General features: G+C 48.6%; 3 protein-coding genes and 1 long non-coding RNA gene across 5 annotated transcripts; 2 read left to right on the forward strand and 2 right to left on the reverse strand.

Annotated features, from left to right (window-relative positions):
• The first annotated feature begins 65050 nt into the window (after nucleotides 1–65050).
• On the forward strand, nucleotides 65051–83637 carry TMPRSS9 (transmembrane serine protease 9). The gene is made up of 13 exons (XM_030540829.1): nucleotides 65051–65277; nucleotides 65984–66258; nucleotides 67080–67216; nucleotides 71697–72024; nucleotides 72958–73129; nucleotides 74699–74970; nucleotides 77302–77438; nucleotides 78947–79313; nucleotides 79560–79676; nucleotides 81219–81390; nucleotides 81856–82121; nucleotides 82692–82828; nucleotides 83252–83637. The coding sequence occupies exons 1-13, from the start codon at nucleotides 65051–65053 to the stop codon at nucleotides 83411–83413; spliced, it is 2769 nt and encodes a 922-aa protein (XP_030396689.1). The 3' UTR covers nucleotides 83414–83637.
• Nucleotides 83638–87134: 3497 nt separating this feature from the next.
• TIMM13 (translocase of inner mitochondrial membrane 13) lies at nucleotides 87135–89713 on the reverse strand. The gene is made up of 3 exons (XM_030540842.1): nucleotides 89566–89713; nucleotides 89373–89441; nucleotides 87135–87430 (listed from the first exon to the last, which is right to left on the reverse strand). Exons 1-3 carry the CDS (start codon nucleotides 89692–89694, stop codon nucleotides 87332–87334), a joined length of 297 nt encoding a protein of 98 aa, XP_030396702.1. The 5' UTR covers nucleotides 89695–89713; the 3' UTR covers nucleotides 87135–87331.
• Nucleotides 89714–108685: 18972 nt separating this feature from the next.
• On the reverse strand, nucleotides 108686–214736 carry LMNB2 (lamin B2). Of its 2 annotated transcripts, none has more exons than XM_030540835.1 (12): nucleotides 214454–214735; nucleotides 177267–177403; nucleotides 123741–123897; nucleotides 122944–123069; nucleotides 121335–121505; nucleotides 115358–115483; nucleotides 114422–114642; nucleotides 113656–113953; nucleotides 112978–113085; nucleotides 112113–112232; nucleotides 110563–110661; nucleotides 108686–109123 (listed from the first exon to the last, which is right to left on the reverse strand). In XM_030540835.1, exons 1-12 carry the CDS (start codon nucleotides 214652–214654, stop codon nucleotides 109082–109084), a joined length of 1806 nt encoding a protein of 601 aa, XP_030396695.1. In that variant the 5' UTR covers nucleotides 214655–214735; the 3' UTR covers nucleotides 108686–109081. The 2 variants fall into 2 exon arrangements, with proteins under 2 accessions (XP_030396695.1, XP_030396694.1); XM_030540834.1 differs by lacking the exon at nucleotides 108686–109123 and adding an exon at nucleotides 109130–110419 and having other exon boundaries at nucleotides 214454–214736.
• On the forward strand, nucleotides 172931–183461 carry LOC115638835. The gene is made up of 2 exons (XR_003997531.1): nucleotides 172931–173224; nucleotides 182973–183461. It is a non-coding gene; the product is annotated as an uncharacterized LOC115638835 (long non-coding RNA).
• Nucleotides 214737–288358: the final 73622 nt, after the last annotated feature.

Below are 288358 nucleotides of genomic sequence, written 5' to 3' on the forward strand. Positions count from 1 at the left end.
CGAGAGATAGATAGTTGGGTACAGCTTTAAAAGGGAAGCAGACCCTAAAAGGGGTACAGAATTATAAGGGATAGATCATTCCATAGTGCAGTGTGCAGCTGCAGTCACCTCCCCTGGAGAACATGCTTCCACAGTGCCACGGTCACCATAGTACTGAGGTCCAGAAAAGGCCAACCAGGCTAGAGCAAGGTCTGGGCAGGCCTGGCTCATTTTCATTGGGTGTTTGTGCAGGGCCCTGTAGAGTGGGGCCCAGCCTGCTGGGGCTTGGGGGAGGCCCTGCTCTGTAAATGGTAACAATACCTACCAAGCTGTGTGAAGCACTATGCCAAGCTGTGTAAATGGTGCTATCAATGTTGAGAATTGCTTTACTGACGGCAGGAGGGGGCGTTATTAAGTTAAAACAAAACCCAACAATCCTTGATTTTTTTTTTTATCATCCAGCCCCAAAGAGCATTTATTTCAACTCCTCAGAACAACTGCTATCCCTCCCCAGTTTGCAGTTAGTTCTGCTGGAGCACAAGTGTCCTTTTAAATGTGAGCATAAAGGAGTGAGTGTTTCCTCTGTCTTTGTTTGTGTACCATTCCCCCGTGCTTATCTTCTTGCTGCCTCATAACCTTTTGATGCCAGAGAAGCTTTCCTCCTCTGTGCCTGCACATCCCAGGTAATGGCTGGCAGAACAGAGCGTGCTGGCTGGGCTCCAAGGCAGATTGGCTGCTGTCATCAACCATTCTGCCCTGAATGAGATCCAATCTCAGAAGCTAAGCAGCTGGTGCCTATGTAGCCTCTGTCTCTGCAGGGCAGAATCACAGACACTGGCAGGGATTGTTGGGGCTTTAGTTCCTGATCATTTTGCTTAAGAAGAAAAAGGACAAGTGTCATCCCCTTATGTAGCTCCATTCAGGAGTGCTGAGCCAGTGGCAAAGCATTGTGTTCTGGGAGGAGGGGATGGGGGAAAAGCACCTTGAGCAGTTCTGCAGCATCCCTGTGGCTGGGGAGTGCACACCAGGCTGTCTAGCTGAATGGGCCCCACCTCCCCATTTTGTACGTAGCTTGAAGCTCATCTGACAAGCCCTGCCTGTTTTGACCCTGAGAGGCTGTTTTTCTGGAGACTGTCTAATTCTAACAGACTCCTCTCATTAGGAAGGGCTCCAGTACTCTGGGAACAGACAGCCCTATTTGTCCTATTGCCTGTCCTATAGAATCAGTCCCTTCACTCCCTGCACACCTGAAAGGTCCACAAGATGTTCCCATATTCAGGTCTCATCAGTCCATGAAGTGATCCTTCACATCAAACCTCCCTTCACTGGTGCTTGCTCCCACAGAACTATAACCAATAGGAAGGCCGCAGACATATTCCAGTTCCTGTAATTTGTACTGCCTCCTGGTAGGTGTCAGACCTGGCTGTTTTCTCTAGCTGGTCACAGAGCTCCAGCAGGTTCCTCATGGAATCACCGAGCAGGGTCACGCAGCTCCTCTTCTTCATGTGTAGCTCTCTTCTCAGACCTGGTTTGTGTCAAGAGTTCAGCTGCTGACTTCCCTGGGCTTGTCTCAAATTCAGTCTCTGGCTCAGAGCTCCTCTTGTGAGGATCAAAATTAAATGGCTTTATGACCCTGCCCTTTAAACTGCCTCTAGTTTGTCTTCATCAATTTCCCATTCCCCAATGAACCTTCAACATCCACCTCTAGCCCATCAGGTTTTACCCTGCCTTCACTCCTGTGGCACATGTAAGCCTGGAATTCCTCACGTGCCACTCAAGAGCTGCTGTCCCTTATGGAAACCTGTGTAAACCAAACCAGTTTCTCAGACTTAAGTATGCTTTTGCTCATGCTGGCTATTGCATCTGGCCACCTCAAGTATGTGCCAGTGTCTACAAGGAACCTTTAGGAACTAGTCCTTTTCTGCAAGCTGAATTCTCTGCTACCCCTCCCCAGGGATGGCAGGATGCAATGGCAGCCACAGAATGGACTATGCTGTATATTCACCAGATCTATGTCCTGGTGAATATACAGCATAGTTATGGTGGCAAACTTGGCCACCATAACTACCTACTGCCTGCCAGCAGCTTTCATTTCTACTCCAATGTCTCCTGTGTGCATTTCATAGAATCGGAAGGGACTTTGAGAGGTTATCTAGTCCAGTCTTCTGCACTCAAGGCAGGACTAAGTATTATCTAGACCAGTGATCCCCAACCTTTTCGTCTGGTGGGTGCCCGACGAACGACCACTGCGGCACTGGAGCACCCGCCGAAATGCCTCCGAATTTCGGCAGCGATGCCTCTTGATGACGTCGCTTGTCAATGGCAAGCGGCGTCGAGAGGCGTCCCCACCGAAATGCCTCTGAAATTCGGCAGCATTTTGGCGGGTGCTCTCTGGGGGGCCAGGACGTGGGCGCATTAAGATGCCTCCACGGGCACCATGGCGCACGCGGACACCACATTGGGGACCACTGATCTAGACCATCCCTGACAGGTGTTTGTCCAACCTGCTCTTAAAAATCTCCAGTGATGGAGATTCCACCACCTCCCTAGGCAATTTATCCCAGTGCTTAATCACTGACAGTTAGGAAGTTTTTCCTAATGTCCAACCTAAACTGCCCTTGCTGCAATTTAAGCCCATTGCTTCTTGTCCTATCCTCAGGTTAAGAACAATTTTTCTCCCTCTTCCTTGTAACAATCTTTTATGTACTTAAACTGTTATCATGTCCCCTCTGTCTTCTCTTCTCCAGATTAAACAAACCCAATTTTTTAAATCTTCCCTCATAGGTCTTATTCTCTACACCTTTAATCATTTTTTGTTGCTCTTCTCTGGACTTCCTCCAATTTGTCCACATCTTTCCTGAAATGTGGCACCCAGAACTGGACACAATACTCCAGTTGAGGCCTAATCGGCATGGAGTAGGGCGGCAGAACTAATTCTTGTGGCTTACTTACAACATTCCTGCTAATATATCCCCGAATGATGTTTGCTTTTTTTGCAACAGTGTTACACTGTTGACTCAAATTTAGCTATGACCCCCAGATCCCTTTCCGCTGTACTCCTTTCTAGGCAGTCATTTCCCATTTTGTATGTGTGCAACGGACTGATCCTTCCTAAATGTAATACTTTGCATTTGTCCTTATTAAATGTCATCCTATTTACTTCAAACCATTTCTCCAGTTTGTCCAGATCATTTTGAATTTTAATCCTATCCTCCAAAGCACTTGCAACCCCTCCCAGCTTGATATTATCTGAAAACTTTATAAGTGTACTCTCTATGCCGTTATCTAAATCACTGATGAAGATATTGAACAGAACTGGACCCATAACTGATCCCTGTGGGACCCCACTCGTTATGCCCTTCCAGCATGACTGTGAACCACTGATAACTACTCTCTGGGATCAATTTTCCAACCAGTTATGCACCCCACCTTATGGTAGCTCCCTCTAGGCTGCATTTCCCTAGTTTGTTTATGAAAAGGTCATGCAGTATCAAAAATCTTACTAAAGTCAAGATATACCACATCTACCGCTTCCACCCTATCCACAAAGCTTGTGAATTCTGCCCACCTGACCTGTGGTTTCATGATATGCAAACGTGGAGACCTCTTTCCTAGAAGCTTTGCTTTGCCATCCAACCCATTCAAATCACAAACTAGAGCAGAAATAATTAACCTTTTAATTGCTGGATATAATAAATATGCAATTACATAACTAAACAGAGATCTTTTCTGTCTGAACCCCAACTAACTCCATTCTAACAAAATGCAGTAGAGCTCTGGAGAACCCTTGAGCCCACATGACAGAGACTTTTCTCCCTCCCAAGGAAACATTCACTCAGAGTCCTGCACATTCTGCAGCCACAGTATTCACCATAGGCGCTGACTCCATGGGTGCTCTGGGGCTGGAGCACCCACAGGAAAAAATTAGTGGGTTCTCTGCACCCACCAGCAGTCAAGCTCCCCTCCCTCCCACCCCACCTCCTCCTCTCCCCTGACCGTGCCACGTCCCCACTCCTCTGCCTATCTCCCAGTGTTTCCCACCCAGCTGCCTCCAACTAGCTGTTTGGTGGTGTTAGCACACTCCAGGAGGGCAAGGAGGAGCAGAAACATGGCACGCTCAGGGGAGGAGGTGGGGAAGAGGTGAGGCCGAGGTATGGATTTGGGGAAGGAGTTGGAATATTGGTGGGGGGGCGGAGTTAGGGCAGGGACTTTGAGGAAGGGGGTGGGGAAGGGATGGGAAGAGGTTGGGTAGGGGCAGGGCCTCATGGAAGGGGTGGAGTGGGGGAGGCGTCGAGTACCCACAGGAAAGAGGGGAAGTCAGTGCCTATGGTATTTACCCCTCACTGCAGCATATGCTCCAGAACCTCAGCTTTCAGTTAAATATAGAAAAAAAAATAGAATATCAGGGTTGGAAGGGACTTCAGGAGGTCATCTAGTCCAACCCCCTGCTCAAAGTAGGACCAATCCCCAGACAGATTTTTGCCCCAGATCCCTAAATGGCCCCCTAAGAGACAGCTACAGAGATAGATACAGATACAGGCTGCAGAGCTAGCACTGAAAATATAAACTGTAACTGATGCAGCGACATCTGCCTGAATTTGCAGCGATCCTGAAACAATATTTCTGAAAAAAACAACAAGGAGTCTGGTGGCACCTTAAAGACTAACAGATTTATTTGGGCATAAGCTTTTGTGGGTAAAAACCCTTACTTCTTCAGATGCATGGAGTGAAAGTTACAGATGCAGGCATTATAATGATGACACATGAAGAGAAGGGAGTTACCTCACAAGTGGAGAACCAGTGTTGGCAAGGCCAATTCGATCAGGGTGGATGTAGTCCACTCCCAATAATAGATGAGGACGTGTCAATTCCAGGAGAGGCAAAGCTGCTTTTGTAATGAGCCAGCCACTACCAGTCCCTGTTCAAGCCCAAATTAATGGTGTTAAATTTGCAAATGAATTGTAGTTCTTCAGTTTCTCTTTGAAGTCTGTTTCTGAAGTTTTTTTGTTCAAGAATAGTTACTTTTAAATCTGTTATAGAATGTCCAAGGAGATTGAAGTGTTCTCCTACTGGCTTTTGTATGTTACCATTCCTGATGTCCGATTTGTGTCCATTTATTCTTTTACATAGGGAAATATTTCTGAGAGTCTGAACTGCCCCATTCAGCTCAGCCACAGCCCCATGGACACTCTGTTCTGTCACTGAGAAACCTGTCTCTTTTCTAAGATGCCTCACAATGTAGCCTTCAAGTGGAATTAGTCATTTTCTGTCTCCCTGCTCTGTTGGGATCTGCCTGCACCTTTTCTTTGTTCTCCAGCTTTCCCTGTAAGAGGGAGCTGGTTGGATTCCAGTGCATGCTCCCTGCATTGGTCTATGGAGCCAGACTGCAGGGGCTGGGAAGAGGTGGGCATCCAGCTTGCAGTTAGGAAACAGAGAATGCCAGAAATGTGGCTGGTGAGCTAAGCAGACTGAAAATAGTGCAGCAGCCAAGGCCGATGGGGCCAGGAAAATGAGCCGCCACCCTCTTCCCCAGCTCACATGGGGAGGGGGGCTCTGAGCTAGGCTGCCCAGAGAGCAGAATGCAAAACCCAGCTTCAAAAATAGTCTGTCAAGAATAATCACCTTCAAGTTTTGCATCATTGTGTATCTCAGCTCTGAGCCTCAGCTTGTGTGGAGGGGGGGACAAGAGGGAGGCATGAAGAGTAGCTTGTGACAACAGAATAAACCAATGATGCTGAAGGATTTGGTGCTGTTGTCACAAGGCCCCCACAGGGCACTACCTGCACTTTCACATACCCTGGTTCTGTTGACCTTATATGTCCATTGTGCCCTTTCGCTTCAAGGCAGGTTTGTATGCAGGAGAATGGCAGGGCCAGGGGCTGTAAATAATAGGTGAGTTGTGCGTTTCTCCCTTGGCCTTCTTGGGATTGAAAAGTTTCCTTAATTTTTAATTGCAACTCCTGGTTTGCAAAACATTGGGAACAATCCGGGGCATAATTCATTGATCTGCCCCTGTGGAAGTCAGAGGGAGCTCACAATAGATTCCGAGCAAGCAGGAGGAGCCCCCAAGTTTGTAAATGAGAAATGGAGCAGCATTAGCCCACTGGCTTTCATCCTAGGGCCTGGAATGTCTCCCCTGTCCCAAACCACATGCTGAGAACGTCTTGCTGCTAATGCCGATGAGACTTGTATTTTCTCCTTTAAAATAAAAGGACTATCATGGCCGAGGAGGAGTGGGGCATGTGGCAGCTGGACATGTGTGCCAGTTGGACACAGAAGAACAATTCTCTAATGACTGTACTTGGCTGCAACTGGCTCATCAGCCTTGCCCCAATTTGCCTCCTGAGTGGGCATGTCACACAGACAACAGCTTTGAAAAGACAAGAATCTTTGTGCTCCTGGCTCACAGTTACCTACTCCAGAGCACAGATCACATGATTATTGCTTAATTTTGAAACCTTGCAGTGGTTTCTGTATCAAAGGCAATAACCAGGTGCGTGAAGGTCCTTGGGTCAAATCAGTTATTTATATTGTAAAAATCATCTACCTGATGACTAAGGAAAGGACAGTTATTAAAAATGTTCTTTTCAGCTGGAACATTCAGCTGTAATTATGTGGATTCTTCCACTGGCTTTTCTTTGTTGGAGCTTTGCTTTAGTGTCTCCTATCAACTGTCTGTCTTTGCTCCCTGTTCAGGGTGGTTTTTTCTGGATTTTTCAAGCAGTTGCTCCAAGCCAGCTGAAAATGTGGGTCTAGAGAAACAGACCCTAAAGCATGGATAGCTGGTGCAGGAGGGCAAGCAGATGAAGTTTATTGCTAAGCAGGACCCCATGTCCTGTGTATAGTGTGAGGACATATAGATACAAAGAGCCCAATTTAAAGCAGCAACTAGAAAACTCCTAACCAGGAAGTGCCCACATTTATTAAGCTCCTTCTAGTCCTCTCTGGTAACTCTGGAGGACCAGGAAATCTATAACCACTCTACAGCTCACTTCGTGTAATAAAGAATTAAAACAAATTGTAAACCAATGCAGATACACAACAATTCAAAATAAACTTCAAAATCATTAAAACTACTTAGAGAGACAAGGGGGGGAGGAAATATCTTTTATTGGACCAACTTCTCTTGGTGACAAAGACCAGCTCTGGAGCTACACCGAGCTCTTCCTCCAACCTGGGAAAAGTACTCATAATGTCACAGCTAAAAACAAGACCTAACAGACAGTTTAGCACAGGGGTCAGCAACCTTTCAGCAGTGCTGTGCTGACTCTTCATCTATACACCTTATTTAAGGCTTTGTGTGCCAGTAATACATTTTAACGTTTTTAGAAGGTCTCTCTCTAAGTCTATAATAAATAATCAAACTACTTTTATATGTAAAGTAAACAGGGTTTTAAAAATGTTTCAGAAGTTTTATTAAAATTAAATTAAAATGCAGATCTTATTAGTTGAGTGTGATCTTTGCCCTTGCTTTTCCTTGCTGAGTTTTCCAGTGTCTGGTGGCATATATTTGGATACTTTAAGCTGCACACAGGCTTCTGAGTTATAAGTTGATAACCAGCTGGCAGGAGGTCAGTGGCTGGAACCCCAGATCGGCAGCTGAGGTGAGTGGAGCTGGCGGCTGGTAGGGCTGAGCAGAGCCAGAAGCCTGGACCCTGTCTGGCAGGGGGCCTGCACTGGAACTCCAACCGGAAGCAAGGTGAGTGGGACTGCGGCAGGGACCCCAGCTGGTAAGGGGCCGGCAGCCAGAACCCCAGATCGGCAGCGGGCTGAGCTGGTCAGCCCACCCAGCTCTGAGGTTTCAGGGGTGGGCTGAGCGTCTCCGCCAGCCCAGCTCTGGGGTTTCAGCCACTGGCTCCTGCCAGCCGGGGGCTCAGCCCACTGCCAGCCTGGGGGAAGGAACTCCAGCCCAGCAGCGGGCACTGAGTGGAACCAGCGGTGGGACATCAGCTGGCAGGAGCCGGAAACCGCAGAGCGGTGGCGGGCTGAGCAGCTCAGCCTGCTGCCGTTCTGGGGTTCGGCTGCCGGCTCCTGCCAGCCATGGTCACAGCCTGCTGCCAGCCTGGGGTTCCTTCCCCCAGGCGAGCAGCGGGCACTGAGTGGGACTGGCGAAGGGACCCCAGCTGGCAAGGGGCCAGCAGCGGGAACCCCAGAGCGGCTCAGCCCATCCTGCATGCCATCAAAAATCGGCTCGCATGCCACCTTTTGGCACGCGTGCTGTAGGTTGCAAACCCCTGGTTTAGCGGAAGGAGTTAGTTAACACATATTGTAACTGACCATTCGAGGTGAAGTGGGCAATTAACACCCCTTTAGTCATAGTACAAAAAGGGGGGTTAGTGGGTTACAGATTGTTGTAATAAGTCATAAATTCGGTGTCTTTATTATGACCATGATTTTTAGTGTCTAATCAGTCCTCATCCTCAAAGGAAACCTGCACACCACTTTCAAAAGATGAGCCTTGGAGCTTAAATTCACAACTAAACATCATGGACTGAACAGAGACACTGGATTTATGGTTTATTACAACAATCTGTAACCCACTACTCCCCCCCCTTTTTTTTTTGGCCCATGACTACAGGGTTATTAATGGGCCACTTCACCTTGAATGGACCCTTCATTTAGCATAAGGAGTTAGCACCTATTCTGTCTGTTGGATCTTGTATTTGGCTGTGACACTCAGATCTGAAGAAGAGCTCTGTGTAGCTTGAAAGCTTGTCTCTCTCCCCAACAGAAATTGATCCAATAAAGGATATTCCCTCACCCACCTTGTCTCTGATATCCTGGCACCAGCACAGCTACAACACTGCACACAATTAAAACTATTTACTCTACTTTGTTCCCTCTTAAAAACACAAGACCAGCCGCACAGTGTCAGACCAATGGTCCTTTTAGCCCAGTATCCAATGCCAGGCGATTCAGCGGGAACAAACAGAACACAAAATCATTGTGTGATCCATCCCCCATCATCCACTCCCAACTTCTGGCAGTGAGAAGTGAGAGACAGCCAGAGCATGGGCCTGTGTCCTTGACCATGTTAGCTAATAGCCATTGATGGACCTATCCACCATGAACTTATCTAATTCTTTTTTGAACACTGTTATAGTTTTGGCCTTCACAACATTCCCTGACAATGAGTTACACAAATTCACTGTGCGTTGTGTGAAGAAATACTATTTTTTGTTTGTTTTAAACCTGCTGCCTCTTAATTTCATTGGGGGATCCCTAGTTCTTGTGTTCTGAGAAGGAGTAAATAACACTGCCTTATTTACTTTCTCCACATCATTCATGATTTTACAGACTTCTATCAGATCCCCCTTTAGTCATCTCTTTTCCAAGTTGAACAGTCCAAGACTTTAATCTCTCCTCATATGGAAGCTGTTCCATACCCCTAATCATTTTTGTTGCCCTTTTCTGAACCTTTTCCAATTCTAATATCTTTTTCAAGACGGGGCGACCACATCTGCACACAATATTCAAGATGTGGCATACCATGAATTTATATACTGGCATTATGATATTTTTTGTCTTATTATCTATCAGAGAGAATGAACAGAACAGGTAATTATCAAGTGATCCATCCGCTGTCATCCATTCCCAACTTCTGGCAGACAGAGACTACGGAAACTATCCCTGCCCATCCTGGACCTATCTTTCATGAATGTATCTAGTTCTTTTTTTGAACCCTGTTATAGTCTTGGCCTTCACTCTGGCAAAGAGTTCCATGGGTTGACTGTGCGTTGTGTGAGGAAATACTTCATTATGTTTGTTTTAAACCTGCTGCCTATTAATTTCATCCGTATCCCAAAAGGGGGAATGTTTTGAATATATGGCCTGTGTGAATTTTATTAAGGGGCTGTGAGTGAAGGGGAAACTGAGGCAGGCCTCAGCAGAGTCGTGGTTGGCGAACAGCAAACACTCCCTCTGATGCATCCTTCTGGCCTGAAAATCTATGAAAGCTGTAACTCCCTCCTCTTTGGGCCTCTTCGAGTCCCAGCTCCCCATGCACCTTTTTTCAGAGCACTGCTGACAAAATGTACCAGTGGTAAATAAATAGGAAGCACACTAACAAGTCCCCATTCCAATGCACCTCCAGTGACTCCAGTCTTGCACCAGAACTTCTCTCTACTCCCTTTCACAAACCTCTGTTCACCTAACAATGGGTGTGCCTTTCCATACAATTTATCTTTCTGTCTCTTTAGCTGCTGCCATCCTTGATCCCTGTAGTTCTCTGTAATCTCTTTTTTAAGTGTCCTTTGGCTCATAATGTAATTTAAATTCTGTAGCTATTTTACTTAACTCTGCAAAGCTTAGTTTACTTAACTTCTCCAATCTGACCTCCTGCATAGCACAGGTCTGAGTGTCTCACACAGGGATTCCTGCATTCAGCCTGAAGCTTGTAGTTAAGCTAGAGCAGATTTTTTAGAAGGATACACACAGTATTGATATAAAGATTTCCAGTGATTTTCCAGAATCCATCACAACCCTTGCTAAGTTGTTGCAATGGTTGGTTACCCTCACTGTTGAAAATTTGTGCCTTATTTCTAGTTGGAATTTGTCTGGCTTCAGTTTCCAGCCATTGGGTCTTAATCTGACATTTTCTGCTAAGTGAAGGAGCCCTCTGCTATCAGAAGTCTCCTCCTCATGCAGGTGTTATGACAAAGCTCCAAGTCTGTATTGGTGGGTCCCGCGCTTCCTGGCGGATTCAGTGGCCTCAGAAGCTCACTAAGGCCCTCAGTATGACCTCCCTATCCCAGTATGGCAGCAAAGGTTACAGCTTATTGAGCTATTTTCATCACAGGCCGGTATGGGAGGTGGGAAGGTGGAATACCCACAGTCTCTGTTGCTCCTTAGAGCTCCATAGGCACCATTTGGTCTCCTGCCTGGACCAAAGTCTGTTTTCCCTCTCAGAGGGATCTCTGTAGATCATGCAGGGAGGAAAGGGAAAACCCAGGCCGAGTTCCAGCCCAGGGACCCTAATGATAGCCGTTATTAGCGGCTTCCAGTTCCAGCCCAGGGACCCTAATGATAGCAGCTATTAGTGGCTTCCCTCCTCCACTGACACTGCTTTGATTCCCTGGGCCACTTCCCTGTGCTCCCCTTTCCTAAGCTTCACCCTTACCTCAGGGCTCAGAGATGCTTCCTCTCCTCCAGCTCCTTTCACCTGGACTCCTCTTGAGAGGACTGGAAAGGAGAGCTTTTAAAGCAGTATAAGTGGGACCTTAATTGGTCCCAGCTGTCTCCATTAGCCTATCAGCCTTAACTGACTCTCTCAGTTAACTGAGGTCAGGTGCCAGCATTAGTCTAATGACCTTAACTGGTTAAATTGGCCTCAGGTGTCTTGATTGGCCTGGGGTAGCCCTCGTTTGGCTATCCAGGGAACAGGGACCTGCTCCTTCTGAGGCTGGCATACCTGCCTTCCACTCTCTTGAGGCCGGTTTACTGGCTGGTTACCCCCCACCCCCGGCTGCTGTTGCTGCTGCTGTGGAGGGGACCCTGCTGGTGTGACCCTCAGAGGGGAGTGTGAGGCCCCACTTTTTCCATTGTTTTTGGGGCCTTCCAGGCCGGGTTCCTGCTGCCTTTGCTGCTGCTGCTGGGGAGCTATTACTGCTGCTGGAACTGAGGAGGGAGTAGAGGAGGCTTTGTTTTGTGGAGGAGGGTTTGTTACATCCCTGCTTCTGTGGTGGTAGGTGCCTTTGCTGTGGGGAGCTGGGGGAGTGGCCTGGAGCCCTCCCCCTAGTCCGTCCGATCCTCTACTGCCACCACCACTACCCCCTCCACCTTTCCACCTGCCTTCTGGCCCTGTTCTCTGCTCTCCAGCCTAGCAGTTTGTACTGCCCCTCTAACCATCCAGAGAACATAGCGGCAGCAAACAGGCATTTGTTTTTCAGACGCCCGTTGGTGCGCGTTCCCTTTCCCTTCCTTTGGTCTTGTCCTCCCTCCCCTGCTGCATTTGGCCCCCTTTTCCTCTGCCTTGCCCACTGCCCTGTTTTTGCAGCTGCTTGCCCCCTCTCCCCTTGCTGCCTGCCCTGCCCATCCCCCTTTAGCTCTGGTCTGCCCTGGCTTGCCTTTTGGTCCTTGACTGGTTTGTTTGCTCCGCCCTTGTCCCGTGGTGCAGGCCTGGTTGCCAGCCCCATTTCCCCCCCTTTTTTTTGGTTTGGTTGTTTTTGACCCCACCCTGGTTTTTGCACCATGCCTCAGGCACACCTGCTTTAGCCCTCCCCTGCATTCCACCCCGTTTCTTGCCCTCCTTCCGGGTCGGCCCTTCTTGCCTGTGTGCCCACGTTCCACTGCTGGCGTTTGAGATTCCCCCCTCCTCCCTCTTTTTAATTGGTTCCTTCACTGACGCACTCTCCTCCACGATATCTTAGTTTTCCCTTCTTTCCCTTAGTGCAGCCAGGGGAGCAGGTTTCTTTCTCATCTTGTGCTGGAGTTATGTTCCTTGTTTTCCTTTGTTCCTTTCTGTTGGTGCCCCTCCGCCTTGCTTTCAACCTAGCGGGAGGGGTATGGTAGCCATTCTTTCCCTTCCTCCCCTGCCCCTCCCATTCCTCCCTCCCCTTCCTTCCATTCCCCTGCCCCAGTGGCTGTTCCCTTCCCTCCCTTTCTGTGCTGGGTGATTCGGGGGGGGGAGGAGGACTTCCCTGAGCTCCCCTGCAGTTCCCTTTCGGTGCCCCTCCCCATACCCTCCCTTGCAATGGCCGCCTTGACTGCAGCTGTCGGGCTGCCCGCCATTACTACCATTGAGGCACTGGCAGGCATGGATAGGGGCTCCCGAGACTCCGCTGTTGCTGCCGCGACCTTGGCTGCCTCCACTTCTGAGACTGCTCCCTTGGCCGGTGGGAAAGGCCGGGGGACGAAGAAGGGCAAAGGCCCAGCCTGGACAGTGACACCCCCCGTGGCAGTGGTTCCTTCTCCCGCTGTGGCCCCGTCAACGGCCGCAGGTTCCCCTTTTCCCTTGCCTGTTGTCCCCTCCACCAGCTCTGGGGGTGCTGCTCCCTTGCCCCCAGGGTGTACGCCCAGGTGGCTGCGACCCCTCCGCTTGCTGCCTCATCATCTGCTCCAGCCACCTCCTGGAATACCATTCCTGGTGGCCGGGGTCCCTTTCCCACTCTCACAAGGGAGCAAGGGGTGCGTTGCCTCCTGGTGCCGGCCTCGCCCCACGTGGAAACCTACATGCGGGTGTTGGCGCAGGTGGTGGGGCCCACGGCCGCGGTGGCGGCCTCTAAGATGTTTGGGAAGGTGGTGTTCTTCCTGGCATCGGAGGCTGCTGCCCAGGAGGCAGTGGAGAGGGACTTGGCGGTGGGGGGCGTTCACGTCCCCCTCGAGCCTTTGGAGGACCTGGGCTTACGGGTGGTTCTCTCTTTTGTTCCTCCCTTCCTCCCCAATACCGCCCTTTTGCCATTCCTCTCCACCCTGGGGAGGCCCCTGTCCATCCTCAGCCCCCTTTCATTGGTCTGTAAGGACCCCGCCCTCCGCCACGTTTTGTCATTCCGCTGGCAGGTACAGGTTCAAATTCCGCAGGCGGCACGTGACGAGGAGGCTTTGGAGGGGTCCTTTCTGGTGCCACACCGACGGGCCCGGTACTGGGTTTATTATTCATTGGGGGTGGCTCGGTGCTTTCTCTGCCAGGTGGCGGGGCATGTCCGGAGGGACTGCCCCCTGGCCCGGCTTGGAGGGGCATCTGGGACCCCTGATACCCGGAAGGGCTTTGGTTCTATCATCACCAGTGGCCCTGATCGCCCGGTCCCTGGGGTCACCCTTTCTCCATCCGTGACCGTTGTCAACTCCGCTCGGGTTTTGGGGGAAGCCCCCCTGACGTGCCCAGATGAGCATGCGGGCCCTGCCGCTGAGGCGAGTAGTAGACTGAGGCCCGCGGAGGTGAGGGTGGCAGGGCTGGTAGCAGAACTCGAGCGGGGCTTGCCTCAGGGGGACTTTGTTCCTTTCCCTGTTGTCCAGCCCTTGTCTTCCCTTGCCCTCCTGTCATTGCCCTCGCTCTCAGGCCCTGACCCAGCTGGCCAGCCCCCCTCTTCAGGGAGCTGGGAGCTTGTGTGGGGGAGACGCTGCAAGCGGGGAGCACGGGCCCAGCACCCCACCCTCGGCGAGCGGGAAGAGACCCCCTGTAAAACTGTGAAGGGGGTTGCTGGTGGTGGGTGTTCCGTTGACTCCCCTGCTGCTGTTCATTGTTGGGAGTCGGCCGAGGTCGCTGCAGCTGCAGAGGTGTGTAGTACCACCTCTCATATGGACTCCCTTCCTGAGGGGATTCCGGACAGTGCCCCCACTGCCCTGTTGCCATCTGTGCCCCCTGTCGGGGCAGTAGCCATTGCGGCACTGGCTGCTGTCGAGGGGGAATCTGTAGCAGTGGGCGGGAACTTTGCCTCTATTTTTGCTTAGATCAAGGCCCTGGGCTTGACCCCAACCACCGAGGGAGTGGAGGCCCCCCTGTTGGAGGGCCTCAATATGGGCGATTGCCATCTGGCGCCGCCACTCCTCCCTTTCCCTCCGTCTCAGGTGGTTGCCCCCGTTTTGGCCTCTGCAATGCCTGAGGCCCTGACCACCTGCCTGGCCGCGACTGGTAATCTGGCTGACGGCGCCGTGCCCATTGTAGTGGCGGCCGACGCTGAGCGGCCAGGCTCTGAGTCCATGGGTACCCTACTTCATGAGATGGGACCACAGTTTTTGCCTCCTCTTAGCGCTGTAATTGTGGGTGCCTCGTTTAGTGGGGCACCTGAGCTTAGCGCTGTGGAGGCACTCCACTCCCTTGCTGTCTCTTTAACTGCCATGTTGGGTCAAGAGGCATCATGCTCCAGTGGCTCTGTCACTCGGGCCCTAGATTTTGTCCCCGCTCCCTGCCCTGACCCTGCTCCCATCCTAGATCTGTGTCCTGTCCCTGTCCCTGACCCTGTTCCAGCCTTTGTTCCTGTCCTTGACCTCTCTTCCCTCCCTCCTTCTGTTGCTGCCGCCCCCAAGGTTGCCTCATTTTCCTTTTATACGGGCCCCTGGAGGCGGTTTTTGTTTTCCCTTCTTCCGGCCCATCTGGGGCTGCAGTTCTCCCTCTGCCATTGTCTTTGGGGCTGAGTGTTGAATCAGGTGGTGCAGCCCCAGACGGACGGGCGCTGCGATGGGGCTTTGATCCCTGCGTGCCTGTCTCTATAGGCCACAGGGCTGGCAGGGGGGTCCAACTGGGAGACACCCCAGGGTCCGTGACCCCGGTCCCCGTCACGCAGAGGAGCGAGATGCACTCTTTCTTGGAGGACACTCATGGCTCTACGAACAGGGTGCATCTCGCTCTTCAGGCTGGGGCGATTTTCCATCTTGTTCTCCAGACCGTAAGGGCCATTATGGGGAAAGGCAAAGGGACCTGGAAGCAGGATGCTGCGGCTTTCCAGCAGACCCGCAGCTTCTGTGACTCCCTGCTGGCTTTCGGGGTTGGTCACGGTTTGCTGCGGGGTCCAGTGGGCGCCGCTAGCTCCCCAGATCGCAAGGATCATCCTCAGCCCTCTTTATGTCGCCGTCCTTTTTTGCCACTTTGAACACTCGCAGCTGTAAGTCAGGCCTCCGCAGGTGCCAGGTGCTCTCCTTCCTTCGGGAGGGTGGGTACTTGGTTATTTTGCTGCAGGAGACCCACACCGACCCAGCTGCCGAAGCGAGCTGGCAGCTGGAATCGGGGGACGGGGTCTACTTTAGCCACCTTTCAGCCCGTCAGGACGGGGTGGTGACTCTGTTCTCCCCGCACCTACAGCCCGAGGTGCTGGGGTTTACCGAGGTCGTGCCGGGTTGCCTGCTGCACCTCCAGGTTCGGATGGAGGGGCTACCATTAAATCTTGTCAATGTCTATGCCCCAGCATCCGGCCCGGTGAAAGCATGCTTTTTTCGGCACGTGTCCGCCTTCCTCAGTACTTTGGATCCTCGCGAGTGCCTGATCCTGGGTGGAGACTTCAACTGCACCCTCGAGGAACAGGACCGCAGGGGGATCGAGCCGAGCCTGGCTGCTGCAGACGTCCTCAGGGAGATTGTAGTCCATCACTCCCTGGTGGACGTCTGGCGCAACCACCACCCGGACGATGACTCTACTTTCATTTGTGTCTGGGTGGAGGGACACCGGTCGAGCCACTCCCGGTTTGATCTCATTTATTTCTCTCGATGTCATCTCTCGCAGGCCCACTCCTCCATGGTTCAGCCGGCCCCATTCTCGGGCCACCATTTGGTGGCCGTGATGGCCTCTCTTGCTTTGGAGAGGCCATGATGGCCTCTCTTGCTTTTAAATATTGGCATTTCAATAACAGCCTGCTGGAGGATGTGGGGTTTGCGGCATCCTTCCGGGAGTTTTGGCTGGCCTGGCAGGAACAGAGGCATGCCTTTCCCTCAGCACGGCGGTGGTGGGATGTGGGGAAGGTGCGCACCTGGTTCTTCTGCCGTAGCCACACCCAGGGTGCCAGCCGGCGGAGGGATGTGGTGATAGAGCAATTGGAGCGGGAGGTATTGGAGCTGGAGAGGTGTCTGGCCACCAGCCCCGGACATCCACTCCTCTGTGGAGCACTCTGGGAGAAGCGGGAGGAGGTGCCTTTGTACGGTCCCACATCCATCTCCCACTTCTTCTACGCTCTGGAGAAGAAGAGGAGGGCGAAAAAGCACAGATGACAGCGCCCCACTCATGGATCCGGTGGAGATCGCGAGAGGGCCAGGGCCTTCTACACTGGCCTTTTCTCCCCAGATCCAACCAACACCAATGCCTGCAGAGTGCTTTGGGACGGACTCCCGATGGTCAGCACAGGTGACCGAGACCGGCTGGAGCTGCCTCTCACTCTGGCCGAATTCTCAGAAGCCCTCCATCTCATGCCCACTAATAAATCTCCGGGCATGGATGGGCTGACCGTGGAGTTCTACCACGTGTTCTGGGACGTCCTCAGCCCGGACCTTGCCATCATATGGACCGAGTCCTTGGAGAGCAGGGTCCTCCCTCTTTCGTGCAGGCAAGTGGTGCTCGCCTTATTGCCGAAGGTGGAGGACCTCTGTGATCTCTAGAATTGGCATCCCGTCTCGCTCCTCAGCACGGACTATAAGTTCGTGGCGAAGGCCATCTCGCTGCGGCTGCAGTCCGTGCTGGCGAACATGGTCCATCCAGACCAGACCTACACCGTCCTGGGCTGTACCATCTTTGACAATCTTTATCTAGTCCGGTATCTCTTGGAGCTTGGATGTAGGTATGGTCTGTCATTTGCCCTCCTGTCTCTGGATCAGGAGAAGGTGTTTGACCAGATGGACCATGGGTATCTCCTGGGCACTCTGCGGGCTTTTGGTTTTGGACCCCGGTTTGTGGGGTTTCTCCAGGTGCTATATGCTCCAGGTGCTATATGCTATATGTCTCCGCAGAGTGTTTGGTCAAGCTGAAATGGACCCTGACCGCACCTTCGGGCTAGGGGTGCGTCAAGGCTGCCCGCAGTCGGGTCAGCTGAACACTCTGGCCATTGAGCCCTTCCTCCGTCTCCTTTGCAAGAGGTTGATGGAATTGCTGCTCCATGAGCCGGAGGTGCGGCTGGTTCTGGCAGCATACGCCAACGACGTGCTCCTCGTGATCCAGGACCCGGACGACCTGGTGCGGGTGGAGGCTTGTCAAGCTGTTTGTTCAGTGGCCTCATCCTCCCAGGTCAACTGGGTCAAGAGCTCTGGCCTGGTGGTCGGGGCGAGATGGCAGGCGAGCCCCCTCTCACTCACACTTCAAGCTATTCGGTGGGGTGCGGGGCCACTGCTCTATCTTGGTGTTTATTTCTCGGCCATGCATCCATCTCCGCCGGAGAACTGGCACGGTTTAGAGAGGAGGGTGACTGGGTGGTTGCGCTGGATGGGACTGCTCCGATGCCTCTCCCTCCAGGGGAGAGTGCTGGTGCTTAACCAACTGGTCCTGTCCATGCTCTGGCACTGACTCAACACCCTGTGCCCGCCCCCGGTGCTCCTGGCCAATCTCCAGAGGTTGGTTCTGGGGTTTTTTGGCCGGGACTGCACTGGGTCTCTGCGAGGGTTCTCCATCTCCCCTTGGAGGAGGGCGGACAGGGCCTGACGTGCATGCACACACAGGTCTGTGTCTTCCGCCTCCAAGCTCTGCAGAGACTCCTTTATAGTGCAGGTGGCTCGGCGTGGAGCATATTGGCGCACGCTTCCTCCGCCGCCTGCGAGGGCTCCAATACCACCGGCAGCTCTTCTTCCTCCATCCGAGAGGTCTTCCGCGGGACCTCTCTGAGCTGCCAGTCTTCTACCAGGACCTCCTCTGGACCTGGAGGCTGATTTCAGCAACCAGGTCCTTTGTGGCCACCGAGGGGATAGATCTCCTCACGGAGCCCCTGTTACACAATCTCCATCTTCGTGTCCAGGTGGCGGAGTCCTCCTTGGTGTGCCAGAGATTGGTCCTGGCGGGAGTCACCAAGATCAGAGACCTCCTGGACTATGACCTGGGGAGCTTGGTGGATCCCCAGGTGCTCGGTCGGCACATGGGGCTCTCCACCCTTACGACCCCCCCCCCCCGGCACGTACTCCAGGAGGTGGAGGCAGCCCTGCCTCCCACGGCTCGGTTCTTCCTCAAGTGGGTCCTGCAAGAGGGTGAGCTCAGCCCGCCCCTCACTCCGGGCCCTCCGGACCTTTCCATCGGTCCCCTGCCCTGTGAGCCTTCTCGGCCTTCCTCCCCGCACACCTTTAGCCGGCTGCATGACATGCAGCCGGTTCGTTTTCAAACCTCACCAAGGGACCATCTGTACGTGCTCATGCTGCACATGCTTCATTACCGCACTCTCATGTCCTGCTCAGACACCAAGTGGTGGGACCTTCTACCAGCAGGGATGGGTGGGGAACCCCGGTGGGCCAGTTTCTATTCCATCTTAGTCCCGCGGCCCGCTGGGATATCAGCTGGCGGCTCCTGCATGGAGCTGTGAGCACGGGCATGTACTTGGCATGGTTTACCACTGTCCCTGACGCCTGTCCCTTCTGTGACATGAGGGAGACCCTGGCGCACGTGTACCTTCAGTGCGCCAGGCTGCAGCCCCTTTTCCAGCTCCTCTAGCACCTCTTATTGGGGTTCTGGCTGCACTTTTCCCCACATTTATTTCTCTATGCACACCCAATCCAAGGCCTCACGAAGTCGTCAACCTCCTCCTAGCTATGGCCAAGGTGGCCATTCGTAACACCAGGGAGGGGAGTTTGGCAGATGGGGGGAGCCTGTGACTATGGGGCCGTTTTTCGTTCTTTCATCCGTTCACATATCCAGGCAGAGTTCCGCCGACTCTCTCAATGTCTTCGAGGAGCAGTGGGTGCTGTCTGGGGTTCTCTGCTCGGTGTCCCCTTCTGGTTCCTTAGTTTTGGCCCTTTGACACCCACGCCTGTGCCTGTTGTTGCCTTTGTTGTCCTCCAAACTCAGTTGGGTTCCGGGTTTTGTGGCCCCTCCCTAGGCTGGAGGAGGGGCTTTCAGCAGTGGGCACGTCCCGGTACTCAAAAGGACTACCCTCTTATATCCTTCTGGCCTGAGTTCATCACAGTATGTGTAGTAGACCATGATCAAGTCACCTCTTAACAGTTCTCCGTGATACACACAATATGTTTAGTTTAAGTTTCTTACTGTAATCATTCTCTGCTCAGACCCTTTCTCATTCCTTAACATCCTTTCTGAAGTGCAGACACTTGAACTGGACACAGTATCCAGTGATGACCAGAAGTAATACCGTCTCCTGACATCCACTCTGCATGCCCTTTCTTGTACACAAGGTTGAAATAAGATTAGTCTGCCAAGGGATCCAGATCATTCTGTAGAACTGACCTATCCTTGTCATTCTTTACCACTCCACTAATTTGTGCCATCTGAAAACTTTATGGGCCATGATTTTAATTGAAGGAGCTGCTGGCACTCTGTCAATACCTCTGTAGTTAGGTTTAATTAAATCTATAGCCCTTCTGTTTCAAAATGTGAGCTAAATCAGGGTTGGAAGGAACCTCAGGAGGTCATCTAGTCCAACCCCCTGCTCAAAGCAGGACCAATTCCCAACTAAATCATACCAGCCACGGCTTTGCCAAGCCTAACCTTAAAAACCTCTAAGGAAGGAGATTCCACCACCTCCCTAGGGAACCCATTCCAGTGCTTCACCACCCGCCTAATGAAAGTTTTTTTTCCTAATATCCAGCCAAAAACTCCCCCACTGCAACTTGAGACCATTACTCCTTGTTCTGTCATCTGCCACCACTGAGAACAGTCTAGATCCATCCTCTTTGAAACCCTCCTTCAAGTAGTTGAAAGCAGCTATCAAATCCTTCCTCATTCTTCTCTTTTGCAGACTAAACAATCCCAGTTCCCTCAGCCTCTCCTCATAAGTCATGTGCTCCAGCCCCCTAATCATTTTTGTTGCCCTCCGCTGGACTCTTTCCAATTTTTCCACATCCTTCTTGTAGTGTGGGGCCCAAAACTGGACACACTACTCCAGATGAGGCCTCACCAATGTGGAATAGAGGGGAATGATCACATCCCTCGATCTGCTGGCAATGCCCCTACTTATACAGCCCAAAATGGCATTAGCCTTCTTGGCAACAAGGGCACACTGACTCATATCCAGCTTCTCGTCCACAGTAACTCTTAGGTCCTTTTCTGCAATACTGTTGCCTAGTCATTCGGTCCCTAGTCTGTAGCAGTGCATGTGATTCTTCCGTCCTAAGTGCAGGACTCTGCACTTGTCCTTGTTGAACCTCATCAGGTTTCTTTTGGCCCAATCCTCTAATTTGTCTAGGTCCCTCTGTATCCTATTCCTACCCTCCAGCATATCTACCACTCCTCCTAGTTTAGTGTCATCTGCAAACAGTTTAGTGTGGACTGCACTCCTCTTAGGCAGACAGAATATTATCTATGAAAGTGCCACATTTATGAAAGGGCAGCCCCAAAATATGGGACACTTTGCAATAGCATGCAAGTCACCAAGAGTAGTGTAAACAAGCCAAAAGGGAATATTATCATCATCATGACAATGGGCCCACAATTCTAGTGACTATATCCTCAATATACCAGAAAAGACCTTGGTACACAAGCATGAACCTAAATGGACAAAGCTTTAAATTTAAAATTGATACTGGGGCAGCAGTCACTGCAATTCCAAAAAAATTAGAACTGATCCTAAAATGAGGATCTGCAAAGACCAAATAAGATTCTTCATGGGGCTAATACCAATACAGTGTATGTTTGTTGCCAGTTCCTTAGGAAACTGGAGAAAGGATGGAAAGATATTCAAAAATAATATATGTAAGTACAGACTGACAACTCCCCTACTAGTGTTGCTAGCAATACAAGGACCACACCTAACAGAGAAACTGGAATGTGTAATGGCAAAAAGCAAACTGTATGAGAGATGGATCACAGGGCTAGGAAAGCTGACGGGGAGTTCAAATTAACTCTGGTACCATCAGTGACTCCCTTCACTCTCACAGCCCCATGCGGCATCCATATCCCCTTCTTCTTAAAATTAGATGCTACGGCAGGCTTTTGGCAAATCACCCTTGCTAAAGAATCTGTACCATTAACTACATTAATCACCCCATTTGGAAGGTACTGTTTCAATCATCTTCCATTTGGCATATCTTCAGCACCAAAACATTTCCAAAAGAGAATCACTCAAATTGTGCCAGGCTTGCCTGGCATCCTTTGCAATGCTACTGATGTGTTGGTATACAGCATAGATAAAAAAGAACAGGGTGAGCGATTACATACAGTTTTGAGATGCTTCCAACAAGCTGGCCTCACTCTCAATGAGAAACGTGAATTTGGAAAGCAGTGGATAAAATTTGTAGGACATATAATTAGCAAACAGGGAATTCAGATGGATTCAGAAAAACTGAAGGCATTCCTCGCCTTACCTGAACCCCAACAAGTTTCTGCTATAACAAGATTCCTGAGCATGGCAAATTATTTTGAGAAACTCTTATCAAATTTAGCTCATCTAACAAACCCTTAAGAGATCTTAATGGTCACAATATTTGGATCTGGCATAGCCCACAACAAAACTCATTTAATAAAATAAAAGAACTACTGACATCTCCACCTGTTTTGGCACACTATTTGGTAAACCACTCAACAATGCATCTTCATGCAGTTTAGGAGAGTGCTCACACAAAAATAGTCAGAAGGAGACCAGAGACCTTTTGCATTCTTATCAAGAAGACTTACAGAAACTGAGCAGCAGCATGTGCAAGTGGAAAAGGAAGCACTGGCAGTCACTTGGGTCCGTGAATAGCTCAGTGCATATCTATTTGAATTTTGACACAGAAACAGACCACAAGCCCTTACTGGCATTCTTGTGTTCAAAAGCGCTGGATGACCATCCACCTAGGATTCAGATTTTGACTGACTGATGTGACTTTTTTTCAACATTCAATACATACTAGGGAAAGCAGCAGACTATCTATAGCCCCAGTTGACCAGCCACCAATGGACAAAGAAAAGCCTTAAAGAAAGATGTCAGGTCACACTGCGCTTGTTCTGGTAGCTATTCCAGTATCTGCCAAGCAACTTCAGCAAATTAGAGAGAACCAGCTAATGGATGAGACTTGCCAGAAACTGACTCAACTCTGCCAAAGAGGGCAGGGTCAAAGGAGTCAACTTCCAACAGACCTCCTACGTATTGGCAGGACCGAAATGACCTCCACATGGTTGATGTCCTGCTTCTGAAATGACGGCTAATTCTTATCTCTGCAGTACTTAAGAAAGAGATGTTCTCCAATTCAGTGATGGGCACCAAGGCATAAGCAAGTGCAGGGTATGAGTACAACATATGGTGGCCAGTCTGAGTAGGCAAATTCGGACCTTAGCAGAGGGCTGCGAGATATGCAACAAGATAAAAAAAACAATCACTGGAACTGTTACTCTCTACAAAGCTACCTAACAGAACTTGGCAGGAAGTGCAACCGATTTGATTTTCCAGAAAGGACACACATACCGTATAGTAATCGGTTACTTCTCCAGATATATTGACTTGGCTGTACTTACACAAACTTCATTGGCACAGGTCATCCAGAAACTGAAGTCAGAAATTCCATGTCTTGCAAATACTGAAGTTCTCATAACTGATAATAGGCCTCAGTTTATCTCTGAAAAATTCCTAGCATTTGCACAGGACTTTGATTTTACAGTCCACATTACTCCCAGAGCAACAGGGAGGTGGAGACAGCAGTGCAGACTTTAAAAAGACTTCTGCAAAAATCAGTGGGGCCATATAAAGCACTCCTGGCATGTTGGTCAGCACTGTTTGCGTTGCGACTATCTCCAGAAAAACTTCTGATGGAACAAAGACTAAGGACGCCTTCACCTCTGGCACTGATACAGCTTACACCGAAGTGGCCAGACCTGAAGGAATTTTGAGACTGGGATGCTGAAATAAACATTTGGCAGCAACAAAACTTCCATGTTTGGCACAGAACAAAAGCAGGGCCTGGACTGAGAACAGGGAACAAAGTGTGGATCAGGCACTCTCAGACTTTTAGAACTGTTCAGAACTTGGCAGAAACACCCAGGTCCCACCTAGTGGAGACTCCAAGAAGATTTCTCTGGAGGTATCAGGTTCATCTTCGGTATTTCGCAGCACAACAGAGAGAGGATCTGGGACCTGCACATACTCTGTCAGGCTGAGCCGCCTTCACAGGGACCTCCACATGGAAACTCAACAGAAGTGAGAACATGACCTGAAAGACTGATCCGGCCTCCTCAAGGGCTTGTGCTTTAGAATATAGCTCAGGACCATTTAAATGAGATGAAGAGATGAAATTCAATGTTGATAAATGCAAAGTGATGCACACTGGAAAACATAATCCCAGCTATACATACAAAATTATGGGATCTAAATTAGCTGTCTCTACTCAAGAAAGAGATCTTGGATCTTCTCTGAAAACATCCACTCAGTGTGCAGTGGCAATCAAAAAAGCAAACAGAATCTTAGAGACCATTAGGAAAGGGATGGATAATAAGAAAAAAATATAATCCCACTATATAAATCCATGGTACACCCATACCTTGAATACTGCATGAAGTTCTGGTCACCCCATCTCAAAAAAGATATTAGAATTGGAAAAGATCCAGAGAAGGTCCACAGAAATAGTTAGGGGTATGGAACAGCTTCCCTGTGAGAAGAGAGTAAAAATACTGGGCCTGTTCAGTTTAGAAAAGAGATGACTAAAGGGGGATATGCTAGAGGTCTATACAATCATGAATGGGTGTGGAAAAAGTGAATAAGGAAGTGTTATTTACTCCTTTCCATAACACAAGAACCAGTGAAATTAATAGGCAGTAGGTTTAAAACAAACATAAGGAGGTATTTTTTCATACAACACACAGTCAACCCGTGGAACTCATTGCCAGAGGATATTGTGAAGGCCAAAACTATAACAGTGTTCAAAAAATAATTAGATAAATTCATGGAGGATAGGTCCATCAATGACTATTAGTCAGGATGCTCAGGGACGCAGCCTTGTGCTCTCGGTGTCCCTAGCCTCTGACTGCCAAAAGCTGGGACTGGATGACGGGGAATGGATCACGCAATAATTGCCCTGTCCAGTTCATTCCCTCTGAAGCATCTGGCACTGGCCACTGTTGGAAAACAGGATCCTAGATGAACCATTGGTCTGACCCAGTATGGCCGTTCTTATGTTCCTGTATGGAGCCCAGTAACTTATGGCTGAAGTAGAACAGATCTTTTAGAACAAGATCAAAGTCAGAAAGGCATCCAGTTAGTCACATTGACAGGAGATAAAGACACAGTTCTTTAAGCTACTTCAATAAACACAAGTTTAAAAAAGAAACAGACAGAGAGAGAACAGCCCAGGTCCTTTGTCTTTGCTAAAGTGACAGAGCTCAGAACCTGCTTTGAGATGAGCTGACCCCCATGGCTAACTAGCCTTATGCCAGTGTGGCTCTTGGACATAAGCAGGGTAGCCATCCCTGTGTACTGCTATGCTAATGGCACATCTCAGGGCTGGTCCACACTATGGGGGGAAATCGATCTTAGATATGCAACTTCAGCTACGTGAATAACATAGCTGAAGTTGAATATCTAAGATCGGATTACTCACCCGTCCTCACCGCGCGGGACTGATGTTCGCGGCTCTCCCTGTCGATTCCGCAACTCCGTTGGGGTTGATGGAGTTCCGGAATCGATATAAGCGCGCTCGGGGATCGATATATCGCATCTAGATGAGACGCGATATATCGATCCCCGAGCAATTGATTTTAACCCGCCGATACGGCAGGTAGTCTGGACGTAGCCTCACACTGCTGAGGATAGTCAGTGGTGCAGCAGCTGCTCTCACAGGCTCGGAGATCATGTGCAGACGAGAAAAATAGGCTGTGTGCGTGAAGAGCAACTGTGTAAGGCTGGCCCCTAGCTCAGAATAGACAAACTCCGTACACCTTTTGGATTCCTGTTAGCTCTGCATGGTCATCCCAGCTAAGAGAGAACGAGCTGGAGTCCGTTACTGCTTGGGCAGCATCAACAGGGCAGTTAGCAAAGTTGTCTGATTGCAGAGTCTCTTTGCAGGTGAAGAATGAGCCAGAAAGAGCCCAGCTTGATCCTCAGAGCCCAGGATTTGCTGAACGATACCACTGATGACACTTTTGCAAAATGACTTTTCAGAGCAGAACTATGCTTGAACTAGTGTAAGAAGAGGGACTCAGGGAATGATCTGAGCAAAACATGAACGTGACAATGAAATGGAACCTGCAAGGCCACAGCAGAAAAAACTCGGGGTTCCTTATAGCAAGCAGTGAACCTCCAAAGCCTTGGGGAGTTGGTTCAATGAAGAACCCAAGCAGGTGGTTTCTGAGCTGAACTATCCAAACATCTTGGGTCTGCAGAAATCTGATCTAGAAACCTCCACAGCACAGGCTGCCATTAGCTTTCCAGCCAGTCTGGAAATATTGCCTCTTTATGGCTGCAATATCAAGCAATTCACTTGCCATCCATACTGGAACCCAAAGCACAGAGCACATACCAATATCACGTGATGGATCAAAGGAGTTACCCACATGTTTGAGTTTGGGGAGGAAATCCAAGCTGGGTTTTGTTGTGTCAAGGGGTTTCCCGTCCTAGCTCTCTAATCACTGCAACATCATGGGGAAATGATGGTACTGGCCACTGGTGCCTGGCCAGTGAGGTGACCAGAGTGACTGATGTCTCAGACCCTGTAAGCCTGATCTAGTAAAAGAGCCCTTGGCTCATAACATGACACATGTTCTGGAGAAGTGATGAGTACTGAGACCTCATGTGTGATGCTCTTCCTGGCTGATAACACCTGAGTTGGGCATCTTGACATGAACGTATCTGAGATCTTACATGTTATCCCAACATGCCCACTCCTTCTTTTCAAACACCTAGGTCACCTGTACAGTTGTTTTGAAAGCATGGAACAAACGGACCTAGCTCTAAAGCCAGCAGTAGACATAGAGAGGGTGAAATTGGCGGCACACAGCACCTGCTGTAAGGTAACCATCGCAACTGTACTCGTGGGTGGCTTTGTTCTCCTTTCCCTGGGCATTCTAATGGGTAAGTTTGCAGTTGGATCTGCTCTTACTGTTTATAAGCTACAAAGGAAAAACTGTCTGTGAATAACAGGCTGGGCAATCAGCGCCAGTGTCCCAGGCCTGTTCTCCTATGGCAGGTGAACCTCAAAAGACAGGACATTTGGGTTCAGCTCAGATACTCAGCCAGGAGTTAGATGCTTTTCCAGACCTTCACTGAACTCATGAGATCTGGATGGGAGTTTTTCTCAACAGCAAAGCAAGGCACAGATGAGCTCCCTCTCTGTCCAAGAAAGGCTGCCATCACAGGGGGACAAGGAGAGGTAGAAGAAAGAGGAGGGAGATAGAGGAAGTCTTCTGATGAAGACACCAAACAGTGATGCCTTTCCCCTCCCCTCTGTGAGGGAGTATAGCCGCCTCTCACTTTATGTATCCTTTCAGTCTCTCATCTCTACCTCCAAGGTCCTGCACAATGCCACCCCGACTCTGCCCCACTCTCTTTTCCTCCTATTCCTTCTCCTGTCACCTAGGGGGGGCCTCTCCCTCTGCCCTTTACACATCCTCTTCTAGATGCTGTCCCCTGCACCTGGGGCTCCCTCCCTCTGCTTCTTTGCCAGCTGACCCCCTCCAAGCTCACCTCTGCATTCAAATGCTGCCACAAAGCCACATCCTCTGCATGGCCTTTTGATGCTAATTCCCAAGCCTAGAGTTGTGGATGAGCTCACTGCAATGCTCTTGCATTCAGGAAGGCTTGATCACCCAGTAAAGTGCTGCAGCTGCGGGATGGTTTGCTGTATTGGGACCAGCTGTGACACTGGGACTGTAAGTGTGAGATTGTTGCAGGGCTCCACACTCCACTGAATATTTTCTGCCCCTGCAGGAAACGAAAAGCAGCTCTAGGAGGATGAAAATAAAATCTTAATGGCAACTTCTTGGTTTCCTTTTCTACTCTATGCTTATCCCAATAGCAATATGTTTATTCCAACTGCTAAGCACAGTCCAGACGGCTGAGACCCTGTCATGTGACTAGAGCTGGGATTAGCAAGAGTATCACTAATGTTTTTCAATGAACTAAACTGTATTGTTTCTAGGCCCTTTGCTGCCTTGAACGCTGAGAGCTCCCCCAGCACTAATACAACTTCAGACTTTTGACATTCAAATTAGATAAAGAGTCAGGGCAAAATTCTCATCTTATATCCACATGGGGAATCCCACCTCTGGCATTTTGCTCTTCCTGTCTGCATGGAGTTTCCAAGATGCTAATGGGAAATCAGGGGAGATGTGTGCTGTAGGGAGAGCACAAAATCAAAGAGGCACGAGGAATAAGGGAGACGGATAATCTTGTTTTTAAAATGGGTGATTTCCAAAGCTTAGAAGCTGGTCCAGACCCCTAGATGTTGTCAGCTTCCAAGTCTCCTTTACTTGTCTCCCTTGTGGAACTCTTCACCTCTGTCTGCAGTTTATTGCTCTGCACAAGAGCTCAGCTTTGAGCACACCGTGGAACTGAGAGGAATTGCATATGACAGCAGTTTACAAAGGGAGAACTCGGACTACTCCAGGACGTTGACCCCCACTCTGGAAAAGCTGGTGAGTTGGATTCTTCCATGGTTAACCAGAACTTTCAGTGAAAGTCTCAGCTGCCTGTGCATTGCACGGCTGTGGCTCCAACTCAGCAGGAAGCAGCCCCTGGAGAAGGAGGCTGGGAGTCTCTCATTACACAGCACTGGCTCCTCTGGTGGTTTAAAGAGACACCTGGAGCTCCACCGTCAGCCTCATCCTGATTTCCTCAGCTCAAAGGATGCAGTGGCCATGACATGGGGTCATGGGAATATTAGAAGTTTAAGAAAAATGGTGCAAGGAGTGGGGTGTTCCTCTGACATTGGCCAGGGGTCCCAGAGAGCCCCCTGCCATTAGTATCTGTCTGAGGTGACCCAAGGAGTGGTGATGGTAGAGGAGTCTGTACTTCAGAGACACTTTTGGAAACCACAGGAGTCTCATGCTCTGGGAAATGCACTAGGCTGCAGAAGTGACACAGTACAGCCTCAGGTGAGCAGGCAACCTGCTCAGCAATCATCTGCAACATTCCTGGCAAGTGGGAAAAGGCTGGTAGGGACAGACCTCCTGATATTGTGGGTTTGGATGTCCTGACCTACCTGGAACATTCTTGGGTTCCTGCTCTGCAAAGAAGAGGCGGTGGGAGGCAGCAGAAAGGGGAAGTGGGTGATTCTGTTGGAGGAATGGGGAAGGTGATGCTGCCATGCTTGTGGCATCCTGCATAACTGCACAGATTGAAGGGAAATGGCACAGAGAAAAGCAAACAGAGACTGAGGATGGGAACAGATGGGGGAGTGGAACATGCCTACTCAAAGCTAAGGACACTTGGCTAAAAGCCAGACCAGCCTTTGGGGGCAGGTGAGATGGTGGTTCTAGTGGTACCCACAGCATATTACTCATAGAATATCAGGGTTGGAAGGGACCTCAAAAGATCATGTAGAGTCCCACCCCCTGCTCAAAGCAGGACCAATCCCCAGACAGATTTTTGCCCCAAGTCCCTAAATGGCCCCCTTGAGGGCTGAACTCACAACCCTGGGTTTAGCAGGCCAATGCTCAAACCACTGAGCTATCCGTTCCCCTGCCCACTCAGCTTTGGCTCATCACGATGGAGGTGCAGTGGGACCAAAATAGATTGCATAGCATTGCAAGCCCCATGCACAAGTGGTCACAGTGCTGCTAGGTTTGTCAATGGAGGGGTTGCGGGGCCAAACCTGAGTGAGCACACTGGGCAGTGGGGTGGTCAGCGCTGCTCCTCGTTGCTGCTACCGTGGAGCCGGCTCCTTCACCAGGGCTCCCCCCAGGGCCTACCCAGCCTCACCTTGCTTCCAGCAGCTTGTGTCCCTTCTCAGGGACGGGGAGGGACACTGCCCATATTTGGGCCATGCTGAAAGGCAAGTGAGACACTAGGGCCAGCAGCTTCAGTAGGGATCTCTCTAAAGGGATTGACAGTGTGTACCAAGGGAAAAATTTCTGGTGGCACCCCTGGGTGGTTCTACTTCTCGTGTGCAGGCTGGCTTTCAACTGGAAAAACAGCTTTGTGAAAACAGTTCTCTGGAGCTAGATGGCAAGGAAGTTAAATTGCCCAGGGCGTGGGGGGCAGTGGGCTCAGGAACTCAGACTCACTTCTCAGACACAGCTCCCCAAGGTTCTCCAGCCCTGGTTTCTTCTCCCCAGGGCGTTTTGCTTAAAGAAAACCGGAGCCAGTGATTGCTGGCCTCACTCTTCTTTGCCTTGTAGTTTCTGACCAGCTTCCAAGGCTCTGCGCTGGAAGGGAGCTGTGTTGGCTGCGCTGTCCTGGAGTACAGGTGAGTGTGTGCCACTCTGTGGCCTCTACAGCAAGTCATGGAGTACTGTGGCTCGGTGAGTCTGGCTGGATTGACTTCTGGTCACTATCTTTTGGGGGGGGGGAAAGATTTATTAATTTTTTTGTCAAAATGTGTCCTTGTGCCAGCTCTGGGATTTTTTTTCAAACATTTTCAAAAAATGTTGAGTATTTTTAATCCTTATAAAAACGTGATTAAAATGGTTGTCATGATTTTTTTTACAAAGACTGAATTTTTTGGTAAAACAAAATGTGGTTCATTTTGTAGATTAGATTTTCAATAACATTTTTGATAAAAAACATAATTATCAATATTTTTCATTAACCTTTTTAAAGCAAGCGACAGGCCCATTCTGAACCCTCCAGACCAGAATCAGTGTGGAAACCCTGACATTTTATTACTGAGCAAATAGGTTGACATCTACCCGCAGGCTCCCCCAGGAGCACTGTGGTTTGGGGCCAGGGGCGCGTGGAGGGAGGACAGGCCTGTGGTCACAGCTCATCCTTGCACTGTCCTGGGAATTGTGTTCAGTGAGTCTTTTCCTCCAGCAGGAATGGGAACTCGAGTGTGATTGTCCATTTCCGGCTGCACTTCAGCCCTCAGGCTTCCTGGCCTTTAAGCTCCAGTGTGGAGGAAGAGGCCCTCAGACATGGGCTGGCTGCAGCACTGAGGGAGCAGGGCATCCCGCTGGCCACCTATGGGACCATTGCCTCGGCCTCTCTCACAGGTAAGCATCTCCTGTCCCTGCCAAGAAGCACAAAAGATTCCCTCCTCAGGCAGGGCCTGTCGCCAGACAGAAGTAACCTGAGCAGAGGCTGATAACAGGCAAGGACTGCACTTAGCAAAGCTACAAACGATTTTCTGGATTAGACCAATCATCTCAGGGCTTTAGCTTTATCTCTGTTTGGTTTTTAAAGCCCAGTTCAATCTCTCTGGGAGATGCTAGCTCTGGTTCGCTCCAATGGATTGACTAGCAAGCATGGGCACCAGGTCTGGGTGGTGCCCAGTACGTCCATAGGATGGATCAAGGCAACTGCCCCAGGCCCCGCGCTTTGTGGGGCACTGTGCTTTATGGGGATGCGGGGTCCAGGGCAGCCCGGGGGGGTTAGAGGGTGGCCTGGAACCAGCAGCAGCAGGCAGGGCTGGCTCTAGGCACCAGCGCTCCAAGCATGTGCTTGGGGTGGCACTTTCCAAGGGGCGGCACTCCGGCTCTGGTTTTTTTTTTTGCTTGGGGCGCAAAAAGCCAGGAGCTGGCCCTGAGCGGAGGTGAGCTGCGGTGGTAGGGGGCGGGGGGAGGGCCACAGGAAGTAACCTGAGGAGGGGGCTGAGGAACCACTCCCTCCCCAGCTCACTTTCACTTCACTGCTGCCTGCTCCCGAGTGCGCTGCTGCTACACTTCTCCCCCCTCCCTCCCAGGCTTGCCACACAAAGCAGCTTTTTTGCGGCAAGCCAGGGAGGGAGGGGGGAGAAGCAGAGCGGTGGCGGTGCACTCAGGGGAGCAGGCAGAGCGGAGGTGAGCTGCAGCGGTGAGGGGCGTGGGGAAGGAGCAGGAAGTATCCCTGTGGGGGGCAGAGGAATCGCTCCCCCCTCAGCTCACCTCCACCTCCTCCCCCGAGCATGCCACTGCTCTGCTTCTCCCCACTCCCTCCCAGGCTTGCCTGGGATAGGGGGGGAAATGCGGCACACCTGGGGGAGAAGGCGGGCTGGGGATTTGGGGAAGGGATTGGAATGGGGTGGGGAAGGGGTGGAGTTGGGGTGAGTCCGAGGGGTGCCGGAAATTTTTTTTGCTTGGGGCGGCAAACAATTTGGAGCCTGCCCTGGGGCAGCAGGCGACCCGGCCCCAGCCCGTCCTGCCCCACTCCCTCCCCGCCCTCATTTCACCCCTTCCCTCAAGTCCCCAGCCCGCCTCTTTCTGGCTTCTACCCCTTGTGACACCAGGAGCCAGCGGGGTGGAGCGGAGCAGAGTGGGCTCGGGCTGAGTCACTCGCTGCTGCCAGCACCATGCCTCCTGCTAACTCCCTAGGCCACCCTGGACCTGTGTCCCTCTGAAGTGCGGGGCCCCCCAAAGCATGGGACCCGGGGAGGTTGCCCCGGTCTGTCCTATCGACATTCTGGGCCCCACTAAAAATTATACAAACCTGGTGCCCATGGCTCTGGTGATGACTTTCCCTTGCAACCCCTCAGGCTGCCCTGGACCCCATGTCCCCCTGAAGCACAGGACCCCCCCAAAGCACAATAAGCCCAAAAATTGGTGGAATCAGGCCCACATTCCTAAGTATTGATGGGGCATGAGTACCATGGGCCCATATAACTCGCCACCTATGCTAGCAAGGTGTTATGTACCCCTTGTACACAATAGGTTGCAGGGCTGCTACTAGCAGGCTTGATATGGACTGACTACAGCGCTTCCATTATATCAAGATACACCAGAGATGTGTTCGCTCTGAGATCCTTTAATGTACTGCAAACAATGGTTGTTGTGAGCTTAAGGTATCTAACACATGGCACCATCTTGTGGCTGAACAGTATAATACAGTTTAACAGTCTCTCACTCCTCCCCCTTGAAGTTCTACATTCCTACCATTTACAATATTTACACTCTCACGCTGTCTTTGAAATGCAGTATGGATTGTCTAAGTGTCTCTGAATTGTTCTGGTTTTCTAGTTACACATCCTGAAAGCAGAACCATTTAGTTGTGATGACTGGCTGTGGTCAGTTTGGAATCTTTGAGTCGTCTTCCATCTGTAGAGTTACCTCTCTTGATTGATTGTTCTTTCTGAGGAACTCTCTGTTTCCTGTTTTGAACTCTCCATTGTCTGTCTCAATCACATGATCTGGATGCTGAATTCTTTTTCTTTATGACAGTTAAAATTGCCCACTCTTTTTCCCCATCCAATTTGACAGGAACACAGTCACTAGGTTCTAGACAAGCAGCTCCCTAAATGAGTGACATCTGTGGTAAAAGTAAGAGTGTTCAGCCTTTTTACCTGATTTGGCTACTCTCTTCATGTCTGACCACTTTGAAGATAGATTCTAGTCCAAAGCTGAAACAGTAGTTCTGAGTTGTCTCCCCAACAGGAGTTGTGCTGGACTGTATCCAGTAGCTGCTATTGATGTTGATCTGTAATTCAGAACAGCAAAGAATGGATCTTGCTGCTGTAGGATTTTCTTGGTTGTCTGTACAGCTCTCTCAGATTTAAGTCTGTCTTTAATTGTAGTTGCTGTGAGAAGCTTTTGTCTGTTAACCCAATAAACAGCCTGTCTGATATTTCCTTGTTGTGCAGTCCCAAAATCACAGTTTTCAGCTAATGCATGCAGAGTTCTTATAAAACACTCAACATTTCCCCCTGGTTCTTGATTTCTCTGGTAAAAACTTTTGACCTCAGAGAAACATGGTTTCTGAAAGAGCTTTCAGAAACCATGTTTCTCTGAGGTCAAAAGTATGCATCTGTGACGATGCTGTTCTGGCAGGACCCAACTGAGAGTGCCAGTTGAGGACCAATTGCTTAAACAGGGCAGTTACAGCCCAAGGTGGGTTTTTTCCACCTCTAAGGCAAACCAAACCAGCCAGACAAAGAGGACTTTGGTTTCACCGCACTGGCTAACCACAAGTCACACAAGCAATTTCCTTAGACACTCCAGTCTCCCAGTATCACCACCAGTGGCACTCATCCTGAGGATGAATGGTTATGAAAACCAACACACCAGTAAAAGAAAACAGTTCTCTCGATCCCAAAGAATCAAGACCCAGACCCAGGTCAATATACACATCAGATCTTACCCACAAACCACACTGTTGCCAATCCTTTAGAATCTAAAATCTAAAGGTTTATTCATAAAAGGAAAAAAGTAGAGGTGAGAGCTAGAATTGGTTAAATGGAATCAATTACATACAGTAATGGCAAATATCAGAGGGGTAGCTGTGTTAGTCTAGATCTGCAAAAGCAGCAAAGAATCCTGTGGCACCTTAAAAACTAACAGATGTATCGGAGCATGAGCTTTCATGGGTGAATACCCACTTCAATGTGTTGGCAAAGTTCTTAGTTCAGGCTTGTGGCAGTGATGGAGTAAACTGCAGGTTCAAATCAAGTCTCTTTAGTACATCCCCCACTGGGATGGGTCATTCAGTCCTTTGTTCAGAGTTTCAGTTTGTAGCAAAGTCCCTCCAGAGGTAAGAAGCAGGACTGAAGACAAGATGGAGATGAGGCATTAGCCTTTTACAGGCCTTTCCACGTGTAAGAACACTTCTTTGTCCTTACTGTGGAAAATTACAGCAAAATGGAGTTTGGAGTCACATGGGCAAGTCCCTGCATACTTTGCTGAGTTACAAGGCGTATTTGCCTTCTCTCAATGGGTCAATTATGTAGCTGATGGTCCTTAATGGGCCATCAGGCAGGCTAGGCAGAGCTAACACCAACTTGTCTGGGATGTTTCCCAGAAGCACAGCACAAATTTGAAATACAGACAGTATAGAGCCAATACTCATAACTTTAACTACAAAATGATACATACATATAGACACCATAATCATAACCAGCAACCCATAACCTGGTCTTAGACACCTTATATGACACCCTTTACATAAAATTTGGTGCCACTACAGGACCTTGGTTGCAACCATGTTCTATATGGTCCCAGATAATATCAATAACATCACAGCATCAAACATACTTTATGCATCTGCAACAAAGCCAGAACCCTTTTACAGTCATCTTTGTGACTGTCTTCAGTAAAGGTAAAAGATTTAAACTTACATTCTGCCTGTTTCCCCATAGTATAAATTAAATAAGATACCTGAGGGTATGTCTACATCTACAATTTTGCAGCGCTGGTTGTTACAGCTGTATTAGTATAGCTGTATAGGGCCAGCGCTGCAGAGTGGCCACACTTACAGCAACCAGTGCTGCAAGTGGTGTTAGATGTGGCCACACTGCAGCGCTGTTGGGCGGCTTCAAGGGGGGTTCGAGGAACGCAAGAGCAAACCGGGGAAGGAGACCAGCTTCGCCGCGGTTTGCTCTCGCGTTCCCCGAACCCCCCTGCAAACCGCAGGGAAGGAGACCTGCTTGCTCGGGGTTCGGGGAACGAGAGAGCAAACCGGGGAAGGAGACCAGCTTCCCCGCGGTTTGCTCTCGCGTTCCCCGAACCCCCCTGCAAACCACAGGGAAGGAGACCTGCTTGCTCGGGGGTTCGGGGAACGCGAGAGCAAACCGGGGAAGGAGACCAGCTTCCCCGCGGTTTGCTCTCGCGTTCCCCGAACCCCCCTGCAAACCGCAGGGAAGGAGACCTGCTTGCTCGGGGGTTCGGGGAACGCGAAAGCAAACCGCAGGGAAGGAGACCTGCTTGCACTGGGGTTCGGGGAACGCGAGAGCAAACCGGGGAAGGAGACCTGCTTGCACTGGGGTTCGGGGAACGAGAGAGCAAACCGGGGAAGGAGACCAGCTTCCCCGCGGTTTGCTCTCGCGTTCCCCGAACCCCCCTGCAAACCGCAGGGAAGGAGACCTGCTTGCTCGGGGGTTCGGGGAACGCGAGAGCAAACTGCAGGGAAGGAGACCTGCTTGCACTGGGGTTCGGGGAACGCGAGAGCAAACCGGGGAAGGAGACCTGCTTGATTACCAGAGAGGCTTCCTCAGGTATGCTGGGATACCTGCTTATTCCACGGAGGTCAAGAAAAGCGCTGGTAAGTGTCTACACTTGATTACCAGCGCTGGATCACCAGCGCTGGATCCTCTACACCCGAGACAAAACGGGAGTACGGCCAGCGCTGCAAACAGGGAGTTGCAGCGCTGGTGATGCCCTGCAGATGTGTACACCTCCTAAGTTGCAGCGCTGTAACCCCCTCACCAGTGCTGCAACTTTGTGATGTAGACAAGCCCTGACTATCACCAGTTTCCTGGTGGAGTTTAGTAGCAATGAGAAATCTTGCAAAATACTGTTTCCAGTCTCTCCATTCTGAAAGTGTTTCAAATCTGAAGTTCTCTGGGGCATTGAAGAGTGACATGTTGATGAGATCCTGCAAATGTTATTGCTTTTTTTCCTTCCATATGCAACTTTTGTTGCTGTTTTCTTTCTGTTTCTATTGTCCTCTGGCACTAGTTTACTTCTGACACCATGACATGTACTTCTTGTACATGACAGGTTGCTGGGCTGCTACTAGCTGGTCAGGCTTCTGTACCAGGACTGGCTACAGAGCTTCCATAATATAGAGATACACCAGAATTGTTTGAGCCTTTAATATATTGTCAACAATGGCTGTTGTGAGTTTAAGTAAAGCCTGTTACACATAGTACCACCTAGTGGCTGAATAGTATAATATAGTTTAACATTCTATTACACAGGGGAGGGCATGTCTCCCAGCTGGGGGTTGGCTGCAGGTGACCTCCAGCCTCCTGGGAGGATTTCTAGCAAAGATTTCGTTTCAGTATTTTCACTGCTCCCCTGCTTGTCTCCACCCAGGCCTGGGCGTGTCTGAAGAGGATAGCATGGGGCATGCTGTGCTAAGTGAGGCCATCTCCAGCTATTATCAGAGCTGGAAGCCCCTCTCACCAGGCTCGGGGCTGAGAGGTGTTAGTTCTTGGCTGTCACTGACTGGAGAAATAGCCATGGAGAGTCAGTGGACTCATCCTAAGATGTCAGAGTTCCTCTACGCTGCCCCGGTGAGCTGGTGGCCCAATATGTGTTGTGAGCCCCCTTTGTCTGATCCAGAGAGGACAGACGTCTGTTACAGCTGCCAGCTGCAGAGCCTGGTTCTTTAGCTCAAGCCTTGGAGGCTCAGGCATTCAGAGCTAGAGGGCCCAGGTGGCCAGGATGGTGACTGCCACACTTGTGAGAGCTGAAAGGATGAGCATCTCAATACTAATCCCAGCGTCTTGTGTCAGTAGCCAACCCCACTCTGGAAGATACTTGGACCTGTGACCCTAGAATTACTGCATCCTCTCATCTTCTCCATCTCTCCATTGTGTTACAGGGCCAAGCGGGGCATCTCTGTATGGAATCGGATTGAAATCAGGTATGAGTTCTCCCTGGATCAGTTCCTTGCCTGCTCATACCCAGAGGCCTGCATCCTCCCAAGGAGCAGACCCCTCCCAGGGTTAGCCAGTTCCAGCTGGATCACCCAGGAGGATCCAGCCATTCTCATAGTCAGGACTAGAAGAGCCATCTCCCTGTCCCCTTCTGCTCTGGAGATTGGAGCTTTGAAGACCATCGATGCTGTAGCTTTGTTCTGAGTTTGTAACATGGTTTGGCCCAACAATAATTCATGTTCATGCATAGTACAACGGTGCCTTTCCTTATCTCTGGTTCCTGAGCCAGGGGAGCCCAGGGCTCAGGTCCAGTTACAGAGATGGATCTGGCTGTGATGTGCCAGTCCAGATCTGGGTCTGAAGTCTGAATTTTCCCAGAAGATGGGGTGGCTCCAGAGCCTTGGCACAGACCCAGCCCTGGTTCAGCTACCAAAATGCACCTACAGTCACAACAGAGGGCCAAGGGCAGCCCTGGTGTAACAGCTGCTCCTTTCAGCCCCAGTGGGGTTCACACCTGCTCGTGTTGGTGCAATGTCTTCTGTGGTTGCAGGGAAAGAGGCTGGGGGATGGACATTTTATGTAGTTACCATTAGCAATGGGGAAGGGCCGGGAAGCCAGTTTGCCCAGAGACACTTTCTCTCCATTCTCCATGAGGATCCAGTCATGGACTTTTTCACCATCCTTTTGGGGATGCGCCCAACCTCTGTCACCAGCTCCAGACTTTGTTCTCTGCAGAACAAGCTTAGAATGAGTCCTGCACCAGGGGATGGGGCCTTGCAGGGGGAGGCTCCAGATCTGCAGTCCTCTCTCTGGTGGGGGTCTCTGGAAGACTGTTGAGTCTGGAGGGGCCAGGTTAACCACTACCTTTTTGTTCTTGCAGGCAGTTGTCATGGAAATGTATTTGCTTGTCAGAATAGCCAGTGTGTGTGGAAAGAGAATCCTGAGTGTGATGGCCGAGCCGACTGCTCCGATGGCTCTGATGAGGCAGGCTGCGGTAGGTCTCTCACACTGGGGTTGTCTGTGCTGGGGACACACCTGGCCAGTGGGACATGTTGGAACTGCAAGTGTGTTTGGGAGGCTGATAGTGGAAGGAAGGAAGTCCAGGAATTGGCCCAGCATCCCTGGGCAGATATGGACTTGTTGTCTAATTAAGAGGACTTAAAGACGGTTACTCACCTTGTAACTGTTGTTCTTCGAGATGTGTTGCTCACATCCATTCCAGTTAGGTGTGCGCGCCGCGCGTGCACGTTCGTCGGAAACTTTTTACCCTAGCAACTCCAGTGGGCCGGCAGGTCGCCCCCTGGAGTGGCGCCGCCATGGCGCCCAATATATATCCCTGCCGGCCCGCCCGCTCCTCAGTTCCTTCTTGCCGGCTACTCCGACAGTGGGGAAGGAGGGCGGGTGTGGAATGGATGTGAGCAACACATCTCGAAGAACAACAGTTACAAGGTGAGTAACCGTCTTTTCTTCTTCGAGTGATTGCTCACATCCATTCCAGTTAGGTGACTCCCAAGCCATACCTAGGCGGTGGGGTCGGAGCGAGAAGTCGCGGCATGGAGCACTGCAGTTCCGAAGGCCGCATCCTCTCTCGACTGCTGTACCAGGGCGTAGTGCGAAGCAAAGGTGTGGACCGATGACCAGGTCGCTGCCCGACAGATTTCCTGGATGGGCACACGGGCAAGGAAAGCCAGCGACGACGCCTGCGCCCTGGTAGAATGCGCAGTCACACGGCCCGTAGGGACCTGGGCCAAGTCATAACAGGTCCTGATACAGGACGTAACCCACGAGGATAACCTCTGGGAGGAGATAGGAAGCCCTTTCATACGGTCCGCTACCGCCACGAAAAGCTGGGGGGATTTGCGGAAGGGTTTGGTCCTCTCTATGTAGAACGCAAGAGCTCTACGGACATCCAGCGAGTGGAGCTGCTGCTCCCTGCCTGAGGAGTGAGGTTTTGGGAAAAAAACCGGGAGGAAAATCTCTTGGTTGACGTGGAAGGCTGAGACCACCTTGGGTAGAAAGGCAGGGTGTGGTCTAAGCTGTACCTTGTCTTTGTGGAAGACCGTATATGGGGGGTCTACCACAAGGGCTCGGAGTTCCGACACCCGTCTAGCTGAGGTGATAGCTACTAGAAAGGCAGCCTTCCAAGAGAGGTAAAGCAGGGAGCAAGTAGCTAACGGCTCAAAGGGGGGCCCCATGAGCCGGGACAACACCAGGTTAAGATCCCAGGTTGGAGCAGGGGGACGGACGTTAGGGAATAACCGTTCCAGCCCTTTAAGAAATCTCGACACCATCGGGTGAGAAAAGACGGAGCGACCGTCCGCACCCGGGTGAAAGGTGGAGATAGCTGCCAGATGGACTCGCAACGACGATAAGGCCAGACCACGTTCTTTGAGGGACCAAACATAGTCTAAGATTTCGGATACCGAAACTTCCATAGGGCGGAGATTTCTCTCTACGCACCAACAGGAGAAGCGTTTCCATTTTGCCGAATATGTGGCTCTTGTGGACGGTTTCCTGCTGCTCAAGAGCACCTCTCTCACAGGCGTGGAGCAGCGCAGCTCGGAACCAGTTAGCCACGCAGGAGCCACGCCGCTAGGTGCAGCGACTGCAGGTCTGGGTGACAGAGAGACCCGTGGTCCTGGGTAATCAGGTCCGGATGAAGGGGCAGGGGAACCGGGTCGGCTACGGCCAAGTCTAGCAGCATGGTGTACCAGTGCTGTCTGGGCCATGCCGGGGCCACCATGATCACACGAGCCCTGTCTCTGCGCACCTTCAGGAGGACCTTGTGAACCAGAGGGAACGGAGGAAACGCATAGTACAGGTGGGTCGACCACTGGATGAGGAAGGCATCCGCTATCGACCCCGGCTCCCTGCCCTGAAAGGAGCAGAACGCTTGGCACTTCCTGTTCCCCTTGGACGCAAAGAGGTCCACCCGGGGATAACCCCACCTCCGGAAAATGGAGAGAGCGACGTCCGGGCGAAGGGACCACTCGTGTGACAGGAAGGATCTGCTCAATCGATCTGCCAGCGTGTTCCGTACTCCGGGAAGGAAGGAAGCCCTGAGGTAAATGGAGTGGGCTACGCAAAAGTCCCAGAGTCGTATCGCCTCGAGGCACAGGGAGGAGGACCTGGTGCCGCCCTGCTTGTTGATATAATACATGGTCGTCGTGTTGTCCGTGAACACGGCTACACAACGACCCTGAAGCTGATGACAAAACGTTTGGCAAGCAAGGCGGACCGCTCTCAACTCCCTCATGTTGATGTGTAGCCCCACCTCCTCCTGGGACCATAGGCCCTGCGTCCGCAGGGTCCCCAGGTGGGCCCCCCAGCCTAGATCTGAGGCATCCGTTGTCAGGGATACCGAGGGCTGAGACGGGTGAAAGGGAAGACCCGCACACAATACGGACTGGTCCAACCACCAGCCGAGGGAATCTAAGACCTTCTGGGGGACTGTGATTAACATGTCTAGCGGTTGCCTTGGCCTGTAATGACTGATAAGCCACAGCTGGAGAGGCCTCATGCGGAGCCGAGCGTAGTCGGTCACAAAAGTGCACGCCGCCATGTGGCCTAACAGGGTTAGACATGTCCTCACTGACGTCAACGGGGCTGACCGCAAGCGTTAAACGATCGCCGCCATGGTCTGGAACCGCTGCCGAGGCAGCGAGGCCCTGCCCACAGTGGCGTCCAGGACGGCCCCGATAAATTCCACCTTCTGAGTGGGCCTCAGGGTGGACTTGTCTGTGTTTATCAAGAGGCCCAGACTCGCAAACATGCCGGTGATCACGCGGACATGGCTGTACACCTGCTGTTCCGACGTGCCCCGAATCAACCAATCGTCCAGATAAGGGAACACGTGGACACGGTTGCGCCGAAGATGCGCCACGACAACTGCCATGCATTTTGTAAACACCCTCGGGGCCGTGGACAGGCCAAACGGGAGGACCGCAAATTGATAATGACGAGCCCCCACAACGAAGCGGAGGAAGCGTCTGTGGCGTGGCCAAATGGCAACGTGGAAATACGCGTCCTGCATGTCGAGGGCGGCGTACCAGTCTCCCGGATCCAGGGATGGAATGATGGTCCCCAGGGATACCATGCGGAACTTCAACTTCACGAGGTATTTGTTGAGCTCTCGCAGGTCGAGGATAGGCCTGAGGCCCCCCTTGGCCTTGGGGATCAGAAAATAGCGGGAATAAAACCCCTTGCCTTTCTCGTTTTCGGGAACCGCCTCTATAGCTCCTTTGCTGAGGAGCGTCCGCACCTCCTGCCGAAGGAATTGCTCGTGAGAGGGGTCCCTGAAGAGGGACGAGGAAGGAGGGCGGGAAGGAGGAAACGAAACAAACTGCAGGCGGTACCCCGTCTGCACCACGCTTAAGACCCAGCGGTCCGATGTTATTTGGGACCACGCCGGGAGGAAAAACGAAAGGCGGTTGGAAAACGGGGGGGAAGGATCCATAGGGGAAACTGTTACTGCGCCCTCGAGCGCACCTTCAAAATGAAGGCTTAGGACCAGGCGGGGGTTTTGAGGAGCCTTGGTTCTGCCCCCCTTGGTTCCCCGACTGCCTGCACCTCCCGTTCCTGCCGCGGCGCCTGTAAAGGTCCTGCCGCTGGCGGAACTGGGAAAACGGCCGACGGTGCTGCTGTTGTTGCGGCCTAAAGGGTCTACGCTGTGTCACGGGGGTGTGCATCCCGAGGGACCGCGCAATGACCCGGTTGTCCTTTAAACTCTTAAGTCTGGGGTCTGTCTTATCGGAAAACAGGCCCTGGCCTTCGAAAGGAAGGTCCTGTATCGTGTGCTGGAGCTCTGGCGGAAGGCCGGAACCTGCAGCCAGGAGATGCGACGCATCGTAACTCCTGACGCGAGGGTACGGGCAGCCGAGTCCGCAGCGTCCAAGGAGGCTTGTAAGGCCGTGCGCGCGACCTTCTTGCCTTCGTCCAGGATGGCCGTAAACTCCTGGCGAGCATCCTGTGGCAGCAGCTCCTTAAATTTGTCCACTGCCACCCAGGAGTTAAAGGCGTATCTGCTCAGCAGGGCCTGCTGGTTAGAGACCCTGAGCTGCAGCGCCCCAGCCGAATACACCTTACGGCCAAGGAGGTCCATCCGCCTGGCTTCTCTGGATTTGGGGGCCGGAGCCTCCTGGCCGTGACGCTCCCTATCGTTCACCGATTGCACTACCAGTGAACCGGGAGTCGGGTGAACATGTAAATATTCGTACCCCTTAGAAGGGGCCATGTACTTCCTCTCGACTCCTTTCGCTGTCGGAGGGATGGAGGCCGGGGACTGCCAGATAGTATTGGCATTGGCCTGGATGGTCCGTATGAACGGCAGGGCGACCCTGGTGGGAGCATCGGAAGAGAGGATGGTAACAATTGGGTCCTCTATCTCCGAGACCTCCTCTGCTTGCAGACTCAGGTTTTGAGCCAATCGCCTGAGGAGGTCCTGGTGCGCCCTGAGATCCAGCGGGGGGGGACTGTTGGAGGAGGTACCCGCCACCGCCTCATCCGGGGAGGAGGATGATGAGACCCCAGGCACAATAGTGTCCAACTGAGGGTCTTCCTCAGCCCTCGCCTCTGTCTCCGGAGCCACAGCGGAGTCCTGCTGTTTGGACCCTTCGTCCCCTTCCGGGGAGGGAGGGGGGCGAGACAAAGAGGCTTCAGGGGCCCTACGCTCCGCAGTCGCCGGCCTAGCAGGGAGCTGCTGGGGGCCCTGGGCCTGATGGTACGCCCAGGGTGTCCAGAATCCCCACTGTTGTGGGCCTTGGTCCTGCAGCGGCGGATCAGCAAACAGCGCCGCCTGCCGGTCGGTGCCCAGCGCATAGCCGCTGTCCGTCTGGGAGGATACGGACGGCTGCCTCGAGGGCCACGGCGGGGCCGACCCTGGATGGTACGGGTCTGCGCGGGCCGGCACGGAGGATCGTCTCGGTGCCGGGGACCGGTGCCGGGAGTCATATCGGTGCCGGGATCGGGACCGGGACCGGGATCTGTCACGGTGCCGGGCGCCGCTTCGGTGCCGGGCGCCGCTTCGGTGCCGGGACCTACTACCAGCTCGGTGCCGGGAGATCGACCGGGACCGGGACCTGCCACCAGCTCGGTGCCGGGAGATCGACCGGGACCGGGACCTGCCACCAGCTCGGTGCCGGGAGGTCGAGCGAGACCGGGACCGGGACCGGGACCGGGACCTGCCACCAGCTCGGTGCCGGGAGGTCGACCGGTGCGGTGAGTAGCGTCGGGACCTGCTCCTGGAGTCGCGGTGCCGGTGACGCCGACTGGAGCCTGACCGCGACCGTCTCGATGCCGACCGTTGCCGCGAGTGCGACCGGTACCGCTGAGGGGAGCGGTGCCGGGACTGCGAGCGGCGTCGGGATCTGGAGCGCCCAAGACGTCGGGACCTGGATCGGGAACGACTGTCTCTGGGCGGTGCCGACATCATGGGCTTGCCTCTGGATACGACCCGCACCGGAGGTACCGGGGGTGGCAGCCGAGTGGGCTCAGTCAGGGCAATAAGGTCCCGAGCCGAGGCGAAGGTCTCCGGAGTGGATGGGACCACTATCTCAACCCCAGATCTCATGGGGGAGCTCGGCGGCACCGGACTCAACGGACCCGCCGGGCCCGGAGTCAACGGTGCTGACGGTGCCGGCGGTGCCGCGGCCGGTGTTGAGGCCGGGCGCTCAAGCCGGGTCTGCCTGGCCGGAGTATTAGACTTCGACGGCCTAGGCTCTGATTCCGGTGCCGGAGAAGGTCGGTGCCGGGGAGTCTTCTCGGTGCCGGAGCGATCCGGTGCCGGTGCCGAAACCACGGTCTGCGAAGCCGACGGGTCAAGTGCCGCCTCCATTAGGAGAGTCCGGAGCCTCTGATCCCTCTCCTTTTTTGTCCTCGGCTTAAAAGCCTTACAGATGCGGCACTTGTCAGATCTGTGCGATTCCCCGAGGCACTTCAGGCACGCTTCGTGGGGATCGCTGGTAGGCATGGGCTTCTTGCAGGCCGCACACTGCTTGAAGCCTGGCGAAACAGGCATGAGCCTGACGCCCGGTGCCGGGAAGGGCTAAGCCCCCCGGCCAGGAACTACTTAACAGCTATTTACTAAACTATCTACTTAACAATACTAATTTAACAACTATATAGAACTAGAGATAAGCGATAAACAAGCGATAGAAACTAGGAGAGCTAGGGACGTGGAGGACAGCTATGCCGCGCTCCACAGTTCCAACGACCGACACGGCGGTAAGAAGGAACTGAGGAGCGGGTGGGCCGGCAGGGATATATATTGGGCGCCATGGCGGCGCCACTCCAGGGGGCGACCTGCCGGCCCACTGGAGTTGCTAGGGTAAAAAGTTTCCGACGAACGTGCACGCGCGGCGCGCACACCTAACTGGAATGGATGTGAGCAATCACTCGAAGAAGAACTAATTGTTCCTCCTTGGAGGAAGCTGCTTTGAAGCAGCTGATGGATGGATTGTTCATAGCCTAGTGCTGTCTTCAGGTGCTAAGGGCAATGGCCTGGAAGGCCAAGGGCAGCAGCAGGCAGAACACAAGGAGAATCCATGCCCCACTGTTATCATTCACCAACATTCATATAGATGGCCCAGCTCCCTGTGTCCCCAGCACAAATACCACCTGGCCCACTGGCATTGTGGGCCCTTGTTGGCAGTGTCAGCAGGGAATGCCAGGAGCCATGGAGTGTGAACGTCCCTCTCAGCCCACTGGTGGCCCCTGCAGGGAGGGCTGATGCACTCTGGCAGGCAGTGTTACAGGATACTGGCCCAGACAGTGCCCATGATGTCCCTGCTCTAGAGCTTGTTAATGAAGCCCATCTCCAGAGGTCACTCAGCGTCCTTCACTGGGGCTGATAGTCGTTACAAACACAAGGCCACGCAGACGATGAGTCACTAATTCCTGGAGCAGGGCAGCAAGTTCACAGCTAGTGATTCATTCAGTGAACACTGCAAAAGTAAAAGTAATGCAGGCAGAAGTCCAGCAGTAGAGTGGGGTTATCCAGTTTATGGCACTGACTGCAGCATGTACAATTACCTGCCTTGTGGGCTGGGGGCGTATGTGGCATTGATTGCAAGATGCTCCTGGCTCTCAGAGACGCAGTACAGGCTCAAAAGTGGCCTCAGAGTGGCTGAACTGGAGGAGCTAAGAGAGACACAGAGAAAACTTTCCAGAACACAGCAGAGCTGGTCCCACCCCCACTCTGGCAGCCTCTGTGCTGTTGAGGAGGATGAAAGTCTTGGGGAAGAAGAATATCAGGTTGAGGCAGAGGGAAACAATCTCATAGCTGGGACCCTCCTTCCTGATGTTGTCATGGTATCCTCTCACACTGAGGACAGCCCTGAGGAACCCCAGTAATCATAATGGGGGATTCAGTTAGAAAAATAGATAGCTCGGTTTGCGATGACTGGGAGAATCGCAGGGTGAATAGTCTCCCGGATGTGAAGGTTGGGGAGCTCATGAGACATCTAGACAGACTTATGTGCAGTACTGGGGAGACACCAGTGGTCATGGTACATAACCAGTGACATAGGGAAAGGCAGGAGAGCAGTCCTGGAGGATAAGATTAGTCTGCTAGGTAAGAGATTTAAATTCAGGACCTCCATAGGAGAATTCTCTAAATGCTTCCAATTCCACACACAGGGCCAGTTTGACAGGCAAAACTGCAGAATCTCAATACATGGATGAGATGATGGTGTTGAGAAGAGGGATTTAGGTTTATTAGGAACTGGGGAATCCTTGGGGAAAGGAGGAACTTTTACAGGCAGGATAGGCTCTGTCTAACCCAAAACAGAACCAGATTGCTGGCATGTAAAATTAAAAAGATCGTAGAGGACTTTTTGAACTAAGAGTGAGGAAACCCAACCAGTGCGGAGGAGCACACGGCTCAGGTGGCGCCATTCCTTGGGAATGAGTTTATTAAAAGGGGAACTCTACGTGATGGGATCCCTGGAGGCAGCCTGTGACTTTGGGACCACTGTGCCCCCTTAACTCTCCAGCCTGGGCTGTCTCTCACAAGCTTTGCTAGTGACAAGCAGCAAACCCCTCCAGGCGCTGTTATCACTCAGCACAACAGGATGTGGAGCCCCACACCCAGCTATATTTCATGAATACTTCCAGAGCCACTCATGAATCACACAGAGAGAGGCACCAGACAAATCTCCCCAGCTCCCAGCCTTGTACCTCAGGAATGTACCACCTTGCACTGCTCAAGACAAGCAGTGCAAATTTATTAATTGGTTCACCACTTCATCAGTGGAAAATGAATATACACCAGCCTTTGTAAACCTGAGCAAGCACCCTTACCAAACACTTTAGGCAAACTCACTGGTAAAGATAAACAGTTAAACAAATGTATTGACTGTAAATGATAGATTTTTAGTGATTATAAGTGATATGCAAAAAGTCAGTTAGTTACCAAACTAAACTAAAATAAAATATAAGCACACAGTCTAAACTCTGAACCCTGTTAGACTGGGCAACATCTAGACTAAGCAGTTTTTCTCACCCCACTGGATATTGCAGTCCTTAATATACAGGTTTGTCCCTTAAACCTGGGCCAGTCTCCTCTGTTGGAGTCTTCAATCTTCTGAGTATCTTTGTTGCTTGCAGCATAGGTGGGGGCAGGAGAAAAGGCCAAGCATGGGGCCCAGGTGTCCTGTTTTATACCCTGAGTCCCATGGGCTTGGAGAACACAAGACCAGGCATGTCTGGTGGGCATTGCAAGACTGAGCAATTCCCCTGGTGTGGCCTTATGCCGCTGAGTCATTGCATTGAAGCTCCCTTTCTGGACAATGGCTGTTGATTTCTGTTCAGCACCTACCCGGGTTTTGGTTACCTCCCTTGTCATTGTCTGTGGCGAGCTAGTATCTGGTCACCTCCCAAAACCACAGCATATTTTAGTGACAACCGTACAACACAATTCTCATAACTTCATATGCATTAATGATATACATATTTCAATAGAACAGTGACTTTCAGCAGATCATAACCTGTCTCCTGTTTTGTATGCAATATCACAATTATATACAGATGAGGAATATGGGGGTTACAGGATGCTCCTCCAAGGTACAGAATGTCACACTCTATATCCTAGCAAAGAGGATAGGAAGGAAGTTGGTAAAGTTCAGGTGAGAGCTAGTGAGGAACAGTCAAATGTCAAAGAGTCCCATTGAAATACAAGAGATGAAGGAAGCACCTGAATACTGACGAGATGTACAGGGCTTCTATACACATGCTAGAAGTGTAAATACTAAGATAAGTGAACTTGAACATCTGGCATTAACTGAGAATATTGATATAACAGGCATCTTAGAAACTTGATAAAATGAGAAAAATCAATGCGACAGAGTAATACCAGGGTACAAAATATGTAGGAATGATAGAGTAGGTCACTCTGGTGGTGGAGTGGCACTATATGTGAAAGAAAGCTTAGAGTCAAGTAAAGTTAAAAAAAAAATCTTAAATGAATCAAACAGTACCATAGAATCTCTATAGATAGAATTCCAGTGTTTGAATAATAAGAGTATAGCAGTAAGAATATGCTACTGACCACTTGACCTGATGGTGGTTGTGACTGTAAAATATTCAGGGAGATTAGAAAGGCTAAAATGCAGAAAACGCAATAATAGGGATTTCAACTATCCCCATACTGACTGGGTATGTCACTTCAGGACAGGATGCAGAGATAAAATTTCTAGACATCATTAATGACTGCTTCTGGGAGCAGCTAGCCCTGGAACCCACACATGGAGAGGCAATTCTTGATTTAGTCCAAAGTGGGGCACAGGATTTTGTCCAAGAGGTGAATATAGCTGAACTGCTGGTAATAGCAACTATAATGTAATTACATTTAACATCCTTATGGCGGGAAAATACCAAAGAAACCCATCACAGAAGAATTTAACTTTAAAAAAGGACAATAAACAAAAATGAGGATGTTAGTTAAATGGAAATTAAAAGGAACAGTCACAAGGGTGAAATGCCTGCAAACTGCATGGAGACTACTTAAAAACACCATAATAGAGGCTCAACCTAAATGTATACCCCAAATTAAAAAAACAGCACAAGAACCAAAAAAAAAAAAATGCCATCGTGGCTAAACAACAGAAGAAAAGAGGCGGTTAGAGGCAAAACAGCATCTTTTAGAAACTGGAAGTAAAATCCTAGTGAGGAAAATAAAAAGGAACACAAGTCAAATGTAAAATTATAATTAGGCAACTCATGAAAGAATTTGAAGATTAACTATCTAAAGACACAAAAACTAACAGCAAAACTGTTTTTAAGTACATCAGAAGCAGGAAGCCTGCCCAACAGTCAGTGTGTCTATGGGATGATCAAGGTGCTAAAGGAAGCACTAATGGAAGTACTCATGGAAGACAAGGCCATTGAAGAGAAGCTAAATGAGTTATTCGCATTGGTCTTCACTGCTGAGAATATGAGGGAGATTTCCACACCTGAGGCATTCTTCTTAGGTGCCAAATCTGAGGAACTGTCCCAGATTGAGGTGTCAGTAGAGGAGGTTTTGTAACAGTTTGGTCAATTAAACATTAATAAGTCACTACTACTAGATAATATTCACCTAAGAGGTCTGAAGGGACTCAAATATAAAATTGCAGAACTACTAACTGGGGTATGTAACCTATCACTTAAATCAGCCTCTGGACCAGAGGACTAGAGGATAGCTAACATAATGCCAATTTAAAAACAAAAAGGCTCCAGAGGCAATCATGACAAGTATGGGCTCGTAAGCCTGACGACTTCTTGGAGTGATCGCCCCTATTGTGTTCCACTGTGGGTTACGCATGCACCCCATGTGCCTAGTGTCGGAGAATTTGGAAGTGGTGTCTGTTGTTCCACACATAGGCCCTGACTCACCTCATGCTTCTGTCTGAGGCAATGAAGGGCAGGGCAGACCAACTGTCTCCAGTTCCTTCTCACTGCCGCATGGTCCAGATCAGAACTTTTAATGTCCTTGTTGATGACACAGCTCTAATATTATTCATTGTACATTGTTTTACCAGTTTTTAGTTGTAGTTTTATAGTTTTATTTTTTCATAGTTTTAATAGTTTACTAGTTTTTACTCTATTCTAAACTGTTAGAGTTTGAGAATTTTCCCCATCCCCCCTCCACATATCCCATTTGGGTACTGGACTATGCCCAGAACTCTGGACTTCAAATCTGTGCCGCCTGCCTGCAATCCTTCTCAGTCAATGACGACAAGAGAAACTACCTCTGAGTTTAGATATTTAAAGATGATCTACAAAGCAAGACTTTTTTTAAAAAGGGCAGGGGGGGATAGCTCAGTGGTTTGAGCATTGGCCTGCTAAACCCAGGCTTCTGAGTTCAGTCCTCAAGGGGGCCATTTAGGGATCTGGGGCAAAAAATCTGCCTGGGGATTGGTCCTGTTTTGAGGAAGGAGTTGGACTAGATGACCTCCTGAGGTCCCGTCCAACCCTGATATTCTATGAAAACAAGAGACCACAAACACTGTTTCTACTGCTTGGGAGCTGCTCACATCACGGCTAGGTGCAGGATTTGTCAGTCTTTCCCCAGCTGTACACAAGAAGGTTAAGTACTTCATCTACTGAAGTAACTCATGGAGATGGCCATGAGACCACAATCAGAGCCAGGTGGGGAATCAGCCTGAATCAGTAAGGCATGTACCTCCTTCTGCTACTATTTCCAACTCTGGTGTCAGCAGAACTACCCCACAGATCACATGGCATGGCCTAGTTGGGAGATTAGGAAGCACTCTCATAGGCACAGGAGTACATCTTCCTCAAAGAAACTGAACATTCCCTTTACCAGCTTGGCTCAAGGGGACATAGCACATCCTAAGTCCCACAGGCATGAGAACACCCATAAACAGTGGGATCCACCAGTTCCAGACCGTGACCAGTCAGTGCCACCATCTATGGCACCTCACAAAATGCAGGACCCTCCCTCGCCATTAAAGACTTCGGTGCTGGTACTGGTGACTAGAAAGGAGAGAGTGCCCCTTACATTGGGGAGATCTGGATCTATGGCTGCATCCCAAGATGTCTTCACCTTACTGCATTCAGAGTCTCCTCCTCCATTGAGTCCCTTCACCTCCAGGGAACTCATATCCCTGCCACAAGACAGGCCTGCGGTACAGGGTGTCAGAGAAAAACTCATTTCTCGCTTTTTTGTTTGGGTGCAGCAAAATCAAATACTTTATTCTTTCTCCAGCAATTGCAATAGAGGACGGGAGTGCCCTAAGACACAGAGTCGCCCCAATCCCAGACAGGTCTCTCAACAGGTAAACAATTACAGCAAGCATTTATACCTTTGTTACAGACAATAAGAAGCAATAATACAGACAATAATAAGCAACAACTGCATTTTGTTTATACATAGGCTATCCTGCTATCTTCTAGAAGATGCCAGTCTACATATTTGGTTATTAGTGCAAAGTCATGACAACTTCTCACACAGTTCTTTTCCATTCGCCTCACACTATCCTTGCTTCTACAAGTCTCACATCATAAGGGTTACAGCTGGCCTAACTCTTGCTAACAAACTGATATGCATTAAGATCCCCTACAAATCCTTGTCAATTCTTTCCCTTCTTCCACACTCCCCCCTTTTGTACTTCTAGTACAACAGCTATTTTCAAATCTCTACTTGCATTAAGCTATGGATTTCTGATTCTACATCAGATGTTTCAACCTTAGGAGTTTTCACTGGATGTAATGACAATGCATGATTAGCATGGACATGAAAGGTATTACTATTGTTATGTCTTTTACAACAACAATAACATAATCCTAAACTAACTAACAGCAATGTAAGCAATAACATTCCCACAGCAATAATATGATGAGGTGGTTGTACAGTTTTGGTGACAAAGCACAATACATCATACTTAGTACACAAAATAGACACTCTATAAGCTGTATGAAAGGCATTCTTTTCAGCTTGATATATATTTTGAAGCATGTGAATTTGCTCTTATATTTCAGAGATTCTTTGAACCTCTGGTAACAATGAAAGCAAACTTTGAAATCGATCAGATACTAAGCTGGTCCAATTATAGGGTATCTGGAAACTTCGGGCTACTTGCAAAATTCTATCTGCAGGGCAATAAACAATATGATTGCCTGCAGTGGTGATGAGATTATAATGTATATCTTGCAATGTGGTGATTTTAACATACACAGAGCTATCATTAGCTTGAAAAAGTAGGTGTCTTGTCAGGATAATTCCTTGTCCTCTACCCTCCCAGCAAACGTTATCATGAACAGTGGCAACTTCCCCTGGCTTCAGTTTATGGATACACTGAAGCTGTAGAGGTTCTAACAGCCAAATGTCCATTGACTCCCTATTCCTATCCAAAATATCAGGTGTTATTCTAGGGGCACTGACTATAAATCAGTTAGGTATACCAGGTGGTCTAATTTCCCAGATGTCTCGGTGAATAATCCAGTCCCACATGCATCTTCCCCATGGACCCATCAGGATTCGGTATGTGGGAGCTCACACCCCCCTAACTGGTCCAAATGCTTGGAAGGAGCACTGTGAATGTCCACACTTCCACTCAGAAAGTCTCCAGTATGTCTCCATGTCCACAGATCAGATGGTACTCCTGATGTGTCTGTAAGGGCAGTGGGCCAAGTCTGGTGCTCAAGATCACTCCGAATGGCCATCAGCTGGTCATTCAGGAAATCCTGAATTTCTGAACATGCTAGATCCCACTGCAATGCCTTCCCAGCCTCAGTGATATTCAATACCATCTCTCTCAATAACTTCTGGGTCATAGAACTAAGGGTGGAAATAACATGTAACTCACCAACTCCAGCCTGTACTTGGGTTAGCTGAGCTCCAGAAATAAGGCTAGTGGCCTTTTCTAGTTGGCCCGATTTCTTATCATGTTCTTGGCTTTTAAAAATATTCCAAATGGCTGCTGCGCTATTGGCCCCATCCCATAGGGATCCGGTCAAGTCCCTCTTCTTCCAGAGGAAATAATCCATGCCCTCTGTTGTGCTAATCTAATGGCAGTCCCTTGTGAGCAATTTGGGTATGTATAGGTGATCTGGAAACTGGATAAGGGCAATGTAAATTTGACAGTCCCTAGTGTTGTATTAATCACAGTCCATTTATATCCTAATACATATCTCTTTGGTGTAGTACTATATCACATCTGTTGGTTGTATACCTTTAACTAATCTCAGGTACTTTCAAGAGGCATAGACATTAATAGCATAGGAGGGGGTGTATTGCAATAAGGTACAGGTTACATTATTCGTCACTGGAATGGTTTCAATACAAGTAAAATTTCCAGTGGCAGAACAAACTCTTTGGGTATTCGTTTGATTATTTACTAATTGGGTAACCAAATAACAATAAGGGCTTCTTTCATGTAACACAGTACAAATTCCAGGAATAGCCATCATATCTACTTCACTATGGAACCCATCAATTTCAATTACAGATTCTTGGGGTTTATTTGTAGTGATATCGTAGATTTCTATTTCCACTGATCCATTTATTCTCGACTCAATTGTTCACTTATATGGGATATCCTGAACTTTTAAAAATATTTTTTCTTTTTCTTTTTTTTCCCCAAACAATCTTTAAATAAATCACTAAAATGTGAGGGCCTTGGCCATTGATTTTATCAAATATATGGCATTGTCTGTATTTGGATGTATTACAGGGGTAATAGTGTAATGGAGGAGGTGGCAGAGGCAGTGGCAACAAAGTGCCTTTGGTACTGGTCATTTAAAAATCCAATTAGAGAGAGCAATACATGCTGAAGTATTTATCCAAAACATAGGGTACCGCCTGTAGAATAAACCCCAAAATCCAATCAATACCACATTCCCAAGCAGAGTCCCAAAAATGTCTTCCTGCCAGTGTATAATTCGTTGTTTCTTCACCAGGATCAGTTCTTAATGTCTTTTCTAGTCAGGAATTTCTGGACTTTGGCAATTTCAGTGGAGAGAGTGTTCCTTTTTCTTTCCCGAAACAGTCGTGGTTCAGCATCCTACAGGGGAGAGGTTACCAGCACATCACCCTGTAATGGTTTTGATTCTTCTAGAAAAATCCAAAGGCACAGTAGGTCTGTCAGTGGACAAGGGAGAGGTTACTAGCACTTCACCTTGTCCTTTTTCCCTGCAGTCCAGAAGACACAGAAGGAGAAATAGGCTAATCATCAGTAGGAGAATCCTCCCGAGGTGGAGGGGTCTATTTGCAGTGAGAATCATGGGTCTAGGCAGTCAGTCTTTGGCACTTCACAGCAGTGTTAGTAGTCAACAGGACTTAATAAGGGCCTTTCCAGCATGGAGCCAAAGCAGTCTGTTGGTGGTGGACCTTTACATAGATCCAGTCTCCTGGTTCCAACGAGTGGCAGGGCTGCTAGGGTCTTTGGGTAGCGCTTCTTTACCTGTGAGAAAAGAAACCTAACACATTTCATTAGTGCCTGGCAGTGCTTTGCAGATCTCATAGCTGCTTGGGCACATTCAAGCCCACCCCCCCTTTTCTTGGTTGTCAGCCAAGTCTTAGCTGTGAGCAGTGTCCTTGAATGGGGCCAGTGTCTTATCTTTAGACTGAACATGCTAGCTATTTTTTCCAGTTAATTCATTCTGTTCTTTTTCCTTCTTCCCTTCTTGGCTTCTTTTAACCTACAAAGGAAACTTCCACTCTTCACTCATACACCTTTTTCCCAACCATGAACACATAAACATTACCGTTATACAGTACATTAGTCTTATTATTTAATGTATGCCACATATATACCCTTCCATTAAAATAACCTTATTACAGAGCTTTGGAGGAGAATTTTGGCCTAACTGGCCATGCTGGCCATGCTGGCCTAACTATTGCTAACAGACTGACATGCATTAAGATCCCCTACAAATCCTTGTCAATTCTTTCCCTTCTTCCGCAAGGATCTATCGCTCCCTTGCATGTGCTATATATCTCGCCATCAATTCCGACAGTACTACCGTTAGAACTGGAATCTGCCTTTTCCTCTTCCAATGAATCAGACCCTGGGGAAGAACCACCTTTCCTTTACCTCTCTAATGTACCACCACACAGACTGATGCCCATGGGAGCGTCCTCACCCTCCCCAGAGCCACCATGCTGTGGCAACCCCTGAAACCTGCAGCTGATCCTGCCTATTGGCCATATGCGGGGACCTGGGATCAGTATCCTCTTTCGAAACATGCCTGATCCACGAGGGAATTGCCACCTGCTTCCCCCAGGGGATCCATCCAGCATGTCCCCAGATCCGATGGCAGAGGAATAATTTTATACACCAATTTTGGCAGTTCTGCTGGAGCTGGCTAGATTTCCATCCTCATTGCCAAGCAAAGCTTTTACTGCATCATTCTCTTCCCCACAGATAACTTCAGACAGTGTCAAGATCTTTTATGGAGAATCATGGGGGAACTCCAAATCCCACTGGAAGAGATCCAAGACTCCCAACATAAGCTTCTGGACATTCTCCACACTTTGGGACTGATAAAAAGAGCAATGCCAATCAACGAAGCCATACTGGAACCAACCAGGACTGTGTGACAGACCCCCACAGCATGTACTGCTACCCCTAAAGGAGTGCAGAGATGTTACTACATCCCAGCTAAAGGCTCAGAATTCCTATTCTCCCACTCAGCTGTGAACTCACTGGTAGTTCAGGCTGCTGCAGACAGGACTAAACAACAACACCCTTGATCCATGCCTGCAGATAACAATGGGAAGCACCTAGATCTTCTGGGGCAAAAAGTTTTCTCTTCCTTCAGTTTGCAATTCATGATAGCCAATTAGAATCATAGAATCATAGACTATCAGGATTGGAAGGGACCTCAGGAGGTATCTAGTCCAACCCCCTGCTCAAAACAGGACCAATCCCCAACTAAATTATCAAGCACTGTTGGCTAAATATGACTTCCTGAATTACAGTGAATTCAAGGACTTTGCTAACCGTCTTCTGTAGCAAGACTGTGCCTGCTTTCAGGCCCTTGTCAAGGAAGGAAAGCAAATAGCCAGAACTGCCCTCCAATCCGCAGTGGACGTGGCTGATACTTCCTGCAGGGCTATGACTGATGAAAAGAGTCTTGGCTTCATGCGTCTCATTTTCCTACAGAAGTCAGAACACCATCGAGAACCTTCCTTTTGACAAGCACCAACTCCTCAACCAGAAAACAGATGAGTCTCTAAGTACCCTAAAATACTCCAGAGCTATCCTTTGCTCATCGGGCATCTAAACACCTGCCCCAAAATGAAACTTCCACCACCAGTTATCCACACTAAGGTACAGATTTCCAGCAGAGACCCCTTTTACCAGCAGAGACCCCAGGAACCTCCGTGCATGTGACAAAAAGTCCAAAGGTCTCGCTTCCCCAGGGCCTCCTCTCAGGCTTCAACATCTCAAGCCCAGCCACAAGCAAAGAGGTATTTTTGATGTGAGCTTGAGAACCGCCAACCTCTGAGCCTAACACCTCACAACCCTTCAACTCCATCTGGAGGTTGCTTAGCACTCTTTTCCCATACTTGGAGTGGGATAACAATGGACAGATGGGTGCTGAATGTCATCCTCTGTGGCTATACAATCAAGTTTGTAATGCTACCTCCTCCAAGACCCCCCTCGCTGTGCCCCTTTGGGGACCACTCTGACAACAGTATTCTCACCCAATAGGTGAATTCCTTATTACAATGGGAAGCAATAGAATGCGTTCCTCCAGAATACCCATGAAGAAAGGTGGGTTGGAGACCAATTCTTGACCTTTGTCACTTCAGTCACTTCGTCTGCAGACTAAAGTTGTGCATGGTCATGCTGACAGTGATAATTCCATCCTTAGAATAAGGCATGCAGTTCATGGCTCTCGATATGAAGGATGCTTACTTCCATGTCAATATTCACCATGCCCACAGATATTTTTTCCCAATTTACAGTGGACTCTGACCGTTTCCAATACAGGGTTCTGCCCTTTAGAATAGCTACTGCTTCCAGAGTCTTCATCAAATTATTTTCCATAGTAGCAGCTCATATCAGATGTTATGATCTCCATGTTTTTGCATACCTTGACCACTGGCTCCTAGTCACCAGGCCCACCAGAAGCCCACACATCAACCTCTATGATACTCAGCCTCTTTTCTTCTCTGGTAGTCAGTGTCAATGTCAAAACGTTGATCCTCAATCCCATGCAATCTTTTGACTTCATCGGGGCTACCCTAAACTCTACAGGCATACCTGCCCACAGACAGATTTCAGGAGATGCATGACATCGTAGCTCACCTCACAAACAATCCTTGCATCCTGGCCAAGACTGGTCTGACTCTACTTGGCCACATGGCCCCATGCACTTACATGATCTTCTTTATGAGATTTCACCTTTGTTGCCTTCAGACATGGCTGCAGTCTATATAATCACTGAATCACCATGCTATGAACCTCATGCTGACAGTCCCGGCCAAGGTACTATCCTCCCTCCTATGGTGGACAGACTGGTGACAGGTGAATGCAGGAGAGTCCTCTTTCTTCTCTTATCCCCAGACAAAACTATCATTACTGACACATCCCTGCTAGGCCAGGGAGCCCATATGGATGACCACATGTCCATAGGATATCTCAATAATCCAGGAAGCACATCAATATTCTGGAACTTTGAGCAGTAATGAGGGCATGTGAATTCTTCCTTCCACTCATTCATTCTCATTTCCTGACCGTGTCAGACAACACTACCACTGTTTTCTACATCAGCAAACAAGGAGGAGTGAAATCCACCACCACTCTATGTGTGGAAGCGGTCAGTCTCTAGAACTGGTGCATCGGCATTCAGATGACTCTATCCGCAGCCTGGCTTCTGGGGACACAGAATCTACTCACAGACTCACTCAACAGACGCTTTGCAATCAACCACGAGTGGGAAATTCACAATAAAGTGCTACTCAACATCTTTGCACAATGGGGAACCCCAACCAGAGATCCATTCGCCTCTCAGACAAACAACAAGTGTGCCAGATATTGCTCCAGGGGATCCCTCGGTTACAGGTCCCAGGGCAATGCTCTCCTTCTCTCCTAGTCTGGCCAATTCAACAACTACTCCTTCCCTCCACTATTGCTCCTACCGTGGGTGCTACACAAGATCTGACAAGACAAAGCGACAGTCATTCTGATTGCCCTCTTCTGGAACAGACAGTTCTGGTTCCCCAATTTCCTGCACATGTCATCCTGTCCACTGATCACCATCCTGAATTTCCCCAACCTTCTCACCCAGTACAATGGCAGGATCAAGCATCCTGATCCACAACTTCTACACCCCAGGGCATGGTATTTGGATGGGCATCAGCCATAGAACAGGCATGTTCCTCGGCGGTACAAGTCATTCTCTCAGACAGTAGGAAAGATTCTACTATGTAATGTTACTGGACTAAGAAGAAATGCTTTTCATCTTGAGCACAACAGAAAGGTGTTATACCAGAAACTGCAAAGATTCCCCTAAGCCTGGACTACATTCTATCCTTACAGACATTGGGTCTCATCCTCAGCACTTTGCGAGTCTACCTAGTTGTGTTTTTACACACCTGCTAACCACTAGATTTTGGAACAGCCTTCTAAGTGTTGCCTGGAGGGCTTCAGCTTCCTTGACCATGGGATGCTGTTCCAGGAAGAAGGACTGCTAAGCAGAGATGGGGAAGTGGAAGAACATATTTGGATACAGACTGGCTAACCTAGTGAGGAAGGTTTTAAACTAGGTTCAAAGGGGGCAGGTGACCAAAGCCCACAGGTAAGTCAAAAACAAGGAGACCTGGGAGAATTTGGAATTTGGAATTTGGGAGAAGCATGGGCTATTATAGCAGGGATAATGAGAGACAAGACAGAACTGTGAGGAGGAATCAAATCAGTATCTTAGATGTCTGTATTCTAATGGGGAATAAGCAGGAAGAACTTGAAATGCTAGTAAATAAACACAACTGTGACATAGTTGGCATCACAGAGACTTGGTGGGATAATACATGTGACTGGAATATTGGTACAGAAGGATACAGCTTGCTCAGGAAGGACAGGCAGGGAAAAAAGGGAGGAGGTGTTGCCTTATATATTAAAAATGTATACACTTGGACTGAGGTTGAGATGGAAATAGGAGACAGACTTGTTGAAAGTCTCTGGGTAAGGATAAAAGGGGTAAAAAAACAAGGGTGATGTCATGGTAGGTGTCTACTACAGATCACCAAACCAGGAAGAAGAGGTGGATGAGGTTTTTTTAAAACAACTAACAAAATCATCCAAAGCACAGGATTTGATGGTGATGGGGGACTTCAACAACTCAGACATCTATTGAGGAAATAACAAAGCAGCAGGACACAGATTATCCAACAAGTTTTTGGAATGTATTGGAGACAATTTTTTATTTCAGAAGGTGGAGAAAGCTACTAGACGGAGGCTGTTCTAGATTTGATTTTGACGAATAGGGAGGAACTGGTTGAGGATTTGAAAGTGGAAGGTAGCTTGATTGAAAGTGATCATGAAATAGTAGAGTTCATGATTCTAAGGAATGGTAGAAGGGAGAACAGCACAATAAAGACAATGGATTTCAAGGAGGCAGACTTTAGCAAACTGAGGGAGTTGGTAGGCAAGATCCCATGGGAAGCAAGTCAAAGGGGAAAAATAATTGAAGACAGTTGGCTGTTTTTCAAAGAGACATTATTAAGGGCACAAGAGCAAACTATCCCACTGCGTAGGAAAGATAGGAAGTATGGCAAGAGACCACACTCGCTTAACCAGGAGATCTTCAATGATCTAAAAATCAAAAAAGAGTCCTACAAAAAGTGGAAACTAGGTCAAATTACAAAGAATGAATATAAACAAGTAACACAAGTGTGTAGGGACCAAATTAGAAAGTCCAAGGCACAAAACGGGATCAGACTAGCAAGAGACATAAAGGGTAACAAGCAAACATTCACAAATACATTAGAAGCAAGAGGAAGACCAAGGACAGGGTAGGCCCATTACTCCATGGGCGGGGGGGGATAATAATAGAAAATGTGGGAATGGCAGAGGTGCTTAATGACTTCTTTGTTTTGGTTTTCACCAAGAAGGTTGGTGGTGATTGGACATCTAACACAGTGAATGGCAGTGAAAATGAGGTCGGATCAGAGGCTAAAATAGGAAAAGAACAAGTTAAAAATTACTTTGACAAGTTAGATGTTGTCAAGTCATCAGGGCCTGATGAAATACATCCTAGAATACTCGAGGAGATATCTGAGCCATTAGTGATTATCTTTGAAAAGTCATGGAAGATGGGAGAGATTCCAGAAGACTGGAAAAAGGCAAATATAGTGCCACTCTATAAAAAGGAAAATAAGGACAACCCGGGGAATTACAGACCAGTCAGCTTAACCTCTGTACCCGGAAAGCTAATGGAGCAAATAATTAAGCAATCAATTTGCAAACATCTAGAAGATAGTAAGGTGATAAGTAACAGTCAGCATGGATTTCTCAAGAACAAATCATGTCAAATCAATCTAATAGCTTTCTTTGAGAGGGTAACAAGCCTTGTGGATGGGATGTGTGGAAGTAAAGAAAATGGTAGATGTGGTATATTTTGACTTTAGGAAAGCTTTTGATACTGTCTCGCATGACCTTCTCATTAACAAACTAGGGAAATGCAACCTAGAGGGAGTGGATGCAAAACCAGTTAGTAAACCATTCCCACAGAACAGTTATCAGTGGTTCTCATTGAGGCTGGAAGGACATAACAAGTGGGATCCCGCAGGGATCAGTTCTGGGTCCGGTTCTATTCTATATCTTCATCAGTGATTTAGATAATGGTATAGAGTACACTTATAAAGTTTGCGGATGATACCAAGCTGGGAGGGGATGCAAGTGCTTTGGAGGATCAGATTATAATTCAAAATGATCTGGAAAAACTGGAGAAATTGTCTGAAGTCAATAGGATGAAATTCAGTAAGGACAAATGCAAAGTATTCCACTTAGGAAGGAACAATCAGGAAGGAACATTGCACACATACACAATGGGAAATGACTGCCTAGGAAGGAGTACTGCGAAAAGGGATCAGGGGGTCATAGTGGATCACAAGCTAAATTTGAGTCAACAGTGTAACACTGTTGCGAAGTATCAGAGGGGTAGCCGTGTTAGTCTGGATCTGTAAAAGCAGCAAAGAATCCTGTGGCACCTTATAGACTAACAGACGTTTTGGAGCATGAGCTTTCGTGGGTGAATATCCACTTCGTCGGATGCAAAAAAAGCAAACATCATTCGGGGATGTATTAGCAAGAGTATTGTAAGCAAGACATGAGAAGTAATTCTGCCACTCTACTCTATGCTGATTATGCCTCAGCTGGAGTATTGTGTCCAATTCTGGGCACCACATTTCAGGAAAGATGTGGACAAATTGGAGAAAGTCCAGAGAAGAGCAACAAAAATGATTAAAAGTGTAGAAAACATGATCTATGAGGGAAAATTGAAAAAATTGGGTATGTTTAGTCTGGAAAAGAGAAGACTGAAAGGGGACATAACAGTTTTCAAGTACATAAAAGGTTGTTACAAGAAGGAGGAAGAAAAATTGTTCTTCTTAACCTCTGAGGACAGGACAAGAAGCAATGGGCTTAAATTTCAGCAAGGGCAGTTTAGGTTGGACATTAGAAAAAGCTTCCTAACTGTCAGAGTGGTTAAGCACTGGAATAAATTGCCTAGGGAGATTGTGGAATCTCTGTCATGGGAGATTTTCAGAGCAGATTAGACAAACACTTGTCAGGGATCATCTAAATAATAATTAACCCTGCCATAAGTGCAGGGGACTGGACTAGATGTCCTCCTGAGGTGCCTTCCAGTCCTACGATTCTATGGTTCTATGATTCTAAGAACTGTCCCACCTCTCCAAACGATCACACTTCAATGGGGCCTGAATATAATGCTATCAGTATTAACACACACACACCCTTTGGACCACTGGCATTTTGCTCCATGTCCCTCCTCTCCATGAAAGTTGCCTTCCTTGTTGCTATCACTTTAGTGAGAAGAGTCGGTGAACTCGGAGCTATGATGGTGGATCCACAATTCACCATATTCCACAAGAATAAAGTCTCCATTCATCTACATCGAAAATTTTTACCAAAGTTGGTCTCCCAGTTTCATAGTAACCAATCCATTCACTTATCCGTTTTCCTTCTGAAACCACGTGTCTGCAGAAGAACATAGACTCCATTCCCTCAACGTCCAAAGAGCTTTGGCCTTTTACCTATGAAGAACAAAAATAATCAGGAAGTCCCCTATTGTGGTGGCAGAGAGAATCAGGGGACAGACCATTTCCACCCAGAGACTCTCCGAATAGATTTCCAGTTGTATTAAACTCTGCTACCAGATATTGAATCTACTTCCCCCCACAGGGGTACAGGCTCACTCCACTAGAGCTCATGCAACAACCACAGCATCCCTTCAGGAAGTGCCTCTCATAGACAGATGTAGAGCAACCACATGAACTTCTGTTCACAAGTTCACACCACACTACCCCTTAGTGTCAGACTTGGCGGTGGGTGACTCCTTTGGCACGGCAGTTTGACACCGACCCTGCCATCCTCATCCTCCTCCAACATAGGGCCTGCTTGTCAGTCACCCACAGGAATATGAGAGGGACCACCACTCGAAGAAGACGAGGAGGTTACTTACCTGTAACTGGAGGCTCTTTGAGATGTGTGGTCCCTGTCTGTATTCCACTTCCCACCCTCTTTCCCCTCTGCTCTGGATCTGTCAGAATCACAGTGAACAAGGAATTGGAGCTGTGGTCAGACTGCCCTGCCCTTTCTCGCTTTGGACAGGAGCATGAGGCAAGTCAGGGCCCATGTGCAGACCAACAGACACTACTTTCAGATTTTCCAACTATGGGCATGTGGTGTGCATTCCACAGTGGAATACAGCTAGGGAACATACATCTCGAAGAACCTCCAGTTACAGGTAAGTAACTTCCTTTTCACTACCAGGAAAACTGGTTGAAACTCTAGTAAAGAACAGAATTATCATAAATACTGATGAACACAATTTATTGGGGAAGAGTCAACACAGCTTTTTGTAAAGGGAAATCATGTTTCACTAATCTATTAGAATTATTTTAGAGTGTCAAGAAACATGTGGACAAAGGTGATCCAGTCAATATAGTGTACTTGGCCTTTGCTAAGGTCCCATACCAAAGACTCTTAAGCAAAGTGAACAGTAATGGAATGAGAGGGAAGGTTCTCTCCTGGATCTGTAACTGTTTAAAAGACAGGAAACAAATGGTAGAAATAAACAGTCAGTTTTCACAATGGAGAAGGATAAACAATAGGGTCCCTCAAAAACCTGTACTGGGACCTTTGCTGCTCAACATATTTATATATGATCTGGAAATGGGGGTAAATAGTGAGGTGGCAAAATTTGCAGACAGTACAAAATTACTCAAGATAGTTAAGCCCAAAGCTGACTGCAAAGAGTTACGAAGGGATCTCAGTAAACCAGGTGGCTGGATGACAAAATGATAAATGAAATGCAGTGTTATAAATACAAAGTAAGGCACATTGGAAAATATAATCCCAGCTATACATACAAAATGATTGAGTCTAAATTAGCTGCTACCATTGTAATAAGAGATCTTAGAATCACTGGGGATAGTTCTCTGAAAACATCCATTCAATGTGCTGCAGCAGGCAAAAAAGTAAACAAGGTGAGGGAACATTAGGAAAGGGATAGATAATAAAACAGAAAATATCCTATTGCCACTGTATAAATCCATGGTAAACCCACACCTTGAACACTGCGTGCATATCTGATTGCCCCATCTCAAAAAGAGTATATTAGAATTGGGAGATGTGCAACAAAAATGATCAGAGGGATGGAACAGCTTCCATGTGAGCAGAGATTAGAAAGACTGGGATTGTTCAGCTTGGAAAAGAGATGACCAGGGATGGGGGGAATATGATAGAGGTCTATAAAGTGACTAAGGCAGTGTTATATACCCCTTCACATAACACAAAAAACAGGGAACATCCAATGAAATTAATAGGCAGCAGTTTAAAACAAACAAAAGACAGCACTTTGTCCCACAATGCACGGTCAACTTGTGGAACTCATTTCCATGGGAGGTTGTGAAGGCCAAAACTATAACTGGCTTAACAGATAAATTCACAGGGATAGGTATATCAGTGGCTATTAACAGAGATGGTCAAGGACACATCCCCATGAGCTGCGTGTCCCTAAACCTCCAACTGCTAGAAGCTTGGACTGGGCAGCAGAGGATGGATCACTTGCTAATTGCCCTGTTCTGCTCATTCCCTCCCCCTGAACTATCTGGTACTGGCCACTATTGGAAGACAGGCTACTGGGCTCCATTGGTCTGACCCAGTATGACTGTTCTTGTAAACTCACAGGCAATGGAGTTGAAACTTATTCCAGGTTTTTCCTTGCCATGGCACCTTGGGCTAGGCTCATATGCCAGCTGGTCACTGAGGGCTATTCAAGCTTTGTTGGTTGGTTTTTAGTGGATGCAGATCATGTGATATGATTCCATTCCCTAACTGGATGACCATAAGGAACACTGGTTCCTGGTGAGGAAACTGTTCATGAACCATACGTCCCACTGCATGGATCCTTGCCCGTTCCTACTAGGGTTGCCAACTTAATAACGCCTGACAACCAGAATCCCCTGCCCCACCGCTTCCCTCAAGGCTCCACCCCTGCTCTGCCTCTTCGCCTGAGGCCTCGCTTCCTGTTCGCTTCGCTCCCCTCTCCACGTCACTTGCTGCTCTCCCCACACCCAGTTCCTTGTAGCTGAATCCTCTCCACCTCCCTCTCCCACCCCCTCAGCTAGACTCCCTCTGTTCCGGAGCTGCAGCCTGATGTGGAGCCTGCCTGCCCATGAGATGCAGGTAGAAGGCAGCCCCAGCTGAGCAGGGTCTGGCTGGGGTTGATGACCTGACACCTCCCCCAGTCCATGCCTGTGGTAACCGAACCTTTGGTGTCCAGTCAGTACATCTGATCGGACACTGCCAAGTCCCCTTTTCGACTGGGCTTTTCAGTCTAAACCAGGCACCTGGCAACCTATCCCTGCTGCGTGGGTCCCCATCCATCCTCATTCTGTGGGTATTTGTATGTCCCCACTACATGGGTCCTCACCAGTCCCGTGGCCTCCTCGATCTACTCCAAGAGTACCATATATACTCATTCATAAACCACATTTTTTTAGTAAAAAAGGGAAGCACCAGAGAAGGGGGACGGCTTATGAATGGGTATAGAGAGGGAGAGGTGGGACACAGCCGCTCCCCCCAACAGAGGGAGCAGGGAGAGGCAGCACAGCCAGCAGAATCAGAGGCGGGGCCAGAGTCTTTCCACTTCTGGCCACGCTGCTCTTCCCCGAGACTCCGAAGAGCTGCAGCTTTGGGGCTGGCAGGCTTGGCCCTGCCCCCAAGAGCAGGCTGAGGCCACGCAACCCGGGCACAGGAACACATGCAGCCGTGCCACACGAATCAGCCCGCTGGAACATGCTGCAGCTGTGCCATCCGGTCGGGCCCACTGGATCAGCTCCAGCCAGGTCAGAGACATCCTCCCCTGGCCCTCCCCAGATAAAGTGGGCAGGGATGGGATGGGATGGGATGGGGAGAGTGTGAAGGTCCCGGGCTAGGGGTGGGATCATGTGGGGGGGGGTCACAGGGTTTACTGCACTGACTCCCAGCTTCTACCCTCCCCTCCAAAAAAAAAATGTCCCTACCAGTTTCTGGCTCAGCCTGTCAGGGTTAGCAGCTGGTGCCCTGGGACGCTTTGTTTACTTAGGTTTACCTCCATGCCTGCGGACGCTCAAGGTAAACAAACCATCTTGGCCCACCAGCAGCTTATCCTGATGGCCGGGATCCGAAGTTTGCTGACCCCTGAATTATAGGATCGGCTTGTGAACGGGTTATAAAAATTTTCCATTTTTACTTATCCATCTTGCGGGGGAGGGAGAGGGGGGAAGGTGGCTTATAAATGAACCGGCTTATGATTGAGTATATACAACAGTAATTTAAAATATGCTCCTATGGCCTCGCTCGCCAGAGCATTCAGCGGGCAGGGCCATGGATGTATGCTTTGCTGAAATGAATCCATCCCCACCCCCAGTGAAGGCTGCTGGGGGCAGGTTTGCAGCGCCCACCTGCCTCTGTCTGCACCCATGGCTGGCGTGAGGGAGTTTGCAGAGCTCACACAAAGTCTCTTCTGCCTTTCAGACTGTGGGAGCCGCCCCACCATGCAGACAGCCCACAGAATCGTGGGCGGCACCGAGGCCTCCAGAGGGGAGTTCCCGTGGCAAGTCAGCCTGAGGGAGAACAACGAACACTTCTGTGGCGCAACTATCCTCACTGAGAGGTGGCTGGTGTCTGCAGCTCACTGCTTCAATGAGTACGACCCTGGCCATGGCACCTTCTCTGACCCCCTCTTCCCATGGGCAGAGCCGAGATCAGGGAAGGGAACAGATTGAGAAGCCGTCTAGCCCAGTGCATCTCAATCTGTTTACCATCGTGGGTCTCATACGCGGCTCGCTATGTGTCATGGGGGCTGCATCCACACACACACACACACTATATATATATATACTCTACCTGTATGGCCCTGAGGATGGCTCATAGGATTAGGCCGCAAGCAGCCCGTGGGTTCAGAAGCACTGCGCTAGCCCCATATTCAGCGTCTTGCCACATCTCAGCTGGGCTTCTGCTTCCTGCTATACTGGCTAGGCAGGGCCGGAGTGCGTATTGGCACAGTAGGCATGTGCCTGTGGGTGCCAGTGTTCTAGGGGCACCTTACCACTCTGAAACTGTGTGCAAGGTGCAGGGCAGCTGTAGTCAGGAGGGTGCTGAGATGCTGAGCCTAGGGGTCCATAAGGTGTAAATCCAGCCCTGGGCACCTCCAGTCTGAGCCCATGCAGCCTGGCACAGCAGCACCATGGAGACAGGCTGTGCCATGAGGGCAGGGCACTGGGACATGGAGGGGCATTTGGCTGTGGCTCAGGTCAAGGCCCAGCAGCCTCTGCTACTGCCATGCCTCACTTTTGACACACACAGTGGCTGTGCAGGGGCAGCCTGGAAAGGATCACGTCTGTGCATTTCAGGTTTCAGGACCCAACGGTCTGGGCCGCCTACATGGGAACCATCTCCCTCAGCGGCTCAGACAGCAGCACTGTGAAAGCCGGCGTGGACCGCATCATCCAACACCCCTCCTACAACACCGACACCGCGGACTTCGATGTGGCTGTGCTGGAGCTCGACAGCCCCGTGCCCTTTAACAAGTATATCCAGCCTGCATGCTTGCCAGGCCCTGGGCACCGCTTCCCAGCCGGCAGGAAGTGCCTCATCTCTGGCTGGGGCTATCTCAAGGAAGACTTCTGTAAGCCTTGGGGTGGGGCACCCAAGAACAGCAGGGTAGAGGAGAGGGTGGGGACTCCTGAGAAGGGCCAGAGGTGGGGGGACCCAAGAAAAGCCAGGGGGCCCACCCTGAGCAGGGCCATGGGTGGGGGGGAAGGGGGAACACCCCAAGAAGGGCTGTGGGGAAATCCTGAGGAGGGAGGAGGAGGTACACCCTGTGAAGGGCCAGGGGAGAGGGTGCACATGGGGTGCCAACTTTCTAATTGCACTAAATGGAACACCCTTTCCCTGCCCCTTCTCTGAGGCCCTGCTCTTGCTCTCTCCATCCCACGTCCCTCCATCGCTCACTCTCACCCGCCCTCACTCACTTTTAGCAGACTCGGGCAGAGGGTTGGAGGGGTGGGGGTGGGCTCTAGGGGAGGCCAGGGTTGAGGGGTTTGGAGTGAAGGAGATGGCTCTGGGCTGGGACAGGGGGTTCAGATGTGGGAGGGTGAGGGCTCCGGCTGTGGGCTCTGGGGTGGGGGCCAGAGATGAGGGGTTGGGGTTCCAGGAGGGGGCTCAGGCCTGGGGCAGGAAGTTGGGGTGTTGGGGAGATGCAAGCTCTGGGAGGGAGTTTGAGTGTGGGAGAGGACTCTGAGCTGGGGTAGGGGGTTGGGGTGTGGAGGGGATTCTTGGCAGCTGTGTGGAGCTGGGACAGGCAGCCATGGGGTTGTGGTGTTTGGCCGCTATGCTAGCAGCTCCCAATCCAGTCGCTTGGTGTGCGGCTGATTCTGCAGGGAGGAGGGGCCCGTGGGCTCAGAGATCTTGGCAGATCGAGTTTATTGCCTTGTCTCTTCCCACGAGTGGTGAAACCAGAGACCTTGCAGAAGGCGACAGTGGAGCTGCTGGACCAGGCCCTGTGCACTAGCCTGTACAGCCACACCCTCACCGACAGGATGATGTGCGCTGGCTACCTGGAGGGGAAGATCGACTCCTGTCAGGTGAGGAGGGGCCTCTCTCAGCACCGGGCAGTGGTGTTGTGGGCATCCACTCCCAGGGCAGTGGCTCGTTCCCTTCCAGTCACACACTCAGCCCCTGCAAGCGGCCCATTACAGACCCCTGCCCAGCTAAAGGCTCTGACACTTGTTACACTAGCCAGCTGCATCTGTCCACCCCGAGGGGGTGAACTCTGAGCAGCCACCTCCTTTGCAAGGGCTGGATGAACACACAGGCAAACTAGGCATGTGCCTAGGGTCCACATTCCTGGGCGAAGCCTCAAAAGGTTGCAGTGCCACTAAAAGCGGCCAGACCGGGTCAGACCAAAGGTCCATCCAGCCCAGTATCCTGTCTGCTGACAGTGGTCAATGCTAGGTGCCCCAGAGGCAGGGCTGGTGCAACCACTAGGCGGACTAGGTGGCCGCCCAGGGCGCCAAGTGGTTGGAGGTGCCAAAAAGCAGTGCCCCCCCAATTTTTTTTAAACAGTGGAGCACAAGGCTGATTCTGCTCCCTGCCTCCAGGCTCCAGAGGGGCCACCCGTGGCATGGCCAGTCCCTCTCTCTGGGAGAGCAGCCGGCAGCGGAGCAGGGAAGGGGAGAGTAAAGCACTAGCAGCTGCACCTTCTTCTCCGCGCCGTGGGCCGAGATAGGCTCCCTGCTGCCCCCAGGACTCTCAGCAGCGGCGGCGGCAGCGAGCATGGGGGGGCTGGCTGCCTGTGCCGCCGTTGAGAGTCCCAGGGACGGCAGGGAGCCCAGCTTGGCCCGCGGTGCAGGGAAGAGGGTGCAGCTGTGCTCTGCTCTTCGGGTGGAGAAGCTGGGTGTACCTAGCCTCAGAAAAGGCTCTGTGACTGATTTTTGCTACATGTCCTTGAGCAAATCAGCTAATGTCTCTGTGCCTGTTTCCCCTGCATTAAACTGGAATCTTGGTACTAAGCTGCCTTGCTGCAGGAGGGTTAATTCATTCCTGTTAGTGAATGGTTCAAAGGCCTTTGGATGGAAGCCCATATATCAGGGGAAGGAGCTACTAACTGCAAAGACTCAGCCTGGGAAAGTCCTGCCAATTCTAAATGTCTATGCTTGTGAAACACGTTTGCTGCCAAGATGGTGCAAATCAAACCAAAGCCACTCTTCGGGGGCTTTTGCTCTGCCTCTCCTGGAAGTGCTGCTGGCATCAGGGGCGCTGCTAGGATGCCTACAAAGAAGTAGCCTGAATGCTCCTTGATCACAGCTAGGACCACAGGCACAAGGGAAATAACATCATGTGCCACATGGAGGCAAAGAGAGAAAACCAGCCAGGAAATTTACAGATTGTAACCAAAAAAACCCCAAAAACATGAGAAGGTCAAGTTCAGGATCCTGACAAAAGGAAGGAAGGAGAGTAGCAAAATATGGACCCTGGACTTCAGAAACGCAGACTTTGACTCCCTCAGGGACCTCATGGGCAAGATCCCCTGGGAGGCTAATATGAGGGAGCAAGGAGTCCAGAAGAGCTGACTTATTTTAAAGAGGGGGCAGGAACAAACCATCCCGAAGTGCAGAAAGAATAACAAATATGGCAGGCGACCAGCTTGGCTTAAAGCTGAACTCTTCGGTGAGTTTAAACTCAAAAAGGAAGCTTACAAGAAGTGGAAACTTGGACAGATGACTGGGGAGGAGTATAAAAATATTGCTAGAGCATGCAGGGGTGTAATCAGGAAGGCCATGGCACAACTGGAGTTGCAGCTAGCAAAGGAGGTAAAGGGTAACAAGAAAGGTTTCTACGGGTATGTTAGCAACAAGAAGGTGGTCAGGGAAAGGGTGGGACCCTTACTGAATGGGGGAGGCAACCTAGTGACAGATGATGTGGAAAAAGCTGAAGTACTCAATGCTTTTTTTGCCTCAGTCTTCACAGACCAGGTCAGCTCCCAGACTGCTGCACTGGGAAACACAGTATGGGGAGGAGGTGAGCAGCCCTCAGTGGTGAAAGAAGAGGTTGAGGACGATTTAGAAAACATGGATGTGCACAAGTCCATGGGTCCAGATCTAATGCATCCAAGGGTGCTGCGGGAGTTGGCTGATGTGATTGCAGAGCCATTGGCCACTATCTTTGAAAATTCATGGCGATTGGGAGGTCCCATATTTTAAAAAGGGAAGAAAGAGAACCCAGGAAATTACAGACTGACTTCAGTCTCTGGCAAAATCATGGAGCAGGTCCTCAAGGAATCCATTCTGAAGCATTTGGAGGAGAGGAAGGTGATTAGGAACAGTCAACATGGATTCAACAAGGGCAAGTCATGCCTGATCAGTCTAATTGCTTTCTATGAGGAGATATCTGGCTCTGTGGATATGGGGAAAGCAGTGGATGTGATATATCTTGACTTTACCAAAGCTTTTGAGACGGTCTCCCACAGTATTTTTGCCAACGAGTTAAAAAACTGTGGATTGGATGAATGTACTATAAAGTGGATAGAAAGCTGGCTAGATCATTGGGCTCAACAGGTAGTGATCAATGGGTCGATGTCTAGCTGGCAGCTGGTATCAAGCGGAGTTCCCCATGGTTGGTCCTGGGGCCGGTTTTGTTTAACATATTCATTAATGATCTGGATGATGGGATTAATTGCACCGTCAGCAAGTTCGCAGATGACACTAAGCTGTGGGGAGAGGTAGATACACTGGAGGGTAGGGATAGGGCCCAGAGTGACCTAGATAAATTGGAGGATTGGGCCAAAACAAATCTGATGAGGTTCAACAAGGACAAGTGCCGAGTCCTTCACTTAGGAAGGAAGAATCCCATGTGCCACTACAGGCTGGGAAGCAACTGGCTAAGCAGCAGATCTGCAGAAAAGGACCTGGGGATTACAGTGGATGAGAAGCTGGATATGAGTCAGCAGTGTGCCCTTGTTGCCAAGAAGGCCAACGGCATAGTGGGCTGCATTAGTAGGAGCACTGCCAGCAGATCGAGGAAAGTGATTATTCCCCTCCATTCGGCACTGGTGAGGCCACACCTGGAGTATTGTGTCCAGTTTTGGTTCCCCAACTACAGAAGAGATGTGGAGAAATTGGAGAGAGTCCAGTGGAGAGCAATGAAAATAATTATGGGGCTGGGGCACATGAGTTATGAGGAGAGGCTGAGGGAACTACTGATTTAGTTGGGGATTGGTTTTGCTTTGAGCAGGGGGTTGGACTAAATGATCTCCTGAGGTCCCTTCCAACCCTGATATTCTATGAATCATATATTAATCTTATTTAGTCTGCAGAAGAGTGAGGGGGGATTTGATGGCAGCCTTCAACTACCCAAAGAGGATGGAGCTCGCCTGTTCTCAGTGTGGTAGATGACAGAATGAGGAGCAATGGTCTCAAGTTGCAGTGCCGGAGGTCTAGGTTGGATTTTAGGAAAAACTATTTCACTAGGAGGGTGGTGAAGCACTGGAATGGGTTCCCTAGGGAGGTGGTGGAATCTCCATTCTTCGAGGTTTTTAAGGCCTGGCTTGACAAGGCCTTGACTGGGATGATTTAGCTGGTGTTGGTCCTGCTCTGAGCAGGGGATTGGACTAGATGACCTTCTGAGATCTCTTCCAACCCTAATCTTCTATGATTCTATGAAAACATGAAAATCCATTAAGGGAAAATGCCCTTTAATTCTGCAGCAAACACCTCAGCCTGGGCACGGCAAACTGCCTAGCCCACTCCAGCCTGGCCCGCCCACAGTCACAGTCCACCCACAAGCCCACAGCCAGCCCTGCCCTCCTTGGAGCAGCCTAGAGGAAGATAGATCTTTGCAGCACTGGCTAACTTTGAGACGCTCTCAGATACCATGGGGATGGGTGCAGTGTCAGAGCCTAGATGGGCTGCAAAAGGCTTGAGGTTGGAAAGTCATCTTTGTTACTTTGTAGCTTGACTGCTCCAGATGCATCTGCCCAGCAATGACACAGTAGGGCCAAAGATCAAATCTGAAACCTTAGGGCAAACTGATGAAACATTGTCTCTTTCCCTTCAGCACAGGAACAGGAAAGCCTCAGACATGTGCTCTGTATACAGCCCAGATGAGTAACAGCCAGTAGCCCAGGAGGAGCACTGGGCCCAGTGAGGAAAATGAAGGTTGACCTAAGACTTGATGGTCAGTCTCATTAATAAGGAGACTATTAGGAGCTGGAAGCTATTGGCCTAGGTCACTGGAAAGATGATTTCCCCCTTGATGTGCAGCAAGGGCTCAGATTTAAGGCTGGCCACTTGAGAGGCCACTCCACAGCTAAGTGTCTCCACTAATTACATTCACTTAATCTGTTTCATCCAGGCAGATCCCAAAATACATTACAGATTTCAGATCCTTCACCCACCCCTAAAATGCAGCCAGCTGTGGAGTGGGACACAGAAACTCTTTCACAGCACACAGCAATGCTGCACACCAGGTTAGGACTCAGAGCATAGTGTAGGGAGGCGGAGTGCATGGTGCCCAGTCTGGCGTTGGCCCCTGACTCTGGTGACACATGCTCTTTGTCTCTTGCAGGGTGACTCTGGTGGCCCCTTGGTTTGTGAAGAGCCATCGGGCAAGTTTTTCCTGGCTGGTATCGTGAGCTGGGGAATTGGCTGTGCTGAAGCCAAGCGGCCTGGAGTCTATGCCCGAGTGACCCAACTCCGAGACTGGATCCTTGATGCTATCTCCACCTTCCCCATACCCACAGCCCTCACTGTCCCAACAACACTTTCTAGCACAAGCACTGATGCTGCCACCATGAAAGGGATCAGCAACACCACCACGAGCAAACACAGACCTGTGTCCACCACCTTATCAGTGTCCGCTGCCAGCAAGTCAGCTACTGCTTCCCATCCACAAGGTGCTGGGAGGGTCGGGCTGTCTAGTTACAATGATCTTCCCAGGCCTGAAGTTCAGGACTCTGCCTTTCCACTGAACTGGAACAGCCTTTTCTGTTGTGTCCAGCGTGGCCCACATGAACCTTAAACACAAAGCGCAGCCTCTGCTGGGAAGTGCCCTGAGCCCCTGAGCCCCAGCAGTGGGCTTCCCCAGGATCTCAGCTGCACATGCAGTTTTGTGCACACTTTGCACTCTGAAGATCAGGCGCTTCATAGCTTGAAGCTGCAGCTGTGTTGGGATCTTGGCAGTGTTACTGCCAGCCCTTACCCTGGGGAAACACCAGGAATTCTCTCCATGCCCTGAGCACAGTGGCTGAGGTAGCAGAACTGCACATGGCTGTGCATGCTCCCAAGGCCCTCGCTGTCCTTTGCCACTTAAAGATTTCCTGGCAGTTCAAAGCCTACTTCTGCACCCAAAGACAGTCCTGCAACCCCACACCAGCCAGGGAGCAGGACAAGCTCTGGAAGCCAGCCTGTGTGTGTCAGCTCATGGCACCTGGTTCTTGGCCACCCCTCAGATGGGCTCTGAGGGAGGAGGCAGATTTTGGGTGTTCCTTCAGTTTCGGGCATTTGGTGGAGGCTCATGGGTATAAGGGGGCACTGGAGTGCAGGCCCCAGTGACTCTAAGCCCCATCCCAGCACGCTGCTGCTGAGAATGAAGGGGCTTGTGGGTCCTGGTGGAAGCCTGGAGATGACCATGGGTGGCTATACCTGGGCACCTCCTGGGGTAGTGGGGCACCTGTTGGTGGAAACAGCAAGCTTGGCAGGAAGGGCTTAGATAAATGTCCCTGACTTGGCCCTCAGCGGTCACCAGCCAGCAGGGGTCAGGGTTCCCTCCTTACCTATCCCCAGAGGCAGCGAAAGTACTAATGGGCTGTGCTTTGGCTTCTGTTTAGAGTGCGGAGGGCGACCTGGGCTTTCAAAACCCAGCAAGATCGTGGGAGGTATCGAGGCTTCCAGAGGAGAAATCCCCTGGCAGGTCAGCCTGAAGGAGGGGTCGAGACACTTCTGTGGGGCCACTGTCATTGGGGAGCGCTGGTTGCTGTCGGCAGCTCACTGCTTCAATCAGTAAGAATCCATCTCCTCTTGAAAGCTCTGTATGTTGTGTTCCAGTTTCTGCAGCGCCAGCCACACTGCATCATCAGGGGCTGCTGAGAGCTTTTGTTACTAAGTGGTCATGAGGTGAGAGGCAAAGTATTGTCATGATTCAGGAACAAGGAATAGGGATCCATCACCAATGTTCACCAGGGCAGAAGGTGAAGAGAAGGTGCTTCAAGGTACTGTACCGGGTCCCAGGGTGTTTCAATACATTTATTAATGATGCAGGAAGGGGGTTGAGTAGTGAGGAATTAAAATTTGCAGATGACACACAGTTATTGAGGTGAATCAGGACCAGAGAGGACGTGAGGAACTTCAGAGTGCTCGAACCAAGTTAGAGGAAAGGGCAACACAAGGTTAGGATGCATAAGGAATGAGATGGAAGAGAATACAAAAACTATTACAATGTTACTATAAAAATCAATAGGGGACCCCATCTGGAAACTGTGCTGCACTATCACCCCATCTCAAAAAGTTAGTACAGAATTAGAAAGGATTCAGCAAGGGCAACAAAACTGGAAAAACTCTCCTAGGATCAGAGGTTGAAGAGACTGAGACTGTTTGCCTTAGAGAGGAGACTAGATGAAGGGACATAAGAGTCTAGCAAAATAACGAATCGTGTAGAAATATGTCAGGAGCATCGTTCTCCCTGTCTCACAGCACAAGGACAAGAATTGTCTCCTTTCAGCTGAAAAATACAAATTAAAACCCGATGAGGGGAAATGCTTTTACCCCTACATACACATAATTAGACTGTGGAAGTTAGTGTCACTGGATGTCATTGAGGTCTAGAACTGAGTAAGATTTAAAGAGGGACTGGACTTTTATATCGTGGACAACAAGAACAGGCCGAGTTACAATAGTTAATGAAAATAACAAGAATATTAGAGGGAAATGAAACCTTGTGCTTCAGGGTTTAAACCAGTCTCTGACAGGGTTTAGACCGGGACCCTCATGGGTGGCAGATTACCCTTTGTCTGCCACTGGGGGTTTCTTGCACCTTCCTCTGAAGCACCTAGCACTGGCCAGTCAGAGACAAGACACTGGGCTGGACAGCCTTCGAGCCCGATCCAGGCCAGCCCTTCCTCTGTGCAGAACAGCCTCACTACCTGCTTTAGAAAAGGACTTGTAGGGCTTGTAACCAGTTAGCTCCAGTTTTCTGCTCCACTAGAGCAAGTCCTTGGTAGAGAGTCAGTTCTGAAAGGTGACTACTGAGCCTGAGAGCGCCCCACAGGCCCCAGCTGTCAGGGGAGTGAAGCCGCAGGAATCCCATATGGCTGCCTTTGGCAGATGAGCATTAGCCTTGTAATGGCATTGCTGTTTTGAATGGTGATAGTTGTGCTGCTCTCTAGCCAAGGAGAGGTCACCTAAAAGCAAGAGCCTCCTTTCACAAGAGCACATTAACCCGCAAGGTTCTGTCCACACAGAACAGCACATTGCAGGCCCTGAAACCTATTGACCCTCATAAGATGCTCAAGTGTTAGCTGTTTCAAATTCACAGTGTGTGTCCGTGTGGTGGGGGACACTGTGCACTTGCAGGACAAAGCTGGAATATCTGAAAGCCTACCTGGGTACCACATCCTTAGCTGGTGCAGACGGCAACGCGGTGAAAGTCAGTATAAAGAAAGTGGTGCAGCATCCCTCCTACAACCCCATCATCCTGGACTTTGACGTGGCTGTGCTAGAACTGGCCAGCGCCCTTCATTTCAACAACTTCATCCAACCCGTGTGCCTCCCATTAGCTGTGCAGAAGTTTCCCGTTGGCAAAAAGTGCATGATTTCTGGATGGGGAAATGTCAAAGAAGGCAACAGTGAGTAAAGGGGGATAGCTCAATGGTTTGAGCGTTGGCCTGCTAAACCCAGGGTTGTGAGTTCAGTCCTTGAGGGGGCCACTTGGGGAACTGGGGTAAAAATCTGTCTGGGGATTGGTCCTGCTTTGAGCAGCGGGTTAGACTAGATGACCTCCTGAGGGCCCTTCCGACCCTGATATTCTATGGTTCTATGAATGTGATGTATCCATTGATCTACTGTGGGCTAGGGAGAGACCGAGCAGCAAATGGCTGCATCCACCCAAGCTGAACAGGTAGAGGGGTGTCCAGCAGAGACAGCCAGAAATCAACATGAGCTCTGGGACCCCAGGGAGAGAATCAGGGCCAAGGAAGCACCCTCTGCCCTCAGGAAGGGAGCTGGCAGCTGGCCAGAGCCCAGGGCAGAGTGTGGTGGAGCATTGCTTGTCTACACGTTGTAACTGCCCCAGAGAATGGCAGGGGCTACCCGGTGCCATTGACGAGGTCCCTGCCCCAGACAGCTCAAGCTCACATCTAAGCCTGGACCTGATGGCGCTGGGCAGGAGGATAGACACTAGGGAGGGGACAGGGACTGGGTTAAGGCACATGCACTAGCAAAGGGAGTCTATTGCCCTGCTAGGTAGGGGACAGAGACCACCCGGAAGCTTCCGAGATCCTGGGCACTAGAAAAAGTTAAACGTCTGGAACCCTTCTGCCAGGCAGCGGTGGCAGCAGCAACATGGGCCAGCAGGTTCAATATCTAGGGGATCCTCTTAACAAGACAAAACAGACCCAGCAACCTGGGAAAACCAAACACCACCCCTGGGTGCCTCTGAGAGGCAAGACTCCCCCCTCACAAGCACTGAGTCTGTGCATAAAGCTTATACTAAGGGGAACCAGGGGTGCCAGAACAGGGGGGCAAAGGAGCTGGCCTGACCATCTTCCCCTGGAGGCCCCCAGCCAGGCCAGAGACAGGTCAGGGTAAGAGTCACGCAGGCAGCTTTGGAGAAGCGTGGACCCTCCACCTGCCCTGGGCTGGGGGCTCAGGGGCAGGGATATGGGCCAGGGGCTCCTCTCGCCCCCCCCCCATCCTGGGCAGAGGGAGGGACCCAGGCTCCCTGGTCTGGCTCTGGCTTGGCCAGGAGGTGGGGCTTTGGGGGAGATGAGGGGGGCAGAGGCATGGCCATGGAGGGGACAAGGCCTCATGCCCCTCCCCTTCAGGCAGAATCCATTGCCCCCACAAGGGAACCCAGCATTCAATTGGGTTCAAAAGCACCTGACCATTAGCTACCCACAGTGTCCTTTGCCTTGTGGTATTAAAGTCCAAACCAATGTCCCTTGAACCCACCACTCCCCTGTCCCTGCACTGCACCCCCTCGCCGCTGGCTGCCTTTAGTCAGCAAAGACCCAGAGGTCAAAGGTGCATTCTCGTGGTCCAGCCCCGCCCGTGGAAGCAATGCCTCCCCTGCTGCTGCTGGCCACCTGTGTGATGCCACATCCTGAGTCCAGCTCTCCGTGACCTCGCCGGGTAGCAGGGAGCCACTCTGCTGCAGCCTCTTCCTGGGCCTTCGCTGCAGCACTGGCCCCACTCCAGCTCCAAGGGTTAGTGGCCCCTCAGTGAGCCCAGCAATCGCTGACAAGCAGTCAGGACTCTCCATGGAATCCAACCAGCATCATCCTTAAACCCCAAAGAAGGGAGGGTCCCATGGAGGTCAGAACATTTGGCCCCACCCCCTGTCCGCTTCACTGGGTTTTGACAGCCCTCCCCTGCTTAGCAAGTGAGCTCAGCTGAGGTGACAGCATGCCCTGACGGAGCACAGTTCTGCTGCCCTTTACTGGTCCCTCAGGAGAACAGCATTCAATACAGAAGGATTTGTGACCCCAAACCAGCCCAAACTCATCCCTGTGGCAAAACAGCCATCTGCTGCACACCTAGGCAGAGCAGGCGTCTATGCAAACGTGGCCTGTTCCTGACGGCTTGTCCCCCAGCACATCACTAGATGTCAGGGGAGAGCTCATTCAGGTCCTGCCTTACACAGTCTCTGAGCTTGGAGAGCAGCACTGCCTGGCTCCAGCCCCCCAAGAGCCAGTCTGGCAGCATAACAGAAACCCAAGGGCTGCACAGCTGTAGCTTACCCAGAGTGGAAGGAAATACAGTCCACCAAGGCTGAGTCCCAGCAGGCTCAGAGTGGTCTCTGCTGTACTCAGTGTGGAGCATGGCCTCCTGGAATCTGGGCTCCCACTTGTGTCAGAGCTGCAGGCTGCCATCTGGCCTCTGACTGCCCTGAGCAAGTGGGCATCAGCTCCCCTTCTCCTCGCAGCCCCATGCTTGCTAATCCCTTTGTTTTCATGCAGTCACAAAGCCTGAGAGCCTGCAGAAAGCTTCTGTCAGCATCATTGACCAGAAGACCTGCAATGTTCTCTACAACTTCTCCCTCACTGACCGGATGATTTGTGCAGGCTTCCTGGAGGGGAGGGTTGACTCATGCCAGGTAAGAACCTTGGAGTTCTTGACACTCTCCAGGCCACCCTGGAAAGACCCAGAGAGCTGCTGGGAGCTCGTGAGCTCAGAATCTGCCTTGGGGGAAGGTGGGGACAGACCGTGCAGCAACTGTGCTTCTTCCAGGGGTTTTGTCTATGTGCTGCCGTAAGCAAGATCTACATGGACCAAGGGTGGGCAAACTACGGCCCGTGGCTGCATCCAGCCCTTCCGACATTTTAATCTGGCCCTTGAGCTCCAGCTGGGGAGTGGGGTCTGGGGCTTGCCTGCTCCAGCCAGGGAGCAGGGTTGGGGGCTTGCCCCGCTCCCTGCATTCTGGGGCTCCATGTGGCTCCCGGAAGCAGCAGCATGTCCCCTCTCCGCCTCCTATACATAGGGGCAGCCAGGAGTCTCTGCACACGGCACCCGCAGCTCCCATTGGCTGGCAACCACAGCCAATGGGAGCTGCAGGGGTGGCACCTACGGATGGGGCAGCATGCAGACCCTCCTGGCTGCTCCTCTGCTTAGGAGCTGGAGAGGGGACATGCCGCTGCTTTTGGGAGTTGTTTGAGGTAAATGCCACCCAGAGCCTGCACCCGACTCCCTCCTGTGCCCTACCCCAGCCCTGATTCCCCTGCCTCCAAACCCCTCAGTCTCAGCCTGGAGCACCCTCCTGCTCTCCCAACCCCTCATCCCAGCCCCACCCTAAAACCCACACCCTCAATCAGAGCCCTCACCCTCTCCTGCACTCCAACCTCCAATTTTGTGAGCATTCATGGCCCACCATATAATTTCCATACCTAGATGTGGCCAAAAAGTTTGCCCACCTCTGACATAGACAGATGAGGAGGACAGTCCATCTGCCAGGATCGGCGGGTAGCTTGGCTCTTTACTATCTTAGGGAAGGTAAATGAAGCCCCATGCAGTTTAGTGAGTGACCTTCTAAACCACAATTCTGCTACACCACAGGAATATTCAAGATCCCAGGGACAAAATGCTGCCCCTGCCCCTAATGACTGGCCATAGGGTTGTCTAGAGAGACTGTGACAGCTTCCTGGAGGCCTGTCGACATGCTGAGTGCTGTAAGGCACATCACTGAGCTGCACTTGTTGACCCCAAACCCTCCTGACAGGAGAACAAGGGGCTGTTCTATACAAGGGAAGGGCAGTGCACTGAAAACTCAAAACAGGAAATATTGTTTTACATAGTTACCCTGTGGAACTCAATGCCACAGCATATCAGTGGGGCCCAGACATTCAGATTCTAAACACAGCTGGCCATTGAATTAGCTAAAGACAGTGTGCACTGTCACACTAGATGAGGTGAGAGGTATGGGTGCCTCAGGGCATGAGCTGACCTCGAGAGGCTGGGTGAAATTCCCCCAAGCAGGATATTCCACGAGTGTGCAATACAGTTTCTTGTCCATTTCTCTGTAGCACCTGGCGGTTCCTCTGTTTGAGGAGTTCCCTCAGGGGCTCTGGAAAGAGTATACCGAGCTGTCACTGCCTGGCTTCTCCCCAGGGGGACTCGGGCGGACCGCTGGCCTGTGAGGAGACCCCAGGCCTGTTCTACCTGGCCGGTGTTGTAAGCTGGGGGATTGGCTGTGCTCAGGCTAAGAGACCAGGGGTGTACTCCAGAATAACCAAACTCAAGGACTGGATCCTAGACGCCATCTCATCCAAGCCCAACCTCAGCTCTGGAGCAGGCACCTCGCCCAGCACAGCAGCTGCCAGGACCTCCAGCACAAGCAGCTCCCCAGCCAAGCCCAGCAGTGAGGCAGCCACCAGCCCAGCCAGCCAAATTACCACCAAGCCAACTGCTACCCCCAGGAAAACCACCACTGCTGCTCCCAAGACCACAGGGGCTGCTAGGCCCAGCCAGCTCTCAGGTAACAGACTTGGGCTAAGCTTGGGGTGCCTGTGAATGGGGAGGGAGAGCCCCCACCACACATCAGTCACCAGAGAAGGGGGGAGACACCCAAACTGCATGGCAGGCACCAGTGGGGTATGGGGGGGACAAGCACCCCTGCCATGCAGCAAGCACATTCTGTTGCAGCGAACAATCCAGCCCGATATCAGACAGGCCCAGCCCCGCAGGCCACGTGCTGAGTGGGCTGTGGGTTGTCACCTTCCAGTGGTGCCCTGTACCAGCTTCACCTTCCAGTGCTCCAGCAAGATCTGCACTGGGAAAGCGAACCCGGAGTGCGACGGCGTCACTGACTGCAGCAATGGCTCTGACGAGCACAACTGCAGTGAGTGCTGTGACAGGAAGTGGGCACCTATGGCCTGTTGCTCGTCCCGCTCCCATCCCGCCGCTTACCCCCAGGCCGCTCGTCCCGCTCCCATCCCGCCGCTTACCCCCAGGCCGCTCACTGCTCCCATCCCGCCGCTTACCCCCAGGCCGCTCGTCCCGCTCCCATCCCGCCGCTTACCCCCAGGCCGCTCATCCCGCTCCCATCCCGCCGCTTACCCCCAGGCCGCTCGTCCCGCTCCCATCCCGCCGCTTACCCCCAGGCCGCTCGTCCCGCTCCCATCCCGCCGCTTACCCCCAGGCCGCTCACCGCTCCCATCCCGCCACTTACCCCCAGGCCGCTCACCGCTCCCATCCCGCCGCTTACCCCCAGGCCGCTCGTCCCGCTCCCATCCCGCCGCTTACCCCCAGGCCTCTCGTCCCGCTCCCATCCCGCCGCTTACCCCCAGGCCGCTCACCGCTCCTATCCCGCCGCTTACCCCCAGGCCTCTCGTCCCGCTCCCATCCCGCCGCTTACCCCCAGGCCGCTCACCGCTCCCATCCCGCCACTTACCCCCAGGCCGCTCACCGCTCCCATCCCGCCGCTTACCCCCAGGCCGCTCGTCCCGCTCCCATCCCGCCGCTTACCCCCAGGCCGCTCGTCCCGCTCCCATCCCGCCACTTACCCCCAGGCCGCTCGTCCCGCTCCCATCCCGCCGCTTACCCCCAGGCCGCTCACCGCTCCCATCCCGCCACTTACCCCCAGGCCGCTCGTCCCGCTCCCATCCCGCCGCTTACCCCCAGGCCGCTCGTCCCGCTCCCATCCCGCCGCTTACCCCCAGGCCGCTCACCGCTCCCATCCCGCCGCTTACCCCCAGGCCGCTCGTCCCGCTCCCATCCCGCCACTTACCCCCAGGCCGCTCGTCCCGCTCCCATCCCGCCGCTTACCCCCAGGCCGCTCACCGCTTCCATCCCGCCGCTTACCCCCAGGCCGCTCGTCCCGCTCCCATCCCGCCGCTTACCCCCAGGCCGCTCGTCCCGCTCCCATCCCGCCGCTTACCCCCAGGCCGCTCGTCCCGCTCCCATCCCGCCGCTTACCCCCAGGCCGCTCGTCCCGCTCCCATCCCGCCACTTACCCTCAGGCTGCTCCACTCAAGTGTGACCATGATCTGGGGCTGGGGATGAGGGATTGGGAGTGCAGGAGGGAAGCTCCATAGAGCCTGATGGCCCAGCCTGCCTGGGCAGGAAACACCCCTTGGTCATCCAACCCAACCCAACCCAACCCCTCCATGACAGCCGTTGGGTCCTTCACACCAGGGTACCAGCAAAACCAGTTTACTCCGTATCTGGCTAACCAGCTCCTTCCTTCCCCACATCCCCCACAGCCATTCCCCCAGTCCCCCTGGCCACCTCACCAACATCCTAGGAGAGCTTCTTGGGCCTGGCTGTCATACTGCCCCGTGGGCTGGCCACGCCTCTCCCAGGAACCTGCCCATTGTGGGGCAAGGAGGGAGCTGACTCTTGTGTCTGCTTAACCAACAGCTGCCTTCTCCCTCTGTCTCAGATTGCGGCATGACCCCTGCTGTGGCCTTCAGCAAGATAGTGGGTGGCAGCGGAGCGACCCGGGGCGAGTGGCCCTGGCAGGTCAGCCTCTGGCTGCGGCGGAAGGAGCACAAGTGTGGGGCCGTCCTCATTGCTGACAAATGGCTGCTCTCAGCAGCTCACTGCTTTGACGTGTAAGTGAGACAGGGTCACCACGGCCAGGCCCACCAGAGGCAGGCAGTCTGCTCAGCTCTTCCTCCACGTGTCCTCAGCCTCCTCGTCCAACACTCCTCCAGGATGCTTCCTGGTTCCACTCAGACCCTTTGCACAGGGTGCCCTGGGGGAGGTTCCAGGCTGCCAAGCCAGCACTCCTGCCCAGTATCAGAGCCCCACCACACAGCTATTGCCTGGAGCAGGGACCATGGAGAATCAGTCATGGGGCACTGCCACTGAAACCCTGGGCAAAGGGAGGGCTGCTGCCAGCACTTCCGACCACTGGGCCTTCACTGAGCTCAGGGCTGGGGCAAATGCTTCCTCGTTCGACTCAGCAAGCGCTGCCATGGCATATGCTAGCCCAAAGCGCCTGCAGGAATGGACCCCCTTGCTGGCTGTCCTGAGCCTCCTCCTAAACAGCCCTACTGCTCTCTCCCACCCTGCAGCTACAGTGATCCCAAGATGTGGGTGGCCGTTCTGGGGACGCCCTTCCTGAGTGGCACGGACGGGAGAGTGGAAAAAATCTTCCACATCTACAAGCACCCATTCTACAACGTCTACACACTGGACTACGACGTGGCACTGCTGGAGCTGGCCACAGCTGTGCGGTTCACCAGCACCACCAAGCCCATCTGCCTCCCGGACAACTCCCATGTCTTCAGGGAAGGGGCCCGCTGTTTCATCACAGGCTGGGGCGCCACCACGGAAGGAGGTATGGCCCCGGGGACCTAGATGGTACCGTCCTGTACACAGTACAGCATGGCCACCTGTGCATCCAGTCAATGCATGCACTGCCCCAACTGGCCACTGTTTGCACCCTACCCCTCCGGTAACACCCACACCGTGCCATACCCCTCCAGCCAACACCAACACACCCTCTAGCTTGTTCCTCCCATGCTATACCCACCTACCCAGTGCAGCCAATATCCATGCCAGTCTCTTACAGCTGTGCTCCCACTCCCCCTGCTCTGATGCATGCACCACCCCCATTTGGCTGTCGCCTGTGCCATCCCTAATTCCCACACTCCAGCTAAATCATCTCCCTGTGAACACCTGTACCATTCCCATCAACACAACCCATGACTAACAAATCCAGGAGCCCAGTGCACACTTGCCCTAGCAGGAAGAGAGCTCAGCCTTCCCCAATCGAGGCTCACCCGCATGCCAGAAGAGCTGGCTGCAGCATGTGGCACCCAGGCTATGGGCCAAGCATCACAGGACACTTCGCTCCCCAAGTTCCAGGGTCAGGTGCACATGCTAACAGTGATCTTTGTCTTCATAGGCCTCATGTCCAAGCACCTGCAAAAGGCTGCAGTAAACCTCATTGGCGACCAGGCCTGCAAGAAATTCTACCCCATCCAGATCAGTGGCAGGATGGTGTGTGCTGGCTTCCCGCAGGGCACCATTGACAGCTGCTCGGTAAGTAGACTGGCCAAGGGATCCCTGGAGCTGGGCCCACAGGGCAGAAACTTCTCTCAGCCCAACCTCTCCCTTGCTGGGCCATTGCCCTGCCCCTCCACTGATTGCTTGAGATCTCCTCCCCCCACCCCCCCGACTGTTCCATTTCATTGCCAGTCACCACTCCCAGGGCCTCTCTCCTTACAAGAGACCCCTAATCTCAGGCCACAGCCTGTGTACACAAGCTCATGTGTAGAGCCACCCCAGAGGCAGGGAGTTGTGGGGAGCAGGTCCCCATGGAGCTGGGCTGGGCCCCTGAGGTGACTCTCAGGACCGGCTGCTGGGAGCAAGAGCATCTGTAAGCAGTATGCAGGCATGGGGCACCCAGCATGTTGAGGGCTGCTGGGGTCTCTTGCCCTGACACTGGTCTCCCTCTCTCCACAGGGCGATGCCGGTGGCCCTTTGGCCTGCAAGGAACCCTCAGGGCGGTGGTTTCTAGCTGGAATCACAAGCTGGGGCTATGGCTGTGCAAGGCCGTACTTCCCTGGAGTTTACACCAAAGTCACCGCTGTCCGGGGCTGGATTGGGCAGAACCTCAAGTTGTGAAGCTGCATTTCTGCACTCAGGGAAGGAGAAACGTGGGGTGGAATGGTCACCAGAGCGCGTGGAGCACTACTTCCTTAGCCTACATACACTCCTTCATGCTGCCGAGGGGTGAAGATGGCCCAACGCCAAAAGCAGGTGCAGCCAAACGCTCTGTACCAGCTCCGATTCATCACCAGGGCATGCACCAAGCAGAGCTCGCTTGCCTAGAACAGTGCGATTCTAGACAGTGGCTCCTGTAAATAAATGTGGCCTGTTTCACCCAAGCCCCTGCAGCACAGTGTGTGTGAGGGCTGGAGTGGCCCTGATATGCTGGAAAGCCAGGCTCCATAGAGTAAAAAGCCCCCACTATCACTGCAGTGGCTCCAAGCAGGTGATTTACACCCTGGTGCTAATGCAGCAGGGCCTTCCAGAGAGGCCCATGAGTGGCACCTGCAGACGCTCCAGGAGGTGGCTCTGCAGACTCTCTGCCTTGGGGTTTCAGAGCTGGACTGCCATTGACAAGATACCAAACCAAACCCACCTACCGTACCACAGCTTGACCACCCAAGACCCAATTCCTTGGATGCTCCTCACTGGCAGAAGAGCCGCCCCAGATCTGTACCCCTGCCCATGCCCCAGCCAGCCTCAAGCACCATGCCAGGGATGACAGGACTTTAGTATCACAATGTGCAGTATTGCAGTGCGTAACTCACAGGAACCCTTAGGGGAGAGTCACTTACCTAAGACAGGGATGCTCAACAGCTGGCGTGCTGAGCAGGGAGCTGCCTACGTCAGCCAGTGGGTAATGCCAAGGAGTGGGGATAAGCCCAGCTCCTCCAAGCTAACGTGGCACCTGTCTTCAGTTGTCCTTAGCCAGACAAAGCGTTCAGCTGAGAATGCCAAGTCAGCCCTTTCTCAGGAAAAGCCTCAGTGGCAAAGCAGCCCCCACCTCCCTTAAAGCTCAATGCCCTGTCCTTTGGGCACTCAGCTGGGGTGGGAAACCAGTTTTCAAATCCCTGCTCTTCCTGAGGTGGAGCAAGGACTTGTCTCCCACCTCCCCGCGGAGCACGCTCACCCCACAGCTCTCGCTGGGTTCTCTCTGGCTACCAGGAGTTAGTTATACACATGGAAACAGCTTCAGCAAGAGGTTGAGACACTCCCACCCAGGAGAGTCAACGGCTGGGTGTTTAGCCTGGAAGACAGGTGCCCCCGGTCCTAAATCCAGCACAGCAAGGATTTGAAAACAGCTGGCCCGTATCACAGAGGAGTGCCCAAACACCTGGGCTGAACAGACTTAGCTAGTCCCCAAAACTCCTGAGCTGGTCAACCCTTCTGACCACATCTACCAGATTGGGCCCATAGGCGATGGGGCGATGCCTAGGTGAAAGGGAGGGGCAGAGCAGCTCAGTGGTGTCAGGACTGAGGCAGTTTTATGCACCAGCTGCTGGAAATTTAGGTGCCTCCAGCAGCTGAGTGGGGGATTGAGGATTTCAGGATGCAACCCATGGTGAACATCTGGTGCAGAGACAACCCTTCAGCCCACCGTGGCCAAAGTGCAGCCCCACCCGTGGAGCTCCCAGTAGGTACCATTGTGCCACATTACAACACAGGCTGGGCCCAGAGCCCTTTCAGGTGAGCACAGCATGAGCTAATGCAGCAATTGGGTGGGTGGTCCAGGCATTGCTCCTGCTTAGGGATTCCTGGACAGGCTTCTGGCTAGGCCCATTGATTTCTACTGTAAGTGCCTGCTGCCTGGCCATGGTGTCCGGGAGGTTGTGGGACTGGTTCCAACCTTGGGTGCCATTAGAAGTTATGTTCTAACCTTAGTGCAGCTTAGAAGGCAACTTGAAGCCCTTGCTGAGTTATTTAAGCAACAATGATTCCCCAGGTCACAATACAACATCCTCTTGGCCTGGAACTGCCCTAGGATTCTGGGATTGCAATGCTGTCTCCTAGCAGAGTGGGTTGGGCTCTGCTGGTCCCTGCAGCTATTAAACATTCCTGGGGGCAGACTCCTCCTGCTCACAAATCCTGCTTTGTTCTTAGGAACACAGGATTTGCTAGAGCAAGACAGTGCCCACCCAGTCCAAGCCTCAGGCTGCACATGACTCCATAATGCACCTGTGCAGGAGCAGAGAGCAGGATGACCCCTCCTGAGGCCAAGTGACGGCCCAGAGGTGATTCTGGTCCTATTCAGCATAGCGCTCAGGGACACACCTGCTCCATGCACAGTTGTGATCAAGAAAGAGCCCACAGGGTGTTGGGATTTTATTCTCAGCGCAGCCTAAGAGTGGCGCTGAGCTCTAACCCCACCTGGCTCTGGATCACAGCTGCATATGGAGGCGCACGTCTGCAAGCACTGCGCTGCAGAGCCACTGCATCCTCGCTCTGTTATTTAACTTCCCCTCAACTGAGCTAGAGCCAGAAGCCAAACAAGCTGAACAAAACAACTGACATTTTAACAGACAGTTGCTGAGCACCTCTAGCGTTTGGTCCCTACTCCTGGTCCATAGGTTCTCAGTGACTCAAGGAATAACCAATCTCAGGGGACCCACTGACTGGGAAAGAGCAAAAAGGGGGCACCTTAGGAGCTGGAAAGACCAGGGCAGCTCTGTTGGCCCTGCCCTCTGAGGCTCCTGGCTTAGGGCCCCCATGAAACCATCCAGCCCTTGGTTGAGTTGCCTGAACCTCAGAGGTGGCTCTGAGCGTGGCCTACAGGGGGCAGCCATTAGCTGTCACAGGATTTAATCCAATACCTGGAGCAGAGATTCACCACATCCCAAGTGGGGAAGGGACATCTTCATGGCCCAGAAAAGCAAAGGGCAGAGACTGAAAATGAAGGGGCATGAGAGGGAAAACAAACAGCAAGAGGCCAGCTGGCTGAGGCAGCTTCTTTAACCTTTGTTCTGTGCAATTCCATGCAGCCCGTCTCTACGCCCCCCCAGCGATCCTGGCGCACTCATTTACTTCCCCATTGCGGATTCCTTGTCAGGCACCTCAATAACAGAACGAAGCCAGCAGAGGCCACCGAGCCAGGACAAGGTGCACTGGTGACGCAGGAAAGGCCAACACCGGCTGGCTAGGACAGGCTGCCGGGGGCCTGCAGCTGAGCTCTATGCTGGGACAAAGGGGGAGATTTTTTAATTCCAAGCCTCTCATTTGGCAGCAACTATTGGGGGTGCCGCTGTAGGGGCTGGGGCTGATGCAATGCCAGCACCCAGCTCTGCAAGCCAACGCAGGCCAGACTATTTCATATAACAATCCAATGCCTCCATGTACTGACACCCTCCCACCCGTGGGGTACTTGGCAGCAAGCTGTGAGCCCCACACCACTGCCTAACGATTTCCTTGTTAGTCCACCAAACCTACCTGCCCAGCTCAGAAACCAACCTTCCTACTAGAGCCACCAAACCCACAGTCCGGGGGTGGATGCGCGCTGCCGATAAGGATCATGTTCGCTTCCTTGGGGAGGGATGCAAGCGCTCAGCCCCTTTTCCAGAAGGATTCCCTGCCCCATGTAGCCCTTTCACAGGGCACTCATCAATTAACATATTCCCTAGCCAGTCTCTCAGACTCCTACCCTGGGCCTCAGACTCCACCCAGGGCACTAAAGCAAAGCCAGCTAGCAGATGACGGCACTGACAGAATGGGCAGCAGCCACCCCTCTGGCTGGGCACCATCACTCCTCCTTGCTTTGAGCCTGCATTCTGCACTAGTCAGACACTGCGCTCACGCAAGCTAATAACAGGGAGAGGCTCCAGATGTGGCTTTATTGCTCTACCATGATGAAAATGCCAAATTAACCAAATCCCAGGGATTTCACTCCCACCACCTTTCCTTTCATTCTCACAAGGCAACTCCAGCTAGTCCAGAAATCAAGTCACTCTCCCCGAGCGGGGGGCAGTACTGAAGCATGTTGTCAGGGCTGCTTGAAACTGGTCACATGTTGGCTCTCTCCCTCTGCAGCCGGGAGTTGTATGCTCGTGAGACTGTGTTCCAGGCGTCCATATACCGGTCCATACACATGGCAATACACTTCTGAAATAGAACAATAACGTGACTTCAGTCTTCACTCCAGACCCAAAGCATTTTAGCAAGGAGAGCAGGGCTCATTATCCCCCTGTTAGAGATGGGGAATCTGAGGCATGCACAGAGGAGATGACTTGCCCAAGGTCGCTGAGCAGGCCAGTGACAGAGCTAGGAACAGACACCAGATCCAGTGCACTGCGACACCAAAGCAAGCACAAAGCTCAGGCAACAGAAAGGGCAGGACAGCTGGCTAAAGCTTGTTACAGGGAGTTCCTGGCCTTCCCTCTCTGCCAGTAGCCTTGGGCAAGTCATTTCCTTTCTCAGCAGGTTTTCCCATCGTACAGATGAGGATGCAACAAAGAGTCTTGTGGCACCTTATAGACTAACAGACGTTTTGGAGCATGAGCTTTCGGGGGTGAATACCCACTTCGTTGGATGCATGACACGTTAGTCTATAAAGTACCACAGGATTCTTTGCTGCTTTTACAGATCCAGACTAACACAGCTACCCCTCTGATACTTGACAGATGAAGATATTCACCTTGTAAAGTGCTTTGAGAGCCTCAGGGGGATGGCACAAAGCAGCCCAGCTCTGAGAATCCACTCTGGGCAACACTGCAAAGATCCAGAATTCCCCCTCCCCTAAGCACCCTACAGAGATTTCTGCTTGCCAGAAGCTGGGAATGGGTGGCAGGGGATGGATCACTTGATTACTTGTTCTGTTCATTGCCTCTGGGGCACTTAGCATTGGCCGCTGTTGGAAAACAAGGTATTGGGCTTGATGGACCATTCGTCTGACCCAGTATGGCTGCTTTTATGTTATGAGACACATGCCATTACACCAGTGGTTTTCAAAGTGTGGGTCACAACCCAATACTGGGTCGTGGAATATATGGCACTGGGTTGCAGTGGCTCTAGTCAGCACTGCCGACTGGGCCGTTAAAAGTGCTGCCCAGCTAAGGCAGGTTAGTCCCTAACTGTTCTGACACTGTGCTGCGCCCCAGAAGCAGCCAGCAGCAGGTCCAGCTTCTAGGCAGGGGGCCACGGGGCTCTGCGTGCTGCCCTCACCCTGGCTCCACACTCCCGTTGACCAGGAACTGATGGGGGGGGGGAGGGGCAGTGCCTGCAGGCAAGATCCTTGTGGAGCCACTTGCTTGCCTCCACCTAGAAGCCAGATCCGCAGCTGGCTGCTTCCGGGGCGCAGTGTGATCCACGGTGCCAGGACAAGCGGGAAGCCTGCCTTAGTACCCCTGTTGCGCTGCTGACAGGGAGCCGCCGGAGGTAAGCCTGCGCCCCAACTCCATGCACCAATCCCCCTGCCCCAGACCTGAACCCCCCAACCCAGAGCCCCTTCCTGCACCACAAACCCCTCATCCCCATCCCAGAGCCTGCACCCCCAGCCCAGAGCCCCTCCCACACCCAGCTCTGTTGGGTCTTGGGCATCAAAAATTTTCTTCAACTGGGTGGCCAGAAAGAAGTTTGAAAACCACTGGATTACGCCATCCCATGTTTAAATTAAGCACTGCCCTGTGAAGTGGGGACGGGCAGCAGGGGTCTCACAGCGGGGCATGACCCAGCAAGCAGTGGAGCTGCGGGCAGGGCCAGGACCTGGCTCCCACCAAGGGCTGGGCAGGCGGCCCCGGCACAGGGGAGAATTCCAGGCTCCGGGGCAAAGGCGCCACGTTCCGGCCGAAGATTTGCCCTGGGGATCCCGGGGGGCTCCCTGAGCATGTCCCCACCTCAGTCAGAGCCCCGTGGCGGGCCTGGGCCATAAAACCGCCGCTCTTCAGGCTCGGAGCCCAGGGCTCTGCGGCCTGGTGAGGCGCGAGGGGCTCACGCCCGGATGTCTAGGCGGCTGCGTGCGGGGGGCCAGCGACAGGGACACGCCCCGTGGCACCGGGACCGCGAATTCCGGCCCCCGCGGGAGGGACAGGCCGGGCCGCGGCCTCACCTGCTCCGAGTTATCCAGCGAGCTCCCCGGCTTCCCGATGCACTTCCGGAAACACTTGTCGGTCATCCTCTGGGGAGAGCACAGAGCGTCAGGGCCCGGCCCGGCCCGGCCCGGCCCGCCTCCCTCCCGCGGCCTGCCCCGAGCCCGCCCGCCCGGCCCGGCCCGGCCCGGCCGGCCGCGGCCCCGCCCCCACCTGCAGCAGCTCCTGCGCGTTGGCCACGGCGATCTGCACCTTCACCTGCTCCATGATGAGCCCCGGGTCCAGCTTCCCCCCCGCGCCGCCCCCCGCGGCCCCGAACTCGGAGCCGAACCCGCCCTCCATCCCCGCGCCCGCTCGGAACTGACGGGCCCGCGCAAGGCACCACGGGACGAGCAGGCCGCCGGGCCCACAACTCCCAGCATGCACCGCGCTGCGGATGACGCTCAGGCGTTACGGGATACGGGGTGTGCCCTGGACTGTGCCCGGCAGCCCCGGAACCCGCGCTCAATCGACCCCGAGAGCGTCCAGGGCAGCGCCGCGCCGCGCGGCAGCGCCCCCTAGCGCCCCGCTGAGGCAGCCTCCAGCAGGGGTCGCACTGGGGTTGGGAAGCGGCATGGCGGGGCGGCCCCCGCCCCCAACTGCTCCTTGTCCCCTGACCGCCCCCGCTCCCGGCTGCCCCAGCCCCCTTCGGAGCGTGGCCCCGCAAACGTGGGCGGAGGACTCAGGAGCGGCCGCGATTTCCCCTTCAAAGCGGCTTCTCGAGAGTCCTGCGCTGCCGCCACCCGCTCCCCCGACCCCGCGCTGAGCTGCCCGAGTGCCCGGTCCCGGGTTCCCCCGTGTGCAGGTGTAAATCGGCCCCGGAGCCCGCACTGCCGGCACCGCAAGCTGAGGCGCTGCGGGAGCTCGGGCCAGCCCGCGGCCGTAGCTCGTCCACCTCTGCTCTAGTATCCCCCGCACGGCGAAGCAAAGGGCCGCGTCAGTCAGTTCCAGCAGCCCTTCCCGGCTGTAACTCAGGGCTGGGAGCGAAGGGTTACGGGCACTCCCCGAGCCGGAGGAAGGGGGGCGGTTAGGTTGCCAATTTTGTTTGGAGGTGTCACCCCATGACACAATACACAACACTCCGGCCTGCCCTGAGGCGGGGCTGGGCTAGGCTAGATGACCTCCTGAGGTCTCTTCCAGCCCTAGGAGTCTCTGACAATCTTTTAATTAAAGATTATTCTTCAGTTCCTGGAGGCTCCAAGACTAGGCTTTGCCAGGGGTGTGTTTTGACTGGAATGCCCAGTCAAAAAGCGACCCTGGCCATTAAAAGTCTGCTCAGCGGCACAGGAGGGCTAAGGCAGGCTCCTTGCCTGCCCTGGCTCCTGGAAGCAGCGGCATGTGCTTCTATGGGTTGGGGCAGCCAGGTGGCTCTGCGTGCTGCCCCCACCCAAGTGCCATCTCTGCAGCTCCCAGTGGCTGGGTACTGCTGCCAATGGGAAGTATGGGGGCAGAACCTGTGGACAAGGCCGTGAACAGAGCCATCTGACCAAGCCTCCGCGTAGGAGCCAGAGGGGGAAATATGCCACTGCATCAGGAAGCTACTTGAGGCAAGTGCTGCCCTAGCCTGCACCCCTGACCACTCGCCCCAGCCCTTATCCCCCTCCTGCCTCTGAACGCCCCAGCTCGGAACCCCCTCCAGCACCCCAAACCCCTCATCCTCAGCCCGAGTCTGCACCCCCATGCGGAGCCCTCACACTTCAAGCCCTTGCCCCAGCCCACAGTCCCCTTCTCACACCCCACTCTCCTGCCTCAGCCCAGAGCCCCCTCCCATACTCCGAATCCCTCAGCTCCACCCCCCAGCCCAGAGCCCCCCTCCTGCACCCCAAACCCCTCATCCCTGGCCCCACCTCAGAGCCTGAAGCCCCAGCTGGAGCCCTCACCTCCTCCCACACCCCAACCCCTTGAGCCAGCCTCCTGAAAACAAGTGAGGGTGGAGAAACCAAGGGACAGGGGGAGGGGGGAATGGAGCAAGCAGGGGGTAGGGCCTCAGAGGAGGAGCTTAGGGGCAAGGGTGTTTGGTTTTGTGCAAGTAGAAAGTTGGCAACCCTATCCAAGACAATTCCGGAGGACTGGCAACCCTAGGAAGACAAAAGGCACACTGAGGACTAAGACTCTGTTGTCTCCTGTCCTCCAGATCAGGCTAGGGGAACATCCTACCTGTGTCAAAGCCCAGTTTTGTCGTCATCCCCATGTTACAGAGGAAAACAGGCACAGAAAATGGGTTGCAGGCCAGCAGCAGAGCTGAGAATAGACCCAGGTCTCCCACTTCCCAATCCTGTGCTCCAACAACTAGGAGCAGAAAAAGACCGTTACTCACCTTTGTAACTGTTGTTCTTCGAGATGTGTTGCTCATATCCATTCCAATTAGGTATGTGCACGCCACATACACGTTCGTCGGAAGATTTTTCATCCCAGCAACACTCGGTGGGTCAGCTGAGGCGCCCCCTGGAGTGGCGCCACTATGGCACCGGATATATACCCCTGCCGATCCATCGCCCCCTCAGTTCCTTCTTGCCGGCTACTCCAACAGAGGGGAAGGAAGGCGGGTTTGGAATGGATATGAGCAACACATCTCAAAGAACAACAGTTACAAAGGTGAGTAACCGTCCTTTCTTGTTCAACTGCTTGCTCATATCAATTCCAATTAGGTGACTCCCAAGCCTTACCTAGGCAGTAGGCTCGGAGTGAGATGTCGTGGAATGAAGTATCGCTGAACCAAATGCCGCATCATCTCTGGACTGCTGCACTAATGCATAGTGTGAAGCGAAGGTGTGCACAGATGACCAGGTCGCTGCTCTACAGATCTCCTGGATGGGTACATAGGCCAGGAAGGCGGCAGATGAGGCTTGAGCCCGAGTAGAATGGGCGGCGAGATGGCTAGTGGAAACATGAGCCAAGTCATAACAGGCACGGATGCAAGACGTCACCCAAGGTGAAATTCGCTGCGATGAGACTGGTAGGCCCTTCATTTGGTCCGCCACCGCTATGAGGAGTTGAGGTGTCTTTCGAAAGGGCTTTGTTCTCTTGATGTAAAAGGCGATAGCCCTATGAACGTCCAGGGAATGCAGCTGTTGCTGCCTACATGAGGAATGCGGCTCCGGGAAGAAGACCGGGAGGAAGATGTCCTGGTTGACGTGAAATGCAGACACCACCTTAGGGAGGAAGGCGGGGTGTGGTCGCAGCTGTACCTTACCCTTATGGAATACTGTATACGGGGGGTCCGCTGTGAGGGCCCGAAGTTCCGACGCTCGCCTCGCCAATGTAATAGTGACGAGGAAGGCTGTCTTCCAGGAAAGGTACAGCATCGAGCAGGTGGCCATTGGCTCGAAGGGAGCACCTATGAGCCTAGTTAGAACTAGATTGAGATCCCACATAGGGCCGGACGACGGACCTGTGGGTACAAGCACTCCAAGCCCTTAAGGAATCTGGTAACCATAGGGTTAGAAAAGACTGAACGTCCATTCTCCCCTGGATGGAAAGCTGAGATGGCTGCCAGGTGTACCTTGATGGACGAGACCGTAAAGCTGTGCTGCTTCAGGGACCAAATATACTCCAGGATGGTAGGGACTGGTACCTGTATGGGGGCAGTATCGTTCTGGGCACACCGGCAGGAAAAACGCTTCCATTTGGCCAGGTATGTGGATCTAGTGGAAGGTTTCCTGCTGCCCAGGAGCACCTGTTGTACCGAGGCGGAGCAACGCAACTCGGATTGATTTAACCATGCAGCATCCATGCTGTGAGATGGAGGGACTGCAGATCTGGGTGGTGTAGCCTGCCGTGTTCTTGAGTTATGAGATCCGGCCAGAGCGGTAGGGGATTTGGGTCAGTCACCGACAGGTCGAGCAAGGTGGTGTACCAGTGCTGCCTTGGCCACGCTGGAGCTATCAGGATTAAGTGGGCCTTGTCTCTGCATAGCTTGAGCAGGACCCTGTGGACCAGTGGGAATGGAGGAAAGGCGTAGAGCAGATGGTCCTTCCAAGGTATTAGGAATGTGTCCGAGAGGGAGCCTGGGGAGCGCCCCTGGAGGGAGCAGAACACATGGCACTTCCGATTCTCACGAGAGGTGAAGAGGTCTATGTGGGGAAATCCCCTCTTCTGGAAAACAGAATGGATGATGTCCAGGCGAATCGACCACGCGTGAGCTAGGAAGGATCTGCTGAGGTGATCTGCCAGGGTGTTCTGGACTCCCAGGAGAAAGGACGCCACCAGATCGATCGAATGGGCTATACAAAACTCCCAGAGGTGTATGGCTTCCTGACAAAGGAGGGAGGAGCATGCTCCACCTTGCTTGTTGATGTAAAACATGGCCATTGTGTTGTCTGTGAATACTGTAACACAATGGCCTTGGAGGTGTTCGTGAAACACTTGACAAGTGAGACGTATTGCCCTCAGTTCTCTCACATTGATATGCAGGGCCACTTCCTGTGCGGACCAGAGGCCTTGCGTAGGGAGTCCCGCAAGGTGGGCACCCGAGCCTAGAGATGACATATCTGTGGTCGTGGCCATCGAAGGTTCTGGGGCATGGAATGGCATCCCTGCGCAGACCAGGGAGGGGTTCAGCCACCAAGTCAGGGAGGCTAAGACGTCCCTGGGTAGGGTAAGAATCGTGTCCAGGCTGTCGCAGCTTGGCCGGTACATCGAGGAGAGCCAGGCCTGAAGTGGACGGAGGCATAGTCTGGCATGCCTGGTCACGAAAGTGCAGGCGACCATGTGATCTAGGAGACCAAGACACGTGCGAACCGACGAGGTCGGAAAGTTGTGGAGGCCTGGAATTATGGCTACCGTTGCCTGAAAGCAGGGCTGTGGTAAGCAAGCCCTGGCGAGATTAGAGTCCAAGATCGCTCCAATGAAGTCTATCCTCTGTGTGGGTACCAGAGTGGACTTTTCAATGTTGAGCATAAGGCCGAGTTACCTGAACAGTTCTCTGACGAGATGGACATGATGTCGCACTTGCTTCTCGGAGGAGCCTCGAATGAGCCAATTGTCGAGGTACGGGAAGACATGTATGCGACGTCGATGGAGTGAGGCCGCGACGACAGCCATACATTTTGTAAATACTCTTGGGGCCATGGAGAGGCCGAATGGAAGGACCACAAATTGAAAGTGCTGCTGGTTGACCACACAGCGAAGGTATTGTCTGTGCGGTGGGTAAATCGCTATGTGGAAGTATGCATCCTTCATATCAAGGGCGGCGTACCAGTCTCCCGAATCCAGGGAAGGGATAATGGTTCCCAGGGATACCATACGGAACTTCAACTTTACCATGAATTTGTTGAGCTTGCGCAGGTCCAGGATGGGTCGTAGACCCCCCTTTGTCTTGGGGATTAGGAAGTAACGGGAGTAAACCCCTTGCCCCTCAGGTCCTTTGGGACCTCTTCTATCGCTCCGATATCCAGGAGCGTCTGTACCTCCTGTATGAGGAATTGCTTGTGAAAAGGGTCCCTGAAGAGGGACAGGGAGGGAGAGTGGGAATGGGGGGGCGAAACAAGCTGAAGTTGGTATCCCATTTCCACCGTGCGGAGGACCCAACGATCTGAGGTCAGGCGGGACCATGCAGGGAGGAAATAGGAGAGGCGGTTGCAGAAGGGTGGAGAAGGATCCGGGAAAGAGACTGGTGCTCCATCCTCAAAGTTTTGTTTGGGCCCCACTGGTGGTTTTGGGGGGCCCTGATTCTGAGCCCCTTGGGGACCAGATTGCCTCCTACGGTTACCCCAGCCAGGTCTTCTAGCAAAGTCCTGCCGTGGCCGAGGGTTCAGGTAGGTGCGTTGAGGCTGGGGGCAGAAGGGTCTGCGCTGGGTTACTGGGGTATGCATCCCCAGCGAGCGCATGATCACTTGGTTATCCTTCAGGCTTTGGAGCCTGAGATCAGTTTTAACCGAGAATAAGCCCTGGCCTTCGAAGGGCAAATCTTGAATTGTTTGTTGAAGCTCAGGCGGAAGGCCGGACACTTGAAGCCAGGAGATGTGCTGCATGGCCACTCCCGAAGCTAGAGTTCTGGCCGCAGAGTCTGCCGCATCCAAGGATGCCTAAAGGGAGGTCCTTGCCACCTTTTTGCCTTCTTCTAGTAAGGCCGCAAACTCCTGTCGGGACTCTTGGGGAACAAGTTCTTTAAACTTCCCCATGGAGGTCCATGTGTTATAACTGTACTGGCTTAGGAGAGCTTGTTGATTAGCTACCCTAAGTTGAAGGCTCCCCGCTGAGTAGATCTTATGACCAAATAAGTCCAGGCGCCTGGCTTCCTTGGACTTGGGGGCAGGAGCTTGCTGGCCATGCCGCTCTCTCTCATTAACTGACTGTACCACCAAGGAGCAAGGGTGAGGGTGTACACACAGATACTCATAGCCCTTGGATGGCATCATATATTTCCTCTCCACCCCTCTAGCCGTGGGAGGAATAGATGCTGGGGACTGCCAGATTGTATCCGCATTCACCTAAATGGTCCTGATAAATGGCTGGATGACCCTGGTAGGTGTATCTGCCGACAAAATGTCAACCACCGGGTCCTCTATTTCTGGAACCTCCTCCACCTGGAGGTTCATATTCTGCGCCACCCTACGCAGGAGATTTTGGTGAGCTCTCATATCTATTGGCGGAGGACCGGAGGAGGATGTTCCTGCCGCTGCCCCATCTGGTGAGAAGGAGGAGGAAAGACCAGGAACCAGGAGATCCTGAGGAAGTTCCTGTTGCGGTGGGTCCTGGTGTTCGGGGTCTGGTACAGCCGGAGCCTGAGTGTCGGTTAGTGGGACAACAGTGTCATCTGTGTCCATAGGCGGAGGACAGCTCACAGTGGCCCCAGGCATGTGATGGTGAGAATGGGCTGACCAAGGGGCACCTTGGGCTTGATAGTATGCCCAGTGTCCAGAAGGACCATTGTGGTGGTCCTTGATCTGGATCTTGATTCTCAGCAGAGGTCTGACTAGCACCCTCCGTGTCACGACCTTGGAGGCTCCCAGCCTGAGACGATGACAAATTGTGTCTCGAAGGCCAAAGGGGGGGCCGAGCATCCCTGAGAGGCTGCGCCGTCCCGAACTGTTAGGTCGCGGGTTGGAACAGAAGACCGGTGCCGGGATCTGCGGCGGTACTGCCATCGAGACCGGGACCGACTATAGCGGTGCCGGGAGGCTGACCTGGATCTCGACGACGATCTGGTGCCGGGATTGGTGCTGGAACCCAGACTGGTACCGACCGTACTGGGCAGGCGTACGGTAGGTAGAGCAGTGCCATGAGTATGACTGGTGATTTGATGGAGAGCGATGCCGGGACTGCGAGCGGCGCTGGGGGCAGGACCGAGATTGGGACTGATATTTATCAGTCACTCCCACGGAGGCAGGACTCATCAAGGCAGGCTTGCCAATCAACTGAATTGCCCACACCGGTGGTGCCGAGGGAGTCCAGGTTCCGTCAGTGTGATCAGGTCACGGGTGGTGGAGAAGGTCTCCGGAGTGGACGGGAGACCCAGCTCAAACACGGTGCGCACTGGGGAGTTTTGGAGCACCAGACTCAATGGCCCTTGTGGAACTGGAATCAACGGTGCCAAAGTCCGTGCAGCTGTGGCGGATGCCTTGGAAGGGCGATCTTGTCTGGGCTGTTTCTCCGGTGGCGGCACGGGCAGTGCCAAAGTAGCAGGTGGTTTTTGCTGCTTCCTAGTCCGCAATGGTACCGGTGCTGGAGAAGGTCGGTGCCAAGGTTCTTTGGTGGTGCCGGATCGTTCTGGTGCCGAAGAAGCGCTTCGAACTGAAGGAGTCTGCTTTGCGCTCGGTACCGAGGGCGCTGGGCTAAGTGCCGCCTCCCTTAGGAGCTGCTTTAAACGAAAGTCCCGCTCCTTCTTCGTTCTAGGCTTAAAAGCCTGGCAAATGCGGCACTTATCAGGTAGATGGGATTCCCTGAGGCACTTCAGACAGGAGTTGTGGGGATCTCCTGTTGGCATCAGCTTGAGGCACGCCAAGCACGGTTTGAAGCCCGGTGACCTGGGCATGGGCCCCGGTACCAGGTTGGAGGAAGGGGAATGATCCCCAATCCCTCCAAATACTATATACGCTATCTATATACAAAACATTAATAACTAACTATAACTGTAAAACTATTGAACTATCTACAACTATCTATAGAGAAAACACGAGGAAAGCTAGGGAGGTGGAGATCAGCTATGCTGCGCTCCACAGTTCCAACGACCATCACGGGAGGTAAGAAGGAACTGAGGGGACGATGGGCCGGCAGGGGTATATATCTGGCGCCATAGTGGCATCACTCTAGGGGGTGCCTCATCCGACCCACTGAGTGTTGCTAGGGTAAAAATCTTCCAACGAACGTGCACGCAGTGTGCACACACCTAACTGGAATCGATATGAGCAAGCACTCAAAAAAGAACTAGACTAATTCAGATAGAATTGTTTACTATAAATAAGTGCTGGTGAGAAATGCTGGGCTGATAGCCTTAGAGACTTCAGAGTACCGGCTGAGGTCCTCCAAAGGTCCCACACTGCCAGTAAACAATAACAACATTCAGTAGAGAGAGCAGCCACTAGAAGTGTAAACCAACGCCTAAAATCAGCTGGCTCAGGTGGTCTCAATCACTGGCTGGAAATCTAACTCAGGTTGGTAGTGACCAGCCGCTGCATTAGAACTAGGCCTGTCAATTAACTGCAGTTAACTCAAGTGATTAACTCAAAACCAATTAGATTTTTTTAAAAATCACAATTAATTGCAGTTTTAATTGCATGTTAAACAGAATACCAATTTAAATTTATTATAAATATTTTTTCATGTATAGCTACATTTCAAATATTGATTTCAATTACAACACAGAATACAAAGTGTACACTGCTCACTTTGTATTATTTTTTATCATCTTTTTTATAGTGCAAATATATAAGTAATCAAAGGAAATGGTATTTTTCAATTCACCCCATACCAGTACTATAGTGCAACTTACAAATGCACTTAAAAACAAAACAATGTAAAACTTTAGAGCCTACAAGTCCACTCAGGCCTACATTTTGTTCAGCCAATCTCTAAAACAAACAAGTCTGTTTACATTTACGGGAGATACTACTGCCTGCTTATTTACAATGTCACTTGAATTTGAGAACAGGTGTCCACATGGCACTTTTCAAAATGGAAAAAACATCCAAAAATATTGAAATAAATGGTATTCTATTATTGTTTAACAGTGCAATTAAAACTGATTATCATGCATTTTTTTTAAATCACAATTTTTTAAAATAGTTTGGACAGCCCTAATTAAAACATGAGCTCATAGACTCATAGACTTTAGGGTCAGAAGGAACCAATGTGATCATCTAGTCTGACCTCCTGCACAAAGCAGGCCACAGAACCCTACCCATCCACTTCTATAACAAACCCCTAACCTATGTCTGAGTTATTGAAGTCTTCAATTTGTGGTTTGAAGATCTCAAGCTGCAGAGAATCTACCAGCAAGTGACCCATGCCCCACGCTGCAGAGGAAGGCGAAAAACCTCCAGGGCCTCTGCCAATCTGCCCCGGAGGAAAATTCCTTCCCGACCCCAAATATGGCAATCAGCTAAACCCTGAGCATGTGGGCAAGACTCACCAGCCAGCACTCAGGAAAGAATTCTCTGCAGTAACTCAGATCCCATCCCATCCAACATCCCATCACAGACAACTGGGCATACTTATCTGCTGATAATCAAAGATCAATTGCCAAAATTAAGCTATCCCATTATACCATCCCTTCCATAAACTTATCAAGCTTAGTCTTAAAGCCAGATATGTCTTTTGCCCCCACTACTCCCCTTGGAAGGCTGTTCCAGAACTTCACTCCTCTAATGGTTAGAAACCTTCCTCTAATTTCAAGTCTAAACTTCCTAGTGTCCAGTTTATACCCATTTGTTCTTGTGTCTACATTGGTACTAAACTTAAATAATTCCTCTCCCTCCCTAATATTAATCCCTCTGATATATTTATAACGAGCAAGCATATCCCCCCTCAGCCTTCTTTTGGCTAGACTAAACAAGCCAAGCTCTTTTGAGTCTCCTTTCATATGACAGGTTTTCCATTCATCGGATCATCCTAGTAGCCCATCTCTGAACCTGTTCCAGTTTGAATTCATCCTTCTTAAATATGGGAGACCCGAACTGCACACAGTATTCCAGGTGAGGTCTCATCAGTGCCTTATATAATGGTAGTAATACCTCCTCATCTTTGCTGAAAATACCTCACCTGATGCATCCTAAAACTGCATTAGCTTTTTTAACGGCCATATCACATTGGCGGCTCATAGTCATCCTGTGATCAACCAATACTCCAAGGTCCTTCTCCTCCTCTGTTGCTTCCAACTGATGTGTCCTCAATGTATATCTAAAATTCTTATTATTAATCCCTAAGGGCAAGACCTTGCACTTTTCACTATTCAATTTCATCCTATTACTATTACTCCAGTTTACAAGGTCGTCCAGATCTTCCTGTATGATATCCCGGTCCTTCTCCGTGTTAGCAATACCCCTCAGCTTTGTGTCATCCGCAAACTTTATTAGCACATTCCCGCTTTTTGTGCCAAGGTCAGTAATAAAAAGTTTAAATAAAATTGGTCCCAAAACTGATCCTTGAGGAACTCCACTAGTAACCTCCTTCCAGCCTGACAGTTCACCCTTCAGTATGACCCGTTGAAGTCTCCCCTTTAACCAGTTCCTTATCCACCTTTCAGTTTTCATATTGATCCCCATCTTTTCCAATTTAACTAATAATTTCCCATGTGGAACTGTGTCAAATGCCTTACTAAAATCGAGGTAAATTAGGTCTACTGCATTTCCTTTGTCTAAATAATCTGTCACCTTCTCAAAGAAGGAGATCAGGTTGGTTTGGCACGATCTACCTTTACTAAAACCATGTTGTAATTTGTCCCAATTACCATTGACTTCAATGTCCTTAACTACTTTCTCCTTCAAAATTTTTTCCAAGACCTTACATACTACAGATGTCAAACTAACAGGCCTATAGTTACTCGGATCACTTTTTTCCCCTTTCTTAAAGATAGGAACTATGTTAGCAATTCTCCAGTTGTACGGTTCCCAGTGGGTAGGAATCCATCACCACTAGCTGCCAATGATTTTCCTCTTTTTGGTCATCACAGGAAGCCAATAGAAACAATCCCTCCAGAACACAGTGCAAAGACTGCACAAAATCCAGTGGGGTCAGGATCTCCTGCAGTGAGGGAAAAGAGGTGGAAGTTTGCACTGCTACTATTGGAAGTCAAATGCCAGACTAGAAAAGGACTCATTTATCCCTGCACCACACCCAAGGGGACAACATATTACACTGATATCATAGAATCTTAGGGTTGGAAGAGACCTCAGGAGGTCATCTAGTCCAATCCCCTGCTCAAAGCAGGACCAACACTGGCTAAATCATCCCAGACGAGTCTTTGTCAATCTGGGCCTTAAAAACCTCAAAGGATGGAGATTCCACCACCTCCCTAGGTAACTCATTCCAATGCTTCACCATCCTCCTAGTGAAATAGTGCTTCCTAATAGCCAACCTAGACCTCCCCCACTGCAACTTGAGACCATTGTTCTGTCATCTACCACCACCAAGAACAGTTGAGCTCCATCCTCTTTGGAAACTCACTTCAGGTAGTTGAAGGGCTGCTATCAAATCCTCCCTCACTCTTCTCTTCAGACTAAATAACCCCCGTTCCCTCATCCCTCAGCCTCTCCTCGTCATGTGCTCCAGCCCCCTAATCATTTTCGTTGCCCTCTGCTGGACTCTCTCCAATTTGTCCACATCCCTTCTGTAGTGGGGGGACGAAAACTGGATGTAATACTCCAGGTACGGCCTCACCAGTGCCGAATAGAGGGGAATAATCACTTCCCTTGATCAGCTGGCAATGTTCCTACTAATACAGCCTAATATGCCGTTGGCTCTTCTCTTCTCTGTTTGTCTATGTGGGGATGACACCCAGTTATGACACACGAGGCAGCCTTTGAATGCGGTTCGGTTTGTTTTAAACAAAAGAAGGTAACAGATAAAATTCAAAACATTTATTGGAGTGTGTTGTACAAAAAGTCTTCCAGTCACAAAATGTATATTACAAATCATTGAAAGAGACATTTGGCATGCATATTTCTTAAAACAAAAAATTGTGAAATGATAAAGTCTAGATCTTTGTGTAGTTTTCATATGCTCCACACCAACATTTTCTATTTCTCTGTTCTTCACTTAGATATTTTTTTCATAATAACTTATTTAAAAACTCAATAAGCCATTATTAAAAAGCTCTTTTACAGCAAATTTCCCAAGGAAATGTCAGTCAAGGTGAGCAGTGGCCTATACCTGGAGCTAGCAAAAGGCTGTGTTAAAAAATTACAATTCAAGTCAAAAGGCATCACTGTTACGAAAATAGAGTTCAAACAAGACAGTATTATTTTGTCCAAATGTAAAGCCTCTTGGCTTAAACTTTGTTTAAAATAGCTTATTGCTTGCAATATTAGTGTAACAATCTGGGTATCTGAAAAACACCAGAATGTCTGTCCGACCCAGCAGACTACATCATGTAGACTACATCAAATCTACATAAACTCATGACTACAAATTATTGGAAATTCAATAAAAGACATTTTCTTTTACTAACCCCAAAGTCAATACAGTGCATTGTGCTTCTTTGAACTAATTCTCTTAAAAGTAAGCATCTTTTTTTCCCTCTAGACGTTAGCATTTCAAGAAAGGCATTATGTTTACAAATAATAATTGCATGTAAATATGGGCTTATATAAAAATCACCTTTAAATTATTTTAAAGCTATGCATATTTAAGGGCAAATAGAAATTCTGTTTCCCAGGCCATTTTAAGTTTCAAACAGTAAAAAAATCTAACACAATTTGTCTCCACATTTAGCTAATGCAATGCTTTGAAATGCAAACACCAACCATCCTTCCACTCACTGGTCCCTAATAAGGCTGTGTTTCCTTCCAAGTCAGGGGTTTGTAATTGGGTCCAACAGCGACGGTAAAAGCCAGTATCCAATATGGACATGCCCGCTGTTTAGAGTTTAGCCTTTCAAAACTAGATATAGAAAGAATAATTATAAAATGGCTTAAGACTGAGAAAGTGAGATAAGTGGCTACAGGGCATGCATTATATTGTTAAAAACCTGCCACTTGTACTATCCTTCTCCTATTAACACCGGGAAGGGGAGAATACGGAAGGAAGAATTCACCTTTCAGATGGGATGAGGATGCAGAGTAATCTCTAGGAGCCACTTTCTGACCCCTACAGTATGTCTGACCGGTTTCAGGTTAAGGATCTTTACATGGGATGTTTGAAAAGAAGTATTTTAAGTGTATAAAGAACATTAAACCCCTCTGGGCAAATGCTGTGGGTTCTGCATGCCCTGTTCCTCAACAAAAAAAACATATATACTGAGTGCATTTCCCTTCACAGTACACTCTGGTTCACATTGTAATGTAACCAACAGCAATTACATTCAACAGAGTCAAACTAAGCTAGCCTTTACATTTCAGGCTGTGGGAAGCTGTCTCCCCCGCGCTTCCTGAGACTATTTTTTGGTTCGTACTATGAGCGCACCCTATATGCTGGCCAACTCCCAGCCACTGGCATAGCAACACTGATGAAAGACCTACAAATCATTGCTAACTCCTTTTTTTATGCTTTCAGGGACAAATCCAGAGTCCTGTACCAGCCCAAGTAGCCAGACTGGGTACTGGGCATGTGCAGGGAGAGAGGAATCATGGCCGCTCCATTGCCTGGGCAGAGCTGCCATTTCCCAGAGGCTACTGCAGCACAATAGCTTTAATGTGGCCTGAAGCAGGTTGTCAGGAAGGAGAAGGACATGAGGATTTGTGTAACCATGCCTCTCCCGCTGCATGTTGTCACACCAGGAGCTCAGATCCTTCTGTGGCAGAAGTGGGCAAACTTTTTGGCCTGAGGGCCACATCAGGGTTCTGAAACTGTATGGAGGGCCAGGAAGGAAAGATTGTGCCTCCCCAGACAGCCTGGTCCTGGCCCCCTCCCACTTCCTGCCCCCCTCAGAAAACCTGACCCATCCGCCCCCCCCCGCTCCTTGCCCCCTGACTGCCCCAACCCCTATCCATGCCCCCATCCCAGCAGGTTCCCCTGATTTTCCACGTCTATCCAACTGCCCCCTGCTCCCTGACTGTCCCCCTGGGGCCCCCTGCCCCTTATCCAACGCCCCCAATCCCTGCCCCCTTACCATGCCACTCAGTGCACCAGGAGAGGCAGCCCCACTGCCCGGTCGGAGCCAGCAACACCACCACATAGTCTAGAGCACTATGGCAGGGTGGCGGCTCTCGCAGCCATGCTGCCCGGCAGGAGCTCGCAGCCCCGCCACCCAGAGCGCTGGTGGCATGAAGGGCTGAGGGACAGGGGGAGACAACAGGGGAGGAGCTGGGGGTTAGCCTCCCCGGCCAAGAGCTCAAGGGCTGGGCAGGACAGTCCCACCAGCCGTAGTTTGCCCACCTCTGCTCTATGGCCATGCCATGCAGGAGGGTGCTGGATTGGCTCCCCTCCCACACCCCAAGTACCTTCACAATATGCAAACCTGGGAGAGGGAGCATTTATAGCACGCTTTTCACATAGCTCTTTGTTGCTGTTCCCTTTGCTATTAGTGAATAGAGGCTTGCCTACATGGGGAAATTTGACCAGCCATAGTTATTCCAGTGTAACTCCCTTAGGTCAGAATAAAATGACTTGAATTCCAGAATAGAATGTCCACACCAATGAGTTATATTGGTATAGCTAGAGCAAAATAATTATTTTGTGCTAACTAGACTGATCAATTCTCCTCACAGGCCAACTCTGCCTTCTTCAGGAAACCTGCATTTGTAATATTAAGTCCATTGCCATGGAAATTCTGATGATCTTCCACATACAACATGAATGGCTCACCTGCAGGATCTAATAGAAAAAGATGGCTAGGTAGGGAGAAGCTACACTTGGTCTGAACACAAAGCTTTAATTAACTATTGGGATTGCCAAAAAAAAAAATACAAAAAAAAATGTAACAGTGCTGCTTCAGATCTGGTATAGCGGAAGATGCTTCCACTTTGGAGTGCCTACTTTAATCTAATGAAAGAGTCAGGCTGAATGCTCAGCAAGTCAAACATAAATGGGAAAGATGGTGTTTTCAGAAGAGACACATTAATGCAAACAAGAAGCGGAATACAGTAGTTTTACTGTGTCTTGCACTTTACAATCAAGAATTGCTTCTTACATTTTAAGTAGCCTTCTGAAAAATGCAGTGGTAACAATCACCAAAGCAAAGATGCTTTTAGGAGGTTAGTCTTAGTCTATTGAGCTTCTTATACTGTCCCACCTCACCACCGTCTCTAGGCACCTATGTTACATAAACATGGCATGGCAGGAGGAAGAAGCAATTTACATCCAGAAATCACTGTTGCAGCCTTTTTTGCCTTTCTTAATGGTGTACGCTTGTGTGTCAGTTTCAGGTAGGATTATTACAGTTAACAAAGGCCGTAAAACATCAAGCTCTTCAACCTTGCATGTGCAGAACTCAGAGGAAGTTAATCTGTACCAGCACTGGTATTTGAATAAGCTTCTAGGAAGTTTCATAGGAAACAACTCCACATTTAGGGCCCAAATTCTGTAGACACTTACTAGGGGATGTTGTGCTCACACCATCTTGGCCAGTCCCACTGACTTCGATTAGCTAGTTAAGGGTAAAAGGCACTACAGCCAGTAGTAACGGTCTGCCAGCATCAGACCCTAGAGCAAGACACAGACTCCTATTCAGTACGTGTTGCATAAACTATGGCTCAGATCACATGAGGTCTTTTCTGATACAAGCTGCCCTTCTAGCCCGGACTTTACAAGGAAATTCACTAAATAAAGCCAACTGAGTCGTCAGTGAACTACATATTATTCTATATAGTTTAAAATATTAAAGGAATAAGTCTACTACAAAACAGAATGAGCACTCTGAATACTGGCCAACATTAAAAAATATAGAGAGAGAGATCTTTAAAAAAAAACTATCTTCTATATAAGGTAAATCATGAAAACAGAGTTGGAAAGGGAAACAGAGTCCAGTGATTAGAAGATATATTGCAAAAACAGTTTCACCCTGATTGCATTCATTTGCATAACAATAATTTAGAAAAGGTAATTCGTAGTGGCATGGCTGAGAAACACAATTTCAGCTATATATATTTTACAGCAATAGGTATGATTTACTACATATTCAACCACCTACTCAAGCAGAGTGGGAATATAAGAAAAATGACCAAATACAAGGACAAAGAGAAACATTATTCCAAAAATCCATTTCTTTTTACTGCTTTTTCTACAATGAACTGTTGATAATGGACTAAAACATAATTCTAAATACTTTACTAGCATTTAATTGTGATAATTAAATCACCTTACTGAGGTGAACATTTTGTGAACACCTGCAGAAAATTAGCACCTTTGATATTTTTTAAGTGAGAGGAGAAAGTTCATAACCTTTTAAAAAATCACTTGCATTGCAGCGAAGCCAGCCATTAAAGTCACTAACCTGGCCTTCTAAGTTATATCTGTCAGTCTAAATACTGTTCAGAGAACATAATGTCCAAAAGCCACCGAAAACATCCAAGCCTTCTAGCTTGTGTGATAAATCTAAACTACTTGAATAACAAGACCAGAGTTCTAGAGTGCAGATAGTACAAGAGTTCTATGCTGGCATCAAATGGTATCCAAATTATCAACTACTGGGAAAAAATGTTTGTTTACATTGCAGTCAATATATTTGTTGGAGCAGTCAATTATACTTCAGAGTGTATAAAGATGCACTATCACAAGAATCCTAATGCTTCTGGTAGTCAAAAGTTACCTCTGGTAAAAACACAAGAGAGGAAACCTGAACTTAAGGAGACATTACCAGATACAATAACTTTTTTTTAGTAATATTTTACTTCTAATATGTATTGTACTTACATTATTTGTGTTTACTTAGAACATTTCAGTCAGGCTGGACAACCTGCTGCGGCAAACAATGCAAGAAACTGCTTACACCCAAACCAAAAAGTTCTCACTTTTTAAAGACATTTTGCAAATGCTTTGTTGCCTAAACTATCTGACAATGTCCCTTTACATACAATAGAACTATTAATAAACGGAACGTAGCAGTGATAAAAAAAAATCAACATTTACAATTGCTTTTTAAAACCCCATCATAGCCAAAAATAAAATATTTTAAAATCTAAAATCTGAATTATTGAACCAAAAGTTCTGTTTAATGCCAAATACTTTACAACCATTCATATCATCATATCTATTGTCCATCACAATTTCACCCTTGCATCCATTATTTATTAGGGTCTCAAACGTGACTGAAAGTCCCAATAAATAAAACTGTGAAAAATTTCAGCTTTGATCCCTCATTACATTCAGACTATACCTGCCCAAGAGTAACTGGGACCCATCATTCTCCACCAGTGTTAGCAATGACGGAGTGATAATGCGGACAGGTTCAGATGTTGCCTAATCCTACTTGGAATAGAGTTAAATGCCACGGTACTCTTGCCACCTCTGTCTACACTGCAGCTTCTATCATTGCTTCCACTGGTGGAGCAGCATCTGTGGTAAATTCTGGGTTATAATTTTCCTAGCGTATACAAGACTCAGTATATCAAAAGGATATTACCATTTTCTTAAATGGCTCCAGTACTGTGGGAAGCACTCATGTTGGGTTCTCCGAAAGCCCTGTACAGGCTCACACTGCCTTAAATCTGTTATTTAAAAACCAGTTTGAAGTTAAAGAATGACATATTTACTAAGACTGTCAAGCAATTAAAAAAATTAGTTGTGATTAATCACGTGATTAAAAAAAATTAGTTGTGATTAATGGCACTTTTAAACAGTAATAGAATACCATTTATTTAAATATTTTTGATGTTGTCCACATTTTAAAATATATTGATTTCAATTACAACACAGAATACAAAGTGTACACTGTTCACTTTATATTTATTTTCGATTAAAAATATTTGCACCGAAAAAAACAAAAGAAATAGTATTTTTCAATTCACCTAATACAAGTACTGTAGTGCAATCTCTTTATCATGAAAGTTGACTTACAAATGTAGAATTATGTACAAAAAATAACTCAATTCAAAATTAAAACAATGTAAAACTATAGAGCCTACAAGTCCACCCAGTCCTACTTCAGCCAATCCCTCAGAGAAACGAGTTTGGTTACAATTTGCAGGAGAAAATGCTGCCCACATCTTGTTTACAATGTCACCTGAAAGTGAGAACAGGTATTCGCATGACACTGTTGTAAGCCAGTGTGGCAAGATATTTACATGTCAGATGCACTAAAGATTCATATGTCCTTTCATGCTTCAACCACCATTTCAGAGGACAAGCGTCCATGCTGATGACGGGTTCTGCTTGATAACGATCCAAAGCAGAGCAGACCGACGCATGTTCATTTTCATCATCTAAGTCAAATGCCACCAGCACAAGGTTAATTTTCTGTTTTGATGGTTCAGGTTCTATGGTTTCCACATCAGAGTGTTGCTCTTTTAAAATTTCTGAAAGCATGCTCCACACCTCGTCCCTCTCAGATTTTGGATGGCACTTCAGATTCTTAAACCTTGGGTCGACTGCTGTAGCTATTTTTATAAATCTCGCATTGGTACCTTCTTTGCATTTTGTCAAATTTGCTGTGAAAGTGTTCTTAAAACGAACATGTGCTGAGTCATCATTCAAGACTGCCATAACATGAAATATATGGCAGAAAGTGGGTAAAACAGGAGACATACAATTTTCCCCCAAGGAGTTCAGTTGCAAATTTAATTAATGCATTATTTTTTTTAATGAGCATCATCAGCATGGAAGCATGTCCTCTGGAATGGTGGTCGAAGCATGAAGGGGCATACAAATGTTTAGCATATCTGGCACGTAAATACCTTGCAACGCCCGCTACAAAATGCCATGCGAATGTCTGTTCTCACTTTCAGGTGACATTGCAAAGAAGAACCAGGCAGTATTATCTCATGCAAATGTAAACAAACTTGTTTCTCATATCGATTGGCTGAACAAGAAGTAGGACTGAGTTGACCTGCAGGCTCTAAAGTTTTACATAGTTTTGTTTTTGAGTGCAGTTATGTAACAAAACAAATCTGCATTTGTAAGTATGAGGTGAATTGAAAAATACTATTTCTTTTGTTCATCATTTTTACAGTGCAAATATTTGTAATCAACAAATCAATGTATTTGAAAATGTATGAAAAGCATCCAAAAATATTTCATAAATTCTAATTGGTATTCTTTTGTTTAACAATGTGATTAATCGCAATTAATTTTTTTGAGTTGATCGCATGAGTTAACTGCGATTAATCAACAGCCCTAATACTTATCCTACTTTCAAGGAGTCCTGTCCCATTTTAGCTTAAAATTCATTCTACTGCAGGTTTATATATAAGACAAAAGTTTTAATGGTGGGGAAATAATCCAATAGTCCAGTAGTAGGCAGAGGGGAGGATAAAGAAATCAATCTAAAAATCCTGGCAGTTTTGCTTGATTAAATGTTTTTCTATAAAAATGTAACAAGGATTAAACTTTTAAAGAAATCAGATGATACATATAAAAATAGTTTTCAGTGGCTCTGGAGGAAAAAAATAGCAAAAATAAAAGAAAAGAAAGGAAAGAAGTAGCAAATAATAATGTTTTTTCACATCACTGAACATCCTCTAGACGTTGTCCTGGGATCCCCCTGGAGGAACAAAGAAATTAGTTAGTGCACAGTACAATGATAGCAGGCCACAAGCACCTCATGTCCTGTCTTGACTAGTACAAAAGATAACTCAAGTTAGCTAGTATGACTTGAAACACAATTTGGCACCTAGTGCAGACAGTTTAACACCTCTGCAAACTTGTTAGCTGGTCCTGTTGTAACCTAGTCTCAGGTATCATACTGGTTTAAAAAACATCTTTCTCCTAATCCAGATAAACCCCCAGTCGGGGCTATCACTAAACGTGTTGGGAGTATGGCAAGAAGCAGTGTTGGCAGAGTTCCCTGCTAATATTCCACACTGGCAGAGAGAAGGGAAGAAGTGTGATATTGAGTCATCTTTAGAACTGTATTATCCTTCCTCTAAATGCAGTCTGTAATAATGCACAAACACACACCAATGAAGCTCGACCAGATATGTGGCACAGAGCTGTATCCTGGCACCATGCTTCTATGGATACAAAACACACAACACTGTGTATTTGTTTTCAGATTCTTCCACTCTCTGAATTCAATTTCCTTGAAACCAAAAATATCCAGAAGTTGATTTTAAAATTGCATTGGCCTAGCCTGTTGAGTTCATTGTGAAAGAGGCTACTAATGGCCACTGATCAAATCTGAATATATGGCAACAGTTTACAGTAGTTTGAAAGTGACCTCTGTCAGCTCTACTAGCTGCTGGCCATTCATTCTCTGATACTCATTCTAAAGCATTGGAATTTACATAAAAGGTGATCGTAACAAGGTCAGCCAGGTGTATTTATTGTGTAACATTTGTATCCTGCAGGCAAACACACCAGCAAAGCCCAGCTGCCATAGTGGGAACAGGATTGTCCATTTTCCTGTAATTAACTGCCATATTTTTCAGAATATCTTCTGTCTCTTTAGAGCAAGAATGCTACAGACATTAGTGCTAGCCCTGCTAGTAGGGAAGGCAGCACAGGCTTGTGGGAATCACTGATCACACAATTTCCCCGCTCTTATTTCATACAGCTGTTGAAGAGCAGCAATAGGAAACTACAGGGCAATAAAGATTTTTCTTTGTTCTATGGAGTTTACACTATCACCAACCTTCACGGCTTTTTTCAGAAACACTCCTGCTGTTGCAAATCCATTAGCACCAGGATTATGTCCTAAAGTCTATGGCACCCTGACCTGTCAGCAGTCACTGCCTCCAGTGCATCTTGTGGGGCCCAAAAGGGTACATCAGTTCCTGAAGTTAAGAGCTCAGGAGCAGGGATTGCAGAATGCTCTCTTTGGCACATCCTTTACAGGAACCTATTCCAAAAGCTGGGATCAGAAGCTTGCAAAAGCTGTTGGAAGATGCACCATTCTGTGCTTGAATCTAATCCAATTCACCAGGCACAAGTGACGAGAAGTGGGAGGATAGCCTGAATTTAAACAAATGGTTATCATATTACCTGCTGGTGAAAGAGATCCTCTTCTCCAAACTCTGCTTCATCCTCCTCCTCATTCTCCCGCACCACAACTGATTTTGTGATGCTTCTTACTGCAACTTCCTAGACAAAGGGACAGACAAAGGTGTTCACTTTGCCATCAGCTCTTCTCCTCTCACCCAAACTTTCAGGAATTGCAAGCAGTTGGCCACATATTTGAATGATCATCCCTGATCTGGGGTTTTTATGAAACCAAATCCTAGCCAATAAGGTTCTGCAAACTACAGGCCCTCCCTTATTTCTGACCATCTCTAAGTGTAGTGATGTAATTTTTGTTTTCAATCATCCTTATCTTTAGCTATTTTCTCTTATTCCTAGAAGTTTGAGAGACAGCAGATGCGATGCCTTTCTACCTCTCATGTGGGGTTTATTCATTTTTAAACAACTACTAATGGGCTTAACTGGGAACTGTGTCATAAAAGACTGTGGAATGCACTAAGATCTGATCTATTTCTCTTAACTATTACAGAGCTAAACTGAAACCTCTGTCTAATTTCCACTCATATTCTATGTCAGTTGCATTTACCAATTATTTGGAATTGTTGTCTTCACTAAGCTACTACAGGGATTATTTTAAAACTCAGGAAGTTTCTTTCCTTCCTAATTTATTGTAGCAAAGATTAGTAATAAAACGCTGTTGGTCCTCACAGCAGTTGTGCATTGGAATTGTATGTAGGGGGTACATCTAAATTTCTGGGAAAATCTTCCTAGATACAGACATTTCCAAGTGGAGGGTCTGACAAATATCAGGTTGTGGGGAGAGGTTATTCTATTTTTGAGCATCCTTCAGCTACTAATTGAATAAATGTGTCCAATCTGAATACTGGGCCAGTTCTCTTCCCTGTTTATATCTATGACCTTTTAGCCTACCTCTGTGTCCTGTGCTGCTGTTCCTGCAATACCTTCATAGAACTGTCAGCAAGAAAGGAATGAGAACTGATACAATGCTGGTCAGTTTTACTTTGCTATCGCTACTGGGCACCTGAAGCAATGCATGTTTACCAACAGCAGCCAAAGCATGATCCTGCCTTGCAAGATTCTTCTGCAGGGACAGTTTTCAAAAACAGTTGTGGGAGGATGCAGGACAACAAAGAATACATAGGAAACTGTGCCCAGTGGAAACTCCTGATATGGTTGCAGCACTGAAGAAATCTCTATTTTTTTGCATTATTATTGTTTACATAGCACCCTTAAATATTCTAAGTATCATCATTTGGAATAATGAGCAATGCATTTGCTTTCTCTACTTGAAATGTATACTCAAATCCTCTACTCTCCAGAACAGTTCACTAAAAAGATCAACTAAAGTTATCAATATGTTGAACGGTATGTTTCCTAAAACCACATTTGAGCTCATAGATGTTTATCCCTTAAACTTTACAGACAAATGAAAACACTACTTTATTTAAAAGAAGAGAGTTAAGGATAGTGTGAAACTGCAATTTTTTCAAAAATGCATAGACAGGTTTGGGAGGTAAGGCAGCCCACATCATTTTCCAGAAGACAAAGCTTACCTCTCCATCAGAGTTCACCAGATATGTGCGGATGTCTCCTCCAGTGCCCCAGCTGCTCTGATTCTTCCACACAAGGACAGAAGGGGGGCTATGAGTCACACCTGCATCTGCAGCCCAGATCTAAGAAAGAGAAATTCTATACGCAGATGTTTGTGCCCTTTTTCTTTTTATATATATGTAAAAAACCCTATATTTTTACTTTTCTCATTACCCTTTTCTTGCCACCCCACTTGCTCCTCATTTCCCAATGACAGTGAAATAGATGAAACTAGAGTGAAACTATTTGCAGGAAAATGTTTTTTCCCCTACAAAATGTTAAGCTGCTGCAAGTTAATAGCAACCATAGTTACAGAGAAGAGAAAATACATGGAGTTTAATATTTCAGTTGTCATTTCTTTTCTGCATACAGCAATTAATCCTCCTGGACTCAGTGCATTTACTATCATGGCAGAGCCCAGAGACAAAATAGAGCTGCATACTCATCCCGTTAACCTCTTAAAAGGCTGTATGTTCCCACTTGCTATGACAAATATTTATGCAATAATACAAGGAAAGTTGCTCCTTTCCTATGGAGGGACTTTTAATGCAGATTGCAGAAAGAATACCTAATTTAGTAATGATTTATTTGGTGAACACAAAAATGCATATAAAATACCAGATAACAGGCCTAACCCAACAGCTCTTAATCCACTTAAGATAGTTCTGGAAAAATTCAACTCCCATATCATATTCTTTAGGAGCATGATCTTACTCCAAACAAAAGTGAGCTCAATGGGAGCAGGGGCAAGCCCTATATCAAGCCCAGTTAAACACTCGCTCACATTCACACCACCGCAACAACAAAACTGCCTCCTCGGTGACTTACTGTAACAGTTTGCCCAGCCCTGAGGACATACTTTGGAGTAAATTTATAAGCAATTTCTTCCGCATCTCCAATTTGTCTCTTCAGTCTCCAGTTACCCAGAGACTGGTCCTAATGGAAAGATATAAAAGTTTATTTAGGAATAGATATCTACAGCCAGACAAATGGCATCTCTAATGCCTGTGTATTTATTAAAATGCTATGGATACAGTCACTAGCTTTTCCCACAGTGTGTTATTGGGTCACATGCGCTGTAGCTTCTGGGACTATTTTTTTTTAATGCAATGAATAGTTTAGATTGCAAGCTCCTTATTTAAGGCCCAATCCTGCAAATACACAAGTAACTGTACTCACCCATTAATCCCATTAGAGTCAATGAGACTACTCAAATGAGTAAACTTACCTAGAGGTATGTTTGCAGGATCAGGCTACTAAATGGTAAGCTTCCTGGAACACAAACTATCCTCTTCTGTGTCCTGTATAGCACTGACCACAATATTGGTGCTGAAACAATACTATCAGCATATAAGTACCACTTTGTCACTTCTGAAGGACCAGTGGCCAAGGGAGACTGGCCATCATCTCTCACACCGGGGCGCAGTATGTTTGGGTTACAAAAGGCCATGTCATATCTGCATGCTAGCTCACTGCAGCCTTTCTAAAGGTTCTACTGACACTCACCTTCTCAGAGTTGTTCTTAAGTTGAACATATTTTCCCTCCAGGTCTATCTCTTCTATGCTGATGTGTCCTGTGGCTGAGGCTTGCTGGGACATTTGGAAACTACTGCTGCTACCGCTGGTGCTACCACTACTACTCCCAGTGCCAATTCCACTTGTACCACTGCCTGAAAGCTCCTCTGCTTCAACCCGTTTTCTCTTGCCTCGAGAAGAGCGAACAACCGAAGTGCTGGTGCTACTGCTGCTGGAGGTAGCCTTGGAGACTGTAACACGGGAGGACGGGCTTGGAGACAGCTTCAATCTTAACGAAATCAAACAGACATTTTAACCAGATGAAGAAGGCTGCAGTTAGATTCTCGGGAGTGGTCCAGGGGATTAGTTGAGAGAATTAATATACACAATAACATGCCACAGTACACCAATATCCTAGGCTTTTACATGAACTGCTTTAAGGCATGATGACAGAAGCAGGAGAAACACAGAGCCCTGCAACCTTTGGCAGGAAAGTACAAAAAGAGCTAAATGTCAAGCACATGTTAATCCACAGTATTTCATAAACATTTGACTAGATGGGTGTTCAGATGAGAGCAGCTGCAATTGCCTCATTTTATGAACATTATGTATATAGTGGCCTCAGGTTCCAAGAGGCCAGCGTGGCCCTCAATTAGGCAAAGTTTGGGCACTGGTGTTCAAATGGGACAAAATAATGTCAGAGCTGGGAAAAATTCCCACCTGTGCAGAGTGTGAAGCATGTGAAACCTATACCTACCTCTTTTCCTCACCCTCCAGAAGTTTTCGGTAGGCACTGATCTCCATGTCCAGCGCTAATTTGACATCAAGCAGTTCCTGGTATTCTGCAAGCTGCTGCTGCATCTGGTCCCTCATTTCCATCATTTCCCTTTCCTTGGCATCTAGCATCTTCCTGAACCTGTCCTGCTCACCAGCCATCATATCCTCCAGTTCCCGAATACGATCTTCTGCAACACTAGCCTATGGTCACAGTAAAACAAGAAGTCATGTGTGGAGACAGAGGAGGATACGTGATTTCCCTCTGACAGGTATTGCAAAAGGGGAAACAAAACTAGACAGCTAGACTCAGGAATTCAATTACAGCCATGCATTTCCAGAGGCAGAACAGACATATGGGTCACCATCTAGTCCATCCCACAGGGAAAAGGCAGTGTATATTCACTCTATAGCTTTAAGTGGCAAAAGCAAGAGGGCTTTAGGGAACACTTGGCAGGGCGTGCTTCTGCAACTTAGACATTCACTAGGCTCCTTGTCTACTGAAATCCAGACTAGTTAATCTTTTGAGAATGCTCCAAAGCCCCTTTCGTTCCCTGAAACGTAGGAAAACAGTTGAGTTTTGAGATGGAATATATGCCACAGGGGTTTCTGTACCAGGAACAGTTGGTAGTATTGGGGCTATAATGGCAGTTTAATAATTAGTGTAAAATGGCATACAGGTCACATTGTCTGATAAGTAACTTTAGAATAAAATTTTCATTGCAAATACTCACAATTACAAGTTTAAAATTCACCTTCCATTAAAATGTGTGTAAAATGTACTGTTTTCTACAAACATACCTGCTGCCAACTCATTCTCCAGAGTGTTCATGGGGTGTGAACAAAGGGAAAGGAAGTCAAGTTTTATGTGACCAACAGTTCACACAGTTTTAGATGTACAGAAATGGAGTCTCTTCACCTGTTTTTGCAAGCCAGAAAGCTGGTAGCTGAGAGACTCTATCCTCATGCGAGCGTCCTTCAGTTCCTCCCGGGCAGCGCTGGCAGCTTTGTCATTTTGGTCAGAGGACAGTTTGGCATTCTCCAACTGGAAGAGAGTTTGGCACAGGACACTCACATCAGACTAGGCTTCACAGGCTTAGGGTTGCACTGACTAAACCTGCTGGTGCTACTAGAACAGAAAGTCCATCCTCATCTCCATTACACACACACAATTTTAATATGACTGCAAAACTAGCTAAAAAATATAACTAGGCACAGAGTCTGTGTCAGTAACAGTGTCTACATCAAGTGACTGCACATGTCCATTCCACTGTAGGTGACTCACAAGCAGTTTGAACTGGAGGTGGTTTCAATGTTTACTTTAATAAGGAACAGACGATTACTCATCCAAATCTGGCACTGTCTCTGGATTGCTGAGAGGCAGCAAAGTGAGAGGCAAATGTATGGAATGATGACCAGGGTGCTTTCCTACAAAATGTCCAAGATGGTTATATAAGCCATAAATACCGCAGAAGCTGTCTGAGACCTCGCTGAATGGGCCAACACTCTACTCTGGGGCATCACATTATCAAACTGATAGCATAACTGAATATAACTGGATATCCAAGAAGAGATTCTCTGAGTGGACACAGGACAGCCTTTCGTTCTGTCTGCAACTGTGATGAACAGTTGTATTGAAGACCTAAATGATTTGTCTGATCCAGGTAAAAAGCCAAAGCTCTTCTAACATCTAAAGTGAGAAGCTTTTCCTTGTCTTTATGCATATGAGGCTTTGGAAAGAAGACCAGTCATCAGATTGCTTGATTAACATGAAAGCTGAAAACTGCTTTAGAAAGAAACTTTGGGTGAGGACAAAGGCAAACCGTTACTAACAGAAGACCATATAGGGAGGCGCTGACACACTAGAACTTACAATTTCCCCACTTTTCTGGTTAATGTAACAGCAGCCAAAAAGCTCCACTTTAATTGAAAGATGTAGCAGTGAACAGGTTGCCAGAAACCCAAAGGGGAAACCCATCAGCTTTGCTGAAATTAGATTCAAGTTCCATGGGGGAGGGACGGTGTCAGGATACTGTATCTGTGGATATAATTTTTTTTTTTTTCTTTTTGGTGCAGAATTCCCTCAGGAGTAAATTATATTCCTAGAGAATTGCCATTCTAAAAGTTAGTAAAGCCTCCTGGAGATTCAGCCTCCAGTGTCTCTCTGGGGTGCAGGTGCCATGTTAATTCCCTCCCTCTCTCTCAAGTTCAGGCTAAGATAATCCTTGCTGGTTTCCCTGATAGCTTTGTGGCTAATATGTAAACTGAGGTAAACCTAAATTTCTTCGTCTAAGACAGACCTGTTTATCACTTTTACTAGACTAGGATGTCTTTGTTTTAAATATGTTTTAATAATATTATACAAAGGGAATTAATAATTTCACATATAAATTCAAACATATCTTTTAAGTTGATCACAGCATACCAGTGCCTGGGATCCAGAGAAGGAATAATGGAAGCTAGGGTGATGATCTGGATTTTTATTTTCTTCAGGAACTTGTTGAGTTATTTCTGATCTAAAACAGGCCTGAGACCTCCTTTTGCTTTTGGGATTAGAAAGTAGCAGGAATAAAACCTCTTTCCTGTGAGTAACACGAGAACTTCATCTATGGCTCCCACAAGACAGAGATTGGACCTCCTGTAATACAACATCTTCATGACAGAGGTCCCTGGACAAGGGCAAGGAACAGGAGTAGGAGGAGGGATGGAAACAAACTCAAGGGTACATCCCAATTCCACTATGCTTAAAACCCACCAATATGTGGTGATGCCAGACCAAGATTTTAGGAAGTGGGATAGGCGATTAACAAATGGGGGATGTGAAAAGATGGCATTCTGGGGACTGGCAGTCTGTCCTTGACCAATGCGTCAAAATGTTTGTTTGGAAGATCCAGCTTGCCTAGATGACTTGGCACTGCAGAGGCAGAAAGAGGTGATAGACATTTCTTGTAACTTCAGCTCTTCTTCCTGGACAAGTCCTTGGTACAGGTCACGAAATTTGGATAGTGGGAGTGCTATGGGTGAAAGGAGTTTCTTTTTGTTGCCAGCATATAAATACCCAGAGACTTAAGGGTCGCTTTTGATTCCTTGTGACTATGCAGTCTTGTCAGTCTTTCCAGAAAAGAGTGAAGGACCCTCAAAAAGGATCTTGAATAGTCTACTGGCACCACCCCCTATTCTAAGTACCCGTTTGGAGGTCTGGAATAGTCTGGTGAACTTGGGGGAGGGGAGAGGGACAACCCAAAATGACTGCAGCCATGAACACCACCACCTAATGAGGCCATGTCTCAAGCTGCAGAGTCAGTTGGGTCTAGACCAGCCTGCAAAGACGTTCTGGCAACTAATTTCCCCTCATCCACCATCACAGTAAATCCCTGTTTCAGGTCATCTAGAAGCCTGTCCTTACATTTTACATTAGTCCAATTTCTTTACTTTTTTGCTCTTCAGTAATAATGCCTGGTGACCCTGTCTCCTCTTTTTCATTGGCTACAGAGACTACCAGGGAGTCCAGAGGGATGATTATAGAAGTGTTTCAAGCCCTGTGAGGGGACGTAGTAACTCTCTGCTCTTTTTGCAGTAATGGGCAGGGAAGATGGGGTCTGCCACAGAACACTTCCAGGCCAAGGATAGCCTTCTTAATAGGGAGAGCTACCTTACAGGGTCCCACCAAGGCTAAAATGTCTACAAGCACGTGTGACTTTCCCTGGACCTCCTCTGGCTCAATATTCAGAGTTGCAGCCATCCTCTTCAACATCTCCCGATGGGCTCTGTAATCATCAGGTGAGGGAGAAACAGACTCTGCTTATCACTGCCTCATTGGTGGATGAAAAGGAGGTGGTCAAGGAATGGTGAGGTGAACTCTTTTCTGATTCCTCCAAGGGCAACTCCTGAGAGCAAACCTCTGCATGTACAGGTCTCTACCGAGGATGGCTTGATGTGATTCTGGTACAGACACTTGCAAAGGCAAGTTGTGAGGCATGCTCTAGATTGAGGAGGGAAACCCCAAGAATTCCTGAAAGGCCACTGATATGGCCCCTGGACTTCAATTATGTCCAGGCCATTGCTCCATGTCAGATAGACCATGCTGTGACTATGCCTGGTACTATGGTGAATTAGGCACTCCATGGGAAATGCTGTATACGTTCAGGCAGTGACATGTAAGAACCTCGGAATCCAATGACAAGTCCTCATCCTCCCACCAGGAGAGAGCTGTCACCATCAGTACTGGGGAGACAGGTTCAGAGCCTGGAGTTGGAGGTACTGCAAGATCATGGCTGGTTTTCCCCTACCTGCTACTGATCTGAGATGCACATTAAAGGGTGGGCCCGAAGGTACCACATGGGGCATCAGAGGAACAGTCGACATTGATACTTTAGACACTGGAGCTGGATGAGAATCCTGAACAGCCAGGAAAATCAGTACTGACAGGCTGAATAACTCCCAACCTGCACATAAGCCTTGGGCACTAGACAGAATGCTGGGCAACAACAGCTGAGCCAGCACTCTGGTCACTGCAACTACAATTAAACACTGCAGAACAGACCTGGTTAAGAAGAGTTGTGCCTAACTGGTGAGGGGAGGAGAGCTGGAAGGCTAATTAAGCCATTAGGCCAAGGCTCTGCTCTTCCCTGCTTGCCTCAAGAGCTGAAGGCTTCCTAAGATGGTAGGAGTACAGCTATATATTGTACAAGGGTGATGGGAACGGACGTAAATAAACTGCAGTGGGTGTTTTACTAGCATAAAGGTCTCTGAACAGTTTGTGGACTTGAGCAGAGGTAGGAGTGAGTGGGCCCTGCCACAGGCACTAGGAAATCCTACAATACTGATATCTGAACTGAGGTCTATCTAGTCCAGTGGAGGTCCATCAGTGCCAGATGCTTCCAAGGAAGGAGTAAAAGCCCTGCAGCTGGCAGATAATCCACTCCCCTCATTAGGTCTCATGGTGATCTCTAGCAGTTCAGAGGCTGGTTGTAGCCCTGACACATGAGATTTATTAACCCTTCAAAAAAATTTGTCAGCATTAACTGTAACACTGGATATCTGTTATCCTTACAAATGTCCAATCGCTTTCTGAATCTTGCTAAATTCTTTGTCTCAATGACTTCCTGAGGCAGTGAGTTTCACAATCTAAGATGTGCTGTGTGAAAAAAGTTTTTTTTTTTAAAGTCTATAATGAATTTATCACCCCTTCTAATTTCATTGAAATTCTCCTTGTTCTTGTGTTATGACACAGGGAGAACAGAAACTCCTGATACACCTTCTCAGACCAGTTATTTTATATACTTTTATCAAGCCTCTCCTCACCCCAGGCAAACAATATGTTTTTTCATTCTCTCTTCATGTGAAAGTTTTTCCAGCTCTCTAATCATTTTCAATGTCCTTGTCTGAACCCCCTTTAATTCCATAATATCCTTTTTGTGATGGGGTGACAGTACAGATTTTTATAATGCTGTTATAATCTATTCTCTGTCCCTTTTCTTATACCTCCAAACATGTTGTTAGCTTTTTTGACCGCAGCTGATTATCAAGCAAATCTTCATAGAGCTGTCTACAGTGATGCCCAGGTTGCATTGCTGAGTTGATACATACACTGTGCTGTAGTCATGTTGGTCCCAAGATATTAGAGAGACAAGGTGGGTGAGGTAATTATCTTTTATTGGACCAACTTCTGTTGGTGAGAGTGACAAGTTTTCAAGCTTACACAGAGCTCTTCTTCGGGTGTGGGAGTTGATACACTTAATTAGATTCCTGTAAGGTGTAGGAGTAGTTTACCTTTTTCCCTTCAATGTGCATTACTTTAATTTATCAATATTGAACTTCATCTATCATCCAGACAACCTTAACCTGGCCCTCTGTTTGATACCATTGTTCTCATGGGACTAATTTTTAGTTCCCACTGTGTGTGGTTTTGAATTTCATGTTAATTCTCTTTCACCATTTACAACAGATGTGTTCATTGGTTTATAATAATAGTACACCTCTACCCCGATATAACGCTGTCCTCGGGAGCCAAAAAATCATACCACATTATAGGTGAAACTGCGTTTTATCGAACTTGCTTTGATCTACCAGAGTGCGCAGCCCCGCCCCTCCGGAGCACTGCTTTACCACGTTATATCCAAATTCGTGTTATAGTGGGTCGCATTATATCGAGGTAGAGGTGCACTGTGAACTATATTACTCAGGGGCAGGGTTTCTAATAGATAAGAGCATTTTTAATACATTTATTTGGCAGGTGTTCTATATGAGCACCTAGGTCTGATGCCATCAGCCTTTAGGAAACTCCAGCTAGTACAGAACTCTGTGACACCTCAGCAACACTGGCTTCTGCAAGAACATCAGATCTGTCATCCACGCTCTATACTAACTTCCCACAGAACACTGAATCAAGTTCAAGGTCTCAGTCCTTCTCTTCAAGGTGCTCAACAGCCTGGGCCCAGGGTATCTGAAAGACTATCTATCTAAAGCTCTGGGATGAAGACTGTGGTCCTCACATAGTGAGACTCCCTACAAGAAGGATAAAGCTTGTTTGTGCAGGAGACAGAGCTCTCTCAGAGGCCAGACCAAGAATGCAGAATTAATTCCCCCAGAAACTAAGAACCATCATAAACCTCCCCATCTTCCAGTTCAAGGGCAAGGCGCATTACTGTGACCTTGCCTCCTCTTAGAGAAACTCAGAGAAACAAGTGTACTTAGATACGTTTTTCAAAAAATATTCAAGATGGAACTAGACAAATTGCACAGGTCCTGTTACAAAGAAAATCCTGGTATTACCTTAACTCTGGGGCCACTCAGAGTGCTTCCATAGTAGCATGAAAGCTCCCTGAGATAGGGATAGAGTTTTCCCTTTGATTGTGAAGCAGCCAGTAGAACACTAAGATACCGGTAATATCTACCTTGGCCTGATAGGTCTGTTCCAGCTCCATTTTGTACAGTTTGACTTGTTCATCATGTTGATTGCGCAGATCCTGCAGGGCCTGGGCCATTTTGGATTCATACTCCTGCCGGTGACTGCTGTCTATCTCAACTAAACGGTGCTCATGCCGTTTCCTTGTCTCTCTTACTTCCTACATAAACAAAAATGCAGGCAAAGGTCCAAGTTAGGGTAAACAACATGATCAATTTCTTTTATACCACAATTAATTATTTTGATGTTATTTACCTGCCAGGGTATTGAAAGCATATCACAAAGTCCAACACAGTTAAAAACACAAACTTTAGATCTGTTAAGGTGAGCTAAATGTTTTAACAGATACAAAGTTATCTGGTCCCTTTCTACAGGATCTAATTTATAAATATGTTCAAACATTAATTGTCTTCATTTAAAAAACATAAAGAGATTCTAAAATAAGGGGTTATTCTGTGCTGCATTAACCAAACAAGAGAGAGCAGGATCAAATATCAGTTTTAACAGCAGAACAAGTGCAGCACAAAACCCTCTCCCCATAACATATACACATTAAACCAACTGGTAGGTGACACTCTCTTTAGAGATTCATATATTACTCTGGTAAAAGTCGGTACACTGTGAACCAGTTACAGGAGGTGAAAATAATGAATTCATATGGGTGTGCACTTAGGAGTTCAATCTGGATAAGCCCTATTTATTTAAGGCTTTGAATTAACAGTAAAAAACCTACATGTATCTTCCTTCCCTGAAGTATAACAGGACCTAAAATGTGATCCTCTTGAATTTTGTTTTCACTCAGACATTCTCTCTCTTTCCAGAGAACTGTGGGCTCTTGATGCCCTAAATCAGGGATAGACAACCTATGGCACACGTGCCAAAAACGGCATATGAGCTGATTTTCAGTGGCACTCACACTGCCCGGGTCCTGGCCACCAGTCCGGGGGACTCTGCATTTTAATTTAATTTTAGATGAAGTGTCTTAAACATTTTTAAAACTTTATTTACTTCACATACAACAACAGTTTAGTTATATATTATAGACTTAGAGAAAGAGAACATCTAAAATCATTAAAATGTATTACTGGCACACAAAACCTTAAATTAAAGTGAATAAATGAAGACTCGGCACACCGCTTCTGAAAGGTTGCTGACCTCTGCCCTAAATTAACCTTTCAACATGTTTGCATGCATGAGCAACATAAATTCAGAATGACTTTACAAATTGTCTTACAGGAATATCCTACATCTGCAAACAGAAGAGAGACTCTCAAATAACGAAAAAATGTCTTTCCATTCACTGTGATGTGCCTTAATCTGATATAGAGAGAATTCCATCTTGTGGTGTATTTATATGCCAAGATAACTAGAAGTGCAGAGCCAGGTAGTTCTGGGTGCTTACCCCAGTTCTGCCACTGATTTAACGTGTGACTTTATGCAAGTCATTTAATAGCTTTGTGCCTCAGTTTCTCTATTTATAAAATGGGGACAATGATGATCATTTCCTTAACTCATAAGATTAGTCAATGTTTGCAGAGCGCTTTGAGCAAAGGCTACATAAACTCTGCTTTAAGATTAAGTTGTCAGATTGATCATACCTCCTCAAATATGTTCTTCCGGAAATCCAGGTCCTCTTGTAAGCTCTGGCAGCGATTCTCCAAGTCCACCCGCATCAATGTCTCCTTTTCCAATTGCTTCTTAGCCACAGCATGACCATCTTCTGCCTAGTGAGAAATTCAGAATCCACATGTTAAAACTGCATTTAAGTTCAACTAGCATCCTTGTTCTCCATTTATGAAATTCTACACAGTGCCCTTAATTTAATTGCCTGTTCCCAAGTGTTCCCAACTATTTGTCCATTCCCAAGTTAACGAGTTTCCCAAAAGAATACCAGTGACTACATTTAAAACAACTTTCATATGCTGGTATCACCTACTACAATTCATATTTATCTCAGTACTGTCTGATAACATAACTGGGAATTGTTAGCTCCCCATACTTTATACATGGAATAGATTATTCTTTAAATATTTTCCACTGGGACAGCCAGGGTATTACTTCTGCACGTACTTGATGATGTAAAAGGATGGTGCTGAGGCAGTGCTGAAATGCCAGGCTTTACTCAAGACAATGTTAGGCTGCCCTTGCTCATGAACAAACATTTGTGGGTTTCATAAACCAGTTGAGAAAGACAGGCATCTGCATACCGGAGTTGTTCTATCGAGCAAGAACCACACATATACAAATTTAACCTCTATACTTAACATATCAATCTCTAAGTAGATATATTAGCATGGCTGTGCAACACATTACAACAATAAACTAATGTAACAAATTCAACAGGATAGAGTCTTTCTTTGTACGTAGGTAAACCCTACAATGTTCATTTACATACCTTAGCAAGCTGGGTCCGCAGGTCAGCAACCTCTGCTTCCAAACTGCGCTTCTCATTAAGAGCAGTACTGAGTTCTGCTTCACTTCTATGGAACAGGGCTTCAAGATCCTTAATGCGACTTTGAGCCACGGACAAATCTGCATCTTTCTTTTTGTAGCTAAAAAGAAAATAGATGTGTGTGTCTTATTTCCACAAGCTGGCTGCTAGTTTTATTTCTTCCAAAAGGTTTTGTTACATTGAGATTCCATATCCCAAACTGACCTCTAGCAATTATTACCCATTACGTACCACTAGGTGGCCCCAGACTACTATCTATTTTAAATGATTAAAAATAACAAACCTTTCTAAAAAACCGTTTTTTCCATTGAGCTGTTGCAAATCTGTTGATTACTTAAGAGAAACTTAAGCAACTTTAGCCACTTGTGGGGGGGAGGAGTTACATTAAACTGTCTCCCCAACAGATTGTGATAAAGTCAGCATAATATACACACACAGCACAATGTCCAGTGCTGAATAAAAATTCCATTAATCAATTAACTTAAAAGTTGGATAGTATATTTCATTCCCAGGAGCCTTACAAACCTTGGACCTGATCCTTAGAGTAGGAGAGCACCTGTAACTCCTACTGAAGTTAATGTGTGTTGCAGGTGTTCAGTGCTTCTAAGGATCAGGGCCATTCCACATAATGTGCTCATTCCCAAACCAAAACATCATTTCACCCACCACTGAAATGCAGTCACATCTTGGAGGCAAAGTAGCAATCATTTAACAGTACCCAGTACAATATACCACAAATGATGACAGATCATTTTTCTCAGTGCAGATAGCCAGGAACACTTGATAGTTGGCAATGTGCATTTGTAGACTGATAGAAGAAAAGACGGCTACTCACCTTTGTAACTGTTGTTCTTCGAGATGTGTTGCTCATATCCATTCCAGTTAGGTGTGCACGTTCGTCAGAAAATTTTTACCCTAGCAACACTCGGTGGGTCGGCTGGGCGCCCCCTGGAGTGGCACCGCCATGGCGCCGGATATACACCCCTGCCGACCCAACCGCCCCTCAGTTCCTTCTTGCCGGCTACTCCGACAGTGGGGAAGGGGGACGGGTTTGGAATGGATACGAGCAACACATCTTGAAGAACATCAGTTACAAAGGTGAGTAACCACCTTTTCTTCTTTGAGCGATTGCTCATATCCATTCCAGTTAGGTGATTCCCAAGCCTTACCTAGGTGGTGGGGTTGGAGTGAGATGTGGCAGAATGCAAAACTGCTGAGCCAAAGGCTGCATCATCTCTAGACTGTTGAACCAGAGCATAATGCGAAGCAAAGGTGTGGACCGAGGACCAGATAGCTGCGCAACATATTTCCTGGATTGGTACATGAGCCAGGAAGGCAGCAGATGAAACCTGAGCCCTGGTAGAATGTGCAGTGAGACGGCCCAAGGGAACATGAGCCAAGTCATAGCAAGTGCGGATGCATGCTGTCACACAAGAGGAGATCCTCTGGGAGAAGACAGGTAGGCCCTTCATTCGGTCTGCCACTGCAACGAAGAGTTGGGGCGATTTATGAAAGGGCTTCGTCCGTTCGATATAAAATGTGAGCGCCCTACGGACATCTAAGGAGTGCATTTGCTGTTCCCGTCGTGATGAGTGCAGCTTCGGGAAGAAGACCGGAAGGAAGATGTCCTGATTGGTATGGAAGGCCGATACCACTTTAGGGAGGAACGCTGGGTGTGGTCGCAACTGCACCTTGTCCTTGTGAAAGACTGTATACGGTGGGTCCACCGTGAGAGCCTGAAGCTCGGAGACTCGTCTGGCCGATGTAATGTCTATGAGGAAAACTGTCTTCCAGGACAGGTATAGAAGCGAGCAAGTTGCCAACGGCTCGAATGGTGGAGACCTAAGTCTGTTTAAGACTAGGTTGTCCCAGGTAGGGGCAGGGCGGCCTACTTGGGGGAATAGGCGCTCCAAACCCTTGAGGAACCTGGAAACCACAGGGTGTGAAAACACGGAGCAGCCACTTTCTCCTGGGCGGAAGGCAGAAATGGCCGCCAAGTGCACCCTCAATGATGATTCCGCTAGGCCCTGCTGTTTGAGAGACCAGAGGTAGTCCAGGATGATGGGGATCGAGACCTCGACGGGAGTAACATTTTGCATTTCGCAACAGCAGGAGAAACACTTCCACTTGGCCAGATACGTAGATCGAGTGGAAGGTTTTCTGCTACCCAGGAGTACTTGCTGCACTGGGGCAGAGCAACGTAACTCTGACTGGGTTAACCACGCAGGAGCCATGCTGTGAGGTGAAGGGACTGCAGGTCTGGGTGGCAAAGCCTGCCATGGTCCTGAATTATGAGGTCTGGATGACAAGGCAGGGTGATTGGGTTGGCTATCGACAGGTTGAGCAACATGGTGTACCAGTGTTGCCTGGGCCATGCACGGGTGATCATGATCAGGCGAGCTCTGTCCCTGCAGAGCTTTAGTAGGACCTTGTGAACCAACGGGAATGGTGGAAAGGTGTAAAGTAGTTGGCTCTTCCACGGAATCAGGAAGGCATCCGAGATCAAACGCCAGGAGAGACCTTGAAAGGAGCAGTACCTCTGGCATTTCCTGTTCTCGCGGGAAGCGAAGAGGTCTATGTGGGGAAATCCCCACTTCCAGAAGACAGAATGTATAATGTCCGGACGAATCGACCACTCGTGAGACAGGAAGGATCTGCTGAGTTGATTTGCCAGAGTGTTCCGAACTCCTGGGAGAAAGGACGCTACCAGGTCTATCAAGTGGGTATGCAAAAGTCCCATAGTTGGATCGCCTCCCGACAAAGGGGGGAGGATCGTGTCCCTCCCTGCTTGTTTATGTAGTACATGGCAGTTGTGTTGTCTGTAAACACTGAGACATAATGGCCCTGTAGATGTTGCTGGAATGCCTGGCACACCAGGCGGACTGCTCTTAGTTCTCGGACATTTATGTGTAACGCCAGCTCCTGAGATGACCAAAGATGTCCGAGGTGAGCACCCCAGCCGAGAGATGACACGTCCGTCGTCAGGGACGTGGAGGGCTGTGGCGGATGGAATGGAACACCTGCACACACCAGGGAGGGCATCAGCCACCAGTCGAGGGAGCCTAGGATGCTCGGGTGAATGGTGGCTACCATGTCTATGGCTTTCCTACCTGGGCGGTAAACCGAGGCGAGCCAAGTTTGACTGGGATGCAGACGTAGTCTGGCGTGTTTGGTCACGAACGTGCAGGCAGCCATGTGACCGAGGAGTCCGAGACAAGTACGAGCCGAAGTTGTCAGGAAGTTTTGAAGGCTTTGTATAATTGATACTATTGCCTGAAATCGGGGTCGTGGTAAACTGGCCCTTGCGAGATTGGAGTCCAGGATGGCCCCAATGAACTCTATTCTTTGTGAGGGCGCATGGGGAGATTTCTTTAGGTTGATCATCAGGCCTAGTCGCATGAAGAGGTCCTTGACGACGCCCACATGACTAGTGACTTGGGCCTTGGAGGTCCCCCGAATGAGCCAATTGTCGAGGTACGGGAAGATATGTATTCGACGACGACGGAGGGAGGCAGCGACTACAGCCATGCACTTCGTGAATACCCGAGGGGCTGTAGAGAGGCCAAACAGAAGGACCATAAACTGAAAATGCCGATGGTTGACCACAAACCGGAGGTACCGTCTGTGCGGAGGGTAAATGGCAAAGTGAAAATATGCGTCCTTCATGTCGAGGGCGGCATACCAGTCTCCAGGATCCAAGGATGGGATGATTGTCCCCACGGATACCATGTGGAACTTCAACTTTTTCATGAACTTGTTCAGTCCTCGCAGGTCTAGGATAGGCCTGAGGCCTCATTTCGTCTTGGGGATTAGGAAATACCAGGAATAGAACCCCTTGCCCTTTAAGTCCTTTGGTACCTCCTCTATAGCTCCCATGGCAAGGAGCATCCGTACCTCTTGCAAGAGGAATTGCTCATGAGAGGGGTCCCTGAAGAGGGACGAGGAGGGGGGTTGGAAGGAAAGGAGTGAAATAAACTGGAGGTGGTATCCGAATTCTACCGTGTGTAGGACCCAACGATCCGAGATTAATTGGGTCCACGCAGGGAGGAAAGGCGGTTGTAAAACTGAAAAGGATCCTGGGAGACAACTGGTACACCGCCCTCGGGCACACCTTCAAAAGTTCGGTTTGGATCCCGTTGTTGGCTTGGAGGGACTGTTATTCTGATCCCCCTTGAGGTCCAGACTGTCGTCTGCGGTTGCCTCAACCTCGCCTCCTGCCAAAGTCCTGTCTTGGTCTAGGCGAGGGGTAAGGGCATTGAGGTTGGGTGCGGAAGGATCTTCATTGAGTCTGTGGTGTATGCATCCCGAGCGAACGCATAATCACCCGATTATCTTTCAGACTCTGTATCCTAGGATCTGTCTTCTCGGAGAACAGACCCTGGCCATCGAATGGCAAGTCTTGGATAGTGTGCTGAAGTTCAGGTGGCAGGCCTGACACCTGACGCCATGGTATACACCTCATGGCGATTCCAGAGGCCACAGTTCTGGCTACCGAATCAGCAGCATCCAGCGAGGCCTGGAGAGAAGTTCTTGCCACCTTCTTTCCTTCCTCCAATAGTGCCTTAAATTCTTGGCAGGAGTCTTGCGGGCTCTGTGAATTTCCCTACCGCATCCCAGGTGTTGTAATTATACCTGCTAAGTAGGGCTTGCTGGTTCGCCACCTTGAGTTGGAGGCCCCTTGCAGAGTAGATTTTACGGCCCAACAAATCCATGCGCCTAGCCTCCTTAGATTTTGGGGCAGGGGCTTGCAGGCCATGGTGCTCCCGTTCATTTACGGACTGTACGACCAGTGAGCAGGGAGGAGGGTGCACGTATAAGTACTCATACCCCTTAGAGGGCACCATGTACTTCCGTTCCACTCCTCTGGCCATGGGCGGAATAGATGCCGGGGATTGTCAGATGGTATCTGCCTTAGCTTGAATCGATCGAATGAACGGTAAGGCCACTCGAGTTGGTGCATCCGTCGACAATATATCTACCACGGGGTCCTCAACCTCCAGAACCTCCTCCACCTGCAGGTTTATATTCAGGGCGACGCGCCTCAGGAGGTACTGGTGTGCCCTGAGGTCAATTGGAGGCGGGCCAGATGAGGATGTCCCTGCTACCGCTTCATCCGGGGAAGAGGAAGACGAAAGGCCCGGGACAAGTGGGTCCTGTATGGTCTCCTGATCATGGGGGACGTCAGGGACCGGTGGGACCTGAGGGTCCGGTGTGTGGATGGAAGCTTCCTCCGTACCCGCAGGAAGGGGGTCTCTTGGAAGACTCCGCTGTGTGTATCCGAATCACGGTCTCTTGGAAGACTCGGCTGTGTGTATCCGAATCACGGTCGTGAGCGTAGGAGGCACTGTTCGCGTGTGATGATACTGATGTATGGCGAGATGGCCATGGAGGAGCTGAAACCACTTGGGAAGGGTCTCTGCGTCTGGTTGATCCGTCTCCACGTGGCACCGGAGAACGGTACCGGGCGCCATATCGGTACCAGGTACGAGACCGGGACCTGCGACCAAAGCGGTGCCGGGAGGTCGACCGGGACCTCGAAACTCTACGTCGAGAGCGGCAGCGACAGGCGCGGTGCCGTGAGCTGGATCGATGCAGAGAGTATCAGGTCAGCGAGCGCGATCTCGAACAGTGCCATGAGTACGACCAGTACCGAGATGGAGAGCGGTACAGGGACTGCGAGTGGCGTCGGGACCGGGATCAGTGATGGGACCGAGAACGGCGGTGGGACCTCGATCGTGACCGGTGCCTTTCAGCGGTGCCGAGCGAGGATGGTCTCAGCAGGGCAGGCTTGCCTACTGATTGGATAACCCGCACCGGCGGTGCTGGGGGTTGAGGCAGCGCAATCTCTGTCAGGGCAATCAGCTCCCTTGCCAGAGAGAACGTCTCCAGCGTGGAGGGAACAATAAGCTCAACCACGGCGTGTGCCGGGGAGCTGTCAGGCACCGGACTCGACGGCTCTTGCGAGGCCGGAATCAACGGTGCTGAAGTTGTCGGTGCCGCAGCAGTTGTCAGTGCCGGGCGGTCCGACTTAGGCGGGTGCTCTGACTGCGACGTAGGCACGGGAATCGCAGGAGTCTTGTGCCTCTTGACCCACTGGGAGAGACAGCGGTGCCAGGCAGGTTTCTGGGCCTGCGACGGTTGGTGCCAAGGGGCCTTCGCGGTGCCAGTATGCTCCAGTGCTGAAAATGCACTTCCCCCCAGTGCGGACTGTCCAGCGCTCGGTGCCGAGGGCGGAGGTGTCCATCAGGAGCTATTTGAGACAAAACTCGCGTTCCTTTTTCGTCTGCTGCTTGAAGGCCTTGCAGATGCGGCACTTGTCTGCGAGGTGGGATTCCCCCAGGCACTTAAGGCAGGAGTTGTGAGGATCTCCTGTCGGCATTGGCTTGCGACAAGCCGAGCACGGTTTGAAACCCGGTGAACCGGGCATGGGCCCTGGCACTGGGTGAGGGGAAAGGGCTAATTCCCAACCCCTCTTAATTATATACAATAACTACGTTAAAGAACTAATAAAACTAAGTAGAAATATAGAAAATTGAACTATATATACAATAACGATGAAAGAACTACGAGAAACTAGGGAGGTGGAGATCAGCTACAGCCGCGCTCCACTGTTCCAACAACCGACACAGGCAGTAAGAAGGAACTGAGGGGCGGTGGGGTCAACGGGTATATTTCCGGCGCCATGGCGGCACCACTTCAACAGGGCGCCCAGCCGACCCACCGAGTGTTGCTAGGGTAAAATCTTCCAACGAATGTGCACGCGGCGCGCGCATACATAACTGGAATGGATATGAGCAATCACTCAAAGAACAGGCTTTCCTACTGAAAAGGTCAAGCTTTTTAGAGAGTCCTTGTCCCTTGGTGTTATCTAACGAAATCCTGGTTGTTCAGACTTTTCTTGCAAGAGATCCTGGCACTTGATGTGAGTAGAAATACGCAAAGCTCTTAGGAAGGAACTGGTATCATCTATCAGCTCTTTTAGATGTAGACAATATCAGAGACTAGGGTCTGCCACAGGTCCTTAGCTGGCTCTAATAAATCCTTGATCAACATTGCAAGATTTCCAGGCATAGTATGGTGCAGAATATCAAATAATTTTAGGCTTCTCTTGAACCACCTTCCATGTAAAGGTTCTCAGCTATATATTTCACAAGGTTGTGGAAGATTCTGAGATTATCTGGTGGGTGGCATGGATGGATTAACAGTGTCAACAGGAGAGGAGAATCCTAGAGCTGGAATCAATTGCTCATTCACCTCTGCACACTGATCTTCCTCATTCCAACCCTAGTCTCTAGATTCGGTGATTGTGCTAGCTGACTTAGATAACTAACCTGCCATAAGGTGGAGGCAATCTAACCAGCTGGGGGGAGCAGGAAGGAGGAGGGGGGAGGAGGCAGAGGGTAGTGGCTTGCAAACATATGGCTGCATAACCCATGCCCAGCACAGCCAAGACAGGTAAGCATATGCATACTGGACTGAACAACACAAAGGAGGATACAGAGGGCATGTTTCCAACTAGAATAATGTGTTTTCCTAATTATAGAGTGGTCTTGTGGCATCCCTCCCAGGATCCCAGTATAATGCCCAGGAAGAGGAATGGGAATGGGAATGAGTAGGAGATGAATCCCAATGGAGAAGATGAACAAGAATACATCTCTTTTAGTGGCACGACTACCCTTTCCAGTTTGCTGTGGCACTCCAGCATAAGAAACAGATGTTACCGACCTCTCTCATGCAAAATGTGGCACTGTGATTTCAGTGACCAAAAACCTAATCATCATTGCTGATGTTTGTACAAACCAACAAGAGTGACTGAGGTACAAGGCCCATATATATACTGCTGAACAGGCCATTGATGCCAAGGTGGTCCGATACCTATGTGATGAATACACACATGCTCAGTGTCAAGAAAGGCGGCACTGAAAAGTCAGCAAGAAGTTGCTAAACAAGTTTATCCTAAACAAAGAAAGAGGTGGTTATTTATGTGTAACTGGAGGTTGTTCGAGATGGGTGGTCCCTCTTTGTATTCCGAATACGTGTGTGGATATGCGCCATGTGCCAGAAGATTTTCTTGACAGTGTCTGTTGACCCACGTGTGTCATTAATCCCCTCATGCTCCCAGACAAGGTTATAATAAGCCGTGTTTATCAACACCTCTCCTGTGACCCTGATACTACTGAGTTGTTAAGTCTGCAGTAGAGGGGTGGAAGGCAAGTTTTGGAATACAGGTAAGTAACCTCCTCTTCTTCTTTGAGTGACAGTCCCTATATGTATTCCAAATATGGAGGAGTAGTGAGCATGGAGCTGGGTGCAAGGATTAAGTGGAAGTGCAGTATCTGTAGCATGGCATGGTCACAGCCGCTCGAGTGATGGCATGAATGTGTGAATGGAATGCCACATTGCCACCAGAGGCGGATTAAGCTTTTGTGGGGCCTTGGGCCAATCAAGTGGTGTCCTCTCCCACCCCTTCTGCCTGCAGTCCCCCATGTCACCTCCACACTCCTGCCAGGGAAATGAGGTTGGGGCATGGGGGCTTGCCCTGCTCCCCATGGGCAGGCAGAGTGGGGCAAGCCCCCAAGCCCCGACCCCACTCTGCAGCAGGAGTGCCAGGTAGGTGGACAGAGCAGGGTAAGTGCTACCATCTGGACCTATACAAAACTGAGGGGAAAGTCTAACGTTTTGAGCCTAAGGTGGTAATCAAGGATGATTGGTATGGATATTGCACTCAGTTGGTGGTGATGGCGGTGAGCTCATGAGGTGAAATGTTTCCATTTAGCCTAGTAGCAGGTCCTTCAGGATGTCCTCCGGCTTTGAGTATTGAGTAGGATAATCTAGGGGCCAGATCAGATGAGAAACATTCACATAAAAAAGAATGGGACACATTAGAAAAGGGCAGACAAACAGTGACAATTTCTTTTAAGTGCTTGTATATAAATGCTAGAAGTCTAAATAATAAGATGGGTGAACTAGAGTGTCTCATGATAAAGGAGGATATTGATATAATAGGCATCACAAAAACTTGGTGGACTGAGGACAACAAATAGGACACAATCATTCCAGGGTACAAAATATATCAGAAGGACAGAACAGGTCTTGGGGGGAGGGGAGTGGCAATATATGTGAAAGAAAATGCAGAATCAAATGAAGTAAAAATCTTAAGTGAATCCACATGTTCCATAGAATGTCTGTGGATAGTAATTTCATGCTCTAATAATATAACATTAGGGATCTATCAACAAAAATGATTAGGGGGCTGGAGCACATGACTTATGAGGAGAGGCTGAGGGAACTGGGATTGTTTAGTCTGCAGAAGAGAAGAATGAGGGGGGATTTGATAGCTGCTTTCAACTACCTGAAAGGGGGTTCCAAAGAGGCTGGATCTTGATGGTTCTCAGTAGTACCAGAGGACAGAACAAGGAGTAATGGTCTCAAGTTGCAGTGGGGCAGGTTTCGGTGGGATATTAGGAAAAACTTTTTCACTAGGAGGGTGGTGAAGCACTGGAATGGGTTATCTAGGGTGGTGGTGGAATCTCCTTCCTTAGAGGATTTTAAGGTCAGGCTTGATAAAGCCCTGGCTGGGATGATTTTGTTGAGGATTGGTCCTGCTTTGAGCAGGGGGTTGGATTAGATGACCTCCTGAGGTCCTTTCCAACTCTGATATTCTATGATTCTATGAAATCCACGCTAGCTGCTAGTGATTACCACTTTGTCCTCCAGGTATTTGTAAACTGAATGTTTTATACATTGTTCTAGTATCGTCTCAGCTATCAAAGTCAAGCTGATCATCTATAGTTCAGCCTCTTTTCCCCCTTTTTAAAAATGAGCACTATGTTAGCCCTTCTCCAGTCTTCTGGGACCTCTCCTGTCATCCATGAGTTTGTAAATATTACTGCCAGTGGCTACGAGATTTCTTCAGCTAATTCCTTCAGTACCCTCTGGTGAATAGCATCCAGCACCATGATTTGAATTCATTCAAGTTGGTCAGAAGATCTCTGATGTGTTCTTTCCTTATCCCGATCTGTATTCCTTCCCCTTTATTGTCTATGGTAACTTCACTAGTCATCTGGACACGTGTTATTTTTTGTGAGAAGACAAGAAAAGTCGGTACTGAGCAGCCCTGCCTTCCTATCATCTTCCATTACCAGCTCACTTGCTCAACTGAGCAGCGGACCCACACCATCCTTGATCTTTCCTTTTTGTCTGACATATTTGAAAAAACACTTCTTATTGCCTCTAACATTCCTTGCCAGCTGTAACTCATTCTTTGCCTTGGTTTTCCTGATTTTGTCCCTAAACACTTGCCCATGTATACTTCATTGGTGACATGCCCCTCCTTCCATTTCCTGCATGTATCCCTTTTGGTTTTTAGATAGCTAAAAAGTTCCTTGTGTAGCCACACTGGTCTCCTGTGGCTGTTATCTTTCTTCTGTGTCAGAACAGCTTGACACAGAAGAGCCTCTAGTATTACAACTTTTAAGAATTGCCAGCCCCTTTTGACTCCTTTTCTTCAATTGGTCTTTCCATGGGACCTTGCCTACTACTTCTTTAAGCCAGTTGAATTCTGCCTTTCTGAAGTCCAGGGTCGTCCTTTTGCTGTTCTCATGTCCTCCTTTCTATATGATCTTGAATGCTATCAGATCATGATCACTTCCTCTCAAGTTCCCAACCATGTTCACGTTCACAAGTAATTCATCCCGGTTGGTCAAAAACAGATCCAAAATGGACAATACGCAAGCTATTTCCTCAACATTCTGAATCAGAAAGCTGTCTCCTACACACTAAGAATTTCCGGGACATATTATGTTTTGCTGCAACAGTCTTCCAACAGCTGTCAGGGAAGTTAAAATCCCTCATTAATACTAGTTCATGTGTGTTAGCTAATTTGGTTATCTGCAAACAGAGTATGTTACTCTCTTAGCTAAAAGACTAAGGCCATGGCTAAACTCACACTTCACAGCGCTGCAACTTTCACGCTCGGGGTGTGAAAAAACACCCCCCTGAGCACTGCAAGATACAGCGCTGTAAAGTGTCAGTGTAATCAGGGCGGCAGTGCTGGGAGCGCGGCTCCCAGCACTGCACGCTACACCCGTAAGGGATGTGGTTTACATGCAGCGCTGGGAGAGCTCTCTCCCAGCGCTGCCGCTCCGACTACACTCACACTTCAAAGCGCTGCCGCGGCAGCACTCCCGCAGCGCTGCCAGGGCAGCACTTTGAAATTCCAAATGTAGCCATATCCTAAGACCACATTGAGGGCTTGTCTACATCACAAAGTTGCAGCGCTGGTGAGGGGGGTTACAGCGCTGCAACTTAGGAGGTGTACACATCTGCAGGGCATCACCAGTGCTGCAACTCCCTGTTTGCAGCGCTGGCCGTACTCCCGTTTTGTCTCGGGTGTAGAGGATCCAGCGCTGGTGATCCAGCGCTGGTAATCAAGTATAGACACTTACCAGTGCTTTTCTTGACCTCCGTGGAATAAGCAGGTATCCCAGCATACCTGAGGAAGCCTCTCTGGTAATCAAGCAGGTCTCCTTCCCTGCGGTTTGCTCCGGTGTTCTCTGAATCTCCCCCCACCCCCCAAGCGGGTCTCCTTCCCCGCGGTTTGCAGGGGGGTTCAGGGAACGCGAGAGCAAACCGCGGGGAAGCAGGTCTCCTTCCCCGGTTTGCTCTCGCGTTCCCCGAACCCCCGTGCAAGCAGGTCTCCTTCCCCGGTTTGCTCTCGCGTTCCCCGAACCCCCCTGCAAACCGCAGGGAAGGAGACCTGCTTGCACGGGGGTTCGGGGAACGCGAGAGCAAACCGGGGAAGGAGACCTGCTTCCCCACGGTTTGCTCTCGCATTCCCCGAACCCCTGTGCAAGCAGGTCTCCTTCCCCGGTTTGCTCTCGCGTTCCCGGAACCCCCAAGCAAGCAGGTCTCCTTCCCCGCGGTTTGCAGGGGGGTTCGGGGAACGTGAGAGCAAACCGCGGGGAAGGAGACCTGTTTGCTCGGGGGTTCAGGGAACGCGAGAGCAAACCGCGGGGAAGCAGGTCTCCTTCCCCAGTTTGCTCTCGCGTTCTCCGAACCCCCCTTGAAGCCGCCCAACAGCGCTGCAGTGTGGCCACATCTAACACCACTTGCAGCGCTGGTTGCTGTAAGTGTGGCCACGCTGCAGCGCTGGCCCTATACAGCTGTACTAATACAGCTGTAACAACCAGCGCTGCAAAATTGTAGATGTAGACATACCCTGAAACAGGGTTCTGAGGGTATGGCTACATTTGGAATTTCAAAGCGCTGCCGCGGCAGCACTTTGAAGTGTGAGTGTAGTCAGAGCGGCAGCGCTGGGAGAGAGCTCTCCCAGCGCTGCATGTAAACCACATCCCTTACGGGTGTAGCGTGCAGCGCTGGGAGCCGCGCTCCCAGCGCTGCTGCCCTGATTACACTGACGCTTTACAGCGCTGTATCTTGCAGCGCTCAGGGGGGTGTTTTTCCACACTCCAGTTGCAGCGCTGTAAAGTGTGAGTGTAGCCAAGGCCTGATTCAGGCAATGTGGTGGTAAGAGAGAACTGGAAAGGCGTTGACGCACATAGTCTATTATAACCTCGGCTGGGAGCACAAAGGAGACACACGATGCATGTGTGGGTCAACGGACACTGCTAAGAAAACCTTCTGGCTCTGGCGCATACACACTGGAATACATATAAGCACCATCACCTGAAGACTGTGTGTTTACCTCTGTCATAAACAGATAGCTAAGGGTTAATGTCTCTTTCACCTGAAACACCTGACCAGAGAACCAATCAGGAAACCGGATTTTTTCAACTTTGGGTGGAGGGAATTGTGTGTCTGGGGTCTTTTGTTTTCTGTCTGCCTGCTGTCTCTGAGCTTTGGAGAAGTAGTTCTGTTTTCTAATCTTCTGTTTCTAAGTGTAAGGACAAAGAGATCAGATAGTAAGTTATATGGTTTCTTTTCTTTGGTATTTGCATGAATATAAGTGCTGGAGTGCGTTGATTTGTATTCTTTTTGAATAAGGCTGTTTATTCAATATTCTTTTAAGCAATTGCCCTGTATTGTATCACCTTAATACAGAGAGAACATTTGTATTTTTTTCTTTCTTTTTTATATAAAGCTTTCTTTTAAGACCTGTTGGAGTTTTTCTTTACTTCAGGGAAATTGAGTCTGTACTCACCAGGGAATTGGTGGGAGGAAGAGATCGGGGAGATCTGTGTGTGTGTTGAATTGGCTAGCCTGATTTTGCATTCCCTCTGGGGGAATAGGAAAGCCCTTTTTGTTCCAGGACTGGGAACGGAGAGGGGGAGTCACTCTGTTTGGATTCGCAGAGCTTGTGTCTGTGTATCTCTCCAGGAGCACCTGGAGGGGGGGAGGGAAAAAGGATTATTTCCCTTTGTTGTGCGACTCAAGGGATTTGGGTCTTGGGGTCCCCAGGGAAGGGTTTTCAGTGGGACCAGAGTGCCCCAAAACACTCTAATTTTTTGGGTGGTGGCAGCAAGTACCAGGTCCAAGCTGGTAACTAAGCTTGGAGGTTTTCATGCTAACCCCCATATTTTGGACGCTAAGGTCCAGATCTGGGAATAAGGTTATGATATGGTGTGCAGTGGTGGGATATAGACAGAATCCAGAAGCCAGTAGGAATATTATAATTTTCTTTTCTCTGCTAAGGGCTTTTTAGCAGAGAGAGAAACAGTTGGTTTTAAAAGGGAACCAGAGAGAATTTTTTTTTCTGCTCTCTCTGGCAGTTTGTGGCTTGCATGTTAAGCGAGAAGCCATTAAGAGACTGTTGAGGGTCTTTTGTCATGCAATAGCCCTCCCATTAGGAGGCAAGTACCAGCACTTATATGCATGCAAATAAAGTGGTTTTTCTGGTTTCCCTTCATTGAACATTAGCTAGAGAGAAGAAAAGGGAAAAGGCACTGTTGCTAGGCAGACTTCAGGAGGCAACAGAGAACCTGCAGTTCAGAAGATAAACACCGGAGGGCACCCCAACACAAGAAAACAGGAACCATGTATACTAAGGCAAAAATTGAGGCGGAAGACCAATTGAGAGAAGCTGAACACAGGCGACAGCTGGAAATAAAACAAAAAGACATGGAGATGAAAGAAAAAGAAGAACAGATCAGACAGGCAGCCTACCAAAGAGAACAGGCAGCCTACCAAAGAGAACAGGCAGCCTTAGAGGCAGCACATAAAAGAAAACTAGAAGAGGAAGAGCTGGCCCACCGCCGAGAAATGGAAAAACAACAAAAAGAAGATGAAGAGAAGGAAAAACAGAGAAAGCATGAACTGGACTTGGCAAAAGCTGGGCTGCATGTCCCAGCCAACCCTAACAACCCGGCGCCAACTATTGCTCCACAGCACAGGAAATATCCCACCTACAAGGCAGGTGATGATACCGAGGCCTTCTTGGAAAATTTTGAAAGAGCCTGTCTTGGGTACAGCATCCCCGAAGACCAGTACATGGTAGAATTAAGGCCACACCTCAGTGGACCTTTAGCAGAGGTGGCAGCTGAAATGCCTAAGCAGCAAATGAATGACTATAAACTTTTTCAAACCAAGGCCAGATACAGGATGGGGATAACCCCAGATCATGCCCGTCGGCGCTTCAGAACCCAAAAGTGGAAACCAGAGGGGTCATTTCCCAAACACGCCTACTACATTGCAAAAAACTATGAGGCCTGGCTAACAGGAAACAACATTCAAACCTTGGAAGAACTGAACCTCCTCATACAAATGGAGCAGTTCTTGGATGGTGTTCCTGAAGACATCACACGGTACATACAAGATGGAAAACCCAAAGATATCGCTGAGGCGGGGGAGATTGGAGCCAAATGGATGGAACTGGCAGAACGCAAGAAAGCTACTGTCAAGGGGAACGATTACCACAGGGGGCACACAGACCATAAACCCTACAACCGAGGACAGCCAAAGACCCCACATACCACCCAAGTAAAGCCAGAGATACCCTACCCTTCAACCTCACCAGTCTCCAGTAACTCACCTCGGCCCAGTGACCCATCAGATGGAAGATGCTTTAAGTGTAATGAACCGGGACATATCAAGGCCAACTGTCCCAAGAACACCATGCGAGTGCAATTCATTACACCACCATCACACCAAAGATCCCCAGGCCCGGATGCCTCTCAAATACCCTTGGAGCGAAGGGAAAATTTGAGAGTGGGCGGAAAGAAGGTTACTGCGTGGAGAGACACGGGGGCACAAGTGTCAGCTATCCACCAATCCTTCGTTGACCCCAAATTCATCAACCCAAAGGCCAAAGTTACAATTTACCCCTTCATGTCACAAGCTGTAGACTTGCCTACAGCTCAACTGCCTGTCCAGTACAAAGGCTGGTCAGGAATGTGGACTTTTGCAGTCTATGACAATTATCCTATCCCCATGCTACTGGGGGAAGACTTGGCCAACCAGGTGAGGCGGGCCAAGAGAGTGGGAATGGTTACACGTAGCCAAACCAGGCAAGCTTCCAGACCCATTCCTGTTCCTGAGCCGTCCACAGAGGCCCCGTCTGTGTTACCAGAGACCCAGACAGAGGCAGTGGACCCGGATTCCATGCCTACCACTGAAACAGCCACAGCATCTCCAGTCCCAGGCCCGGAACTGGAACAGCAACCAGCACCAGCAAGTGCAACCACATCTTCAAACTCAATGCCAGAGGGCGCCAGCGAGCCAGAACTGGCAGAAGCAAAAGACAGCCATACCCAAAAGGCTCAGCCAGAGCCTGAAATACCCTCAGGTGCACCAGCGGAGAGCGGTTCACCAGCAACGGAAACAACCCCATCACCTACCTCGCTTCCAGAGGGACCAAGCCCAAGTCCACAGTCTGAGGAAGAACTGGTGACCCCAGCCTCAAGGGAACAGTTCCAGACTGAGCAGGAAGCAGATGACAGCCTTCAGAAAGCGTGGGCAGCGGCACGGAGCACCCCACCGCCTCTCAGCTCTTCTAATCGATCCCGGTTTGTTATAGACCAAGGACTTTTATACAAGGAAATTCTTTCTGGTGGACACCGGGAAGAATGGCAGCCGCAAAAACAGTTGGTGGTTCCAACTAAGTACCGGGGGAAGCTCTTAAGCTTAGCCCATGATCATCCCAGTGGCCATGCTGGGGTGAACAGAACCAAGGACCGGTTGGGGAAGTCCTTCCACTGGGAGGGGATGGGCAAGGATGTTGCCAAGTATGTCCGGTCTTGTGAGGTATGCCAAAGAGTGGGTAAGCCTCAAGACCAGGTCAAGGCCCCTCTCCAGCCACTCCCCATAATTGAGGTCCCATTTCAGCGAGTAGCTGTGGATATTCTGGGCCCTTTCCCAAAAAAGATGCCCAGAGGAAAGCAGTACGTACTGACTTTAGTAGACTTTGCTACCTGATGGCCAGAAGCAGTAGCTCTAGGCAACACCAGGGCTAACACTGTGTGCCTGGCCCTAACAGACATCTTTGCCAGGGTAGGTTGGCCCTCCGACATCCTTACAGATTCAGGGTCTAATTTCCTGGCAGGGACCATGGAAAAACTGTGGGAAACTCATGGGGTGAATCACTTGGTTGCCACCCCGTACCACCATCAAACCAATGGCCTGGTGGAAAGGTTCAATGGAACTTTGGGGGCCATGATACGAAAATTCATCAACGAATTCTCCAATAATTGGGACCTAGTGTTGCAGCAGTTGCTGTTTGCCTACAGGGCTGTACCACATCCCAGTTTAGGGTTTTCACCATTTGAACTTGTGTATGGTCACGAGGTTAAGGGGCCATTACAGTTGGTGAAGCAGCAATGGGAGGGGTTTACGCCTTCTCCAGGAACTAACATTCTGGACTTTGTAAGCAACCTACAAAGCACCCTCCAACACTCTTTAGCCCTTGCTAGAGAGAACCTAAAGGATGCTCAGGAAGAGCAAAAGGCCTGGTATGACAAACATGCCAGAGAACGTTCTTTCAGGGTAGGAGACCAGGTTATGGTCTTGAAGGCGCAACAGGCCCATAAGATGGAAGCATCATGGGAAGGGCCATTCACGGTCCAAGAGCGCCTGGGAACTGTAAACTACCTCATAGCATTTCCCAATTCCTCACTAAAGCCTAAAGTGTACCATGTTAATTCTCTCAAGCCTTTCTATTCCAGAGACTTACAGGTTTGTCAGTTTACAGTCCAGGAAGATGATGCTGAGTGGCCTGACGGTGTCTACTACGATGGGAAAAAAGACGGTGATGTGGAAGAGGTGAACCTCTCAACCACCCTGGAACGTCTGCAGCGGCAACAAATCAAGGAGCTGTGCACTAGCTTCGCCCCATTGTTCTCAGCCACCCCAGGACGGACTGAACGGGCATACCACTCCATTGATACAGGTAATGCTCACCCAATCAGAACCCCACCCTACCGGGTGTCTCCTCATGCCCAAGCTGCTATAGACCGGGAGATCCAGAACATGCTACAGATGGGTATAATCCGCCCATCTACCAGTGCATGGGCATCTCCAGTGGTTCTGGTACCCAAACCAGATGGGGAAATACGCTTTTGCGTGGACTACCGTAAGCTAAATGCTGTAACTCATCCGGACACCTATCCAATGCCACGTACTGATGAGCTATTGGAGAAGTTGGGACGTGCCCAGTTCATCTCTACAATAGACTTAACCAAGGGGTACTGGCAAGTACCGCTAGATGAACCTGCCAAGGAGAGGTCAGCATTCGTCACCCATGCGGGGGTGTATGAATTCAGTGTCCTTCCTTTCGGCCTTCGAAATGCACCCGCCACCTTCCAGAGGCTGGTAGATGGTCTACTAGCTGGACTGGGAGAATTTGCAGTTGCCTACCTCGATGATGTGGCCATTTTTTCAGACTCCTGGCCCGAACACCTACTACACCTGGAAAAGGTCTTTGAGCGCATCAGGCAGGCAGGACTAACTGTTAAGGCCAAAAAGTGTCAAATAGGCCAAAACAGAGTGACTTACCTGGGGCACCAGGTGGGTCGAGGAACCATAAACCCCCTACAGGCCAAGGTGGATGCTATCCAAAAGTGGCCTGTCCCAAGGTCAAAGAAACAGGTCCAATCCTTCTTAGGCTTGGCCGGATACTACAGGCGATTTGTACCACACTACAGCCAAATCGCTGCCCCATTGACCGACCTGACCAAAAAGACCCAGCCAAATGCAGTTAAGTGGACTGATGAGTGTCAAAAGGCCTTTACCCAACTTAAGGCAACACTCATGTCTGACCCTGTACTCAGGGCCCCGGATTTTGACAAGCCATTCCTAGTAACCACAGATGCATCTGAGCGTGGTATAGGAGCAGTGCTCATGCAGAAAGCAACAGATCACAACTTCCATCCTGTCGTGTTCCTCAGCAAGAAACTGTCTGAGAGGGAAAGTCACTGGTCAGTCAGTGAAAAGGAATGCTATGCCATTGTGTACGCCCTGCAAAAGCTACGCCCATATGTTTGGGGACGGCGGTTCCAACTACAAACTGACCATGCTGCACTAAAGTGGCTTCATACTACCAAGGGGAACAACAAGAAACTTCTTCGTTGGAGTTTAGCTCTCCAAGATTTTGATTTTGAAATTCAACACATCACAGGAGCTTCTAACAAAGTTGCTGATGCACTCTCCCGTGAGAGTTTCCCAGAATCCAGTAGTTAAAAAGTGTTCTTAAAATGTAAAAGTCTGTTAGTTATATACTTAGGGGTATATGTAAAGGTGCATGTGTTGTATTAATCTGTTTATTTTCAAGTTCTAGAAGGAAATTGCCGCCAGTGAGCTTCCCCACTGTCTGCAATTTGGGGGGCGTGTCATAAACAGATAGCTAAGGGTTAATGTCTCTTTCACCTGAAACACCTGACCAGAGAACCAATCAGGAAACCGGATTTTTTCAACTTTGGGTGGAGGGAATTGTGTGTCTGGGGTCTTTTGTTTTCTGTCTGCCTGCTGTCTCTGAGCTTTGGAGAAGTAGTTCTGTTTTCTAATCTTCTGTTTCTAAGTGTAAGGACAAAGAGATCAGATAGTAAGTTATATGGTTTCTTTTCTTTGGTATTTGCATGAATATAAGTGCTGGAGTGCGTTGATTTGTATTCTTTTTGAATAAGGCTGTTTATTCAATATTCTTTTAAGCAATTGCCCTGTATTGTATCACCTTAATACAGAGAGAACATTTGTATTTTTTCTTTCTTTTTTATATAAAGCTTTCTTTTAAGACCTGTTGGAGTTTTTCTTTACTTCAGGGAAATTGAGTCTGTACTCACCAGGGAATTGGTGGGAGGAAGAGATCGGGGAGATCTGTGTGTGTGTTGAATTGGCTAGCCTGATTTTGCATTCCCTCTGGGGGAATAGGAAAGCCCTTTTTGTTCCAGGACCGGGAACGGAGAGGGGGAGTCACTCTGTTTGGATTCGCAGAGCTTGTGTCTGTGTATCTCTCCAGGAGCACCTGGAGGGGGGGAGGGAAAAAGGATTATTTCCCTTTGTTGTGCGACTCAAGGGATTTGGGTCTTGGGGTCCCCAGGGAAGGGTTTTCAGTGGGACCAGAGTGCCCCAAAACACTCTAATTTTTTGGGTGGTGGCAGCAAGTACCAGGTCCAAGCTGGTAACTAAGCTTGGAGGTTTTCATGCTAACCCCCATATTTTGGACGCTAAGGTCCAGATCTGGGAATAAGGTTATAACATGACCTCAATTTACATATAAGTAGTAAACAGGGACATCAGAACAGCAAGAAAGGGAAAACTGGTTTCTTAAAGACAAAGGACAAGCTAACACCTCTAGTCCAGTGTCATCAAAAGTGACTGGCAATCACCGGTCAAGTGGCCATTCTTTGGCAACAAAGAGGGGCAGGAATAGATCAATCTGCATTTTAGCAAGGAACAATATGGAACCTCTTTCACCACAAAACTCCAGATCTCTATCCTCACAGTCAGAAGGAACTTTACCTAAGATCACTCTCAGAAAAATGCATTACAAAGGTTGACTGGAATATAAAAGCGAAGAGCAAAACCAATCCACGTTATCTTTCTCTCTCTCCCTCTTGTTCACCTAAGAGGAAGGAGCCAAGATCCTGACGTGAAAATTTGGTTAGTGATGTTGCTGGGAACACATGCTAAGGTTTGTTAAGTTTTAGCCATCAGAAAACATTTTATCTTTATTTCTCTTGTACCCAGTTCTGACTTTATACAATATATTTATACTTAAAATCTCTCGTAGTTAAACTTTTTTTTTTAATCAAAACTAATCCAGTGCTGTGTTTAAACTGAGCTGTTAATACCATTTAAAGTAGCGAACTGTTGGGATACTGACCCCTTACAGGGGTGATGAACCTATAATACACCTCTACCTCGATATAACACAATCCGATATAACACGAATTCGGATATAATGCAGTAAAGCAGTGCTCCAGGGGTGCGGGGCTGCGCACTCTGATGGATCAAAGCAAGTTCGATATAACGTGGTTTCACTTATAACGCGGTAAGATTTTTTGGCTCCTGAGGACATTATATCGAGGTAGATGTGTATTTGAGCTGTCCAGGAGAGGGTTGGGCAATGCAGACCACACATTTTGGAGAAAACTCAGGACTAAGAATGTGTTGGGGTCACCCTGCAAGTAACAACCAAGGCTGCTGGAAGTCAGAGTGTGGCTGATGTGTTGCTGACAGGCTACTGGGGTCAGAGTTGCTGGACCAGGACATCAGCTATATACAAGAAAATCAGGACATAACTGTTCAACTGTTTGTGAGCAACCCACGCTGGGAGCTACAAGAGCAAGGCACCGTGAGGCAGTCAAGGTTGCAGTGCAGGTGGTGATACAACCCCTCACTGATCTGCACTGCACCCCAAACTGTGACAACTGCATCTCATGTTCACGCTCACCATCTTCCATGATCCAACCACCAAGGTACTTGAACTGGTCAGTCCACTTTAGTCTCATTCCATTAATCTCTACATCCAATTTCTCTGTGGCAATTCTACTGACTCTCATGCTCAGTCCTAGTCATGCTCACATATATATAAGCACAATCATAAAATTATAAATGCCAGTTTAACTCGAGAGACTGAAAGAACTGTTCACTAAATTACTAAAGCAAACTTACAGCACTGTGGATTTTACCACAGCTCTTAACACACTTTGTTTTCATCTTCTGGGAACTTGGTTATGTTCTGGAAGAGAAACCAGCAGTGGACAGCAAAGGAAACGTGTAAAATCAATTCACTGGCTTCCATGTCTGAAAAGAGATATGCAACTCTGCCCTGCATTGCACTTGTCTACATTAAGGAATTACGTACAATTGTAGGTACACACCTGTGTGCCACACAAGAAGTTTCTTAGAAACAGAGGATGTGTCAACAGTCAGAAACTTAGCCCTAATATCAACACTGTAGTGGTGCAAACTCCTTATATCTAGACCTCTTGCAGCAGCACACACTGGGGCTGGAATTAACTTACACCTGTGTAAGCCCCATTGTGTGTCAGTGCAGCATGTCTATATAAGGAGCTGCACCATAGTGCGTAACTACGGCAATGCAGATAACCTAGACAAAACCTCTGTTTCCAATAAATTTCTCCATGTTTGGTACAAAGATATCTAGGTTCAGGAATAGAAGTTCTTTTACTTTAAAGAAGTCACAAACATCTCTGGCTTAATTTATCCATCTATACAATCGGGACGATTCACACTCACATTTGCACAAGACTTTGAGATGGAAAGTGCTATGTAAATGAGAAGTAGCATCCTTATGCAAAATTCTACTACCCACATATTCAGCACAATTGATTTTTTGACCAACAGTCAAAAAACAAAGGATGTTTTACCGTTTATTACTCATTTCATTATCTGGTCAAGAGTGGAACAGCAGCTTTTATGTCTCAAATGGTAAACTTCCATGACAATTTTGTCAGGCTATTCTAGCTTGAGTACATAAATATGTACACGAGAGCCAAGTGTACATCAGCTTTGGTCAGCACAAAGCCTTGTTTTTCAACATATTGAATAGAGCAGGTCTAATGCAATTAGTTTGGTTACATACTAATGTAGCACCATAGCTTTTGCATGGTTTATTTATTTTTCTTCATTAAAATGTGATGTTATGAATTATGAGCTGTGCTCTGGCAGCTCTTATGTTGCCTGTTACTTGGGCTAATGATGAAGAAACGATAAACAACCCTTATGTAGTTAAATGCATTAGGAGTACCAACAACAGATTTGTATAAAATGTGCAATATGTCTTCAAAATATCACCAGATGGATGTGGCTTGGCAGCATTTTCAATTCACTGTTGCTATTCATAGCTGGTTGTAGTGATACTGATCATGATACTGTAATTACAAGATTCAGAGGTACCACTCTAAACAGCAGGGGCCAGAGTTTTAAAGGCACCTAAAATGCAGATAGGTGCTTAATGGGATTTTCGAAAGCACCTAGGCACCTAACTGCTTTAAATCAATGGGAATTAGGAATCTAGACTCTTTTGAAAATACCACTAGGGACCTAATTGCATCTTTAGCTGCCTAAACATATTTTAAAATTGGCCTCGACCCTCCGACAATATGACATATGCACGCATCTGTTTTACATACACTTCAAGTAACACACCACTAAAGTTTACTAATTCTAAATGACATGAAGCTCTTATATTTCTGCCCCTAAGGAAAGAGAAGCCTGCAAGACCCACTTCAATGCAAGTCTAAAGGAAAAAGACGGTTACTCACCTTTGTAACTGTTGTTCTTCGAGATGTGTTGCTCACATCCATTCCAGTTAGGTGTGCGCGCCGCGCGTGCACGTTCGTCGGAAACTTTTTTACCCTAGCAACTCCAGTGGGCCGGCAGGTCGCCCCCTAGAGTGGCGCCGCCATGGCGCTCTATATATACCCCTGCCGGCCCGCCCGCTCCTCAGTTCCTTCTTGCCGGCTACTCCGACAGTGGGGAAGGAGGGCGGGTGTGGAATGGATGTGAGCAACACATCTCGAAGAACAACAGTTACAAAGGTGAGTAACCGTCTTTTCTTCTTCGAGTGATTGCTCACATCCATTCCAGTTAGGTGACTCCCAAGCCATACCTAGGCGGTGGGGTCGGAGTGAGAAGTCGCGGCCCGGAGCACCGCAGTTCCGAAGGCCGCATCCTCCCTCGACTGCTGGACCAGGGCGTAGTGGGAAGCAAAAGTGTGGACCGATGACCAGGTCGCTGCCCGACAGATTTCCTGGATGGGCACACGGGCGAGGAAAGCTAGCGACGACGCCTGCGCCCTGGTAGAATGCGCAGTCACACGGCCCGTAGGGACATGGGCCAAGTCATAACAAGTCCTGATACAGGACGTAACCCAAGAGGATATCCTCTGGGAGGAGATAGGAAGACCTTTCATACGATCTGCTACCGCCACGAAAAGCTGGGGGGATTTTCGGAAGGGCTTAGTCCTGTCTATATAGAACGCGAGAGCCCTACGGACATCCAGCGAGTGGAGCTGCTGCTCCCTGCCTGAGGAGTGAGGTTTTGGGAAAAAAAAACCGGAAGGAAAATCTCTTGGTTGACATGGAAGGCTGAGACCACCTTGGGCAGAAAAGCAGGGTGTGGTCTCAGCTGCACCTTGTCCTTGTGGAAGACCGTATATGGGGGGTCTACCACAAGAGCTCGGAGCTCCGACACCCGTCTAGCTGAGGTGACAGCCACTAGAAAGGCAGTTTTCCAAGAGAGGTAGAGCAGGGAGCAAGTAGCTAACGGCTCAAAGGGGGGCCCCATGAGTCGGGACAACACCAGGTTAAGATCCCAGGTGGGAGCAGGGGGACGGACGTTAGGGAATAAACGTTCCAGCCCTTTAAGGAATCTCGACACCGTCGGGTGGGAAAAAACGGAGCGACCGTCCGCACCCGGGTGAAAGGTGGAGATAGCAGCTAGGTGGACTCGCAACGACGATAAGGCCAGACCTTGCCCCTTGAGGGACAAAACGTAGTCTAATATTTCGGAAACCGAAACTTCCATAGGGCGGAGATTTCTCTCTACGCACCAACAGGAGAAGCGCTTCCATTTCGCTGAATACGTGGCTCTTGTGGACGGTTTCCTGCTGCTCAAGAGCACCTCTCTCACAGGCGTGGAGCATCGCAGCTCTGGGCCAGTCAGCCACGCAGGAGCCACGCCGCTAGGTGCAGCGACTGCAGGTCTGGGTGACAAAGGGTCCCGTGGTCCTGGGTAATCAGGTCCGGATGAAGGGGCAGGGGAACTGGGTCGGCTATGGCCAAGTCCAGCAGCATGGTGTACCAGTGCTGCCTGGGCCACGCCGGGGCTACCATGATCACGAGCGCCTTGTCCCTGCGCACCTTCAGGAGGACCTTGTGGACTAGAGGGAACGGGGGAAATGCATAGTACAGGTGGGTCGACCACCGGATGAGGAAGGCGTCCCCTATCGACCCCGGTTCCCTGCCCTGAAAGGAGCAGAATGCTGGGCACTTCCTGTTCCCCCTGGACGCAAAGAGGTCCACCCGGGGATAACCCCACCTCCGGAAAACGGAGAGAGCGACATCCGGGCGAAGGGACCACTCGTGCGACAGGAAGGATCTGCTCAGTCGATCTGCCAGAGTGTTCCGTACTCCAGGGAGGAAGGAAGCCCTGAGGTGAACGGAGCGGGCTACGCAAAAGTCCCAGAGACGTATCGCCTCGTGGCACAGGGAGGAGGACCTGGTGCCGCCCTGCTTGTTGATATAGTACATCGTCGTCGTGTTGTCTGTAAACACGGCGACACAACGACCCTGAAGTTGATGACAAAACGCTTGACAAGCAAGGCGGACCGCTCTCAACTCCCGTATGTTGATGTGGAGCCCCACCTCCTCCTGGGACCACAGGCCCTGTGTCCGCAGGGTCCCCAGGTGGGCCCCCCAGCCCAGATCTGAGGCATCCGTTGTCAGGGATACCGATGGCTGAGAGGGGTGAAAGGGAAGACCCGCACATAACACGGACTGGTCCAACCACCAGCCGAGAGAGTCCAAGACCTTCTGGGGGATTGTGACTAACATGTCTAAAGGTTGCCTTTGCGGCCTGTAACGGCTGATAAGCCACAGCTGGAGAGGCCTCATGTGGAGCCGAGCGTAGCCGGTCACAAAAGTGCACGCTGCCATGTGGCCTAACAGGGTTAGACATGTCCTTACTGACGTCAACGGGGCTGACCGCAAACGCTGAACGATCGCCGCCATGGTCTGGAACCGTTGCAGAGGCAGCGAGGCCCTGCCCATCGTGGCGTCCAAGACCGCCCCGATAAATTCCACCTTTTGCGTGGGCCTCAGAGTGGATTTGTCTGTGTTTATCAAGAGGCCCAGACTTGCAAATACGGCGGTGATCAGGCGGACATGGCTGCTGACCTGCTGCTCCGACGTGCCCCGAATCAACCAGTCGTCCAGATAAGGGAACACGTGGACACGGTTGCGTCGAAGATGCGCCACGACAACTGCCATGCATTTTGTAAACACCCTTGGGGCCGTGGACAGGCCGAAAGGGAGGACTGCAAACTGATAATGAAGAGCCCCCACAACGAAGCGGAGAAAGCGTCTGTGGCGCGGCCAAATGGCAATATGAAAATACGCGTCCTGCATGTCGAGGGCGGCGTACCAGTCTCCCGGATCCAGGGATGGAATAATGGTCCCCAGGGATACCATGCGGAACTTCAACTTCACGAGGTATTTGTTGAGTTCTCGCAGGTCGAGGATAGGCCTGAGGCCCCCCTTGGCCTTGGGGATCAGAAAGTAGCGGGAATAAAACCCCTTGCCTTTCTCGTTTTCCGGAACCGCCTCTATGGCTCCTTTGCTGAGGAGCGTCTGCACCTCCTGTCGAAGGAATTGCTCGTGAGAGGGGTCCCTGAAGAGGGACGAGGAAGGAGGGCGGGAAGGAGGAAACGAAACAAACTGCAGGCGGTATCCCGTCTGCACCAGGTTTAAGACCCAGCGGTCCGATGTTATTTGGGACCACGCCGGGAGGAAAAACGAAAGGCGGTTTGAAAACGGGGGGAAAGGATCCATAGGGGAAACTGCTACAACGCCCTCGGGCGCACCTTCAAAATGAAGGCTTAGGACCAGGCGGGGGTTTCGAGGAGCCTTGGTTCTGCCCCCCTTGGTTCCCAGACTGCCTGCGCCTGCCGTTCCTGCCGCGGCGCCTGTAAGGGTCCTGCCGCTGGCGGAACTGGGAAAGCGGCCTACGGTACAGCTGCTGCTGTGGCCTAAAGGGTCTACGCTGCGTCACGGGGGTGTGCATCCCGAGGGACCGCGCAATGACCCGGTTGTCCTTCAGACTCTTGAGTCTGGGGTCTGTCTTTTCCGAAAACAGGCCCTGGCCTTCGAAAGGAAGGTCCTGTATCGTGTGCTGGAGCTCTGGCGGAAGGCCGGAAACCTGCAGCCAGGAGATGCGACGCATCGTAACTCCCGACGCGAGGGTACGGGCAGCCGAGTCCGCAGCGTCCAAGGATGCTTGTAAGGCCGTGCGCGCGACCTTTTTGCCCTCGTCCAGGATGGCCGTAAACTCCTGGCGAGCATCCTGTGGCAGCAGCTCTTTAAATTTGTCCACTGCCACCCAGGAGTTAAAAGCGTACCTGCTCAGCAGGGCCTGCTGATTAGAGACCCTGAGCTGCAGGGCCCCAGCCGAATATACCTTACGGCCAAGGAGGTCCATCCGCCTGGCCTCTCTGGATTTGGGGGCCGGAGCCTCCTGGCCGTGACGCTCCCTATCGTTCACCGACTGCACCACCAGTGAACCGGGAGTCGGGTGAACGTGCAAGTATTCATACCCCTTGGAAGGGGCCATGTACTTTCTCTCGACTCCTTTCGCTGTCGGAGGGATGGAGGCCGGGGACTGCCAGATAGTATTGGCATTGGCCTGAATGGTCCGTATAAAGGGCAGGGCGACCCTGGTGGGAGCATCCGAAGAGAGGATGGTAACAATCGGGTCCTCTATCTCCGAGACCTCCTCTGCCTGCAGACTCAGGTTTTGGGCCAACCGCCTGAGGAGGTCCTGGTGCGCCCTGAGATCCAGCGGGGGGGGACTGTTGGAGGAGGTACCCGCCACCGCCTCATCCGGGGAGGAGGATGAGGAGACCCCAGGCACGATAGTGTCCAACTGAGGGTCTTCCTCAGCCCTCGCCTCTACCTCCGGAGCCACAGCGGAGTCCTGCTGTTTGGACCCTTCCTCCGCCTCCGGGGAGGGAGGGGGGCGAGACAAGGAGGCTTCAGGGGCCCTACGCTCCGCATTCGCCGGTGTGGGAGGGAGCTGCTGGGGGCCCTGGGCCTGATGGTATGCCCAGGGTGTCCAGAATCCCCACTGTGGTGGGCCTTGGTCTTCCAGCGGCGGATCCCCGAAGAGCGCCGCCTGCCGGTCGGTGCCGAGCGCATACGCACTGTCCGCCTGCGAAGATACGGACGGCTGTCTCGAGGGCCACGGCGGGGCCGACCCCGGATGGTACGGGCCGGCGCGGGCCGGCACGGAGGATCGTCTCGGTGCCGGGGACCGGTGCCGGGAGTCGTATCGGTGCCGGGATCGGGACCGGGACCTGGATCTGTCACGGTGCCGGGATCCTGATCGGTACCGGGTGTCGCTTCGGTAGCGGGACCTGCCACCGGCTCGGTGCCGGGAGGTCGACCGGGACCTACCACCGGCTCGGCGCCGGGAGGTCGACCGAGACCGGGACCTGCCACCATCTCGGTGCCGGGAGGTCGACCGGGACCTACCACCGGCTCGGCGCCGGGAGGTCGACCGAGACCGGGACCTGCCACCAGCTCGGTGCCGGGAGGTCGACCGGTGCGGCGAGTAGCGATGGGACCTGCTCCTGGAGTCGCGGTGCTGGTGACGCCGACTGGAGCTTGACCGCGACCGTCTGGAGGTCGACCGTTGCCGCGAGTGCGACCGGTGCCGCTGAGGGGAGCGGTGCCGGGACTGCGAGCGGCGTCGGGATCTGGAGCGCCCAAGACGTCGGGACCTAGATGGCGAAGGACTGTCTCTGGGCGGCGCCGACATCATGGGCTTGCCCCTGGACACGACCCGCACCGGAGGTACCGGGGGTGGCAGCCGAGTGGGCTCCGTCAGGGCAATAAGGTCCCGAGCCGAGGCGAAGGTCTCCGGTGTTGACGGGACCACTATCTCAACCCCAGATCTCATGGGGGAGCTCGGCGGCACCGGACTCAACGGACCCGCCGGGCCCGGAGTCAACGGTGCTGACGGTGCCGGCGGTGCCGCGGCCGATGTCGAGGCCGGGCGCTCAAGCCGGGTCTGCCTGGCCGGAGTAGCAGACTTCGACGGCCTAGGCTGTGATTCCGGTGCCGGAGAAGGTCGGTGCCGAGGAGTCTTCTCGGTGCCGGAGCGATCCGGTGCCGGTGCCGAGACCACGGTCCGCGAAGTCGACGGGTCAAGTGCCGCCTCCATTAGGAGAGTTCGGAGCCTCTGATCTCTCTCCTTTTTTGTCCTCGGCTTGAAAGCCTTACAGATGCGGCACTTGTCAGACCTGTGCGATTCCCCGAGGCACTTCAGGCACGCTTCGTGGGGATCGCTGGTGGGCATGGGCTTCTTGCAGGCCGCACACTGCTTGAAGCCCGGCGAGACAGGCATGAGCCTGGCGCCGGGTGCCGGGAAGGGCTAAGCCCCCGGCCAAGAACTATTTAACAACTATTGACTAAACTACTTACTTAACAACACTAATTAACAACTATATAGAACTAGAGATAAGCGATTGAAAACTAGGAGAGCTAGGGACGTGGAGGACAGCTATGCCGCGCTCCACAGTTCCAACGACCGACACGGCGGTAAGAAGGAACTGAGGAGCGGGCGGGCCGGCAGGGGTATATATAGAGCGCCATGGCGGCGCCACTCTAGGGGGCGACCTGCCGGCCCACTGGAGTTGCTAGGGTAAAAAAGTTTCCGACGAACGTGCACGCACGGCGCGCACACCTAACTGGAATGGATGTGAGCAATCACTCGAAGAAGAACCACTGATTTTGTTTCCATAACAGATCCATGCTGTTTGTCTCATCCATCCTTAGCATGGATTCTCTACATTTCTTACCACTTTTTTTTTAAGAACATAATGGCCATACAGGGTCAGATCAACGGTCCATCTAGCCCAGTAGCCTGTCTTATGACAGTAGCCAATGCCAGATGCTCCAGAGGAATGAACAGAACAGGTAATCATCAAGTGATCCATCCCCTATTGCCCATTCTCAGCTTCTGGCAAACAGAGGCTAGGGATAACATCCCTGCCCATCGTGGCTAATAACCATTGATGGACCTATCCTCCATGAATTTATCTAGATCTTTTTTGAACCCTGTTATTGTCTTGGTGTTCACAACAGCCTCTGGCAAAGAGTTCCACAGATTGACTCTGCGTTGTGTAAAGAAATATTTTTTTGTTTTAAACCTACTGCCTACTAATTTCATTTGGTGACTCCAAGTTGTTATGAGTAAATAACACTTATTTACTTTCTCTATACCACTCATGATTTTATAGGCCTCTATTCACATCCTCCATTAGTTGTCCCTTTTCCAAGCTGAAAATTCCCAATCTTATTAATTTCTCCTCATACGGAAGCCGTTCCATACCCCTAAGCATTTTTGTTGCCCTTTTTTGAACCTTTTCCAATTCCAATTTATCTTTTTTGAAATGGGGCAACCACATCTGCACGCAGTATTCAAGATGTGGGCATACCATGGATTTATATAAAAGCAATATGGTATTTTCTGTCTTAATGATTCCCAACATTTTGTTAGCTTTATGTGACTGCCACTGCATATTGAGTGGATGTTTTCAGAGAATGACCCAAAATGACACCAGGATCTCTTTCTCGAGTGATAACAGCTAATTTAGACCAATCATTTTACATAGATGGTTGGGATAATGTTTTCCAATGTGCATTACTTTGCCTTTATCAACACTGAATTTCATCTGCCATTGTGTTGCCCACTCACCCAGTTTTGTGAGATCCCTTTATAGCTCTTTACAGTCTGCTCTGGACTATCTTGAGTAGTTTTGTATCATCTGCAAATTTTGCCACCTCACTGTTTACTGTTTTTTCCAGATCATTTATGAATATGTTGAATAGTACTGGTCCCAGTACAGAGCCCTGGGGACTGAACATTTATTCCTACCTTCTGTTTCCTATCTTTTAACCAAATACTTATCCATAAGAGGACCTGCCCTCTTATACCAGGCCAGCTTACTTTGCTTAAGAGCCTTTGGTGAGGGATCTTGTCACAGGAGTTCGGCAAATCTAAGTACACTATATCCACGGGATCCCCCTCGTCCATATGCTTGTTGACCCCCCTCAACAAATTCTAGTATATTGGTGAGGCATGATTTTTCCTTTACAAAAACCATGCAGACTCTTCAACAAATTATGTTCATCTTAGGGCAGTCAAGTGATTTAAAAATTGTGATTAATTGCATGAATAATCACCCTGTTAAATAGAATACCATTTATTTAAATATTTTTGGATGTTTTCTACATTTTCAAATATATTGATTTCAATTACAACACAACATGCAGAGTACAGTGCTCACTATTTTTATTACAAATATTTGAACTGTAAAAAACAAACAGTATTTTTCAAATCACCCAATACAAGTACTGTAATTCAATCTCTATCATGAAAGTTAAACTCACAAATGTAGAATTACATACAAAATATAACTGCATTCAAAAATAAAACAATGTAAGACCTTAGAGCCTACAAGTCCACTCAGTCCTACTTCTTGTTCAGCCAATCACTCAGACAAACAAGTTTGGTCACAATTTGCAGGAGATAATGCTTCCCACTTCTTGTTTACAGTGTCACGAACATGCATTTGCATGATAATGTTGTAAGCCAGCATGGCAAGATATTTGTGCCAGATGCGCTAAAGATTCATATGTCCCTTTATGCTTCAACCACCATTTCAGAGAACGTGCATCCATGCTGACGATAGGTTCTGCTTGGTACCAATCCAAAGCAGAGCAAACCGACGCACGTTCATTTTCATCATCTGAGTCTGATGCCATCAGCAGAAGGTTGATCATCTTTTTTGGTAGTTCAGGTTCTGTAGTTTCCACATTGGATTGTTGCTCTTTTAAGACTTCTGAAAGCAAGCATCAATGCTGTAGCTATTTTTAGAAATCTCACACTGGAACACCTCTACCTGGATATAACGCTGTCCTCAGGAGCCAAAAAAATCTTACCGCATTATAGGTGAAACTGTGTTATGTTGAACTTGCTTTGACCCACCAGAGCGTTCAGCCCTGTCCCCCAAGAGCGCTGCTTTGCCATGTTGTATTTGAATTCGTGTTATATCAGTTTGCGTTATGTCGGGGTAAAGGTGTACTTTCTTTGCATTTTAACAAATTTGCTATGAAAGTGTTCTTAAAATGAACATGTGCAGGGTCATCATCCAAGACTGCTATAACATGAAATATATGGCAGAATGCAGGTAAAATAGAACAGGAGACATACAATTCTCCCCCAAGGAGTTCAGTCAGAAATTTAATTAATGCATTTTTTTTTTTAAATGAGCATCAACAGCATGGAAAAATGTCCTCTGGAATAGCGGCTGAAGCATGATGGGGAATATGAATGTGTAGTGCAGGGGTAGGCAACCTGCAGCACGCAAGCTGATTTTCAGTGGCACTCTCACTGTCCTGGTCCTGGCCACCGGTCCAGGGCCTCTGCATTTTAATTTAATTTAAATGAAATTAAGCTTCTTAAACATTTTTTAAAACCTTAATTACTTTACATACAACAATAGTTTAGTTATATATTATAAACTTACAGAAAGAGACCTTCTAAAAACGTTAAAATGTATTACTGGCACGCAAAACCTTAAATTAGAGTGAATAAATGAAGACTCGGCACACCACTTTTGAAAGGTTGCTGACCCCTGGTGTAGTGTATTCGGCACATACAGTAATGCCTCACTTAGTCTTCCCAGTTAAAGCTGTTATTAAGTTGCTGTTTATTAGAGAACATGCTCATTTAAAGTTGCGCAATGTTCTAACGCCCTCTACCTCCCCTCCTCCAGCAGGCCCCGCAGATCAGTGTGTCCCGCCCGCTTCAATCAGCTGTTTTGCAGCATGCAGAGAGGCTGGAAGGGAGGTGGGGAGGAGTGATGACCCAGTGTGCTCAGGAGAGGGGGCAGAAAGAGGCGGTGTAGGGCCTTGAGTGAAGGGGTGGAGTGGGGGCAGAGCCAGGGGATGAGCACACTCCAGCAGTTTGAAATGTGGCACCTGTGGCCTCCGAAGCCTATGGCTGTCTCCAGCTCTGCAGTGATATAGAGGTCCAGTGCCCCTGAATTGTGCATCCTGAGCATGCCATGCAACTTGGCAGATTAGTTCCCTTCAGAGACAACAGGTCTCCCCAGCACCCCAGGGGATAAGGGGGTGTTCAGTGACTAACTGGAGCAGGCATTTGTGTGATCTGCTGCTCAAATGGCCAGAGACATCCCATTAGGTACTTGGGAAGGATGCAGCACAGTGTTCCTTTCTATGTGCTGTGGCTTGCCTGCTCTGCCTGGCTCCTATGTTGAGCCCAAACCCACAGAGCTTATACGGGGAGATCTCTGCAGGCATCTGAGTGGGGGTGTTGTTGGCCCCCTGCCTCACCAGAAGATATTCACTTACCTAGTCACAACTATGAGTCAAACTGCCCATAATGTCTTGTCTGGCAAAAAACGTTTCCCCTGGAACCTAGCCCCCCTATTTACATTAATTCTTATGGGGAAATTGGATTTGCTTAACATCGTTTCACTTAAAGTCACATTTTTCAGGAACAAACTAGAATGTTAATTGAGGAGTTACTGTAAATACTTTCACATGGCACTTTTGTAGCCAGTGTTGCAATGCCTGTTCTCCCTTTCAGGTGACATTGTAAATAAGAAGCAGGCAGCACTCTCTCCTGAAAATGTAAACAAACTTATTTGAGCGATTGCCTGACCAAGACATAGGACTTAGAAGACTTATAGGCTCTAACGTTTTGCATTGTTTTGTTTTTGAGTGCAGTTAGGGAACAAAACAAAAAAAATCCACATTTGTAAATTACACTTTCACGACAAAGAGATTGCACTATAATACCTGTATGAGGTGAACTGAAAAGTACTATTTCTTTTATCATTTTTACAGTGCAAATATTTGTAAACAAAAATATAAAGTGAGCACTACACACTCGGTACTGTGTTGGAACTGAAATCAGTTTATTTGAAAACAGAAAAACTTCCACAAATATTTAATAAATTTCAATTGGTATTCTATTGTTTAACAGTGCAAGTAATCAAGATTAATTTAATTGCAATTAATTTTTTTAGTTAATCGCTTGAGTTAACTGCAATTAATTGACTGTCCTAATTCATCTCTGTATCTAACAATTCTGTTCTTTACTATAGTTTCAAATAGTTTGTCTGCTACTGAAGTCAGGCTTACTGGCATGTAATTGCCTAGATCATCTCTGGAGCCCTTTTTAAAAATTGGCATCACATTAGTTATCCTTCAGTCATTTTTCAGCCACTAATATACTTTTAAGAATATAATAGAGATATTAAAGATGGGAAAGACCATGCTAAACTAACTCTAAGCCATGTTAATGCAGGATTGTTCATTGCAATGCATTTGTCAGTTCTTTTTCTAGGATAATTTTAAATGTTTCAAGCAATGGTGCTTCTACCCATTCCCTCAAACCTATTCTAGTCTTCTAGATCTCATCACTATCATTTTTCCCATTACTCACTTTCATTTTATCCTTATCCATTATTTTACCATATACAATTTTACATCTTAAATTTACACTGTAAATATTTGAAGATAATGCTCCCTCACACTTCAGCTGTAGCCTAGTCAAGCCTTACAGTACACCTGGATTTAATTCTTTTCATTCTTTCTTCACATGATAATCCCTCCAGCCCAAGTACTTGCTGCTCCTCTCTTAAACCTCTCACCTTTCTGATAAGATGTTCAAAAATGAATAAGCTATTCCACATGCAGTTTCAGCATCATATCCCTTCTCGTGTGATGTGTTCCCTTGGTGTATGCACCCCAAAATCATAACGGCTTTCTGACTGCCAGACGGCATTGCAAACTCTTATTAGACTGCCTGTCCACTGTCACTCTCTTCATTCCTGTTTCCAAGGCCCTTCCCTCCTCCACTAGTTTGGAGGCCATTTCCCTATAAATCTATCTATAGTTGCATTCTTCCAAGCTGAAGCTCATGCAAATTCCTGTACCCGTATCTAATCGCACTACATTCATTTATTTTATCTTTGTCCTCACTAAGTTTTCATTTCTACTAATTTATTATCTACAACTATCGGATATGCAGTGTTTTCTCCTCCTCACCACTGATCGTTATGGTATCCCACTAACCTCTCCCCACTGTGAGATATTTTACCTCAGGCCCAGTCTACATAAAGCTATTAACTGAATCAGTTTCTAAATTCATTCAGTTAAATTGGGATAAACACACTGTGTGAATACTATCAGTTTAAGATTTCCTTATATCAATATAAACTGATATTAGGCACTACACAGCACTGAACCTGTTTACAAGCACTTCACTTTGGAAGTTTTTCTTCACAGCCATAACAGATAAAAGCTTAATTTTATTAAGTTAAAGATTACATTCTCCAGAAGCTAACAGGCAAGCCCCTTGCTAATCAGGAAATTGTTCCTAATAACTATCAGCAACTGGATTGTCAACCCCTGCCCCTTCTCTCGGTACAAAGTGCTTCATATGAGATACCAGTTACTCACTGTAAAACTGCATTACAGAAACTCCTTCCTTCAATAGTGACCCATAACAGAGGAGGCCTTTTCCCAGGTCTCATTCCCTTCTGAGATCAGAAAGATCTGTTTCTTACAGTAAGTTGTATAGAATCTAGCATTTGCTCAATGAGTAGTGCCTAAATTTATGATTTATATATACAGTGGCTGATGTGAGAAAAACTGATGTATATTTCTTAGTATTTACAAAAGTGAAAGGAAATTAAGTTTCTTTTTCCCACCTTCTGGGATAAGTTTGTTTGGGGGTGTGGGAGGAAAGGATGGACAAACACAAAGCCGATCCCTACCAGTATGGATATTGGAAGGATCTCTATATTTAATAATCAGCTCCTACTAGATGTCATCTTTAATTTGTGAAACGTGAATAAGACAAAACACTTGTGCTAGCGGAGCAGACTAGTGCACTGGCCTGTATCACAATCTTCAGGTGTAGGTAAGGTTTTAAAATAACCTATACATTCACATGCAGACTAGCTCACTAATCAAGCTTGCCCTCACCTACACAGACACTTCCATGCATATACAGGTTTGTAGAGGAAGCTTCACAATTAAAGTGAGTTGTGCATGAAAGCAGGAGCCGGAAAACTAGCATGAAAGAGAGAGCAGGTCCACCTGAGGCTTACTCCCTGTAAGGTTAGTATGCTCCAGGGCCTGGGAGGCTGTCGAACAGTTCTGTTCAGAGCATGGAATAGAAAAGCAACAGGCAGACAGTCATATACGAGCAGGTGCCAAACCTACAGGATTCTGCTGATGACCATCCTTTTTATTATCTGGAGCCCTGGCTCAGATGAACAGGCATCTCTGTAAGATTCTACCTTGTACTACCGTAAAATACATAAGCCTTAAGCCCTTGGATGGGCCTTAGACTACTGCTTACACCAAGAGGCATAGAGCCAAATTTTCAAAGGTATTCTGTTGCCTAAAGGTGCAGACAGATGCCTAGCTGAATTTTCAAAAGCACTGAAGTAGGCCTACACTATTTCAATGCTTTTGAAAATTCCACCAGGACCTATCTGCACTTTTAGACACCAAAATACCTTTGAAAATCTGGTCCAGAGTCTCCTTTCGGCTCTATGTTCTCTGTGATTATTTTTCTATAAATTTTTGCCCAACTTATTCAGAAGGATGCAACCAGATTGCATGTATCTCCTTCCCAACTAACTTGCACCAGAAGTTAATTGTATCCAGGTCTAAAAATGAGTTTCTTCTCTCTCCCCAGCAGCACAACAGCACAAAGAAAAACCCTACTCCAGGGGCATCAGGCTCCATTCAGCTTTAACTGTGTGGGAAGGGGCATCTGAGCTCAAAGAAAAAAAAAAACCTCACTTGATCTACCCAGAGACTTAGCCAGCAGAAGCAAAGAGAAGCATCTGCATGAGGAATCACCAGACACCGATGGTCCTCTGGGCCCCAATGGTGGGTGGGGGGTTGTGCTTGTATGTTCAAAGTAAAAACTTTACACAAACATCCAGTGCTAACTGTTCCAACCCCTTCCTTCCAGTCTCTGACATCTACTTCTGTTGTTCTATCCCCTCCACATGGATCGATTTTCATGTGGAGGGGATAGAACAACAGAAGTCACAGAATGAACAAAATAGTCACAGGCTAACACATTGTTCCCTCTACTTTATGTCTCATCCCCTCCCTCTATTCAGACTTTAAACTCTTTGGGGCAGGAGCTCTCTTATCCTGTTTGCTCACAGTGCCCAACCAAACAAGGCCCCAATCTGGGCTGGGTGCTGTAGTTATCTTAACAGAAAAATAATACCATGAAAGGCTATAAGTCAGTCAAGTCACCAGGCATTCCTCCCTGCCTAAATTACAGCCAGGCTGAATGACCATACCCTCCATTTGCAGCAAGAGACCCTAATCACTTCCTGTGTGCGAACACTAAAGGCTGGAAAAATGCTAAGGACAGAGGGGAGGATAGTATGTATTTATTGTTATGTATCTATTAAGGTAGGGTGTTTTTTTTTAAATAATTTAAATAGGAAAAATCCTCCTCCTGTTTCAATTTTAAAGAAACTATTTACTACAATAAGGTTAGTTCCCTATATGCAGTGTTATAACCACTAAGACCATCTGAAAATATACACATCAAATACACCAGTTATTTTCTATATAGTGATAGTTTTGTAAGGCACACACATGTACTCTACAAAGCTTATTTTTCTTGACTACTATAAAAGGTGCTTCTGTTGATCATTCCAAATTCCTTCTCCAGTGCAGAAAAGGAACAGGTGGTTTGCCTGATGGTCATGCAGGCTTTAGGTACTTATCCAGTGTCCAATTGTTCATAAGAAAAAGAATCTGAAGTTAGCAGATAGATATCTGAAGACAGATGGGCTGCTAACAAACAAACACTGGCATAGTTTCCCGGCATTTCTATAAGTAGCAGTATAACTTTCATTTACCGGGGACTGATTCCCTCTTCCTCGATACTCTTTTTTGACTTTGTCAAGATTTCCGTAGTGCTCGTTTAGAAGCAAACAACAGAATTAAGTAGATGCCATACTCTCATTATGAAGGCAGATGGTAGCAACCTCACAGATATGACAGCATAGTAAAATGGGCTGAAAATGAGGTATAAAGTCTTCTTTTGCTTCTGAAAGTAGGTGGTCAGTATTAAGTTTCAGACTGTTAGTTTTCCTATCCTCTCTTTTTTCTGTATAGTTTGTCTAATTTCTTCATTCATTTTTAACAGGCAGCTCTATATCCTGGGACTCCAGATGAAAATTACCTTGGAGTCCATTTTTTCATGATTGAACGATCTCTGAAGAAACATTGTCTATATATACACAACTTTGGTGATGCAATAAGTAGCTTTTAAAAAAGGGTGTTGGATTTAAGATATTAGCCATTATTCATATAAGAGGATGTTTTCAAACCTGACTGGATTGGGAGGGGGAAGGGTGAGACATGGCACATAAAACCTTCATCAGGCGGTAAAGTTTTCTGGCTGATTACATCCTTCGATGTACAGCTGCTGGAAGATAATCTTTGATTAAGATTTATCTGGCAAATTAGTGGAGATAAATTGTTATAGGCCACTGAGTCAGCAATTTAAATTTACAGGATAAAACTTACTAGCTTCCTTTGCTTAAAATGTTCACTTTGGTAGAAAAATTATACTACTTCCTCTAAGTCTCTGGTATCCCATGGATTTCCTGAATGCTTTATTTCATTTTGGGGAAGTTATACAGGAGGTCAGACTAGATGATCACAATGGACCCTTTGGGCTTTGGAATCTATTAATCTGATGGGGTAGAGGCTAAAGGTGTTTCACTTTTAAAATCATAGTTAACGTGAGTTAAGAACACTTTTTTTTCCACTCAAGTTAGCTAAGACATGCAATCTGCAGCTTTCACGTGTGTTAGCAGACCGAGTTAAAGACTAGAGGGAAGCCTACAGTTACCCTGGGTTGACCTGCTAATTCACGTGAAAACTAAACTGACTTGTCTTCACTAAGATTTTACCTCATGTTAGCTAACTCTAGTTAACTCCTCTCTTTTACCTAGTGAAAACAAAGCTATAGGGTGGGATTTGCTAAAACATTTATCTGACTTAGGGGCACAATATGCACTGACGTTCAACAGCTCGTGCTCTCAAGTCTGAAACACTTTTTAAATGCCCACCTTAAAGCACTAAGGCCTTGTCTACACCACAAAGTTGCAGCGCTGGTGAGGGGGTTACAGCGCTGCAACTTAGGAGGTGTACACACCTGCAGGGTATTACCAGCACTGCAACTCCGTTTGCAGCGCTGGCCGTACACCCGGTCGAACCTCGGGTGTAGAGGATCCAGCGCTGGATCACCAGCGCTGGTCATCAGGTGTAGACACTCACCAGCGTTTTTGTTGACCTCCGTGGAATAAGCAGGTATCCCAGCATACCTGAGGAAGCCTCTCTGGTAATCAAGCAAACTCCACTGCCCTGTGCTCACCTGACCCCTCCTTTAAATGGCCCGGGAAATTTAAAAATCCCCTTCCTGTTTGCTCAGCCAGGTGTGGAGTGCAATTAATCTATCAATCACTCAGCGACCATGCCTCCACGCACCAAACGAGCCCCAGCATGGACCAATGCAGAGCTGCAGGACCTCATTAGTGTGTGGGGAGAAGAGGCTGTGCAAACACAGCTGCGCCCCAGAAGGAGAAATTATGATACGTATGGTCAGATATCGCAGTCCTTGATGAGAAGGGGCCATGAACGGGACGCCTTGCAGTGCAGAGTAAAAATTAAGGAGCTGAGGAGTGCGTACTGCAAAGCCCGTGAGGAAAATCGCCGCTCAGGAGCTGCCCCCACAACCTGTAGGTTTTACAAGGAGCTGGATGCCATACTTGGGTGTGACCCCACCGCGAATCCTAGGAGCACGATGGAGAGTTCAGAGCAGGGAGAAGTGGGGGATGGTGTAGAGGACGGAGACAGTGAGGCTACTGGCGTGGAGGGAGACACCTCGGAGTCCCAGGACACATGCAGCCAGGATCTCTTCTCCAGCCCGGAGGAGGCTAGCCAGTCGCAGCAGCTGGAAGCTGACGGTGAGGAGGAAGCTGAGGATCGTGCTCGTGGTAAGTAGATTTCAATGTTTTGGGAGAGGAGGATTTTGGTTATGGCTGCCTGCATGCATGCCTAAACGTGGAACAGCCCATTGATTTGATCTATCCTTCCCCGCGGTTTGCTCTGGTGTCCCCCGAACCCCCTCTCCAAGCAGGTATCCTTCCCCGCGGTTTGCTCTGGTGTTCCCCACCCCCCCTCCAAGCTGGCATCCAGCCCCGCGGTGTGCTGCCGTGTTCCCCACCCCCCCTCAAAGCAGGCATCCAGCCCCGCGGTGTGCTGCCGTGTTCCCCAGCCACCCTCCAAGCAGGCATCCAGCCCCGCGGTTTGCTCTGGTGTCCCCTGAACCCCCTCTCCAAGCAGGTATCCTTCCCCGCGGTTTGCTCTGGTGTTCCCCACCCCCCCTCCAAGCAGGCATCCAGCCCCGCGGTGTGCTGCCGTGTTCCCCACCCCCCCTCCAAGCAGGTATCCTTCCCCGCGGTTTGCTCTGGTGTCCCCCGAACCCTCCTCCAAGCAGGTATCCTTCCCCACGGTATGCTCCGGTGTTCCCCGAACCCCCTCTCCAAGCAGGTATCCTTCCCAGCGGTTTGCTCTGGTGTACCCCCCCCCCCAAGCAGGTATCCAGCCCCGCGGTTTGCTCTGGTGTTCCCCACCCCACCCCCCCAAGCAGGCATCCAGCCCCGCGGTGTGCTGCCGTGTTCCCCACCCCCCCTCCAAGCAGGTATCCTTCCCCGCGGTTTGCTCTGGTGTCCCCCGAACCCTCCTCCAAGCAGGTATCCTTCCCCACGGTGTGCTCCGGTGTTCCCCGAACCCCCTCTCCAAGCAGGTATCCTTCCCAGTGGTTTGCTCTGGTGTCCCCCCCCCCCCCCCCCCAGCAGGTATCCCAGCCCCGCGGTTTGCTCTGGTGTTCCCCACCCCACCCCCCCAAGCAGGCATCCAGCCCCGCGGTGTGCTGCCGTGTTCCCCAGCCACCCTTCCAGCACGGAGGCAGCCACGCGGTGTGCAGGCATCCAGCACCGCGTTTCCACCCCCCACCCCCACCCCCAGTATCAGGACTGGTTGAAAGCGGACCAAAAAAAACCCCAACCCCCCAAGCACCTAGCTCACCACCTTCCTGTTCACTACTGTCCCTTCTTCAGGACACCAGCTACCCCCTGTACCCACTGCTGATAAACCCCAGCGACCCAGTGGTCAATTCCCACTCCCAAGGGGTAATTTTTGCTAAACACACTCACTCCATTGCTGGCCATGACTTAGCTTGCTTGCCCTCTGTGTTATGTGAGGTATGTGAGAAGGATGCTACCTAAAGTCTCAAAAGTCCTTCAAAATTTGATAATAAACAGTGATGCCTCTGTGTATTACATGTTTCTATCTCTGTTTTCTAGGGACCTTGACTACTGCAGCTGTATCACCGCCCTCACGTAGGTTGCAGAACTTGAGACGCAATCCTAGGAAATCAAAAGAGGAATTGATCAAGTCTGTTCTGAGCCACTACAACAGGGAAAGTAGGAAGACAGAGGAATGGAGAAGCAGTGTACAGGAGTGGAGAAAGACTGTACATGAATGGAGGCAAACAGAAAGCAGGAGAAAGGAATTGTCTGCCAAAAAAACAACAAAGCAGATGATACGCCTCCTGTCTCGCCAAACTGAGTCTTTCGAGTCTCTTGTAGCCATGCAGACAAATATGTACCATGCTAACCCACAGCCCTCCCAAAGCCCTCTTCCTTGTCACCCTGTATATTCACAAAACAACTTTCTCCAGCAGCCAGTTCCTTATTATCCCCAGCTGCCCCCAACACCTATAAGATCACCTACTAGCCCTGATAACTATAATTCTTACCCTGTTCACTCCACCCCCATCATTCTGCAGCATAGTAATGCTGAAGTGCAACAGAAAGTGAATATTGATCAAAATAGGACATAGTAAAACCTGTAAATGTACTGTCAACCACCCCTACCCCCTTGCATGTTTTGTACTGTATGTTGAATAAAGTTTTTTTTTTTCTATTTCTTTCACTACGTTTTATTGCTGCTGGAAGTGGTAAATAATACACAATGAGGTAGAGCAAAGCACATCAAATGCATCAAACATTACTGCTGGCTCTCAGCATCAAATTGCTCCCTTAAAGCATCCCTAATCCTTGAAGCCCTTTCCTGGGCCTCCCTATTAGCCCTGCTCTCTGGCTGAGCAAACTCATTCTCCAGGCATCTAACCTCTGAGGTCCATTCCTCACTGAATCTTTCACCCTTCCCTTCACAAATATTATGGAGGGTGCAGCACGCGGATATAACAGCGGTGATGCTGCTTTCCATCAAATCTAGCTTCCCATAAAGACACCTCCAGCGAGCTTTCAAACGGCCAAAAGCACACTCCACAGTCATTCTGCACCGGCTCAGCCTGTAGTTGAACCGGTCCTTGCTCCTGTCAAGCTTCCCTGTATATGGTTTCATGAGCCATGGCATTAAGGGGTAAGCGGGGTCTCCAAGGATCACAGTGGGCATTTCCACGTCCCCTACTGTGATCTTGCGGTCTGGGAAAAAAAGTCCCGGCCCTCAGCTTCCTGAACAGGGCACTGTTCCGAAATATGCGTGCATCGTGCACCTTTCCAGGCCATCCTGAGTAAATGTCAGTGAAACGCCCACGGTGATCCACAAGCGCTTGCAGAACCACGGAGAAATAACCCTTGCGATTAACATACTCTGATGCCAGGTGGGGTGGTGACAGAATAGGAATATGAGTCCCATCTCTTGCCCCTCCACAGTTAGGGAACCCCATTTCCGCAAAGCCATCTACAATGTCCTGCACGTTCCCAAGACACACGGTTCTTCTTAGCAGGGTGCGATTAATGGCCCTGCAAACTTGCATCAGCACCATTCCAACGGTAGACTTCCCCACTCCAAACTGGTTCGCCACCGATCTGAAGCAGTCTGGAGTTGCCAGCTTCCAGATTGCAATAGCCACCCATTTCTCCACAGGCAGGGCAGCTCTAAATCTCGTGTCCCTGCGCCGCAGGGTAGGGGCGAGCTCAGCACACAGTGCCATGAAAGTGGCTTTTCTCATCCGAAAGTTCTGCAGCCACTGCTCGTCATCCCAGGATTGCAGGACGATTTGATCCCACCACTGAGTGCTGGTTTCCTGAGCCCAAACACACCGGTCCAGGGAGCTGAGCACATCTGTTACTGCCACAAGCAATGTACTGTCTTCACAGTGAGGCAATTCAATATCATCGTCTGACTCACTGTCACTCACTATCACTCACTTTTTGCAGGTGAAGGAATAGCTCCACTGCCAAGCGCGATGTGCTGGCAATATTCATCAATAAGGTCGTCAGTTGCTGAGGATCCATTTTTTAAAAAATTCGCAGAAAAAGCGCTGTACAGTCACAATGCTGCCACACTGCTCCGCATGTGTAACAAAGCACCGCTGGGCGTTGGAACAGGAACAGGAAGCGGAAAGACAATCACACTTCCTTCCCCTTCCCACAAGCCACAGCGCCGATATGAGACGAGGTGCTCTGTGGGATAGCCGCCCACAATGCACCACTCCCAACAGCGCTGCAGCGTGGCCACATCTAACATCACTTGCAGCGCTGGTTGTAAGTGTGGTCACTCTGCAGCGCTGGCCCTATACAGCTGTACTAACACAGCTGTAACAACCAGCGCTGCAAAATTGCAGATGTAGACATACCCTAAGATGGAAATACTTACTTCTGACCTTCTATTTCTGCCAGTTCCACCTTTGCATGCATGCACATATCTGATTTGCACACCATTATCAGGAAAGTGGGGGAATAAAACATCCCCAGATTAAGCCTGTTTAGCAACAATATTAAATACCAGACTCAACATGGTCCCTCAAACTTCTCATCACAAACAAACCATACATTGCATCAATTGTTGACAATGGGTTTTTCATAATTCAGTTGTCTTAAGCAGAAAGGCAGGTTCCACCATGAAACCTGCAGCTGAAATAGGATAATGGATTGCCACTCTGTCCAGATACTTTTTAAAGTCTCCAGCATACAACAAGTTACTTGACTCAAGCAGGAGGACATCAAATTTGGAGCATGGCCAAAAGTTATAAAACCAGATTAAAAGCCTTTTCAGCAGTGATGTATTCTCTCTCTCTCTCTCACACACTTTTTTTTTTTTTTTTTTTAAATAAAAACCACACACAGATGAACTAATTAAGGGACTCAGACCAAGACTGTCAAGTTTCACCCTGATATAAAAGTCTCCTCCTTTTAGGGAAATTATAAAAGTGTGACTATTTATACAACTGCCACATGGGTAAAGTAGCCTTCCCACAATGGTAGCATATGCAGAGGAATCATATTTTGGCAATTATTTAATATCAATAATGTTGAACTAGCAGCAGAGTGTCAGATCAAACGGACAGATTTATTTGGAAAACCTATCCCTTTTGGTATCAACACCAGCAGTGATCCAGTCAGTGCAAAGTGAACTGTAAAGTATTTCAAATGTTTCATATCATTTTGCAGAAGTTAAAACACAAAAATATGCTAAACCAAAGATAGGCAACCTATGGCACATGTGCCGAAGGCAGCACGTGAGCTGATTTTCAGTGGCACACTCACTACCCGGGTGCTGGCCACTGGTCCAGTGGGCTCTGCATTTTAATTTAATTTTAGATGAAGCTTCTTAAACATTTTTAAAACCTTATTTACTTTACATACAACAATAGTTTAATTATATATTATAGACTTATAGAAAGAGACCTAAAAAACGTTAAAATGTATTAGTGGCATGCAAAACCTTAAATTAGAGTGAATAAATGAAGACTCGGCACAGCACTTCTGAAAGGCTGCGGACCTGTGCTAAACATCTGGTATTTACTCACAATATCTGGTTTTAAATCACCCACTGAGAACCAGAGGGGGCAGGAGAGCGAGAGAGAGCTCAGTGGTTTGAGCATTGGCCTGCTAAACCCAGGGTTGAGAGTTCAATCCTTGAGGGGGCCTTTAGGGAACTGGGATAAAAATCTGGGGATTGGTCCTGCTTTGAACAGAGGGTTGGACTAGATGACCTCCTGAGGTCCCTTCCAACCCTGATATCTTATGAGTGTGCTTGCTCATGTTTACTAAGAGTACATACCAATTGGGAGAGATTACAAAAGCTAATTTGCTGTAAGTGCTCTCTCCACTATATATAAAAGGTATCACCTACATTCAGAGGTAATTTTAACATAGGCATGTAATATCTTGAACACCAAACTTTTTTCATGTGCTGGACAGTGCTCACAGAGTAAGGACCTGTCTTCAAAATAACCATATAAACAGGATGGGGAAGGCAACATTAAATCATGGTAGTTTAAATCCACATTAAAAAAACAGTATATGCATACACATAAAAAAAGTTTATATCATACTAGTCTTGCCTGCGTGGACAGAAAAATGTATTATAGCCATGTTTAACCCAAGTAGATACCTAGGCTAAAAACTCACTAACATGGTTAGATGACTAGTGTACACAGGGAAAAACCAAAGCATGTTATAACAGTTCAGGTACCACCATGTAAAGAGTTCTGAAATATAAGTTAAGTGAAAAACTTCACTGAAACTTCAAGCCCTACTAAAGAAGCTGATCTCCTTGCTGGTGAAATATTTTCATTTAAGTGAGATCACTGTTTAAATTAATGTAAATATATTAATCTTGCTAAGGGCAGAATGCTCAAATTGTCTATTCAGGATCTTGCACTAGAAGTGATTCAACATACCCTATTGAGTACAGAGCATTCTTTGGCCAGGGACAATGGATGGAAGACAAGAGGTACTGTTTTACATTGATGCCCTGTCTTTTGGATAAAAGATTAAGCACAGGATATTTCTGCCAGACTGTTTTAATGACTGCAGAGAAGGAAAATAAAGATTGTCTGAAAAAGGGATAACTCAGTCATCCTTAATTTATCTCGTAGTGCTTACATACTGCAAATCAAGCAGGATCAGAGAACGGGGAAGACATTCAGGAACACTTCTCAAAATATGGGGCAAAATGAGTTCTGTTTCTTTAAGTTTGAAGAACTAAATCATATAACTCATAATGCAAAGAAGTTATTTTCTTACTTCATAGAAAACATCCTCCCAAGATTGTCACCCCCTTTACTTAAACAGGATTCAAGAGCAGAAAGATTGCTATTAGTATGTTTGCATCCAGAGGAAAGTTAATATTAGTGTATCTAACTGTAATACTCATAAGACAACTAATTGTACCAGTTTAATTAGAAGCCAGTAAGTAATCTTTTAGTGGAAGACATCACCTTCTAATTTAACTATACTGAAATGCCAGAAAGACGCGTACTAGCCCAATGGGTCACAACACAAGTATACTATGGGATTCTGGGTCAACAGCAATCCTAGGACTCTGATGGGGCTGATAAAGACTGGAATCCTCCTGCAAACCAATTTAAAGGTAGCATGGCCCCAGGCATAGACACTGTGCTGAGAGTAAGACAACTTGGGTGAACTTGGCACAAGTCACTTCTCCTCTGACTCTGTTTTCCTGATAGTAAAGTGAGGATGATGCCTACCTAGCTTTTGGATGCACTTTGAGACGTACAAAGTGTGCCAAGTGTTGTCACTACACAAGGAGTCACAGACTGTGACAACTGTTAGGTAGTGATTTACGTGATTATTAGAAATTCAAGAGACCCAATGTTAGTGCATAACTGACCATAAACTTGAGCTTTGTGTTAGACTTAACAGTCAGAACTGTTTCTGTACAAACAGCTTTCCCTTAATAAAGAGATGCATTTTTATTCAAATATTCTTTGGTGCTGACTCACTCATCACCTTGGTCATAAAGCTTTACACTTCTGTGTCTCAGTTTGCTCACCTGTAAAATTATGTACATAACTCTCAAGATGCTTTATTGCTTAGAAAGTGATTTGAAAGGATCTGGAAAACACTTAGTGCCAAGTATTAAAACATAAAACTGATACAACCCAGTTGTAAATTCTAAAATCAAATTAACAAGAATTACCACATATTAACCAAATTCTATTAAGTTATACTGCAAACAAGAGTTATTTGCACCAGTTTATAAGGAAGCAGGCTTAAGCCTTCAAGAGTAACTAGTAATATTGTGTGCGCAACTTGAAACTGTGAAGGGTTTTGATTTTCAAAGATTAGATATGCAGCACTTATGAACATCAGGCCCCCTTTCAGGTACCTCAAGCTGGGAACCCCATATTCAAAATCAGTAGTTGGCTTTGAAAGTGCAGGCCAGTGTTATGAGAACACCTTATCTGTAGTTGTTCTCAGAAAGCAAAAGTTTTAACCAACCTTCACTCCTGAAATAAGGACACCCTTATATAGATAAGGCCAGAAGGGACAACTGATCATATAGGCTAGCCTCCTGTGTAATACAGGCCACAGAACTTCCCTGAATCAATTCTCATTGATGATCCAGTCCTCACTTTTGCCCCTTCTTTATTAACCCTTTGGAAAGACACCAGCTGAAAAACAGCTGAAATAAAAAGGGATCTTAGTGTTTTCCTGCAATTCAATATCCTCAGGTCAACAGGAGACCCAGAACTTTTAAGGTGGGGAACACTGGTTTAAGGGTGCCATATCAACATTTATGGATTAGTTTCACAACCTATGTCTGTCCTTTACCACTTCAGAAAATAGCAAGAGCTGGAAATGGATAAGCCAGAGAGATGAAGAGCAACACTACTTCCAAAAACAGGGATCCTTTGCAAAATATGGAGAAAGTAGTCTTACTTGTGAGAGAAATTCATGTAGGCATTCCTATTTCTAGCAGATAATTCACAGAAAGTGAATAAAAATACAAAATCCCTCTGGATTCTGTATTGCTTGAGGCCAGAACTTGTGTGTGTAAAAAGCAGTGCCTATAAGAGGCATTATTTGTAACTCTAAAGAAGTGTAGGATCTCATAGCATAGAAACAGATCTCGCAATAAAGTGGAAGAGTTTAACTCCAAATAAGCGGTAAGCAACTATAGCAGACATCCGAGAAGTCACACAATATTTACATTTCATTCTAAATTGTCTTTTAAAAAAAATTCAATGTGGTTTAGTTTGGACACAACAGGTTCTCAGACAGATCCAGCTGCAGGATCGAGGACTGAATTTACAACAGGCTGTACCAACCCTATTTTTCATTACACTCCAGTTATTTACAGTATTATTTTCTTCCTCGTTGACTAGTTTCCTCTGTTAGTTTCAACCTTACTTTGGAGTAAAAATAAAACGGTTGGAATTAGACTGACACATTCAGTTTGAACAGAAGCCACCACATTTGGTTACACATTTATTCTATAAGTGTGGAGAAAGGATGACAAGTACAAATTTTCAGATTAAATTGTGTATGTGAGACCCATAAACACTTTTAGATGTTATAACTTGCATAACAGCATTCAAAGAAATCTCGTTAGCTGAATGGAACAGAAACATCTCCCCATTTCAAGTCAGACCTGCCTCTTCACTAGGAAATAGTAGCCTCCACAGAATGATTAAGTTTTACTCAATTAAATACCATTTTTAAAAAGCCAGTTCTATTTGATTCACAACTAAATCAAAAATTCTGACACTGGATTTAAACAATTCTGTAAATGTACCTGGGATCAGTTACTATAGGAAAGGTTATCCCTGGTACATTTACAGAAATGTTGGCTATGTACATGCTCTAGGGTCTGAACACTAGTGAAAAGGCTTTGATTCTTCATTCTATACTATTCAGCTTCTCGAATATAAATGTGAGCTACAGGATTCATAATAATTTCCTCAGTTATAGCTATGTTTCACACCAAAATTTACGAAGACTGATCTTACTTTGCTTGTGTTATGTGAAACATTCTGCCACATGCATTCATTAACAGCTCAATGAGGAACAAGACAAGCATATGCAAGACTTCAAGTCTGCCAGGCACCTATCATCTAGAGATTTATATCCCAGCCTCTCTCCTTTTCCTGACAGCTGCTAGTGGGCAAGTATCAGGGGCTCTCTCCTGGACCCTTTTGGTGGATGTTCTCCTCCCCACTTAAAAATCTTCCATATCTATTTTGAGGCAGAAGTAGAGGACTAAAACCCATGAGGAAGGCACACATAGGCATGCACATGAGGTATGCCAGGTGTAGTAAGTAGAGGCCCTAAGATATAAACCTTGGTATCAGAGCCCTGTATGAGGCCTGAACTAAAGTAATGGTCAAGACTTTGCTAACAAAGCAAAGTGAAGCTGTGAGCCAGAGGCAGCCCTGCTCACAGCAGCAGGCAAGGAGAGGGTTGATGCTGCAGAAAGAGACATACCTAAAAGGTACTGGACACCAGATATCAGAACATTCGCATACTTGTACACTCCACACAGATAACAAGGAACAGGCTGACCCATCCCAATGACAGGGCCAAAAGGGTAATATGATGGATAGAGTTGTTTTGTTCAAACCAACATGTACAAGGTGAGAGGCAGCACCTTACTACGTAGAGGGGTTGCACCTCAATACGTCAGGAGTAATATGTAACTTGTTTGTACCTGTGTATAAGAATGCATCCCTGGGGCAGTCTCTTTGTCCGGTCGAGGGGGCAGTGGAAAGTCCTGCCGCTGACTGAGCCAAGTCCATTGTCAAGAGGCACTTTCTCGTAGCATGCCCTGAGCTAGAGTAAAAATCTACGGGGAACTACTATTGTGTCCATACGGCAATAAACCTGGTCAACGTGCCTTCGTACCTTACTAGACTCTGCGGTCATTGGGGGTTCTCTTCGGGTCTGCTGTGTCAGCTATCTGCAGAGCTGGAGCAGCACACAGAGGGAACACACGCATGCAGCCGAGTGATATCAACATTGAACAGAGCAGAGCACCACACCGGTAGCATCTGACAACACTGGGTGTGCCCAGGCACACCCTAATGCAGGGGTGGGGAAATGGCCCCACTCTCCTGGCACGGCAAGCCGGAGGGTCTACGCTCCCGGAGCACAGCAAGCCACCGGCCCCTCCCCTACAGCCATGCAGCAGCACCCACAGCGCTCTGGGGGCCAGAGTTCTGCAGAGAGGCAGACATGTTCCCTGCTCATTCAGAGCCTTGCCACCACGCATGCAGCATTCTGAGAGGCGGGGCTGCATGCTCCTGCAGGCCAGGGTTTGGCTCTGCGCAGAGCAGAACATGCTGCTAGGAGCCTCATGGTAAGGAGTCCGGGGCAGGTTGGATAAGGGGTGGGGGCAGTCAGGAGACAGGGAGCAGGGTGGGTTGGATAGGGGGTGGGAGAGTCTCTGGAAGGGGCAGTCAGGGAACAGGGGGGGTTGGATGGGACATGGTAGTTTTGGCGTCTGTCAGGGGGTGGGGGGGAGGATAGGGGTCAGGACAGTCAGGGGACAGATAGCGGGTAGTGTCCTAGGGGGCAGTCAGAGGACAAGGAGCAGGGAGGCTCAGATGGGGGTGGGGTCCTGGGGGGCAGTTAGGGAGCGGGAAGTAGGAGGGAGTGGATGGGGGCAGGGCGGGACTAGGGCATGGCTCCCTGGGTGCACACCCTAATGATATGTGCTGCACACACCTATGAAGGCACAGGAGAAACCACTCCCAAATGCACCGCACAAGTCCTGCTTCTATGCAACCAGCTGTTAAGAAGGGAAGAGAGCTGGGATTTATCAAGCTGCTGTTGCTGGACACATTTTAGGGGCTCTTTCCCATAATCTAGTAGGTAGCTGAAAAATGTAAAGTTCAGCCCCCTCTAGCTGCTTAAAGAGCATGAATTCCTGCCTCCCCCCCACACCTGCAGCAGTCAGATCAATTTGAAAGAAGGGACTATGAAGCAGGATCTGCTAGTCTACTCCGCCAGCAGTTGTTTTGGGGTCGTTGTCCTACATAACTCCAGTATCTTCCTTTGCTGCTCATTGCGTTACCAAGCAGCATCTTAATTAACTTGATATTCTCAGTTTTACTGCTGCCCACATGGTACTGAATACAAGCACTGAACCTGGTAAGTCTTGTACTCTACTGCTTGTTGGAGCAGGAACAGACCTTAGATTCCACAGAAGCACTACAGCTGATGTAGACACCCAATACCTCAGTAGACAAGGTCTTGTTTTCATCTCGGAGAAAGGTTTTTCAAGCCCTGGGTGTACTAAACCAAACCCAGCTCCCACCTCACCCCCCACCCTCCTATTAAACTTCAAAAATAAAACCTATCTGGACACAGACAAAGACAAAAAACAATCAGTAACCTTTTTGTAACCATTGTTCTTCAAAATGTGTTGCACATATCCATTCCAATGTAGGCGTGTGAGTGCCCCGAGCACAGTTGACAGACATTTCTCTTAGCGGTACCTGTTGGGTCGGCTCTAGCGACCTCTAGTGTCATGTGCTCATGGCACCAGTATAAAGAGGCCTCGCCAACCTTACCCTCCCTCACTTTCTTCTGATCGACCGCCTCCAAAGAGGGGACAGGAGGTGCATTTTGGAACAGATGTGAAACACATCAAGAACAGTTACAGAAAGGTTAGTAACCATTTTTCTTTGAGTGCCTGCACATGTCCCTTCCAATGCAGGTGACTTACAAGCAGCCACCTCAGAGGTGGGTTCAGAGATCAAGGGCAAACTGATTGCAATACAGCCCAGCCAAAATAGTCTCTGGCCTGTTGTGTAATGGCGTATAGCATGGTGAACATAAGAACCAACAAACAGGTTGTCATCCAGCAGATGTCCTGAATTGGAACCTGTGCTAAAAAAAGCTGTGGAAGAAGCTTGAGACATTATAGAGCCACTAGGTTAGCCAGGGTGAGGTGTTCAGATGTAACATGTCTTGATACATGAAGTGATCCACAATGAGTTTCTCTGTGGTGAAATGGCGAGATCTTTCATTCTTTCTGCATCGCTAGGAACAACTGAGTGGATCTATAGAATGGTTTGGACCTTTGTATGTAGAAGACCAGGGCACTGAAGTTGTAACACCCTAGCAGGGTCTGCTGGTTTGCGATATGAAGTTGCAGGCCCCCTGAAGAGTAAGCCTTGCACCCAAGGAGGTCCAGCTTCTTAGGGTCATTTGTTTGAGGCAGAGAGCTTGGCCCTCAATGGCAGTCTTGCGCATTGGCCACTGCAAGCACCAATGAACCCAGAGGAAAAGAGGAACTTATACCCCTTGGCCAGAACAAAGTATTTATGAGCCGAGTGTTTTGCTGTTGATGGAAGGGAGGCCGGGGTTTGCCATAGCACCTTAATAGGGAACACAATGGCATTGTGTAGAAGCAAAGCAACTCTGGATAGGATCACTGACCATAGAATATCCATGAGGCCATGTCACCTTCTTAACCACCTCTGCTTGGACCCCTAGGTTTAAGGCTACTCATTTCAGTAAGGTCTTGGTATGCCTTGTGGTCATCTAGAGGTGGGGAGACCCAGATGCCGCTGTGGCTTCATCGACAGAGTATGAAGAGGAAGCTAAACCCAGATGGGGAGCCTGAATCGGTGTCCACAGGAGCCTCAGGGGCTTCCTCTTGCGGTCTGGTACCATGGTCGGTACCAGAGTCTGGTTCCAGGGTGTGTCTACACGGTACTAGGGATACTGTAGCCTCCAGGATGACTGAATAAGATCACGATGAAGGGGTCCCTTGCGGTGGACAAAACCCCCACAGGTTCCAAAAAGGCAACTGCAGGGGTGGTGGTTGAGCCCCATGGGTATGGTGGCCAGGCACCCAGAGGTCCTGATGAACTCAGTGCTGTGATGGACTGGGAACAGCGCAGGGAGCAGCAACGTCGGTCACTTTGGTGGTGGTGGGGGGGGGGAGAAATACTAATCTTCCTCCGAGAGGACGAAGAGGTGCATTGCGGAGATCACGGCGGTGCCGTGCCAGTGGGTGCTGGAGAAGGCTGCCTGGGGGACTTTGAGGCTGTCAACAAGGATTTCCTCTTGGACAGCAGATGCACTGACTGTCTAGGTCAGGGGTCCCCAATGTCCTGGCCGGCGGTGGAGCACCCGAATTTCTGCAGCGTTTCGGCGGCAACGTCACTTCTCGGCGGCCACGGTCCTTCGTCTGGCGCCCGCCAGACAAAAAGGTCATGGGATCACTGGTCTGGGTACTGGCATCAACTCCCTGCTGTTTGGGGGTACTGACAGTACCAAGCCCTGACTGTCCAGGGAGCCTGGTACCAGCAGGATCAAAAGATCCCTGGCAGCCGCAAATGCTTCAGGGATCGACGGGCCCACAAGTTGGCCAGTACAGTGGTATTGAGTGGGCATCATAGGATGCTGTGGAACCAGGGCTGTGGGCACCTGGTGACATGGTACCAAGGATGAAGAGCAGTCCAGCATGGGTCTCGCTCTCCCCGTCTTTGTCCTTTGGCACCGGAAACCAGCTCCTCTCCTGGTACTTCTTAGGCACGGGCGAAGACGATCAGTGCCGAGGGACCTGTGTTGATGGAGGAGCACTCTGCACTGAGGCTGAAGCTACGGGTCTGAGGAGGACCTTCAAATGAGAAGTGTGGTTCTTCTAGCTCCATGGCTTGTATTCTTTACAAATTTGGCAGCAGTCCTTCCTACGAGTTTCCCCTAAACACCTGAGACAGCTCAGGTGAGGACTGTTCAGAGGCATAGACTTGCTGCATGAAGGCAAGTCTCAGCACCGGGACAAAGGACAACTCTGCTATCTACGGATGGAGGCGTCCAAACTATGTAAACCTAACTTAACTACTAAAAACTATGAGAACTATTTACATTAAAGATTAGAAAACCATTAAGGAAGGAAATTGCCAACAACCATCACGGGCTGTAAGAAGGAACTGAAGGAGAGCAAGGTCGGCAGAGCCCCTTATACCAGTGCTATGAGCATGCAACACCAGAGCGTGTTAGAGCCAATCCAACGGATATCGCTGAGGGCAAAATTTCCGGCAACTGGGCTCGGTGTGCACACACATTTACATTGAAATGAATATGTGCAAGCACTCAAAGAAAGTGGTCAGATTTTAATGCCATGAGAGGCAATGATGATCATCTGGTCAGAATTCTGCACAAAGCAGGACAGAGTTTCACCAAGTGATTCCTGCATCAAGCCCGTAACTTCTTGTAAAGCTACAGCACACTTTAGAAAACCATCCATCAATACCAATCTCATAGACTTTAAGGTCAGAAGGGACCATTATGATCATCTAGTCTAAAATGTGCTAATGTTACCCATTATTCTGAATGATAGTTAAAAAAAAAAAAAAAATCACACTGAAGTTCAGTTTCCTTACTTCTTATTGATCTCATCAAGTTCTGCTCTTAGCTTTCCTATTTCAATCTGCAGTTTTGCCCTCTCTCTTGCCGTCTCATCCAGAACTCTTCGGGCATCAGCCAGTTCAGATTCATAGAGGGTCTTGACTCCACTCACCTAAGATAAGGAAAGAAATAGATACAGTGATTATCCTGAAGACTGAATTTCAAAGAGAAAAGTAAAAAATTTAAGAGAGTCCTGTGGCACCTGGAAGACTAACAGATGTATTTGAGCATAAGCTTTCGTGGGTGAATACCCACTTCGTCAGTCGCATGTGAATACCAAAAACTGTGGTTGGCTGCAGGTGGGACCCAAGATACTATGCCTGCACTAACAGACCCTGTGATCAATCAATCACAAACCATCACATCGCATCCTCAAATTACTAAACGAGTGGGAGAAGCCGGCTCCCAGGGCAATATACCCAATCCCCTGCAAATAGAGAGATGCGGAATTCTCCAAGTGGAAAGACCTACCGTGCCAAGGCAGTGGAGTCAGCCACTTGGGAAACAATCCCATCAATGAAATCTCTATTTAGTGACTAATGGGTTTCTTGATTCTTGTTTTAAGACGAGAAAGATACACCATGCTACTCTGAACAGAAAGCATGGACCTACTGTTTAGAAGTGACCCATTCTTTTAATTAAGGATTTATTTAAAGAACAAAAATAGAGAAACAAACACCCACAGGTTTACAGCACCCAAATCTAAGAACCAAACTGAAGTGGATTAAGCCCTAGGATCTGATACCATCTAGTCCTTTTTACTTAGATTACTACTGCTTTATAGGGTTACTTGAGGTAATATCATCCCTTAGATATAAGCCACAATTGATTTTGGATTGAGGAAATTAAAGATTTGGTATCTTAATCCAGTTTCACATCTTTAAATTTAGAATCCAAGAATTAGTCTGGCCAACAGTTTATTTCCAGTAATACCTACAAAGACTGAGTGGAGTTCTTGCACTCCTGCTTTTCCTACTATATAGTAGTATTTTTTTCCCCTGAAATCCTAGAAAATGTAAGCCACCTCCACGCTGCCTCCAGCCACCCATCCAGTCCCTTTTTCTACCTAATAGCCTTCTCTCCTTATGCTTTTTTTTTTTACGTTGCCAAGCTTTTTCTACTTTTAGGACACAATGAGACCATAGGCAGGTACAAGATTTAGGTCCAACCAGGATCACTGCAGGTGATCTATGAATGATTATGGGAACACTATTCAGAAGTATGAAGGAGATTAACACCAGTGGAAAGATCCTGGGGGAAGGAGGGGGCAGAGAAGAGGACTAAAGACAGTGGTGAAAAGGAAGAGAAACTTGATGACAAAGCAGAAGAGAAAGAAAAATAAAGCGTGCTGCACTATCAGAAAGTGGCGGCAGCAGTAAGAATGATCTCAAATACCTAATCTAAAGAAAAAAATGGGGTACAACTATGATGCTCATCCTGTTAAATTTCTGAAGTGAGCCTTGTTGTTTCTGTCAAGCAAAACTTGAAAATTACTTCACACAAGAGTCTTTTTTTAGTTTACTTGCTGCATATGCATTCTTACTCGTTTCCTTTAACTCACTGCCTAGTATTTGAACGTCTAGTCACCAGAAGTTTTGTTGACACAGCTGATAACCATGAAGGTTGTATGTAGCACATAGGAGCTTAACTCAGTGTGGACATACCAAATTTAGAAAGTTCTCCTCAGAGATTCAGTATGGCTATATTATTGCTCCTGCACATAGCACTTGCCAATGACACCAATAGAAACATAGCAGTTTTCACATCCAGAGGACCTTTCATTCTGGGTGACCCATCACTGCCATACATAAGGGTACACTGGAATCACACTATTTGGATGCAACTTCCCATAAGGTTTAATTTCATTTTCACAAGGAAAATCTCCAACATGCACTTGTCAATTGAAAATGAACAAATTAGACTTAGGAAATTGGAATTTCAAATCTTTCCCAGGCTATATCAGAGATAAATTCTTCTGTGCCACACACAGTGTGTTCTTCCATCTAACTCACCCATTGCTCAATAACATGGGACAGGGATGGTGTGTCTAGCCTCTGTCTGTCAGAAACTGGGAATGCATGACAGAGGATGGATCACTTGGTGATTACCTGTTCTGTTCATTCCCTCTGGGACACTTGGCATTGGCCACTGTCAGAAGACAGGATAATGGGCTAGATGGATCTTTGGTCTGACCCAGTATGGCCATTATGTTCTTATCATGGGGACAGCACACAGTATACCACGAGAAAATTTGATCCTTCAACAGTTCCACGAGCCAGAAAAAGAAGCAACCCGCAAAGCAGAAGATGCATGCAGAGCTAGAGACCACTGTTCAGCAGGCTTTAAGATTCCACAAGTTTTGAAGGTTTTCAGAAGCTCTTAGGGTCTCTGTTCCTCCAGTACAATATGACTGAGTGGAGTTCTTGCCGAGCAATGGCTTCTGCTCCATCCCCATTCAGCATTCCAGGAGTCTTAGGTCTGGTCTACACAAAAATAGTAACATTATAACTACATCAGCTGGGGTCGTGATTTCAGCATAGCCATACTGAAATATGCCCTAGTGTGGATACAGATGTATTGGTATAATCGTGCTTATACTTGGACAAGCACAGTTATATCAATATAACTGCATCTACACTAAACTGGTTTTGCTGGTAAACTATGTTAGAAAAAGCCTCCTAGAACAGACAAAGCCTTATATAAACGGGGGAGTGGCTTTGGATCCTATGTGCCTCAGATAGCCTGCAGTAATGGGATGAGGGACAAATGTGAACTCCAATACACTGTCTGTTACATCCTGCTCATTTTTTTTTCAGCAAATTATGTCAACTAGTGAGGATTTGGAGATTATGTAGGCTTGGAGAGACTCTTTTCTGGCACTGTTACAGCTCTGCTACTCTAGAAGCTGCACAAAGGCTCCATCTATACCAGGGGGTTGTTGTGGGCAGTTTTTATTTTATTTTTTTTTAAGTTTCCCATTCTTGCTAAAACCAGTAGAGATAAACTGATATTCACATTATACACAGGCCAATGGCTGCTGGCATTATTTACCACCATGTTATGCAACCCTGTTCAGAGAGAGCAGTGCTGACAGGCTGTGTCAGAAGAGGCAGTTCATAGTAGGACTCCTCGTCCTAGTTTAGAGATGGAGTTAGTGGGTACATTAGGCCACTTTGTGCTGTTATGGAACAGTTGCTAAGTGAGTGAAGTGAATTTCATTCTTAGATCTCAGATTGAATAGTGTACGCTCTTTAATAATGTGCCTAAGACCTAGGATAGACTCTTAAGAAATCCAAATATACCTATTATTCACCATTGGTTCAGTAATGATTCACTGCATACTCAACTATAGTTCTCCCCAGCAACTCCATCTTCCTTAGGTAGTCTCACATCCAAGTATTGAATGTGCCTAACTGCTTAGTCTGCAAAACTTGATAAGATCAAAAGTCTGTGCATTTGAAACTCAAAAACAAAACACTAAGCCAAGGTGCAAGGCTTGGGGACAAAATTCCTGTCTACGTATTTTAGTATTTGGCTCCACACTATATTCTAACAGAAAGGAAGAGAATCCCATTTCCTATTTTTCTGTGCATTATACCATCCACGTGTATTGTAAGTGGTTCAGGGTATAATGGGCACCAAGTAACATTCTTATGAAGCACTCATGCCAAGGCACAACAGAAGTACAACAAAACAAAGCAGCAGCAATTCAGAAAGGAGAACAGCAGTTAGAGCTTTAACATCATATCTGTTTAGAGATAAATTTCTCCCACACACTTTCAGGTTCATTTTAACTATTTAGGAAGGACAGAATGGGTATGAGAAGATGTGGCATTCTATATCAGAGATTCCATTAACTATTTTAAAAGTTAATTAATTCAGAAACAGGATTTGGAAGTCTTCTGGATCAATGTTCTAACTGATGAAGCAAGAGGTGGGCACCAATGTTACAGAAAATGACAAGACATTCTTTAAGCATCTTTCTATCATGTATAGGAAGAAAAACTGCATTATCTTGGGACACACTTTGGGCAAACAGACCACAGTCCCATTAAGATTTTTTTGGTTGTTTTGGGGGGGCGGTGTTTGAGAATTTGACCCCTTTAAATAACTTTAACAAAGCTAAATAACAGAAGTTTATTGGAAAAGTTTTTGTTAACTTTGTTTAAAGTTGTATTATTCAGCAAAATTTTTGATAACCAAAATGGCTTTCTAACCAAAGTAGCCTCTCTTGCAACAGAAGAACTGTAGTTTTTTTGGTTAAGTGGGCACATTAAGTAACACCACATAAATGAGAAATCAAATGGAAAAGACATGACAGATAATAGCTGGAAGATGTCAAGGTTCCTTCCCCATTCTGAACTTTAGGGTACAAATGTGGGGACCTGCATAGACACTTCTAACCTTAATTACTAGTTTAGATCTGGTACACCGCCACCATCCAGAAGTCAGTGTCTGGAGCACTTCCTGTCCCTCCAAAACTCTCCCCTCCCTGGGTGGCCTTGAGGGACTTCACCAATTCCCTGGTGAACACAGATCCAAACCCCCTTGGATCTTAAAACAAGGAGAAATTAACCATCCCCCCTCCTTTCCCCCACCAATCCCTGGTGAGTCCAGATCAATTCCCTTGGATCTTAAAACAAGGAAAAATCAATCAGGTTCTTAAAAAGAAAGCTTTTAATTAAAGAAGAAAGGTAAAAATCATCTCCGTAAAATCAGGATGGAAAATACTTTACAGGGTAATCAAATTTGTATAGCCCAGAGGAACCCCCTCTAGCCTTAGGTTCAAAGTTACAGCAAACAGAGGTGAAATCCTCTCAGCAAAAAAGGACATTTACAAGTTGAGAAAACAAAAACAAAACTAATCCGCCTTGCCTGGCTGTTACTTACAATTTTGAAACATGAGAGACTGGTTTAGAAAGATTTGGAGAGGCTGGATTGACGTCTGGTCCCTCTTAGTCCCAAGAGCGAACACCACCCAAAACAAAGAGCACAAACAAAGACTTTCCTCCATCAAGATTTGAAAGTATCTTGTCCCTTTATTGGTCCTCTGGTCAAGTGTCAGGCAGGTTTACTGAGCTTCTTAACCCTTTACAGGTAAAAGAGGCATTAACCCTTAACTATCTGTTTATGACAGAAGATGTAGGCAATTGATGAGAGAAAGAAATGGTAACCATACTGGGAGCACATATTGATATGGACAATAAGGAGGAGCTTAAAAAAAAAAAACCACACACCCCAGGAACAAAAGAGCATTAAAATTCTATTGTCACCTGAAAAGACTGCCAGATTTCCAAACTATCAAAGGCTACATAGCTAAAGGGAAAGGAGTACAGAAAAATTATTTTAAAAGCATTAAATCTGAGTTTTAAACGCTTTAACTACGCATGCACGCACACATGCGCAACAGTAGAGTCAGAATAAGAGAAAGCCAGTGGCAGATTTACAGAACTCTGGACTACAGTTAACTGTTCAGTGTTGTAACAGTAAGCAAGGGTTTTGGTAAGATCTCATTCCTTGGTGGACCTGAGACCCCACTTATCAGCACAAAAGATGCAAGTGTATCGGTAGGAAGACTGAGTTTTCAACTGCCAATCCAATTAACCCATGTTGCCTGGGCAGACAAAAACGAAACCATTTCTGTCCCAAAATTAAGGAATTCATTCTATTTTTTTTTCCAGTGTCCTCCACCCTTGCCACTTCCATGGTGTGCATCTTTTTGCCACATACCACTATGTTCAGATGCATCACAACACTGTACTCAGAGGTGAAACAAAGGCCGTCCACTCAGCTTAGACTCCACCTCCTGCGACATGATAGGAGAGAAGGCCTAAAGCTACTCCCCAGCCCCTGCTCTACAGTGCCCAGGCTGAACAGAATAATGTCTCCCCCTGTAGACTCAACGGATTCTTCTACTTTGGAAAATGAGAAATATAAGGGCCACTGAAAAAGTGTGCTTTTCATGCAGTCATGGAGTGAATATAATGCCCTGAGATTGATGTCCTGCAGCCAAATACTGACTTCAAGTAGAAGCCATCATCTCTCCTGTCACAGACTTGTTCCTTGGACAACATCAGCCACAATTAGAGCAGCAGATTTCTTGCTATTTTGAAAGAAGTCAAGTCAAAACGCAATGACAGTAAATTAAGTAAAAATCGCAGGTTTAGTGACTTCTGTGATATTTGATTAAAAATACCCTAAAAAATGAGGCGGCACCCACAGCAGCAGCACCCTCCACCCCAGCAGCAGCATCCCTAATCCCCCCAGTGCAGAGAGAAGGTGTAACTGGAGAGCAAGCCTGCACCACATTCATGGGTGGCTCCTCTGAACCACAAGGCTGGACCTCAGGTTTGAAAAGGAGCTCATAAGACGGTTACTCACCTTTGTAACTGTTGTTCTTCGAGATGTGTTGCTCACATCCATTCCAGGTAGGTGTGCGCGCCGCGCGTGCATGTTCGTCGGAAACTTTTTTACCCTAGCAACTCCAGTGGGCCGGCAGGTCGCCCCCTAGAGTGGCGCCGCCATGGCGCTCTATATATACCCCTGCCGGCCCGCCCGCTCCTCAGTTCCTTCTTGCCGGCTACTCCGACAGTGGGGAAGGAGGGCGGGTGTGGAATGGATGTGAGCAACACATCTCGAAGAACAACAGTTACAAAGGTGAGTAACCGTCTTTTCTTCTTCGAGTGATTGCTCACATCCATTCCAGGTAGGTGACTCCCAAGCCATACCTAGGCGGTGGGGTCGGAGTGAGAAGTCGCGGCACGGAGCACTGCAGTTCCGAAGGCCGCATCCTCCCTCGACTGCTGGACCAGGGCGTAGTGGGAAGCAAAGGTGTGGACCGATGACCAGGTCGCTGCCCGACAGATTTCCTGGATGGGCACACGGGCGAGGAAAGCTAGCGACGACGCCTGCGCCCTGGTGGAATGCGCAGTCACACGGCCCGTAGGGACATGGGCCAAGTCATAACAGGTCCTGATACAGGACGTAACCCAAGAGGATACCCTCTGGGAGGAGATAGGAAGACCTTTCATACGATCTGCTACCGCCACGAAAAGTTGGGGGGATTTTCGGAAGGGCTTAGTCCTCTCTATGTAGAACGCGAGAGCCCTACGGACATCCAGCGAGTGGAGCTGCTGCTCCCTGCCTGAGGAGTGAGGTTTTGGGAAAAAAACCGGAAGGAAAATCTCTTGGTTGACGTGAAAGGCTGAGACCACCTTGGGCAGAAAAGCAGGGTGTGGTCTCAGCTGCACCTTATCCTTGTGGAAGACCGTATATGGGGGGTCTACCACAAGAGCTCGGAGCTCCGACACCCGTCTAGCTGAGGTGATAGCCACTAGAAAGGCAGTTTTCCAAGAGAGGTAGAGCAGGGAGCAAGTAGCTAACGGCTCAAAGGGGGGCCCCATGAGCCGGGACAACACCAGGTTAAGATCCCAGGTTGGAGCAGGGGGACGGACGTTAGGGAATAAACGTTCCAGCCCTTTAAGGAATCTCGACACCGTCGGGTGAGAAAAAACGGAGCGACCGTCCGCACCCGGGTGAAAGGTGGAGATAGCTGCTAGGTGGACTCACAACGACGATAAGGCCAGACCTTGCCCTTTGAGGGACAAAACGTAGTCTAAGATTTCGGATACCGAAACTTCCATAGGGCAGAGATTTCTCTCTACGCACCAACAGGAGAAGCGCTTCCATTTCGCTGAATATGTGGCTCTTGTGGACGGTTTCCTGCTGCTCAAGAGCACCTCTCTCACAGGCGTAGAGCAGCGCAGCTCGGAACCAGTCAGCCACGCAGGAGCCACGCCGCTAGGTGCAGCGACTGCAGGTCTGGGTGACAGAGGGTCCCGTGGTCCTGGGTAATCAGGTCCGGATGAAGGGGCAGGGGAACTGGGTCGGCTATGGCCAAGTCCAGCAGCATGGTGTACCAGTGCTGCCTGGGCCACGCCGGGGCCACCATGATCACGAGAGCCCTGTCCCTGCGCACCTTCAGGAGGACCTTGTGGACCAGAGGGAACGGGGGAAATGCATAGTACAGGTGGGTTGACCACTGGATGAGGAAGGCATCCGCTATCGACCCCGGCTCCCTGCCCTGAAAGGAGCAGAACGCTTGGCACTTCCTGTTCCCTTTGGACGCGAAGAGGTCCACCCGGGGATAACCCCACCTCCGGAAAATGGAGAGAGCGACGTCCGGGCGAAGGGACCACTCGTGTGACAGGAAGGATCTGCTCAATCGATCTGCCAGAGTGTTCCGTACTCCAAGGAGGAAGGAAGCCCTGAGGTGAATGGAGTGGGCTACGCAAAAGTCCCAGAGTCGTATCGCCTCGTGGCACAGGGAGGAGGACCTGGTGCCTCCCTGCTTGTTGATATAGTACCTGGTCGTCGTGTTGTCCGTGAACACGGCGACACAACGACCCTGAAGCTGATGACAAAACGCTTGACAAGCAAGGCGGACCGCTCTCAACTCCCGCATGTTGATGTGGAGCCCCACCTCCTCCTGGGACCACAGGCCCTGTGTCCGCAGGGTCCCTAGGTGGGCCCCCCAGCCTAGATCTGAGGCATCCGTTGTCAGGGATACCGAGGGCTGAGAGGGGTGAAAGGGAAGACCCGCACATAATACGGACTGGTCTAACCACCAGCCGAGAGAATCTAAGACCTTCTGGGGGATTGTGACTAACATGTCTAAAGGTTGCCTTGCCGGTCTGTAATGACTGATAAGCCACAGCTGGAGAGGCCTCATGTGGAGCCGAGCGTAGTCGGTCACAAAAGTGCACGCCGCCATGTGGCCTAACAGGGCTAGACATGTCCTCACTGACGTCAATGGGGCTGACCGCAAACGTTGAACGATCGCCGCCATGGTCTGGAACCGTTGCAGAGGCAGCGAGGCCCTGCCCACAGTGGCATCCAGGACGGCCCCGATAAATTCCACCTTCTGCGTGGGCCTCAGAGTGGACTTGTCTGTGTTTATCAAGAGGCCCAGACTTGCAAATATGGCGGTGATAATGCGGACATGGCTGTTGACCTGCTGTTCCGACGTGCCCCGAATCAACCAGTCGTCCAGATAAGGGAACACGTGGACACGGTTGCGCCGAAGATGCGCCACGACAACTGCCATGCATTTTGTAAACACCCTCGGGGCCGTGGACAGGCCGAATGGGAGGACTGCAAACTGATAATGAAGAGCCCCCACAACGAAGCGGAGAAAGCGTCTGTGGCGCGGCCAAATGGCAATGTGGAAATACGCGTCCTGCATGTCGAGGGCGGCGTACCAGTCTCCCGGATCCAGGGATGGAATAATGGTCCCCAGGGATACCATGCGGAACTTCAACTTCACGAGGTATTTGTTGAGTTCTCGCAGGTCGAGGATAGGCCTGAGGCCCCCCTTGGCCTTGGGGATCAGAAAGTAGCGGGAATAAAACCCCTTGCCTTTCTCGTTTTCCGGAACCGCCTCTATAGCTCCTTTGCTGAGGAGCGTCTGCACCTCCTGCCGAAGGAATTGCTCGTGAGAGGGGTCCCTGAAGAGGGACGAGGAAGGAGGGCGGGAAGGAGGAAACGAAACAAACTGCAGGCGGTATCCCGTCTGCACCATGCTTAAGACCCAGCGGTCCGATGTTATTTGGGACCACGACGGGAGGAAAAACGAAAGGCGGTTTGAAAACGGGGGGGAAGGATCCATAGGGGAAACTGTTACCGCGCCCTCGGGCGCACCTTCAAAATGAAGGCTTAGGACCAGGCGGGGGTTTTGAGGAGCCTTGGTTCTGCCCCCCTTGGTTCCCAGACTGCCTGCGCCTGCCGTTCCTGCCGCAGCGCCTGTAAAGGTCCTGCCGCTGGCGGAACTGGGAAAACGGCCTACGTTGTTGCTGTTGTTGCGACCTAAAGGGTCTACGCTGCGTCACGGGGGTGTGCATCCCGAGGGACCGCATGATGACCCTGTTGTCTTTTAGACTCTTGAGTCTGGGGTCTGTCTTATCGGAAAACAGGCCCTGGCCTTCGAAAGGAAGGTCCTGTATAGTGTGCTGGAGCTCCGGCGGAAGGCCGGAAACCTGCAGCCAGGAGATGCGACGCATCGTAACTCCTGACGCGAGGGTACGGGCAGCCGAGTCCGCAGCGTCCAAGGAGGCTTGTAAGGCCGTGCGTGCGACCTTCTTGCCTTCGTCCAAGATGGCCGTAAACTCTTGGCGAGCATCCTGTGGCAGCAGCTCCTTAAATTTGTCCACTGCCACCCAGGAGTTAAAGGCGTATCTGCTCAGCAGGGCCTGCTGGTTAGAGACCCTGAGCTGCAGCGCCCCAGCCGAATACACCTTACGGCCAAGGAGGTCCATCCGCCTGGCCTCTCTGGACTTGGGGGCCGGAGCCTCCTGGCCGTGACGCTCCCTATCGTTCACCGATTGCACCACCAGTGAACCGGGAGTCGGGTGAACATGTAGATATTCGTATCCCCTAGAAGGGGCCATGTACTTTCTCTCGACTCCTTTCGCTGTCGGAGGGATGGAGGCCGGGGACTGCCAGATAGTATTGGCGTTGGCCTGGATGGTCCGTATGAAGGGCAGGGCGACTCTGGTGGGAGCATCAGAAGAGAGGATGGTGACAATTGGATCCTCTATCTCCGAGACCTCCTCTGCCTGCAGACTCAGATTTTGAGCCAATCGCCTGAGGAGGTCCTGGTGCGCCCTGAGATCCAGCGGGGGGGGACTGTTGGAGGAGGTACCCGCCACCGCCTCATCCGAGGAGGAGGATGATGAGACCCCAGGCACGAGAGTGTCCAACTGAGGGTCTTCCTCAGCCCTCGCCTCTGCCTCCGGAGCCACAGCGGAGTCCTGCTGTTTGGACCCTTCCTTCCGGGGAGGGAGAGGGGCGAGACAAGGAGGCTTCAGGGGCCCTACGTTCCGCAGTCGCCGGTCTAGCAGGGAGCTGCTGGGGGCCCTGGGCCTGATGGTATGCCCAGGGTGTCCAGAATCCCCACTGTTGTGGGCCTTGGTCTTGCAGCGGCGGATCCCCGAACAGCGCCGCCTGCCGGTCGGTGCCCAGCGCATACCCGCTGTCCGTCTGGGAGGATACGGACGGCTGTCTCGAGGGCCACGGTGGGGCCGACCCTGGATGGTAAGGGTCTGCGCGGGCCGGCACGGAGGATCGTCTCGGTGCCGGGGACCGGTGCCGGGAGTCATATCGGTGCCGGGACCGGGATCGGGATCTGTCACGGTGCCGGGATCCTGATCGGTACCGGGTGCCGCTTCGGTACCGGGACCTGCCACCAGCTCGGTGCCGGGAGGTCGACCGGGACCTACCACCAGCTCGGCGCCGGGAGGTCGACCGGGACCGGGACCTGCCACCAGCTCGGTGCCGGGAGGTCGACCGGTGCGGCGAGTAGCGTCGGGACCTGCTCCTGGAGTCGCGGTGCCGGTGTCGCCGACTGGAGCCTGACCGCGACCGCCTCGATGCCGACCGTTGCCGCGAGTGCGACCGGTACCGCTGAGGGGAGCGGTGCCGGGATTGCGAGCGGCGTCGGGATCTGGAGCGCCCAAGACGTCGGGACCTGGATGGCGAACGACTGTCTCTGGGCGGCGCCGACATCATGGGCTTGCCTCTGGACACAACCCGCACCGGAGGTACCGGGGGTGGCAGCCGAGTGGGCTCAGTCAGGGCAATAAGGTCCCAAGCCGAGGCGAAGGTCTCCGGTGTGGATGGGACCACTACCTCAACCCCAGATCTCATGGGGGAGCTCGGCGGCACCGGACTCAACGGACCCGCCGGGCCCGGAGTCAACGGTGCTGACGGTGCCGGCGGCACCGCGGCCGATGTCGAGGCCGGGCGCTCAATCCGGGTCTGCCTGGCCGGAGTATCAGACTTCGACGGCCTTGGTTCTGATTCCAGTGCCGGAGAGGGTCAGTGCCGAGGAGTCTTCTCGGTGCCGGAGCGATCCGGTGCCGGTGCCGATACCACGGCCTGCGAAGCCGACGGGTCAAGTGCCGCCTCCATTAGGAGAGTTCGGAGCCTCTGATCCCTCTCCTTCTTTGTCCTCGGCTTAAAAGCCTTACAGATGCGGCACTTGTCGGATCTGTGCAATTCCCCGAGGCACTTCAGGCACGCTTCGTGGGGATCGCTGGTAGGCATGGGCTTCTTGCAGGCCGCACACTGCTTGAAGCCCGGCGAAACAGGCATGAGCCTGGCGCCGGGAAGGGCTAAGCCCCCGGCGAAGAACTACTTAACAACTATTTAACTAAACTATCTACTTAACAAACTAATTAACAACTATAATGGAACTAGAGATGAACGATAGATAAACGATAGAGAACTAGGAGAGCTAGGGACGTGGAGGACAGCTAAGCCGCGCTCCACAGTTCCAACGACCGACACGGCGGTAAGAAGGAACTGAGGAGCGGGCGGGCCGGCAGGGGTATATATAGAGCGCCATGGCGGCGCCACTCTAGGGGGCGACCTGCCGGCCCACTGGAGTTGCTAGGGTAAAAAAGTTTCCGACGAACGTGCACGCACGGCGCGCACACCTACCTGGAATGGATGTGAGCAATCACTCGAAGAAGAACCTTCACTCACACCAGTCATGGTCCCCGGCAGCTCCTGTGTCCCTCAGGGCTGACATGGCTCTATTTCCCCCATCATAAAGTCTATGACTCGAAGGTCAGAAGGGACCATTGCGATCATCTAGTCTGACCTCCTGCATAATGCAGGCCACAGAATCTCATCCACTTGTAACAAACCCATAACCTGATCTGAGCTACCGAAGTCCTCAAATCATGGTTTAAAGACCACAAACTGCAGAGAATCCTTCAGCAAGTGACCCGTGCCCCACACTACAGCGGAAGGAGAAAAACCCCCAGGGCCTCTGCCAATCTGCCCTGGAGAAAAATTCATTCCCAACTCCAATTATGGCTATCAGCTAAACCCTGAGCATGTGAGCAAGATTCACCAGCCAGACACCCAGAAAAGAATTCTCTGTATTAACTCAGATCCCACCACATCTAACATCCCATCTCAGGCCACTGGGCACATTTACCGCTAATAGTCAAAGATCAATTAATTACCAAAATTAGGCTATCCCATCATACCATACCCTCCATAAACTTATCAAGCTTAATCTTGAAGCCAGATGTGTCTTTTGCCCCCACTACTCCCCTTGGAAGGCTGTTCCAGAACTTCACTCCCCTGATAGTTAGACACATTCCTCTAATTTCAAGTCTGAACTTCCTAATGTCCAGTTTATATCCATTTGTTCTTATGTCCACATTGGTACTGAGCTTAAATAATTGCTCTCTATAAATATATCAGAGAGATAAATATCAGGGAGGGAGAGGAATCACATCTCCTCTCAGCCTTCTTTTGGTTAGGCTAAACAAGCCAAGCTTTTTGAGACTCCTTGCATAAGACAGGTTTTCCATTCCTCGGATCATCCTAGTAGCCCTTCTTTGTATCTGTTCCAGTTTGAATTAATCTTTCTTAAACATGGGAGACCAGAACTGAACACAGTATTCCAGATGAGGTCTCACCAGTGCTTTGTATAATGGTACTAACACCTCCTTATCTCTACTGGAAATACCTCGCCTGATGCATCCCAAGACCACATTAGCTTTTTTCACGGACATATTACATTGGCGGCTCATAGTCATCCTGTGATCAACCAATACTCTGAGGTCCTTCTCTTCCGTTACTTCCAACTGATGCACCTCAAGCTTATAACAAAGATTCTTATTAATCCCTAAACGCATGACCTTGCACTTTTCACTATTAAATTTCATCCTATTACTATTAGTCCAGTTTACAAGGTCATCCAGATCTTCCTGTAGAAAATCCCAGTCTCTCTCTATATTGGTAATATCTCCCAGCTTTGTGTCATCCGCAAATTTTATTAGCACATTCCCACTTTTTGTGCCCAGGTCAGTAATAAGATTAAATATGATTGGTCTCAAAATCAGTCCCTGAGGAACTCCACTAGTAACCTCCCTCTAGCCTGACAGTTCACCTTTCAGTATGACTCCTTGTAGTCTCCCCTTTAAACCAGTTTCTTATCCACCTTTCAATTTTCATACTGATCCTCATCTTTTCCAATTTAACTAATAATTCCCCATGTGGAACCACATCAAATGCCTTATTGAAATAGAGGTAAATTAGATCCACTGCATTTCCTTTGTCTAAAAAAATCTGTTATCTTCATAAAGAATGAGATTAGGTTGGTTTGGCACAATCTACCTTTTGTAAAACCATGTTATATTTTGTCCCAATTACCACTGACCTCAATGTCCTTAACTTTCTCCTTCAAGGTTTTTTCCAAGACCTTGCATACTACAGATGTCAAACTAACAGGCCTGTAGTTACCAGAGCACTTTTTCCTCTTTTATAAAACTAGGAACTACATTAGCAATTCTCCAGTTATATGGTACAACCCGAGTTTACAGATTCATTAAAAATTCTTGCTAATGGGCTTGCAATTTCATGTGACAGTTCCTTTAATATTCTTGGATGAAGATTATCTGGGCCCTCTGACTTAGTCCCCTTAAACTGTTAAGAGTTTGGCTTCTGCCTCAGATGTGGCAATATCTACCTCCATATCCTCATTCCCATTCGTCATCCTGCCATTATCCCTAAGCTCATTAGCCTCATTAAAGACTAAGACAAAGTATTTGTTTAGATATTGGGCCATGCCTAGATTATCCTTAACCTCCACTCCATCCCCACTTTTGTTTTCTTATTTATATGGCTATAGAACCTTTTACTATTGTTTAATTCCCTTTGCAAGGTTCAACTCTACATAATTTTTGGCCTCTCACTTTATCCCTACATGTTCTGACCTCAATAAGATAGCCTTCCTTACTGATCCCTCCCATCACGGGAGCGGGGGAGGATAGCTCAATGGTTTGACCATTGGCCTGCTAAACCCAGGGTTGTGAGTTCAATCCTTGAGGGGGACATTTAGGGATCTGCGGCAAAAATTGGAGATTGGTCCTGCTTTGAGCAGAGGTTAGACTAGATGACCTCCTGAGGACCCTTCCAATCCTGATATTCTATTTGATTCCACTTCTTATAGGCTGCTTTTTCTTAATCACCTCTCTGAGATGCTTGCTCATCCAGCTTGGTCTACAATTCTTGCCTAAGAATTTTTTCCCCCTTTCCTGGGATGCAGGCTTCTGATAGTTTCTGCAACTTTGATGAAGTATTTCCAAGCCTCCTCCGCCTTTAGAGCCACAAGTTCTTCAGTCCAATCCACTTAAATTTTTTTTTAAAAAGTTAGCCCTTTTGAAACAAAAACCCTAGTTACAGATCTATTTTTGTTTATCCTTCCATTTAGTTTGAACTGAGTTAGCTCACAATCACTCGAACCACAGTTGTCCTCTACAACCATTTCTTCTATGAGGTCCTCACTACTCACCAAAACCAAACCTAAAACGGCATCCCCTCTTGTTGGTTCAGCAACTACCTGGTGAAGGAATCCATCAGCTATCACATCCAGGAAAATCTGAATCCTATTATTACTATTAGCACTTGTCCTCCAGTCTATATCTGGGAAGTTAAAGTCTCCCATAATCAGACAATTCCCATTAGTATTTACTTCATTAGAAACATTAGAGATCTCTATCCTTTTCCAAATCAGATCCCGGTGGTCTATCGCACACCCCAAGCACTATCCCAGGGGAGGCTCTAAGTAGCTTTCTTCCTCAATGTGATTTTTGCTCATCATCATTTATTTCTTTACAGTCTACCTCATCATTGATATACAATGCTACTCCACCACCTTTGCCTTTATATCTGTCTTTCCTAAACAGCATGTACCCTTCAATACCTGTACTCCAGTCATGACTACTATTCCACCATCTATTATCCCCCTAATATCTGGTTACACTTCCTGCACCAGTATCTCTAGTTCCTCCATTTTGTTACCTAGGCTCCTCCCACTGGTGTACAAAAACATCTTAATTTTTGCTGTTTGGCTTCGCTCACAGTCTTTACCCGATTAGGAACAGACATTCTACGACAAGTAACACCTATTAGATTGATATCTACAGTACCCTTCCTCCTTATGTCCATTTTCCTACCCACGGCTGAATCCTCTCTTACTTCCTTTTCTTCCCTTTCAATGTTAAAATCCGGCAGGGAGATTACCTAGACATCTCTCAACCAGCTCCCCCAAATTCCTAGTTTAAAAGCTCTCTTAATCAGTTGTGCCAGTCTCCATCCTAGAAGTCTATTTCCCTTCCTACTCAGGTGAAGTCCATCCCAAGAGAACAGTCCTCTGTCCCTGAATGCCTCCTAGTGGCCATATATCCTAAAGCCCTCTTTATAGCACCACTGCCTAAGCCATCTGTTGATAATGACAGAACAAGGAATAATGGCCTCAAGTTGCAGTGGGGGAGGTTTAGGTTGGATATTAGGAAAAAAACTTTCAGTAGGAGGGTGGTGAAGTACTGGAATGGGTTACTTAGGGAGGTGGTGGAATCCCCTTCCTTAGGGGTTTATAAGGTCAGGCTAGACAAAGCCCTAGCTGGGATGATTTAGTTGGGAATTGGTCCTGCTTTTAGAAGGGGGTTGGACTAGATGACCTCCTGAGGTCCCTTCCAACCCTGATATTGTATGATAATCATAATCACAGATTAGCAGGGTTGGAAGGGACCTCAGGAGGTCATGTAGTCCAACCCCCTGCTCAAAGCAGAGCCAATCCCCAACTAAATCATCCCAGCCAGGGCTTTGTCAAGCCTGACCTTAAAAACCTCTAAGGAAGAGATTCCACCACCTCCCTAGGGAACCCATTCCAGTGCTTCACCACCCTCCTAGTGAAATAGTGTTTCCTAATATCCAAACTAAACCTCCTCTACTACAACTAGAGACCATTGCTCCTTGTTCTGTCATCTGCCACCACTGAGAACAGTCTAGATCCATCCTCCTTGGAACCCCCTTTCAGGTAGTTGAAAGCAGCTATCAGATCCTCCCTCATTCTTTTCTTCTACAGACTAAAGTCCAGTTCCCTCGGCCTCTCCTCGTAAGTCATGTGCTCCAGCCCCCTAATCATTTTTGTTGCCCTCCGCTGGACTCTTTCCAATTTTTCCACATCCTTCTTGTAGCGTGGACCCAAAAGTGGACACACTACTCCAGATGAGGCCTTACCATTGCCAAACAGAGGGGAATGATCACGTCCCTCGATCTGCTGGCAATGCCCCTACTTATACAGCCCAAAATGCCATTAGCCTTCTTGCCAACAAGGGCACTCTGTCAACTCGTATCTAGCTTCTCATCCACTGTAATCCCCAGGTCCTTTCCTGCAGAACTGCTGCCTAGCCACTCTGTCCCTAGTCTGTAGCAGTGCATGAGATTCTTCCGTCCTGAGTGCAGGACTCTGCACTTGTCCTTGTTAAACCTCATCAGATTTCTTTTGGCCCAATCCTCTAATTTGTCTAGGTCCCTCTATATCCTATCTCTACCCTCCAGTGTATCTACCACTCCTCCCAGTTGTGTCATCTGCAAACTTGCTGAGGGTGCAGTCCACGCCATCCTCCAGATCACTAATGAATAATCTTGTCACCCCGTTGTTGCCCTTCTCTAGGAACAAGCAGAATCCCACTGAAGATCACCTGAGCCTCGATTTCCTTAAGTGTCTTCCCCAGCCTGGTATAGTCTCCCGTGATATGTTCCAGCGAGAATCTAGCCATATCATTTGCTCTCACATGAAGGGCAACCAGTGGATTCTTTCCCGCTCCCATTAGGATCCTCTTCAGACTCAGGTCCACATTCCTTATCTTCGCACCCGGCAGATAGTACACCCTTCTGTTCTCTGGATCAGCTCTGGTTACAGGCCTGTCTATTCTGCTCAGTAAGGAGTCCCCAATCATGTAGACCTGCCTTTTCCTGGTGATAGTGTGATTCTCCAGTCTATCCCCTGTTCCCTCTGGCTGAAAGTCTCCTCGATTTCTATTGTCCCTTGCAATCCTCCGCAACCCATCCTGTATCCTCCTGAGGCTCATATTTGGTGTTATCTCCCCTGACTCTTCCTCTCTTCCTACAGAACTAGCTGCTCTTTTCTTCCTTGCCCCCCCACCTTCGGTGCCCCTTCTTCACTTTCCAACTCTACAAACCTGTTCCTGAGCTCTATTTCTCCCTCACTAGCCCATCTTTTCCTCTGCCTGGTTCTCTTAGTCACATGCTTCCACTGTCCTCACCTAGCAGTCTCCCCTCAGAGTTCCTTGGTCCTGCTTCCATCTGCAAGTCTGCACTTTTCCCTTCAGTCTCCTCATGTCTCCATCATCTGTTCGAACTCCCTTCTAAACTCAAGCAGAGTTTCCACTTGCATCTCCACTCCTCAGATCTTTTCTTCCATCAGCTCCATCAGGCAGCACTTCATGCAGACTAATCTTTTCAGGTACCCTCTCCAGGATCATGTACATACCTCAGCTTCTACAGACAGTCATTTTCAATGTGTCTTCCACTGTTTGGGTCACTACTAGACTCAGACTCTAGGGTCAGAAGGGACCAATGTGATCATCTAGTCCGACCCCCTGCACAAAGCAGGCCACAGAACCCTACCCATCCACTTCTATAACAAACCCCTAACCTATGTCTGAGTTATTGAAGTCTTCAAATTGTGCTTTGAAGACCCCAAGCTGCAGAGAATCCACCAGCAAGTGACCCATGGCCCCACGCTGCAGAGGAAGGCGAAAAACCTCCAGGGCCTCTGCCAATCTGCCCCGGAGAAAAATTCCTTCCCGACCCCAAATATGGCGATCAGCTAAACCCTGAGCACGTGGGCAAGACTCACCAGCCAGCACTCAGAAAGGAATTCTCTGCAGTAACTCAGATCCCATCCCATCACCAACCACTGGGCATACTTATCTGCTGATAATCAAAGATCAATTGCCAAAATTAGGCTATCCCATTATACCATCCCTTCCATAAACTTATCAAGCTTAGTCTTAAAGCCAGATATGTCTTTTGCCCCCACTACTCCCCTTGGAAGGCTGTTCCAGAACTTCACTCCTCTAATAGTTAGAAACCTTCCTCTAATTTCAAGTCTAAACTTCCTAGTGTCCAGTTTATACCCATTTGTTCTTGTGTCTACACTGGTACTAATCTTAAATAATTCCTCTCCCTCCCTAATATTAATCCCTCTGATATATTTATAAAGAGCAAGCATATCCCCCCTCAGCCTTCTTTTGGCTAGACTAAACAAGCCAAGCTCTTTGAGTCTCCTTTCATATGACAGGTTTTCCATTCCTCGGATCATCCTAGTAGCCCGTCTCTGAACCTGTTCCAGTTTGAATTCATCCTTCTTAAACATGGGAGACCAGAACTGCACACAGTATTCCAGGTAGGGTCTCACCAGCGCCTTATATAACGGTACTAACACCTCCTTATCTTTGCTGGAAATACCTCGCCTGATGCATCCTAAAACCGCATTAGCTTTTTTAACGGCCATATCACATTGGCAACTCAGTCATCCTGTGATCTACCAATACCCCAAGGTCCTTCTCCTCCTCTGTTGCTTCCAACTGATGCGTCCCCAATGTATATCTAGAATTCTTATTAATCCCTAAGTGTATGACCTTGCACTTTTCACTATTAAATTTCATCCTATTACTATTACTCCAATTTACAAGGTCGTCCAGATCTTCCTGTATGATATCCCGGTCCTTCTCCGTGTTAGCAATACCCCCCAGCTTTGTGTCATCCGCAAACTTTATTAGCATATTCCCACTTTTTGTGGAAAGGTCAGTAATAAAAAGGTTAAATAAGATTCGTCCCAAAACCGATCCTTGAGGAACTCCACTAGTAACCTCCTTCCAGCCTGACAGTTCACCCTTCAGTATGACCCGTTGAAGTCTCCCCTTTAACCAGTTCCTTATCCACCTTTCAATTCTCATATTGATCTCCATCTTTTCCAATTTGACTAATAATTCCGCATGTGGAACCGTGTCAAATGCCTTACTGAAATAGAGGTAAATTAGGTCTACTGCATTTCCTTTGTCTAAATAGTCTGTCACCTTCTCAAAGAAGATCAGGTTGGTTTGGCACGATCTACCTTTAGTAAAACCTTATTGTACTTTGTCCCAATTACCATTGACCTCAATGTCCTTAACTACTTTCTCCTTCAAAATTTTTTCCAAGACCTTACATACTACAGATGTCAAATTAACAGGCCTATAGTTACTCGGATCACTCTTTCTCCCTTTCTTAAAGATAGGAACTACGTTAGCAATTCTCTAGTCATACGGTACAACCCCTGAGCTTACCGATTCATTAAAAATTCTCGCTAACGGGTTTGCAATTTCATGCGCCAGTTCCTTTAATATTATAAGATGAAGATTGTCCGGGCCCTCCAATTTTGTCCCATTAAGCTGTTCAAGTATGCCTTCTACCTCAGATGTGGTTTGGCTTCACTCACATTCTTTACCCTGTTAGGCACAGACATTCTACCACCAGCATCACCTGTTAGTCCGCTATCTACACTACCCTTCCTCCTTATGCCAATTCTTCTGTCCACGGCTGTATCCCCTCTTACGGTTAAATTCCGGCGTGGAGATCTCCCGGACATCTCCCAACCATCTCCCCCAAATTTCTAGTTTAAAGCTCTCTTAATCAGGTCGGCGAGCCTCCATCCTAGAAGTCTATATTTCCCTCCTTACTCAGGTGAAGTCCATCCCGAGAGAACAGTCTTCTGTCCATAAATGCTTCTCAATGGCCGTACCTCCCAAAGCCCTCCTTATAGCACCACTGCCTGAGCCATCTGTTGATTGCCATAATCTTGTTACACCTTTGTTGCCCTTTTCTAGGAACCGGCAGAATCCCACTGAAGATCACCTGAGCCTCGATTTCCTTAAGCGTCTTCCCCAGTCTGGCATAGTCTCCCTCGATACATTCCAGAGAGTATCTAGCCGTATCATTCGTTCCCACATGAAGGACAATCAACGGATTCTTCCCTGCTCCGGCTAGGATCCTTTTCAGCCTCAGGTCCATATCCTGTATTTCAGCACCCGGCTGACAGCACACCCTTCTGTTCTCCCAATCAGCTCTAGTTACAGGCCTGTCTATTCTTCTCAGTAAGGAGTCTCCAATCACGTAGACCTGCCTTTTCCTGGTGACAGTGCGCTTCTTCGGTTTATCCCCTGCACCCACTTGCTGCAAGTCCTCTCGATTCCTATTCACCCTTGCAATCCTCCTGGGGCTCATATTTGGTGTTGCCTCCACTGACTCCTCCCCTCCTCTTGTAGGACTAACAGCTCTTCTTTTTCCTTGCCCTCTCTCCTTCAGCGGCCACCTGCTGTGCCCCTTCATTTTCCAACTCTGCAAACCTGTTCCTGAGTTCTACTTCTCCTTCACTGGCCCGTCTTTTCCTCTGCCTGGTTCTCTTAGTCACATGCTTCCACCGTCCACTTTCCTCAACCAGCAGTCTCTCCTCTGAATTCTTTGGTCCTGCTTCCATCTGCACGTCTGAGCTTATCCTTTCAGCCCCCTCATGTCTGTGCTCCATCATCTGCTCAAACCCCCTTCTAAACTCAACCAGTTTCCACCTGCATCTCCAGTCCTTGGATCTTTTCTTCCATCAGCTCTATCAGGCGGCACTTCATGCAGATAAAACTCTTTTCAGGCACCCCCTCCAGGATCATGTACATGCCGCAGCTTCCACATCCAGTCATCCTCATTGTGTCTTTCACTGCTACCTCTGTATCAGTCATAGCCTTCCCTCCTAAAGTCTGGTAGTCAACACAACACAAACCCCCAGCAGGCACCAGACCACCACCCTATCCCTTAACTAGCTTGTCAGTTCCTCTGTCCTAGTCTCCCCTGCAACCTCCCCCTGGAAACTCCCTCTGAAACTCCCGTTTACAGCTGTTTGCTGGCTCCTATGCCGCTGTAGCTGTATGTGCTGCTGCCTGACTGGCTGGCTACTTATATAGGACCCCTAATCAGGTAAGCCCCGCCCCCTAATCAGGGCTCCACTGGTCTCCCAGCACACTGCCCCTAGCAGCCTCCACACACACACTCTACACAATACAATCCACAAACTACAAATTAGAACAACCTGCTCCTCCAACAGAACTCCCTCTGAAACTCCCCTGTTTACAGCTCTGTTTGCTGGCTCCTGTGCCGCTGCTGCCTCTGTATCTGACATAGCCTTCTCACTCAAGTCCTGCTAGTCTGGGAAACAAAACAAACCACCACCATCCACAGCAAAAAAAAAACCCAACGAGTACCACAACACTGCCAGACCACCACACATTCCCTTCACTAGCCTGTCTGTTTCTCTGCCTGGTTCTCCTAGTCTTCCCCAAAACTCATGAGAGGGGGCAGGAGAGTCAAACCTAAGCTGCAACATCCAGAGTAGGGAGCCAGGCCCAACCCCATGGGACAGGAGCCACCATTGCGGGTGAGTCACAGATACAAGAGTGTTACAGACAAAACAGGAAAATTATGCTCTGAGAGTTTTTCCCCCGCTGTTATGACAAACTTGTAGCCATAAAATAATTCATTTTATTTCACATTCTCCTGAAGAGTCTTGTGCTTGGGGTTCATGGTAGCTACATTACTTTAGTTAAGACTTATTTCAACAAGAGCTGTAGTCTCAAACAAATGCCTATTTAACCAGTTTCAAATTAGGTTAATTATCCTGTCTTCATACTCATTGATAGTTGAGAGGCCACAGAACAGCTGGAGAGATCCAGGCCAATGTCAAAGCATGCTTTAGGATCAAGAGGTCATAGAAGAGGATTAATAAGAGGGAAGTGGACCAACTCAGGGACAAAGCAAGCAGAATACTGATATTAAGGTGTTCAGTTCATTTTCTAGATACCACACAAAGAAGGAACAAAGCACATATATAGGCCAAAATTTGAGTAAGGTCTTTATATAGTCTGTGCACAACCATGTATTACACCAGGAAAATTTCACCAGGACTGTATACAGTGTAATCGTAGCTGTGTCAGTTCCAGGATGTTAGAGACACAAAGCAGGTGAGAATATATATGTATATAATTGTAATTAAACATTCAAAGTGGAACAATGTGCGCTAACTTATGCTAAACAAAATGCAAAGTGGGACAGATTACTGTGAGGCTGGGAGTACCTTTCCCAGACCTGAAGATGAGCTATGTGTGGCTTGAAAGCTTGTTTCATTCACCAGGATTGGTAATTTATAGCTTAAATGCGTTATCAGAAGTCAGTTTTTATTAACTTTGAAGGTCAAGTGAGGAGGAACACACATTTTAGGTATAGGGAACAAGGACATCGTGCACTTCCAGTGACTGCACACAGACACAAGTTAACAGTCCTTCTCTCTCACATATGGCATCTGCAGAGCAACATTCTACAGATACAGTTGTAGGTCCATAAGCCATTCCAAGGCTTCCTCTAACACAGTGGACATTATTCAGTTCATCTCTGAATCTGCATTATGATGTGTTCAATGGTTTCAATGTTCTCACCACAGTTCCATGAAGAGGAGTCTGATTTTTCACTTGTGCATCAAGTACCTACATCTTCCATGGTTTGTTTGGATGTAGTTCAATGTGGTCCAAAGTCTGCATGGCAAGTTGAAAATGGAAGAACAGCTTGTTGGATCACTAAAAATTTGCTTGTTTGGGACATAACAGCAATACTCGATCAGACCAATGGTCCATCTAGCCTGGGGTGGGCAACTTTTTGGCCCAAGGGCCACATTAGGGTTTCAAAACTGTATGGAGGGCTGGGTAGGGAAGGCTGCGCCACCCCAAACAGCCTGACCTATGCCCCACCTCCCACCACCTGACTGTCCCCCTAAGAACTCATGACCCATCCAACCCCCCCACTCGTCCCTTGACTGCCCCCTCCCAGGACCCCCTGGCCCTAACCACCTGGGACCCCATCCAACCCCCCTGCTCCCAGTTCCCTGACCCCTATCCACAGTCCCGGGGCTCCCACGCTTATCTAATCCCCCCTTCCCCATCTCTCCACCTCCAGAACCTCCACCCCATCCAACCATCACCTGCTCCCTGTCCACCCCCCAAGACCTCCCCACCCCTTATCCAACTATCTAGCCCCCTTACCTTACAGAACAGCATGGAACCCCACCACCCAGAGCACTGACCACACAGCGGTAGCGGGAGAAGGGGGACAGTGAGGGAGGGAGCAGGGGCTGGCCTCCATGGCCAGGAGCTCAAGGGCCAGGCACGTCGGTCCCATGGGCTGCCATAGTTTGCCCACCTCTGATCTAGCCCAATACCCTGTCTTCTGACAGTGGCCAATGCTAGGTGCTTCAGAGGGAATGAACAGAGCAGGCAAATCATCAAGTGATCATCCCCTGTTGTTCACTCCCAACTTCCGGCAGTCAGTGTAGGGCCCTAACATCTTGGCTAGCAGCCATTGATGGACCCATCCTCCACAAACTTACCTAATTCTTTTTGATTTAGGTGGTTGTGGACTTCAAAACATTCATTGACGAGTTCCACGGGTTGAATGTGTTTTGTATGAAGTAGAACTACCCTTTGTTTTAAACTTTATTGGGTGATCCCTGGTTAATTTCACTGGGTGATCCATGGTTCTTGTTATGGGAAGGAGTAAATAACACTTCCCTATTCATTTTCTCCACAACATTAATGATTTCATAGATCTCTATCATATCCCCCATTAGTCATCTCTTTTCCAAGTTGACCAGTCCCAGTCTTTTCAATCTCTCCTCATATGGAAGTTGTTCTATACCCTTAGTCATCTTTGTTCCCCTTCTTTGTACCTTTTCCAATTCTAATAGAACCTCAAAGATACAAACACAAGAGTTACGGACTGATCGATCAACCGGACACCATGTGAAACAAGAAGTAACCAATCAGGCAGGAGCGGAGACAAAAAACACTGTACTGTGCCTGTATTGCATCTTAAAGATAGGCACATCTGGGCTACCTGTCCCCACCCCTACCCCCATCTCCACACGGAGGGCACCCACTTACAGTTAGGAGGTTGCTGAGATTTGCAGACAAAGCTGTGAGCCCCCACTGCAGCCCAAGGCAACCAGAGTAAGAGCAGCATATGTGCTGCTTTCCTGTAAGTCGTGGGTGCTGTTTTCTCACACACCCCACTAGGAGGGTGACGTGCTGTTTTCACTACCACCACCCCTCCCAGGTGGGAGGGTAACAAGCTTGCCCAGGAAAGAAGCTGCTTGCAAGGAAGCTGCCTAGCTGCCTCTGGAACCTGGCCGAGAGTGTGAACTCCTGGAGCCAGAGCTGTGTCTTGTTCAGTGTTATGAACATTTCAGAGCTATGGACAATCTCCATTCCCAAGGTGTCTATAACTCTGAAGTTATACAGTATATCTTTGAGATGGGACAACGAGAATCGCATGCAGTATTCAAGGTGTGGGGATCCCTTGGATTTAAATAGTGGCATTATGATACTTTGTCTTATTATCTATTGCTTTCCTAATGGTTCCTAGGATTCTTTAGCTTTTTTGACCGCACACTGAGCAGATGTTTTCAGAGAACTATCCACAAGAACTTCAAGATCTCTTTCTTGAGCGGTAACAGCTAATTTAGACCATCATTTTGTATGTATGCTTTTAAATGTGCATTACTTGGCATTTATCAACACTGAATTTTATCTGCCATTTTCTTGCCCATGCATCCAGTTTTGAGAGACCCCTTTGTAACGCTTTGCAGTCTGCTTTGATCTTCACTATCTTGAGTAGTTTTGCATCATTGGCAAATTTTGCCACTTCAACTTTTGCTCTTTTCCAGATTATTAAACCTCTCTCCATTCGGAAAACTGACCATTTATTACTAGCTTTTGTTTCCTGTCTTAACTAATTGCTGATCCATCTGAGGGCCTTCCCTTTTTTACCATGACTTCTTACTTTCCTTAAGATCCTTTGGTGAGGGAACTTGTCAAAGGCTTTCTGAAAGTCGAAGTATACTTTATCCACTGGATCCCCCTTGTCTATATGCTTGTTGATCCCCCCACCCCCAAAGAATTATCATAGATTGGTGAGGTCTGATTTACCTTTACAAAAACCATGTTGACATTTCTCCAATAAATCTTATTAAGCTATGTGTCTGTTCTTTACCATAGTTTCTACTAATTTGCCTGGTAATAAAGTTTGTCTTACCAGCCTGTAATTGCCAGGATCACCTCTGGAGCCTTTTTAAAAAACTGGTGTCACATTAGCTATGCTCCAGTCTTCTAGTACAAAAGTTGACTGAAGTGATTGGATAACTACTAAGGCCTAGTCTACACGACGTGTTTAGGCCAAATTAAGCCTGCACCCGTCCACACAACGAAGCCATTTACTTCAACATAAAGGGCTCTTACAATTGATTTCTGTACTCCTCCTCGACGAGGGAAGTAGCGCTGAAATCGACATAGCCAGTTTGAATTAGGGTTAGTGTGGAGGCAATTTGACAGTATTGGCATCTGGGAGCTGTCCCACAGCGCATCATTGTGACCGCTCTGGACAACACTCTGAACTCGGATGCGCTCGCCAGGTAGACAGGAAAAGCCCCAGGTACTTTTGAATTTCATTTCCTGTTTGCCCAGCATGGAGAGCTGATCAGCACAGGTGACCATACAGTCCAAGAATCGAAAAAGAGCTCCAGCATGGACTGTACAGGAGATATTTGATCTGATCGTTGTATGGGGAGAGGATTCCGTGCTAACAGAACTACGTTCCAAAAAACAGAATGCCAAAACATTTGAAAAAGTCTCCAAGGGCATGATGGAGAGAGGACACAATAGGGACTCACTACAGTGCCGCATGAAAGTTAAGGAGCTCAGGCAAGCGTACTGGAAAACCAAAGCAGCAAACAGACAGTTTGGTGCAGAGCCACAGACATGCTGCTTCTACGCTACATGCAACTCTGGGGGGGGGGGGCACCACCACTACCCCACCCCTGACCATGGATTACAAGGAGGGGGTACTCTCAGCCATGCCTGAGGATTTTGCGGACAGGGAAGATGAGGAGGAGTACGAGCTTACGGAGAGCACACAGCACACCGTTCTCCTCAACGGCCAGGATCTTTTTCTCAGCCTGACTGAAGTAGCCTTCCAACCCTCCCAAGGCGGTATCCTGGACCATGAAGCCATGGAACGGACCTCTGGTGAGTGTACCTTTGCAAATATTACACGTGGTTTAAAAGCAAACTTTTTAAATGATTAATTTGCCCTGAGGACTTGGGATGCATTCGTGGCCAGTACAGCTACTAGAAATGTCTGTTAACGTTTCTAGGGATGGAGCGGAAATCCTCCAGGGACATCTCCATGAAACTCTCCTGGAGGTACTCCAAAAGCCTTTGCAGAAGGTTTCTGGGCAAGGCAGCCTTATTCCGTCTTCCATGGTAGGACACTTTACTTGCTACTAATATGGCGTAGTAATCTGGTATCATTGCATGACAAAGCATTGCAGTGTATGGTCCTGGTGTTTGCTGGCATTCAAGCAATATCTGTTCTTTATCTCGCTGTGTTATCCTCAGGAGAGCGATATCATTCATGGTAACCTGGTTGAAATATGGGAATTTTAGTTAAGGGGACAGAGGTGGCCGTCCCTAAGGCGCTGTTTACCTGTGGCTGAAAAGAAATCCTTCCCTGCAGTTAGCCAAGCGGAGGGGGTGGGAGGGGGGCCTTGGTGCTGAGCTGTTTGCGTTTGGTAGCAGGGATCTTCCCTGATACCAGCCTTGCGGTGGGGGGAGGGGTAAAGTGATCATTCCAGAGAACTGGATTGGGGGAAGGTTAGTTTGGTTTCTGCTGCTACACATTAACACGAAAACAGCAGAACTCAACGGGCTTTCCTTGGCATGGGAAAGGCGGGCACTGCTTTTCTGAAGGTTGCAGAAGCCGAAAGACAATGGCTCACCATGGCCACATGCAAGCTGAATTCTGTTGCCCATCCCTGCGTCTGTGATCTCTAACACCAAAGCCGCAGGCACTCAATATTAAGATGCAAAATGCGACCTTGTACCAAAATCACATGTGCTATGTAATGTGAATAATGCTGTTCACCGTGAAAGAGTAGATACATTGTTCTGTAAAATGTATCTTAAAATACTTCTCCCCCTTTTTTCCCCCCTCACAGCTGCTAATTTTTCAAGCCTCCCTCCTGTGTCCCAAAGGCTCTCTCAGATAAGGTGGCCAAAAAAAAAAAAAAACCACCACACACACGAGATTAAATGTTCTCTGAAATCATGCAATTGACCCACCGTGAAAGAGCTCATTTGAATGACTGGAAGGACACAGTATCACAGTACAGGAAAGCAGCCAACGAACGCGAGGACAGAAGAGATGAACACGAGAAGAGGTGGTGGTAGGAAGATCAGAGGAGGCCGGATGCAATTCTGCAGCTACTGCGCGATCAAACGGACATGCTCTGGTGTCTGGTGGAGCTTCAGGAATGGCAGCAGGATCACAAAGTGCCGCTGCAGCCCTTGTATAACTGCCCTCTCGACTCCCCATGTTCCATAGCCTCCTCACCCAGATGCCCAAGAATGTGGGGGGGGGGCAGGGGGCGGGGGAAAGGAGGCTCCATGCACCCTGCCACTCCACCCCAGTGGACAGCCCAAGCAAAAGGCTGTCATTCAACAAGTTTTGAAGTGGCCTTTTCCTTCCTTCCCTCCTTCCACACCCCATCCAGGCTACCTTGTCAGTTCTCTCCCTATTTTTATAATTAATAAATAATATATAGTTTTTAAATGATGGTGACTATTTCCTTTGAAAGCAAGCTGTGATCAAAGGGCAAGGGTGGGTGGGTGGCTTACAGGGAATGAATCAATCAAGGGGGCAGGTTTTCATCAAGGAGAAAAACAGAATTCTCATACCGTAGCCTGGCCAGTCATTCAACTGGTTTTCAAAGCTTCTCTGATGCACTGCGCTTCCTGGTGTGCTCTTCTAACTGCCCTGGTGTCTGGCTGCATGCAATCAGCAGCCAGACGATTTGCCTCACCCTCCCACTCCGCCATAAATGTCTCCCCCTTACTCACAGAGATTGTAGAGCACACAGCAAGCAGCAACAATAATGGGAATATGGTTTGGCTGAGGTCTGAGCAAGTCAGTAAAGTGCGCCAGCGACCCTTTAAACATCCAAATGCACATTCTACCATCATTCTCCACTTGCTCAGCCTATAGCTGAATAGCTCCTGACTACTGTCCAGGCTGCCTGTGTATGGCTTCATGAGCTATGGCATTAAGGGGTAGGCTGGGTCCCCGAAGATAACTATAGGCATTTCAACATCCCCAATAGTTATTTTCTGGTCTGGGAAGTAAATCCCTTGCTGGAGCCGTTTAAACAGATTAGTGTTCCTGAAGACGCAAGCGTCATGAACCCCTCCCGGCCATCCCACGTTGATGTTGGTGAAACGTCCCTTGTGATCCACCAGTGCTTGCAGCACCATGGAAAAGTTTCCCTTGCGGTTTATGTACTGACTGCCCTGGTGCTCCAGTGCCAAGATAGAGATATGGGTTCCATCTATCGCCCCACTACAGTTAGGGAACCCCATTGCAGCAAAGCCATCCAATACGCCCTGCACATGTCCCAGAGTCACTACCTTTAGTAGCAGAGCTCAGTGATTGCTTTGGCTACTTGCATCACAGCAGTCCCCACAATAGATCTGCCCAGTCCAAACTGATTCCCAACTAACTGGTAGCTGTCAGGTGTTGCAAGCTTCCACAGGGCTATCGCCACTCGCTTCTCAAGTGTGAGGGTTGCTCTCATTTTGGTGTCTTTGCACTTCAGCGCAGGGGAAAGCGAGTCACAATGTTCCATGAAAGTGGCCCTACATATAGGAAAGTTTTGCAGCCACTAAGAATTGTCCCACACCTGCAACACCATGCAGTCTGTGCTTGTTTCCCAGGCTCAAAATTGGCCTTCCACAGCATGAACCTGCCCCATTAATATCGTGATCTCCAAAGCCCCAGGGCTCACGGTCTGAGAGAATTCTGTGTCCATGTCCTCATCACTTGTCACCGCACTGCCGCCTCCTCCTCACCTGGTCTTGCAGGTTCTGGTTCAGCATAAACTGCACAACCATGCACGAGATGTTTACAATGTTCATGGCTGCTGCGTTGAGCTGTGGTGGCTCCATGCTTGCCATGGTATGGTGTCCGCACAGGTAACCCAGGAAAAAAGACGCAAAACAGTTGTCTGCCATTGCTTTCACAGAGGGAGGGGGGGAAGCCTGATAACATGTACCCAGAACCACTCGCGACAACGTTTTTTGCCCCATCAGTTATTGGAATCTCAACCCAGAATTCCAATGGGCGGGGGGAGACTGCAGTAACTATGGGATAGCTACCCACAGTGCAATGCTCCATAAGTCAACGCTAGCCTCGGTACTATGGACGCACATTGCCGAATTAATGTGCTTAGTATGACTCCACGCACTCGACTTTATACAATCTGTTTCCAAAAATCGATTTCTGTAAAATTGGAGGAATCCCATAGCATAGACATACCCTAAGTGTGGTATGTAACCTATTTCAGTTCCTTCAGAACTCTTGGGTGAAAACCATCTGGTCCTGGTGACTTATTACTGTTTATTTTACCAATTTGTTTCAAAGTCTCCTGTATTAACACCTCAGCCTGGTACAGTTCCTCAGATTTTACAACTACAAATAATGGCTCAGGTGTGAGACACTCTCTGTAGTGAAGACCAATGCAAAGAATTTTTAGATTCTCCCCAACAGCCTTGTCTTCCTTCATTGCTCCTTTAGCACCTTGATTGTCAAGAGGCCCCACTGATTGTTTGGTAGGCTTCCTGCTTCAGATGTACTTACATTTTTTGCTGTAGGTTTGAGTCTTTTGCTAGCTGCTCTTCAAATTCTCTTTTGGCCTACCTAATTATACTTTTACACTTTACTTGCCAGAGTTTATGCTCTTTTCTATTTTCCTCACATGCTCAGGATCTAACTGATCACCATATTTGGGGTTGGGAAGGAATTTTCCCCTGGGTCTCTGCCATCCTCTACAACATGAGACACAGATCACTTGCACATTTAAGCTAGTGTAAATAGTGGATTCGCTGTAACTTGAAGTCTTTAAACCATGATTTGAGAACTTCAGTAACTCAGCCAGAGGTTGGGGTCTATTACAGTAATAGGTGTGTGAGATTCAGTGGCCTGTCATGTGCATGAGATGGGGTTCTCACAACTCTTGCAGGTGGCCGCTCTGACAAATGTTCCTAATACACTTGATTAACTTTAGGAAAAACAAATAAATATGCACACATACATGTCCAAATCATTGTTTTGGTAGACTCAATCAAAATAATGTAAAGTTGTATTTTGGTGCCCTTGGCCCCTGCTGCCTCCCCCTAGCCCACCACCTCTGGTGCCTGCTGCTGCCTCCCTTTGTCCCTCAGGCTCCCCACTCCCACCGTTGCCCCAAGCTTCCTTCTGCAGCCTCACACCCCAGGCTCACTCTGCTCCTTGCCTCTTGACCATGGCACCCAGTGAGGCCAGCCCTCCTGAAGCCCTGCTGCCCTGGGCTGAAGCCCAGAGCGGAAGCCCCACAGCAGGGGGTGGGCAAGGACACAGATGGCTGAAACCCAGAGTTTCACCAATCCAAGGGGCTGGAGCCCAGAACCCACAGCCAGAGCCCCAAGGCTGAAGCGGGGGAGGGGAAGCACCGAAGTCTGCTCCCAGCAAAGCCCCTGATTGCTGCAGGAAGGGCCACTGCTTTGCCCCTTCCCTCATCTCTGCCCAGAAGGCTGTCATAGCTTTTTACTTTGATTAGTCATGGTGGCACCTTTTGGATCCTCTTGCTATATTTTTTAATTTGGGACATATGTTTAATTTGACCCTCTATTACGGTGGCAGTAAGAAGTTTCCATGCAGCTTGCAGGCATTTTCATGACTGTTCCTTTTAACTAGCTTCCTCATTTTTGTGTAGCTCCCCTTTCTGAAGTTAAACACTACTGGAGTAGGCTTTTTTGGTAATTTTCTCACACACACACAAACACACACAGAGCAGTTTGGTTACATTCACCGGTTGGACCAGGATTCTATGCACCACTTAGGATTAAATAAAGAATTGCCTCTCCCCTTGTGGGTTCCAGGACTAGCTTCTTCAATTAACAGTCATTTATAGTGCCTAGAAATTTTATCTCTGCAACCCATCCTGATGTGACATGTCAATATGGGGATAGTGATAATGGGGGATTTCAACTGAGTTTTCTATTTTTACAGCCACTTGAATTTCCTGGGGCATTTCACAATCACCATTCTGGTCAGGTGGTTAGTAGTATGTTCCTACTGCTATATTCTCATTCAAGCATGGATTTTTCTATCCATAGCTGGATTCTCCAGTACAGTTTGATTTTTACTTTGACTCTGCTTTTACAACCTACTCTATCATTCCCATATATTTTGTATCCTGGAATTACTGTGTCAGTAGATGATGTCCACACAGTTTCCCATTCCCTGGCTGGATCCAGAGACATGAAGTATCACATGTGGTCCATAATGGTTTTTGTGATTTCAGGCATTGTTGAGGTTATGTTATCCATAACCTGCCAGATGGAGAGGCCTGGGCGGTCTCCACCACAATTACGTTCTCATGCTATGGCTGTATCTCGACAGATGCTGAAGGTTCAATGTTTGCTAATACAGAACGCCATAACAGAAGTGTTGATTTTAAAAAGTTCCCATGATGATTCACGTCTGATTCAGCTGCCTTTACACAAGTTGGGTATGGCAGCTTCTTGTCCACACCAATGCACAGTACTCTGCAACTAAATATACCATGGCCAAGGCCAGGGTTTGTAGCACTTGGCCTGTTGATTCCCAGCTGGTTCCAGTTAACTTTTGAATCATGTTGATGCAAGTCTTCACTTTAGAAGCTTCTTTCTTGAGGTGGCTATAATCCACAGTGGGTTCAATTCAGTTCAGAATCATACATGCCATCACTTTGTGCTCAAGAGGGAGATTAGCCTACAACTAGAAGGGTGATCTGCAGGTTTTCTAGGCTTTAGAAATGCAATGATTGTAGCTTCTCATCACACCAGGGATTTCACCAGTCTGCAGGATGTTGGTGAAAATCTCCTTCATACATTTCCATACCAGCAGACCCAGATTATATAGGAATTCAGGACAGACATCGTTTCTGCTGCTTTTACCAATTTTGTGGCTACAATGGTTGCATCTATCTCCTCACCTGTGAATGCCCCTTTGGGACACTGTAATACATGTGGACATCACCTACCCAAGTTGATGCTGGACTTGTGTGTGATACTGTTTGTCCATTAGCTGTTTTGACATCCACAAAAGTTTAGCAGCGATGGCATTGATTTTTACCTGCAGCATGGTGGCATGTGTGGTATTTGCAGCCCCCAGCTGTCTCAGCAGGTTCCAAGCATGTCTACTCCAGTGTGTGAAGTTTAGACCTTCCCACATTGGTGTCTTGAATGCGTAGTTCTATGCATGTACAGTAGCAAGTGAAATAACTATCTTTGTCTAAACATTGTTTAATCTGTATGCCACCCAAAGTTACCAAAACCCATCCTTTCAATTACACATCCAAACTACATTATACTAACAAGCTAAACTTGTGACTATTGTAACAATCAAGACTGATACTCAACTCCTTTAAACAGTCATTTATCTATTACTCCTGGGGGAATTCTGTGCTGTGTGTGCATAATTAGTGAGCCACACATTTTAAATTTTTTGCAAAGAAAAAAGCTTCTGCTGAAATGTTCCTGCAGTTCTGTTATTTGCCCACCAGAGGGCGCTGTGGTGAAAGACCACAGCAGCAGGTCCCAGACAGATAAGGAAAAGGAAGAGCCTGCATTCTTCACAGCACCTGTCTGGCCAGGTCAGGAGACAGGGGTTATGGGGAGACAGACAGCATGGGGCTGCTCATGGAGTGAGACGGGCTTATAACAGCTAATGGGGGAGGACAGACTGAGGCAGGAGCTGAATGGAAGGAGAGGCATAGGGCCAGGGGGGAGGGAGATGCAAGGCCCCACGGTGATGGGAAACATGATAGAAAGCTGGCTAGATTGTAGGGATCAATGGCTTGATGTCTAATTGGCAGCTGGTATCAAGCAGCAATGCGGCATCCGACGAAGTGGGTATTCACCCACGAAAGCTCATGCTCCAAAACGTCTGTTAGTCTATAAGATGCCACAGGACACTCTGCTGCTTTTACAGATCCAGACTAACACGGCTACTCCTCTGATACTTGATCTCCTTTAATGATCTGGATGATGGGTCGGATTGCACCCTCAGCAAGCTCGCAGATGACACTAAGCTGCGGGGAGAAGTAGATAGGCTGGAGGGTAGGGACAGGGTCCAGAGTGACCTAGACAAATTGGAGGATTGGGCCAAAAGAAATCTGATGAGGTTCAACAAGGACAAGTGCAGAGTCCTGCACTTAGGAAGGAAGAATCCCATGCACTGCTAGAGGCTGGGGACCAACTAGCTAAGCAGCAGTTCTGCAAAAAGGACCTCAGGATTACAGTGGATGAGAAGCTGGATATGAGTCAACAGTGTGCCCTTGTTGACAAGAAGGCCAACAGAATACTGGGCTGCATTAATAGGAGCACTGTCAGCAGATCAAGGGAAGTGATTATTCCCCTCTATTTGGCACTGGTGAGGCCACATCTGGAGTACTGCATCCAGTTTTGGGCTCCCCACTCCAGAAAGGATATGGACAAATTGGAGAAAGTCCAGAGCAGGGCAATGAAAATGATTAGGGTGCTAGGGCACATGACTTATGAGGAGAGGCTGAGGGAACTAGGCTTATTTAGTGTGCAGAAGAGAAGAGTGAGGAGGGATTTGATAGCAGCCTTCAACTACCTGAAGGGGAGTTCCTAAGAGGATTGAGCTCAGCTGTTCTCAGTGGTGGCTGATGACAGACCAAGGAGCAATGGTCTCAAGTTGCAGTGGGGGAGGTCTAGGCTAGACATTAAGAAACACTATTTCACTAGGAGGGTGGTGAATCACTGGAATGGGTTCCCTAGAGAGGTGATGGCATCTCCATCCTTAGAGGTTTTTAGGGCCTGGCTTGACAGAGCCCTGGCTGGGTTGATTTAGTTGGTGTTGGTCCTGCTCTGAGCAGGGGATTGGACTAGATGACTTCCTGAGAGATCTCTTCCAATCCTAATCTTCTATGACAGATTGCAGAGCTACATAGGGACAAAGGGTGGCTCAGTGTGGGCACAGAGACACACGGGGACAGGGGTGCAGGGCCATCTGGTGATGGGAAGACGGGGTGTATGAGCAGGGGTGGAGGGACATGTGGACAAGGAATGCAAGGACACATGCAGTGCAGGAACACACGGAAACAAGGGCAGATGTGCCTGACTGAATGGGAGAGGCTATGGGTGAGCCAGGGTTTGCACGGGGGAAGTTTCCTAACAATCCCTCCCCATGCCACCCAAAACACCTGTTCCATACTTTCCCACTCATACCCAACAACCCTTCAGTTCACACCCAGGCGCTTTCTCAGCAACTTACTTCCCTCTCCCTCAGCTCCATTACCCTTGACTCCCCCAAGCCTTTGCACTGCTTCTTAGGGATACAGGAAATACAGTTCTGTATTGTAGTTTAAATAAACTACTCAGAGTTCTGTAGTAATATGCCTAGTAAGGAATCTATTTGTCAAAAAACATTTCCTGAATCTTTTTTGTCATCTCTATTGGTACCCACATACTTGCTGACAGGTATTTTGAAATAAATGACCAAAACTAATTGAAACTGGTGAGATTACACTGTGTTATTCTAAAACAAAATATGCAGAATTTTTAAGGTTTTTTGCAGATTTTTAATTTTTTGGCACATAATTCCCCCAACTTAATTAAGCTCAAGAATTTTGTTTACCCTAAATACAATTTCTAACACTAAACTGTTAAGTACTACCTGTCAGGCAAACAATATTTTCCTGTAGTTTCAAATAGCACATGAAGACACACTGATGTGAAATGAAGCACAGTGAAGGCCACCTTGTAAGTTAATTCCAGCAAAAGAGCATGTCTGTAGCTAGAGGGCAGATTTCTTAGTGGGATGACCTAAACGCACAAAAACAGGAGTAATGGACTTTATTAGCAAGCCTGGCAGCATTAGTTGACATGTTTCAGAGGGGTAGCCATGGTAGTCAGCATCCAAAAAAAAATGACGAGTTCGGTGGCACCTTAAAGACTAACAGAGAAATCTGTTGGTCTTTAAGATGCCGCCAACAGACTCCTTGTTATTAGTTGACAAGATCACCTTACATAAGAACAAGTGACACAGAATTGATAGGAGACTAGGATAAAGCTGAACAAAGCCAGCCATTTCAGATATACATCTAACCTACATCATTGGGTATTAAAAATAGAAACGTCTTTCTTAAAAGTGTTAATGCTACAACACTGTAATAACTAGTTACACACTACAGAGTACTTTGCAATTATCCACCGATCTAAGTAGGTTCTTATAGTCACAACCATTATCACCGTATCTGAGCACCTCCCATAAGTAGTTTTAGAGACACTTCTGTTACCAAAAATCTTCCTTATGGAGATCACAAATACGAGCATCGCATAACTAGAGCACAAATCTCTATTACTACAATTTAGATTCAGACATTTGAAAAGACCTCAGAAAGTTCATTCCTGCTTGCTGGTAGATCAACCCCACCAAACAAATGCAACATGTAACGCTAGGGTAACAGCCACTACACAGACCTGCCCTAGCCTCCCCCCCACACACACGCCCCGCTAGGCGTGACCCCCACAGCCTCCCCCCCCCACACGCCCCCCTCGGCGTGACCCCCACAGCCTCCCCCCCCACACGCCCCCCTCGGCGTGACCCCCACAGCCTCCCCCCCCCACACGCCCCCCTCGGCGTGACCCCCACAGCCTCCCCCCCCACACGCCCCCCTCGCTAGGCGTGACCCCCACAGCCTCCCCCCCCGCCACAGCCTCCCCCCCCACGCCTCGCTAGGCGTGACCCCCACAGCCTCCCCCCCCACGCCTTGCTAGGCGTGACCCCCACAGGAGGGACGGGGTCTACTCCCCCCTCTGCAAGCGGCGCCCAGAACGGGCGCAACCCCTCTCTCGGAGCAGTCTCTCGAGAGCACCCCCAGCGGGCGGACAGACCAGAGACCCCCGCCGCCCGGCACCGCAAGGCTCAGGCAGCCAGCCGGTGGCGAGCCCCCGCCCCCTCACTCAGGTAAGCCCCCGCCCGCCAGCCGGGCTCCAAGGAGGGCGGGCGGGTCCCGGCGGCCCCCGCGCCTCGCTCCCCACGCTACCTCCCGGGTGGTGACCTCCTCCTTCTCGGAAATCTTCAGCAGTAACCGGTCGTTCTCCAGCTCCAGCGCCCGCACCCGGTCGATGTAGACGGCAAGGCGGTCATTGAGCTGCCGCAGCTCCTCCTTCTCTTGCAGCCGGGAGATGCGGGCGGGGGAGAGCGGGGTCCCGCCAGCGGCGGCGCGGCTCGGGGTGCCGGACATGGCGCTAGCTTCGCGGGACGAGCAAACCGCGCGCTCATTCAATCCTGCCACACTGAGGGAGGGAACGGCAAGATGGCGGAGGAAACCACCTCCCCGCTGCGCGGTGCCACCTGGGAAATGAAGTCTCCGCGCCAAGATGGCGGCAGGCGGCTGTGTTCTGGGAACGGCCGGAGGAGGCGGGGAATCAAAGATGGCGGGGAACCCCTACCGTGGAGCATGCTGGGGATTGTAGTCTCACCCTGGCCTCCATTTTGTGGCCCCATGCCAACAAACCTGCGTCCGACTCCGCGCAGTGTCTGCGTCAGCCCTTGTGTCCTGGGTGCACGGCTGAGCTGAGAGGTGCCCTGGCTCTGTGCCAAGGGCGGGGCCTCCTCACCCCCCAGCTCCTGACCTTACCGGACCTGGCTGAGGTGCACTTTGGAGCCTGTGACTAGCAGTGAAAAGCCCCTTCAGGAGGCAGGCTGACCCCTTTGGGCCATTTTAGCAACTTAGGCTCCTCCAGGAGTCTCCCTTAGGCTATAACAGAGCCACTGGCTGGCTTCAAGCATGACAGCTGGCGTTTCAGAGCTAACTAAAGCTGACAAGCTGGAAACGTCTGGGGAGGCATGTGCTGTAATGCCACCGGTTTGGCATGTGTTAAATTACACACACTTGCAAACACGTTAGCTAACACCGGACATCACACCATCAAATCCCAACCTAGACCAGGCCTAGAACAGGATTATGGGTACCCTTTATCAGTAGGAGAAGGGGGAACTCTTCCCAACAGAGTCTTGTAGCTAGAGTGTAGTGTTGCCAGGTGTCTGGTTTTCGACCAGAACACCCGGTTGAAAAGGGACCCCAGTGGCTCCAGTCAGCATAGCTGACTGGGCTGCTAAAAGTCCAATTGGCCGCAGAGTCAGCAGGGCAGTCAGGCTCTGTTCCCAGCTCTGCACAGCTTCTGGCAAGCAGCTGGCGAGGCCCTCCAGCTCCTAAGCAGAGGGGTAGCCACAGGGGCTCTGCACGGTGCCCCCGCCCCAAGCACCGGCTCCGCAGCTCCCATTGACTGGGAACCTGGGGCAACACCTGTGGGCAGGGCAGCATGCGGAGCTCCCTGGCTGCCCCTCCATCTAGGAGCCAATGAGACATGCCATCCGCTTCCCGGGAGCCGTGCAGACTTCCTCCATCCCCGGGAAATGCCAAGGTCAGCTCTGCCTGGAGCCTGCACCCGAAACCTCCCCTCCAGGAGCCTGCACCCCCCCAAATCCCTCAGCCCCAGACTCATCCCAGAGCACCCAGCCGGAGCCCTCACCCCTTCCTGCCCCCTTGAGCCCAGAGCCCCCTCCCACACTCCAAACGCCTAGGCCTCACCCCTCAGCCCCCTCCTACATCCCAAACCCCTCAGCCCAGAGCGCCTCCCAGACACCACACCCTAACTGGAACCCACACCCCCTCCCACACCCCAACCCCCTTTCCCAGCCCGGTGAAAATGAGCAAGTGATTGAGGATGGGGGAGAGCAAGGGAGGGAGCGGGGATAGTGTGGGTTGAGGGGGCCTCAGAGAAGGGGTGGGGAAGGGGCAGGGCCTGGGGGAAGGTGCAGGGAAAGGGTGTTTGGTTTTCTGCAATTAGAAAGTTGGCAACCCTACTAGAGAAAGACTCATCAGGAAGCGAGAGGCAGCAAGGGCCAGATTTCCCAGGGTATTTAGTTGCCTAAAGATGCTGATAAACAGCTAATTGGATTTTCAAGAGTACCTCAGCAGGTTAGGTACCTAATTTCAATTGATTTCTATGGGAGTTAGGTGCCTACCCTACTTAGTCTGGTCTACACCAGGAAATTTGTTCGGTATAACTATATATAGTCGGTATAACACTCAGGGGTGTCAAAAATCCACAGTGCTAGGTTAGCGGGAGAATTCTTTTGAGGGAGGTAGATTGACTGAAGCATTGCTGCAGTGTGTTAAGTGCAGACAAGACCTTAGGCTAGAGTTACTATATGTCTGGGTTTTCCCTGACATTTCCTCTTTCTTGATCCTCTGTCTGGGTGTATTTTTCAAATTAGAGGAAATGTCTGGGATCTTTGTGGAGAAGATGTTGCAGCTCAGAAAGAGCAGTCTCCATGTCCAGATTGGTCCCTCCACTGCAGCCATAGCTGCCAGATCCTGCCTACCCAGGTCTGGAGAGGGGGAGAGGCAGGGAGGTGTTGATGGATAGTGCTGCATCCCAGGCCTGCACCAGCCGCCCTATCATCGTGACAGAGAGCGACACTGCCCCTCATCTTGAGATTAAGATTGCAGGTTCCCCTTCCAGCACCCCCAGCTACCTCTCCCAGTACACACACCCCTCCAGCACTCCCCACCCTTTCGGCCGTGTCCTCTTTTTGGGAACCTGAAAGATGGTAACCCTATCTTAGGCACTTTTGAAAATCCCAATAGGCACCTATCTTAGGCACCTAAATACCTTTGAAAATCTCACCTGAAATCACTGCATAGGAGTCCAAAACTCATTCCAGCAATGATGGAAGTCATGAGCATTAAGACCCAGGTCCATAAAGATTTAGGCACCTAAATCCCAGTTTTAGGCACCACTGCAATCCACAGCACTCCTGCAGCCGAATCCTGTAGGCATCTAAACTCACTGGTGCCTATGTTTTCAAGTTAAAAGTTTCCTAAGTGCCTATGTTTCTGCCTCTAGGCATATGCACTTCTGCCTTACTGTAGGTGTCCAGATGCCTATCTCCTGTCTAAGGATGATCCATGAACCGGGGGATGCTAGGTGGAGGAGTACCTATCTCACCTGCAGGCCCTGATTCAGCAGGCATGCTTACAGGCTGCCTGCTGGATCAGACCCCCATTAACAAGCTGGCTCAAGGAGGACAAGAGAGAGGTGGCAGTGCCCCACTTGTAGCCCACTGTTAGCATGCCCCCCACCCTTACACACACATGTGAGAGACCCAGGTTCAAGTCCCCCTTCAGCTGAGCTCTAACCACTGGGCTCAAAGTTATAAGGTGTGCAGCACCACCAGCTCTGGCCATTTTGTGTGCAGTGTGGCAGGCACCTAACAAGAAACAACTTAGGTACTGCAGCTGCCTAACTCTAGGAGAGGGGTTCACATTCATGGATCACAAGCAGAGACTGGTGTCTCGCTGCAACCCAGATTTAGGCACATATCTCTGTGACAGAGGCATGGCTTTGGAAACATCTTTCTTATCAGCATCTCCCATTGGCTAGTTTAGATGGGTCCCCAGCTAGTTTGCTGGCTTTTGTGGATCACATTCTTAGGTATCTAACCTTCCCTATTTATTGCATAGGGAGCCTAGGCACCTAGCTCAGGCTTCAGGGACTGCAGCGCTATTCCTGTGATTTTCTAGGTACCTAAAACTTGACACTGCAACTCCTAAGTCCCTTTGTGGATCCAGGCCTAACCCTGTATTTTATTGACTCATTTTAAATACCGTTATACTTAACCTAAATGCGTAGAAATAAGGTTGCATCTCCTGTATATTCAGCTGCAGTATGATGCTGTGATAAAATGATACCATGATATTCTCAGGGCTGGTGTACCTACTGGGTTCCGGGAAGCCCGCCCACTGCTAAAGGATCCCCCCCTCAGCCTAAGGGGAGGATCTACAGGACCTCAAAACCCAACTGAGTTTGGGGGACAACTAATAAAAGAACAGGGACAGGAGTGAGGTCAAAGGGTCGTAAGAAGGGAGCCGGACGGGGACACCGAGCAGAGAACCCTGGACAGCGCCCACTGCTCCTCGAAGGCGTGAAGGGAGCCAATGGATGCCGCCCAGAGGAACTCCGCCCGGATACGTGAACGGACAGAGGACCAGAAACAAGCCCCACAGTCACTGGAGTCTCCATCGGCCAACCTCCTCTCCCTGGTTGCATAGATGGCCGTTTTAGCCAGGGCGAGGAGGAAGTTGACCAGGAGGTCCCGCGACTTTGTGGGGCCATGGATAGGGAGTGCATAGAGAAGGAGGTGAGGGGAAAAGTGCAGCCAGAAACGCAACAGGATATTGGTGAGGAGCCGGTAAATAGGCTGCAACCTGGCACACACTAAGTAAACGTGCGCCAGGGTCTCCCTCACGCCGCAGAAGGGGCAGGTGTCTGGGACAGGGGTAAACCGCACCAAATACGCGCCAGTGCTCACGGCCCCATGAAGGACTACCAACTGATATCCCCAGTTGGCCTCGGGACCAAGGTAGAGTAGAGGCTGGCCCACCAGGGCTCCTCACCTTCCAGAGGTGGCAGGAGGTCTCGCCACTTTGTGTCGGGGCGGGACACGAGGGTGAGGAAGTGAAGGATGTGGAGCATGAGCGTGTAGAGATGCTTCCTTGGTGCAGTTTGGAAATGGATCGGCTGCAGGTCGTGCAGCCAGCTTGAGGAGAAGGGCCGGGGAGCTGGTCGGGTCCACGGGGCAGGGGCCCGATGAAAAGGTCCGGAGGGCTCGGGGTGGTGGGTGGACGGGGCGTGCCCTCACGTAGGACCCGGTCAAGGTAGGCCTCAGCAGCAGGCGGCAAAGCGGCCTGCACCTCCTGTAGTACGCACCGGGGAGTACAAGGTCTGGAGAGCCCCATACGCCGAGCGAGCATCAGGGGATCCAGCCAGTCTCCCCGGTCGTAGTCCAGGATGTCTCCCACCCTGGTAGCTTCTGCCAGGACCAACCTCTGGCACACCGCAGGGGACTCCGCCACCTGCACACAGAGCTGGGGATTGTGTAGCAGGGGCTCCGCGAGGAGATCTGCCCCCTCGGTGGCCGCCAGGACCAGCCGCAGCTCCGGCTCTCGGAGCACCAACCCTGTCAATCTTCTGCGGAGGAGACAGAGGAAGGGCTCGATCGCCAAAGCGTACAGCTGGCCCAAGAAGAGGCACCCCTGCCGCACTCCCCGCCCGAAGCTAACCAGCTCAGTCAGGGTCCAGTTGAGCCTGACCAGACACTTTGAGGAAGAGTACAGCACCTGGAGAAAACCCACAAACTGAGATCCGAAGCTGAACGCTCGCAGAGTGCCCAGGAGATACCAGTGGTCCACCCTGTCGAACGCCTTCTCCTGATCCAGGGACAGGAGGGCGAACGACAGACCATTCCTGCACCCAAGCTCCAGGAGATCCCGGACCAGATACAGGTTATCAAGGATGCTATGGCCCAGGACGTAGGTCTGTTCTGGATGGATCACATCCTCCAGCATGGACCCCAGCCGCAGCGAGATGGCCTTGGCTACGATTTTGTCGTCCATGCTCAGGAGTGAGACGGGATGCCAATTCCGTAAGTCGCAGAGGTCCCCCTTCTTCAGCAATAAGGCGAGCACAGCTCGCCTGCACGAGAGAGGGAGGACTTCGCTCTGCAAGGACTCGGCCCAGACGGTGACCAGGTCTCAGGGCTGGTGTAGCGGGGTGGTTACCCGCTCCTGCCCTGTGGGGCTTGAAACAGCCCAGGAGAGGGCTGTGATTGGGGCAAGAAACCTGGATTGATTGGGGAAAGTAGGCTCAGCTGTGGCCATGCCCCAGTCAGGCCCAGCTGGCCCCTATAATATGTTGTGAGGGAGAAGGGCCTGGCTGTAGGGACCTAAGTAAGACGCCTAGGTTGGGAGCTAGGGCTGGGGAAGGGCCAGACGAGCTGGGAGCTCTGGCCTGAAAAGCCCCAGGCTGCAGACCTAACTACAGGCCAAATAGGTGCAGGGTTGCAATGGGGCAGCCCATGAGGAGGCAGAGGCAGCAGGTCTGAACGCCTTTGCCTGTAATGAGTGGCTTATACTGCAGTCTGCCCCCATGAATGGGGCTAGATGGAGACTGGGCTGTAGCCAAGACTGAGGTGAAATGGGGATAGTGGGTGGGTTCTCCCCTGGGAGGGAGAGACCCAGAACCTGTGGGGGTACTGCCAGGGGGCAGCACTGGGTAAAAGGGGCACTGGGGTCCTGGGAGGGACATGTGGGCCAGTGATAAGGCTGATCACTGGCCAGCAGAGGGAGTTCTGGAAGCTAATTCATGAGGATAACCAGCAGGAGGTGCTACCAGGTGAGTCTGCACTCTTACAGCTGGGTAGTTTGATCTTTTCTGAAATTCTAGATGACAATTTAAAACAATGAAAACATGGGAAGTTCAGTTAAAGGACATGAATGTATTGTAATCATGCAGTACTAACAAATGTGTTTTCTTATTTGGAGCATTTCAGTATCTTCAATATAAAAATATTTTTTGGGGGAAAAGGCAAATTCACTAAAATCCTAAAGAGTTAATTAAATTTAAACTGCACAATCTCGATTAAAGCTATATTGAAATATTACTACCAATACCATAACTGCATTGAAATCTTCAGATTAGGGACGTAAGAATGCCTCATGGAAAACAAGGAAAGACCTTTTATCGGAAAGGCATTTTGCTGTCCATACAGTATATAATTTTACAGGGAGGTTTCATCTCAATAATTTCCATAAAACTAGGATCATTGTTGCTCAGACTTGGTCCACACAAGGAACTTATGTTGGTATAACTGTCACTCAAGGGTATGGAAAATCCACACCCCTGAGTAATGTAGTTATACCGACCTAACCCCCAGCATAGACAGCGCTCTGTCAATAGGAGGGCTTCTCCCATCAACATAGCTACAACCTGTCAGGAGGTAGAGTACCTATGCTGACAAAGGAAGTCCTCCCATTGGTGTAGGTAATGTCGTCACTAAGCACTACAGCAGCACAGCTACACTGTTGCAGCTGCAGTGCTATAAATATAGACAAGCCCTCTGTAATTCATAAACTACTGGTGTTTATTCCTCACTTGAAGACATACTCAAACTCTTCTCTAAACAACTGTGTTGCATAACAGTTGTGATCATGGGTGAAGAGTAAGGAGCAGAAACAAGTCAAACTCCTAAAATACAAGGATCTTGTTTTCGTGTAGTAAAAAACTGGAAGGAAACTAAAGATGCAAATAAGCAGATTTAGCCAAATCAAATGTCTGTCAAACATTTCCAGGAGGCGTCAATTGTTCTTAACCTGGCAAAACTGAACCACTTTGCTGTGTGTGGAACCATCTGTGCTGGGCTTCTTCTGAAATGCAAACTCTCAATTTTTATATCTGAAGATTCACCAATTGTTACCAAACAGCTGAGCAGCCACCACAGCACAGACTGTTTGTGAATTAAGCAATTTTTGCAAATTCAGCCCTGTTTGGCCAGGGCTTGAGAGAGGGAGCTGGAGAGGAGAGATCTCTATACAAATAATTGAATACTCAAACACCATACACACTCTGTAAAGCAAATTCATTAAAGATGCCAGTTCTCATGATTTTATTTCAAGTTTCACTAAGTCATTTATAGGCAGCACTGGTAGTGAACCTATATAAGGCTGCCTAAAAAGTTCCATTATAAGGCCCTGTTTTCAGTTGCTTATAACTTTGCTAAACTTTAACTATCTGAACAGCAAAGTTCTCACTTCTTAGACTGAGTAGGGTAATAGAGTGGCTCACAGTTCTGGGAACCCCGGCAGGTTATAAAGGTCTAGCCTCTAAGGCTTTGTCTATACTGGCAAGTGAAAGACACAACTTTTGTCATTCAAAGGTATTAAAAAACACACACATCCAGAAAGACAAAAGTTTTGTCGACAACAAGCATCAGTGTGAGCAGCGCTTCGTGAGCAGGAGCACTCTCCTGCCATCAATGCTAAAGGCACTTATTGGGGGTGGAAGATTTTTGTCAGCAGGAGAGCACTCTCCTGCCAACAAACAGCAGCTATACTGCACGCCTTTTAGCTGTGTAGACAAAGCGTAAAAGCACTACAACACACTCACCCCTGCCCAACTTGTGAACCGAACCCAAGATTCCTGCATATCAACATTGCTTTGTTATCCAGCAAATAACTGTGAATCCCCTTGTATCCTACGGTACCTGTGTTTTAGTAGCTGGTCCACAAAGAGGATAATAGCCTACTGCTGCTACTAGTTACTCAGTGAGCTCAAGTGATAGAGGTCTGTACAGTGAATCTAAAATTTCCAACATTGGTGACACCCTGTGTGGGTGTCAATGTGACTGGTGATATTTCTGGTTTTCTTAGTTTGTGCTTTTAAAAACTTCAGAAATTGAACAGCCTTAATTCTGGCATTTCCTAACTTTTTTGTGTGCTTGACTGTGCAAGTCTAATGTGTTAGAGTAGTTTTTTCCCAATGTAATATCTATCTACCCTAGGTACTTATCTGTCCCGCCTCACTATGTATCTGTGCACCTCACAGTCTCAAATGTGTTTATCCTCAGCACCCTGTAAAGTAGAAAAGTGCTGTGATTCCCCATTTTAGAGATGGAGAACTGAGGCACAGTGATGCTACGTGACTTACCCAAAGTGACACACACAGTCTGTGGCAGAGCAGGGAATTGCACCCAAGTCTCAGACTAGCACTATAAATTTCTCAAATGTGTCTGCATGTGGCCACAAGGCTCTTTTCTCCTAGCCACAGCCTTCGGGTGGAGGCAAAGCAGCAACCCCTTTCCTGGAGCTGCAAGAAGGAGTTGGGCCCTGCCATCCTTTGGAGCCAGAAACGCTGGAGTAGTAGGCAGTCAGTGAGCTCTCCACGTTTCCTGGGACGGTGGAGTTCTGGCTTCTGGCGTCAGCCCTGGGGTGGCGGGTTACAGGCAGCAGGTTCTGGTCATGGGCTCTGACCATGGGGCTTTAGGCTTCGGGCTTTGGCTGCGCATCAGTGACCTTGGTCTCCCAGCCGATGGGCTTCAGGTTCACCATCCCTATCATTGCCCCGGCCCCCGCTGCCACCCCTGGTCCTTCACCCATCCACCCCATCACCCCTGACCCTGACTGCCTCCCTGACCACTGCCCAATCCAAGGCTTAATTTGTCCCCCAGCTCACCAGAGCTGAATAAGTCTGCTGTGAAAAGTGATATTTGTATGATTTAATATAATTTTTCACTGATTCCCAGCCAGCTAACACGTCTGCTGCTGTGAAGTGATATTAACAAACATACGAATATCACTTTTCACAGAAGCAGACTTACTAGCTAGCAAGTCTTTAAAAAAAAAAACACTGCAACCAAAAAAGCAAGAGAAACAACAAAAAAGACAATAACATGCAAAGCACCTTATTTGTGTTTCTATTACGTCATAGAATCATAGGACATTAGGACTGGAAGAGACCTCAGGAGGTCATCTAGTCCAATCCCCTGCTTAAAGCAGGACCAACACCAACTAAATCATACAAGCCAGGGCTTTGTCAAGCTAGGCCTTAAAAACCTCTAATGATGGAGATTCCACCACCTCCCTAGGGAACCCATTCTAGTGCTTCAACACCCTCCTAGAGAAATAATTTTTCCTAATATCCAACCACGACCTCCCCTACTGCAACTTGAGACCATTGCTCCTTGTTTTGTCATCTGCCACCACTGAGAACCAGCGAGCTCCATCCTCATTGAAAACCCCCTTCAAGTAGTTGAAGGCTACTATCAAATCCCCCCCACACTCTTCTCTTCTGCAGACTGTATAAGCCCAGTTCCCTCAGCCTCTCCTCATAATTCATGTGCCCTAGCACCCTAATCATTTTCGTTGCTCTCTGCTGGACTCTCTCCAATATGTCCACATCCTTTCTGTAGTGAGGGGCCCAACACTAGACACAACACTCTAGGTGTGGCCTCACCAGTGTCAAATAGAGGTGAATAATCAGTTCCCTCGATCTGCTGGCAATGCTCCTACTAATGCAGCCCAATGTGCCGTTGGCCTTCTTGGCAACAAGGGCACACTACTGAGTCATATCCAGCTTCTCATCCACTGTAACCCCCAGGTCCTTTTCTGCAGAACTGCCTCTTTAGCCAGTTGATCCCCAGCCTGTAGCAGTGCATGGGATTCTTCCATCCTAAGTGCAGGACTCTGCACTTGTCCTTGTTGAACCTCATCAGATTTCTTTTGGCCCAATCTTCCAATTTGTCTAGGTCACTCTGGACCCTATCCCTACCCTCCAGAGTATCTACCTCTCCTAAGGTGACCAGATGTCCCGATTTTATAGGGACAGTCCTGATTTTGGGGGCTTTTTCTTATATAGGCACCTATTACCCCCCACCCTTTGTCCCGATTTTTTTTACACTTGTTATCTGGTCACCCTATCCTCTCCCCCCCAGCTCAGTGTCATCTGTGAACTTGCTGAGGGTGCAATCCATCCCATCCTCCAGATCACTAATGAAGATGTTGAACAAAACCGGCCCCGGGACCGACCCCTGGGGCACTCCTCTTGTTACTGCTTCAGGTCCAGTAAAGAACAGAGATAACTGTACATTCTTATTATTGAGTCTGCAAAAAAAAACAAAACACATCCCTACATAAATGACTGTGGTTTGGACATGTATATGTGCATATTTAGTTGTTTTTCCTAAAGTTTAAGTATTTTAGGAAAAATTGTTTTAACAGCCACCAGCAAGAGTTGGTGGCCGCACTCTGAGGCCACCAAAAAATGTGTTATGAGCACCCAACACTACAAACATTATCTGTATGAACTGACTATTCATATCACTAGTTGTCGTTCCTTTGTGTAAGCTGGGCTCTGAATGAGCTCTCCCCGACATCCACTGATGAACTGGGCGGAAACACCTCAGGAACAGATTGTATTTGCATAGAGACGCAGACTCTGCCTACGTGATAAGCAGACAGAGCTGCTTTGCCAAAGTGATAAATTTTGTCTGTTTTGGGTTAAAATTCACTTTAGTCTTGAATGCAGAGGTAATGAAATGTTACCCTTATTGTAGGACTAAGGGCAGCAGAAATGTATTTAATATGCCCTAATTGAGGGGGTAATCCTAACTTAACTTCAGTCACTAAGCAGGGGGTCCTGATGCCAAATCCAAGTCAAATTCAGAGGGAGTGGGGACACATATTCCTTCCTGCTGTTGTGGATGCTATTTGACACTCTTTTGATCTAGGGATGGTGTTGCAGTAAAAGACAAGGCCGAGGCTGCAGCCACAGTAGAGATTCCCCACTACCTGGTAAAATCATTAAGAGCTGGGCTAAGTGGTCGTACCTCAGAACCTGGTATTACAGCTAGACACACCCAGGAGAACCAACAGCCTGGCGTTTAGGATACTCACCTGAGAAGTGGGAGATGCAGGTTCTAAATCCAGCAGAGCAGGGATCTGAAAACAAGTCTCTGACATCACGGGTGAGTGCCTGAATGGCTGGGCTATTCGGTGCCCTGGGATGAAAAGACCCAGCCAGCTCCCAGAATTCCTGTTCTGATCACCCCCTTGACTAGCTTTTGTGCTCCAAGCACACCTACCAGACTGGGCTCACAGGCGAGACAGAGATGGCTATTTTGCACATCCTGCCAGAGTTTAGGTGACAGCTTGGGGTGGAGCAGCTTGGTGGGGCCAGGACTGAGGTAGTTTTCTGCATGTCAGCTGGCTGAAGCTTAGGCGCCTCCAGGGTTAAATGGCAGCTGATGTCCTCAGAATTTACTTGTGGCCTGGGTTCAATGGCCTCTCCCACTTGGTTGATGGGGAGGGCCTTTTGCTTTGGACTGGCTTAGGCCCGCTGTCTCCCAGCAACCACAACAGGTACAGCTAGAGGCAGAGGCAGCAGCAAGTGGCAAGCATTGCCAGAGAACAGTGGTAGTGATGAGCAGCAGCACGCAGTGCAGACAGCAGTGAGCAGCAGCAAAGGAGGCAGTGATGGTGGCAAGCAACAGCAGAGTCATTGCTTGACCCCACCCCTAAAGGGACCCACATAAATACACCTCTGGTACTTTGCTGACTTCAGACAACCAGCTGTGGGTGCAGTGGAGCAGAGTGAAAGGAGAATGGCGTATTAAAGAGATGTGTCCATCAGACTTTCACACCGTAACGTAGGAAACTAAGGCAAGGGACGCTGCCCAAGATACTGTGGGGCAGGTGATTACTTCTCACGTGCATACTTTCAAATCATTGTTGAGATGTTTTCCCAAATTAATGCTGGGTTCCCTTTGCCTTTTAATAAAAGTTTTCCTTTGTTATACACAGACTCAGCACTTGCAAGTAGGAAGTATTGCCTCTTAGAGACAGCTAGGAATGGTCAGGGCCGGCTTTAGGCAGATTCCCCTGAATCAGGCCCTGCGCCTTAGGTGCATTTTTAATTTTTTTACTCACCTGGCGGCAGTCTGGGTCTTCGGCGGCAGGGAGTCCTTCACTGCTGCGGCAGACTTGGAGCGAGTGAAGGACCCTCTGCCACCAAAGTGCCCCTGAAGACCTGGACCGCCACCGGGAATTCGAATCGGGCCCCACAGTTCCTAAAGCCAGCCCTGGGGGGGTGGGAGGGTTAGTTATCTGAGACTTATTGGTGGGAGCTGTTTTGTAATGTTAAGAAGAACCCCTAGCTATTGAACCTGGCTCTTGTTGCTGCCAACACCACCTGGCAGAAGGGTTAAAATTGCCTTTGAACTCAGAACCCTTCTGTAATGGTGATGTTCCTTTTGCATGTTGCTATATGACCACAAGCACTCTTTTCAGTTTGGTGCTGACTTTTACTATTCTAACCAAGCCGTTCAAATGACATGGCCCTGCTGTGACTCTTGTCCCTGGATGAAATCATAAGCAGCTGGGTTGGGCTTGGATTTGTTGGAAAGAGGTGGAGCAAAAGGCAGACTACAAATCCCACAGTGCTTTGGGCTCATCACTCAAGTGAAGGCTCGGCCATACACCATCTGTCAGCCCAGGGCAGAGAGCCACACCAGGGACGGCCCATTGGCTGCTGGAAGCCACTTCCTTCCCCATTGTTTTCAGCTGATCCTTTGGATTTGAAGCACAGTGCAGTTTTTGAATTTTGGCGCCTGTCTGAATCTGCAAACTAACAGCTGCTGGCCCAGCTCCAGAGCCCAGCCACACCCCTCTCGCTGGGTTGAGTCAGTGTCTGTGTGCATGGATTGTTTCAACTCTGCCTCCGCCTTCACCAGTTAAAGCAGTGAACTCTTGTCAGCACCAAGCTATGCACTTATGATATACTTCTTGTCTCTGCCTGCTTTTAGGGGTAAAAGTCCAATCTTGATTTTAAAATGGTCAGGGATGGAGAATCTGCTACGACCCTTGGAAAATTGTTCCAGTGGTTAATTACTGTCTCTCACCATTAAAAGTTTACACCTTATTTCCAGTCTTAATTTGTCTAGCTTCAACTTCCAGTCCTTGGATCATGTTAGACCTTTCTCTGCTAGAATGAAGAGCCCATTATAAAATATTTATTCCCCCATAGATACTTACAGATGGCATCCAAGTCACTCCTTAACCTCTCTTCATTAACTAGATTGAGCTCTTTGAAGCTATCACTGTAAGTACGGAGATGATTTTGTCATAGTAAAACTAGGCAAAATTCAAGGAGCAGTCATGTTAAAAATATACAAAATCGGGGTACAGTCAGAGCGAGGCCCAAGCCCAGCCATGTCGGAGGTGAAGCTGAAGAAGTCACAGAGATCTGATAAAGTTACAGAATCTTTGACTCCTGTGACCAAATCATATTCTTAGCTATAAGTCATGTTTTCTAATCCTTTAATCCTTCTCATGGCTCTTCTCTGAACCCTCTCTAGGTCATCACCATCCTTCTTGAATTGTGGACGTGAGACCTGGCCACGGTATTCCACCAGCAGTCACGCCACTGCCCCATATAACATTTCTACTCCTAATCGAGATCCTCCCCTTTGTGTGTCCCAGGATTGCATTAGCTCTTGTGGCCAAGGCGTTGCAGTGGAAGCTCAGACGCCATGTTGGAGGTTAGGGCTTCCCTGAGTCCCTTCTAGACCCACTTCAGGCTGTTTACAATGTCCTCCGCCAGTTTGAAACATATGAGGGGTTCAGCAAACAAACAAAAGAAAGGCCCTTTTCTCCCCCTTTCCCTTATGAGAGAGGGGAATCAGAGTGAAAGAAAAGCAAAGCAAAGGTGGCCTGTCTCTTAGGCAGTCTTTTGGGATTCAGCCCTTTGGGGCTTGGCTTATCAGCTGGTTTGTTGCCTTTAATAAGGGTCTACCTCCAACCCCTCCTCTTTACAGCTGGTCCATGCAGTTTCAGGATCATGAGGTTTGCCAGTGTCTCCCTCTTGGCTGATCAGTTTCTGTAGTCAGCAGCCTCAGAGGTGTATCGGTCACTGTCTTCTTCCTGGTTCTCTTCCCCTTCCTGTGGCAGGCTTTTCCCTTTTAAGCTCTGCTCCTCTCTTCCAGGCAGCACAGGTCTTACAGATGCACCTCGATGGTCCTGAACGAGCCCAGAAGAGCTCATTAGTCTCTTCTCCATCAGAAGTGTGGGTGTGCCCCTTCACACACCATAGGCAGCAGGTATAATAGGCCAGGAGAGGCTGAGCCTCCCCGGCGGAGCCACCGCCAACTCTGCTGCCAGATGCGTGGTGGTCCCTCCTCTTCCCCTCCCTGCTGGCAACGGGCTTGCGTGGCAAGTTTTTGCTTATGTATTATGTGCCATGCAGGGTCCCGGGCGGCTGAAGAGATGCTATCTGCTACTCGGCTTCCTAGGTCCCTTGGACTCCCCAGGGAGACCACTGATTAACCCAGCAAACTGAGTCGCAGATACCTCCTCAGCTGCCCAGGAACTTGCATGGTGCATATAAATGCTCAGCGTTCTCCACCTGACTGCTCCTTTCCAGCACTCTCCACTCCCTTTTAGGAGGCCCCCGCTGCTGCTCGCCAGTTCCTCCTCTCCTCCCTGCTTGGCCCCCTCCCCGCTTGGGCCCCCCCGCCACCACTCGCTGTTCCCTCCTCCCATGTGTCGAGAGGCAGTGGGGGGACTGATCGGGGAAGGGGGAAGGAGAGGAGGGATGCAGGTGGTGAGAGGCAGCAAGGGGGGCTGAGTGAGGGAGGAGGTGGGGCTGGGGGCAGGGAGGGGCGGGGCCTTGGGCGGAGTGGGCATGAAGTGTTAGCAGGGCCATGGGCAGAAAAGGCGAGATGGGAAGCTAGCCTCCCCCGGGGGAAGCTTCACCCGCCTCCCATACACGACCCCAAACCTTTTTCAAAGTCACTGCTTCCCAGGATAGTCCCCCACCCTGTAATTATGGCCAATGTTCTTTGTTCCTAGATGGATACATTTCCATGTAGCCGTATTAAAACATACATTGTTTGCTTGTGCCCAGTTTCCCAAGTGATCAAGATCGCTCTGTAGCAGTGACCTGTCCTCTTCATTATTTACCACCTCCCAATTGTTGTGTCATCTGCAAACTTTATCAATGATGATATTATGGTTTCTTCCAGGTCATTGATAAGAATGTTAACTACCAAAGGGCCAAGGAATGATCTCTGCAAGACCCCACTGGAAACTCGGCTCCATGATGATTCCCCATTTACAATTACATTTGGAGACCCATCTGTTAGCCAGTTTTTAATCTATTTAAAGCATTCCATGATAATTGTATAGACTCTTATTTAGACTCTTAAGATCTGATATTGTCTACATTATCTTACACAGCCCTTTGATAGGGCAGGGTCACACTTCTGTCTCTTCTCAAGCAACAAATCTCTCGGAGACCTTCCTCTGGTCAAATACCTCATGATTTATTTCACTGTTTTCTCCCAGCCCTCATACAAATCTGTGCTGCTCTGTATTTACAGTAGCATGCATTCCTGAGCTCACTCAGCCAAGAAGAGGGAGACGGACAGTACTTTGCCCCTGAAAGATCTCTCCTGACTCTGAGAAGCTTACCAGTCTCTCGTTTTCCCCCTGAGCACTTCCTTCCTCTGCCTTTCCTACTTCTTGAGTAATGGGCGAATTAGCTTTTTGGGCTCTCATCAGCCCATCTCGATCAGAGAATCATAGATTAGGAAGAGACCTCAGGAGGTCATGTAGTCCCAGCCCCTGCTCAAAGCGGGACCAACCCCAACTAAATCATCCCATCCTCTTTGGACCTCCCCTGCCTTCAGATAGTTGAAGGCTGCTATCAAATCCCCCCTCACTCTTTGTGATGAAGTGTGACTGTTTCTTAATGTTTCCTCTGAGTACTGTGTGGGTGCCTCAATTTCTGGCCAACACTCTGTCTCCTGCAGCTAATGACCGAGGCCCTTCCCCCCTGCAAGGGTATGCTAAAGGTGTGGGAGAACAAAGAGGTCAGGTGACCTCCTGGCCCGGAAAAGAGACAAAGGCCGGAGAGGAGGGGCTGGGGAGGTTTCAGTTTAGAGCTCGCTGGGGACGGGAAGTGAGTGCAGACGGGATTGTCTGGCTCGCTGGGCCCCAGAATGGACCTGGCTGAGGGGTCCTGTTCTCTGTACCAACAAGCTCTGTTCCAAACATTGTTCCTATAATCTAATAAACCTCTGTTTTACTGGCTGGCTAAGAGTCACGTCTGATTATGAAGTGGGGGTGCAAGACCCTGTGGCTTCCCCAGGACCCCTCCTGGGCGAACTCGCTGTGGGACGTGCACAAAGGGGCAAAGGATGCTGAATGCTCCAAGGTCAGACCCAGGGAGGTAAAACCGTGTCTGCTCCATGGGAGAGGAGGCTCCCCAAAGTCCTGACTGGATTTATGGGGAGCATTTCCAGCGCATCTCCCAGGGACTCCATAACACTCTTCTCTTCAGACTAAATAACCCCAGCTCCCACAGCTTCTCCACGTAAGTCATGTGCCCCAGCTCCCTAATCATTTTCATTGTCCTCCACTGGACTCTCTCCAATTTGTCCGCATCCTTTCTGTAGTGGAGGGCCCAAAACTGGATGCAGTACTCCAGATGTGGCCTCACCAGTGCCGAATAGAGGGGAATAATCAGTTCCCTCGATCTGCTGGCAATGCTCCTACTAATGCAGCCCACTATGCCATTAGCCTTCTTGGCAACAAGGGCACACTGCTGACTCATGTCCAGCTTCTTATCCACTGTAATCCCCAGGTCCTTTTCTGCAGAACTGCTGCTTAGTCAGTCGGTCCCCAGCCTGTAGCAGTGCATAGGATTCGTTCATCCTAAGTACAATCTCTGCACTTGTCCTTGTTGACCCTTATCATATTTCTGTTGGCCCAATTCATTCTAGGTCACTCTGGACCCTAGCCCTACCCTCAAGTGTATCTATCTATCCGCCCATCTTAGTGTCACCTGCAAACTTGCTGAGGGTGCAATTCATCCCATCTTCCAGCTCATTAATAAAGATATTGAACAAAACCGGCCCCTGGGGGGCACTCCACTTGATACCAGCTGCCAACTAGACATCGAGCCATTGTTCACTACCCATTGAGCCCGATGATCTAGCCAGCTTTCTATCCACTTTATAATCCATTCATCCAGCCCATACTTCTTTAACTTGCTGGCAAGAATATGTGGGACACGCTATCAAAAGCTTTGCTAAAGTCAAGGTACATCACGTCCACTGCTTTCCCCATATCCACAGAGCCAGATATCTCATCATAGAAGGCAATCAGGTTGGTCAGGCCTGACTTGTCCTGATCACCTTCCTCTCCTCCAAGTGCTTTAAAATGGATTCCTTGAGGACCTGCTCCATGATTTTTTCAGGGACAGAGGTGAGGCTGACCAACCTGTAATTTCCCAGATTCTCCTTCTTCCCTTTTTAAAAGATGAGCACTATATTTGCCTCTTTCCAATTGTCTGGGACCTACCCTAGTCACCACAAGTTTTCAAAGATAAGTGGCCAATGGTTCTGCAATCACATCAGCCAACTCCCTCAGCACCCTCAGATGCATTACATCTGAACCCATGGACTTGTGCATGTCCAGCTTTTCTAAATAGTCCATAACCTGTTCTTTCACCACTGAGGGCTGTTCCCCCCTGCTAATCCACTGCTTAGGAAAGAATGTTCCTGCTTGCAGCTTTCTGAGCAGTCCTGTGTTCTTAATGATGCAAGCATCATGCACCTTCTGTGACCAGCCCATGCTGATACTAGTAAAACTTCTACCCACTTATGATCCACCAATGTGTGCATAATTAAGGAAAAGTAGCTGTGATGGGCTGGATCACAGAAACCCCCTTGGGAGCTGCTTAATTATGTGCCAAGACTACTTCTGCCCCTGCTTTTCTGCCCTGTCAGCTTAGGACTTCAGTTTCCTGCCTGGTTTGAGCCAGTCTCCCTTGCCTGCCGCAAACCCAGACCCAGGTCTGAACCACGTCCCCTAACAGCTGTAGGCTTGACTGAAAGCAGCTCACAGAAGTGTTCTTATCTTTAACACTCAGATGCCCAACCCCCAGTGAGGTCTAAACCCAAATAAATCTGTTTTACCCTGTATAACACTTATACAGGGTAAACTCAAATTGTTCGCCCTCTATAACACTGATAGAGAGAGATGCACAGCTGTTGCCTCCCCATATGAATACATACTCTGGGTTAATTAATAAGTAAAAAGTGATTTTATTAAACACAGAAAGTAGGATTTAAATGATTTCAAGCAGTAACAGACAGAACAAAGTGAATTACCAAGTAAAATAAAACAAAACACGCAAATCTAAGTCTGATTCAGTAATACAACTGAGTACAGATAAAAACCTCACCCATAAGCTTCCTTTTACAGACTAGTCTCCTTCTAGTCTGGGTCCAGCAATCATTCACACCCCCCGTGGTTATTGTCCTTTGTTCCAGTTTCTTTCAGATATCCTTGGGGTGGAGCGACTCTCTTTAGCCAGCTGAAGACAAAATGGAGGGGTCTCCCACAGGTTTAAATTTACTTTCTTTTGTGGGTGGAGACCCTCTCCTCTCTCCTATGCAAAGTCCAGCTCCAAGATGGAGTTCTGGAGTCACCTGGGCAAGTCACATGTCCATGCATGGCTCAGTTTTTACAGGCAGAAGCCATTGCCCACATGGTATCTTGTATGTCTCCAGGAAGACTTCTTATGTGGATTGGAGCATTCCAAGATGCATTGTTCCTTAAGTGCTTCTTGACTGGGCATTTAACTTTGCAAATTCCTTTCTAAAGAAGCTGACCAAATGCCTTACAAAGCTTACTCAGAAATCAAGCAAGTATACAGCCAATACTCATAACTTCAAGTAAAAAAATGATATGTGTACAAATAGGATGAATAGATTCAGTAAACCATAATCTTTACAGAGATATGTTACATAGCACATGTAGCATAAACCATACTCCAGTTATGTCATATTCCCATAAAGTGTCATCACAGTAGCCCTTTCTGTTGATGTATTAAGTGGCAATTTGCTCTAGTGCCAAAATAGGTTTGTGCATGTTGTCTCTTGCTCCACCACAGTCCAGGGACCCCATTGCTGCACTTCCATCCACTATGTCCTGCACACTGCCAAGAGTGACAGTCCTGTGTAGCAGGGGATGAGTAATGGCCCTACACACTTGCTGTCAGGGAGCACAGGTCTTGAACTCTGCCCTGGGGCTCTTTGGAGCCAGAATGCTCCCACCTGCCAAACAGTGATCTCCTAACAATTGTCAGAATAGGAGGTGGGCTCCTGGGCACCTGTGCTCTCCTGCCCAGTCCCAGCTGCAGCATTCCCATGCTGACCTGCCTCTGAACACCACCTCCTGCCAGCTCGGAGGACGCTTGCAGCCAGATGGGGAAGGGATTGACTGGCAGCCAAAGAGCCCCAGGGCCAGACTGTCAGGAGCTGAGAGGCAGCCGGAGCTGGGTAGCAGGACAGCCTTTACAGCAGAGCCCCCAGTGGAGAGCAGGAAAGAATAGCTGATGCCTTGCAAGCCAAATGGAAGGCCCTTGCTGCCATCTCTGACCCCTGCGTTCCCTTGCCAAGCAACCCTTTTCCCTCCCCTGCCACGCATTCTCTGAGATATCAGGTGCTGGTACTGGGCCTGTGTGGGGGTGGGAGGGTGCTCAGAGGTAAGTCACCACATGCATGCTGCACCCCACAACTGGGCAGGGGAGCACATGGGCTGGAACTGCTGGGAGCCTGGGGTGGACCCAGAGCTGAGAAGCAGGGCTGCCTTGAGAGTGGAGTGACCAGCTAGGAGCAAGAGACGGGCACAGGCAGGGGGAGGCGGGGATAGGACAGGCTATAGGGATGTCACCCCATGCTTCCCTGGGCCTCTCCCACTGCTCCCATCTACCAGGGCCCCTACCTGGCACTGAGAGAAATTGAGGTTTGCAGAGGTGGGCCCAGGACAAACACTGCCACTGAGTAAAAATCAGCACGGAAAGCGTCCAGAGTGTGATTGTGACTCGCTTCTCAGCTGTCAGTGCAGCTCCCATTCTGAATTCCCTGCGTGGAGAGCTGGGGCAAGCTCTCAGCTCACAGATCCAGGAGTGCGGTCTTGCACATCCAAGAGTTCTGCAGCTACTTCTTGACGTCCCAAACCTGCAGGACAATGAGATCCTACAAGTCAGTGCTCCTTTCTTAGACCCAGAAGTGCTGCTCCACCATTTACAGCTGCTCCGTGAACACCACCAATGTTTTTTTTCACTATCTCCTTTAGCAAACTGTCCTCCAAGAAATCATTGTATCCCTAATTGTTACAGTTCTTCCTATGGGTCTGCAAATACTGGAGGATCACTTGTCCTGGATTTGCAATGTTCATGAGAACCGAGCAGAGCTCTGAGGACTCCAGGCTTCTGTCAGAGATGTGGCAGACACTGAAAGTGTCGCATAGGTTTGTGGGGCTTAAAAAAAGGCACAGAATGGTATTATTGGATGGAGAATGATGCATTCTGGGAACTTAATCCCTAGTGCATTTCTACCCCTCAACACATTGTGAAAACTTTTCCAAAGGCTTTGCACTGGGTGGTGCCATATGCCACAGTGGTGCACTGCACATTGGATTGACACCAGCGCTCCTAGTGCATACAAGCTGTCTGATGCAAACAGCCAAGTGTGCATGCCCCTGTGGCAGCTGTACACTGGCAAAAAATTTGTAGCATAGACATGGCCAGAACTGTGTTTGCCCTGTACACTCTACACTAGACAGGCGGTAGGAGAAGAACATTCCCACATTTAGGAACTCCAGTACTTCCAGTTTCCCTCAGTAAAAACACCCCTTCTTATAACAAATTCTGGTTTGAGCCTCCTTTGCCTTCAGAGTGGTGCTCCTCTTTGCCAAAGGTTTCTGCCGAGCCCTCAATCAGCGCCTAGTGGAGTCGGCTTTTCTTAAACAGAATAAACTGAACTCTTTCCCCTTCCTCTGGTGAAACGTTGACAGAGACCTTAGGTCAGCCTGGGCAGGCATGAGGACGTGCAGAAAAAATGTAAACAGCTCCATGGTGATGGGCATTGTGCCAGCAGCAGTTGGGCTGCAGATTTGAAAATAAGGCGCCAAATGTTTTTGAAAGAATACAGAGTTTGTTTGCACTGCTGTTGGGACCACTGCCAAGGTTTTATGTTGTATTAGTATGGGATTGTGTGCAAGGCAGCTCCCCTCCAAAACACTGCAGCCTGAGCAGCAATGATCTCAGTGTTTGCTACACCAGGTTCTACAGCTTGGACTAGGGAGGATTAATAAAAGGAGCGTCATGAATTCACAGATTTAATCAGCAACCCCCTTCCTCTACTAATACTGAACATGTGACCGTTAGAGTCCAACAAATGCTAAACAGAGTATTCGTTTTGCTGGGGTTCACCCTACTGCAGATTGGTGAAACCTGAAATTCTGCACATTATTAAGAACTCAGCAGTGATCATTCAGTCATGTTTGTACTAGTGGGTTATGAACCCAGAAGCCAAGTGTGCAGGTTATTCCTCTAATGGGCCAAACTGGAACAGCTAGTCTCAAAGCCCAGAATTATGGAGAAAGTCAGGATCTGGATTTTGAACCCCCAAATTCCAGACAGTTCAGATCTGGGGTTTGATTCTGCCCACTATAGTGATAGGTCATTTGGATTCAGATCTGGCATTTGAATTGAGGATTCTGCCCATTATATTAAACACACCTCAAATACACCAGTCTCAGATTTATTATGGTCCTCTGTGACTTAAAGACACAAGGCTGGATTTCCTCATCAGCTATAGCCCCTTTGCACCACCCAGCAGCACAAAGGGGCTGAATTCTGGTCATAAATGCACACTGGAAAATGCCCCCTGTGCAGGGAAACTCCCCATGGGCATAAGGCATCAGAAGTAGCAAAGACAACTCCTGTGCCACCTCCCTACAGCTCCACCTCTCCTTTGTATCCAAGTGGTGCTCAAGTGCAGTGGAGAGCTGGGTGCACAAGCTATAACCAATATACCCCTGCAAACCAACCCTACCTCCCTACAGACACGCACTGATATGCACATTCAATTATATCACCAAATCCCTGCCCAGGAAGCCCTGCCCCACCCACTATCTCCCTCTCCAAAAGCCCACTCACAAAGGTGGAGGAGCTGGCGACTGAAATAACGTGTGATTCACATTTAAAAACAATCCAATTTTTTTTTTCAAAATACTGAAGCTTTTTTGGGTTTCAGTTTTTATTTTCCCCTTTTTTAGATGCAACATGGAAAAAAAGGAAAGAGAGAGAAAAAAACAAATGCTGAATAATAACATCCCCAAACCTGTTTTCAAGTATTGGGGAGGAGGGAAGGTTTGGTTTGTTTTTGTAATCAGAAATTAGATTTTTTTTAACCAAAAAAATTCTGCAAAAATGTTTATTTCTGAAAAAAGCTATTTTTAGTCAAAAAGAGTTTTGAATAGAAAATGTCTACAACTCTATACATGGGCTTTGCAGTGTGCCTGGAAAGTCAACAGCTGTGGGCTATTTTGGAGTGAGGCACCTTAAATTGTAAAGCAGAGACCCCTCACAGAGTGCCCTCTTTTGTACCTTAGGAGTGCCAGTTTGAACACTTTCAACTGGTCTCAGGCCATGTCTGTGCTATGCCGGCATAACCCCATAATGTAGTTGTAACACCGACAGATCTCCCTGTCATCAGCGGCAGGATCGAACCTAGGACTTCTGGAGCTAAATGCATGAGCTAAAAGCTGTAGCACAGATTTATTAAACTCTCTCTAGGTGGTCCACTAGAGAGGACAGAGCACCACACCTAGGTGTGTGGGTTATGTACATGTAACCTACAGTGACAGTAGGGTTTTTCCATTGCTGCAGGAATGCCACCTCTGCAAGTGATGGTAACTAGGTTGATGGAAGCATTTGTCCATTGACAGAGCTGAGTCTACCCTGGGGGTTAGGTCGGTACAGCTACGGCAGCCCGGGCTGTGGGGTTTTCAGCCCCCTGAGTGTCATAGCTCAGGCCTCAGCATCAGTGATATCACAAAGAGAGGGAGAGAGGAGCCTCTCTCCCTCTCTTTGTGAGGAAGGAGGAAGGTCCAAGCCAGTTAGGGCTTGATGAGTCAAACGCAACACCTTCATCTCCTGGAAGCCAATGCAGTTGTATTGTGTCCAGTTCTGGGCACCGCATTTCAAGAAAGATGTGGAGAAATTGGAGAGGGTCCAGAGAAGAGCAACAAGAATGATTAAAGGTCTTGAGAAAATGACCTATGAAGGAAGGCTGAAGGAATTGGGTTTGTTTAGTTTGGAAAAGAGAAGACTGAGAGGGGACCTGATAGCAGTTTTCAGGTATCAAAAAGGGTGTCATCAGGAGGAGGGAGAAAACTTGTTCACCTTAGCCTCCAATGATAGAACAAGAAGCAATGGGCTTAAACTGCAGCAAGGGAGATTTAGGTTGGACATTAGGAAAAAGTTCCTAACTGTCAGGGTAGTTAAACACTGGAATAAATTGCCTAGGGAGGTTGTGGAATCTCCATCTCTGGAGATATTTAAGAGTAGGTTAGATAAATGTCTGTTAGGGATGGTCTAGACAGTATTTGGTCCTGCCATGAGGGCAGGGGACTGGACCTCTCGAGGTCCCTTCCAGTCCTAGAGTCTATGAGTCTATGAGTTCCCAGAGCATTGCTATCATATGCTTTTGGCTGGACAGTCCACTTAGCAAACAGGCTGCCACCTTCTGCACCAACTTCAGCTCCTGAAAGGATGTATTGGGCAGATCCAGGTAGAGGACATGAGGCTATTTCATTCTAGAGATGACAGAGCTATGCAGATATGCAGGTCAGATTCCGAGTGCACTGGTGTAATCCAGGAGTGACTCTGTTGCATTAAAAGTGTCAATCATATTCAGAATTTGAAAGTTGGGTTTGGTTTGGGCCCCTCTCATTTGCAAAACCACACTTGCTTCCACAGCCCCTTGCAAGGCTTTTTTAACTTTGGGGCTCTATCAATATAACTAGAATGAAACGCTGCCCTGGGTCAGAATTTCAAACAGCACAAATTCTGGGTCTGTTGGGAGCAGAAGTGCTGGTTTCTAATTAAAACTTACACGAAGAACCATGACAGTGAAGTCAGTTTAGACTCTCCCTAACTCCATCATAGTCCTGTTGCAGGGCCAGCTCCAGGAGTTTGGCTGCCCCAAGCAGATTAAAAAAAAAAAAGCCGCGATTGCAATTGCGATCTGCGGCAATTCAGCGGGAGGTCCTTTGCTCCAAGCGGGAGTGAGGGACCCTCCGCTGAATTGCCGCCAAATACGTGAAAGTGCCGCCCCTGTCCGGAGTTGCCACCCCAAGCACCTTGATAAGCTGGTGCCTGGAGCCGGCCCTGTCCTGTTGTTATGCAGCATGTCTGCACTATAATGAGCCTATAATGGCAAAATCCAGCAGTTTATATTTCACTCAAACCTGCTGTATATTGCACATTAGCTGCTTTTTGGTTTACATGAGAAGGCATTTCATTTCTATGGCGGACGAGGGCCAATTACTTGGACCCAGGAAAGTTCCTTCTCTTCTGCAGTACTGTTGAGATGACTCACTTTGGCACAGTTTTCTGATGTTTGTGACTGCACCTTCTGAGTGACTCACTCAGCAGGCAAGTGCAGCCAAGTGCAATTCTGGCCAAGGCACTGGTGTGTGCTGCATTGAGCCCCCAGCTCCACCTTTCTCTGTTTCTCGTGGCAGGATGTGTAATTCAGTTCCTGTCAGAAATGTTTTTATAGAATTCTAGTTTCTTTCAGCTGGTACCAGGCTAGAACCAGAGGCCTCTCCAATTTCAGAACAAAAGGATCCCAAAACCCTGCTAATGGGAGGCACTTTCTTTTGTGCTAAAAGCAGCCAGGAATTCCAAACACAGATTAAAATTCTCTTCTCCGGTCGGCTCTCCCGCCTGATCCCGTGTGGATCTGTTATGTATTCTGCCCTCCTCCTGTACAAAATTCCCATGAACTGCATGCTGATCATGCAACAGAGACATATTAACCCTTCTGCTTCAGGGTACCAGCCAACCCGGTGATAAAAAGAAACATTGGGGGGGAAGGGATAGCTCTGTGGTTTGAGTATTGGTCTGCTAAACCCAGGGTTGTGAGCTCACTCCTTGAGGGGGCCATTTGGGGAACTGGGGTAAAAATCTGAGGATTGGTCCTGCTCTGAACAGGGGGTTGGGCTAGATGACCTCCTGAGGTCCCTTCTAATTCTATGATTTCCTGTAGGCAGGGTATTCCACAATGTCCACCATTGGGTTTCTTGCACCTTCCTCTGAAACATTTGGTACTGGCCATGGTTAGACACAGGATGGGCCATTCTGGTATGGCAATTCCTGTGTTCCACAATCAACCTCAGACTCAGACTCATAGGTCAGAAGGGAAAAATCTGATCATCTAGTCTGACCTCCTGCACAAGGCAGGCCACAGAACCCCACCCATCCAATTTTATAACAACCCCTATCCCAGGACCGAGTTATTGAAATCCTCAAAAATTGGTTTGAAGACCTCAAGCTGCAGAGAAACCACCAGCAAGCGACCCGTGCCCCACGCCGCAGGGGAAGGCGAAAAACCTCCAGGGCCCCTGCCAATCCGCCCTGGAGGAAAATTCCTTCCCGACCCCAAATATGGCGATCAGCTAAACCCTGAGCATGTGGGCAAGAGTCACCAGCCAGCACCCAAGAAGGAATTCTCTGCAGTAACTCAGTTCCCATTCCATCCAACATCTCCCCGCAGACCACTGAGCAGACCTATCTGGTGGTAATCCAAGATCAATTGCCCAAATTAACGATCCTATCATAACATCCCCTCCATATATTTATCAAGCTTTGTCTTAAAGCCAGAAAAGTCTTTTGCCCCCACTACTTCCCTCGGAAGGCTGTTCCAGAACTTCACTCCCCTAATGGTTAGAAACCTTCGTCTAATTTCAAGTCTAAATTTCCTAATATCCAGTTTATACCCATTCGTCCTCGTGCCTACATTAGTACTAAACTTAAATAATTCCTCTCCCTCCCTAACATTAACCCCCCTGATATATTTATATAGAGCAAGCATATCCCCCCGCAGCCTTCTTTTGGCCAGGCTAAACAAGCCAAGCTCTTTGAGTCTCCTTTCATAAGGCAGTTTTTCCATTCCTCGGATCATCCTTGTAGCCCATCTCTGAACCTGTTCCAGTTTGAATTCATCCTTCTTGAACATGGGACACCAGAACTGCACACAGTATTCCAGATGGGGTCTCACCAACGCCTTGTATAACGGTACTAACACCTCCTTATCCTTGCAGGAAATACCCCGCCTGATGCATCCCAAAATCGCATTTGCTTTTTTAACAGCCGTATCACATTGGCGACTCATAGTCATCCTGCTATCAACCAGTACCCCAAGGTCCTTCTCCTCCTCCGTCGCTTCCAACTGATGCGCCCCCAACGTATATCCAAAATTCTTATTATTAATTCCTAAATGCATAACCTTGCACTTTTCACTATTGTATTTCATCCTATTTCTATTACTCCAGTTTACAAGGTGGTTCAGATCTTCCTGAATAGTATCCCTGTCCTTCTCCGTGTTAGCAATACCCCCCAGCTTCGTGTCATCCGCAAACTTTATTAGCACATTCCCGCTCTTTGTGCCAAGGTCAGTAATAAAAAGGTTAAATAAGATCGGTCCCAAAACCGATCCTTGAGGGACTCCACTAGTGACCTCCTTCCAGCCTGACAATTCACCTTTCAATACGACCCTCTGGAGTCTCCCCTTTAACCAGTTCCTTATCCACCTTACAACTTTCATATTCATTCCCATCTTTTCCAATTTGACTAACAGTTCCCCGTGCGGAACCGTGTCGAACGCCTTACTGAAATCTAGGTAAATTATATCTACCGCATTTCCTTTATCTAAGTAATCCGTCATCTTCTCAAAGAAGGAGATCAGATTGGTTTGACACGATCTACCTTTACTAAATCCATGTTGCAATTCGTCCCAATTACCATTGGCCTCTATGTCCTTAACTACTTTCTCCCTTAAAATTTTTTCCAAGACCTTGCATACTACGGACGTCAAGCTAACAGGCCTATAATTACCCGGATCACTTTTATTCCCTTTCTTAAAAATAGGAACTACATTAGCAATCCTCCAGTCATACGGCACAACCCCCGAGTTTATCGATTGCTTAAAAATTCTCGCTAACGGGCTCGCAATTTCACGCGCCAGTTCCTTTAATATCCTCGGATGGAGATTGTCCGGGCCCTCCGACTTCGTCCCATCGAGCTGTTCAAGTACGGCCTCTACCTCAGTTGCGGTAATATCCACTTCCATATCCACATTCCCGTTTATCATCCCTCCATCATCGCAAGGTTCCTCACTAGTCTTATTAAAACCTTGCAGATAAGAGATCTGTACTCCTGTGAGGATAAGTTTCAAGAAGCCCCATGCAGTCTGCTTACAGTACTGAGGGAAAGTCACTTGGCAAAGAGTTTGTGGGTCTGACATACATCTCATCCTGTCCCAAACAGGCACTTGTTTTACAGACAGTATACAACATGTATTGGTCTATTCCCCCAAATGTGCACTGTTTTCCCCTCTGTTCCTTGGCTCTAGGCCTCCCCACAGCACCAAAGGTAAAGCTAGTCCATGGTGCTTGGTACCTTATGTTCCTCCCCTCACATTTGTTTACAGGGACATTCTTACCCCCTCTTGATGCTGGGTCACAGGAGCTTTGGGTTCTATTCTGTCCTTTGTTATTTAGAGTCCTTGGACAAAGCCTGCCCCTACTTCCTCATGTGGATGCAGAAGTCCCCAAACACTGAAGAACTTATTGGGACAGGATACAGGGACTCCATAAAGGGGGTCTGCAACTCCTGCATTGCCTGGTGCTGTCCACTGCAGGCTGGCTGTGTGCAGCATGGTGCTGTGCCCTGCAGGCTGGGTTTGTGTAATGTACTGTACACTGTGTGCTGCAGGCAGGGGCGGCTCCAGGCATCAGCGCAGCAAGTGTGTGCCTGGGGCAGCAAGCTGCGGGGCAGCCTGCCGGTCGCTGTGAGGGCAGCAGTCAGGCAGCCTTTGGTGGCATGCCCGAGGGAGTTTCTGCTAGTCCCGTGGCTTCGGTGGCAATTCGGCAGTGAGTACGCTGAAGGCGCGGGACTGGCAGATCACCTGCAGAAATGCCACCAAATCCATGTGACCAGTGGGCCACCCGCAAGTGCGCTGCCAAAGGCCGCCTGACTGCTCTGCTTGGGGCAGCATAAAATATAGAGCTGCCCCTGACTGCAGGCTGGCTTTGCGCAGTGTGCTGCTGGCTGGATGTGTGCAGTGTGGTGCTCTGCGCTGCTGGCTGGATGTGTGCAGTGTGGTGCAGGCTGGGTTTGTGCAGCGTGGTGGTGTGCACTGTTGGCTGGGTGTGACGAAGTGGGGGATTTTCTTGTGTTTCCTAGGTTTTCCAATGGTTTGCATGCAGAGGTAGTGGACTCAATGTTCCTGAGTGTTACTGGTTTAACAAGGTAAGGAGAGAGGGAGTTTGTTGTTACAGAGGACCAGAGAGGGAACTTGGGATCCCAGCCAATGGCCTGGAGAATGGATACCCCAGCAACTGCTGACCTGGTGACCTGAGGACCCTGCTCAGGAGTCACAGCCGGTGCTGGTCAGTGGGAGGACAATGGGCTGTAAAAAGAGGACCCTATGACCTACCCAGCTGGTTCCAAACAGAGGGGGCCAGAGGACAAAGAGGAGAGAAGGGGAGGTCCAGGAGACCCGGTTTACGACCCTGTTTCCCTGGAAAGAAGACAATGGACAAAGGCGAGGCTTGGGGCCAGTGATCTCACGTGCCCAGCTGGGAAGCAGGGGGGCTCAGGGCTGGAGAAGGGGAGCAGGCAGAGCCACCCTAGATGCAGGGGAGACTTGGATGTGCTGGGCTGAGGGAGGCCAGGCCTGAGAGTTTCTTGTGCTATGTTCAACACTCAATAAACTCTTCTGTTTTACGCTGGCTGAAAGTTGCTCGAGTCTAGAGAACAGGGTTGCATTGGTCCCTTCGAGGGGTGGAAGCCTCGGGGGTCCAGAGCAAGTGGACTCCCTGAGGGGTCCCATGGCAGGAGACAGGTGTGCTAAGGCTCAGAGAGATGCAGCTCCAGGAGATGGAGGGGCCTAACCCCGAGAAAGAGTGGACCCCCAGGAAAAGGGCTGTCTCACTGAAAGGGGTTCCCCACCACGGACCACACAGAGCCAAAATTAGGCATGATCTGTGAGTCCGTGACAGTGGGTTTGTGCAGTGTGGTGCTGTGGACTGCTGGCAGGGTTTGTGCAGTGTGGTCCTGTGGACTGCTGGGTTTGTGCAGTGTGTTCCTGTGCACTGCTGACTGGGTTTGTGAAGTGTGATACAGTTTATTGCCACTAGGTTTGTGCACTGTGATACTATGCGCTGCTGGCTGGCTGTGTGCACCATGATTCTGCATGCTGCAGACTGGCTGCGTATAGCATAAAAACATAAAAACATAAGAATGGCCATACTAGGCCAGACTAATGATCCATCTAGCCCAGTCTCCTGTCTTCTGACAGTGGCCAACACCAGGTACCCCAGAGTGAATGGACAGAACAGGTAATCATCAGATGATCCATCCCCTGTTGCCCATTCCCAAACTGGCAAACAGAGGCTAGGTCATCTAGTCCAATCCCTGCTCAAAGCATGACCAACACTAACTAAAACATCCCAGCCAGGGGTTGGTCAAGCCAGGCCTTAAAAACCTCTAAGGGTGAAGATTCCACCACCACCCTAGGTAACCTATTCCAGTGCTTCACCACCCTCCTAATGAAATAGTGCTTCTGTTAGGTAATAAAGCAAGTCCTTACTCACCTCTCCAGCACCCGAGTTCGTGCGGAGTGGGTATGGGCACACAATTCTGTCAGAGACCAGACACCAATGCGTTGATCAACGGGCTCACACTAACCCAAAAGCTTTAGAATAAGTGTGGCCCCTTTATTAGGGGTGAGCATCAATATTTATACACAGAAGTAAACAAAGTGATTAATAAAAGATAATGGTCATGCATAATCAATCAAGATTTTACAGGAAAAGCAAGTTTAACAAGTAAATGCATAGAGATAAAGGCTAATGGCTACTTAATAAAGGGGGTGTCATGAGTAGTTTGCAGGTCAGTGCTTTGTTCGATAAAGGGTTCAGAAAGGATTATGCAGAGACGGCCAGTCTGGGTGTGTTTTGGCTCCAAAGTTCACCAAAAGTTTAGACCCAACATTCCTCCATTTGTAGCTTTGAGATAACTATTAATCAAAAAGCTACACCCTATTTCAAGATCTCAAGGGCCGCTTGGCAATTTCAGCCTGGGCCAATTCGAAGAGAGTAAGGCTTTTAGCTGAAGTGGGAAAAGAATAAACTGACTTACATGAGTTTATGAGGGAGGGGACACACTGAATACAGCAATACAGTATTATAAGGACTACTATGGCCCCAACAACACCCACCAAGAGGTTTTTAACCCACCCAAGTCCGGGCAGCCAATTCCATAAGGCTCCCCACCAATCATAAGGTGGCTGGCCAGAGGAGTAGTTTTTAGCCATTTCCCTTAGGTGTTTGGTACGTTGAAAAGTGTCAGAGTAGGTGTCATTTACAAAAACACAGCATTCTTCATTTATGAGGGCGCAAGTTCCTCCCTGGGCTGCTAACATCATATCTAAAGCCATTCTGTTTTGCAAAGCTAACTGGCACAGCTGGGACATTTCCCTGGCCTGATTTTCAAATAGGGTTGCAGTTTCATTGGTCAAAGATTCTAATAGTCCCTGTAGACGGATGATAGCACCCTTCAAGCTAGTGTGACCAGCCCACCGCTGCCAGGACAAACCATCACGGAGATTAATATCTCTGTCAGTTTCACGGATGTTACGAACGTGGGGAAAATGAGGGGGAGTGAGGGAGATGCGAGAAGGCGGTGCTAGCCATGCCAAATAACATGACCCTGCCCAATCAGGGGAGAGAAAATAATAAGCCTTGGGCCCGCACACCCAGTATGTTCCATATAATGCGTTTTGGGTATTCCATTTCTCAAAGTAGGAGGTAACCCACCACCCGTTGTACCACTGTTCCCCTGGTAACGCAGAGGGGTCGTTGTGTGAACTGCAGAGGCACAATTTGGTAGTGTTGTCCTCAAAGGGCAGTGTAGTACTGCTTGAGCAGTTGTAGAAGGCAATTGTGTATCCTTTAACAATTAGTTGGACACCCTCGAGATCTGAGCAGGGCTTTTTAAAAACTGACTCTGAAAACCTGCCCCTCCATGAAAAAGTTGAAAAGGTTGGATCGGGGTGAGGGATCCACATATGGGATAAGTGGGATGCGCAAGGCTTGAAGCCAAGATTTTTACTAAAGGCGGTGCCATTAAAATATATGTTGCATTTACTTGTTCCCACAAAAGTTGACCCTTTTTCTTTAACAAAACACAGTGATCCTGTTTGATTGGTTACCCTGAGATATTTGTTAATTGGCACTTCTGTTTTGTCCCATGTAAGATTGGGTTGGACTGGATCTTTTATTCTAGTCGGTGGCATCCAAGTCATATTAGCAGTGGTTAGGGGAATGGGTGTGAAGGGGAGTCCCTGTGCTGCATTTACTGGAAATTGAGTACATACCCAGCAATCACTTCTATTTCCTAAAATACGAGTTTTAACCTCGTGGGAATATCTAATAAAAGCATTATCTTCATAAGCAGAAAATAAACTAAAAAAGCATAAAAAACATACAGTTGTCAGAATAAAGGGTCCTCTCATTTTTTTCGAGTCAATTTAAGTCTAATGTCTGAGAGAGGTAAGCTGGTCCACTGGTCGAAGGCAGTGTCCTCAGTGGTGACAAGAGCTGCTGGTCCGTCACTGTGGTCCACTACGGCTGGCTTGACGTGGGAGTGGTGGATCCAAGATTTGCGTCCTTCCAGGAACACTGCAGTCTGGGTTGTCAAAAGAACCTGGTGGGGTCCAGTAAACCTTGGCTGGAGGGTGTCGTCACGAACGAACTTTTTGGCCCAGACGAAGTCCCCTGGTTGGAACGGGTGGATTTGTTCCTCCAGCGGCACGGTCTGGGAAAACTGCGAGGCTTTCCAAAGGGTACGGAGGCGAGCCTGTAGGGAGAGAAACTGACACGCGGTCATATGATCCCCTCCCAATAGTGAAACATCAGCACGTGGTAGCGCCCCGCCTTTGAAAGGGGGGTGTCCATAGAGCAGTTCAAAGGGGAATAATCCCAATGCACGGGTTGGGTGAGTACGAAGGTGAAACAGGACCAAGGGAAGTACCTGAGGCCACTTTAATCCTGTTTCCTGACAGTATTTAGCCAATGTAAACTTAAGTTCCCTATTCATACGCTCAACTTTCCCGCTAGACTGGGGGTGGTAGGGTGTATGGAAGGAGTGTGAAATGCCCAGTCCTTGTTCTAAACGGCCAAGGACATGACCAGTAAAGTGAGGTCCGCGATCTGAGTCGAGCACAAGAGGGATGCCAAAACGGGGTACAATATCTCTAAGGAGAATCTTCGCCACTGTGGCAGCAGTACAATTAGCAGTAGGAAAAGCTTCGACCCAGGAAGTCAGAGGGCAAACCAAAACAAGGAGGTGCTTTTTCCCAAAAGCCTTTGGCATATCTGCAAAGTCAATTTGAAGATGTTGAAATGGAGCAGCAGGCGGAGGTCTTCCACCCTTAATTTTGTTAAGAGGCGGAGCAGGTCCATTACGCTGACATGTGCTGCATGCTTTCACTATTGATAGGCAATAGGGTTGAATGCCTGGAGCATACCAAAAGCGAGCGATAGTGTCCATGAGGGCGTGCGTGCCGTAGTGACCCCCTTTATCATGGTGCCAGCGAACTGCCACGGGGTATGTGGAGCGAGGGAGGCAGGCTCGGCCATCTGGCATAAGCCAGGTCCCTTTGACCAGAGTGGCCCCGAGGCTCTCCCACGATTGTAGTTCAGCAGCGGGTACTGGTACGGGGTGCGGTGGAGTAAAGGAGGAGGTTGCAATAGCCAATGTGGGCATGGCTAAAGGTAAGGTGGCAGCCTTCTTGGCGGAGGCGTCAGCCAGGGCATTCCCACGGGTAACGGGGCTGCTATCTTTAGTATGGGCCCGGCAGTGAACTACAGCCAGGACAGAGGGTTTTTGGAGGGCGTCCAAAAGCTTGTGGATGAGGGGGAGGTGCTGAATGGGTTTACCGGCAGCTGTCTGGAAACCTCGAAACTTCCAGAGGTGGATATGACAATGCACAACTCCAAAAGCATATTTGCTATCAGTAAAAATGGTAACGGTCTTACCAGCGGCCAACTGGCAAGCTCGGGCCAGGGCATAGAGTTCAGCGGCTTGGGCTCCCCAGTTGCCTGGCAGTGAGGCGGCCTCTTGAATGTCCCATTCAGAGGTGACAGCATAACCAGTGAAACGCTTGCCATCAACATAGAAGGAGCTTCCGTCCGAGAAGAGGATGCAATCGGGATTGTCCAGTGGCACGTCAAACAGGTTGTCCCTTATCTGTAAGATGCTGGAAACTACTTCCACACAGTCGTGCTGATCCTGGAGGACTGGCAGGTCAGGAAGCAAGGTGGCTGGATTAAGGGGTCCACACCTTTCAAAAATTAGGTTAGTGTCTTCTAAGAGTTCGGCCTCTAGCTGTTGCTGACGATGGGCCGAAAAGACTTGGGTTGTGCCCCTACGCAGAAGGGCTGACAAGGCATGAGAGGTCCAAACCGTGGTAAAATGACCCAGGGTTAGGCTCTTTGCCTTTGTGATCAGCAGGGCAGCTGCTGCCAGAGTCCGGGTGCAGGATGGGGTTCCCTGAGCGACAGGGTCGATTTTCTGAGAGTAAAAAGCAAGCGGGAAATGGTGGGGCCCGCTCAGCTGGGTAAGGACACCACTAGCAATTCCGCCCCTCTCGTGGACAAAAAGGTGAAAGGGTTTGCTGTAATTGGGGGGGCGGAGAGACATGGAGGAGGCCACACTGTCCTTGAGTAACTGAAAGGCTTTAATAGTGTCCGGGGACCACTGCAAAGAGTCAGGAGCAAGGTTAGCAGTGAGTCGGTGGAGCGGTTTGCTTAACTCCCCGCAGGATGGCAACCAGGGGCGACAGAAGCCAATTAATCCTAAGAAACCTCGAAGTTGTTTCTTGGTGTTCGGTAGAGGGCAGTTTTGAATAGTCTTTATGCGGGCTGGGTCCATCTGTCTTCCCTCTGGGGTTAACAGGAAGCCCAGATATCGGACCTTCTGTGAGACCCACTGAATCTTTTTAGGGTCTACCTTGTGGCCTCTGGTGTGTAGGTATAATAAAAGTGCCTTACCATCGATGCGGAGGGCAGCTTCTTCGCGATTACCTAATAGGATGTCATCTACGTATAGGACCAATGTGGATCCCTGCGGACTGGTGAAACCTTCCAAGTCGTGGCGGAGGCACTGGCTGAAAATCGTGGGGCTGTCTCTGTAGCCTTGAGGAAGTCGTTGCCAGACATAACTTTGTCCCTCCCAGGTGAAACCAAAGAGATACTGAGAGTCTGGGTGCACAGGAATGCTGAAAAAAGCTGATTTTAAGTCAATAACAGTGAACCACTCAGCATCCCACGGGATTTGGCTGATGATAGTAGCTGGGTCAGGAACTACTGCATGAAGAGGGACCACATACTGATTAACAACTCGTAGATCCTGTACAAAGCGCCAACGAACAGGGTCTCCGTTCTTTTTAGGAGGCTTTTTGACAGGCAGTATAGGGGTGTTACAGGGAGTGCGCTGAGGGCGGACTAGCTTTTGTGCAATGAATCCCTCGATAATGGGGCGGATGCCCTCCCGGGCTTCCAGCGACAGGGGGTATTGAGGGACTGACGGGGGGGTTAAGGAAGGCTTCACCTGAATCCTTACGGGTTCTGCCGAAAGGAGCAGGCCAACATCAGTGTCAGAAATTCCCCAGAGGGTTGAAGGCAAGTCAGTGAGGTCAGGGGAGAGAGAGGGGGGTGTTTCCCAATTACCCTGAGTAGGGGCCGAATCTCCTAACACTGTCATCAATAATCCTACCCCTTCAGGAGTGCAGGTTAAAGTAGCCTCAAGCTTACAGAGTAAATCCCGGCCCATCAAAGGGATCGGACAAGCTGGGGAAAAAAGAAAACGGTGAGGAAAACATTTATCAGCATAAACAACATTCAAAGGCAAAGTGAGTTCCAGAGACTGTGGGTTGCCCTCCACCCCAGTCGCAGTTTTAACCTCAGAGGGTAGCCAGGGAGAGGGGGCATGATTTAAAAGAGAGAAAGTAGCCCCAGTATCAATGAGGAAAGAGACAGGCAGTCCCTGGACTGAAAGGGTTAAACGAGGCTCTTTGCTGGGAGGGGAGAAAGTGAGAAAGGAGCCGGCTAAAGACATTAAGGAAATAAGACCATCACATTGTTTGCCTTCGCCCCTGGGGTACCGTCATTGAGGAGGCTGAGTTTGCTGCGGCTGCTGCTGTTTCCCGTAGTTGATCCAGGCCTGGGGAATGGGCTGAGCTGGTGGTGCAGGGGTGTATTCCTCACTTGTGTAAGCATCTGCGGATGCAACCAGACCCTCTGGGCGTCCCCAGGGGCATTCACGTTTAAAGTGACCAGGCTGTCCGCACTGAAAACAATTTCCTGATGGCTGGGGTCGCCAGGACCCCTTTCCCCGAGCACCCTGGAATCCCCTGCCACGGCCGCGGCCTTTGCCTCGAACACCGCCGTGAAAAGCTAAAGCCATCAGCTTATATTCTTCCTTTTTCTCTTTCTTTTTACTACTTTCCCTTTCTTTCTCCCAGGCAAAATCAGCTACGTCCAACACTGAAGTGACTGACTGACCTCCCCAACCAGGGCGAAACTTTAAGAAGTAATCCCTTACAGGGGGCACCGACTGATTCACAAAAAATGAAATAAGAGTAGGGTGGTCTGCTTCTCTCTCAGGATCCATCTGAGTGAACATTCGGGCCCCCTCCAATAGCCTCGACCAGAACTTTCTGGGCGGCTCATCAGATTCCTGCCAAATCTGCATGAACTTAGCCTGATTAGGCGAGCGGCGAGCCATTTCCTTAAGTCTCTCTAACAATCGCTCTCTATCTGCTCGCAGCTGAGTCAGCCTTGGCTGAGTCCAGTCTAGGGGATTCCAGCCAGCGGCCAGATCCCGCCTATCCATCCAAGTAAGATTAACTGCATTGCTATCTCCCCATGTCCTTTCTGCCATCCACAATCTACTACGTTCCTCTCCGGTCAAAACTCTACTTAACAACTGATCCACATCCGTATAAGTAGGATTATAACTTAAAAACAATCTTTCTAGAAGTTCTATGATCTTTCGGGGATTTTCCCCAAAAGACCCTGACAATTGTCCCCACTCTTTCAAGTCCCATTCTAGCCATCCTTTATATTCCACAATACTAGCATGTTGCAACCGTCCATCATTGCCCATATAAGGTTGATCGTGCACCTGTAAAGGCATCTCTCTAACTATACTTTCCTCGGGGGGGGGGCATGCACCCTGCCGTACCTGCTTGGACATAAGCCTAGTAACTACTCCTCCTGAGGTTTGCCCCTCCATTTCCTCCTCATCCTTCTGCAGAAATTCCAATCTGGTATCCTGCAGATTCCCCTCTGCTACAAGGAGAGAGTCCCCCTGCGGAGGAATAGGGGCAGGTGCAGAGGGGACCAGCTGACGAGTCAAAACACGCCGTGGTCTACACCCTTCATCGAAATAACCTGGAGGGGGTTCACTCTCGGGAGAGTACCTGACTGCCATAATTTTTAAAGATTTCCACAGCTCTGCTGCTGTGTCCCAACAAAACCAGTAACATAACTGTCCCGGATGGTCTTTTTCGATCTGGCTCTTTACTCCTCTTAAGGCAGCCTGTTCGAAAGAGCCATACGAAGGCCACCTTATCTCCGGGTCGGCCAATACCGCGGTATACCCAGTCCAATTCCTTACACATAGTGTGTACAATTTCTTCCTAGACATTCCTGTCTGTACTGGGAGTTTCCCTTCGTTCCATAACTTACTTACAATCCCCAACGGACTCTCAAGAGGCACGCTAGTCCCTTGACCCATGGTGTCTGACAGGAGCCCTCCAACTGGCGTTTACCCTGCTGTCCAATACACGACCCCTCAATATTGAATTGGCTGGGAGAAATCTCCTGTGGCGCCTTGCCAATTCATATATGAGTGGTCTGACCACTGGACAGAGGCACCGCACCAGAAGGTATCCCGGACGAGCCCCCAAATTGTTAGGTAATAAAGCAAGTCCTTACTCACCTCTCCAGCACCCGAGTTCGTGCGGAGTGGGTATGGGCACACAATTCTGTCAGAGATCAGACACCAATGCGTTGATCAACGGGCTCACACTAACCCAAAAGCTTTAGAATAAGTTTGGCCCCTTTATTAGGGGTGAGCATCAATATTTATACACAGAAGTAAACAAAGTGATTAATAAAAGATAATGGTCATGCATAATCAATCAAGATTTTACAGGAAAAGCAAGTTTAACAAGTAAATGCATAGAGATAAAGGCTAATGGCTACTTGATAAAGGGGTGTCATGAGTAGTTTGCAGGTCAGTGCTTTGTTCGATAAAGGGTTCAGAAAGGATTATGCAGAGACGGCCAGTCTGGGTGTGTTTTGGCTCCAAAGTTCACCAAAAGTTTAGACCCAACACTTCCTAATATCCAACCTAGACTTCCCCCACTGCAACTTGAGACCATTGCTCCTTGTTCTGTCATCTGCCACCACTTAGAACAGCCGAGCTGCATCCTCTTTGGAACCCCCATTCAGGTAGTTGAAGGCTGCTATCAAATCGCCCCTACCTTCTCCAGACTAAATAACCCCAGTCCCCTCAGCCTCTCTTCGTAAGTCATGTGCCCCGGCCCCCTAATCAGTTTCGTTGCCCCCCACGGGACTGTCTCCAGTTTGTCCACATCCTTTCTGTAGTGGCGCGGGGGGGGGGACCAAAACTGCACGCAATACTCCAGATGTGGCCTCAGCAGTGCCGAATAGAGGGGAATAATCACAATAATCTGCTGGCAATGCTCCTACTAATGCAACCCACTATGCCGTTGGCCTTCTTGACAGCAAGGGTACACTGGTGATTCATAGCCTGCTTCTCATCCACTGTAATCCCTGGGTCTTTTTCTGCAGAACTGCCACTTAGTCAGTCCATCCCCAGCCTGTAGGGGTGCATAGGATTCTTCCCTCCTAAGTACAGGACTCTGCACCTGTCCTTGTTGAACCTCATCAGATTTCTTTTGGCCCAATTCTCCAATCAGTCTAGGTCACTCTGGACCCTGTCCCTACCCTCCAACATATCTACCTCTACCCCTAGCTTAGTGTCATCCGCAAACTTGCTGAGGGTGCAGTCCGACCCATCATCCAGATCATTAATGAAGATGTTTAACAAAACCGGCCCCATGACCGACCTCTGGGACACTCCACTTGATACCGGCTGCCAACTAGACATCGAGTCGGTGTTCACTACCCATTGAGCCCGATGATCTAGCCAATGTAGTAAGAGGAGGCCCTGAGATATAAACCTTGGTATCAAAGGCCTGGTATGAGGCCTAAAGCCTGAACTAAAGTAATGGTCAAGACTTTGCTAACATAAAGCAAAGTGAAGCTGAGCCAGAGGCAGGCCCTGCTCACAGGAGCTGGCAAGGAAAGGGCTGATGCTGCAGGAAGATACATACCTAAAAGGTATTGAACACTAGATATCAGAACATTCACATACTTGCACATTCCACACAGATAACAAGGAACAGACTAACCCATCCCAATGACAGGGGCAAAAGGGTAATATGATGGATAGAGTTATTTTGCTCGAACCAACTTGTACAAGGTGGAGGTGGCACCTTACTATGTAGAGGGGTTGTACCTTGCTACGTAGAGGTGTTGCACCTCATAAGTCAGGAGTGATGTGTAGCTTGTTTGTACCTGTGAATAAGAATGCATCCCTGGGACGGTGTCTTCGTCCAGCTGAGGGGGCAGTGGAAAGTCCCGCCACTGACTGAGCCGAGTCCATTGCCAAAGGGCACTTTCTCGTAGTATGCCCTGAATTAGACTAAGAAATCTACAGGGAACTATCATTGTGCTTCGTTTGACAATAAACCTGGCCGACGTGCCTTCATACCTTACTAGACTCTGTGGTCATTGGGGGTTCTCTTCGGGTCTGCTGTGTCAGCTATCTTTGAAGAGCTGGGACAGCACACAGAGGGAACACATGCACTCAGCCGAGTGATATCAACATTGAACAGAGCAGAGCACCACACCGGTAACATCTGACAACACTGGTGACCTGGACCGCTGATCTGGTGAGTAAGCGAGCTGTCCGCTGTAAGAATCATGATCTAACATTGCAGAAAACTTCGAGCTAGGAAACCCCCTGATCCACCACTTTTGATCCCCATGGAGTTTGATAACTGATGGACCCACTGGATTGCTAGTAAGGGGGGTCCATATGAATTTAAAAAAGAGAGTGGGGAAACATGGACTGGCATATGTAGAGCGATGGCAGAAACCGAGGCTCTGAGAAATAGTAATAAAAGTAAAAAAGCAAGAATTTTGCAACTCATGTCTATGGCAGTGAGATGGCTTAGACAGCATGCTGGCATGCTGGTCAAACAAGTAACAGAAAAAAACAGGAGAAGTAGAAGAGGCAACATGGGCAGTTGAGCACTGGAAAGCCCAAGCTCTTTTAGCAGGGCAACAGGCAGTCCAGACTCATGATATGCTCGAGCAAGTAAAGCAGGAAAATAAAAAATTGGAGACAGCTGTAGAAAACCTGCAGAAGCAAAAAGTGCCATCCCCAGGTGTTCAACGCACTTCAGGTGCTGTTACGGTGCCTAAAGAATGGGGACAGAAGTGGAAAAAGATGGTCCTAGGAAAATTAAAAGATGAAATGGAGTCCACTGTATTGAAACCATCACCTTCTGACAAAAGCCAGGTTCCAGTTAAACGTAAACCGGAAGCTAGACTGGTGCCTGTCAGAACGGGACAAGTAAATGCACAGAAGGAAAGAGTAGCAAACAATACTCTCATTGAATTGGTAAATCAAATGAAGGAAAAAATGGAACAGTTCACAGAGCACATTAGGAGACAGGAGCTGCAACTCGATCGCAGGGGAGTGCATAAAAAAGAATTTCAAAGTGAAAAACTGAAATTAAGTGGGTTAACACCTAGAATTGATGCATTAACATGGAGCTGCCCGGAAACAGTTAACTGCAGCAAAAAAGGGCACTCCCACTATCCATTTGGCATGCACACAAAAGCAACAGGCACTGGGGGAACAAATTCAGGTTTTACAAGAGCAGGTAACTACCCCCAATCTCCTCTCAGAGCCAGGATAAAAACCAGGGGCGCAATTCCCAACTGTGCAGGTTCCCAATTGCTTTGACCCACGGAACGACGCTCCGCACTCATATCTAAAAATGTAACCTTCTTTCTCATGTATTTTTACATACCAGTTAAGTTTTGTCTTTTATATGTTTTCTCAGTTTGCTAAACTCGCTGCTGCTGCCTGTATTTTCAGATACCTTGATGGAGTTAATCTCTCTTGGCTCAGGTCTCGCTACCTTCCTAGGTTGCTCTTTACCCCCCTTCTTTCCCCCGCCTCTCCTCACTTCTGCTCTCTCTCTTTGTTTTAAAAGTTAAAAGTTATAGTTTTTACAGAAACCTCCAAAAGATAAAGCAATTGAAAACAGAACAAAACAAGAAGAAAACAAGGTACAAACTTTAAATAAATCCAGTAAATTAATTATTTTAACCCTTCAGGAATGCAATAGCTGGAATTATTCCTAACTTTCTTGAAGATATGGTTGCCAAGCAACAGAAATGCACTTTCTGCTTCTAATCCTAACCACTAACAAATATTTGAAACATGGGCTTTTCTTATTTCCATATAGCAGAGTTTTAAAATAAAGTTAAATATAAAGTAATGCAAAATTCCTAGTTACCAAATTAATACAATACATTTGGCAAGTATTAATATATTTTTATCAAATTTATGCTACAAGTTTTACATAAGGTAATAATTTGTTTATTCAAATGTTTAACCCTTTTTACTTTTTATTTTTGGTTGTGTTATTTTGTATAGTTATGAATAGAATTCTGGTGCCATTTGTTTTTAATTGTAAGTTTGTCCTGTATGTCCTGTGTGTATCTTGTGTCTATGTTGTGTATGCCACTTTTTTTTATTATTATTTTTATTTTGTTGCAATAAAAGTCAATTTTATACCCTTTTAAAAAATATATGTAGATGTGGTACCACACTATTTTAAAATCATGGTTAGGGTATAATCATAGTATTATTAACACCAATTTTTTGTGCAAAGTTCAAAAAGGTTTCAGTTACAAATATATGTACATATATTTCTGCCTCAACAAATAATGCAATTGCAAACAAAAAGAATTCTCTTTTCTCAATCGCAGTTTTGTTGTTTAAGTTTTTTTTTAATTTGTTATTCAAAGAAAAAATGTGAGGGGAAACCTCATCGTTAAGGTAAACATAATATTAACAAAATGTTAATTTCTTGTTTGGGCTTTTTATAAATTTCTTTGCACTTTTAAATATAGTTAAAAGAATGTCATAACCAAAATGTTTTAAAATAACAGTTTATGCATAAAGCTAACCAAACAATTTCAACATGTTTCCACCTTTGACTCCCAAACATAACAAAACATCATGAAAGTATACCCTCAAATACCCTCAAAGTATTTGCAGGTATCTGTATTTAAAATTTATTTTGGTTTAATGTTATAGTTGGTTTAATTTTATATGGTTTTCTTTTATGTTATGTTATGTTATGTTAATAGGAAGCAATGGATGTTAAGAATTGTGCTTCTAAACAGTTAACAAAAGTGAAATTGGTATCACAAGCAAATTAACTCTAAAAAGCTTGTTAAAATTATGTTACTAACTCTTTTGCTGTAACAAAATGTTCAGCAAGGGAAAGCAATACACCTTCTCATAAAAGATTGTGAGCATTTATTTTAGCCGTTAAGCAGTACATTTACTATTAAATATTAGTAATGCACCCCAAATAAAAATGAATGTCTAGACAAGAATTGCAAAAGTATAGCTTGTGTTATAAAAGGCTTGGTCCCTACTACATTGTTCTTATTACATTGTAAACAAACTAAGTTAAAACTGTGTATTAAGTTTGGGTTACTGAAAACAAACAAAAAACACTTTACTATGTTAATTAACAAAAGTTGTTTAAGTTGCATCCCACAGACGAAAGATGCCAGAAAATATCACACCCTAAAGACACCAGATAATATCAGTATACAGTGAAGAAACCCCCAAGCATCAAGAAAAGAAAAATGAAGTGTTTTATAAATAAGAGACTGGTCAAATACACCTCTACTTACCATATATGGACAATTAAGTTAACAATCAGCTAAAAACCACTAGCTGGACCAGAAAAACTGTCATTTAATTTCAGCTTGGTTACTGTGTAAAAACAAATGCATTATTGCTGTATTATCCTTGTACTGCTGTATTATTTCTGTATTGTATTATTACTGTATTGTATTATTGCTGTACAACATGTACAATGTGTATAACCTTGCTAAACTGTTTAACCAACACACAGGTAAAAATCAACAAACAAATGGAAGCCAACACCATGAAGGCAAGGAAAAAACAAACTGATAAAGAAATTAAGTTACACAATAACTACAAAATGGGTAAACAAATTCCTTTTAGTATCAGTCATAATTTGGGTCAGTGAAACTGTATCCTAACTGAGGCACATGTTATTCAAAACAATCTTGATCAGTGTCTGGGTACCAATATTAAATCCTGACACGGCAATATTTAATAAATTGGTTACTGTCTGTTCAGTAGGTTATCTGGGAGACAGCATCCATAAGAAACAACTGGATCTACATCAACCAATGGAACAGAGAAGCTACCCACTTCTGTTTCCTGCCCAGTAAAGCTTACCTGAGGGTGACAACCAGCAGTAAGGGTAACCTATAACATGAATGGACAGGACTGTGTAGTAACTAATTACAATATATTTATATATAAAGGCCTCAGTGGTAGAATCACTACTCCAAATTTCTGTTTTACTTCTCATATACACTGTGGGACACACTATCACAATCCCTATCCCAGTATTTCAAAACACTCAGCCTACTACTAATGATGAGAGAGGTGGTCACTGGAATTGCCCTAATAGGAGTGTGTTTCTATCTGTGTAACCAAAGTAAAAGGGCCAGAGTACACCAGACTGAAAAAACATGGTTACGCTTGGATATAAGGTGGTGTCATATGTACACATACATACTATACATATATACCCAAACACACTACAGATATATGTGCCATATCCATATAATTCATATATATTAATTATTTGGGAGTGCCTCTAAGTCTCAATCATAATATTACATTCCTCAGTCATGGTCCCGGGCCTAACATTCCCAGGCCCAATATAAGGGGCCTTAATAAATTTGATAATTAAATCTATCAGTAATATGAGGGAATGTGCAGACTAAAAAGACAGATGGGGCATGAGTGTATGGATGGTAAAATAAGGTAACCACATAACAGTGTTTAGCGCACTGGGTTATCTTTAGTCCATACATTATGCTTTTCCAGGACAATGAGTAAATATCCTCCCCATAAAAAGACAAAAAGTGGGGGAATGTAGTAAGAAGAGGCCCTGAGATATAAACCTTGGTATCAGAGGCCTGGTATGAGGCCTAAAGCCTGAACTAAAGTAATGGTCAAGACTTTGCTTACATAAAGCAAAGTGAAGCTGTGAGCCAGAGGCAGGACCTGCTCATAGAAGCTGGCAAGGAAAGGGCTGATGCTGCAAGAAGATACGTACCTAAAAGGTACTGAACACTAGAGATCAGAACATTCACATACTTGCACATTCCACACAGATAACAAGGAACAGACTGATCCATCCCAATGACGGAGGCAAAAGCGTAATATGATGGATAGAGTTGTTTTGTTCGAACCAACATGTACAAGGTGAGAGGCGGCACCTTACTACGTAGAGGGGTTGTACCTTGCTACGTAGAGGTGTTGCACCTCATACGTCAGGAGTGATGTGTAGCTTGCTTGTACCTGTGTATAAGAATGCATTCCTGGGGTGGTGTCTTTGTCCGGCCGAGGGGGCAGTGGAAAGTCTCGCCACTGACTGAGCCGAGTCCATTGCCAAAGGGCACTTTCTCGTAGTATGCCCTGAATTAGACTAAGAAATCTACAGGGAACTATCATTGTGCTTCGTTTGACAATAAACCTGGCCGACGTGCCTTCGTACCTTACTAAACTCTGTAGTCTTTGGGGGTTCTCTTCGGGTCTGCTGTGTCAGCTATCTGCGCAGAGCTGGGACAGCGCACAGAGGGAACACACGCACGCAGCCGAGTGATATCAACATTGAACAGAGCAGAGCACCACACCGGTAACATCCACCAAGCTTTCTATCCACCTTATAATCCAGTCATCCAATCCATACTTCTTTAACTTGCTGGCAAGAATACTGTGGGAGACGCTATCAAAAGCTTTGCTAAAGTCAAGGTACATCACGTCTATTGCTTTCCCCATGTCCACAGAGCCAGTTATCGCCTCATAGAAGGCAGTCAGGTTGGTCAGACATGACTTGCCCGTAGTGCATCCATGTTGACTGGTCCTGATCACCTTCTTCTCCTCCAAGTGCTTTAAAATGTACTTTCACTACGGAGGGCTGCTTACGTCCGCCCCACACCGTTCTGCCCAGTGCAGCAGTCTGGGAGCTGACCTGGTCTGTGAAGACTGAGGCAAAAAAGTCATTGAGTACTTCAGCTTTTTCCACATCATCTGTCACTAGGTTGCCTCCCCCATTCAGTAAGGGGCCTACACTTTCTGACCTTCTTCTTGTTGCTAACATACCTGTAGAAACCCGTCTTGTTACCCTTCACTTCCCTTGCTAGCTGCAACTTCAATTGTGCTTTGGCCTTCCTGATTATACCCGTGCATGCTCAAGCAATATCTTTATACTCCTTCCTAGTCATCTGTCCAAGTTTCCAATTCTTGTAAGCTTCCTTTTCTTGTTTAAGCTCACCAAAGGTTTCTCTGTTAAGCCAAGCTGGTTGCCTGACATATTTGCTATTCTTTCTGCACATCAGGGTGGTTTGTTCCTGCACCCTTAATGAGACTTCTTTAAAATACAGCCAGCTCTCCTGGACTCCTTTCCCACTCATATTAGCCTCCCAGGGGATCCTGCCCATCAGTTTCCTAAGGGAGTCAAAGTCTGCTTTTCTCCATTACAGGGTCCATATTCTGCTGCTCTCCTTTCTTCCTTTTGTCAGGATCCTGAACTCAACTATCTCATGATCACTGATGCCCAGGTTGCCACCCACTTCTACATCCCCTTCCAATTCTTTCCTGTTTGTGATCAGCAGGTCAACAGGAGCACGGCCCCTAGTTGGTTCCTCCAGCAGTTGCACCAGGAAGTTGTTCCCAACAATCTCCAAAAACTTCCTGGATTGCCTGTGCACTGCTGTATTCCTCTCCCAGCAGATGTCAGGGTGATTGAAGTCCCCCATGAGAACTAGGGCCTGTGATCTGGAAACTTCTGTTAGTTGTCCAAAGAAAGCCTCCTCTACCTCATCTTTCTGGTCCGGTGGTCTATAGCAGATGTCCACCACGACATCACCCTTGTTGCTCTCACCTCTAAACTTAACCCAAAGACGCTCAATGGCTTTTCTCCGGTTTCATACTGGAGCTCTGAGCAGTCATACTGCTCTCTTACATACAGTGCAACTCCTCCACCTTTCCTCCTCTGCCTGTCCTTCCTGAACAGTTTATACCCATCCATGATAGTACTCCAGTCATATGAACTGCCCCACCAAGTCTCTGTTATTCTGATCACATCATAGTTCCTTGACTGTGCCAGGACTTCCAATTCTTCCTGCTTGTTTCCCAGGCTTCTTGCGTTTGTGTACAGGCACCTAATATAACTACCTGATTCCCTACTTTCTCAGTATGAATCAGGAGGCCTCCCCTGTTGCACCCACCTCTCTGAAAACATCCACTCACTATGCAGTGGCAGTCAAAAAGGTGAACAGAATGTTGGGAATCATTAAGAAAGGGATAAATAATAAGACAGAAAATATCATATTGCCTCTAGATAAATCCATGGTACACCCACATCTTGAATACTGTGTGCAGATGTGGTCGCCCAGTCTCAAAACAGATAGATTGGAATTAGAAAAGGTTCAGAAAAGGCCAACAAAATGATGTGGGGTATGGATGGCTGCCATATAAGGAGAGACTAATAAGACTGGGAATTTTCAGCTTGGAAATGAGACTACTAAAGTGGGATATAATTGAGGTCTATAAAATCATGATGACTGTAGAGAAAGTAAATAAGGAAAAGTTATTTACTCCTTCTCATAACACAAGAACCATAGGTCATCAAATGAAATCAATAGACAGCGGCTTTAAAACAAACAAAAGGAAGTATTTCTTCACTCAACACACATTCAACCTGTGGAACTCCTTGCCAGAGGATGTTGTGAAGGCCAAGATGATAAAAGAGTTCAAAAAAGAACTAGATAAGTTCATGGACAGTAGGTCCATCAATGGCCATTAGCCAGGATGGGCAGTGATAGCCAAGATGAGCAGGCAAGTCATGCCTGACCAATGTGCTTGCCTTCTATGAGGAGATAAGTGGCTCTGTGGAAATGGGGAAAGGAATGGACGTGGTGTGCCTTGACTTTAGCAAAGCTTTTGATAGCGTCTCCCACAGTATTCTTGCCAGCAAGTTAAAGTATGGGCTGGATGAATGGATTATAAAATGGATAGAAAGCTGGCGAGATTGTCGGACTCAGCGGGTAGCGATCAATGGCTCAATGTCTAGTTGGCTGCCAGTATCAAGAAGATTACCCTGGGGGCCGGTCCCAGGGTCGGTTTTGTTCAACATCTTTATTAATGATCTGGATGATGGGATGGATTGCATCCTCAGCAAGTTTGCAGATGACATTAAGCTTGGGGGAGAGGTAAATACTCTGGAGTGTAGGGATAGGGTCCAGAGTGACCTAGGCAAATTGGAGGATCGAACCAAAAGAAATCTGATGAGGTTCAACAAGGACAAGTGCAGAGTCCTGCACTTGGGAAGGAAGAATACCATGGCAATGCTCCAGGCTGAGAACCAACTGGCTAGGCAGCAGTTCTGCAGAAAAGGACCTCGGGATTACAGTGGACGAGAAGCTGGATATGAGTTACCAGTGTGCCTTTGTTGCCAAGAAGGCCACCAGCATATTGGGCTATATAAGTAGGAGTATTGCCAGGAGATTGAGGGAAGTGATAATTCCCCTCTATTCGGCACTGGTGAGGCCACATCTGGAGTATTGCGGGAAGTACAGTACTCAGAGGAAACATTAAGAAACAATCCCACTTCATCACAAAGAGTGAGCAGCCTTCAACTATCTGAAGTGAGGGGGAGGTCAAAAGAGGATGGAGCTCGGCTGTTCTCAGTGGTGGCAGATGACAGAACAGGGAGCAAGAGTCTCAAGTTGCAGTGGGGGAGGTCTAGGTTGGATATTAGGAAAACTTATTTCACTGCGAGGGTGGTGAAGCACTGGAATGGGTTCCCTAGGGAGGTGGTGGAATCTCCATCCTTAGAGATTTTTAAGGCCCAGCTTGACAAAGCCCTGGGTGGGATGATTTAGTTGGGGTTGGTCCTGCTTTGAGCAGGGGCTGGGACTACATGACCTCCTGAGGTCTCTTCCTAATCTATGATTCTCTGATCGAGATGGGCTGACGAGAGCCCCAAAAGCTAATTCGCCCATTACTCAAGAAGTAGGAAAGGCAGAAGAAGGAAGTGCTCAGGGGGAAAACGAGAGACTGGTAAACTTCTCAGAGTCAGGAGAGATCTTTCAGGGGCAAAGTACTGTCCGTCTCCCTCTTCTTGGCTGAGTGAGCTCAGGAATGCATGCTACTGTAAATACAGAGCAGCACAGATTTGTATGAGGGCTGGGAGAAAACGGTGAAATAAATCATGAGGTATTTGACCAGAAGAAGGTCTCCGAGAGATTTGTTGCTTGAGAAGAGACAGAAGTGTGACCCTGCCCTGTCAGAGGGCTGTGTAAGATAATGTAGACAATATCAGATCTTAAGAGTCTAAATAAGAGTCTATACAATTATCATGGAATGCTTTAAATAGATTAAAAACTGGCTAACAGATGGGTCTTCAAATGTAATTGTAAATGGGGAATCATCATGGAGCTGAGCTTCCAGTGGGGTCTTGCAGAGATCCTTCCTTGGCCCTTTGCTCATTAACATTCTTATCAATGGCCTGGAAGAAACCATAATATCATAATTGATAAAGTTTGCAGATGACAAAACAATTGGGAGGTGGTAAATAATGAAGAGGACAGGTCACTGCTACAGAGCGATCTCAATCACTTGGGAAACTGGGCACAAGCAAACAATATATGTTTTAATACGGCTACATGGAAATGTGTCCATCTAGGAACAAAGAACATTGGCCATACGTACAGGGTGGGGGACTATCCTGGGAAGCAGTAACTTTGAAAAAGGTTTGGGGGTCGTGTATGGGTGGCGGGTGAAGCTTCCCCCGGGGGAGGCTAGCTTCCCATCCCGCCTTTTCTGCCCATGGCCCTGCTAACACTTCATGCCCACTCTGCCCAAGGCCCCGCCCCTCCCTGCCTCCGGCCCCACCTCCTCCCTCACTCAGCCCCCCTTGCTGCCTCTCACCGCCTGCATCCCTCCTCTCCTTCCCCCTTCCCCGATCAATCCCCCCACTGCCTCTCGACACATGCGGTCTCTCCTCTTCTCCCCCTCGTCCCCACTTGGCCTCCCTCACCAGCGGGAAGGGAGGGAGGAGGGAACAGCAAGTGGTGGCGGGGGGGCCCAAGCGGGGAGGGAGCCGAGCGGGGAGGAGAGGAGGAACTGGCGAGCAGCAGCGGGGGCCTCCAAAAAAGGGATTGGAGAGTGCTGGAAAGGAGCAGTCAGGTGGAGAACGCTGAGTGTTTATATGCGCCATGCAAGTTCCTGGGCAGCTGAGGAGGTATCTGCGACTCAGCTTGCTGGGTTAATCAGTGGTCTCCCTGGGGAGTCCAAGGGACCTAGGAAGCCGAGTAGCAGATAGCACCTCTTCAGCCGCCCGGGAACCTGCATGGCACATAATACATAAGCAAAAACTTGCCACGGAAGCCTGTTGCCAGCAGGGAGGGGAAGAGGCGGGACCACCACGCGTCTGGCAGCAGAGCCGGCTCCGCCGGGGAGGCTCAGCCTCTCCTGGCCTATTATACCTGCCGCCCATGGTGTGTGAAGGGGCACACCCACACTTCTGATGGAGAAGAGACTAATGAACTCTTCTGGGCTCATTCAGCACCATCGAGGTGCATCTGTAAGACCTGTGCTGCCTGGAAGAGGGGAGCAGAGCTTAAAAGGGAAAAACCTGCCACAGGAAGGGGCGGTGAACCAGGAAGAAGACAGTGACCGATACACCTCTGAGGCTGCTGACTACAGAAACTGATCAGCCAAGAGGGAGACACTGGCAAACCTCATGATCCTGAAACTGCATGGACCAGCTTTAAAGAGGAGGGGTTGGAGGTAGACCCTTATTAAAGGCAACAAACCAGCTGATAAGCCGAGCCCCAAAGGGCTGAATCCCAAAAGACTGCCTAAGAGACAGGCCACCTTTGCTTTGCTTTTCTTTCACTCTGATTCCCCTCTCTCATAAGGGAAAGGGGGAGAAAAGGACCTTTCTTTTGTTTGTTTGCTGAACCCCTCATATGCTGCAAATTGGCGGAGGACATTGTAAACAGCCTGAAGTGGGTCTAGAAGGGACTCAGGGAAGCCCTAACCTCCAACATGGCGTCTGAGCTTCCACTGCAAAGCCGTGGCCACAAGAGTTAATGCAATTATGGGACACACAAAGGGGAGGATCTCGATTAGGAGGAGAAATGTTATATGCGGCAGTGGCGTGACTGCTGGTGGAATACCGTGGCCAGTCTCACGTCCACAATTCAAGAAGGATGGTGATAAACTAGAGAGGGATCAGAGAAGAGCCATGAGACGGATTAAAAGATTAGAAAACATGACTTATAGCTAAGAATATGATTTGGTCACGGGAGTCAAAGATTCTGTAACTTTATCAGATCTCTGTGACTTCTTCAGCTTCACCCCCGACACGGCTGGGCTTGGGCCTCGCTCTGACTGTACCCCGATTTTGTATATTTTTAACATGACTGCTCCTTGAATTTTGCCTAGTTTTACTATGACAAAATCATCTCCGTACTTACAGTGATAGCTTCAAAGAGCTCAATCTAGTTAATGAAGAGAGGCTAAAGAGTGACTTGGTTGCCATCTATAAGTATCTATGGGGGAATAAATATTTGATAATGGGCTCTTCACTCTAGCAGAGAAAGGTCTAACACGATCCAAGGACTGGAAGTTGAAGCTAGACAAATTAAGACTGGAAATAGGGTGTAAACTTTTAATGGTGAGAGAGAGTAATTAACCACTGGAACAATTTACCAAGCGTCGTAGCAGATTCTCCATCCCTGACCATTTTAAAATCAAGATTGGATTTTTTCCCCTAAAAGCTGGCAGAGACAAGAAGTATATCATAAGTGCACAGCTTGGTGCTGACAAGAGTTCACTGCTTTAACTGGTGAAGGCGGAGGCAGAGTTGAAACAATCCATGCACACAGACACTGACTCAACCCAGCCAGAGGGGTGTGGCTGGGCTCTGGAGCTGGGCCAGCAGCTGTTAGTTTGCAGATTCAGACAGGCGCCAAAATTCAAAAACTGCACTGTGCTTCAAATCCAAAGGATCAGCTGAAAACAATGGGGAAGGAAGTGGCTTCCAGCAGCCAATGGGCTGTCCCTGGTGTGGCTCTCGGCCCTGGGCTGACAGATGGTGTATGGCCGAGCCTTCACTTGAGTGACGAGCCCAAAGCACTGTGGGATTTGTAGTCTGCCTTTTGCTGCACCTCTTTCCAACAAATCCAAGCCCAACCCAGCTGCTTATGATTTCATCCAGGGACAAGAGTCACAGCAGGGCCATGTCATTTGAACGGCTTGGTAAGAATAGTAAAAGTCAGCACCAAACTGAAACGAGTGCTTGTGGTCATATAGCAACATGCAAAAGGAACATCACCATTACAGAAGGGTTCTGCGTTCAAAGGCAATTTTAACCCTTCTGCCAGGTGGTGTTGGCAGCAACAAGAGCCAGGTTCAATAGCTAGGGGTTCTTCTTAACATTACAAAACAGCTCCCACCAATAAGTCTCGGATAACTAACCCCCCCACCCCCCCAGGGCTGGCTTTAGGAACTGCGGGGCCCGATTCGAATTCCCGGCGGCGGTCCAGGTCTTCAGGGGCACTTTGGTGGCAGGGGGTCCTTCACTCGCTCCAAGTCTGCTGCAGCAGTGAAGGACTCCCTGCCGCCGAAGACCCAGACTGCCGCCGGGTGTGTAAAAAATTAAAAAGGTGCCTAAGGCGCAGGGCCCGATTCAGGGGAATCTGCCTAAAGCCGGCCCTGACCATTCCTAGCTGCCTCTAGGAGGCAATACTTCCTACTTGCAAGTGCTGAGTCTGTGTATAACAAAGGAAAACTTTTATTAAAAGGCAAAGGGAACCCAGCATTAATTTGGGAAAACATCTCAACAATGATTCGAAAGTATGCACGTGAGAAGTAATCACCTGCCCCACAGTATCTTGGGCAGTGTCCCTTGCCTTAGTTTCCTACGTTATGGTGTGAAAGTCTGATGGACACATCCCTTTAATACGCCATTCTCCTTTCACTCTGCTCCACTGCACCCACAGCTGGTTGTCTGAAGTCAGCGAAGTACCAGAGGTATATTTATGTGGGTCCCTTTAGGGGTGGGGTCAAGCAATGACTCTGCTGCTGCTTGCCACCATCACTGCCTCCTTTGCTGCTGCTCACTGCTGTCTGCACTGCGTGCTGCTGCTCATCACTACCACTGTTCTCTGGCAATGCTTGCCACTTGCTGCTGCCTCTGCCTCTAGCTGTACCTGTTGTGGTTGCTGGGAGACAGCGGGCCTAAGCCGGTCCAAAGCAAAAGGCCCTCCCCATCAACCAAGTGGGAGAGGCCATTGAACCCAGGCCACAAGTAAATTCTGAGGACATCAGCTGCCATCTAACCCTGGAGACGCCTAAGCTTCAGCCAGCTGACATGCAGAAAACTGCCTCAGTCCTGGCCCCACCAAGCTGCTCCACCCCAAGCTGTAACCTAAACACTGGCAGGATGTGCAAGCTAGCCATCTCTGTCTCGCCTGTGAGCCCGGTCTGGTAGGTGTGCTTGGAGCACAAAAGCTGGTCAAGGGGGTGATCAGAACAGGAATTCTGGGAGCTGGCTGGGTCTTTTCATCCCAGGGCACCGAATAGCCCAGCCATTCAGGCACTCACCTATGATCTCAGAGACTTGTTTTCAAATCCCTGCTCTGCTGGATTTAGAACCTGCATCTCCCACTTTTCAGGTGAGTATCCTAAACGCCAGGCCGTTGGTTCTCCTGGTTGTGTCTAGCTGTAATACTAGGTTCTGAGGTACGACCACTTAGCCCAGCTCTTAATGATTTTACCAGGTAGTGGGGAATCTCTACTGTGGCTGCAGCCTCGGCCTTGTCTTTTACTGCAACACCATCCCTAGATCAAAAGAGTGTCAAATAGCATCCACAACAGCAGGAAGGAATATGTGTCCCCACTCCCTCTGAATTTGACTTGGATTTGGCATCAGGACCCCCTGCTTAGTGACTGAAGTTAAGTTAGGATTACCCCCTCAGGGCATATTAAATACATTTCTGATGCCCTTTAGTCCTACAATAAAGGTAACATTTCATTACCTCTGCATTCAAGACTAAAGTGAATTTTAACCCAAAACAGACAAAATTTATCACTTTGGCAAAGCAGCTCTGTCTGCTTATCACGTAGGCAGAGTCTGCGTCTCTATGCAAATATAATCTGTTCCTGAGGTGTTTCCGCCCAGTTCATCAGTGGATGTCGGGGAGAGCTCATTCAGACCCCAGCTTACACAAAGGAACGACAACTAGTGATATGAATAGTCAGTTCATACAGATAATGTATGTAGTGTTGGGTGCTCATAACACATTTTTTGGTGGCCTCAGAGTGCGGCCACCAACTCTTGCTGGTGGCTGTTACGACAATTTTTCCTAAAATACTTAAACTTTAGGAAAAACAACTAAATATGCACATATACATGTCCAAACCACAGTCATTTATGTAGGGATGTGTTTTGTTTTTTTTTTGCAGACTCAATAATAAGAACGTACAGTTATCTCTGTTCTTTACTGGACCTGAAGCAGTAACGAGAGGAGTGCCCCAGGGGTCGGTCCCGGGGCCGGTTTTGTTCAACATCTTCATTAGTGATCTGGAGGATGGGATGGATTGCATCCTCAGCAAGTTCACAGATGACACTGAGCTGGAGGGGGAGAGGATAGGGTGACCAGATAACAAGTGTAAAAAAATCGGGACAAAGGGTGGGGGGTAATAGGTGCCTATATAAGAAAAAGCCCCCAAAATCAGGACTGTCCCTATAAAATCGGGACATCTGGTCACCTTAGGAGAGGTAGATACTCTGGAGGGTAGGGATAGGGTCCAGAGTGACCTAGACAAATTAGATTGGGCCAAAAAAAATCTGATGAGGTTCAACAAGGACAAGTGCAGAGTCCTGCACTTAGGATGGAAGAATCTCAGACATTGCTACAGGCTGGGGACCAACTAGCTAAACCGGCAGTTCTGCAGAAAAGGACCTGGGGGTTACAGTGGACGAGAAGCTGGATATGACTCAGCAGTGTGCCCTTGTTGCCAAGAAGGCTAACGGCATATTGGGCTGCATTAGTAGGAGCATTGCCAGCAGATCGAGGGAACTGATTATTCCCCTCTATTTGACACTAGTGAGGCCACATCCCGGCCATGGCTTTGTCAAGCCTGACCTTAAAAGCCTCTAAGGAAGGAGATTCCACCACCTCCCTAGGGAACCCATTCCACTGCTTCACCACCCTCCTAGTGAAAAAGTTTTTCCTAATATCAAACCTCCCTCACTGCAACTTGAGACCATTACTCCTTGTTTTATCATCTGCTACCACTGAGAACAGTCTACATCCATCCTCTTTGGAATCCCCTTTCAGGTAGTTGAAAGCAGTTATCAAATCCCCCCTCATTCTTCTCTTCTGCAGACCAAACAATCCCAGTTCCCTCAGCCTCTCCTCAGAAGTCATGTGCTCCAGCCCCCTAATCATTTTTGTTGCCCTCTGCTGGACTCTTTCCAATTTTTCCACATCCTTCTTGTAGTGTGGGGCCCAAAACTGGACACAGTACTCCAGATGAGGCCTCACCAATGCTGAATAGAGGGGAATGATCTTGTCCCTCGGTCTGCTGGCAATGCTCCTACTTACACAGCCCAAAATGCTGTTAGCCTTCTTGGCAACAAGGGCACACTGTCGACTCGTATCCAGCTTCTCATCCACTGTAACCCCTAGGTCCTTTTCTGCAGAACTGCTGCCTAGCCATTCAGTCCGTAGTCTGTCGCAGTGCATGGGATTCTTCCATCCTAACTGCAGGACTCTGCACTTGTGCTTGTTGAACCTCATCAGATTTCTTTTGGCTCAATCCTCTAATTTGTCCAGGTCCCTTTGTATCCTATTCCTACCCTCCAGCGTATCTACCATTCCTCCCAGTTTAGTGTCATCTGCAAACATGCTGAGGGTGCAGTCCACGCCATCCTCCAGATCATTAATGAAGACATTGTACAAAACCAGCCCCAGGACTGACCCTTGGGGCACTCCGCTTGAAACCGGCTGCCAAATAGACATGGAGCCATTGATCACTACCCACTGAGCCCGACGATCTAGCGAACTTTCTATCCACATATAGTCCATTCATCCATCCCATACTTCTTTAACTTGCTGGCAAGAATACTGTGGGAGACCATATCAAAAGCTTTGCTAAAGTCAAGGAATAACACATCCACTGCTTTCCCCTCATCCACAGAGCCAGTTATCTCCTCATAGAAGGCAATTAGGTTAGTCAGGCATGACTTGCCCTTGGTGAATCCATGCTGACTGTTCCTGATCACTTTTCTCTCCTCTAAGTGCTTCAGAATTGATTCCTTGAGGACCTGCTCCATGATTTTTCCAGGGACTGAGGTGAGGCTGACTCGCCTGTAGTTCCCCGTACCTCCTCCTTCCCTTTTTAAAAGATGGGCACTATATTAACCTTTTTCCAATCATCCCAGACCTCCCCAATTGCCATGAGTTTTCAAAGATAATGGCCAATGGCCCTGCAATCACATCCGCCAACTCCTTTAGCACCCTCAGATGCAGCGCATCCGGTCCCATGGACATGTGCTCTTCTCCAGTTTTTCTAAATAGTCCCAGACCACTTTTTTCTCCTCAGAGGGCTGATAACCTCCTCCCCATACTGTGCTGCCCAGTGCAGCAGTCTGGGAGCTGACCTTGTTCGTGAAGACAGAAGCAAAAAAAGCATTGAGAGACCTGCCCCTTCCTAGTGATGGTCCAATTCTCCAGCCTTCCTCCTGTTCTTTCAGGCTGCAAGTCCTCTTGTCTTTTGTTCTCATTTGCAATCTTCTGTGAGTCATCCTCTGTCCTGCTGGGGCTCCAAACTCTGGCTATCTCCATTGACTCCTCCCCTCTTCTTGTAGGGCTAGCCACTCTTCTCTTCCTCCTGGCCCTCCCACCTTCTGTTAACAGCTGCTGTGCCCCTTCTTCATTCTCCAACTCAGCAAACCTGCTCCTGAGCTCTGTTTCTACTTCACTAACCAGACTTTTCCTCTGCCTGGTTCTTGTAGTCATGGGCTTCCACTGACCCCTTTCCTCACCCAGAGACATACGTACGTATGTGTAAACGTACAGCAAGCACCACATAATTCCGAGGTTAATTAAAAGACAGTTACACCAAGACTAAATGTACACCAAACACTACCCAGTTCCAAACAGCCCACAAACATTCAGGGCCAGAATGTAGTTAAGTACAGCACATTATTGTGGTTGCTGGTTAAAGTGCACTTTCAAAGCCTCCCTCACACAGAGTTCTTGTAATGGCCCTTATGTCTGGCTTTTCAAACTCAGCCGACTGCTGCTCCACCTTTGCTCTGCAACCCAGTGGCAACTTTTTCCCCTTTGCCTCACAGAAATTCTGCAGGACACAACAGGCAGCTATAACGATTGGGATATTTTTCTCATAGAGATCCAGTCTAGTGACTAAGCATCTCCAGTGTCCCTTCAATCTACCAAAAAGTATGTTAAACTGTCATTCTGCACCTGCTGAGCCAGTAGGTGAATCCTTCCATTGTGCTGTTAGGCTGGCCAGTGTTCAGTTTCATGAGTCGGGGAGCAATGTGTAGGATGGGTCCCCCAGAATACCACTGGCATTTCAATATCACCAATGATCGAAGATTAGAGCTGGAGGAGACCTTAGGAGGTCATCTAGTCCAACCCTCTGCTCAAAGCAGGACCAACGCCAACTAAATCATCCCAGCCAGGGCTTTGTCAAGCCAGGCCTTAAAAACTTCTAAGGATGGAGATTCCACCACCTCCCTAGGGAACCCATTCCAGTGCTTCACCACCCTCCTAGTGAAATAATTTTTCCTAATATCCAACCTAGACCTCCCCCACTGCAACTTGAGACCATTGCTCCTTGTTCTGTCATCTGCCACCACTGAGAACTGCTGAGCTCCGTCCTCGTTGGAACCCCTCTTCACATAGTTGAAGGCTGCTGTCAAATCCACCCCCCTGCCCACTCTTCTCTTCTGCAGACTATATAAGCCCAGTTCCCTCAGCCTCTCCTCGTAAGTCATGTGCCCCAGCCCCCTAATAATTTCCGTTGCTCTCTCATAGACTCATAGATTCTAGGGTCAGAAGGGACCAATGTGATCATCTAGTCCAACTCCCTGCACAAAGCAGGCCACAGAACCGTACCCATCCACTTCTATAACGAACCCCTAACCTATGTCTGAGTTACTGAAGTCTTCAAATTGTGGTTTGAAGACCTCAAGCAGCAGAGAATCAACCAACAAGTGACCCATGCCCCACGCTGCAGAGGAAAGTGAAAAACCTCCAGGGCCTCTGCCAATCTGCCCTGGAGGAAAATTCCTTCCCGACCCCAAATATGGCGATCAGCTAAACCCTGAGCATGTGGGCAAGACTCACCAGCCAGCACTCAGAAAGGAATTCTCTGCAGTAACTCAGATCCCACCCCATCCAACATCCCATCACCGACCACTGGGCATACTTATCTGCTGATAATCAAAGATCAATTGCCAAAATTAGGCTATCCCATCATACTATCCCTTCCATAAATTTATCAAGCTTAATCTTAAAGCCAGATATGTCTTTTGCCCCCACTACTCCCCTTGGAAGGCTGTTCCAGAACTTCACTCCTCTAATGGTTAGAAACCTTAGTCTAATTTCAAGTCTAAATTTCCTAGTGTCCAGTTTATACCCATTCGTTCGTGTATCTACATTGGTACTAAGCTTAAATAATTCCTCTCCCTCCCTAATATTAATCCCTCTGATACATTTATATAGAGCAAGCATATACCCCCTCAGCCTTCTTTTGGCTAGACTAGACAAGCCAAGTTCTTTGAGTCTCCTTTCATATGACAGGTTTTCCATTCCTCGGATCATCCTGGTAGCCCATCTCTGTACCTGTTCCAGTTTGAATTCGTCCTTCTTAAACATGGGATACCAGAACTGCACACAGTATTCCAGGTGGGGTCTCACCAGTGCCTTATATAACGGTACTAACACCTCCTTATCTTTGCTGGAAATACCTCGCCTGATGCATCTTAAAACCGCATTAGCTTTTTTAACTCTCTCCAGTTTGTCCACATCCTTTCTGTAGTGGGGGGCCCAAAACTGGACAGTAGTCTGGCATTTCCACAGCTGAGCTTGATTTCTTCAAATGGCCAGTGGCTGAGGGTGTTAAATTCCCTTCATGCCCTTGAATAAATGCCATCCCAACTGACAGATCTGTCTAAATTCAGATTTTCCAGGTATCCCATTTCCTGCTCAGGACTGGTCCTGCTTTGAGCAGGGGGTTGGACTAGATGACCTCCTGAGGTCCCTTCCAACCCTGATATTCTATGATTCTATGTGACTGGGGACTCCCTACTAAGAAAAACTGACAGGCTTGTCACCAGAGCTGATCCAGAGAACAGAGGGATGAGCTGTCTACCAGGAGCTAAGATACAGGATATGGACCTGAGACTGAAGAGGGTCCTAGTGGGAGCAGGAAAGAATCCACTGATTGTTCTTCACATGGGAACAAATGATACTGCTAGGTTCCCACTGGAACACATCCAGGAAGACTATGCCAGGCTAGGGAAGATGCCTAAGGAAATGGAGGCTCAGGTGATCTTCTGTGGGATTCTACCTGTCCCTGGAGGAGGAGAATGAAGGTGAGACAAATTATGATAATCAATAGATGGCTCAGGCAGTGGTGCTATAAAGAGGGCTTTGAGATGTTCAACCGCTGGGAGACATTCGCAGACAAATGACTGTTCTCATGGGATGGACTTCACCTGAGTAGGGAGGAAATAGACTTCTGCGGTGCAGGTTGGCAGAACTGATTAAAAGAGCTTTAAATTAGGAATTCAGCGAAATTTTTGGGGAGATGCTCATGTAATCGCCTTGCCTGGTTCTGATATTGAGCAGGAGGAAAATCAAGTAAGAGAGGATACAGCAACGGGCAAAGGAACAGCAGCGGGTAGGAGAATGGAAAGATAGTGCTGATACCAATGACACTAACAGTCAGGTAGGAGATACTGGCAGTAAAATGACTTCATCTAACTGGGTGAGGAATCTGGGTGAACCAAAGCAGAAGCAACTAAGATGTCTGTACATCAAACCAAGGAGCCCGGGTAACAAAATGGAGCAATTAGAACCATTGGTGCAGGAAATGAAACCAGATATTAGAGGGATAACAGAAACATGGTGGAATAGTAGTCATGGCTGGAATACAGATATTGAAGGGTACATGTTATTTGGGAAAGACAGAAATAAAGGTAAAGATGGTAGAGAAGCTCTGTATATTAATGAGGAGATAGACTGTAAAGAAATTAGAAGTGATGGAATAAATAAAACAAAATCTGTTTTTGGTCAAAATCACGTTGAGGAAGAAAGCTAACAGACGCTCCAGTGGGCTATGCTTGGGGTGTGCTACAGACCCCCAGGATCCGATATGGATAGAGACCTCTTGAATGTTTTTAATTAAATAAATACTACTGGGGATTGTGCGCTTATGGGAGACCTTAATTTCCTGGGTATAGATTGGAGGACAAATGCTATTAATAATGAAAACTGACAAGATTTCTTCACCACATAGTCACTGAATCAACAAGAGGTGATGTCATTTTAGATTTGGTATTAGTGAGAACTGAGGACTTCATAGAAGAACTGGTCCTAAAGGGCAGCCTTGGTTCGAGTGATCATGAGCTAATTCAATTTAAACTAAATGGAAAGATAGACAAAAATAGATTGCAACTAGAGGCCTTGATTTCAAAAGGGAAAACTTTAATAAATTAAGGGAATTACTTAGGCCTGGTCTACACCAGCCTGTTATTTCGGAATTAGCAAAGTTATTTCGAATAAAAATGATTTCATCCACATGACCAAACAGATTTTTTCGATTTAAAGAGCTCTTTAATTCGATTTCTGTACTCCACCTCGGCAAGTGGAGTAGCGCTTAAATCGAGATCGCAATCCTGGGTTAAAGGACGCAAATCAACATTATTGGCCTCCGGGAGCTATCCGAGGAAGCTCCCTTGTGACTGCTCTGGTCAACACTCTCAACTCCAATGCACTAGCCAGGTGGGCTGGAAAAGCCCTGGGAACTTTTGAATTTCATTTCCTATTTGGTCACCAGCAGCACAGGTGACCATCAGCACAGTCCACCATCACAGGCGACCATGCAGAGTCCACCCACGGCTGGTGGAAGCATTAGGCAAGTTAGGCAGCCGCCTAGGGTGCTGAGATCTGGGGGGCACTGAAAAGCCGGTGCCTAAAAAAAGCAGGCTCAGGCAACAGATCCGCAGACTGTAGGGAGGACATAGGTAAGAACTACACTCCCAATGAATTGCTCTCCTGCCATTTTCAAAGCCAGCGATTAGGGAAGTCCTTTGGTTAGATCACAGACTATAGGGAGGTGATAGGAATTACGCTCCTAATGAATTCCTCTCCAACTACTGCCATTTAGGAAGCCAGCGAAGTCCTTTGGTTAGATCGCAGACTATAGGGAGGAGGAAGTGATAAGAACTACACTCCCAGCTCTCCAACTCCTGTCTCCTGCCATTTAGAAAACCAGGGAAATCCCAGTTGCTCTCTGACTCCTGCCATGTGAAGTCCTTTGAATGTGAATCACTCATTGTACAGATTGCTGTGTTGGTAGTTACATTATTACAGTACTAGCTCCTCTGTCTTGTAGTAGATTGCACAGCAGCAGCCTGAAGGAGAGTGGAGCAGCTGGGGGTGGGGGGTAAGACAACCCCCCACCCCCGCTGGGGATGAGTTGTGCTGTCAGAGCGGTGCACCCGGGGCCAGCTTGCACATGGCATGCTCCTCGGAGAGCGGGTTGCAGGTTTTCCAGGGCAGAGGCTCTGCTCCCTGGGGACAGAAGGGAGGGAGGCCGAGGCTGGCAGATGTGCGGACTCTCTTGCGTGAAGGGGCGGCTAAGCCGCTTTAACCCACCTCCCTGCGCCCCAGCTTTCTACCCTTCCAACCCTGGTTTGGCATGAGGGTCGCGCACTCTCTGCCTCACAGTCCTGCCTCCCCCTCCCCCCCGCCAGAGCGAGAGCCCAGCATTCAACTCCCCAGCCCAGGTGCAGGACAAACTGGTGACACACTCCCATTGCCCTGTTGCAGTTGCACTGACTTGGCCCACTGCTGCATGCCAGGGACTGGAGAGGAGAGCGCGTATTTCACCTTGCGGCTCTTTGAATCCTACCCTGTCCGCCACCCCCTGCCACACCCAAACCCAGTCTGCTCCCCTGGCACTCCCCAGCCAAACTCAAACCCCCACTGACCAAACCCAGTCTGCTTCCCTTCCCCACCTAACCCAATACCCCAGTATGACAATAATTCAATATTATAATGGTAAAATAAAATCTAGTAGATTTTGATATGAAAGAATGAAGAAAGGAAGTATAGGTGACCAAAAAGAGTATATTTCTGATTGCAATCAACATTGCTTAATTTTAAGGAAAAGTTCATCCTGATCTCTTACTCAGTGTTTATGTCACCCAGGGAAATACACACAGAATGAGCTTATTCAGTTTCTATCCAATGAGATCAAACAAAAAATCCTAGCATCTGTTTGTGCTGCAAAATACTTTCCGATCATTCTAGATTGTATACCAGATGCAGGCCACATTGAACAAATGACCATAATCATTCAGTTTGTGGATAGGCCTACTTCAGAGACAGAGAATGAGACTGAATCAGTATTCATAAAGGAACACTTGTTGGGATTTGTGTCACTTACGGAGACAACTGGAGCTGGTATGACAGAAACTATTCTTCACCAGTTAGAAGAGATGTCACTGCCTATAGAAAACTTGTGTGGTCAAGGGTTTGATAATGGGAGCAATATGAAAGGGAAAGAAAATGGTGTCCAGGGAAGAATTTTGGATATTAATCCATGAGCCTTTTTCATTCCTTGCAGTGCACGTTCATTGAATTTGGTTGTTAATGATGCTGCAAAGTGTTGTTTAGAGGCAACTGCCTTCTTTGATTTAGTTCAACGTGTTTATGTGCAGTTCTCAGCTTCTAACACTCCACGTATCTAATCTCACAGTTAAACCATTGAGTGAAACAAGATGGGAAAGCTGAATTGATGGCTTGAAACCTCTTCGCTATCAGCTTGGTGACATCTATGATGCTCTGATAGAGATCTGTGATGACACTGCTCTAACAAGATCATCTGGCAATATGTCACAAGTTGATGCAAAGGATCTTGCAAAAGCCATTTCTAGTTTCAAGTTTCTTGTTTCTCTTGTTGTGTGGTATGATATATTGTTTGAGATCAACACAACTAGCAAACAACTTCAGGCGAAAGAATTCGACATAAATGACGCCATTAATCAACTTGGAGAAACCAAGAAGTTTCTTGTAGGCCACAGAAGTGATGCAGACTTTGAGAAAACATTGGTAGATGCAGGTGAACTTGGGAAGGAGTTAGATGTACCAGCACTTTTTTAACCAGATCCAATCCATATTAGAAAAAAGAGGAAGCAGTTCACATATGAAGCAGATGACGAACCTATTTATAATCTGAAAGAAAAATTCAAAGTGAACTTTTACTTTGCAGTCATCGACACAGCAATACATTCAGCTGAAGAAAGATTCACATTGATGCAGCAAATTAGTTCAGTATTTGGCTTCCTATATGATGTTTATAGTTTGCAAAATACAACACCAAAGCAAATTATGGAAGATTGCTTGAATCTGGAGCAAGCTTTGCAACACGGTGAATCCAAAGATATTGATGCCTTTGACTTGTACAATGAATTGCAAGCTATTGCATGAAGAGTCCAAAAGAGTGCATCACCGCAAGATGTATTGAACTTTATATGCACAAATAAACTGACAGATAGTGTCCCCAGCACAGTTATTGCTTTTTGCAGCCTCTTGACTCTCCCAGTTTATGTGGCCAGTGGTGAGCAAAGCTTCTCGAAGCTCAAGTTGATAAAAATATACATGTGAACATCAAGGTTGCAACAAAGACTTGTTGGGCTATCTACCTTGTCAATAGAACATGACATTGCTCACAGCATTGACTTGGAGGAACTTGTTTCTAAATTTGCTAAACTGAAAGCACGAAAAAATAAATTATAACGTGTTACTCTGTGACAGTGTATTGTGTATAATGTATGTGATTTATTTTAAGATCCATGCTATGTTGTGCAAAGTGAAAGCAATAACAATGTTAACATTGTCAGGTTATTCATTTATTTTCATTAAATATGTAGACTAAATAATTAAATAAAATTTCAAGACAAACGTGTATTAATTCTAATGAACAATGCCACATTATGCAGCATTCACTTTTGAAAGTTTTCAATAAGTGATGCTCAGGGGGTGGGGGGCGCAAGGTGGAAGTTTCGCCTAGGGTGTGTTAAGGGTAATTAGCATGAGCGACTCCATTTTGTAAGTTCTCCTATTTTGTATCCATCATTAACTAAAAGCGAGCACATCACGTACAAAGCTCCCAAGGGCAGCATTAAAGAAAGATAAAGCCAGAAACAGGAAAGAGGATAGGAAAACAGCTGCAACAGCATAATTAAGGAAAAATTCTAGTATGCAAGGTAACAACTGGACTGTGCACTAGCCAGCACGAGGACAATGACTAGCTGTAATAGGCCAAAGATAAGAAAATGGCTTGTTTATTGGCTAAGGCTTCCGATCCACGAGGGTAGCATGCACTCCTAAAAGGTGTATAACTTCTATGTAATCTGCAGCCTGGGTCTCTCCCTGACTAGCAGGGGGACACCACGTTCGAACATTGTTTGAACCTTGCGCAATAAAACTTTGTTGTTTGGACACTCTGTAAATCTTTGGGTTTTGTGCCTCAGCCTAGAAATGAACGGTGCGTGGCCTACAGGTATAATTCGCAACAGGCACAAAAAATCCTTGCACCGGCCCTGAGTCCACCATCACAGGAGATCATGCAGTCCCGGATTTGCAAACGCGCCCCAGCACGGTCCAAACAGGAGGTACTGGATCTCATCACATGCTGGGGAGATGAGTCTGTTACGGCAGAACTACGTTCCAAAAAAAGGAACGCAAATACCTACACTAAAGTCTCCAGGGCCATGACAGAAAGAGGCTACTCCATGGACACAGAGCAGTGTTGTACAAAAATCAAGGAGCTCAGGCAAGCGTACCAAAAAGCCAGGGAGGCAAACGAGCGCTCTGGGTCACATCCCCACACATTCTGCTTTTACCATGAACTCCATGCAATTATGGGGAGTGATGCCACCACGACCCCACCACTATCCGTGAACACCTGCAAGTGGGGGAGTTGCACGGAGCGAGGAGGAAGAGACATTGGAGGATGAAGAGGAGGAGGATAGTGCATAGGAGGCAAGTGGGAAATCCGTTTTCTCCCGTAGCCAGGAACTAATCTTAATGCTGGGTCCAATAGCCTCCCCTCACTCCCAAGGTGGGCTCCTGTTCCCAAGGTGGGCTCCCTGGAGAAGGTACTTCTGATGAGTGAGAGCCTGATTGGAGCCACGCAGTGGGGGAAACCCAGCCACACTGGGTTGTTCGCTTTTACAGTAAATGGCTCATCCCTGATCTGAGCCTGATCAGAGCCACGCGGTGGGGTGTGTGTGGGGGGTGGTTGTTGTGTGCAGTGATCACACCAGAGAGCCCACAGGCCCTCCTTTTATATGACAAACACACCAGGCATTGCTTGCTGTGAGAAAGACGGCCCAGCAGTTTGAAAGCATTGAAATGAATGTAGAAGAAGCAGAACACCATGTGCCCCTAGGAGCTGCATGCAAGATAAATTCTGTTGCCTGGACGTGTGTGATGGCTTACTCATACCAAAGTGCCCCCTTTGTTCCCTGCAATGTATTTTTTAAAATACTACCCTCCCTTTTTCTCCTCCCGCAGGTGCAAATGTTTCAATGCAGTCCCTATCTACTCCGTCCCAGAGGCTGGTCCAGATTAGAAGGCGGAAAAAACGAATTTGGGAGGACATGTTTGCCGAGCTCATGCAGTCCTCCCGCACTGATAGGGCCCAGCTGAATGCATAGAGGCAAACAATCGCGGAGTCCCATAAAGCATTACAGGAACATGAAGAGAGGAGGGAGGCGCGCGATGAGAGCAGGCAGGACACTATAGTCAAGCTCATGGGGGAGCAAACTGACATGCTCCACTGTATGGTGGATCTAATGCGGGAAAGGCAGCAAGACCACAGACTGCCACTGCAGCCCCTGTATAATCAAACTCCCTCCTCCCCAAGTTCCATAGCCTCCTCACACAGATGCCCAAGAACACGAGGGGGGAGGCTACGGGACCCACACACTCAACCTCAGAGGATCGCCCAAGCACCAGAAAGCTGGCATATGCGAACTTTTGATTTGGTTTCTGGACTTGTCCTTCCCTCCTCCTCCTCCACCCCCTTAACCCAACCCCCCACCCAATGTACCTTCTAATTTCTCTCAATGCACTGTGCATCAAATAATAAAGAACAGTTTTAAAACAATTTAGACTTTATTTCCTTTCATATATATATATAGGGTGAGGGTAACTTCAAGAGAAACAAACTGTCACACCGTACCCTGGCCAGTCATGAAACTGGCTTTCAAAGCCTCTCTGATGCACAGCGTGCCCTGCTGCGTTCTTCTAATCACCCTGTTGTCTGGCTGTGCAAAACTGGCAGCCAAGCGAGTTGCCTCAACCTCCCACCTTGCCATAAAAGTGTCCCCTTTAGGTTCACAGAGATTGTGGAGCACACAACAAGCAGCAATTACAATTGGAATATTGGTTGTGCTGAGAGCTAACCAAGCCAGTAAACTGCGCCAGCGCCCTATCAAACATCCAAAAGCACACTCCACCATCATTCTGCACTTGCTCAGCCTATAGTTGAACTGCTCCTTACTACTGTCCAGGGTGCCTGTGTACGGCTTCAGGAGCCATGGCATTTAAGAGGTAGGCTGCGTCCCCGAGGATAACTACAGGCATTTCAACATCCCCAACAGTATTTTTCTGGTCTGGGAAATAAGTCCCTTCCTGCAGCTGTTCAAACAGAACAGAGATCCTGAAGATGCGAGTGTCATGCACCTTTCCTGGCCATCCCACGTTGATATTGGTGAAACGTCCTTTGTGATCCACCAGCGCTTGCAGCACCATTGAAAAGTACCCCTTGCAGTTTACGTACTGGCTGCCAAGGTGGTCCGGTCCCAAGATAGTGACATGCGTTCCATCTATCACCCCACCACGGTTAGGGAACCCCATTGCAGCAAAGCCATCCACTATGATCTGCACATTTCCCAAAGTCACTACCCTTGATAGCAGCAGCTCAGTGATTGCATTGGCTACTTGGATCACAGCAGCCCCCACAGTAGATTTACCCACTCCAAACTGATTCCTGTGGTATGGGGTCTGCATGGAAAAAAGGTGCAAAACAATTGTCTGATGTTGCTTTCACGGAGGGAGGGGCGAATGACGACATGTACCCAAAACCATCTGCGACAATGTTTTTGTCCCATCAAGCATTGGGAGCTTAACCAGAATTCCAATTGGCAGCAGAGACCGCAGGAACTGTGGGATAGCAACCCACTGTGCACCACTCTGTAAGTCTATGTTAGCCACGGCAGTAAGGATGCACTCAGCCAACTTAACGCGCTTAGTGTGGACATACACAATCGACTGTATAAAATCAATTTCTAAAAATCGACTTCTATAAACCGACCTAGTTTCGTAGTGTAGACACACCCCTAGAGTACTTCAGCTGGTAGGCCAGCAGGACGTAGTGCATTATTGTTCTTCATTTATTTAATTGCTTTGCAGACCTCCCCAGGGGTTGGTGGGTTGCCAAGAGTTTCCCAGATTGGGTGCTGAGTGATGGATGGTGTCATCAGTCACAGGTGATTCTTGATTTAGAAGCTTTTGGTAGTGTTCCTTCCAGTGCTCTTTGATGGATTCGCTATCTTTAAGAAGGGCAGGACCATCTTCGGACCTCAGAGGTGTGAGGCCACATGAGCTTGGTCTGTACAGGGTCTTTGTCTCACAAAAAAAGCCCCTCATATCATGTCTGTCAGCAAACGTTTTAATTTCTTTGGCTTTGTCCTCCCACCATTTGTTTTTGATTTCTTGGATCCTCCTTTGAACTTCAGCTTTTAGCTGATGGAAAAAGCTCTGCTTCTGACTGGATAGTGGTCGGTTTTGCCAGTCGCAGAAAGCTTTTCTCAAGACCGATGGATTCCTTGCAAACCTCATGGATGGTCTGTTTTAGGGCTTCCCAGTCTTCTTTGACACTTGTGTTGTAATTTCCAGGTGCGCATACAGCCAGTTTTCACTGGAGAGTGTTTGGAAGTTCTCTTGGTGCACTGAGGATTGAAGTCTTTGGCTGTTGTATTGCCATCAGTGTGATCTGGATTGCTTTCTATGTTTCAGTTCAATTCTGATGGATGTGACTGACCTCACCAGGTGGTGGTCAGTCCAGCAATCGTTGGCTCCTCTCAAGATATGGGTGATTTGGACATCTCTGCCACTTTGTGTTCTTACAATGCCATAGTCTAGGACAGGGGTTGGCAACCTTTCAGAAGTGGTGTGCCAAGTCTTCATTTATTCACTCTAATTTAAGGTTTTGTTTGCCAGTAATACATTTTAATGTTTTTAGAAAGTCTCTTTCTTTAAGGAGGAGGGATAGCTCAGTGGTTTGAGCATTAGTCTGCTAAAACCAAGGTTGTGAGCTTAATCCTTGAGGGGCCCACTTAGGGATCTGGGGAAAAAATCAGTACTTGGTCCTGCTAGTGAAGGCAGGGGGCTGGACTCAATGACCTTTCTAGGTCCCTTCCAGTTCTCCAAGATAGGTATATCTCTAATTATTAAGTCTGTAATATATAATTAAACTATTGTTGTATGTAAAGTAAATATGGTTTTAAAAATGTTTAAGATGCTTCATTTAAAATTAAATTAAAATACAGAGCCCCCCAGACTAGTGGCCAGGACCTGAGCAGTGTGAGTGCCACTGAAAATCAGCTCGTCTTTGGCACATGTTCCATAGGTTGCCTACCCCAGTTTAGAAGGTGCAATTATTCTGCGTGGGTGTGTTGCCAAGTTGTTTTGTACTTGTTGCTTTGTCTGAAGATTCTGTTTGTGATCGCAAGCTCGTGCTTTGCACATTTGCTGAGTAGATGGATGCCATTGGAATTGGTCTTGCCCACTCCTTCCTTCCCAGTGGTGCTACTCCATACATTAGAATCTCAGCTAACTCTTGTGTTAAAGTCCTCTAAGAGGATTATCTTATCTGTTTTTGGAATGGATGAGAAAATTTTATCAAGATCAATGTAAAAGAATTCTTTCTGTTCTTCAGCATCAAGAGTTGGTGTATATGCACTGTGGCACATAACTTATTGACCAATTGGATGCAGAGAGTCATAAGGCACTCATTTATGCTGACAGGACCCTCAGTCAGTTGGTCAACTAGAAGGTTTTTGATTGCAAAGCCAACACTGAGTATTCACCTGTTGCTTGCTGGTTTTCCTTTCCAGAAGAAAGTGCAACTACCGCCCTCTTCCCTCAAGTAGCCTTCATCTGCATGTCTTGTTTCGCTGAGAGCAGTGATATCAATGTTGTACCTCGAGAGTTCTCAAGCAACAATTGCTGTTCTGTGTTTGGGTCTTTCACTTTATGATCTGTCTAGCAGGGTATGAACATTCCAAGTTGCAAGAAACAAATTTTTGTTTTTTGACCTCATTGGGAGCGATCCCTCCAGATGCAGTTCTTCAGTCAGGTATGGTCGGATAGCCTATGTTTGGGGCACCTTTTCTAGCCCCTTCCCCGTATGAGGTGAGCACAGGGGTTCCTATAAAGGCCTGCGCAGTCATAGTCGCTGCTGCCAAAAATGCCTCCTATCTCAGTCCAGGGGCACATGATGACTGTCTTTCAGTGACCGCCTGTGTGTGGGTCTGTGACTAGGGACTCCTGGTGATCATTTCACCTGTCCCCATCACCACTCACCCATCACCGCAGGACTTTTATGGGTGGGGTGAGGAAAAAGTTCTTCCTGTGAAAGAAGCCTACATGTGGGTAGTTTAATGTGGGGGTGCTGACGTGCACCAGCAGCCACACAAATCTTGGCAGAAGAGACAGCTGTGTCCAGTGGCAAGAAGGTCCAAGATGACCAGGGGTTTCTCCTCCGTTGCAGCCTTCATCCACTTTTGCAGCCAAAGCTGATTCTGCTTCATTCACCTGTTCTGCCATTGAGGTGTTATACTGAGTTGTGTTGTGCTGGGCTGCACTTTGGTACTTCACCTTTGACCTTACTGCCATGGGAGACCCTACCAGGAGTACAGGACTCCAGACAGCATCGCTCTTAGGGTCTTAAATATATGCAAACTTCTCCACCACTTCAAGGTGACAGCCTAAGTAGAAGGTCTGTGCTGTGGTGAGCTGAGAACTGGGGACAGATTTCATGCTTTCTGGGTGATGAACCAGACAGGACCGGGCTGGGCATCTGGCTATTCAGAGCTCTGGGAGGGCAGATTTAGGAAGACTTGGGTCTGGAAGGGCTGTTGGGGTCACCCTGCCAGGAGTAACTAGGCTGGTGACAGCCAGGGTGAGATTTTGTGCTTGTGGGCTGGTTACTGGTATCAGGGCTCTGAGCCAGAGCCACATAGCTCCAAGGCACCCGGAAGTTACAGGGCAAGCAGTGACAGAAACCCTTCCTGTCTGGGTGTCTCCCAAGCATCACACCTTCCCTCAATTCCCCCTTGTGCCCCACAGGACAGACAAGTTCTACCACAGCGCACTGTAAAACACATCCTGGAGTGGGTCATCTCAGTGGCGTAGCCAGGTTCTAACATCAGGGGGAGCGAACACATAAAAAAAGGCGCCACCCATTTTGGAAGGCTAAAAATGCCCCGGATGTGATTAATTAAAAAAACCGTCCACACGGCAGCCAGGTCATTTTGAAAACAAAATTCAGAATGTCAGAATTTCTGGAAATTCTGAGTTTTCACTAACTCCAGGTAAAATGCTTCACAGAAAAATAAATTCCCCAAAAAATCTCTATTCAGAGACATCCCAATATTTTGCTTGGGCCTCTTTTCATTGAACAGAAACATTTAAATTTTGGTTTGTGTAGTCAAAATGAAATATTTCATTTTCAGTCAACAATCTTTGTGTCCAACTGAGCAGCCATCGCACCTCAAGGAAGTTACAATTCCAGTTCCCTCATGCTGCTTTTCTCCTTTATGTGCCTTACTCCTCAGCTACACTGTCTACCATGATGCACCACAGTCTCTCCCTGTGACTGAGCCACCACAATGCACTGTAAGACTTCCACCAGGCATGGACCGTGGCAAGATATGTAACTGGCAAAGAAGTTAACAACCTTCTTCCTAAACAGAGATTAACAATATTCTTGGCCAGGGCTGATGCAAGGATATTTCGCACCCTAGGCGAAATTTCCACTTTGTGCCCCCCCTCCGGACCGGGGATCCAGGGCCATCCCTAGCTATTTTGGTGCCCTATGCAGCCCCCCCACGGGAGGGCTGTTTGGGGCCCCAGGCCTCCACACAGGAGAGGAGGGGCTGGCCCCAGGCCTCCGCAGGGTGGCTGTGTGGGGCCCTGCCCCAGACCTCTGTGGGGGGGGAGATGACCCAAGACCTCTGGGAGGACGTGGGGGAGGGGGACTGGCCGCTTCCTGCAGGAAGTGCAGTGACCTGGCCCCAGCCTGCTCCACTCCCCTGGCTCCCAGCCATGCTGCCGGCAAGTGCAGGGGGGCAGTTTCCCCCTACCCCCAAGCCTGGGAGCCAGGGGAGCAGAGCAGGTTGGGGCCGGGTCACTCCACTTCCTGCAGGAAGTAGCCAGCCCCCTCCATTTCCCACGGAGGCCTGGGGCCAGACCTCTCCCACTCCTCCCTGCAGAGGCCTGGGGCCCCAGCCTGCTCTGCTTCCCTGGCTCCCAGACTTGGGGGGAAGAGGGAGGAGGGAACCATCCCCCAGCACTTGCTGGTGGCGCGGCTGGGAGCCAGGGGAGCGAAGCAGGTTGGGGCCCGGTCACTCCACTTACCATGCGGTGAGTGCAGGTTCGGGCCTGGCTGCAGTCTTCAGGGGAGTGGGGGTGGGCTTGGGGCAGAGCAGGGGGTGGGAAGAGGCGGGGGTGGGGCGGAGCAGGGGCAGGGGCCATGGGGAAGAGGCGGGGAGCCCCCCCTGCAGCAACTCCCAGCCCTACGGCGTCCCCCCTGAGGCAGCTTCCCACCCTCCCCTCCGCCCAGGCAGCGCCCCCCTCGAGGCAGCTTCCCGCCCCAGCTCACCTCTGCTCCGCCTTCTTCCTTGAGCACGCCGGTGCTGCTTCACTTCTCCCACCTCCCAGGCTTGCCACACCAAACAGCTGATTGGCGCAGCAAGCCTGGGAGGGGAGGAGAATTAGAGCAGGGGTGGCATGCCTAGGGGAGAAGGTGGAGTGGAGGTGAGCTAGGGTGGGGAGCAGTTCCTCCCCTCATTACTTGTTGTGGGCAGGGCCGGCCTTAGGATTTATGGTGCCCTCGGCGAGATTATTAAACTGGTGCCCCTGTGCCTGATCTGCTCTTAGCAACACAAACATAAGCTTATAGTATTGGAAAACTTGCCACATTCACATTATTAAAACCAGTTTAACTTAATTAAGCACACTGTAATGCTGATGGACTAGCACTAAAGAAGCAGCACTATCGAAAAAATTCTGATATAACAGAATGATGCAAATAATTTTTTTTTTTAATTTATCAAAATTTTATTGGAAATTTATATGAAGAGGTATTGAAACAAAGATTTGTTTTTAATTAAAAGCAATCTCTCTGGCTTTTTTGGCTGCAAAATCAGTAATAATGTCATCGTATGACAAAGACAAAGTCGTGTCTTGTTTGATCGCAAGAATAGCAAGACCAGTCAAGCGTTCCTGACTCATTGTAGAGTGGAGATAGTTTTTAATGAGCTTTAGTTTTGAGAAACTCCATTCTCCTGATGCTACTGTTACAGGAATTGTCAGTAGAATACGAGTGGCAATGTACACATTAGGATATATGTCAACAAGTTTGCGGGTATGAATAAACTGTACAATGTCCATCACCGATTTTGCATGTGGCAACATTGATGACAGTGTACTCAATTCTTCGTACAGTTCAAGTCCATTTAAATCAAAACTATCACCGTGCTTCAGGAGGCTCTCTAGGTTCTTGCACTTTGTCCTTAGTTGCTCTTGTTTTCCTATTTCGTTGAATTTAGTTATGTCATACAAAAATCCAAACTGTTCATGGTGTACTTGCAAGGTATTAAACCTTTCATCAACAGCAGATACTGCTTTATCCATCACAACATTAAAAAATTCAACCTCAAATTTCTTTTCTGGATCGTCTATGGGCATGATCTGCTGTACAGATTCTTCACAAAGAAGTGTCCTTGGCCTTTTAAACTCATATTAACTATGTATTTACTTTATGAAAGTTGGAGAAAACTTTGTGAAAACGTAAAACATTGGCTGCCCAACTTCTGGGCTGGCAAAAGTTATACTGACTCACAGGGAAAAAAAAAGCAGGTGAATCTTAGTACAACATATGGTCACTCTATACCAGGAGTCGGCAACCTTTCAGAAGTGGTATGCCAAGTTCACTGTAATTTAAGGTTTCTTGTGCCAGTGATACATTTTAATGTTTGTAGAAGGTTTCTCTCTATGTCTATATTATATAAATAAACTATTGTTATTATCTGAGGTCTTGGCCACTGGTCCTGCTCAGGCCACTGCCAGCTGAGTAAATGAAACCCCAAAAAAGCAGCGGGCTCGTGGCTGGAACCCTAGACAAGGATCCCAGGCCCTGCTCAGCCCGCTGCTGGTCTGGGGTTCTGACCACCAACTCCTGCCAGCCAGGATCCTGGCCGCCAATCCCCCCTCAGCCCACTACCAGCCTGGGATTCTGCTCACCCAGGCTGGCAGGAGGCAGAGTGGGGCTGGCGGCTGAGCTCCTGACTGGCAAGGGGCCGGCAGCCGGAACCCCGGAGTAGCAGTAGGCTGAGTGCTGCTGGCACCCCAGACTGGCAGCAGACTGAGCCACTCAACCCTCCACCGGCCCTGCTCAGCCCGCCACCAGCCTGCTCAGCCCGCTGCCGGCTGAGTGAATGGAACCCCAGGCAGACAGCAGGTTGAGTGGTTCAACTGGCCTGCTCAGCCCACTGCCAGCCTGGGATTCCTTGGGGGTCCCCAGGCCAGCAGCAGGTGCTGAGTGGGACCGATGGCTGGTATTCCAGCTGGCAATAGGGCAGCAGCCGGAACCCCAGAGCAGTGATGGGCTGAGCTGCTCAGCCTGCTGCTGCATACCATCAAAAATCAGCTCACCTGCCACCTTTGACACGTGTGCCATAGGTTGCCGACCCCTGCTTTATACACTAGTAAGGAGATGAGCATATTACAGTTGTTGGAGGGCTCTTATCAGGAGTAAAAGGCTACAGGAAAGTCAGTCAACATTTTTTGTTTCTCTGATGAAAACTGACCCACTCCCTGCCTCAAACCAAACCTGTCACTAATAATTGTCAACAATTTAATTTTCTGTTTTTGGCTAAGATATTGATTTAAAAAAATATTGAAATTGGATTCAGGATTGTTAGCAAGAATTTTTGGCAAACAAAGTTTTAAATGACAATCTAAATGGCAACACAGTACTGCTTTCATGCTTGGCTCACCCCCCAGCCTGCTGGTCCAACAGCTGCAGTAGAGGAGGAGATAGGTGGAAAACTGAAGGACCCCAAAATCCACCTCTTGGGGTGCAGAGTGGCAACAGCAGCAGCAAACCCTCAGGTCCAATCACACGACAATGGGCACCGCTGCCAGCCCAACAGACCATGGTGAAGTTAGCACAGCATCTGATCTCAGGGATGGGGCACCCATGGAGCCACAGCAGCTCATCCTGCCCTGTGCAGCTCCCCC

Source organism: Gopherus evgoodei, chromosome 22, assembly GCF_007399415.2.
Source record: "Gopherus evgoodei ecotype Sinaloan lineage chromosome 22, rGopEvg1_v1.p, whole genome shotgun sequence".
Classification (NCBI taxonomy): Eukaryota; Metazoa; Chordata; order Testudines; family Testudinidae; genus Gopherus; species Gopherus evgoodei.

Excerpts from the sequence above, each read along its gene's own strand:
- TMPRSS9 (XM_030540829.1), top strand. The coding sequence starts at position 65,051 with ATGGCTGGCGTGAGGGAGTTTGCAGAGCTCACACAAAGTCTCTTCTGC. Across the intron at positions 73,130-74,698 it reads GCAGCTCACTGCTTCAATCA|GACAAAGCTGGAATATCTGA; the intron begins GTAAGAATCCAT and ends GTGCACTTGCAG. Across the intron at positions 79,314-79,559 it reads TAGGCCCAGCCAGCTCTCAG|TGGTGCCCTGTACCAGCTTC; the intron begins GTAACAGACTTG and ends GTCACCTTCCAG.
- TIMM13 (XM_030540842.1), bottom strand. The coding sequence starts at position 89,694 with ATGGAGGGCGGGTTCGGCTCCGAGTTCGGGGCCGCGGGGGGCGGCGCG. Across the intron at positions 89,442-89,565 it reads ACGCGCAGGAGCTGCTGCAG|AGGATGACCGACAAGTGTTT; the intron begins GTGGGGGCGGGG and ends TGCTCTCCCCAG. Across the intron at positions 87,431-89,372 it reads CGCTGGATAACTCGGAGCAG|AAGTGTATTGCCATGTGTAT; the intron begins GTGAGGCCGCGG and ends GTTCTATTTCAG.
- LMNB2 (XM_030540834.1), bottom strand. The coding sequence starts at position 214,654 with ATGTCCGGCACCCCGAGCCGCGCCGCCGCTGGCGGGACCCCGCTCTCC. Across the intron at positions 123,898-177,266 it reads CTTGATGAGATCAATAAGAA|CTACAAAAAGAAAGATGCAG; the intron begins GTAAGGAAACTG and ends TTTTCTTTTTAG. Across the intron at positions 123,070-123,740 it reads TGCGGACCCAGCTTGCTAAG|GCAGAAGATGGTCATGCTGT; the intron begins GTATGTAAATGA and ends ATTTCTCACTAG.